This window comes from Balaenoptera physalus (genome assembly GCF_965194825.1).
Source record: "Balaenoptera physalus genome assembly, chromosome: 21".
Lineage (NCBI taxonomy): Eukaryota > Metazoa > Chordata > Mammalia > Artiodactyla > Balaenopteridae > Balaenoptera > Balaenoptera physalus.
In genome coordinates this window covers 38,744,372-39,031,611 of record NC_138902.1, presented here as the reverse complement: position 1 = coordinate 39,031,611, position 287,240 = coordinate 38,744,372, and the positions used below count along the sequence as shown (strand labels likewise).

The 287,240-nt window shown below is 44.9% G+C and overlaps 9 protein-coding genes across 31 annotated transcripts; 3 read left to right on the top strand and 6 right to left on the bottom strand.

The window, feature by feature from the left end:
- Window positions 1–522: 522 nt before the first annotated feature.
- On the bottom strand, window positions 523–10,476 carry LOC309651581 (uncharacterized protein). The gene is made up of 3 exons (XM_082444422.1): window positions 7,190–10,476; window positions 3,090–3,221; window positions 523–1,814 (listed from the first exon to the last, which is right to left on the bottom strand). The coding sequence occupies exons 1-3, from the start codon at window positions 7,365–7,367 to the stop codon at window positions 1,609–1,611; spliced, it is 516 nt and encodes a 171-aa protein (XP_082300548.1). The 5' UTR covers window positions 7,368–10,476; the 3' UTR covers window positions 523–1,608.
- A 33,447-nt stretch (window positions 10,477–43,923) lies between these two features.
- Window positions 43,924–46,964, bottom strand: LOC309651580 (protein FAM90A12-like; the record flags this gene model as incomplete). Its single annotated transcript, XM_082444421.1, has 4 exons — window positions 46,580–46,964; window positions 45,954–46,153; window positions 45,411–45,516; window positions 43,924–44,808 (listed from the first exon to the last, which is right to left on the bottom strand). Exons 1-4 carry the CDS (start codon window positions 46,697–46,699, stop codon window positions 43,924–43,926), a joined length of 1,311 nt encoding a protein of 436 aa, XP_082300547.1. The 5' UTR covers window positions 46,700–46,964.
- A 1,932-nt stretch (window positions 46,965–48,896) lies between these two features.
- Window positions 48,897–70,523, bottom strand: LOC309651383 (uncharacterized protein). Of its 7 annotated transcripts, none has more exons than XR_014258081.1 (6): window positions 58,969–67,019; window positions 57,712–57,838; window positions 56,899–56,994; window positions 56,304–56,383; window positions 51,356–55,844; window positions 48,897–51,227 (listed from the first exon to the last, which is right to left on the bottom strand). XR_014258081.1 is itself a non-coding variant. In XM_082444110.1 (6 exons), the coding sequence occupies exons 2-6, from the start codon at window positions 58,978–58,980 to the stop codon at window positions 54,966–54,968; spliced, it is 1,194 nt and encodes a 397-aa protein (XP_082300236.1). In that variant the 5' UTR covers window positions 58,981–66,631; window positions 67,261–70,523; the 3' UTR covers window positions 48,897–54,965. The 7 variants fall into 7 exon arrangements, 6 of the variants coding, with proteins under 6 accessions (XP_082300236.1, XP_082300234.1, XP_082300237.1 ...); XM_082444110.1 differs by adding an exon at window positions 67,261–70,523 and having other exon boundaries at window positions 48,897–55,844; window positions 58,969–66,631; XM_082444108.1 differs by adding an exon at window positions 67,261–70,523 and having other exon boundaries at window positions 48,897–55,844; window positions 58,969–66,211.
- Window positions 70,524–85,270: 14,747 nt separating this feature from the next.
- Window positions 85,271–103,873, bottom strand: DEFB1 (defensin beta 1). The gene is made up of 2 exons (XM_082444149.1): window positions 103,651–103,873; window positions 85,271–85,528 (listed from the first exon to the last, which is right to left on the bottom strand). Exons 1-2 carry the CDS (start codon window positions 103,709–103,711, stop codon window positions 85,380–85,382), a joined length of 210 nt encoding a protein of 69 aa, XP_082300275.1. The 5' UTR covers window positions 103,712–103,873; the 3' UTR covers window positions 85,271–85,379.
- LOC309651398 (uncharacterized protein) lies at window positions 85,535–151,108 on the top strand. The gene is made up of 6 exons (XM_082444145.1): window positions 85,535–95,764; window positions 102,410–103,244; window positions 111,699–113,091; window positions 125,291–125,461; window positions 142,463–142,954; window positions 143,586–151,108. The coding sequence occupies exons 5-6, from the start codon at window positions 142,831–142,833 to the stop codon at window positions 143,723–143,725; spliced, it is 264 nt and encodes an 87-aa protein (XP_082300271.1). The 5' UTR covers window positions 85,535–95,764; window positions 102,410–103,244; window positions 111,699–113,091; window positions 125,291–125,461; window positions 142,463–142,830; the 3' UTR covers window positions 143,726–151,108.
- Window positions 151,109–153,923: 2,815 nt separating this feature from the next.
- LOC309651400 (beta-defensin 33-like) lies at window positions 153,924–160,325 on the bottom strand. Its single transcript, XM_082444146.1, has 3 exons — window positions 157,881–160,325; window positions 156,386–156,518; window positions 153,924–154,134 (listed from the first exon to the last, which is right to left on the bottom strand). Exons 2-3 carry the CDS (start codon window positions 156,441–156,443, stop codon window positions 154,004–154,006), a joined length of 189 nt encoding a protein of 62 aa, XP_082300272.1. The 5' UTR covers window positions 156,444–156,518; window positions 157,881–160,325; the 3' UTR covers window positions 153,924–154,003.
- A 45-nt stretch (window positions 160,326–160,370) lies between these two features.
- Window positions 160,371–259,387, bottom strand: LOC309651395 (sperm-associated antigen 11B-like). Of its 5 annotated transcripts, XM_082444142.1 has the most exons (11): window positions 259,259–259,370; window positions 215,825–216,051; window positions 214,641–214,790; window positions 209,726–209,958; window positions 205,488–208,091; window positions 202,862–202,973; window positions 202,179–202,271; window positions 201,863–201,911; window positions 187,373–192,889; window positions 180,574–180,737; window positions 162,924–164,240 (listed from the first exon to the last, which is right to left on the bottom strand). In XM_082444142.1, exons 2-4 carry the CDS (start codon window positions 215,877–215,879, stop codon window positions 209,825–209,827), a joined length of 339 nt encoding a protein of 112 aa, XP_082300268.1. In that variant the 5' UTR covers window positions 215,880–216,051; window positions 259,259–259,370; the 3' UTR covers window positions 162,924–164,240; window positions 180,574–180,737; window positions 187,373–192,889; window positions 201,863–201,911; window positions 202,179–202,271; window positions 202,862–202,973; window positions 205,488–208,091; window positions 209,726–209,824. The 5 variants fall into 5 exon arrangements, 2 of the variants coding, with proteins under 2 accessions (XP_082300268.1, XP_082300267.1); XR_014258087.1 differs by lacking the exons at window positions 162,924–164,240; window positions 180,574–180,737; window positions 187,373–192,889; ... (2 more) ...; window positions 214,641–214,790; window positions 215,825–216,051 and adding exons at window positions 196,069–198,957; window positions 209,385–209,477 and having other exon boundaries at window positions 201,810–201,911; window positions 259,259–259,387; XR_014258089.1 differs by lacking the exons at window positions 180,574–180,737; window positions 187,373–192,889; window positions 201,863–201,911; ... (5 more) ...; window positions 215,825–216,051; window positions 259,259–259,370 and adding exons at window positions 160,371–160,632; window positions 165,962–166,241 and having other exon boundaries at window positions 162,274–164,240.
- Window positions 232,323–240,809, top strand: LOC309651597 (beta-defensin 105-like). Its single transcript, XM_082444428.1, has 2 exons — window positions 232,323–235,440; window positions 238,851–240,809. Exons 1-2 carry the CDS (start codon window positions 235,366–235,368, stop codon window positions 239,190–239,192), a joined length of 417 nt encoding a protein of 138 aa, XP_082300554.1. The 5' UTR covers window positions 232,323–235,365; the 3' UTR covers window positions 239,193–240,809.
- Window positions 259,388–259,463: 76 nt separating the features above from the next.
- Window positions 259,464–279,611, top strand: LOC309651388 (uncharacterized protein). 13 transcript variants are annotated; one of them, XM_082444121.1, is made up of 10 exons: window positions 259,477–259,680; window positions 262,642–262,795; window positions 266,311–266,380; window positions 266,726–267,013; window positions 267,273–267,343; window positions 273,071–273,156; window positions 275,495–275,621; window positions 276,329–276,424; window positions 276,918–276,994; window positions 277,455–279,607. In XM_082444121.1, the coding sequence occupies exons 6-10, from the start codon at window positions 273,145–273,147 to the stop codon at window positions 278,103–278,105; spliced, it is 963 nt and encodes a 320-aa protein (XP_082300247.1). In that variant the 5' UTR covers window positions 259,477–259,680; window positions 262,642–262,795; window positions 266,311–266,380; window positions 266,726–267,013; window positions 267,273–267,343; window positions 273,071–273,144; the 3' UTR covers window positions 278,106–279,607. The 13 variants fall into 13 exon arrangements, 8 of the variants coding, with proteins under 8 accessions (XP_082300244.1, XP_082300251.1, XP_082300247.1 ...); XM_082444118.1 differs by lacking the exon at window positions 266,311–266,380 and having other exon boundaries at window positions 259,464–259,680; XM_082444125.1 differs by lacking the exon at window positions 266,311–266,380 and having other exon boundaries at window positions 259,476–259,680; window positions 277,458–279,611.
- Window positions 279,612–287,240: the final 7,629 nt, after the last annotated feature.

Sequence of the window (287,240 nt, the reverse complement as noted above, 5' to 3'; positions counted from 1 at the left end):
CCTGATGAAAATCTCCTTTAATATTTTTCCTAACATGCTTTTTTAATTTCAGTTTTCATAGGAGGTCACGAGACATATTAATTAAAGAAATGAAGCTTTAAATATCAGAAAACAATGGCATTTATAATAGAAACTATAAAATTTTAACAATTTGCTGTGGTTTCTTCTGAAATACCAAGAAATAGTTGTTTATCCATATATTCTTTCAATATGAAATCTATTTAGTTCCATTTTATTTATTTTAAACTGGTAATCTATGCATCATATAATAACAAGCCTATCTAAGTACAATGAGTTATTTCCTTAAGGTATTTTAGCAACAAGAGAACAGTAATAATATTAGCGGCAAGCTTTTCTGGGTTTCGCCATGTGTATACCAAGCGCTTTGTGTACATGATCTCATTTAATCCTTACAACAAGCCCAGTAGTTAGACTTATTTCACTCATTTATTGGAGAAGAATTTTAAGGAAAATGAAGGTAAATAAATAGTTCAAAGTCACATGGCTGGTAAGCAAAGCAACTACAGTTTCATCAAGAACTGCACACGTCAACGCTGTGTGTTCTGTGAGACCGTGTGATGCACGGAACACGCAGATGTGAATAAAGGCGGATTTTGTACTCAAGAAACATATGATCTTGTGGACACCTGATAGCCACATAAAAAATAGAAACATAAATCCTAAGACTATTAGAAGGTGAGATAACCCACCTTCTTCTGATGGAACACAGGAGACCAGCTTTACGGTTGAGGAAACAAAAAGCCTCGAACTTTGTGGAGTCATTTGGCCTCATTCAAAAGATTTTTTTCCATCCTTGTGAAACTCACGTCCTGTAATGTTCTTGCCCTCTTTCTTGCCCTTTCATTTTCTTAGCCATAAAGTACAGATGATCCACAACAATTATTCTGGTGGAAATGATTCCAGCCAGAAAGTGGAATTATCTCGTGGCGAATTTGGAAAGAACCAGCAGGGCACGCTGAGTCCTCAGCACGCTGTTGTCTCCTGTGAGCCTCTTGCAGGGAGCAGTTCTTGCACTTCATTCCCCCAGGGCCGGGGGAAGTGGGTGGGGGGGACCGGCCTCAGCTAGTGTTGGCAGGGCTGGGTTGGCAGGGAGCCCTACTGCTCAGGTCACGTAGCAGGACCATGTGATGCGCAGACCTTGACTCACGCCACCCAAGTAGGTCTCTCTTAATAACAAAAATAATTTTTGTTCAGAATCAGATGAGGAAAAAGGTTGATATCCCCCTTTAGATAATCAAACACTACCTACTGCTATTTCATACCCTTATTTTTTTTTCACATTTTAAAATTTTATCTTTTTCTTTTTTAAGAAAGTCATATTCTGTTTAAACATCTTTAGGGTATGAGGTGCCTCTGTTATTTAGTTTAGTCTTGTAGTTCTTAAGAGGTTTGCATGTGCATCAAGAAGAAGTTCCCCAGGGATGGGTACATGTAGAATTAGGACATTTATTTCCAGTCAAGGGAGGAAAGCAAGTTTAAGAGGCGTCTGTATAATTTAGCCTCGGGTTCTGGAGTTCTGAGTCAAACAGGAGTCTGTGAAGTTCACCCGTGTGTTCTCGAGTTCGAAGGGCTTACAGTGTGCTGTCATCAAGGAGATTTTGATTTGGGAACTGGCGTTGGATAGGGAAAAAGTACCCACCACCTTCTACAGCATTTTTTTTCATCATTACACACACCAATGGTGTCATCCGTGCTGGTGCACCCTCCGTCTTTGCACACTCCTTGCAGAAGAATACATTGTTTTTGTCCTGGAATAAGGCCAGTCCTTGCTGCACAGAAAGAGATGCAACAACCTCATTAATTCACCATCAAATTATTGGTAATGTACGTAAAGCAATAAATTTACAGAAGAATGGCTTTGAGATAGAATAAATGATATTACCTATATGAAAAAATCACTTAGGCAAAAGAAGTGGCTTTTTGGAGGAGGGGTGCTAAGAGTGTGGGACTATACACATCTTAGAGAGGGCAGGCTGGTTTCTAGAAGCTTTTAGAGAGTTGTCCTTATCAAGGGCAGTACATGTTGAACCATGTGGGGTGCTTTGTTGTCACCATGACTGGGGAGATGTCCTTGGCGTTGGTGGGTAAGGCTCAGGGTTGGTAGATTTCCCACCTAGTGAACTGTCCTGCCCCAAATGCCAGTAACGCCTGCACTGAGACAGACTACTTCAGCGGAAGTATCCACCCTCTGCCCCCTCGCCCGTGCTAAGCTCCGCGTCCACATTTACAGCATCCTTACCGTATGGCACCTGTCCTCATCTTCATCTCCTCTTGTGGAAAGTCTAGCCAGCCTTCAGATTTCACCTTACCTAATTCCCCCATTTCAGGACTGTGCAGGAGCGGGATTTTCTGTGTTCTTCAATGCCCCTTATATGCAGATACATGGAGATAATTTCCCTCAGAGCTGAAAGGTGCTTTTCCTTAAACACACCCGTATGTTTTCCCGATTCATTGGGCTGCTGAAAAGCACATAACTGAGGGTGTGCTTCAGCACTGTTCCCTTGCCCCCCAGCGTCCTTCCTCCAGCGTTTCCAGCACAGCCAAGGGTCCTTTTCCCCGTGGGTCATGGTGGCTGTTACGTAACAGGACACTTCTGTTCGCGGCCAGTAATAGGGATTCGCTGGCTCCTGAGCCATCCTATTAACTCACTGTGTCCCGTTTTGTCTTTACTGTCCGATAATACACTAACCCTGACTGGCTGGCTTCTTTGGTCCCTAACTTCTACTGCTTAACTGAGTTTGAGCCCTTTGGGGCTCTGAATCTTTGTTTGGGGGGAGCGGTATTTAAACCAGGCCCTCATTATTATCTCACCGTCCCGTAGAAAAATACCCACAGCCAGACACACCAGCGCAGCCTCTTGTCACTGACTTTTCAGAACCTGTGCGAGTCTGTGTTCTCCCCCTGCTGGAGGGTCTGACTCTCAGGCGAGCCATCCGTGGGCTCGGGGCCTCGTGTGGCAAGAGAACGGCGTGCTGGGGAGTTGATCAGCGTCCTGTGGTGCCGCCTCTGCTCTGCCGGCTCCGGAGGCTGGAGCGGCTGCCTTTCAGGGAGAGCGCCGAGGGGCTCACCACTCTCGGGGACAGAGCCGAGGGTCCCGCCGCTCTCGGGGACAGGGCCGAGGGTCCCTCCCGCCGCTCTCGGGGACAGGGCCGAGGGTCCCTCCCGCCGCTCTCGGGGACAGAGCCGAGGGACCCGCCGCTCTTGGGGACAAGGCCTAGGGTGACCCCACCCCACGCCTGTCTACACAGAGTGCAGGCTCCTACCCAGCAGCGCAGCAGTCCTCTTACCAGCTGTTGGTCTCTCCCCTGATAACCTCACCTACGCACTTAGTGTAACATTTGGTGACTTTCAGGTTTTCTAACGAAGCTAAAATCAAGGGTTTTTAATGTCGGGCAAGGCATAGTGAGAGGCAGAGTATGTTTCAAGGACGCATCTGGGTATGAACATAGAGGCGTCCCACGCGGTGCATCTCCACACGCCAAAGTAAGGTATCGTGACCTTTCCGTGTGGCTGCAATATATTCTCTTCCGAACACACCTGGCCACTGAGAGTTTTTCCCTCCTGTGCAAGATTATAGGATCTTTGTTTAATCCATCCTCTTGGCATAAGTGATTTGGGAGAAACCAAGGAGGACTGATCTGGAGGAAGGGGTCATCATGACTTGAAAGGCGTGATGCCTCCAAAGGGCTCTTGTCAGATTCGCGGGGAGCCCAGCTCTGCTACCAGCGCCAGTGACCTCCGGCTCTTCACTTTTCCTTTCTTTCTTTTTTCTTTACTGTGGTAAGAACACTAAACATGAGATCTCCACTCTGACATTTCTAAGTACACAACGTGGTACCACTATCCAGAGGCACAAGTCTGCCCAGCAGATCTCGAGAATTCCTTCATCTTGTAGAAGTGAAACTTGAAGCCCATCCGACGACAACTCCCCATTTCTCCCTTCCCCCAGCCCCTGGAAACCGCTGTTCTGCTCCAGGTGTCTACGAGTTTGACTATTTTTAGACGCCTCAGGTAAGGGCGGTCATGCAGTCTTTTTCTTCTTGGACTGGCTGACTTCACTTAGCATCCTGTCCTCCAGATTCACCTTCCAGATTATAGTCTTGAAGCAGAGTTTGTTGTGCATCTTTGTCTACCTGTCCCACATCTGTTGTCCTGGACCCTGGCGGGTTTTGCCTGTGAATTGTGAGTCCTTCATACCTTCAGTGATGCACTTTCCTCACCACCTTTGCTGGTTTTGTCTTATACTTTGGTATCCTACTTTAATGGAGTCTGAATCATGGTGCCTAGAGGGTAGGAACTTCCTTTGGAACACTGTAGAAGGGGCCTCATCCAAAGGATGACAGAGATTTCGGACAGTGCATATTTTCAAGTCTAAACATGATTATGACTTAGAGAATCCACCTAGATAGATCAGACTTATTTACCTTTGGATCACAGAAATTATCAGATTGAAAGGTTAGGAATTTTGATTTCCTAATTTCTCATGATTATTATTGATACTGTTTATCTATTTCCACACAGTTGCTGGTGGTTTCTCAGGCTTCATTCTATGTGTGTACCTCAAAGAGTGATTATCTCAAGATTAGAAAAGAAGGAAGCTACTCTAAACTTGAAACTCCTTCTGTGGCAGAACCAGGAAGAGAAACTCTGAAGAAAGAATAGTGGAAGTAGTGAAACAAAATGAAAGACCTATCAGGCTCGTAGGCCGCCTAGAACCCGTAGATGATCCTACTTTGAGCATAAACCGAGCCCCACCCCTGGTGATGGAGATACTCGTGATCACCACTCCCGGCACAAAGTCTAGTAGCCTTGCCCTCCCTGTTCTTGAAGTGTCCCTGCAGATTGAGCCTTGGTGCCATGCAGCTTTTACTGTGGCCTAATTCCATGAGATGCTTGGCACATTTTCTGATAGAAACTAGTGCTCTCCTGCCATGGCCTTCTTGCAGTTCCTTAAACACACTGTGGTTTCTTCTGCATCAGGGACATTGCACTGGCGTCTTCCTCTGCCAGGAGTGTTGAGGTCTCCTTGCAAGGGGTTCATCAGTGAACACTTATCTTCCCGTTTTCAGCTCAAGAGGCATGCCTCAATGAACTTTTCCCGGATGTTGCAGATTGACAATGACCGCATGTTTCAGGCACTCAGAATACTCTGTTCCTTTTCATTGTACTTATTAAAATTTATAATTTATAGATGCATTTGTAACCATTTGCCTAATGTCTGTCTTCTCTACTGTGGGAAGACAGTCTTCCTTTCATTTCCCATTGTATCTTGGGTATCTCACGCAGCCCATGGAAAGTAGCAGATGCTCAGTACACATTTCTTACCATTGAATGCTGTTAAATGTTCTTTGACCGCACACACATTTTCTGTCTCTTATTCCTTCTAAAACTTCTTGGCTCCCCTGTTTTTGACTATTTGGCCCCCACTCTTGGACGTACAATTGTATTTATGGGTGTGCAGTCTCGTTATTACCATAGGAACTTCTCTAAACCTTAGGCCTAGATTTCTTGGAGTCCTGTTTTCCTGTCAGTTATTTCTGGCCTTTGCTCTAGGACAACCTTTTTCTTGAATTGTTTTCCACTCTAAGAATGAACCACTGCCATATCACTTTCCCACTATAATGGTGACTTTTGGCTCGATCTTTACTTCCAGAAGTATCCCTCCTTAACCTTAAAAAAAAAAAGGCCCGTAACATGGGGTATGACTCTGGATGGAGACAGTCATTTATGCTGAGTTAAATTTAGCTTAGGTGGTGGAAAGCAAGCATGAGCAAAAAAAAAAAAAGAAAAAAATTCACTCATCAACCATGCACACATAATTATCTTGAACCAAGTGCTTTCAGCAGTCTGATTATCACCATTATATGATTTTAAGAACAAAGATCAGGAAAATCTAAAGACTAGTGTAAGTCATCCCAATAATAATGCCAGAATGTTAAGCCGATTCAACATGCCTACCACAAACACTGAAGAAAAGAATTTAGAGGTAAATGAAGTAACATGTTTCAAAGACATTGTAGCTTCCCAAAGAGGAAACTTGAAAATCTCCTTAGGTTCTTCAATGTCTAATTGGGGGATTTTGAGGTAAAAAGCCTGACAGAAATTAGGGTTACCACTTTATGGGCATACCTACACCCGTAGATCGCTGGAAACAGTACTGACCCAGATTAAAAATACTTGGTTCCAGCTGCAGTGTTGCCACTACCTATGTGACCTCAGTGAAATCATATTCTTTATGTGGACATGGATTCTCTTATCTGTAAAATTAAAGAATTAACCATTAAATTGCCTTCTAATTTTAAGTCATTAACATCATATAATTTTACATTAGCTGTCACTACAAGTGTGTCTTCTTCTGACAGAATTGAGGGCCAGGTGAGAAGTACGTGAACTCCTTCAAGAGGGGGCAGCTGTACATCAGATAGATCCCAAGATATTCATAGATCAGGCAAAGATCAAACATTTCAACGTACATGAATATCTTTGATTGTATTTGAAAGAATCTTATAGATGAATCAAGGAAGAGGGAGAGTTACCCAGACTTAATCTATGTTCAGTGAACAATGAGGGATGTTAACATCCTGACATCAACAGTGGAGAAAACAATCTTAGTTTTTACAAGGATCTGAATGAATCAGCCTGAAAATGGCCATGTTCCCTTTTCCCTTTAAGTCTACACTTTAATATTCCAACTTCTCCATCATGAGCACCAAGGATATAACTCAGGTTGTTAAAATGCTCCCTTCCTATTTTGCGTTATGCTTAAAATTTTGCCATTGACGTGCCGTCCCAAATCCATGCTTTTCCAAATTCCTCTGCTCCCTATTAATAACTTGATATAATTCTTTTTTGTTGAGCTCTGTATTATATGCCTAATTTCTACCATTCACAAATATTCCCTCACCAATAGACTACATCACTTCCATTCAGTAACCAAATCTGACCCAGTAGCCGCCATTTTCACTCTCCTTTTTGGAGGTGGGGGCCCTTGTAAAAGCTACTCGATTTGTATGCCAAGCCTGATGTCACATGTCAAAGCTTCTCCACTTCCACATCGGTTTGAGCCCCCTTTTCTAATCATGGAACTTTTGGAACTCATTTTCTGTTGATGGAAATCCTTGTCCCACTTCACAATTTTGGCCTCATCAGTTCTAAGGAAGATGATCATGTTGGACTTCTGCGTCCCTAAGACTGTGCATTAGGGTCTGAGTTAAGATGGCCACAGCATAATTACGCATCCGAATAGGTTTCCTAGGAAACCTATCTCTACAGTTATTCACCATCTTACCTTTTGGTATTATAGTCAAAGAGAGGAGGAGAACAGAAAGCAGTAAATGGAGTCTCATGGTTGAATGCCCGGTAGAGAAGTGAGTAATCAGGAATAGCGGGATTCAGGGCCTTTTATTTACTTCTGGAGACTGAGGTTCCTTTTAGTCAGTGAAGCTTAACAAGTAAGAAAATAAAACAGCTTCCGCTGGAATATTTCCAAACCCTGAACTCCCTAAATTTGGTGACAAATTAACCTAACTACTGGAGATCAGATGGCTAATCCTTTACTTTTTCTGTGGGCTCTCAAATTTCTCAGAGGTCAGTATCTTTGGCCAGTCATCTTTTAAAGGGTCATAGTGTAATAGTGTAATAACATTGTGTAACTTTAAGGTGTACAACATGTTGATGTGATACACTTATGTATTGTGGTGTGATTGCCACCACAGTGTTAGCTGACATCTCTGTTAGGTCACGTAATTATCATTTCTTTTGTGTAGTGAGAACAATTAAGTTGTAGTTTCCTATGACTTTGAGGTTTATCATATAGTGTTGTTGACTATAATCACTATGTTGCCCATTAGATCTCCAGAACTTACTTATCTACTGGTTGTAAGTTTGTACCCTGAAACAGCATCTCCCTAATTCCCCCACTCCCAGCCCCTGGTAGCCACCATTCTACCCTCTGTTTTGATGAGTTTGGCTTTTTAGATTCCACATCAAAGTGAGATCACACACTATTTGTCTTTCTCTGTCAGACTCATCTCACTTAGCATAATGCCCTCCAGGTACTTCCATGCTGTTGCAAATGGCAGGATTTCAGTTTTTTTCTCATGGCCGAATAATATTTCATTGTGTGTATATATACATATAGATACATACACACACACACACACACACGATATCTTCTTTATCCATTCATCTGCTGATGGACACTTGGGTTGTTGTCATATCTTGGCTATTGTGAATAATGCTGGAATGATCACGGGAATGCAGATAATTCTTCAAGATCCTGATTTCATTTCCTTTGTATATATGCCCCAAAGTGGGATTGCTGGATCACAGGGTAACTCTATTTTTACTTTTTGAGGAACCTCCATGCTTTTCCATAGTGGCTGAACCATTTTACATCCCACCAACAGTGCACAAAAGTTCTCTTTTCTCCACATCCTCTCCAACACTTGTTATTTCTTGTCTTCTTGATGACAGCCATTGTAATAGGTGTGAAGTAATCTTTCATTGTGGTTTTGATCTGCATTTCCTGATGATTAGTGATGTTGAGACTCTTTTCATGTACCTGTTGGTCATTTGTATGTTTGGAAAAATCTGTTTAGTTCCTCTGTTCATTTTTTTTTAATTGGGTTATTTGGTTTTTGTTATTGAGTTGTATGAGTTCTTTATATATTTATATATATTAACCCTTATCTGATATATCATTTACAAATATTTTCTCCCGTTGTGTAGATTGCCTTTTCATTTTTGTAGATTGTTTCTTTTGCTGTGCAGAGCTTTTTAGTTTGATGTAGTCCTGCTTGTTAATTTTTGCTTTTGTTGTTTTTGCTTTTGGTGTCATATCCAAAAAATCGTTGCCAAGAAAATGTCAAGGAGATTTTCCCCTGTTTTCTTTTAGGAGTTTTATGGTATAAGGTCTTATGTTTAAGTCTTTAATTCATTTCAAGTTAATTTTTTGTGAGTGGTATAAGGTAGGGGCACAATTTCAGTGTTCTGCATGTGGTTATCCAGTTTTCCCAACACCATTTGCTGGAGAGGCTGTCATTTCCCCACTGAGTATTCTTGGCTCCCTCGTCAAGCATTAATTGACTGTATATGCGGAGATTTATTTTTGGACTCTCTATTCTCTTCCTTTGGTCTCTGCATCTGTTTCTATGCCAAAAGTATTTTATTATTTTAATTTTTGATGCTATTTTAAGTAGAATTTCTTTTTTTTTTTCTTTCAGATAATTCTTTGTTAGTGTATAGAAACACTACTGATTTTCACATGTTGATTTTGTATCCTGCAACTTTACTGAATTCGTTGACTAGGTTTTACAGTTTTTTGGTGGACTCTTTAGGATTTTCTATATATAAAATGTCATCTGAAAATAGAGACAATTTTACTTGTTGCTTTCCAATTCTAAAAGCTTTTAATTTCTTTTTCTTGCTTGATTTCTCTGGCTAGGAATTCCAGTACAGTGTTGAACAGGAGTGGTGAAAGTGGGCACCCTTGTCTTGTGCCTGATCTTAGAGTGAAAACTTGTAACCTTTCACCATTGAGTATGATTTTGGCTGTGGGTTTGTCATATATGGCCTTTATAGTATTGAAATACTTTCCATCTATACCTAAGGTGTTACAAGATTTTATCATGAATGAATGTTAAATTTTTTCAAATGCTTTTTCTGCATCTGTTTAGATGATTGCATGATTTTTATCTTTCATTCTATTAACTTGATGTATCACATTTATTAATTTGAATGTTATTAACCATCTTTGCATCCCAATGATAAATCCCATGTGATCATGGTGAATGATTCTTTTAATGTGCTGCTGAATTCAATTTAGTACTAGTATTTTATTGAGATTTTTGTATCTTTAGGTAGATTTGTCTGTAGTTTTCTTTTCTTCTAGTGTCCTTTTCTGGCTTTGGTATGAGGATAATGCTGACCTCATAAAATGAGTTTGGGAGTGTTTTCACCTCTTCAGTTTGGGGGAAGAGTTTGAGAAGGATTGGTATTAATTCTTCCTTAAATGTTTGGTAAAATTCACCAGTGAAGCCATCTGGTTTTTGATTACTGAATTAATATCCTTGCTAGTAATTGGTTTGTTAAGATTTTCTGTTTCTTCTTGATTCAGTCTTGGTAGGTTGTATATGTCTAAGAATTTATCCATTTCTTCTAGGTTGTCTAGTTTCTTGGCATAGAGTTATCATAGTAGCCTCTTGTGATCCTTTGTATTCTGGTGTTCTCAGTTGTAATGTTTCCTTTTTCATTTATAATTTTGTTGATATGGATCCTCTCTCTTTTTTTCCTTGTTTAGCCTAGCTAAAGGTTTGTCCGTTTTGTTTATCTTTTCAAAGAGCCAACTCTTAGTTTTGTTAATCATTTCTATTGTGTTCCTGTTCTCTATTTCATTTATTTCTGCCTTAGTCTTTATTATTTCCTTCCTTCTCCTAACTTTGGTCTTGGTTTATTCTTCTTGAAGCATGGAGTTAGGTTGTTTATTCGAGTTTTTCCTTGTTTCTTAATACAGGCATTTACTGCTATGAACTTCCCTCTTAGAACTGCTTTTGCTGCATCCAATAAGTTTTGGTAAATTGTGTTTCCATTCTTTTCTCTCAAGATATATGTATAATTTCCCCTTTAATTTCTTCTTTGATCCATTGGTGGTTCAGGAGAGTATTGTTTAATTTTCATGTATTCATGAATTTTCCAGTTTTCCTCCTGTTACTGATTTCTACTTTCATACCATTGTGGTCAGAGAATATATGTAGGATTTCAGTCTTCTTGAATTTGCCAAGACTTGTTGTGTGGCCTAACATATCATCTGTTTGAGAAAATGCTACATGTGCACCTATCTATCCATTGTTGAGAGTGGGGTAAATATATCATTTCATCCTCTCCTGGTCTGAAAAGTTTCTGTTGAGAATTCTGCCATTCTGTTGAGAGCCTCCTGGGAAGTGGCCACAATGCTTGGGAAGCTAGATGTCCACATCAGGCTCTCTTTTTCCCACTGGGGAATCATAGGTCCACGGGGGCTCTTTTGGTCTGGTGCTGTGCCAGCCTTGGGGAGGGGTGATGAGGTTAGAGTGTAGCAATTCATTTGCCCTTCTAATACCATCCTTCTCAGTGTTCGCGGTCCAGAGAATTTCTTCAGACTCACCCCCTGTTCTAGGAGTTTCACAGTGGTGTCTAATCTGTGGATATTTGCTAGTTTGTCTTCTTGTGAGGGAGACTGAAGTCAGGAACAACTTATGTAACCATCTCAATAACCAAAAATAGGATATTGATGTCAGAAGGCAGGACCTACTGTCTAATGGAAAAATTACTTGCAGAGACCATAGGCTGCCCCTCCAATCGGTTTGCATCCCAGAGTGCAAAGGTCTGGGGGTTAGAATGATTTCAAAAGAGGGGCCACCTGCTGCCTGGTGCCACCTCACGTTACGGACTCTCTCCCTGCAGCTGTGGTCCTCAGAGCCCCAGGTACAGCTCCAGAAGTCCTTGATGTGGTGGGTGCTGTGCACAGCAAAGCTGTGGGTGCATGGCTGCGTCTGCCTAGATTTCAGAAGATGCCCTAGAGAGCTGTGGGTCCCAGGCAGAGAACTGCTGCTGAGGCGCGGTCACCACTGACAGCTCCCCTTTAGGGCAAAGCCTAGGGGAGCCATATGCGCATGGTTCCCCTAAACTCCAGGCATGCAATTATAGCTCAGGAGAGCGGCCCGTGTACCACCTCCATGCAGGAAGCTGTGGGGGCAGGGCTGCTTGGAGCCTCGGAGGCCCCAGCCCTGCCCGGGTGTGTCTGGAGGATGGGACCTGTGCCTGGATCCCTTGACTGGACTCCAGACTCTCATAAAGGTCTTTTCATCCGTGTATAGTTGTTAAATTAGCCTTTGTGTGAGAAGAGGGGGTCTGGGACCTGCTGTTCTGCAGGTTTGCTTCCTGGAATATTTATGACAATCCTCTCTATTCAGATATTCCTATTCTAGTATTTAAAGTCTGAACAAAAGAATTGGAAGCATGAACACACACACACACACACACACACACACACACACACACACACAATCTCTCCCATGGAAGTTAGCCAACATGTTGAATTATTAAAGCAAGTGTGGCATGTCCAACCGTCAAAAGGATTTAGACAGGATGTTAAGGACTGATGTAAATTAAGTATAAGGAGGATATTTTTATTAAAAAGGATAAAAAAATGCCGGAGACAAAACTTTATTACTGTACATGACTAACTAAAAGGTATTTGTAGGGAGACAGACACAAGTCAGGAGATTATTCTATATTTGGCAAGAGAAAAAAGAGAAAAACTATGACGAATACATCAGTGTTTCCGGAGGTTTTTGGAACACACCATGAGGTTACTTCTTCTAGGGACCAGAGAGTCTGCTCATCCTGTTTTGATAGCACTTGTAACGTAGCCGAAGCCTGCTGTTCTTTCAAGGTTTAAAAATCTTTCCTACATATCTGTAAGGGTTTTGCTTTTCTCTTATAATCCCCTATCCACACCCCAGAACTATGATTGCATCTCATTAGGATAACAGTCTTTCAGGTATCTTTTCCTTAGTTATTTAAGACATCATGTTTCCATGATAAATCAGGAAAACAAGCGGACTTGCCAGCAAATTCCAAATTATAGATAATAGATGCCATAGTGTTTTAAATGAATTAAGCCAGATTAAGGATCTCTTCTGAGCTTTTAGACTCAAGAGCACTCACAGGCAGTTAGTCTAAGCTGAGGCACCCAATTTTGTGGAGTCCAGGTATAGATCAGTAATATAGGGCTAGATTGACTTGGTAGAGAGTCCCAGTTTCTCACCTGTATCCAAAAAGGACATAGTCTTTGTAAACTAAATTCAACTCAGGTGTAGTGCTTATCCATATTCTTGCTAGATGGTGGAGATGAGGTAGGGAGGGAGAAATGAAAGCAAACCATCAAGCTGTCTCACCACTTACACACTTAGTTCCTTACCTACAGTATACCTCTGCTGTTTTAAGGTCAGTTTTGCCCTAAATCGAGTAAAGACTATACCAAATTATTATGGGAAATATCCATACTCTGAGAGTTTAAAAAAAAATAAAGACTTCATAAATACTGCATTATAGGAAGAGAGAAAGGGAGTCTTCACTACCAAAGCACATTTCCTTAATCATCTAAGTTTTTTACATGACTGAAAACTGAGATTCCTCCTAAGAACTACTTTGAGGTATATAGTTTACTCAAGTCCCAAAGACATTCAGGAAAGGAAAGTGAGACCTTATGACACTAGGGAGGAAGATGAAGTTGTAGCAGAAGTTGTGAAGCATCAAAAATCTGTTTAAAAGGGGTATTGACAGCATACCCTTGGAAGAGGTTACTATGTTTTTTACAGTAAAATGTTTAGGTTCTATAAAAGGGAATTATTTGTGTTGAGGAGTAAAATATTGAGAATCTCTAAATGATCACAATGTTTCCTCATAGCAGTAGAATATCAAAATCTTTTTTGTTGTTGTTAATTGAGGTTTTATTTTGTTAGGGTACTTCTGTTGGTCTTCAACCTTTCGTTCTCTCCTTTCTGTTTTCATCTCTTTCCAGTTATCTGCCATGCAGTTACAATCCTTACATATCATCCCAGATTATTTCCTCTTGCCTGATTCCAATTTTCTTTCCTTTCTCTGTTTACATCTCCTCCCCTCCATGATATTTTCTAGATTTCTTCTATATTTGACCTTTGCATTTCCTTTGTACTCTCTGTGCGTCTATTTAATTATGTTGCATATGACTATATTTTCATCTTTGCAACTTGTTGTTTAATCTTTTGATCTTTCTGTGACAAATTTTTAAAAAATTTGTCAAATAAATGGGCTTTCTTACTTCTAAAGAGATTGTTTGGATCTGAAAATGAGTCATAAAGAAGTAGTATCTGGGTAGGTTTGAAATCAATATGTATTTATTTATTTCTCTTGACAAGGGATGATAGAAGTTGATAATAAAGCTGGCAGTGTTTAATATGTATATTTAAAATTTTTAGATACAAAGACGTTTCCTTTTGATGCTTTTCCAAGTTTCATTTCAATTTATGCTTAATGGGTGGTTGATAATCTGAATAGATAATGGGCGTTGGAATTGGCAGAAGAATCCACCACTGGCGACAGCATTTCCACCGTCTTCGGCAGGCACCAATTATATCCTCTGTTATCTTGCAGGTGTCTCTTCTGCAAAGGCCAGAGAGATTGAAACAGTGGTTTTCAGCAGAAGCCAAACCACTTCTTACTGTAGAAGAAGAGTCAGTGAGATCATTAGTCCATGAATGGAATGTAAACCTGTAAACTTAAGTGTGAGAGTAGAAGAGTTCTAGGAAGAGCATTTCTACATGGAGAAAAGAAGCTGGACAAAGGGTCCATTCAATTGCTTCATCACATTCACTGACTCCTTTTTACCCAACAGCCAAAATATTAACAAACCCCTCCCTCCTTTTCTTATATGTTTTTGGCATTTTGTTAATTTAGGCTTCAAAAATAACTTTGGTAAATGTCAAAGTGAAACAACGAGGGGATGGACAAAATATATGTTCTAAATACACCAGTGTCTTTATTATTTTACTCCTTTATATGGATCTTCAACCAATATCTGCCAAATGTCTTCTATTCACCAGGCATTTTTCTTTGTACTAGCGATAGAACAGTGGAAATGGCAGAAATATTCTCACAGCACTTATATTCAGTGAGGAAAATCTGACCATACACAAATAGAATGATAAGATAATTTCAGAAAGTGATAAGTGGTTAGAACACAATAATACAATAATGGGCCACATATAGTCTGGAGGATGGAGTTGATAAAATGGACCGAGAAAGGCTTTCTGAGGATATAGCATTTGAACTGATATGTGAATGCTGAAAATGAAATAGACAAGCAGATATCCACGTGAGGGTATGATAGGCATGTAGAATAGCAGGAGCAAGGTCTCTTGCTTAGTTTATTTGAAGAACAGAAAGACCTGTGTGGATGGAGCATATTGGGAAAAAAATAAGTTTGATAAGAAATGAGGTGACCTTGATTAAACAGGATCAAGATCATTTTTGGCTTGTAGGTCATAGGAAGCTTGCAGATTCATATAGCTATCATTGTAGTTGTCTTCCGTCAGCTTCTATATGCTCATTCTTTTTTTAAAATGTTTAGCATTTCGGGACTTCCCTGGTGGTCCAGTGGTAAAGAATACGCCTTCCAACGCAGGGGACGCGGGCTCGATCCCTGGTCGGAGAACTAAGATCCCACATGCCGTGGGGCAACTAAGCCCGTGCGCCACAACTACAGAGCCCACGCACCCTGGATCCTGCATGCCACAACTAGAGAAGAGAAAACCTGCACGCCACAACTAGAGATAAGCCCACGCGCCTCAACAAAAGATCCCTCTTGCCTCAATGAAGATCCCGCCTGCCACAACTAAGACCCGATGCAGCCAAAAATAAATAAATAATAAATCTTAAAAAAAAAAGAGAAAAGTTTAACATTTCACCTCCTCTTTCCTCCTATCCATTTAGATAAGGGGTAGGGGAGGATTTCAGTGAAAAAGAGCCTGTGGGTACTCAGTCGTAGTGCAGGTTTATTCTAAACAAATAGAAAACCTCTCAATCTCTTCATGTTTCAATCAGCTCAGAAAGAAGCAGAAGTTATTTTTTCTTTCCAAATGTAGATGTGATCTACCTAACTCAAAGGACAGAGAAATTTTCATCATGGAGTGTATCAATTAGAGGAAAAGTAAGTTTGTGGACATTCTAAATAATCCTTTCAATTCTATCTAAAAAGTAAAGGGTATTAGAAAGCCGAAAATTGGTCATTGTGTCCAGACCATTTTATCCTCCAGATGACTTGTATGGTAGAAAAGTTAATTTAATAAATAACGCTCTAGTGGTAGAGCTGATGCCACAGTCCTCAAAATAAACTGGGTTTCCAGTAGAAAATCCACCTAAAGCAAGAGTTAGGAAACGGACAGTTAATAGCTTCATTTTGGACTCATCTGTGTGTTGAGAATTTGCATAGTGTCAAGGTTTTACCACTCAAGAAATAATTCAAGGTCCATTTAATAATGTATGGGGTCTATTAAATAAGATATTTTTGGTGTCATCACATTAATTTTATTTATATTTGCCTATCGAGGCCATTCCTAGCTAAGAATAATAAGTCAGTATTTTTAGATTAAAACTTGGTGTTGATGTTCCTGTTTACTGTGACAGAATGACATAGACAATATACCCACTTAGTCAAGTAACTTCAATATGTATTTGCAGGGGAGAATGAAAAAGAAAATCAACATTGACACCTGATAAACATTATTTTTTAAATAAGAAGAGGACAGTATTGCCTTAACCAAGTTAAAGTTTGTCTGAACACAAAAATCCATGTAGTGTTTCACAGTAAAATATCAGCCTCGATCTCATGAAGATCAGAAAGAAAAGAAGAATGTCCACAGTCAGTACTACATGAATATAGTTCTGAAATTTTTGAACCATGCCATAAGTCATAAGAAGAAAAGTCAGTGATGGCTTGGGCCTACTGTTTTTCCTCTCCTTCTGTAACTCCCCAGATGCCATTGGAATGATGTAAGTAGCATTTTGAGAGAATCTGTAGGGGTGCCAGAAATCACAGGGTACCATCAATGCATCAGAAACTGAGAAATAACTGAAAGATGCAAACCAAACATGATCAGGCAGAAAGAAAGATTTAAACTTTGGCCAAGATTACGGGTTCAATGCTCTCAAATGACTGCTGTTATAGAAAAAATAGACCCTAGAGAATATCTTTGAAATATTTCTGTTCTTGAAAATGGTAGGGCAATTTCCTAAAATACTCCCTTCTTCAAGGAAAAAAGTCTGTGAACTGAAGCTTGAGCAGTAGGCCCTCTGTATTGGTCAGCTTGGTGGGTGTAGGGCTTTCCGGAAGGTCAGTGCTATTGTCACCAGTCCTAATGGGGGACTGACTCGGGTTTGCCACATTGCCAGTAGGTTAAGGCTGGAACCCAGGAACTGAGACAAAGAAGGGAAGAGGTTTCAGAGCAGTAGCTTTGATTGGTAGCAGAGACACATTCTCAAATGAGACCGTAATAAAGTGGCAGGCTGAGTATAAGCAATGAATTCATTATGAAAGAAGATCAGGAAGGCCAGACACCGTGAGTACAAGTTAATGGAATAAATAACATCTTTGGATCCTCAGGGACTATTGGAATCGCCCATGTGAGCAAATAATTATGTTCTTGCCCTGACAAGGAGAGCAAGCTGGGTAATTTGTAGATCACAGTTTTTAAGAGCCCCTCAGAGATCTGGGCTCTCAAAGAAAGCTAGTTAACTAAAATCCAAAGTCCTAAGGTCCTACTAAAATGGAGGGGGCGTGACATCACAAAGGTGACGGTGTATGTCTTTCGGGCACCTCTCAAAGGTCTTATATTTATTCTTAGAACACATTAGCTTCCGTTTCCAGACTATCTTCAACTTCTTCTGAAGTTTTACAGACTCTTCTCTTTAAAGGACTGGAAAATGACAAAATGAGTCACAGTTCTTATCCTCACATGAAATAACACAAATGGAAAAAAAAGCGTCATTTGCACTCTTTCTTGCTACAAATACTTATTCAGCATATATACATTTGACCAGACACTGTCACTGGATCGGAGATGGAAGTCATTGCCTGCTAGTGTGAACCACATTTTCTTCCAGATAAGGATTCATTTTCTCGCCAATAAACTTGACCTTCAAAATAATGATTTGGGGTCACTCCAGCATACTATCACACATAAGGGACTGGTGATTGTAGGCAGTGAAAATGGTAAATGCAGTAAAGTTTCCATGGAAATGTATTTCCATATATATATATGTATATACACACACACACACACACACACACACATATATGTTTATCTCCCCATTTCCTTCACTCCTCAGCTCTTGGTCACCATCATTCTACTCAGTATTTCTATTGAGTTTAACTGTTTTAGAGTCCACATGTAAGTGAAATCATGCAACATTTATCTTTCTCATTTCACTTAGCATAATGTCTCCACGTTCATCCACCTTGTTGCAAATATGTATGTATATCAAATCATCATGTTGTACACCCTAAGTACATACAAAGTTTATTTGTCAATAAAGCTGGAAAAAACTTGTAAAAAAAAAAACCCAAACAACCTTATGACCTGATTTGAGTCACAACATTACGATGTTGAAAGTGGACCTCATTTTGTTCCTGTCCGAATCTCAAGAACAAAGAAACACAAAACCAAGCATTCTCATCGCTGTGTTTCCTTTCTTGGTGAGTATGCCCTTTTACTTTATTCAGGAACCCAGTGCATCCATTCATTCATTAAATGCAGTCATTTACAGCTCTTCCATATTCCTTTCACGTGTCACCTTCTCTTAACCCAGAGTTTACCGTCCAGTTGTTCTATCTCAGCTCAGTTCCAGTGATCATTCCCTTCCAGGCTACCCCTTCCTGTCCGTCTTCTTCGTTGCCCAGAGAGACGTGTCTCAACTCAGATGAGTTTGTCCATTCCATTATGAGAACGAGCCAGTGCATACAGCCCCTCCTTAGCATGTGCCATCAGGGCACTCATGGGCTGCCTCTGATTCTCCTCACCAGACTGCAGGCATGATCACTTTAGCTAACATCACTGTGCTGAACTCATAATCCACCACCATCAATATACCACGGTCATCACATCTTGGTGTCTTTCCTCATGTTATTTCGTTATTTCAGACTTCGTCTGAAGTCCCCTCCACTCTCCTCTCTAGTCCTCAGATTCACTTCACAAATCATTTTTCATTTATAAATGTATACAATCATGATTTCTTTTGTAAAGTTGGTGTTATGTTGTGGTTTTTTCGTTTATACTTTGACTAATTTCACAAAAAGAATTAGTTCTCTTTCTCTGTAACCCCTTGTTTCCAGAGAGTCATGCTTTAACTTTTCACTTATTTTGGTATAATCATTTTTCCTATGTTTGTCTCTTCCCATAAAACTTTAAGATCCTTGTGAGTAGTTATGTGACTTACTTGTGTTTTATACCTAAAACTCAGAAAATTGACTGGAAGATAGTATATTCAGATATAAGATGACTGACAGATAACTTTATTGAAAACTGAATAAACAGATATTTTCAAATGACCATTTGGGGTTGAAAAGTTAGAGGTAAAACTACAAATTGGGAATCTCTTCCACAGAGGACTCAGAAGGAGGGATCAAAGTAAAAGATGAAGACATAGAAGCAAAGAAAAGGAATAGGTGGGCCATGGGCTGGAACCAGCAGAGGAGAAGGAGCAAGAAGGTAGCCTCTGGACTGCTTGAGTCTCAGAGCTCCTCCCTGGTCAGGGGGCATGGAGACGCCCACGTAAGTCTGACTTGTTAACGACCCGTTCCATCAAGAGGAAATGAATCCACGCCACTTGAGTCAGTCTGTCCTTAGAGTGCAAGTAAATTGAGTAGAGGATAAAGAATAGCAGCATGTGAACAACATGAAAGGTTAACATTGGAAGCACCATTCAAGCAGGAAATTTTTCTCTGTTTTAGTCATAGTCTTCATTGATATCATACTACCTGATAGGAAATTTAGAACAGAGCCTGACAGTATACTCTAGACAAATTCCTCTTTAATGAAAAAAGAAGTGCAGAGATCATTGTGTCCAATATGTGTCTTCTTAATATGTTTGCTCCCACTGATACCAGCTAGTCTTACGTGACCTACAGACTATTTAAACTCTTTCTACAGAATTGACTATCAGCCTCCTCAACCCTGACATATTGTTTTCAGATGCAGGTATGAATACTTAAATTATAGAACGTGAAGTACTTCTATGGACCTCAGTCATCTTATCTAAAAATGACGAGTATGAGCCTGATAGCTTTTAATTGACAGTCTTAGCCCTAAGGGTTCATGATCACAGAGTATCACATTTTGTGCTGCTGTCTCCATTTCCCAGCCCAATCATTTTCTTCCTACATAACTCATGCGTCGGTATTCCAAAATGTGTTTTCCTCCTTATTGCCTCCTTTTGCGAGACTAGATTTATGTTGGAGTACCTATGCCGTGCGAGTGCTATTTAACATGAGAATCCCTTCCTAGAATGTGGACCAGCACTTGATCTTCTCAGTTACCCCTCCCTGGGAACCGTAATTCTGTTTCTGAAACCCTATTCTGGGTCTGTGCCATTTACATAGAGTGGCCCAGGGGCCAGTTTAGGTGAGACAGTTCTGGTTTATGCCTTAGTTCTGATACAGTTATAAGACTGCTTCTTTCACTTTCCAAAAGTGTCTAGTTTGGATTTAAAAAATGTTCACCCAACTCCCACAATTATGGATATACGTCTCCCATAGCGAGAGTTGTACTCGTTATGCTGATTTCTCCTTTCCTTCAGGAGACAAACACCTACAGGACACAGTTCCCCAGGACACCCCCTTAGCACTAACCCCTGTTGGTAAGACCCTGTCCATCTCTTTTTCCGACCTACTGAATAGATAAAATGATAGATGCTGATGAAATCCAATCCTTTCAGATCTACCTGCCTACAGATAAATTGCTGTGCCTCACCTAGGTATCCCAAGATACAAAGTAAGGATAAAGTGGAGTGTGACCTCATCAGGCAATTTGGCTAATGGCAAAGGAATGGTCTCTTTCCTCTCCTCCCCCATTGTATTCCCAGGGAAGCTGTTGATACTAGGTTTACGAATCTGTAAGACTGATTCCAGGGTCTTGTCTGACCTGCCCAATAGCCTTCTAAACTGCAGACCCAGGTAATCAGCCACCACCTTACCTGGGGATAAGAGAGTCAAAAAGAGGAGCATGGAGAGAAGCACATGGAGTCTCCTGGATGAACGGCAGCTGAAGGGAAGCGGCATCAACATGGTCGGAGCCTGGGGTCACTGAGCATGGCAGGCCCATGGCCTTTTATGATTCTCCCTGGACCTGTGGTTTGTTCATGGTTAGTGGAGCCTAACAGAGAATAACCCCGTCTCCCACAGGAAATCTCCAGGGACAAAAGTACGCAATGTGGTGGTAACTCAGTGGATGAGAAAGCAGAAGTTAGCGTTATGCGTTTCCCACAGATTTAGGATATCCGCGTGGTCTGCTGGGTTCCATTATGGGAAGACCCATGTGGCAGGGGACTGACGACATTAGCAATTAGCCAGTGAAGACGTGAAGCCTGTGAACAACTGCGTGAGTGAGTGAGTGAGCTTGGAAGCAGGTTCCTCCCCACCCCAGCCTTCAGATGAACCTCCAGCCAGGCCCCCAATTTTACAGCAACCTCGTAAGAGCTCTTGAGCCAGAGACACTTATCTGTCTCACCACATAAATTACGTTAGTACTGTTTACTGTTTTAAGCTACTGACTCTTGGTAATACGCTACATAGCAACAGATAGCGAATAATACAAGTATGCATCTGTCCTCTAGCAAACATACTTTAATAGGGCTCAAGTTCAGGTGGGAGGATCATGAGGGTGTTAGTATTTCAGGTCTTTTCCAGCCATATGTTAAAGAGATAAATGTATAACAACATTTAAAGTAACCGTGAAAGTGACCCTATCTACCTTGCATACAATTATGTGTCTGAGTTTGTGTGTGTGTGTGTAAGAGAGAGAGATGGGGGTGGGAGACCGGGGGAGGAGATGGGTGGGAGAGAGAATGAATGAGAGAACAGAATGGGAGAATGAGGGAAAGAGAAAGAATAAAGAAATATGAAGCAATCATTAGTTCAAGAGTATTCCCTGTGATAAACAAACACTTGATGTTTCTTTTTCAACTTTATGCTCATTGTTGGAAGAAGGAAAAACAATGAATACTCCATGATAAATGTCTCTGTAAGAGACATTTCCGCTCCTATATATCTGTATCTATCTGTCTGTATCTACCTATCTATATCTATCTATCTATCTATCATTTATCTATTATTTATTATCTATTGTATCTATCATCTATAACCTATCTATATCTATATCTATTTATCATCTATCTAAATCTATCATCTATTTATGTCTATCTACCTACCTACATATCTATCTACCTATCTATCTTTTGCTATTTGTAATAAACATAACGACGAATTTAGCAGAAACAATGATAAGGTTCAATTACAGATCCTACCTCATGTCATCAGGAGCTATATAATCACAATAGAAGAAAGCAAACAAATATCCATTTAGAGGTTTTGCTCATTTGTTTCATTTCATTTCTTCATCCAAAGCTTCAGATAATGGTGTATGGCCATCTGATTCTGAGATGTGAGTGCCAGAAAGAGAAGACTGTCCACCACTTCTTTGGGTGTAAACATAAGTGAACCTCTTATATTTTCTGAGTCACTCACAACTTTGCTCGCTCTTGGTTAATTCCTCTCTCCCCCGCCAACCCAAAGCACCTGCTTTGTCAGACATTATTCTCAAAAAAAAAAACTGTAAAAAGACATAATGTTTACAGTAAAAGAACTTAGAGCCTAGCAGGGAGACAGTGATGCAAGCAAACAATTGAACCAGAATCAGATAATTAAAAGGAAACCAAATACCATTTTCATAAAGAAAGAGGTGAGGACACAGGGAGGGGGAAGGGTAAGCTGGGACGAAGTGAGAGAGCGGCATGGACTTATATTTACATTACCAAATGTAAAATAGCTAGTGGGAAGCAGCTGCATAGCACAGGGAGATCAGCTCGGTGCTTTGTGACCACCTAGAGGGGTGGGTTAGGGAGGCTGGGAGGGAGGCACAAGAGGGAGGAGATATGGGGATATATGTATACATATAGCTGATTCACAGTAGAAACAGTTATACAGCAGAAACTAACACAACACTGTAAAGCAATTATACTCCAATAAAGATGTTGGGAAAAAAAAACTGGAGGGCAAGTACTATTACAGTTTTAAGAACAATGTAACTTGAAATAAAATATATCAATATGCCGTCAAAATCTAAAGACTTGATAGAAATGGCTCTAAAATTCATGTCTGTAATTAGCCATAATATTAATGAATACAGAACTTTTCCCTGTCATTTGCTACCATTTTAACTTTAAGATATAAGAAAAGAATGATCTATTTTTATTTGGGAAAAAATATTTTTACATTTTACATTGTCTTACATAATAATTCCACATGTTATATAGGAGTAACGTTAGCGTATCTGATCAGTGAACCAGTATAAGGAGTATTTTCATTATTTCCTTTCTAGTTATTAAAATGTTTTTTGAATTACTTTATGCTTTCTTATTTTAATTTTCATTTGTTATTAAATTCCGGTTACATGCATTATTATCAAACACACTTATCTGTGCTATTTTCATTAAAATTGTTGAGGAGCCCGAGGGGACTCATGTGTAGTCAGTTCTTCTTTATGTTACGTGGAAAATGAAGGCTGAGTTATATTTCACATTTGTAATGTTTAGAATTGAGAGTGTTTGTAGATTTTACCTTAAACATTGCTGTTTTAGGTGCGCTATAGTCTTAGTGTATTTTTAATACTTGATCAAACAATTGTGAGTGAGGAAATGTCATCTGCATTACTCTTTGTCCATTTGTGGTTAGGTAACTAGACGTGTTACCTAGATGTGTTATCTAGGATGATAATAGTAGTAGTAACCGTAGCAACGACAGGAGAAACAATAGTAGTAGCAGTTCTATCAGTCAGGATCCAGTCAATTGGAATATACTAGTATTTTGGACAAAGGGGATTTATGTCAGGATTTGTTCAAAGAGAATGCTGAGGGAACCCAGAAATAACTGCAGGAAGTAGATAACACCACTCAATGGGACAACAAAATGGAAGCAACCAGGAGCCTGGGAAGGAGTCCTGTGACCCTCAGGCCTCGGAGGAGGGGCATGCTGTGCAGCTGTGCCTGGTGCCTCTGCAGCTGTAAGGGGAGACCTTTCAGGGTCAGCCCTCAGATCTATGAAGAAGGGGCATCAACTAGCTGTTGCTGGCATCTGTTTGAGGACATGATGAAATTGGTCCCGGAGTGCCATGAGAAGGTGGACCCTGGGGCCGACCGTTTGTCCTGGATGCAACATGTCATTGCTGTAGCAACAGTGACAGGAACAAAATTGAGGAAGGAAGTCCCTCCCCCTTCTCCAAGCTCTACATCCCCCTGTAGTGCCTGTCATTGAAGCCAATCGGCAAAGGAGTCTGGGAAATGTGATTTGCACAGTCCTGGTCCCAGCATCACTGGACAGCATAGTATCAAGGAAATTGGAACAAAGAGACATTGGGGGAAGTGACACCACAGTGGGTGCAATGTTATAAAGGTTGAGCAGTCAGATTTTCTTTGATGTGCAGATGTTTCAAGTGATTATGTTGTAAACGCATTTGTAATTTCCTTGACAGATTTTTTTTTAAAGTATACATAGTTTAGATTCCTACTTTTAAAATATTTATTTATTTATTTGGTTGCGCTCGTTGTTAGTTGCGGCAGGCGGGCTCCTTAGTTGTGGCAGCCAGGCTCCTTAGTTGTGACACGCCAGCTCCTTAGTTGTGGCATGCAAACTCTTAGTTGCGGCATGCATGTGGGATCTAGTTCCCTGACCAGGGATCGAACCCTGGCCCCTGCATTGGGAGTGCAGAGTCTTATCCACTGCGGGAGTCTTATCCACTTCCCCACCAGGGAAGTCCCTCCTTGACAGATTTTAAGTCGTCTAGAAAACAATGTTCTAGGGCAAAATACAAAGAGAAGTATGGAACTGGGGATGAATTAAGTCAGATTCGTTCAGGCAATGGGATCTGATGCTAATTGGACCAGAAGGTGGTTAGGCACTGAAAAAGATGGAGAAGCAAAAGCAGGAGAGAAACAATATGTAAGAATGAAAAATATCACCAATTTTGCTGGAGTGTCTGAGAATTACTTTCACATGCTGCATGTCCAGGAATTAAACGCACACCATTCTGAAGGATAGTTATGGGAGTGGGTGGGTGCCTCACACCTATTTAGGGCTTTCCTAGGAAGGCTACAACATGCTCTTGAGACAAGATATTGATCCTCTTCTGGGTTTTGGTTCTTACCATTGTGTCAAAGCCTGTAGCAGAGTTTTTTCAATCTCAGCACTACTGACATTTTGGGTCAGATAATTCTTTGTCTTGAAGGTCATTTCTGTCATTGTAGGATGTTTAGTAACATCCTTGGTCTCTATCCACTAGGTGCCAGTAGCATCTTTCTGGTTGTCACAACTGAAAGTACCTCTAGACATTGCCAATTATGTGCCGGGGGCAAAAGCATCTCCAGTTGAGAGCTCTGGCTTATAGCATCTAAATCCTCATGCAGGGTTTGTTTTTCTTCTAGCCGTTTGGACCAATCCTTAGGGCTAAGGTTTGGCTGTAGGGTCATCAGGTGGTAGCTGACATTGAATGAACCCAGGAAACAGTTTGGGTTATATGAATGCATCAGGAGCAGAGCCAGAGGGGATTTTTTTCCATCGCCCAGTATCAGTGCCCACTGTTTTATACTTTGAACTATAAGAGAGGGTGATGTAGGCTTTTCTGCATGACTGGACCTCCTCCAGATTTTTACCTGTCCCTGTAGTGGTGCCAGGCCTCAAAGGTACAGGAAAGGTATGGGGGTGGAAGCTGTGGTTACTCTGGAAGGCTGTGTTCTGGGTGGAGAAATATAGCAGGTTCTTGTAAGTGAATTCTATCATGACATTCAAGCTTAATGAAAGGAAGACACAAACTATTAGAAGTCAGATAAAAGGAGCAATAAAAGCAGAAGACAGGAACAGAATTGATATTTGTATTGTCTTTTAAATCAGATTTATTGAGATGTCTTATATAGCAGACATCTGAATTTTATTCATTAAAAATTAGCTCAATTCTATGAGATTTAAAAAATGCATATAGTTGTATAACCAACACCACAATCAATACATAGAACAGTTCTATTACCTACAAAATTCCCCTCACATCCTTCTGTGGTCAACGTCTCTTGTTCCTAGCCCCTGACAATGTCTTATCTTTCTGTCCCTATAGTTTGTCTTTTCTTCTTTCTTATTTATTTCTTTTTAAGTGAGTTTTGGTAGTTTGTTTCTTTAAAAGAATTTGCCTATTTTCATTGATCTTGTTGGATTTATGGACATACGGTTATGCCTAATAATGCCTGGTTATTCATCTTATATCTGTAGGATCTGATGTCCTTTCTTTCATGGCTGGCATTGGTAATCTGTGTTCTTTTTGTCTCTCTCTCTCAGATCAGAATGGTAAGACATTTATAAATTTTATTCATCTTTTAGAGAACCAATTTTTGATTTCTTTTTGTTCTCTATTGATTTTCTGTTTAATTTCTTTTATTATTTAACATTAATCTCCTCCTTTTCTTGTTTTAGATTTAATTTGCTCTTCTTTGATGATATAAGCATTTGGATACTATACATTTATTTCAAAATGCTACTGGAGCTTTATTCCACACATTTTGTTATGTTGTATTTTTATTTTTACTCAATTCAAATGCTTATTCATTTTTATCCAGAAGCGTGTTGTTTAATTTCCAAATATATGGGAATTTTCTAAGTACTAAGTGTTGATTTCTGGTTTAATTCTATTAAGGTCACAGAGCATATTTTATATGATTTGGATAATTTTATGTTTATCAAGACTCGTTTTGTGGGCCAGAATACAGTTTATATTGGTAAGTGCACACTTAGAAAGAATGTTTATTCTGCTGTTGTTGTGGGAAGTTTTTAAATAATATTAATTAGATTGAGTTTGTTGTTAGTATTGTCCAGGTCTTTTATATGCTTACTGAATTTTTGTCCTCTTATTTTATTGATTACTGAAAAAGAAATGATTTTTTATTGAGATGTAATTGACATACAACATTATATTTCTGGTATACAACATAATGATTCAATATATGTATATATTGGGAAGTGATCACCACAATAAGTCTAATTAACATCCATCACAATGCATGGCTACAGATTTTTTCCTTGTGATGAGAACTTTAAGATCTACTGTCTTATCAACTTATCTACTCTCTTATCACATGCAGTACAGTATTATTAGCTATAGTCACCCATGCTGTACATTACATCCCTAGGACTTATTTATTTTATAACTGGAAGTTTGTACCTTTTGACTGTTTCACCCTTTTTACCCACCCCCAACCCCCGGACTCCAGTAACAACCAGTCTGTTCTCTGTATCTATGAGTTTGTTGTTTTTTTGGTTTGTTTTTTCTTTTGGATTCCACATATAAATGAGATCATACAGTATTTAACTTATTGCACGTAGCATAATGCCGTCAAGGTCCATCCATGTTGTCACAAATGGCAAGATTTCATTCTTTTTTATGGCTTAATGATATTTCATCATATATATAATGTGTATCACATTTTCCTTATTCATTCATCTATCAATGGACAAAGGTTTTTTCCACGTCTTGATTATTGTGAATAATGCTGCAATGAACGTGGGGGAGCAAATATATTTTTGAGTTAGTGTTTCTGTTTCCTTAAAATAAACCCCAGAAGCAGAATTACTGTATCATATGGTAGTTTTATTTTTAAAATAGTCTTTGCAGATGAAATAACCTTATATATAGAAAACCCTAAAAGACTCCATGAATAACTGTTAGAACTAATAAATGAATTAAGTAAAGTTTCAGGATACAAAATCAACATACAAAACTTAGTTGCATTTCTATATGTTAAAAATGAACTATCTGAAAAATTAAGAAAACAATTTTATTTGTGATAACATCAAAAACAATAAAAGACTTAGGAGTAAATTTAACCAAAGAATTGAAACACCTATACACTGAAAATGTAAGACAATAATGAAAGAAATTGAAGAAGACACAAATAAATGAAAAGATGTCCCAGAATAATTAATATTGTTAAAATATCCATGCTACTGAAAGCAACTACAAATTTAGTGCAATTCCCATCAAAATTCCAATGGCATTTTTCACAGAAAAAGAAAAAACAAATTCTAAAGTTCATATAGAACCATAGCAGAACCTGAATAGCCAAAGCCATCAGCTAGAAGAACAAAGCTGAAGCATCACAACTTCCTAATTTCAAACTCTATTACAAAGCTATATTAATCAAAACAGCATGTTATTGGCATAAAACAAACACATAGACCGATAGAACAGAATCAAGAGCCTAGAAATAAACCCGCATATATATGGTCAGCTAATATTTGACAAGGGAGTCAAGACTCCTCAATGGGGTAATGACAGTCTCTTTAATAAATGGTGTTGGGAAACATGCATTGGGCATATACATACACACAGAATGGAATATTATTCAGTCATGAAAAAAGAAGGAAATCCTATCATTTGCAGCAACACGGATGAAGTTTGAGAACATATGCTAACTGAAGTTAAGTCAGACAGAGAAAGACAAATACCATATGATCTCATTTATATGTGGAATCTAAAAAAAATCCAAACTCATAGAAACTGCAGGTAGATTGATGGTTGCAGGGAGTGAGGTTGGGGTGAATGGGTGAAGGTGGTCAAAAGGTACAAGCTTCCAGCTGTAAGATGAATAAGTTCTGGAGATCTAATATACAGCCTGGTGTATATAGTTAACAATAATTTATTGTGTAACTGGAAGTTGATAAGAGAGTAGATCTTAAAAGTTTGCACCATACACAAAAAAATTCTAACTATCTGAGGTGATGGAAGTGTTAGATAACTTTATTGTGGTAACCATTTTGCGATAAATATGTATATTAAAAAATCGGGCAAAGGACCAGAATAGACGTTTTTCCAAAGAAGTCATACAAAAGGCTAATGGGTATGTGAAAAATTGCTCAACATTACTATTCATCAGGGAAATGCAAGTCAAAAGCACAGTGAGATACCATCCCACACCTGTCAGGATGGCTATTGTCAAAAGAGAAAAGAGAAAAAGTGTTGGTGAGAATGTGGAAAAAAGGGAACCCAGAGGACTGGCTTTGAAAAGGGTGTGAGAAGAAATTGTCTTTTATCTGGGTGTTGCTCTGTCCACATTCAGCTTGCTGGCGAAGTCTGGGAAATCTGATTATGCAGGTTTCCTGTGATCTGCCCTTTTGATAGGGAGGGAGACCCCACAAGGCTGCATGGAATTAAGTCGTGCATTTTCCAAGTGGGGAAGAGGAGTAGTGTCCCCAGATGAAGGGTGGAGGGCTGCCGGGCCAGGCAAAAACTGTAGGGAAGAAAAAAGTTCCCCCACCCAACCTGGAGCTCATCCAGGCCGTATAGAAAGATGGAGATCAAACCACGACCAAGTGAAAATACATCGTACGAATTCTTAAAATAGGTTTTGTGTTTGCAAGTTTTGTTTTTTTATTTATTGAGAACTCACTGAGAATCCCTGTGAGAACAAAGACAGAAAGAGAGGTGAGAGCAAAAGTGAACGAGAGAGTGAGAATAAAACATCCAAACAAACAAAAAGCTTAAGAAGGGCGTCAGTGCTCCTTGGGTGTAGTAGGGTCGACTTCAGGTACGTGCACCACGGGCAGACAGCATGGTCGGCCGTCCAAACATCTCCCAGCCTGGATTTCTGAGTCGATGCAGAATTCCTGGCAGGAACCGTTTGGACGCTCACAGACTTCCTTGAAACTGGCCCCGCCTGCACAGAGAAGAGAGTTGTGGTAGCTATTTCCTGGTGTCCCTGAATTTTTATTGAATTACATGGGAGGAGGGAGTATCTGGAAACAGTCTTGTATGGATTTTTCATTGTTATTTGATTTCTTAAAAATCTGCTTTCACACAAAAATTTGGATTTGGGACATTGCTGTAAAATCTGGCAATATTGAGCACATCTAAGTAACAAAAGGCTAGCCGTGGGCAGCCCTGCCCCCATGCCAGGGCACACACGCCCCAGCTCTTCTGGGTCTTTCTCGATCCTTATTATCTCCTGACACCGATGGCAGAGGTCAGTTTTTATTTAATATTAGTCTTGTACTGCTGGTTTTCCTAGAGTAGAAGAAACTTTTTAGAGATATCTCTCTTTCTATATGTGTGTGTGTATGTGTGTGTCTTTCAAAAGTGGAACTGAAATACAGATCCAAAAGATAATATACATCAAAGAAATTATTAGAGAGGATATTTTTCTGGGGGAAGGGAATGATATTCCTACATACGTAATATGCAAACAGTACCCATGTCAGTATTTCTTGCATCCTGAGGCTGCACTCACTGCCTCTCTCCCTGGCGCTGGTCTTTGAGGTTGCAATCTGCTGCAGGAATCACTGCATACATTAAGATTCTCAAAGGCTAAACAAACATCCTTGTTAAAAGCATTGAATAGTATTTGACTTATGTCCTAATATATTAGTGTTCAGGGGTGGGGTCATACACAATGAGGGGCTCAGTTTCGAAAGTGGCTTGATTCTGAGCCGTCCCTGTATGTCACAAAGTGCACCTTTCCCCTGACAACTTCTTAAGCTCTTTGCCGACATTAAAAGAGGTCTCAAAACCAACACTTCGAGATTTTCCTATTCTGGAACATAAAAGCCAATTCTTGAATAGTTTCAAATCAGTATAGGGCATTCATAGACATTCGACAAAAGTCCATTGAATTCAGCTGAAAGTCAAATGCATTAAATTGAATTTAACTCTTTACTGTTCACAAAGCAATCATTAATGGGTATTTGTTAAGCATCCACTGAATGTGAGGCCCTTACTGGGAAGCAGGCATACAAAGAAAAAAAGATATGATGGCCTTTGACTTCCAAGAAATCATAGGCCAGTAACCTTGGTTGCTAGATAGTACAGGGAAGAGTCAACTAGCCCTCAAAATAGAGCATTGGCACAAGGATGAGGGAGGAGGTTTCGTAAGTGAGAGCCAGAGAGAAATAAAGCATGGCTGAAAGAAAGACAAAAGAAGTATCGCAGGGGTTGAAAACTTAAGGCACTAAGCCTTGAAGGATCTGATGGTCAGAGCAGGCTTTGGAAGGAAAATCATGGGATCACATTAGTCCTAAGTGTTTGAGGCTGTCTATTCAAGGTTTTCATCTGCGTTTTTACCTGTAACCAGAACAGTAATATTCTGTGTGTGTGAATGCAGAATATAGTGAAATGCATCCACCACCGCACACTCCGCAAGGAATTTGAGATGAATAACAGGGCCGGGATTAAGTAGGCTACCGCTCCTTATATGAGGACTATCCCCATTCATGCATCTGTCTACCTTCCTACCCCTTCCCAACCCTTGAGACCCTGAATTCTCAGGAAAAGGTAAGACGGTCCTCTTGATGTAGAGCAGTAAGTCGCTCATCCCTCCTTAGATCTTCATGTCCCGGAGACATACGTCTCTGCCTGTACCTGTGATCCACGTTTGCATGCAGAGTGAAGGGGGTGCACTCACTGCAGTGCCGTCTTGACCCCTGTGTTTAAAGTTCTACTTTAGGAGAACAGATGTTGAAAGGAAGAGGATAGCCCGAGGTTGGCATGGAGCCTTCAGGGGCATCATCAAGGCTGGGCGGCCAACCGTATTAAGGGGCAGCGGGTTGGAGGTCTCTCGGACTCAGAGCAGGCCTTTCAAGGAGACCCCCTCACCAATCCCTCTGCCCCTATAACCTTGGCATAGCTCTTATATCAGTATCTTAGGATGCTAATTTTTGCTGAAAGTAGAGGAGTTTTGGAGACCAAGATTTTGTAGAATAATGCCTCATTTTTTTGTTACCTAGATCTAGAAACTGCTAGTAAACTTGCCTAAATAATTCATCTTCAGTGCTGGAACAAAGAGGGTTTCAAGTGCTTGAAACGCCCTTGACTTCATGTCATCTAACAGAGAGCTGCTGTGGAGAGCTACTGAGTCAGGTGGCTGCGGGGCTTCCCAGGTTTCCCACGAGACCGCTGCTCAGGGCAGAGGTGAGGCGGGTGTTGCTGTGAACACTGGACCCCTGTAAGGCCTCAGGCACCCTACTCTTACCAGAGCTTCGGCAGAGTTTGTTTTGTTACCTGGTGGGGCTTGGCCCATAAAGAAGAGAATGGTAAGCAGGGGAACAGCAGTCCTCGTGGCTGGAGAGAGGAGAAGGCTTGGCTTCACTTCCAAGAGGCAGAGAAAACTTCCGTCTGCGGCTCCCTGGCACCAGCGGAATGTCTTTGGCTGGATATCAAGTGCCCTCCTGTACCTCATCAGGGCACTTGTGGATAGAAGTGTTTATGCACACAGAATGGCCTTTGCAAGAAGGCTGAGAATCCTTGTTGGACGCTCAGTTCATTAGGGAGATGTGGGCGCACACTTCTGACCAGAAAACCCTGTTAAATGGGAACATAAGCTACAAACACTTTGGCTCCAGGTAAAGTGTCCAAGCGAAGAGCTATCTATATTCAGTTACAAGGAGTCGGGCTGTGTACAGAAACCACTTGGTTTAGTTAGTGACTAGACATTGTGTTAGTGAGTACTTCCCAGGCTTTGCTAGCCCTCCTCGTGATTAATCGCCCCACTCACTCCTGGTCCGAAAGCCCACAGTGCTCTGCTCAGGATACACTAACCACACGTATGTTAGTTTGCTTAACAGACGCTTACCTCCCAATAAGGTGTGAGCTCCCTATTGTTAAGACCAGACTTTGCTCCTCAGGGCTGAGGAGGAAGTTGAATCCTGTGGTCATTTACTCTCAGAAGCGCATCAAGTGCATACAACGCTGGCAGGGCAGTCAGACGCCTCTGAACATGAAGGCAGGGGGTCTGGGTCTAAGTTCCAAGTCTTAGGCCTGCTCCTCAGCAGAGGTCCAGACATCGGCAGGAGGGCCATACCCCTTGAATCTCAATAGCGCCCGTACAGACTTAGGTCTGTTGGGTCGCGATCAAGAGACTCTCAATCATTATGCATAAAAACAACTGGGAAAGTTGCTTCAAAATGCAGACACGTCGACCCACTCCAGGCAATGTTAGTTTGGTAAGGTGCCTACAAGTCTAGGTACGCCTTCTAATGCCTAGAAGTCTGCATTTTTAACGAATTTCCCAGGAACCAATTCTGAAATGTATTCTGGAATACTCAATGGAAAATATCAACTTAGATCACCTCTCAGCTTCTTTCTAGCTCTTATATTAGAGTATCCTAAGTGCTCTTGTCTTAGAATAAAACTCATGCTTGGCTTTTGTGACTGACAACAACATTTTGTGTGTGTGTGCGCACGCACCTGCCTGTGTGCAGCACAAAAAGGTGAAGTACACATCTTAATCTGTGCAAAATTAGATTCCAATTTTATAAAAACAACTCCGGAATTGGCCAGGACGAGTAACTAAATTGACAGAGCAATCTATTTGGAAGAAGGCTGTTGCAGTAATAGACCCTAGATGAGGCTCCAGACTAAACCAATGTGAGTGTACAGAGAGAGAGGATGGAGAATGTTTGAGAGACAAAGTATAGGGCCTTGATGACGTTTATAATGAAAGTGGGCACATGTGAGTAATCCAGTAAGTCTAACCTGAGTGCCTAAGTAAATGGTAACAGCGCTTACCTGGAAATGGTGCTGCACTGAGAGGCGCGGGGGGTGGTGACCCTCAGCCTGAGCAAGCGAGCTGGTCGGGGATTTCTAGAACCACTCGTTGGCCTATGCCGCCCCCTGCTGGTCGCGAAACAGCTGTCACTGACACCTTCCTGTACCCCGCCTCTGAGATACACAGCAGCCAGCTGTCTGGACCCCCAGGGTTCTGGAGGAAGAGCTGGCAGAGGGCATGCAGGTGTGAGGGCTGAGGCGAGGCTGGGGCTTCCTGTGGGTGTAGCTGGGGCTTGCGCTCCGGCTGTGGGTCTGTGGTCCTGCATTCCTCGCCTGCAGTTCCCGGGGTAGAACTTCTGAAATCAGTGGGTGTGGAGGGGTAGGCAGGCTCAGGACCAAAGTCCCTCTGTCTCTGTCCCTTAGGACATCCCTGTGAGATTTGTCCTCCGGGGTTTGTGCCAGAGTTCCCAAGGTCACCTGTGTCCTCCTCCTCCTTGTTTTTGTATTCTCTTTTCCTGCTACATTCTGCCTTACTTTCTTTTCTCTTTGTGTAGACCTTGGACTCTGAAGCCAAAATATCCCATGAGGCCAGAAATTAGTACCTGGTCAGTCATACAGGAGAGTCTGTACTCTAATCTCCCATTACCTTAAGGTTTATTTTTATTATCATTAATAGTGGTGGTATTATTATTATCTTTATGATGGCCCTCAATTTTTGTTGTCATTGTTAGTCATTATTATTAGTATTTTATTAGTAACATTCATTATTTTATTAGTATTTATTAGTAACACTATTCATCTCTTTTTCTTATTATGGATGATTTTGTGGTCGATTTATAGAACATGAGGGCTTCTTGCAGCACTTAGACAAATCCGCGGGTGGTGGACAGGCATGTCGGCACCTCTGTGCCATCCAGTTTAGTAACAGAATTTCTGGGGCCAATGAGGGGACTGAGAATGTTTCCAGAGGCGCAGGTAGTCCTAGAATGCCCTAACTGCACCTCAATTTTTGGCAGTGTTGGCTTTCTGGTTCTGAGCTGAGATAGAAAATACCTGCAGGGACAGGTGGTGACACTTTCTAGAAAGCCAAGAGCAGTATTGCCCCCTAGTGGACTTAGAAAAAATGTATAGAGGATTAGTTCAAGATGGCAGAGTAGAAGGATGTGCACTTACTCCCTTGTGCAAGAGCACCGGAATCACAACTACCTGCTGAACAATCATCAACAGGAAGACACTGGAAGTCACCAAAAATGATACCCCACATCCAAAGACAAAGGAGAAGCCACAATGAGATGGTAGGAGGGGCACAATCACAGTAAAATCAAATCCCATAACTGCTGGGTGGGTGACTCACAAACTGGAGAACACTTATACCACAGAAGTCCACCCACTGGAGTGAAGGTTCTGGGCCCCACGTCAGGCTTCCCAACCTGGGGGTCTGGCAACGGGATGAGGAATTCCTATAGAATCAGACTTTGAAGCCTAGTGGGAATTGATTGCAGGACTTTGACAGGACTGGGGGAAACAGAGACTCCACTCTTAGAGGGCACACACAAAGTAGTGTGTGCATCAGGACCCGGGGGAAGGAGCAGTGACCCCAGAGGAGACTGAACCAGATCTACCTTCTAGTGTTGGAGGGTCTCCTGCAGAGGCGGGGGGTGGCTGTGGCTCACTGTGTGGGCGGGGACACTGGCAGCAGAAGTTCTGGGAAGTACTCCTTGGTGTGAGCCCTCCCGGAGTCCGCCATTAGCCCCACCAAAGGGCCTGTAGGCTCCAGTGCTGGGTCACCTCAGGCCAAACAACCAAGCAAACTCAGCCCCACCCATCAGCAGACAAGCAGATTACAGTTTTATTGAGCTCTGCCCACCAGAGCAACACCCAGCTCTACCCACACTAGTCCCTCCCATCAGGAAGCTCGCACAAGCCTCTTAGATAGCCTCATCCACCAGAGGGCAGACAGCAGAAGCAAGAAGAACTACAATCCTGCAACCTGTGGAATGAAAACCACATTCACAGAAAGACAGACAAAATGAAAAGGCAGAGGGCTATGTACCAGATGAAGGAACAAGATTAAACCCCAGAAAAACAACTAAATGAAGTGGAGATAGGCAACCTTCCAGAAAAAGAATTCAGAATAATGATGGTGAAGATGATCCTGGACCTTGCAAAAAGAATGGAGGCAAAGATCGAGAAGATGCAAGAAATGAGTAACAAAGATCTAGAAGAATTAAAGAACAAACATCTGGAAGAATTAAACAACAAACAAACAGATGAACAATACAATAACTGGAATGAAAAATATACAAGAAGGAATCGATAGCAGAATAACTGAGGCAGAAGAACGGATAAGTGACCTGGAAGATAGAATGGTGGAATTCACTGCCGTGGAACAGAATAAAGAAAAAAGAATGAAAAGAAATGAAGACAGCCTAAGAGACCTCTGGGACAACATTAAACACACCAACATTTGCATTATAGCGGTCCCAGAAGAAGAGAGAGAGAAAGGACCTGAGAAAATATTTGACAAGATTATAGTTGAAAACTTCCCTAACATGGGAAAGGAAATAGCCACCCAAGTCCAGGAAGTGCAGAGAGTCCCAGGCAGGATAAACCCAAGGAGAAACACGCTGAGACACATAGTAATCAAACTGACAAAAATTAAAGACAAAGAAAAATTATTAAAAGCAACAAGGGAAAAATGACAAATAACATACAAGGGAACTCCCATAAGGTTAACAGCTGATTTCTCAGCAGAAACTCTACAGTCCAGAAGGGAGTGGCATGATATACTTAAAGTGATGAAAGGGAAGAGCTTACAATCAAGATTACTCTACCCCACAAGGATCTCATTCAGATTTGATGGAGAAATCAAAAGCTTTACAGACAAGCAAAAGCTCAGAGAATTCAGCACCACCAAACCAGCTCTACAACTGATGCTAAAGGACCTTCTCTAAGTGGGAAACACAAGAGAAGAAAAGGACCTACAAAAACAAACCCAAAACAATTAAGAAAATGGTCATAGGAATATACATACCAATAATTACCTTAAACATGAATGGATTAAATGCTCCAACCAAAAGACACAGGCTCACTGAACAGATACAAAAACAAGACCTGTATATGTGCTGTCTACAAGAGACCCACTTCAGACCTAGGGACACATACAGACTGAAAGTCAGGGGATGGAAAAAGATATTCCATGCAAATGGAAATCAAAAGAAAGCTGGAGTAGCAACACTCATATCAGATAAAATAGACTTTAAAATAAAGAATGTTACAAGAGACAAGGAAGGACACTACATAATGATCAAGGGATCAATCCAAGAAGATATAACAATTATAAATATATATGCACCCAACATAGGAGCACCTCAATACATAAGGCAACTGCTAACAGCTATAAAAGAGGAAATCGACAGTAACACAAAAATAGTGGGGGACTTTAACCACCTCACTTACACCAATGGACAGATCATCCAGACAGAAAATTAATAAGGAAACTCAAGCTTTAAATGACACAATAGACCAGATAGATTTAATTAATATTTATAGGACATTCCATCTGAAAACAGCAGATTACACTTTCTTCTCCCTACTATGCCATCTGTATCTCCTCATCCCTTAAGGCAATGTGTGTTCTACTGTCCATCTCTTTGGAGTTATGATTTTTCAGCATGGTAAAATGTACATAAACTTACCATTTTAATCATTTATGGTCATACAGTTCAGGGACCTCAAGTACATTTACACTGTGGTGCAACCATCACCACCATTCATCTCCAGAACTTTTTTCAGCTTCTCCAGGCAAAGAAGACAAGAATGCACATCCACAGTCAGCGTTCAGACGTCAGACATGAAGCCCCCAGCACTGCCCAGACCTCGCCTGCTGTCGGTCCTTCTCTTTCTGGGCACCTTGAAGTCCAGGCCCCTCCATTTGCATCTACACTGTCCAAGGTCATCATCTGGCCAGCAAGGGCAGAAGGGACCGGCTGCACCAGTTTCCCAGTTGCCAGGTGGACTGAAAACTTCCTGCAGTTGCTTGGGCGAGCGAACCACATTCTCCATGCCTTCAAGGTTGGCACCGGCCTTTCCTGGGCACCCGTGGGAACTGAGAACATTCTAGAGGCTCGGGGGGGATAAGATGACCTCTGTGCACTTCTGTTTCCAGCAATGGTGGTTCCTGGGTTCCTGATCTGAGAAGAAAATTCTGAAGATGCTGGGGGCAGGGATGCCATCTCCAGCCTCTCAAGGAGGGCAAGAGTGGTTCCTGGGCCCCCAGAGTAACCTTGACAATGTCGCTATGGTGGGCAAGCATACCCTCCCTGACTTCCTGGGCGACACAGCTGTTTCTGGGCCCTCAGTAGGACTCATCAGTTGTCCTATAGGCTCAGGTGGCCCATGGACATACTCTTCGAATCTCCCCGTCCAGCCTGGGCTGCTCACCGTTCCCTGAGGGGAACGTGCAGGATTTCATGAGCCTCGTCCAGCCAACAGGTGCCGGCAGTAAAGCTGCAGTCGAAGGGCTGCTGTGTGTGTGTCTGTGGGGAGAACCCTCAGGAATCATCTTCAGCAAATCCAAAACACTTTTGAATAGAGCAGTATGCAAAAGATTATAATAAGTAGTGTAATAATAAAAATAATGATAATAATGATAGTGATGATGATGTTAATGATATTAATGCTACGATGGCTGTTATAATAATAATAATAATAATAATAATAATAATAATCAACTTAAGGAAATGGAGATTAGGAAACAGATTCCCCCAAGTGATTGACAAGGATTTACATTGTCACAGTTTAAGTGACCAACATAGGTAGACTAATATATTTCTAATTACCCTCGTGATCATTATATTGATGAGTTAAAATAGAGGAAGAGCAAAAGTGTAGAAACAAAACCACAGGATGATAATCTTTTTGTTCAATATTTTTTGGCCCTCCGTAAATACTGTCATTTGAGAAGGGAGTTCTGTCTACATAAAGTGTGAGCGTTGTACAGAAAATTTTCTTCCACATAATGGAAAACTTAATGTAAATGACACTCTTAATTCACTGTTAATTCAGTGTAAATGACACTGTTAATTCACTGTTAATTCACTCCATTGCAAGGTGGATACATTCATGAACGACTTCCTTCTGAATTCTAAACCATCAAGGGAATCTGTTGGGAAAGATTGCCAAGGATATTCAGGGAATTGAGAAAGTGATCAAAAGTTTGCTCTTCATTTAAGAAAATGGCAGAAATCTTTTTGTTAAGTACAAACCATAGTACTTTAAGAATATTAGTACTTTGAAAATGTGCATGCCTAAAGGTACTTATAAATACACACACACACACACACACACACACACACACACACACACACACACACACCACTTATTCCAGCGGTCTTTTATTTCTTTTGGAGGGGCTAAGCTAAATGTATCCTCATTACCCGAACGCTGTTTTCCTCTCTCAGCATATTTATGCATGATGCGACAAGTAAACATATTTTAGGTAGTCTACAAATAGACCCTTCTGACCCTTATCTGGACAGCGCCCTGGATATCATGGCAGCTCACAGTGTGAACCACGCTTCGAGAGTTGGAGAAGCCCGAAAAGCTGGACGGGGAAAATGCCCATCATTGTAGTGTTTGTCTCAAGAAGGTGCCTGCCACCAAGAGGTTGACTTTGCACAGCTCCCCAAGGTCCTGATCCTTGTGCTGAAATGGTTCTTCAGATTTCACAGGTGACAAAATGGATAAGAAAGTCCTATATCCCGGGTGCTTCGACTTGCAACCATACGTGTCGGAGCAGGAGGCAGGACCACTGGATTATGTGTTCTATGCGGTGCTGGCGCACTCCGGGGGCAGTTGTCACCGACAGCCCTACTTCTGTTACGTCAGAGCTGGGAACGGTCAGTGGTATAAAATGGACGATACCAAGGTCACCGCCTGTGACGTGGCTTCTGCCCTGAGCCAAAGTGCCTATGTCCTCTTTTACGTCCAGAAGAGTGCATTGGAAGGAGACGGTGGGGGACCGTCACCGGGAGGGGCACCGACATCCCTGGGGCTGACCCCGCAGGCATGGATGCAGCCCACGGGGAACCTGGAAGAGACACCAGCATCAGAGTTCCTGGGCCGGAGGAGCACCTGGGGGAAACAGATGTTCAAGAAATCACCTTAGAGCAGTGGAGATGCCGCCGAGAACACAACCGACCTCAGCCTGAATCCAACCACAGGAAGATCGAGTCTACCTTGCCTGCCCATGCTGTCGTGATTCACCCGTCGAAATATGGAGATGGTATGAAAATGAAACTTCCTGAACAGGAAAACTACCTGCTCAACAATCCAGCCAGAGGCACCGCACCTCAGGGACCAGTAAACATCGGCCACATCCCTTGTCTCAGAGGGAAGGACAGAGCTTCCAAGAAGAAGAACGAGAAGAAGCTGAGGTCTCTGGATGCACTGCAATAAGCTCTGCTGCACATCTGCAAACACACACACTCCACACACACAGTCACACACACACAAGCCCAGTCGTGTATAGGAAATTGTGTTGCAGGTGTGAATAATCTAGTCTTGTGAAAGGACTGTGTGTCTGCAGCGTTTACAGGACACGATATTCAGTGGCAACTTGTGCCTCCTTCTCAGGAGTGTGGTGTACGCTGTGAAGTTACTGGAGCGAGTGGGGTTGATTACTGGGTCTGAGAACTGTCTGAGGACTTTCCACTTGTGCTGCGTTTGAAGACTCATTTGTTGATGGGGTGCAGGATGTCTGAATTTTTGCACTATGGAATTCTTATGAATCAGTTGAATGACTTTCCAGTATTGAACTTGGAGTGCATTAGGCAGAGATGGAGAATGGTATTTATCGGCGTCAAACTTTCTAGGGGATTTGGTGTTGCACATATTTGGCAGGTTGTCAAAAGAAGTCCGGTGGTGTGTCCTTGGTTAGCAGTGGGCTGGACAAGCTCCATAACTTTAGAGAAGAGGCATTCTTATTACAGATCTTGTGGTTTACGTGCAGAGCATGGGGGGGGGGGTGGTAATTGTGTATATCTGAGAATGCAGCTGTGTGCATACAGCCTGGCTTGGGACAGGTTAGGGATTTCGTATTTGGAGAATGTTTGTGTTTTTTGTGCACTTAGAGATGAGGAGAGGTTGGGTTTGTAATCTATGTGAAGATATCCTTTGGGTTCACAGAGTTTTCCACTTAGAAAGTGTGTAGGTAAATGGTTATTTGAAAAATGGTGGCCAAAAAAACCTTTGCCTTAATGGAAAATTCTCTATAGGCACCAAATGTCTTAGGGATAAAATAATATAAAATTAAATGCTTTGGATATCTGTTTTTCCTGTGTCTGGGGCTACAGAATATTAATCTTTTAAAGTTGCACTGGTTACCACTTCTGTCATCAAAACTACCTACCTTCTATCCTTAAATAAGTATTGAAGATCCTACCGAGGGTCTCCCTCCATGTATACAGGCACAGAACCTCAGCTGCTTGTGCTGCCAGGCTGTCCTGGGGAGGATGGCCTTGCCCTGTCTGAGGCTCTTAAATTTAACCTCCAGGGGCCAGGAATGTCTTATGCTGGCAGTGATGACCCAGAGACCTTACCCCACCAGAACCAGCAAAATTTCTGCGTATAATTGCAGCAAAGGAACGGCTCTTACTCTCCTAAAGAGGGCGGAGAGAGTAACATAGCCCTGGAGGCTCGTTGTAAATGCTCCCGTCACCCAAGCAAGGAGAGTATTCTCTGAGCCCATCAGGAAGTTCTGACCTCTCCTGCCTGTGTGTTTCTCCCAGTCCGGTTCCAGCGCCGTGTGGCTGACCCCTTCCCTTGGTCATCAGCACAACACAGAGAAGTCGGGTCATTCTGGAGCCTTGTTGAAACAAGAGGGCTTGACAGTGAATGAACCAAATGTGATGGACTGAACTGTGTCCCCCCCCAGTTCACATGTTGAAGCTCAAACATTTAGTACATCAGGATGTGACTGTACACGGAGAGCTAGCAGTTAGAGCTGTGATTACCTTAATCTGGTGGCCTTATGGTGAGGCCCTAATTCAACCTGACCTGTGCCCTTAGAAGTAGGAGAAGAGACCAGGGGTCTGAGCAAGAGGAGAGGCCACGTGAGGACAGCAAGTCAGCTCCTGTCAGCTCGACATGGACGGAGGGCTTGGGGAGAAACAAACCCGTCTACACGTGGATCTGGGAAATTCTGGCTCCGGGACTGTGCTGCTTCCAGCAGTTAGAAACCTTTGTTTAGATGGAAACTAATGGGAAACTCCTTCTCGGCCTCGAAGGAATGCACTGTTTCACGCTAAAGGCTTCAGAACGTATTTTCCATGTCTTTTGTCCACTCCCTCAGGAGGCAGAGACTCCACACAGGGTTCAGCTCCAGGGACCTCACGGGGCCAGGACGTGGTCAGTGAGGATGGAGGGCTTAGGAATTCCTTGAAAAGAACACGTGCTACTGTATATATCTAATATCTATACAATATCACCTGTATACATTCTTTCTCATTCTTTATTTGCTACGTGTTCCATTTCACACATCTTGAGATGAGTTATAAATTCAAATACCTTTTTAAAGATGTGGATGGCATCTCATACTTTTTCACTTTTTCTACATATATTGTCATTTCACATTTTTCATTATCTTTCTTCCCTGGGCTATTTGAAAGATTGTTTTTATTTTTGAAAGTAGGAGATTATTGAACCCGTTTTTGCTTACTCTGAATATTTTGGGTCGAGTGTGTATAATGAGCTGTGTGCCATCACCTGGGTAGATGGAAGGAGCACCATCTTCTCAAAACTGGCAACACGTGTTTCGATTGAGCCCCAGATCAATGCTGTCTCACTAAACCCGTCCTGTGTCCTGAAACCCTGTCCCCTGTGTTCGCAGGTCCAAGAATACGGAGCCCATCCCTCACAGTTCCAACCCCAGATGGCTACTGTGGCAGGCTCCTCTTCTTCAATCCTGTGATGCTCAGAGGATTCCATAGCATAGAACATTTCTCAGGGCCTATTCACACCCTTTGAAATGCCAGAAGTAAGGATCAATGGTGTTTTGTTTTGTGAGAATCTGTAAGAAAGTACTGGGACAGGATTGAGGTCATGAGATAAGGGAGTATAAGGAATAGGGTCAGACCCAGGTCACAAAGAGAAAGGTCATTTCAGAAGTTCCAGTAGGTCTGGGCATGGCCCCGAGTGTGCCAGCTCTGTTTTCCCCATATTTTAACAACCTTGTGCCTTCAGCCAGCAGCTCGCTGCCCTTGAGGTACAGGCTTCTACGGAATGAAGATGCTCTCCCCAAACAGTTGTTGTGTGGAGGTAGGAACGTGGTTTGCTCTTCCCGGGAAGCCCTCTCTACACAGCTCGGTGCATTTTCTTGGACCTGCTCAGGTCTCTTCCTGTTAGAGAACAGAGGCAGCATGTGACGTAGGTGATATCACTGCCACCACCTCCAGTGGTTCTCAAACCAAATGATATAATCATCTCCAGAGCAGCTACAATCCCAATGCCCGGGCCTCAAAACAGACAACATAAACTCGTACCTTTTGAAGTAGGATTCAGGCTTATGCACCTATTAAGATTCACCAACTGAGTCCAGTGTGGCCCAGTGTGAGAATAAGGCAGCCTACACGTTATCACATCGTCCATGCAAGGGATTGACACAGTGCATTGTTAATGTGCATGTGTTGACCCGTGGACCAGGGAGGGCCAGAGATTCTGTATTTTTAATAAGCCTTAGGTCCTCCCAAGCTCCCCTTTCCCCTCAGTTACAAAATCCATCTTACTTTTTCTTTTTTTGTTGTTCTTTGGCCGCACGGCATGTGGGATCTTACTTCCCTGACCAGGGCTCGAACCTGTGCCCCCTGCATTGGAAACAGGGAGTCTTAACCACTGGGCTACCAGGGAAGTCTCCACAAAATCTATCTTGAGTTAAAATAAATGTTAAGATGATCTTCAAGGCTTAGAGATAAAAACCACGTACAACATGTCTTATACAGTAGAACTTTATTAAAATTGAAAGAAAATTTGAAAACAAAGCTTTACAGTAACATTTAATGAAACATAAGAAGCAGAGCCGTGGGAGTGTCCCCACCATGATTTACAGTGAAAGTCTCCACAGAGTCCACGAGTCTCATCTCAGGACAGGGCACTGCTGACCTTCTGCAAAGCACAGAGTTGGGCCCTTTAGCCAGGTTCCAAAAGTTCAGACGTTTGCACCAAATGCAGATTACTACCATAGCTTCCTATTTACACAATAGCTCAAAGTTACTCCTAGAATTTGCCTCAATTACTTAAAATAGATTCAGACTGACAAACAACTTGCCATTCCAGTGTGATAAGTACCATCTGACGGATGACTCTCGTTCCATCAGGAGAAAGTGCAGTGCGTGCACGTGTGTGTCCCTGGGGCTTGTCTGGGTTTCCATCAGGAGAAAGTGCAGTGCGTGCACGTGTGTGTCCCTGGGGCTTGTCTGGGTTTCCATCAGGAGAAAGTGCAGTGCGTGCACGTGTGTGTCCCTGGGGCTTGTCTGGGTTTCCATCAGGAGAAAGTGCAGTGCGTGCACGTGTGTGTCCCTGGGGCTTGTCTGGGTTTCCACCATCTTTTCGCCCAGCAGGGGTGGGGGATCGCTGCTTCTCCAGGAACAGCTGCTCCCTGTGACGCCCCCTCCTCAGGTGCACAGCCACCTCCAGGGCACCTGGGGCTGCAGGACAAGTCTTCGTTGCCATAGGCGTGTCCCTCCCAGTCGCTGTCTTCAGAGGAAGACGACACCTGAAGGTCATCGTAGAGGACACTGCGGGGGCCAGGGGCCCAGTGCCCCTCAGGCTTCTTGCCAGTGGGAGGGCTCTGAGCAGGAGGGGCTGACTGCTCAGGACGAGGCAAGGAGGGAGGCGCCACGTACCTGCAGCTCCACCAGCCTTCGTCTACTCGCACGAAGAGCATCCTGAGAGGCTGGCCTGGAACGTGGCTGACGGGTGGAGGATGGTCTCTGGTGCAGGCTTGGACACTATTGGGGCGAGATCTGTCCAGTGGAGGTTGGAGGGCAAGGCTTTGCCCCTGGGCAGGTGTCTTCCTGCTGACTTGGGGGGTCACTGTGGGTCCATGTCCAGTTGTACTGGGTGGAGGAGGGAGATTCTGGAAAGCCCCCAGATCTGCTGTCAGACTGCTCTTCTGGGGAGTCTGGATGGGGCTGAGTCTAGGTTTCTTTGGGGGGTTCAGACACGTCTGGGTGGGGATCTGGGCAGATCTCTTGCCTGGGGCCTTGATGCTGCTTTTGGAGTCCTGGACCAAACTTCTGCTGATGAGAGACACTGCAGGGTGGGTGGATTTCCCGTCATCTTTCCTGACAGGTGACCTGCTTGGGAGATCTGGATCCTGGATGGGTTTCCTCTTGGATGCCTGGATGAGCGTGGGCATGTTTGGATGCTGTAGGAGAAGACCAAACAGAAAGGTCAGACGTGAGAATCTTCTCTCCATCCAGGAAAAAATAAATTAACCAAAAACCATCTCATAGGAATTAATTGTATGTGATGAGCTACTCAACCTCAGTGGTGCTCATGAAAAAGAAAGTTACAATATCACCTTGAGACATTTATACATCAATCAAATAGGCACATAGAAAGAGTTTAACAATGTCTCCTGTTAAGTAAGTGGAAACAAGCTTTTTGTATACCCCCTTCCGAGGACTGCACACAACTCGGTGTTTTGCAGGCACTTTGATGGCCAAATAAGTTTTGATGGCCAGTTTTGGAGGATGAACCACAATGTACAGATTCGTGTTCTGACTTAAAGGATTCTGCTTATGGAATGCGGCTGATAAAATCACTTCCATTTACCAAACAGCATATCCTTGCCAGCCATGCAAGTAAGAATGCAAAATCAAAGACACCGAGGAAAATGGCATCTGAAAAGTACTCTAAATGATCCCATTGGTTGGAAAAGAATGTGACCCGCTCCCTCCCACAGAAGGGGACTGAGAACAATTGGGTTACCCCAGAAGGAGAAAGCGCGGGAACCGGGAGACTGACCCTCAGGTAGTGGCAGGACTCTGTCCCCTCCTTCCAGTACCGCTGCCGCCACCCTTGGGGTTTCCTGGGGAATCTCTGAAGCAGCTTCCTCTGCTGCTCTTCTTTCCTGCAAAACAAACCACGTTAAGGGGCAGAAACCCAATTTCCTTGTCACAATTGGGACCAACGGTGCTGTGGCCCAGCCCCTTTCCAAGTCCTGGGGTGACACTGGACCTGAATTCCTGTGCTTGGTGCAGACTCCTGCCCCGCTCATGTCCTTCCCCCAACTCCAGGGTTCCCTCCTGGGTTTCCCAGGAAGTCCTGTCTATTTGTCCCTATGGCTTTGGGGCCTGTCAGGTGCAAAACTGCATGTGTTCTCCACACCCCTCAGTGACTTCAAGGCATATTCTGAGCTCCTGAGTGTGGCCCCTCGGGACATGGCTCCTGTTTCCCCATTTTCCCTGTCATGTCTAGAGATGGCTCAGCACCCAGTGTAGAGAAGGAGAGGAACCGTCTCCAGCGATTTTAGCCCGAAGCTTGGGTACCACCCACCCCACTGCTCACCTTTGCCTTTCACTCTTCTCTCTCTCAGTCGTGTTAGGGGTCCCGGGGGTCTGCAGGTCCTGCAGCTTCCATGGTTCCAGGTTCTCCTTGCCGAGTTTGGAGCCCAAGGGCTGGGGGGCCAGGGCCCCATGCCAGCGCTTCATGGGGCACCTGAGGCTCCTCGCTTTGTGCCCAAAGGCTCCGCAGTCCCTACACTTCACCTGTGGGTGGGGGAGAACAAGGTCAGTGAGTCAGCAGAACTCACAGGCGCATGTCCAAAGTGAACACGAGGACAGATTGAGAGGGATGAACACTGGTTCTGGAGAAGGGACAGAAGCACACGGCCCCTTGGGTGCCAGGATATTTATGATACTGTGGTGCTTCCCAAAGCCTTTGCCAGGAAGCATCAAAGGAGGAAGGGCTGGTGCTCCAAGTGTGCACAGCAAGACCCCAATTGAAGGATTTGGATAAAAGCAGGCCAGACATCACACTAAGGAGGGGTCAGGTGGCCCCCGTCTCTGAATGGCCCGGTCTCCCTGGGGATGAGGTCCCAAGGCAGCTGTCTTTGGATGGGGCTGGACGAGGGAGTTATGGATCCAGGTATTCCAGGCCCAAACCCTGTTTCCGGAGTCCATGCCTCCACTTACCCTGGGGTCTTCGTCCTTTGGCGGGGGAGCCACCTGCCTCCCTGCTCCCGGGTTTTGCTTCCTCACTTGCTGGGCTTGAGAGAGTTTGCAGGGACCCAGCTGTCTGTAACGACCGGCCATGTTCCCCACCTCCTCTGTGCTTCTCGCCAATCTTAATTTTTGGATTTCCTCTGTAAAAAGAAAGAGAAAACTGTCATATTCATACAAGTCACCCCTGCCCCCTCTACACAAATGGGGTCATGAAACCTCACGACCACTAAGGAAATCCAGGTTTCTGATACTTTGACTTCTCTGCCCAGACATTTCTCCGTTCTCTCCAGATACCTACCCACAGATGAGGGCCCTGACTTGCTTAGACGTTTTAGGCAGACAGTGAATTTGGATTTGCATCCTTGAGAGACTAAAGTTAGAGACTTTGGTTACATGTATCACAATCTAATAGATAAGAGTGAGAAAAGATTTCCCCACACGTACAGAATTACTTATGCTATGGAAAGGCCACATTTAATATTGACGCCCAGGCATTTGAAAATCAAACGTAAGTTGGATAACTCCTTGAGAATTGGGCTCTCCCATCTGACATCAGAGAAGGCAATTCTCAAATACAAATTCACATAACACAATTATTTTCTCCTCTGCTAGCTTAGACGGGGCACAGCACAGGGTCTGAACTGTTTTCTAAATCCTTCACCCTCAGTGTCTCACTTTTACCTAGTTAATAAAATGTGAAATACATGTTTCAACAGGATGAATGAATAATTTTTTTAGGCTTTCGATGCCTACAGACAATCCCACCAAGTTTTCATAACTGCTCATCCAGTGCCCCACATCAATCAGAATGCTAGGATGCTAAATTCCTTAGAATTTGAATCTTCACGTAACAAGAGCATTCAGAAGGATATATTTTTTCAGCCTCTGTTCTCAAAACTGCTACTGAAGTTAAATGATCTTGATCATTATCTGGCACCATACTTAAAACTCAACTCAAAATTGATGAAAGATTTGAAGATAAGACCTGAAATTGTAAAACTCCTAGAAGAAAACAAAAGATATATGCTCCTTGACATAGTTCCCAATAAACGGAAAAAAGGATAAGGAAACAATAGTATGTATATTCTATGGAAATCTATTCAGCCGTAAAAAAAGTTGAAATCTTGTTATTTTCCAGAACATGGATAGAACTTATTGTTATGATGCTAAAGAAGAAAGTCAGAGGCTGAAGGTGAATACCAAAGGACTTCACTCATGCATAGGATAGTAAGAACAAACAAAAAGGAAACAAACCAACAAATTGGTGAACAAACCAAATGACAAAAACAAACATATAGATTCACAGAACAGAGTAGTGGATACCAGGGAGGAAACGTCAAGGGCCAAGGCACAATGGTAAAGGTGGTCAAATGTGTAGTGACAGTGGGAGAGGAAAATTTTGGTGGTGAGCCTGTGTTAAGGTTTACAGAATTTGAAATGTAATACTGTACAAACGAAACATCTAATATTGACACCCACTGTTAACGCAATTTAAAAAATAAAATTATAAAAATAAAGACACCTTGGGACTTCCCTGGTGGCGTAGTGGTTAAGAACCCACCTGCCAGTGCAGGGGACATGGGTTCGAGCCCTGGTCTGGGAAGATCCCACATGCTGCAGAGCAAGTAAGCCCGTGAGCCACAACTACTGAGCCTGCGCTCTAGAGCCCATGAGCCACAACTACTGAAGCCCATGCACCTAGAGCCAGTGCTCCAGAACAAGAGAAGCCACCGCAATGAGAAGCCTGTGCACCGCAATTAAGAGTAGCCCCCGCTCGCTGCAGCTAGAGAAAAGCCCGCGCGCAGCAACAGAGACCCAACACGGCCAAAAATAAAAAAAATTAAAAAAAAAAAAGACACCTTACCCTATTGCCAGGCCAAATCACTACATATCTTCACTATGGACTTCTTGTTCTGAGGGATATGCTGAACACAAATTTAAAGCAAACTATTCTAAAGTCCAGCTGTGCTCCTCCTCTCTGTCAGGAGAGTATCAGGGAGGTGGGTGGAGGAATGCAGCTTTGAAGGGGGCTGAGGACGGGTCAAGGGGGAACTTCCTTTCCTAGCTGACCTGATACTGCTCCAAGGTCGCATGACCTTGTTAAGGGTTGCTTAACCAATCAATGTCATCTGTCACCTTTGGTCTAACCACGTCTGAAGACATGTTAAGAGAAAGAAATAATTCGTGATTTCACTCACGTGTGGAACACAAAAAACTAACAAACGAAAAGAAAATAAGTAAAAACAACTTTAAGGAAGAAAAAAATTGACACGATAAATACAAAGATACACAGACCTGAGTAGTGGAAATCAGAGGAGAAGCCACGGGCAGAGGCAAAATGGACAAAATGGGGCAGCTAGATGGTGACAGAGGAAAACTGCATTTTTGGTGCCGAGAAGGTGTATGGTACACAGAAACTGAAATGTATTGCTGTGCACATAAAACTTACTAACATTATAATGGAATGATACCTAAGTTAAAAAAATTTTTAATTAAATTAAAAAGAAATTAAAGAATCGATACTCAACTGCCTGAAGCCACATCACTACGTAATTTTATTCTTGTCCTGTTTCCTTGAGGGACTAGCTGAACACCAAATTTAAATCACACAACATGAAACTCGGCTGGATACCTCTTCTCTGTCAGTAGATGCTCAGAATGGTGGGTTCTGGACACTCTCCACCTGAGGAGATGCAGCTTTGTGGGTGGCTGAGGAAGGAATTTCCCTTTCCTGCTGACTTTATACTACTCTAAGGTCACATGACCTTGATGAGGTTTTTTTTTAACCAATCAACATTATGTATCACCTTGTATTTATCAATGTCTTGAAGACACATTTAGAAAAGAGAAATATCTTATGAGTTCACTTATATGTGGAACACTAAACACAAATACAAAAAGCAAATAAGTAAAAAAAGATTAAAGAGGAAAACAAATGACACAAAAACAAACACATATATTCACAGAACAGAGCAGTGCATATCAGAGGGTAGGTTCAGGGGGGTGGCCAATGAGTAAAATGGGTCCACAGGATGGTAACAAAAAAACTTAAGTTTTTGGTGCTAAGCAATTTAATGGTATACTGGGGTTGAAATATATTTTTGTGCACATAAGACTTATCTAACATTTTGACCAAATGATACCCTACAAAAATAATTAAATTAAAAGATTAAAGCATCTGCACCCCATTGCTTAAACCACATCAGTACATATTTTGTCTACTGTCAGATTTCTCTGACAGACAAGCTGAACACCAAATTTAAATCAAACAACCTGAATCTCAGCTGTGTACCTCTTATCTGTCAGTAGATGCTCAGAATGGTGGGTGCTGGATACTCTGTGCACCTTTGAAGGGGGCTGAGGACAGGTCAGTGGGGGAACTTCACTTTCACTCTGCCTTTGAGTCTGCTCCCAGGTCACATGACCTTGATGAGGTTTTTCTTAACCAATCAAGGTTACATATCACCTTTACTCTAATAATGTCTTGAAGACACATTTAGAAAGGACAAATACCTTACGACTTCACTCATATGTGGAACACTGTATACAAACAAAAAGCAAATAAGTAAAAAAATTAAAGAAGAAAGTAAATGACAGAAACACATATTCACACAACAGGGTAGTGGATATCAGAGGGTAGCAGCAGGGGGATGGCCAGTGAGTAAAATGGGTCCACAGGATGGCAAAAGAAAAAACCTACGTTTTTGGTGCTGATCAGTTTTATGGCATACTGGAGGTGAAATATATTTTTATATATATAAAACATGTAATATCATAACCCAATGATACCATAGAAAAATAATTACATTAAAAATTAAATTATCCATGACTCATTGCCTATAGCCACATCTATACATATTTTGTCTAGAGTCCTGTTTCTCTAGGGGATACGTTGAACACCAAATAAAATCAAACAACCTGAAATCCAGCCTGGTACAGGAGTTGAAATATATTGTTATACACATAAAACGTATCTAATATTATAACCAAAAAATACCTCATTAAAAAAGTCTAACGAACAATAAATTGAAAAGAAATTAAAGAATCCATATCCTTTGCCCATAGCCACATCATTATCTTTACCACTGCCCTGTTACCTGAGGAACAAGATGAACACCAAATATACAGCAAATCAACCTGAAATCCAGCTGGGTACTTCCTGTTGGTAGATCATCAGAAATATGTGTGCTGGACAAACTCCACTGGACACAGTGTGGGTTCCAAGGTGCCTGAGGAAGGGTCCATGGGAGAAGGGTCCTTTTCTTGCTTACTGTTATACTACTCCAGGTCACGTGACCCTGTTAAGACATTTGTAGCCAAGGAAAGATATCAGTCCCCTTTTTTCTTACCCTGTCTCTAAGGAAGGTTTATACATTGTGATTTATTGTTACCATGCATTTTAAAACTAGAGGGACACCTGTACATACTTTTAAGAAAAATTATGATCTGAAAGAAAATTAAACATTTTTGCATATGCTTATTTTTTGTGAGAATCACAATTTTTACTGTGGTAAAGCATGCATGACATAAAATTTACTGTTTAATCACAATGAGGTGTCAAGTCCTATGGCATCAAGTACGCTCATGTTATCCTGCAGCCATCAACACCATCCATGTCCTGATAAAAAAATAGATAGGAAAAAGAAAGGTAACATTTCCCCACATGGAACAAATAATTATGCGATGAGAAAGCTGCATTTAATATTGTGGTACATGCATTTGAAAATCAAAGGAAGCTATGCTTACTTCTTGAAAATTCGACTTTCCCATCGGACATCAGAGCAGGCCATTTTCAAGTACAAATTCACTTAGGAGAAACATTTTCCCCTCTATTAAACTAGAAGCTTCACAGCTGAGCTTTAAATCTTTTCTCTTCAGTGTTTCTTTTTTATCTAGTTTCTGTTAATGGAAGACAAAGAGGTTTCAGCTAAGAATGAACAGATCCATTATTTAGGCTTTCAATGCCTATAGAAAATCCCACCTTGTTTTGATAACTGCTGTTTCAGTTCCCCACATAAATCAGAATGCTAATTTACATGCCCTCTGAAGTTTCATCTTCTTGTAATAAATAGTGTGAAGAACGATGTATTGTATCAGTTTCTGTTTTCAGAATTACCCTTAAAAATAAAGAATCAAGGTCACGAACTCACGCCATACACAAACCTGAACTCAAAACGCATGAATACTTGAATAAAAGACCTGAAACTGTAAAAATGCTAGAAGAAAACAGCGACAGTACACTCCTTGAGATAGGTGGTCATCAATGGAAAAACAGATAAAGACGAGGTAGTAGGTATTTAATGGAACACTAGTCAGTCATAAAACAGATGAAATTTGCCATTTTCCACAACATGGTGGGACCTGGAGGGTATCATGCTAACAACATAAGACAGGCAGAAAAGATAAACACGTTATGACTTTACCCATTTGTGGAATACAAAAAAATTACAAGAAAAAATAAAGAAAGAAACAAATTAATGATGAAACCAAAGGGCACCAAAACAAATACATAGATGCACAAGACAGAATACTGGAAACCAGAGGGGAAGTGGCAGGCGGAAGGCCCAATGGGTAAAATGGGTCCACAGGATGGTAACAGACGGAAACCAAGTTTTTGGTCCTGAGCAGGTGCGTGGTGTACAGGAGTTAAAATATATTGTTTTGTTTTGTTTTTAACAATTCATGTTTTTTTTTAAATATCTTTATTGGAGTATAATTGCTTTACAATGGTGTGTTAGTTTCTGCTTTATAGAAATATACTGTTGTAAACATAAAACTTATCTAATATTATAACTGAATGATACCTCAGTAAAAAAAAGAAAAACAATAGAAATGTAAATTTTAAAAAATTAAAGAATCTTTACCCCATTGCCTAAAGCCATATCACTACATATTTTGACCACTGTCCTATTTCTTTGGGGGATTAACTGAACACCAAATTTACTTCAAACCAACCTGAAATCCAGCCGTACTCCTCCTGTCAGTAGAATCTCAGAGAAGTGGGTGCTGGACAAACCCCACTGGACGAGATGCAGCTTCCAAGGTGGCTGAGGAAGGGTCCATTGGGAAAGTTTTCTTTCTGAGCTGACTTTTATGCTGTTTCAAGCTCACAGGACCTTGTTAAGCCTTTCATACCCAAGGAAGGAAATCTGTCACAACAGATAGACAATAGAATTGGTTGCTCATCCTCCTCACACAAGATTGTTTTCCACCCTGACTGTTGCCCAGAATCCCTTGTGGAGATTTGAAAAGTAATGATGGATCAGTATCATCTTTGTATGTGTTCCTCTAAGGGGACTCAGGCCTGTAGTTTGGGAATTGTGCTACTTTGTGCTACAAGAACACAAGTTATCCCAGTAGATATCCTGGAAGAATTTCCCTTGAGATTTATGTTCAATATTGATGTGTGTCAAAGGATAACATTCCAAGTCCTGCACAAAATGGGGAGATCTGCTTTGTGAGAACATTCATTTTTTCTTCTGGAACAGTACATTGCACTAATTATTTTAAAAACTGGCTTGCATGATGGCTGATCGTTTTAGGCACTTTATATTCCTGGAGGTTTATTCCATGAGCTTATGCGGGGGTAACAAGGCTGGGTTCATCTTTAGTGAGACTGCTGGGTGCATAATTCAGGAATCAGCTGAATAAGATAGAGAGTACGATCCTGGAAGGAATTCTTCGTCCACTTAGCTCAATTCAGAGGTTTTGGGACAAAATAACAAAAGAGATTTCTGAGGTCTGGGAGGGCAGAGATGCCTGTCTCTTTAGCCCCAGGTGGTTTCCATCTGCAGAAATATGTTGAGGGGCCTCAAAAAGTGTAGGACTAGATAGATGTCTTTGAGACTTCCCCATGACCTTGCCTGACCAGGGTCGTGCCATTCTGGGAAACATGACCAGTGGAGCTGAAGGTCAGAGCTGTGTCACCACCAGGGCCTGAAAGAGTAGATGGGGTTGAGGGACGTTGGAATAAGTGGAGCTGAGTTGTGTGGAAAGAGCTGTTGAGAAAGGGGACACTCAGAGTGGGGCTGAGTCTCTGCCCGCTTTCCAAGGGTGCATACCTGAATCCCTGTGTTTACAGGGGCACAAAGAAAATCAGACACCAACACTTAGCTCCTTTAGCCACAGACTTTATTGTTTGAATATTTGCAACTATTATTCTATACACAAATTTAAATTTCTTCCAAACTCTACATTCTATATTGCTAGATCACTTCACTCTCCTTTTTATGCCACATTTTCATGAAGAGGTATTTCACGAAATCACAATTTGCCTGACTGTATGTTAAAGGATTCTTTTAGAGGCTCCTTCTCCCACATACTCAGTCATTTTTTTCTGATATGAAATCTAGCTATAGCTCCATTTTGATTTTTAGGATTGCTGCATCCTCAGTGTGAGAATTTAATGTTGACTAAGAAATAAGTGACCACTGAAAACTTCCCTTCCTTCAGAACACTGAAGGTGTAATGTACAGTCTGAGCACACATGTACCAGAGAGGTTGCTCTATGAATAAAGAATTTCTCATGACCTTACATTGAATAACTTCTCCAGTACGAATTATTTATAAGTATGCTTTGGTGTTGCTCAGCATACTTTCGCATTTCTCAAGAGTCTTCATCTTTGTTCTTGATTTAGTGTTTATTTTTTCACTGAGTTTCTTGTGCACATCAAGGCTGGTGCGAGGCTGAATGTTTATTAACAGTTATTATAGTCTTAGTGGTTCTCCACTGGGAGTTGGCTCATGTTGACCAATAATTATCAAAGAAGAACTAGGGGTTGGTTATCCTATGCTCAAGTCCACTAGGGCAGGGGTCCCCAACCCCCAGACCATGGACCAGTACTGGTCTGTGGCCTATTAGGAACTAGGCCGCACAGCAGGAGGTGAGCGGCAGGCAAGCAAGCAAAGGTTCATCTGCTGCTCCCCATAGCTCCCCATAGCTCGCATTACCACCTGAACCGTCCCCGTAGCCCCCAATCCATGGAAAAATTGTCTTCCACGAAAGTGGCCCCTGGTGCCAGAAAGGCTTGGGACCACTGTTCTAGGGTCTTTAGAGTTGGGAGCTGTTGCTAAAAACACCCATAGTGTATTTACAGAGTGAGTTCTTCTAAGTTACCTGAGGTCAGGCCAATGACTAAAGGCTTTGCCACAGAGACAGGGCACGTATGGATCCACATCCACAAGTGATGCCTGTCTGGACTGAGGAGTGTGATGCCTGAACGAGTGTCCATATTGATTACAGACAGAGTTTCTTTAGTGGGTGTGAAGCTTGGTGTGGTTAAATGCTAAAGCTATGGCTGGTGTTCCGTCCACATTCCTCAAGTGTATGATGCCATGTCATCTCAGGTCAGAACATCTACTGAGGGCCCTCCTGACTTTCTCTCCAGTGCTGGGTTCCCTCATGTCGTCTAAGGGAAGAGCCGTGACTGAAGCATTTTCCACACCACTGACATTCATAGGGCTGCTCTCCAATGTGGGTTCTCTCATGTCTTCTCAGGTTTGCATATTGACTGAAAGCATTCCCACACTGCTGACATTTATAGGGTTTCTCTCCTGTGTGGGTCCTTTTGTGCCGAGTCAATTCAGAACTGTGACTGAAGGCCTTCCCACACAGAAGACATATGTGTGGTTTCGCTCCAGTGTGGATTCTCTTGTGCTGACTAAGTCCAGAGCTCTGACTAAAGGCTTTCCCACACTGATGACATTCATAGTACTTCTCTCTGGAATGGATTTTCTTATGTTTTCTAAGGTAAGAGATTTGATTAAAAGTTTTCTCACATAGACGGCATTTATATGGCTTCTCTCCTGTGTGAGTTTTCTCATGTTCTTTCAGGTAGGAACTTTGACTGAAGACTTTCCCACACACATGACATTTATATGGTTTCTCTCCAGTGTGGATCCGCTTGTGATTTCTAAGGTCAGAACTTTGCAGAAAGCCATGTCCACAGAGATGACATTTATATGGTTTCTCTCCAGTATGAATCATCTTGTGTCGTCTGAGACAAGAGGAATTACTAAAGGCTTTCCCACAGAGAGGACATTCACATGATTTATCTCTAGTGTGAATGTGATCCTGTCCGTCAAGGAATGACCCTTGACTAAGTGAATTTCCACACTGTTTGCTGACATTACGTTTCCTCCCTAAGTGAATTGATAAATGTTTAGGTGAAGATCTGGGAGTAAATTCATCACTCAAATCAATCCATCCAACAGGATCCCCTTGCATGTGAGGAACCTGTTTTGGGAAGGAGATATGAGTCTGTTACTGGTTCACCCACATCCATGCAGACACTCATGCCTCTACATTTACACCCTAGAGCATCAGTTGTTAATAGTCTCCTGTTAAAATGTTTCCAGTGTCACTTGCATACACATGTTGTGTTACTCCCCTGCAGACACAAACATTCTCTTTTATTGTTTCCCAACCCAGATACCAGATTAATTTTGAAGATTTCAGTGTGTTTTAGAGACTATGAGATGAGCAACGTTAATGCAACTGACTTTTTCCCTTAGGTTTCATGCTGTGGTTTTCAGCTCATATTAATTTCTTAACTGATTTCAGCCTATCCAAAAATTTTCCCAGAAAGAGCTCAATCTCAGCTTAATTACATATAGACAATTGTGCTCAATTACCAACTTATCTCACTGCCAGGTCCTTCATTTTGATGACTGTTGTTCTACCCATGAAACTTACCATTGGCATGGTGGCAGATTTGTGCGTCCTGTAGACACTTTGCGTGAATATCATTTCTTGTCTAAGTGGACTTCCACCGTCTAAAGAAATGGAAAAAATATAGATTTTAGAATGGCATTAGGGAAATAAAAATGTAAACAAACACCAAGGTCCATGTGAGTATCTTTCAAAAGTTGGCACTTAGTTGGAGAAACAATGAAGAAATACTCAAGGTAGTAGAAATACTTTAAAAGTCATTGTCTATTAGAAAAAAACAGGATTAAAATATAAAAATGTGGTGGAGAGACATTGGGTCAGCAAATGATGGAAAACACATTAAATGGGAGGATCAGGACAAGAATCACTATGTGAAAGTTTAACTGCAGTAAGTCCACAAGCACCCTTTTCCATAAAGAATAGAAAATGGCAGGAAGTAATATGAATTTTCATTGCTAGATGCAAAGAATGATAACAACATGAAGAATTTCAGCCCAATGTCTTCACCTCCAGTTTAGAATATATCGCTCACTTCATAAAACTTTCATTTGGTGTTTCCAAGGACTTAACACACTGACTGAAACTTTCTTGCAGTGAAGCACAGGCCCCTGATTCTTACCTGGACTCTGGCCTTGGAGGCATCTTGTTGCTTCACTCCACAGCTCTTTTCCTTGTTCGAGCTGGGAAATCACATCTGATTTGCTGATCTGATACCCTGTTTGATTTGAAAAAGAAAAAAAAAGTGTTGGATTTTGAGTCTGGGCTGATTACCCTTTGCTGTGCTCAAGTCCAGGGTAAGGGAAAGAGGAAAATAAAGAGGTAACTGAAGGTCAGTGCAGGCAACAACATCTTCAACAGACAAAACAGTGAAGGTCCTTCAGCAGACCAGGAGGAAATCCAGAGCAGCAGCAAACACAGTGAGGCCCTCTAGCGGCTGATGCCTGTGCACAAGTTCAAAGAGAGATTACAGAATCCTCAGTGTTTTCCAAATGGGAAAGATTAAAAGACTCTACAGTGGGCTAAATATTACTTTCAAAGAGCCGGTAAGGATACACCTTAGAGGAATCATCAAAATTATGTCATATACACGACTCTGGTCTCAAGCCTTCATGGAATGACTGGAACAGAAAAATCATTTTTAAAATATTTGATCCATACTTCTGTATTAAAATATCCATTGAATCCCCAGTTCTGTTCTGAGTGTAAACACTGAGTAGCAACAAAGGTATGAAATGTGGCCAAGATTACCTTCCAGTGTAGTAATGAAAAGTGCAATGAAAAGAAACGCCTTCGTTTTAAGTAGTTATGAGGACTATCAGAGAATCAGGAAGGACTTGGAGTGGGACACAGGGAAGCTGATCTAAATGTTTGTTCAGTGAGTGAATGAATGGAGTGAACACACGTGCACCTACATCCGTGTTGACAGACTCACCTACGGAGACCAGGTGGGTGATATTTTCCAGCATCACATTTCTGAACAGGTTTCTCTGGGATGTGTCCAGCAGGGCCCACTCTTCCTGGGTGAAGTTGATCGCTACATCTTCAAACGTCACTGATTCCTAAAACATCAGGGATGTTCTGGTTTAGACAGAGCAGTCCCTACCACTGTCCAGGGTGGGAGGGTTGAGATGAGGAGGTGATGGGGTCTGGGTGGATAAAGGATCACGCTCTGTGTGGGGTTCCCCTCAGTTCCCTGTCAGCGCCGAGCTGGTGTCTGCCTTTCAGGTACATTCACAGACAACTACACAGTCTGACATCATGAAGCTTTATTTCACAGAAATAGCACATGAAGTGTGTTATAATACACCAGGGAAGTTTTTCAATAACCAGGTAATTAGGACTTTCAGACAGATTATTATAAAATATTCACTTGAAAATTCATAACCCAATCTCTCTTCCCTATTAATTTCAAGGAACTCTACAGATTCATGACAAGACAAAAAATAACCATGATGGGCTACTTTGAAAACATGACTATTGGTTTAAATTATGTCCCTAGAGGAACCTTTGATTCTCCAAATAGAAACTGCTTTCATTACTTATGAGTGTTGAATCATCCAGTATATTATTGTATGAAGGGTTTGCTGTCTAGCAAACCTGGGTTAAATACAAAACATTATTCTGCTAATCATGCCAATGTCAGGGAACCATGAAGGGATCCTTCATGTTCCTCAGAACTGAGCGAGGTTCATACAGAACTTGGTACCAGTAGGTGCTCTCTTTCTCAACACTACAGGTCTCAGGTGTTCATAACAAACTCTGAGGTCAGATAGTTCAGCAGAATAAGCTGGGGACTCGGGTGGCTGGAGTGAAGCACAGACCTAGCCTGACCATCGCTGCGCAGCGTGAGGACTCCCATTCTTGACCTTCTCAGGGACCTTGACCTTAGTTATCACTGTTTCTCTTGTAATCTAATCTCATCTCCAAGCTGAGGGATGAAAGAAGCCTAGTGATTGGTTTTTCTCCAATTTTTCAAAACTCTATGAGAGAACCTAATTTTATTCTACCTACTGTACTGTTTCTCCTTTCTGTGCAGCACAGTTAAGAAAATACTCTTCCCTACACATTCCTTCCAGTTATCGAATATGAATAAAAGCTCAATTACTAAGAGGTGGAATGTGTGAATGAGAGAACGATTGCTAATGGCACTCGGGGTGTAGCTTCAGGAGAAGGAGGCGTCGCTACTCACCAGAGGCTCCATTGTCAACAACTCAGTCGCCAGGAGTCTTTCTTGAGATTTCACTCACAGCCAATCCAAGCACTGAGCGGGCAAATCTGAGGATGGAGAAGAAGCCATGAGACTCCAGTCCTGTGCACAACTTCCAGACCCACCTGAATTGGAGCCCCCCACCTCCACCTGGATGTGACCCCAGCCCAGCAAACGGAAACCAGTGGTGCATCCTAAGAACACGGTGCAGTCTCTCCTCTTCCAGATCCCATGTAAGAAGCTAGAGCTGTGGTTGCTAATACAGAAAGTCAAAGTCCAGAGAGTTTGCAAATAAGAATGTGCTAAGCATTGACTTTGTGTGTTCAGCAGCCTAGGGCATCCAGAAGCATTCAATGGCCTCCTTGATTCAAACCCTCGGGAACCCTGACTCATGCCAGAGTAGAGTTTGGTTTCCTCCTGTAGGAAACCGTGGAAATCCCCAGATCATTCTCTTCCCTTATGCACCCACAGTGGATCTCCAACACCACTGGCAGCCCTTTGGAACCTCACTGCCTTCCAGCTCTCCCTCAACCCTGACTTTTAGTTCTGTCCCCCATCTACATGGATATCAATCAGCCAAGGACCTATTTCAGGATGCAGTTAAAACAAGGACTTATTCCACTTGGAGGAACCGTGGCACCCACCCTGCCAGCCTAGTCCTTAACATCCGCTGCTACAGAAGGTAGCAGGAGCACACACATCATAGTGTTACGGTCATGGACTGTCTTAACCCTCTCGGTGAAGGATGCTCAGAAATATAAAATGACTGAGGTTTTGGAGGAAATTTGTTCATTTCCCAATTTACAAATGACACACAGAGGTTCCAAAAACTTGAGTATAAGACAAGAGTTACACATCTACAAAAAGGAGCAGCTGTCATTTAATTTTGCTCAGCCTGTGTCCTGTGCTCAAATTCCTTTAGGGTAACAAAGATCACCTAGGTTTTACCTGTAATACGACCTCTAACATTAGTAATCAGAAGAAGCTCCCTGTTATTTCTCTCTTCATGTTTATCACCCAGATATAGGGGAAACCTCTCCATATATCCACACTCAATCCCCTCATTACATCCTGTCTATCTTGAAACAGAAATCTCTTCTAAAGATATTTGCTCTCAAGTTCCTTCTCTCCTGTCCTCCCTCCACAATCAAAGTGAAAGTGCATTTTCTATCAGAAAAAGAGGAGCCCTGGATTAATGCCAGCATCTGCTAACTGTGGATAAACACACCAAGAAAAAGTGATTGTATTATTGTTTAGTGATTGTATTATCCAGAGCACCTAGGAAAATCCAAGGTGGGAGGGACTATCTAGGAAAACCACTCAAGACTTGGCCATGAATTACCTTTGGTTTTGACTTCAAGACAAATTTCAGAGGGAAATGAAACTTTCTCTTTCACTCTTAGAATGTTTCTTCTATTGATAATAGGAATATGTAAATCCCTATGATATCCAGGGAAACCCCAGGCATATGCAAAAGAGCCGCCTTACAACTAGAAGGTGGAACCTAGGCAACCCTTGCTATGTCCAGATTACAAGTTATAGGAATCAAAGGAGGTTCTAAATCTATTAATTTAGGGGAAGAATTAAAATAAATATCTCAAGAGATTTATTTTACCTTGAGATAATTATTTCAACATAAAAATCTATCTCAAGACACATAAGAAATGAAATGAAAATCACTTGATGAGACCCATAAAAAGAAAGAAATTCAGAGAAACAGAAAATGAAGTATTTAGAAAAAAATTAGTAAAACTATCAGATGTAGATCAACAGCCAATAGAACTTTCCAAGATGAAGGACATGCTCTACGTGTACATTGTATGGTACAGAAACTGCCACACACATGTGGTGACAGAATACTTGAAATTTGGCTGGCACTACCAAGGATGCGAAGTTTAGCTATTTAATTGCATTAATTTAAATGTTCTAGCCACATAGGGCTTGTTGTTACTATATTGGAGAACACAAGTTTAGAATCTTAGGTTAGGCAGATAAAATAAATAGATTCAAGACAACTGTGTTGGAGTGGAAAAAAGGGACATGAACAGTCAAGAGTAGGAAATGAGGGTGGCAAAATACATGTTGACACAATACGATTCAGAGACTACAAGAAGCTACTTTGATAGGACAAGTGTCTAGAGACAGATAGGACTTAACAACGTTTTCATGGGATGAAACAAACATCTCACAGTTGGGAGGACTCACCAAAACCCCAAGCTGCAGGAGCTGGTGAAGCCAAACAGATTCTGAGGTAAGTTCCACAGCAAGCAGCCAATTTCTCTTCCTCCAGAGTCCCAAACTGTCCAGCTTCTTCTTCTCTGGACAAATGCATCCCTTTGCCTGTCTGACTTTCCTTTATACCTGGATAACAGTTTATAACCCAATCTGGGCTACATTCCGGGATCCACCCTCTCAGAAGTTTACTGACCCTAATAGGGTTTCAGTCTGTGAGCCACACCCTGTTCAATTTGATTGGATTTTCCAGACTAATAGGAAATTGTAACCCTCATACAGTGTTGGAGAGCAAAGATGTAAGGTCATTGTCCAGGGATAGTGAGAAGATCCATTCATTCCCTTCTTCATCCTTAAACACTGTTGAGTGCATTCTCTATGCTGAGAACCATTCTATGTCTTCAGAATAGCAGGGCATCAGACACACTGGGAATCTGTGGAAATGAAGCTGGGATTCCCTGGGAGAAATACGGAATTAAAAATAAAATGCAAGATGAGGAACTGTGAAAACGTGAAATATAAATAATGAGGTGACAAAATAAGATATATTGCTGGGATGCAGAACATGACTCTTAAGGCACTGGCCACATAGTACTTTCAAGAACATGTTAAGAATCTATTAACTATGCAAAGAAAATGGGAAGACAATTTTATACTTTATTTCTTGGTTAGTGGGGAAATCCATACAAATGTTCCTACATAGCATACTATTGTAAATAATTTTCCTTCCATGTCATTCGGAATCTATTTATACATTTGAGTGGAAATCTTACGGTGTGGAGATGGCTGTTTAAGCTTAAAATTCCTGGTTCGCAAATGGAAAAAATTAAACCAGGGGACATGGTGAGTATTTCATTGTAGCTGAGGACATTTTGCTTGTATCATACAATGCCTGGCAATCCTATTATCTCGTGTATTTCAATTCCATCTCCCATACACATTGAACAGTATTTCACCTGAAACAAATATATTAAGGTAAATCAGCTATACTTCAATTAAAAAAAAATATTTTAAACCTTCGCCATTACCCCTCAATCTCCAAGGACTCATCCTTTTCTCTTACAGTCATCAGATTATGTGTAACCTATTTCCCAAATGAAACTGATATTTTGGATGTAGAAACTTTCCACCACAAGATTTAAAGTACTCTGTACTGTCATTCACTACTTATGCCATCTTCCGCCTAAAAGGAAAGGAATTGCCTTTCCTCTCAGCTCGGAAATTTACTTCTACATTCGTGTTCTTTCCTATTCTCCCCTGCCACGTCAGAATGTATGTTATAATTTAAATTGAATTCACTTTATTTTTCACATTGGTTGATTTAAAATATTATAATAGGTCCAGGTGTACAACATAGTGATTTAATTATTTTAAACATTATACTTCATAACGTATATACTTCATTTAAAGTTATAATGAAATATTACCTGTGTGGTACAATTTATCTTTGTAGCTAAGGTTTTTTTATTTTTATACATAGTAGTTAGTATCCCTTAATCTCATGTTTTTAATTTCCTCTCCCCCTACCCTCTCCCCTTTGGTAAACACTAGTTTGTTCTCTATATCTGTGAGTCTGTCTCTGGTTTCTTATTTCATTTCATTGTTTCATTTTGTTTTTTAGATTTCACATACAAGTGATAACGTACAGTATTTGTCTTTTTTTGTTTGTCTTATTTTTCTAATCATAAGACCCTCCAAGTCCATCCATGTTGTCACAAATGGCAAAATTTCATTCTTTTTATGGTAGAGTAATATTCCTTTGTATATATACAACAGTTGTTATTTATCCATTCATCTGTTGATGGACATGTAAGTTGTTTCCATATCTTAGCTATTGTAAATAATGCAGTTATGAACACTGGGGTGCATGTATCTTTTCAAAATAGTGTTTTCGTTTTCTTGAGATGTATACCCGGGAATGGAATTGTTGGATCATATAGTAGTTCTATTTTTTAGTTTTTTTAGGAACCTCCATACTCTTTTCCATAGTACTAGGCCAGTTTATATTCCCACCAACAGTGTCCTAGGATTCCCTTTGCTCCGTATCCTGGACAACCTTTTCTGGCTGTAGAATTTTTTATGAGGGCATTTAGACAGGTGTGAGGTCATAGCTCATTGTGGGCTTGATGTGCATTTCTCTAATGATGAACGATGTTGAGCATCTTTTCATGTGCCTGTGGCCATGTGAATTTCTTCTTTGTGAAAATATCTGTTCAGGTCCTGTGCCCATTTTTCGGTTGGGCTGTTCATTTTTTTGATACTGAGTTGCATGAGCTGTAAAACAACATGTACACTTTATTTTGAACCACTCCCTTTCTTTGAACCCTCCTCTTACCATTTAAATACGCTATGGTATCACTCAACCTTAAATTTGAATTTAAAAAAAAAAAGCTAAAATTTTGAAGTCCTTTTATTCCCAATAGCTGCCCTCTCACTTTTAAAATCCAATTTGAGGGCAGAGTCCATCAATTTACATTTCTCCTCACCTCAAACAATCTTATTTTTTGTCCCCATTAATTCATGGATATTATTCTTTTATTTTAAAAAAAGTAAGTTTTTTCCAAAAAAAAAAAAAAAGAAAATGGTCAGAAGAACCTAGGGGCAAGACAGGAATAAAGATGCAGACCTACTAGAGAATGGACTTGAGGATACGGGGAGGGGGAAGGGTAAGCTGGGACAAAGTGAGAGAGTGGCATGGACATATACACACTACCAAACGTAAAATAGATAGCTAGTGGGAAGCAGCCGCATAGCACAGGGAGATCAGCTCGGTGCTTTGTGACCAGCTAGAGGGGTGGGATAGGGAGGGTGGGAGGGAGGGAGATGCAAGAGGGAAGAGATATGGGGACATATGTATATGTATAACTGATTCACTTTGTTATAAAGCAGAAACTGACACACCATTGTAAAGCAATTATACTCTAATAAAGATGTTTAAAAAAAATAAGTTTTTTACAACATAAAAATACAAATAGAATGAACCAACTTGTATAAACTGAATTTTGTTCCCCTCCCCCAAGTTCATATGTTGAAGCTCTAACATTTAATTCATCAGAACGTGAATGTATATGGACACAGAGCGTTAAAAAACTGTGATGAGATTAAGGTGAGCCCTTTAGGGCTGGTCCGTAATCCAATCAGACCTGTGCTCAAGAAGCAAAGCGAGAGACTGCAGAACTGTGTACCTCAAGGGCAAAGAGCAGCCGGTTGAAGGCGCAATGTGTATCTATTGATCAGTGGACCTGGGAGGGCCTGAGATGCTATATTTTTAATAAGTCTTAGGTTCCCCCCAAGCTCCTCTTTCTTCTCAGTTGCATAAGCTTTTTTTTTTTTTAAAGTATTTGTTTATTTATTTATATATGGCTGTGTTGGGTCTTCGTTTCTGTGCGAGGGCTTTCTCTAGTTGTGGCGAGCGGGGGCCACTCTTCATCGCGGTGCGCGGGCCTCTCACTATCACGGCCTCTCTTGCTGCGGAGCACAGGCTCCAGACGCGCAGGCTCAGTAGGTGTGGCTCACGGGCCCAGTTGCTCCGCGGCATGTGGGATCTTCCCAGACCAGGGCTCGAACCCGTGTCCCCTGCATTGGCAGGCAGATTCTCAACCACTGCGCCACCAGGGAAGCCCTACATAAGCTTTGATCAGTAAAAATAAACGTTAAGATGATCTTCAAGGCTTAGAGATAAAAACCATGTACAGCATGTCTTATACTGTAGAAGTTTATTAAAACTGAAAGAAATTTTGAAAACAAAAAGCTTTACAGTAACATTCAATGAAACATAAGAAGCAGAGCCGTGGGAGTGTCCCCACCATGATTTACAGTGAAAGTCTCCATGGAGTCCACGAATCTCATCTCGGGACAGGGCACTGCTGACCTTCTGCAAAGCACAGAGTTGGGCCCTTTAGCCAGGTTCCAAAAGTTCAGACATTTGCACCAAATGCAGATTACTACCATAGCTTCCTATTTACACAATAGTTAAAAGTTACTCCTAGGATTTGCCTCAGTTACTTAAAATAGATTCAGACTGACAAACAACTTGCCATTCCAGTGTGATAAGTACCATCTGACGGATGACTCTCGTTCCATCAGGAGAAAGTGCAGTGCGTGCACGTGTGTGTCCCCGGGGGTTATCTGGGTTTCCACCATCTTTTCGCCCACCAGGGGTGGGGAATCGCTGCTTCTCCAGGAACAGCTGCTCCTTGTGACTCCCCCTCCTCAAGTCCACAGTCACCTCCAGGGCACCTGGGGAGTCCTACATGGAGGGAATGAAAAGTGATTGAGGCAGCCAGATAAGAGCAGAAGAATCTTTCAACTGAGCTCAGCCCACTTGCCAATCATGGCATCATGAGCTAAGTAAGTGGTGGTTGTATTAAACCATTCAGTTTTGGGGATGGGGTCTTACAGAGTCAACTGATAAACTTCTGAATGACCCAGAAAATGGCTCAGCATATATGGAAAACAGAATAAGGTAAATTCCTAATTAAATATCCTGGCTTTCTCCCCTGCACACACGTCTGCCTGGTATAAGCACACCACAGAACACATAAAACTACCTTCCCCACCATTATGTTTACAGAAACCTCTCTTGTAGCCCATAAGGGAAACCCTGCCATTTCGACGTAAAAGCATCTCCCATTTCAGGTGCACCAGGCCCGCGCCCGACACACACGCCCCGCCGTGCACACATCATTCCGTCTCGGCTTCAACACACACGTGTCTCCCAAATATTCTTATGCACAGTAATTACCATTTGTAAATACAGCACCAGGTCATTTCTTTATTTTCAGGAAGTTATACGATAGAGCTCACAGAGTTAAAGTAGTTGCTCTGTTTCATTCTCCGGGTTCCCGTCCTCCGGGCCCTCATCGGCCCCCGCAGCAGTTCTTTCTTCCACCGAAACAGGAGCTGGCGGGTGTCCGGTGTATCGCGCAATAACATTTATACTGGGCCCCGTTCTGGGAGCATTACGACGTTTTCTGTCTGGCCTGGACGTAGGCTGTGGAGGGGAAGATATACTGCTCAGTTGGGAAGCGTGTCCCCTGTGAAAGCTGGGCCATGCACGTGCCCTGAGCAGCCGGCCAGGTGGCACCTTCCGCAGGCGGCGCTCTCGGAACCCGTGTTCCCTTCTGCCACTGCTGCCCGTGCCTCCTGGCTGGCAGGACAGGCTTGACTCCGAAAAGGCCAGATACTGGAGTGTCTGCCCGAAACGCAGATGCTGAGCGCCCCGGCCTGGGTCCGCCTTGCTCAAGAGGCACAGGGGGACCTGCAGCCTCGGGCCGTCTGATGAGAAGCTCAGCTCGCTGTGCACCGCACGCCCCCTGGGCACGGAAGGGCGGGGACGTGTGGCCAGAGGCGCTGGGCAGAAGGAACAGCGGGGTCAGGGCCGTCGCCCCTGCATCCCGGGGCTCAGGAAGGGCTGGCGTGGTGCGGAGTCCCGTCAGAGGACACAAAGGATGAAAAGGGCAGGAGTGAGAGGCAGCAACCTCCGCCTCAAGCACCCCTGGGCTGCTTCCCCTGAGCTTTACCTCACTGGTCCTCAGCAGAGCCTCTGGGCCCCTCTGGGGTCTGCGGGGGACACGACTGAGTGTTAGGACGCCCGCCGGAAGGCACTCTGCCAGGGGGCGTGGAGCCGAGGAAGACGCTGGTGTTTGCTCGGTCCAGCTTCCTCCTAGCCCCGGGCTCGCTCCCGGGCACGGCAGACAGCCCAGGAGCCCCGGGCACGCCCTCCGACCTGGGGCTCCTCCCCAAGGCCTGCTCCAGCTCCGGCCACGCCTGCTGTCCCGAGAGCGTGGCAGGCACACTCAGTTCACTCTCTACCTGCCGCCCGGGTCCTACGACCCTCCCTCTCGGTCTACAGAGACGCTGAGGGGCGGTGTGCCAGTCAGTTAAGAAAGAGATGAGCATTTCCCCCGAGGCGTTCTCTTTGGTTGATGCTCAGATGTATTTCTTGTTTCTAGGCCCTGACCCACTCCCCAGTACAGCTTGGTCCCCATTCCCTGGGCATGAGACCCCCGTGGCCCCCCCAAGCCTGGCTCCAGGGCTTACCTGAGGCAAACTGAGCGAAGAGGATGCAGGAGGCCCGGAGCAGAAAGCAGAGGCGCCTCGTGGCGGGTCCTGGGTGGTGAGGAAGAAAGAGGGGGAGCTGGCGGCCGAGGCCCACGAGCTACCGGGGCTGGAGCGGCCTCTGTTTATAGGTCTCCAGGCGCTTGCACAAGAGGCACGTGGTCCAGAAACGTGATGATCCTAATTATAACAGAAAGATCCCTATCTGTCCATGAGACCCATGCCAACGGAGCTGCCCCACTCCTGCCCCATGTCCCACACTGTTTACGTGGGAAGAGTCTCCCTCCCTGCTCCAAGGCTGCATGCTCGACACACACACCTGACTGCAGAGGTTGTTCCAGACTGGACCCGTAACCTAGGCCTCAGCAAACTAGCCAGGACATTCCCTGGGTCAGAATGATTACTGGCCATGGGCTGCGGTGGAGACTTCCATTACCATGAAGTCCGTTGTGTTTGTTCAGTTGGTGGAGAAGGAAAAGCTCTTTTTCTCCGCAAGGGTACAAATAAAACCAATGTCGCCCAGGATTTTAGCTGCCATCTTGCTGTTGTAAGGAAGTGGGTCTGAGAATAAATCAGACCCTGGTGAAAATACACCAGGTTCTTGGCGACACTGGGTCTGCCCTGGATCCAGTCACCCTGGAGCCTGGCCTTCCTACTCTGGATCTTTCAGACAGCAGCCCTTGTTTGGTTAATCCAGTCTGAGCCGAGTTTCCGGTTGTTTGCAACTGCAGGTGTGTTGGCCGGCACAGTGCGTGATTTGGGGCTCCAAGCCAGGGGCGCCGTCTCCGTGCCCCGGTGCGGCCTGGCCACGATGGGGGCACTGGGAGGGTTGTTGAGGACCCTGGGGATAGAGCTTGCTTTTGTACTGATAGCTGTAGTAATACTTTCAACATTTGCAGTGAGGCTGCTGTGTGTGTTCTAGATTCCCTTTGGAAATTGGGGGGACCCTGGAAATGCTTGGGGAAGGTATCCCAGCTGCATATTCTCTTGCACATTTATGTGAGGTGCCTCTGGCTTTCAGATCTGGAGTATAAGCAGGTTTGTCATGTAACGGTGGTCTCTAGAAGAGTGGATGCAGCCTTCCTTGTTACCATTTGCTCTGATAAGCCAGTCGGGACAAGATGGGATCCTTCTCAACCAGGATGCGAAGTCACTTCTTTCTGGGTTTGGAGGCTGTCTTCATCTCCTGATGGTGAGGTAATAACTCACCTCAAACTTGGTGGTTTAAAACCACAGGAATTTACTCTCTCAGAGTTCAGGAGGCCAGACATCTGCAATCAGTTTGGGGCTGAAATCGAGTTGTTGGGGCCACGCTGCCCCCAGAGGCTCTAGGGGAGGATCTTTCTTCACTGCTTCCAGCTTCTGGAGGCCGCTGGCATCCGTCACGTGTGGCTGCGTCGCTCCCGTCCTGGCCTCCGTGGTCCCATCGCCCCTCCTCTCGCGTGGGTCTCATCTGCTGTGCCACGTTCTTATGCCAAATGCTCTGACATTCAGGGCACAACCAGAGAGAATCCAGGATCATCTCCCCATCTCAAGATCCTTACCTGAATCACATCTGCGAAGACGCTTTTTCCCAATAAGGTCACACTCACAGGACCCAGAGGTTAGGACCTGGCACTGTGGGAGGCTCTTACTCAGCCTGCTCTACAGACTTTCAGATAATTGCCATTCTGTTGGCAAAGGAGTCCAGGAAGCAGGGCTTGGTGGTCACAGCGGTGCATCTGCCCCAGGCGGTGGCAGCAAAGTATCACCCACCAGAGCGGCAGCTACACCCAGACAAGCCTCTGGAGCTGCCTCTTGCCCCAGGCCGGGAAGGTGGGAGCTCTGGAGAATACAAACCCCCGGCGGGGACACGATGGCCTCTTGCTTGGTGACTCCAGGGAAAGGATCAGGAAGCAGAGGGTCCGCTACGATTTTGAAGCTCAAACTGGGAGACTGGGCCCTGGTTTGAATGATCTGGTTCTCGCTGGACTCTCCTTCCCAGGAGAACACATTTCTCAAGGCTGCACAAGTGATGGCTGGCAGAGGAGAATGTGACTGGTGTTTATCGTAGTATTCGAGCTGGCGGTCGGCTGTTCCCACGGTCAAATAGCCAGATAGATCTGTTAGTTCCAGAGAGCTGGAGGAAGGTGAGCTTTCTATTACTTTCATTGTTAAAAAGCCCCCGGGAACGCCAGGAGCTCTATTTTTTCCCCCTTTTACCATGTGTGAATGAAAGGTCTGTTTCTTGGGTGGGTGATGATTGTCACACGAGTTTTAAAGTGAAGTGAAAAGTGTTCTCAGTCCAGGCGCACAGAGGAGGATTATATCATCAAGGGCAGAGCAAGGTCACCAAGGGCAAGGGCTGTGTTTGACACTCTTTACAAGCTCACGTTTCATGCAATGAAGCCGTGCCGCAGGTTTGCTGAGTGCAGTGACGGTCATCCTTACTTCTGGGGTTTCTGCCCCAAAGTCTTCCACCACAGCAAGAACGGGCCCACTTTTCCCCACTAAGAGGGGCAGCTCAAAGCTGCTGCAGCGGGCAAGGTGCCGGAGACACTTCCTTCCGGCGTGTCCGTGCGTCCTCACCTGGCTCAGGTGATGTATCTCGACGTGTGGGAAAGCAGGTACTCCTGGACCCGGAGAGGAACGAGTCACCTGTATGAGGGTGAAGCGTCACTGCAGGAGGGAGAAGTCTGGGCAGGTCTGGAATCTACTAGAAAGTCCTGTGGTGAGCATGTAGATTTGCAGATAATTTTCCTCTAAGCAGCACAGCGTGTCTCTGAGCGGGTGCTAATGTCTACCCGAGGAGAGGCACACAGCAGGGCGTGGCGGCAGGTGGGCTGGGACGGCCCCCAGACCTGTTCCAAAGCTCGGAGCTCCCAGGCCTCCGCTCCCACGTCTGGCCAAAGCAGCTGGACGTTAGGTTTATATCACAGCGTGGTTTGGAAATTAAACCAGCAAATGTGAGGGGTGAAAATCCTTCATAAAGTGCTTCTATAGGAAAAAAAGGACTCAGGAAAATGGAATTCTGCAGCTGGAGGCCCACGGGTCCAGTCTAACAGGCTTTTCAACCTGCTTTAGAGGCCACAGACAGCAGGGTCCAGAAAATGGGCATAAGTGTCTGTCAACCTCTCACTTTAAGAGTCTGCAGGTGGCCTTGATCAAGGCCACACACAGGACCAGGCTGCAGGCTCACCGCAGAGGTCAGCGCTGAGTGTCCCCTGGGCCACAGAGCTCAGAGTCTAGCTGGTGACAAAGCCTGGTATTGGGAGGGAAAAATCACACACACGCGCACGCGCGCACACACACACACACACACTCACACTCACATACACGTGCACACACCCTGAGCTTAGATTTTTCTGTTTACAGTAGCAGGGCCGAGGCATCGCTCACGGGAATCTGTTTCAACCCAGCTGGGTTAGAGTTGGTCCACTTCCTTGGCCACCTCTCCACCTGGGGAGCTTTCAGGACTCAACCTTTAGGGCCAACGGGAAACTCTCTCCTTTGGGCTTGACCGTCTCAGTACCAGCAGAAGACCCAGGCAAGGGGGTTCCTCCCCGGGGCTTGGCTTTAGGGGGTCTCCTCTCTGGCCAGACCCATGTCCCTTCTCCCCTGTAAATCATCCTCTGGGTTCTGGTGACCCCAGAATTACTGACTGCCAACAGGAGAGCACGCCGCCTCCTGGTGGGAGCGCAGGAGACCCCCGGGGTGAGGGGTGGTCTGGAGCGTAGGAAGAAAGGGAGGGGCTGCCGGCCAAGGCCCCCAGCTCATCCTGAGGGCTTTCAGGAGTCCCAGGATCCTGGTTTCACCTGGCCGTCCAGGTTGCTGTGGATGTGTGTTTGTTCCGTGGGAGGGGTAGGGGAGAGGAGGATAGGACACAGCTTATTCAGCAGTCTGATTTATGAACGTTAACTGTTAGTCACTTGTCACATGAGCCTCTGTGTGGGCTCTTCCCAGAGCCCAGGAATATTTGGGCGGCTCTGGGTTGCCTCCAGGGAAAGTGACGCACCTCCAGCCGGGGCAGGGCTAGTCTTCGCGCCCGCATCATGCTGGGATGCAGCTGTCGTAAAATCATGAGCGTTTCGTGAGGCTCTGACCCTCAGGGCCCTCGTTGCTTCTCCTACAGCATCTCGCTGCTTCTCTCTGCGGCCAGCTGCCACGGGCCGGAGAAGGACGTGTTTCTGACTGCCCCCACGCAGTGCCACTGCGTTTCTCATGGTTCATCTAATCCCTGGACTCGACGCACATAGCCAGAGAGGCAGGGCACCTGCACCCAAAGCAGCTCCAGCCCTCAGCTCTCGTTCCAGGGCAACGGCCCCTGTGGGGAGACCACGAGGGGGGCCTACGGAACTCCGTCCGTCCATCGGCAAACGAGCCGCATGGCCACCCCCATCGAGAGACTGGAGCCGGAGGACGCCGGCAAGACCTTCCTGGCTGCAGAACTGCCGTCCCAGCAGGTGTGCGTACTTTATGTGGTCTTCAGGCAAAGCTATTCAGACTCGACTGCTGGGAATCCATCAAGTCCCTCAGTGGTCTGAAATGTGTCTTCCTCAAGGTCCTGAACTAGACGCAGCAGGCAGTTGGTTTTGGAAAATTAGAAGACGGAGACTCGATCGTTCAGAGCTTTGCCTTTCAGCTTCCTGAGAAAGCCCTAGAGCCAAAGGATGCTGTTGGCAGGTGGCACCCGCGTTATACTCATTTGTCTCTAGATGGCGCCAGAGAAGGGAAAGCCTGGGCCCACTTTCCCTTGGGACCAGGTGGAAACGGACTCAGCCTCTGCAAAGAGCCTGGGCAGACGGACCCGTGAGCCAGTGAAACGCAGGTGCTCGCTTGGAACTGCAGAGTCAGTAGCAGGCAGAATTTCAGACCGGTGGCTCCTCCTTTAAAAACGTGCCGTAAAAAAGAATTGCGAGCGGGCCGTCACTGCCAGCACTGACATAGGCAGGGCCTGGTGGGCGGTGTGGACGCAGAGCCATGGAGAGGGCCAGCCACCGAGGGCAGTTCAGAAACCCGCGGCTCCTTGCAGAGCATTCAGCTTCTGCCTCTTTTCTTGGTCCAGTGGTAGGTACCAGGGCTGTTCACTGGCAAGTGTAGAGAGGGCGAGAGGACCCTGAGAGATTCATACCAAAACACACGGGGACAATTTGATCCTGTAGAGCAGGTTCAAGTGCAAATATTATAAGAGCCTAAGTCAAAGCGGCCATTCCGATGACAGCAGGAGAGGTCAGCGCTGCCACGTGCGGGCGTGCACTCGCTCACGTGAAATGCGAGCGCGCCCGGACCTGGACCTGGACCCGGATCCGGACCTGGGAGGGTGAAGCAGGACGGCTCCTGAGGGACAGGGCTTGTAGGAGTGTAAGTGACCCCGTAGATTAAGGGACTTGGAAAGTCCTCTGTGACTGTGTCCTTTGTTAGGGCAAATGGCCAGTCAGGATGTTGCTTATAAAAAAAGAGAAAAGAATAATCATTGCAACAAGACTAAAACTCATGCCTTTTCTCTCTCTCCCCCTGCTTTTCCTTTATTTCTCTCTTTTTCTTTCTCCCTTCCTTTCTCTTTCTTGCTTTCTTCCTTCCTTTCTTTCTCTTTCTTTCCCTTCCTTCCTTCCCTCCCTCCCTCCCTCTCTCCTTTCTTTCTTTCCTTCCTCCCTCCCCTCCTTCCTTCTTTCTTTCCAAGGAGGCACGGCTGGGAGGCGGCGGTGAAGGGGTTTAGCCCAGGTGCCCTCCCCGTTCTGCACCGTGAATGGTTTCTGAGGTCTTTCTCAGCGAGAACTGTAATGGCTTTCTGTAGCTCTGAGGTCTTCCGAGTCTCTGATTGCACACGTATTCTGATTCAGCCCTGAGTCAGCCTGTGCCACAGAGGGAAGCTCTTCAACCCACAGAAGCGGAAGAACCAGCTTGTCAGTGACAGGAGGAGCCGTGTGAAGCTGGGCTGGCCAGGCTCCTTATCACTGACCTGCTGGACGAGGAGATGACACATCTCCCTCCAGCGGCTACACCTGCAAGAATAAGGCCGAGCACGGGGAAGGGAGCTGCATCACCGAGTCCCTCTTGTCACTGTGTGTCAGGGGTTGGGCTACACCAGTGCTACGCCAGTGCTACACGTGAGTTAGCCCGTCGAGTCTTCACATCAGCCCTGGGGGTAAATCTATCCCGGTCCTTTTTATATTCTCGAGAAAGCCAAGCATCAGTGACGCTGCTCGTCCAGAGACCCAGGTCTCTGTGACTTGGAAATCAGCGTGTGGTTCTAACACCACCTGGATTTCCGTGTGAACTACTTTGGTGGTGGGTCCTGGATGCCGGGGCCAGTCGTTCCCCAGCGCGTCTAAGGGAGATGGACTCACCAGCCGCAGAGTGTAAGGAGACGGGGAAAGAAACCCACCTGGGCACAGAGGGCAAATGGATCCCAAACTCCGGGTAAGGCAGAGGCAGGAACGGTTCGGGGGGGATGGTAAATGTGGTGGTGCGGTGACCACTGCATGGTTGCTGCCCCGGGAGGGGGCACCAATGTCCTGGGTGACAGGTAGTCTCTAACCACACTGTACCCCGGTTTCCAGAGCCACTGGGCCGGTGCTAAAGCCCCAAAGTCCACATTCTGCTCTGCACCAACTTTGGTGACGCAGGCGTGGGACCGGGCAGCTGCCCCTCTCACCACCCACGGGGCCAGCAGGGGAGCCCGCAGGGCTGGAGGGGAGGCACTCGCTCTGCTTCCAGGGCGCACATGTCTGACCCGACGGCCCTTTCTCTGACAAGTGACAAGAACACGACATCTCCGGTGGACCCCACGGGTAGCTCCTGTCGCTCCCACAGCCACCCTGTCGTGGTCTGTTCAGCTGCCCCCAGGACCAGGGAGTGATGGGCGAACCCGGGAGGGAGGCTGACAGTGAGGGGGCCACTTGCCAGCCCTGTGGTGGATCTCTGGTCCCATCCGGTCCCATCCGCAGCTGGTGAGCTCTGGACGGGACCACAGCGCTCTGCCTCTCGAGGAGAGCCTGTCTCCTGTCCTGTCCTGGAATCTCCTCCTCTTCTTTGAGTTCCTGTACACAGTGACCACTGCAGGGGCCCCCAAGTCTGTTTGCTTGTCAATAGGGGAATTCACACCGATGAATCAGGTCCCTGGGATGTTCAGAGAGGGAAGATCAGGAGGTCTAGTATGTCCAAAGGCAGGTGTGAGCTCAAAGAGACTCTGCTAATGAATGATTGAGGTCTGCGCTCGGTTGGTTGAAACAAGCCACACTGTTCATCGGTCAGAAGAGTCTGCGTTTAGGTGCATGAGGTGCTGTCGCACTGGGTCACTCCCGGTTCTTAGTCACTGACCAGTTCTGGTTGGTTAGAAATAGCTGGATTGCAATCAGCCTTCAGGTTGGGTGTGCTCCAGGCCAGGGCTGCTCTAGATGAAAACATTTCCCTTTACATCCCTCAAGCATCTGCAGAACTCAGCAGCCTTTCCTTAGACAGGTCACCTCTGAGCCCAGCATCTCCTAGAGTTACTCCAAGAAACCTCCTCTCTGGATCTTAAAGGACCCCTCCCTTCTCTCCCTTAGGAGGGGGGTTATGTTGCTCCTTAACCTAAGGAGAGGGAGAGGATGTACATCTGCCCCCAGGATGATTGGGGGGGAACGCAACGCTCTGTACTCACTGAGGAGGGGTAGGATGGTGGTTCTGATGAGGCCACGGGGGTGGGGCAGGTGGGCTGCGGACCTAAACTGTACCCAGGAGTCAGAATGGCACATATGCTGTGAGTGCGATTCTGAAAAGAAGTACACGGGCCATCAGGACTGGAGAAGTATGAGGGGAAGACAGGTCACCAGCAGATTTGATTGGAAGAGTGGTATTTTAAGCAGTTTTTTGTCTCATTACTGTTTTGTAATTTGTTTGATTGTGACAGGAAAATATTTTTCTACTTACGTTTGTGAATTTTCAGGGTTTGGTTGGGGTAATGGTACGAGAACTTTGTCAGTGGAGAGCGCGCCCTCTCAGACCTGCCCGAGCAGGACGGTGGTGCACCCCACTGAAAGGGGACCTAATTCCCATCAAGACCTGTGGTTGTCCAAGCTTTGGGACTTACAGTAATAAAGACCTTAGGTGGGTTTTGTCTGTAAGTTGTGTTTAGTGCCTGTGATCTATCAGAGGAAATAAAAGCTGGGGAGTTAGGTATTTCTCCTAAGCCTTCATAATACTATGATTTTACAAATTATTATTTTTCAGTATTTTTGGATACTTCTATATTTTGGGAGCAAAGTATTCATCGAAAAAGCATATATATATATATATATATATATATATATATATATAAATTCCCTATATATATGTAAATTTATGTACATATGTAATAATATATATATATTTATTAGAAACACCCATTTCCATAGTAGTTCTCAGTCTAAACATTGGACAGAATCAGCATAGTCTCCTACACCAGAGGTTGGAAAACTATGGCCCTTGGACCGAATCTGCCATGCTGTCTGTTTTTGTAAATAATGTTTTATTGAAACACAGCCACTCCCATTTGTTTTTGTATTATCCATGGCTTCTTTCTCTTTACAGTGGCAGAGTTCTGTGGTGACAGATACCACATGACTGGCAAAATTGAAGATATTTATTATCTGTCCCTTTAGAGAAAATGTTTGCAGACCCATGTGCTAAACCACTGACATCATGATCTAATCCTACATGGTACAACCGGTGAGTCATTGAATAGAAGTGTCATCAGGGTCCACTGATGCAGAAGGGCTGGGACTTATGTTTGTGGAAACATTCTTTAAAAGAGCTGCAGTGGGAGGGCTGTGCCCACTGACAGTCCAGTTCACCAGAGTTCTAATTCCCTGCAAGTTCCAGCAAAAGAAATTCTTACTAAGACAAAGCGTATTTTCCCCCCATTATATTCCATTATACCTCCACTCTCATCCTTTCTTTTCACTTAACAAACTAAATTTAAAAACCAACAATAACCATTTTGATGACTTTCAAACCAAGGCTTCAAGAGAGAAAAACGGTGCTGGCCAAAATGGGAGAGGGGCAGTTATAATGATAAACCCTGACATTTCCTTTCTCCCCACTCTTCCCTCTCTCCCTCCCTTCCTCCCTTCCTCCCTCCCTTCCTTCCTTCCTCCCTCCCTCCCTCCCCCTTTCTTTCTTTCTTTCTTTCTTTCTTTCTTTCTTTCTTTCTTTCTTTCTTTCTTTCTTTCTTTCTTTCTTTCTTTCTTTCTTTCTTTCTTTCTTTTTCTTTCTTTCTTTCTTTCTTCCTTCCTTCCTTCCTTCCTTCCTTCCTTCCTTCCTTCCTTCCTTCCTTCCTTTCTTTCTTCCTTCCTTCCTTTCTTTCTCTCTCTCTTTCTTCTTCCTTTCTTTTTTAAATTCTCACTTATGACATATCAAATATACACAAATATATAATGAATCCCAATATTCTCATTTCCTAGCTTCAGTATTTCTCAGCATTTTACAGATCCTTTTTCAGGTCCGTACTTTTCATTTCTTTATTTCTTTATTTCATTTCTTTTTGCTGGAGTGTTTTAAAGCAAATCCAAGATATCATGTCATTTCACCTATCAATCCTTCAGTCAGCATCTTTAACTGATGAGGCCCTTTCTCTTCCAACATAACTGCCACATTGCTGCCACCCCTAATCAAATCAATAAGAAGCCTTTGATATTACCCAGGCCATATTCAGATTTACCTGACCAGCTCAGAAATGTTTTCTTGCAATTGGTCTGTTCAATACAGAATCCAAACAAGGCCCACCCATTGGTTGCTTTACCTCTTTCCTCTCTTTTTCTGTAATAGTAATTCTTATTTTTCCTCATGCCTTTGAGTTTGTTGGAGAAACTAGGTCGTTTTTCCTATATAACATCTCATGCTCTGGGTTTGACTGATTGCTTCCTTGAGCGGTTGTTTTACTTGTTTCTCTAACTTTTGTAGTTCCTGTGAATTGTCAGTTACGTGTGGCAAGTCGATTAGTTTCAAGTTCAGCTGCTTGAGAAATAAAATATTGCCTGCAGTCATCAGAGACTGCAGCCACCCCTGACGGTGAGCCCTGAGAAAACTCAGGATGAGAAAACATAGGGTACTGGCCCCAGACAGCTGAGGTGCATAGCAAAGGAACGATTTCAGGGAGCCCAGACTCTTGCATCTTCCCATACATAGAAAAGCACTAAATTCCTTAACTTGAGGTGTCTAGTTTCCTTTTATTATCAGTAGCTTTTTGTTCTGATTACCTGGTCCTATAAAAACTCCTATATATCCTGGCATATATCCTGGGTTCCCCATTTCCTCTTTGCAACAGCTTTCTCAGCGTTTATCTGAGAGGCTGGCTCCCGGGCTTGAAGTCCTAAGAATGTCTGCCGAATAAAACGTAACACTCAACTTTTAGGTTGTGCATTTTTTTTCATGCTTTTGGCCGGAATATTTCATAGGTGGTGGTGTGTGCCTCCTTTACATCACAACAGGAGGCCCATGAACCTCTGGTCCTGCCACTTTCAGTGAGGACCAGGTGAGTCATTGAGTTTAGTTGGTGTTAGCCTTAACCCTCTATTATCAAATTCCCCACCAAGCTTTCCAACAAATGGTTTTAAAGCCATCCATTGACATTTGTTTTAGATCTATGATTTCATTCAGGGGTGCAAAACAGTGATTTTCCAATTCTACCATCCTGTCGACTTAAAAAAAATATGCACAACCTAAAAGTTGATAGCTGTGTTTTATTTGGCAGAAATTTTTAGGACTTCAAGCCCGGGAAGGAACATCTCAAGTAACCCTGAGAGAACTGCTCAGAGGAGGCGAGGGCGGAGAGCCAGGTTATATAGGAGTTTTGCAACGAAAGGCAGGTAGTCTGAATGTCAAAGAATTATTGTTAATTAAGGAAAACCAGATATCTCAAGTTAAGGAATTTAGCGCTTTTCTATGTATGGGAAGATACAAGAGTCTGGGCTCGCTGAAATCATTCCTTTGATATGCACCTCAGCTATCTGGGGCCAGTATCCTGTGTTTTTACATCCTGAGTTTCCTCAGGGCTCATGGTAGGGGGTGGCAGCAGTCTGATGGCTGCTAGACGGCAGGCATTCTTTCCTTCCTGAGTTTCCTCCAGGCTCACGTTGGAAGGCTGCAATATCTGATGACTGTGACATCCTTTGTTTACTGATACGGCAGGCAATATTCCATTGCTCAATCCCTTCTTCATTTATTAGCTGCAAATTTTCTATAAATAAGATATTTCCTTCATATAATGCTTGCTTATCCTAAAATACAGTTTGTACTGGAAGGGCAGAGTAAATGCTTGATCTTTTCTCCTATGTGCCAATTTCCAGAGTGATAAGTTGGCACCTTAACAAACTCCAGTTATAAATACTACTGTTTCTTAAGTATCATTCTGACCTCATGTATTTGATGTGTTTAAAATATAATTGAATATTATGCTTTTATATATTTAATGTGCTTATGTATTTTAAATACTTAATCAATTGTAGTCACGATTCTCTGCTGTGATGAAAAATGTTCCATCCTTGCCCAGCGAGTCCCCGTGAATTTGGAGCCAGTGTTCTACGGACGTGACCCATCAGCCTGTGGTAGCTTCCCTACTTTCTAGCACAACGACATACCCCTGGCTCATCTTGTACCTCTTACGCTCCAGACCTGGACTCTTCTGTGTCTGTAAGACATCCCGGTTCTTTCTCGTGGGAAAGAGTAGTGACCCGTGGCCTGTGTGCTGCGGTGCTCATTGTTACTGCACTTTTAGGTGCAGGGGCTGAGAAACACACACTTGTGTTAAGAGGGAAAAAAGCCAGGGTTTTATAGTGATAATCCCAATTCAAATTTGAGGCTACGGGATTTTAGTATAACCTTTTAACTTGACATGAATCTTCTCTTACATCGAAAATCTTGGTTCTGATGATTTTTTTCATCCCCCCCAACTTTCATTTTGAAAAGCGTCAGACCGACACATACAGGCAAGCATAGTAGAGGGCGTACCTGTACACCCTCCCTCTGGATCCACCAGTTGTAATCGCTTTGCAACTTTTATTGGCTTTGAGCTATTGCAGAGGAAGTTGCCAGCGTCGTGACATTTCAGCCCTAAATACTTCAGCACATACCTCCTAGGAGCAGGCGATTCTTCCACAGAACGCCAATGCGGGAAACCAACACTGATGCAGTTCTTGTAGAAGTTGCTCTGAGGAGGGGCACGGGTTCACACGGCTTTGGTTTTTCCGTTGGACAACAATAATGTCTTACATCTTCAAAATATACATTCGACACTCTGCATACATTTTACAAAACTTGAACGTGTATTTTACGAAAACTAAATTCTTGAAAAGTATTTATAACAGGAAGCAGCTACCTTTCACCGTTTTTCACGTTCAGCTCTGCTCCTTTTCTGAATGACATGCTCGCACCTCTTGTTTTCACTTATTAACTTTAAACACCGTCTGTTATCCCATAAACCACGAGGATTTAGTTGATACTACCCAACCCCCTCCCCTTCTTATGTCCAAATAAGAGGGCATGTTATTATTTCTAGTTATTTTATTGGTTTAGTTTAGGCCTTTATATAACATACTCATTGTCATAGTCTGGGTTGCTATAGCAAGATACTGTAGGCTGGGTGACTTAGACAAGAAACATTTATTTCTCACAGTTCCGGAGGCTGGAAGTTGGAGATCAGGGTGCCAGCATGGTTAGGTTCTGGCGAGAGCTGCTTCCTGGCTTGTAGGCAGCTGCCTTCTTGCTGTTCCCTTCGATGGCAGAGAGAAAGAGACCATCTCTCCTGCCCCTTCTTATGAGAATTCCATTCATGAGGCTCTACCTTGTGATCTAATCACTTCTTAAAGGCCTCACCTCCAAGTTCTATCACCTTGGAGATTAGGCTTCCACATGTAAATTTGGGGAGGACATAGCACTTCTACATCTATTTCTCATGCAACAACTTTAGACGATGTCCCTGATTACCCACCATGTACAACAAGACGCCTCTCCCTCTGTCTCTCCTTCCCCATCTACCTTCCAACTGCTCTCAGTTATCCATTGATGCGGCCACATCAGTAACAATTGTATTCTAATCTGTAACCTTAAAGAAATCTTCGGTGCATCGTCCATAGTTGATTCTAAGGGTTGAAAAGTAAGAAATAATTTTATATTTGGACCACAGTTATGTCACAGAGATGTTTTCCAGAGGCTATTAAACATTGTGTGTGTGTGTGTGTGTATTACATTATTATCTTGTGAAATTTACTCAGCTGTTTAGCCTACAGTCCAATACATGGGGTCCCTTCCACCCACAGAAATCCATCCTACAGCTCAAATCTCCTTTTTCAGGTTGTTCTGCTTGGTCCTTAGGTCCGTGGCGTTATCAACTGGGGATTTCACTTTTCATCAGTCTTGGGTTAGAGGCTGTGTATGGACCCATGTCTAATAGTTAGGGCCACTTTGGCTACAATAACAAATAAACTTTCTAAGTTTAGTGACTTAACGCCCTAGAAGTTCTTTTCTAGCTCATGTGAGAACATACCCTGGATATTCCTGCTCGGGAGGTGACTTTCTCCACGTCACCATTTAGGACTTACTTTGTCCTTCTGGTGGCTCCACCAGCTCCTGTGGTCTCTGGGAACTTGGGGAACTTAGGGGACCTTCATCTAAATGTCAAATTTTCTTTTTTTTGATTAACCATTTTGGATGGAAATGTTTCTTAAAGGCATCACAACCTTTCTCTGCTTTATTAAATATTGCACTGAACGAAAAAATTTTATTTTGTCAACAATCCATGAGTGGCTGTCTTCTTTGCATTCTCTGAGGTTTCCCCGGGACATTTTATTAGCACTGTGTGACTACAATATCTCCTTTCATCCATTTGATGATACTAATAACAATTTTTACAAGTTCTCTTTTGTTCCCAGGACTAACAGTACTTTCTCAGAGGCAATTTGTATTTGTTTAATGTGGCTTTCTCCATCATGCCTTTGGTTGGCCTCACATGTCTTCTTTTTCTTGGTTGTGTGTTCCCAGTTAAGGATAAAGATCTGAGCTGTGTTCTAGGTAGGAAGAGTGCGTTTCCCAAGCTATTCTGTTGGAAGACCTGTTTCCTCATAAGCTTTTTCTTTGACAGGCAAAACCACGTGGGAACCTTGACATGGGTAGGTCATGCTGATAAGAGATCTTTGTTTTCAGGTACAAATATGGGATGTCTGCCCAGCAGAATGACTGCCTCTAAGGTGCCATTAAAGATGCCTTGATGGTTGATTTTCTGTGCCAACTGGGCTGGAACACGGTGCCCAGATATTTGGTTGAACATTAATGGGGGTGTTTCCGTGAAGGTGATTTCAGGGTAAGATTAACATTTGTTTTGTGTTCTTTTATGAGATGGTCAGTCAGGTGAGGCCACAAGAGGAGCCAGAGGAGAGGCTCAGGAAGATAAAGTTTATTGTCCTCACAGGTCCTAGAGATGGGAGGCAGGGCACACTTCACAGGGCCACATGGGGAAACAACAGTGTGGGCAGGAGACAGAATCCAGAACCTTTATTAGGGTTTCCATGGGAAAACAAGGCAGGATAGGGAATTAGCTGAGGATAGGCTAGCATGAATACTTCGGTGAGCTTTAAGTCACAGGCAGCTAGCTTTCTCTAGTTGCCCTGGCATGATGCAGGCAGAGGAATGTCATCTCCTGTAAAGTGGGAGCCACAGAGAGGAGGCCTGGCTCTGGACTGGGTAGCTGGCATAGCAAACGCATGCTCCCAGCTGGACCCTTTGCTCTAAGCATTCACTAGCACCAAGAAGAGAAGTTTCTTCCCAGCCAGAAGGGTGTTTTTTCGTTTTGGGTTTTTCATTTGTTTGTTTGTTTTTTGCTTTTTAAGAAAGATACCAAACCATCACAATATACAGAAAATAAAATATATACACCACAACGTTGAAATCAGGGGACTCTTGAGTACAGCAGACTGCCCTCCATAATGTGGGTGGGCCTCGTCTGATTAGTGGAAGGACTTAATAGAAAAAAGACGGACCTCCCCCAAGAAGAAAGGAGTTCTGCCAGCAGACTGCCTTTGGACTCAAGCTGCAACTCTTTTCTGTATCTCTAGCCTGTCGGCCTCCCCATTAGATTCTGGACTCACTAAGTCTCCACAATCCTATCAGTCAATTCCTTAAACTAAATCTCCCTCTGTATATATACACACATCCTGTTGGCTCTGTTTCTGCAGAGAACCCTGACTAACACAGATGCCTTTACTCTGAAGACTAACATGTATATGAGTAGCTCCAGTTCTCCCCTTGTTCATCCTTCGTTATTGGAGAAAGTTCCCCCTTTTGGGGAAACTTGTGACGAAACCTTGAATGGCTGAGACTTGCTAGTGCCCATGAAAACAAGAACTCTTGGAATGCCATGGCAGGTCTCTCTACGTGATGGGGTGACATGCCTTATAGGCCCACGAGCCAGGGAAGCCAGGGTGCCACATAGTTCCCAATGTGAGGCCATACGAATTCACTGTCAAACGCTGAAGCAAAGCGAGGGTGCACTTTGCCTTGTGCATGACGCCGCCTTCCTGTGAAGCACCTCAGTGACTGAGGTGGGGGTTGGCAGGATGACTGCAGCTCCCATGCCTGTCTGTGCAGGTAGATAGTGTGCCTTAGTGGTGATTGTGCGTTGCATCCTTTCCCAGAGATCTAGGCTGCAATGTCCAGCTTTGCTGACACAACTGCAGTGGTGGTAGAGGTCCTCACTAATCAATTTATGTTGGCATTCAAGTAACTTGACCAAAGTACCTAGCGTATCGCTCATGATAGGAAAGAGCAGACTCACTCACTGATGTAAAGTAGGCTTCCATCCACCCTAGCACCCCAAAAGGCAACAGTAATGAAGAGGGGAGGGCGCCCTTAAAACAGCATCCAGCATCCAACGCCGATCTCCTCCAGTGGACACTTTTCCCACTCAGAGTTGTCAGCGTGTTTAATGACTATGAAGGTACGTGATTCAGCAATTCCTTAATGACAGCCGCGGTAATAAAGGGTTGATCCGGGTCTGTATGTACGGCTTACTCAAATCCACACTTTCTCTTCATCTAGACAGATGCTATAATAGGAACCATGAAACTGGGCCTTTCAGTCATTCGGGGGTGAAGTGCCTTGTAGACAACCCCACGTACCGCCCCCCTTAACTTCAAAGCCATCTTCCCTCCAGGCTGGTTCAGGCAATATCTTTTGCGTTCCAGTTTCACCAAAGGAGGGTGACACTGGGCACACAGGTGTAGGTGAATGCAAAAGCTCCCAGGAGGTTTGGGTGGAGGAGAGAAGGTGGAGAGGAGATGGGACATCTCCTTTAAAACTTGCTACCCCTTGAGGAATGTAAGTCCCGGGGCCAAATGCTGTTGGGCTGGGAAGGGCTGCAAGAACCCTGCTAGTCTTTCTGGTCTGAGCCTGTAGTCTCTGGTGACAGGGCTATAGATGTGATGCCACCACCTTCCCGAGATGGTCAGTGCCCTCTTTGTGGCTGGGGATGAGTGGAATATTGCCGGCCGTATCAGTAAACGAAGGATGTCACAGTCATCAGCGATTGCAGCCACAGCCGATGGTGAGCCAGTGAGCTCTGAAGGAACTCAGGAAGGAAAGAATGCCTGCCATCTAGCTGCCATCAGACTGCAGCCATTCCCTGCCATGAGCCCTGAGGAAACTCAGGATGGGAACACACAGGATACTGGCCCCAGATAGCTGAAGGAGTGATTTCAGCGAGCCCAGACTCTTGCATCTTCCCATACATAGAAAAGCGCCAAGTTAAATTCCTTAACTTGGGATATCTGGTTTTCTTTAATGAACAATAATCTTTTGACGTTCCTGACTACCTCTCCTTTGTTGCAAAACTTCTGTATAAGCTGGCTCCCCCCTCGCTTCCTGGGAGAAGTTCTGTCAGGGTTACTTCAGATACTGCCTCCCGGGCTTGAAGTTGTAAACTTTCCCGCCAAATAAAACATAACTCAACTTTTAGGTTGTGAATATTTTTTTTAAGTCAACAGATTATTTCTTAGCTTTTCAGGAGAAGGGGGAGGCCTGGACGCACTGTAATGAACACTTGCCGTGTTCATGTTACAGAGAACGCCCGAGTAGCGGTAAATGTCCACAGCATAATGGCATCTCCTCTGCCTTTCCCTCACAAAAGAGGGGTGTGGCGTCTAAATCCATCACTGGGGGATGGGGGCAAAATTTGTTTTCTTTTGGGCTGGGCCGCATGGCTTGCAGGATCAGAGTTCCTTGACCAGGGATTGAACCTGGGCCCGGGGCAGTGAAAGCCAGGAGTCCTAACCACTGGGCCACCAGGGAATTCCCCCAAAGTTTTTATAATGTTTGATTTTTATTTGTGCTTGTAATTTATCGAAGTGGAATGTGGAATTGCTGTTGCCTGATGAAGGAGAGGACAGAAGCACATGTATCGTCAGGAGTTGTGAAATTTATTGGAAAAAAGGGAAGGCAACCCCCTCTTCCCCATCAGTGGGTGTCTACAGGACTAATGGTGCAGACATGATGAAAGGCAGGGGCAGTGGTCGTAGAGGATGCTTTTCTAAGTGACATGTAAATAGACCACGTGATTGTGCTGGAGTGAAGAATGGTCACCCGGGAACCCTACTATTAGACCTACAGAGTGAAATAGGAATAGCTTTATGGTCCTAGCGAAGGTCCTCAGATGCTGAGGTTAACCAACCCACAACCCACTGCCCCCGGCCCAGGGAGGAGAAAGGGCAGCGGTTCTGGCCTCTGCAGATGGGCAGGCAGCTGAGACCGCTGAATCAGGGGTGAACTTCCTCTGGGACAGAGGGAGGCCTGAAGCTGTGTCATCTCGTCATCAGGTGTCCTTAGTCTCATGTGGACCCCCTGCATCCCTCATGTGTAGATCTGGTGATGAAACAAAGTGGCAGTGAGACAGCTGACAACCTGGTTGGCATCCCCCAGTCCCATCCTGGACAGGCTTTGCGGCCCAGCCTGTCTGCCCTTCTGACCTTCATACTTTCTGAACCTCTTCTAAAAGGAGACACAAGACTCATTTTGGTCTGAAGGACGTATGCCTCAAAAAAACCTTCTTTTATTCAAATAACAGTTACAAATACTTCACTTGACTTCTGGGTCCCCTCTGCCCATGCTCCAGCTCAGAGTCAACGGATGCAGCACTTGGCTTTTCCACTGTAACAGGTGCCTTCAATCCTGTTGAAGAGCGGGCAGGGGGAGAAGTTGCAGGTTCCCCCTTTCTTGACACATTTGTAGTGGTCGGACCTCTGGCCGAGACCCGTAAGCAGGTTAACACCTATGAGAAGGGAAAGAGAGCACTTCAGACTCCGGGCTTGCAGCCACAGGGACTTCAGAACACTCGGTGAAAGCAGAACAGACCACCCTTTGCAAAGCACGTCACAGGGGTTTCCCTTCCAAGAGCTTTGCACTCAGTTGATCTGTGAGGCTGCTCATGAAATAAGGCATCTAAAGAGACCCCTCCATCCGAGGTCTATGCCAGCTGTGGCCAAACAAAAGCCAGGGATGAACAGCAGGGTTCTGAGTGGGCTTTCTCCTGCCCAGGGAGCTTTGGTGTACAGGGAATTCACGTTAGTCCCCAAATAGGTATTCGACCACTTTGTACTGTTGCCATCCTCTGTTTCAGAAATGCAGAAGCATCTTTCTAATTCCAGGAGCATTCCTGAACTTTCCTTTTACTCCTGTGCTGTTTAGTTACATCATTCCCTCCAGCTTGAATCCCTGCCCACCCCCCACCCCCACCTCCCCATCACCATGTCTGCTGCAATCTGTGATCCTTTAATGTCAGGTTAAAATTATAGCTACTCTAGGGCTTCCCTGGTGGCGCAGTGGTTGAGAATCTGCCTGCCAATGCAGGGGACATGGGTTCGAGCCCTGGTCTGGGAAGATCCCACATGCCGCGGAGCAACTGGGCCCGTGAGCCACAACTACTGAGCCTGCGCGTCTGGAGCCTGTGCTCTGCAACAAGAGAGGCCGCGATAGTGAGAGGCCCGCGCACCGCGATGAAGAGTGGCCCCCGCTTGCCGCAACTGGAGAAAGCCCTCGCACAGAAACGAAGACCCAACACAGCCAAAAATAAATAAAGTAATAAATAAATTAAAAAAAAAAAAAAGATTGAGCCCTTAAGAAGTAAGACAGGTATAGGGGAAGAAAAAATTAAAAAAAAAAATTATAGCTACTCTATAAAACTTTCATCATTTTCCCAGTTGGAATTTATTTTGTCTTCCTCGCCGTCACAGAATCTCATAATTTGAAGACCTCTAGACTCGTCTTCCTCTGTATCCAACAGAAAAAGCTGCCCTCTGATACCCCTGGCAAGCGGCTTTGTAGCCATTGTTTTGTGTCTCTCTGTTGGCAGGTGTTACGGCCTGAAACCCCCCAATGTCCCCGCCCCCCCAAATCATAGTTGAAGCCCTAAGCCCCCGAGGACCTCAGAATGTGACTGTATTTGGAGATGGGGCCTTTAAAGAGCTGATTGCGGTTAAATGAGGTATATGGATGATCACTAATCAATAGTGTCCTTATAAGAAGAGGAAATTTGGACACACAAAGGGACACGAGTGATGTGTGAGCACAAAAGGAAAGGCCATGTGAGGACAGAAGGCGGCCCTCTGTCAGCCGAGGAGAGAGGCGTCGGGAGAAACCAAACCAACACCTTGATCTTGAACTTCTACCATCCAGAACTATGAGAAAAAAGCGTCTGTTGTTTAAGCCGCCCACACTAGAGCAGACCTAGGTGACTAATGCAGCAGGCCATTGTCACCCTAGGAGACAGGCATTCTAATCTCTGCCTGCTGGACACTTGGTGTTCATACTGATGGAAATTGTCCTCTCAGTAACTTCCAGCTAGTGGTGTTTTCCTGCTTTATACAGACAAGTCTAATCACTCTTTCAGAAGGCTGTCCCATTTTCAGTCATTCTGCTGCCTTAAAAGTCTTCTTTTTCTCATTTTTCTCAGTGTCTAGTTTCCAGACACTTCACAACCCTGTTCATCCTCCTCTGGATGTGTTCAGTTCATGGATAGACTTCCTTACGTTTGAGGCCCGGAATAAACACAAAATACCTTAGATGTGTCCCATCTACCAAGAGCAAAAGAGGCTTCATCTCATTTTGTTCACTACAGAGCTGTGCTGTGCAATGTGGTGGCCACCAGCTGCGTGTGGTGATTTATATTTTAATTAATCGAAACTACATCACCCACATTGCGAGTGCTTGATGGCCACATGTGGCTAGTGGTTACTGCATTGGACCATGCAGCGGTAGAATATTTCCATCATCACAGAACATCTCGTTGGACTGTGTTGCCATGGAGATGGAAGGGCATTGAGAGACATGCTGGTCCCACTGTCCCAGGGAAGCATCTTAGGCCAAGGCCACTCAGTTGCTCACACAAAACACAGTCTCCTGATCTCCAGCCTGTATTCTTTCTATACATTGTATTGCTGTTCAAGATTGTTCCAGGTTTTAAAAGCCTCACCATGGGGCTTCCCTGGTGGCGCAGTGGTTGAGAATCTGCCTGCTAATGCAGAGGACACGGGTTCGAGCCCTGGTCTGGGAAGATCCCACATGCCGCAGAGCAGCTAGGCCCATGAGCCACAATTGCTGAGCCTGCGCGTCTGGAGCCTGTGCTCCGTAACAAGAGAGGCCACGATAGTGAGAGGCCCACGCACTGCGATGAAGAGTGGCCCCCACTTGCCGCAACTGGAGAAAGCCCTTGCACAGAAACGAAGACCCAACACAGCCATAAATAAATAAATAAATAAATAATTAAAAAAAAAAAATAAAAGCCTCACCACAATATCGACCTCCAGTAAGATCATAGTCAACTAGACTCTCTAAATCTCTAGTTCCAGCTTTTTTTGCTCTTCATTGGAAGATGTCAGAGCTGGAAAGATACTCAGTCCAACCCCTGCTGCAAGATTGAATCCCTCCTTCAGTACGTCCTCCAAGTGATCGTTATTAGGAAGATGGATCAAGCTAATAAATGTGAAAGCCCTTTGAGATCAGAAGGTCTACACATTCTTTTTCTTGTTGTTGGGGTGTGTGTGTGTATTTATACCAACATTTAAATATATGTATATTTAATGTTATATTTACCCTTCCTTTTGTTGGGTAAACAGAGGAGACCCAAATACAACTAACTGTGGCTTTTTAGAGCCCAGATGGACCTCAGAGCTCAACTACTTCAACCTCTCTGTGATTCTCTCCCTAGATGAAGAAGCTGAGGTCTGGCGATGCCCCCCAGGGCATGCCGTTGGCCACAGGCAGAGCCAGGACCAGAGGTAGTACCATGACCCCCACCAGTTCTCACTCCACCTCTCTGCTAGTGAATTATGGTGTCACCACACTCAGCGGGAACTTATTTCTGGCATTATCTTTGAGGATCTAGTACATTATAGGACCCAGAAGAAATAGCAACATATTTAATGTCAGGGTACTTTGGTTACATTCCTTGTTCTAGAATGAATTTGTGTGATTTTTAGCAAAGCACTCAAACTTTCTGAGCCCCAGCTTCTCAAATTGAAAATTGAGGAGACTAGATTATGTGAGATCTCATCCATTTCTAAGATTCTGAAGCTGGTCATCTTTCCTTTGGTGGGGAACTAACACGTTTATGGTTGCATTTAATCCTCCAAGGAATGTATCACTTTTTCCTAACTTACAGACAGGGAAACTGAGGCCCAGGGAGATTAAATGTTCTCATAATCTAATCAGCCAATGATTATATTATCTTAATAGATGCAGAAAGATATTGGAAAAAAAATCAACATTGATTCATGATAAAAAAAAAAAGCTCCTAGCAAATAAGAAACTGGAGGAAACTTCCCTAATCTGATAAAGAGTACCTACAGAAGCCTACAACATACAGTACACTTCATGGTCAAGTATTGAAAACATTCCATGAGATTGGCAATCAGACCAGCATAACTGCTGTTGTCATTACCATTCCACATTGTACTTGAAGTACTGGTCAGGGGGATAAGATAAAAAATAAAAGGTACAAGGGTTGGAAAGGAAGAAATAAAATTGTCTCTATTTGCAGACATTATGATTATATGTAGGCAATCCAAAAGGAATGAACAAGCAAATTTAGCAAATTTGCTGAGATCAACATACAAAAAAGAAAAAAGAAAAAAATGAATTTTACTTCTGTATATTAGCAACCAACAGAAAAAAGGAAATAAAATAAAAACATCACATAGAAGAGCATAAAATATGCCTAGTTATAAATCTAAGAAATTATGTGCAATACCTCTATCTATAAAGAATACAGTATTTTTTTGAATTTAGAGAGGCCCTAAATAAGTAGAAATACTATGTTTAAGCATTGGAGGATTAATTATTTTTAAAATGTTAATTTTCCCCAAATAAGCTGCAGATTTAACCCAATACCATAAAATCCCAAGAGATTCTTTCAGTGAAACTTGATGAGCTGATTCCAAAATATATATGGAAATTCCAAAGACCAAGAATAGCCAAGACACTCAGAGAAAAGAAGGCGGGAGAATTTGCTTTACTGGATTTTGAGACTAATTACAGAGCCACTGTAATTAGACAGTGTGGTGAGGATACAAGGGCAGACAAATAAGTAGGACAGCAGAAGGAGATACATGCATATATGGAGAGTTGAAGTAGAAAAACAGTGGCTCAGCAGAACAGTGGAGAAAAATGATCTTCTCAGTGGTTGGTTCTGAGACAATTGGATATTCATAGTGGAAAAAAAACCCCTTTACCCTTAGCTCGGACCATACATGCACACTAAAAACCACTGCCAGATGGTTATAAGCCTAAATGTAAAAGGAAAAACAGTAAGCCCCCAGAAAACAGCACTGAACACTTTCTTCGTGCCTTTGGGGTAAAAAAAAGATTTCTTAAGGTACAAAAGCACTAACCCTAAAGGAAAAGATATGACACATTTAACCATATTAAAATACTGTGGAAAACCTCTGCTTAAGGAAAGTTTCCATTGAGAGAGTGAAAAATTAAGGCACAAGGTAGGAGAAGATATTTCTAATACTTACAACCAACAAAGAGCTTCTATGCAGAATATATAAAGAACTACTAGAAATCATTAAGAAAAGACAGATAATCTGATAGAAAATATGTGCAGAAGACAAATAGGTACTTCACAAAAGATATCCAAGTGGCCAGTAATTATACACAAAAGTACTCAACTTATTATTTATCAGGGAAATGCAAATTAAATCGCCAATGCTATGCCACTACCCTCACCAGACGGCTAAAATTTTTAAATGATTGACATTATCAAGTGTTGACATGGATATGGAAGAACAGGTACTTTCATTCATTGGTTGTAGGAGTATAACTTGATATATACGCTTTTGGAGAACAGTTTGGCATTCATAAAAATTCAGTAGTATAAGCATATGCTACGACCCAGCAATGCCACCACCTCTTGATACGTAGTCAGTTGAAACGTATGCACAAACCCAGCTCTATTATTCAGCATGAATGTTAACATGGTAAAACTATAAGAAATATGGGAAGTTATGACCATAAAAGTCAAGTGATGATCGCTTTTGGGGGAAGGAGGGATTTGTGACTGAGAAGCCTGGAGGAGAGCCTCTTAGGTGCTGGCCAAGTGCAAGTTCTTGACTGACATTGTGGTTACCGGAGTGCTTGTTTTATAATCATTCATTAAATTATACATTCGAGTTTTATGTACTTCTCTGGATACATGTTATATTTTACAATTAAAAATTAAAAAAATAAGAGTTGCTTTTGAAAAGGTCTTCTGTGTATTCCTAGCACTGTGGGCCTCCTGTGCTATGTGCAGCTTCCTACACCCTCTCCCATCACTGCCTTGGTCCGTTTCCGTCCACTCCCCGGGCATGCGAGCCCCTTGGATAACTCACAGCCCCGCTCTTCTCCTCCCCTTTCCCAAGAATGATAGTACTTCTCTAGACTTGCGCTTATTCTTATCTTGGTCCTTATTCAGCTGGCCTGAGAGATACAGTCCAGCACATCATGTGGCGGCCTCTGGAGCGCCATGAACCAGAGGAACGTGGTAAAGAGGGAACTCGCTTATAGGTGAGAATGAAGGATGAGAAGGGGTGAGGGGAGCGGGCCTGTTAGGAAAGCAGGCTTGTTGTACCAGCTTCCATGCTTGCAGCGAAAAGAGAGACTCTCAAATACTACACAGTTATTAGGCCAATTATAGCTGGACTCTTAATAATCCCACCCAAGTGCAACTACACCAACTGTTTTTTAAGTCAACTGTAATAATAGGTGTTGGCTGAATGAAGGGCTATTGTGATTAAGTAGCAGGAAATTAACTAGAAAATAAGTACCAATGGGTCAGTCCCAGAAGAAAATGAGAGGAGGAAAGTTCATGGCAGTGAACACAGGAGAGGCTTGGCTGTTACGGAGTCATCAGGAAATAAATCTGCCTGAGGGGCACGGACAGCTGTCCGTGCTGCCGAGATGGGACGTAGCCTGTGCGGGTCCGATGGTGGAGGTTCAAGGAAAAGGGCAGGTGAAAAAGGCTATAGAGAAGAAGATACACTGGAAACATAGGGGGATCTTTGCACTTTACATAAATGAGCCACAAAAATAAAATTTCTTAAAGAAATCTTTAAGAAATTAACGAATCTCTCTTTCAGAGAGACAGGAGGCGGGGGCTCTGAGAAGGGGAGTGTGGTCCTCAGGCCACGGGCAGTGGACCCTGTCCCCCGGCCCTCTCCTCTGAAGTTGGATTGACAGTATACAGTTGGAGGTGCAAGTGAAGTTTTGGAACAACGTCAGAAGGGAAAATGGGGGAGCTTTTGACTAAAATATAAATTTCTTGTACTAAAAGACCACCAAGGCTAAAGCGGAGTGACGTGCCGAAACGACAAGGGTTTTGGAGAAGAAGAGGCCTGAGCTCCACCCCTGCTGGGACCCCTACCCCCCGCCCTGGAGGACCGCACTGCACAAGCAGCAGAAAAGCACAGGCGTGGAGAAAGTCAGGAGCCAGAGCAGGATTGACGGGACCCACGGATCTGAGATGTGAGGGGAGCAGACGCAGACACAGATCTGCAGGAGCCAGAGCGCAATCCCGATTTTCCAGGGCTGGCCGTGGAGTCCCTCCCACACCTGTGGGGATGCAGAAAGGGACTTGTCCGTGGGAAGCGACGTGAGACTGGTCGTCTCGGAACGTGGGCCTGGGCAAGTCAGCTGGGCCCTTTCCCGAGTCAGGACAAGGTGGCTGGTTGGCAGTGTGCCAGGGGAAGGGCTGCCCGCGAGTGAGTGGGTTCCCTCCCATTGGGGACGTTAAGATAGAGGCTGCTTTGTCCACTTAGGAGAGGTGCTGGTGGCTCAGGCGGTCAGTGGAGGCCAGAGAGGGTTGGACTTCACCTCTGTGGATCTTTTCAAGCTATCTGGGGAAGAAGTCAAATATATACAAGCCACTCCTGCAAAACAAATAACAGAACTGCAAACCAAATGAAAACTCAGGGGCCCTCTTCCACAGACGGGTCACCCATGAACGTCCCTGTTCCTAGAAACGCTTGCTGGCCACTGCTAATCAGCAGTGCCTCCTGTTAAGTTCATGAAAGCTTTAAGTCACTTCCATCTAGATTATCCTTAGGATGAATCGATTGGCTGGTGACATATCCAGAGGTCTTTGGGAGGTGTGGGAAAAGAATAAAGGAGTTCGAGTCAGAGCTGAATTCGAGTCCTTGGTATTCGCGGGCTGAGTCTTTGAAAAGTCAGCCTCTCTGAGATTCCCTGCAAAAACCACCTCTAACGTGGGGATAAGAGTCGTCCCTGCATGACGGATGCAGATGCTGGGGACACTTAGTGAGATGTTTTCGGAGTTGCTCGTGGCACTATGAAGTGCCATAGCCGGTGCCGTGTGACCGGCGTTTCTGAGGATGACTCCTTCCCCCGCATTGCTAATCGGCTGCCCCTGTCAGGTCTGCGTCGTCGTAGGAGTCAGGGGCTTGTGTCTGAGGCACCGGGGAGCGTGTTTTGCCGGACGGGACCCGAGGCCATAGCAGGCACATTCCTGGTGCTGCTGCCAGAGTTCTGAGAGGTGGAAGGTATTCGGGCCAGCAGGTCAGGGTGAGGCTTAGAGTGGACGCTCAGGTGTGAGCGAGGCCAGGTGGAGAGCCAGGGTCACAGGACGTTGGGCTGGGACTTGTTTTGCCTCATCCGTCACTTGAAAGGTGAGGAAACAGAGGCCCAGGCTCCCGGGAATGCACGTGGTATCGGTGTCCGGAGGGAAGGGAAAGAAGGGGACTGAGGATTGGGCCGTGACTCTATCAGCGGCATTAATTTTGGTTAACTTGCTGAGCACCACGGCAAAAGCGCCGCTGCGGGCCCTGTTTACAGGAAGAACGTCCTCGCTCTCCCCTTGTATCTGCTTTCCTCTCCTCTGATCGACCTCCACGTGGCAGCAAACCAGTCTCTTTTTTTTTTTTAATTTATTTATTTGTTTATTTTTTGCTGTGTTGGGTCTTCGTTGCTGCGCGCGGGCTTTCTCTAGTTGCGGCGAGCGGGGGCTACTCTTCGTTGCTGTACACGGGCTTCTCACTGCGGTGGCTTCTCTTGTTGTGGAGCACGGGCTCTGGGCGCACGGGCTCAGTAGCTGTGGCATGCAGGCTCAGTAGTTGTGGCTCATGGGTGGGCTCTAGAGCGCAGGCTCAGTAGTTGTGGCGCACGGGCTTAGTTGCTCCGCGGCATGTGGGATCTTCCCAGACCAGGGCTCGAACCTGTGTCCCCTGCGCTGGCAGGCGGATTGTTAACCACTGCGCCACCAGGGAAGCCCAGCAAACCGGTCTCTTAAAGAAGCTGCTTCTGATTCTGTCACTCGCGGGTTTACAACCCCCTGGGGCTCACTCGCACCCACATGCGTTTCCTGCTGCCTCAGGCCTCGTTGGATCTACCCCCGCATCACCGTCCCGGCTCCTCTCTGTGGCCTGGCACGCCCTGTGCCTCGAGCGGCCTGCAGTGTTGCAGCTGAGGTCCTGTGAGTCCCTGCTCTGCTACCAGCCATGTGACTCCATTACTGTTATTTACCCAGGAAACGGGGGTAATGATTCTTCCTCCCCCACGGGGGCACTGGGAGGCCTAAGCTAAAAGCGAGAGCCATGGTTTTTTATTTCTCTTCATCTCTAGGCTTTCACACCAGCTATCCTTTCCGTCTGGTTTGTCCTTGACTTCTCTCCTTTCACTGGTTTAGTTAATTCAGGGCTGCAAATCCAGCTGCCCACGGCAGCCAGGCGGGTAACACGAATCTGTGAAGTGGGCTGAGGTGAGGCATTAGGGACTGGTGGGGTCTGCAGTGACATGGGGAGGGAGTCCCGTCTGGAGGCACAGCCGCTGTTTAGTTGCAGCTCACTGTTGCCAGGTAGGAATGTTGCCACATCTTTTGTGTTTTTAAGAGAAGATAACATGTACACACTGCTGTATTTAAACTGGACAACCAACAAGGACCTACTGTGTAGTACAGGGAACTCTGCTCAATATTATGTAACAACCTAAATGGGGAAAGAATTTGAAAAAGAATAGATACATGTATATGTATAACTGAATCACCTTGCTGTACACCTAAAACTAACACAATATTGTTAATCAACTATATTCCAATATAAAATAAAAAGTTTTAAAACTTTTTTAAATTTAAAAAAAAGAGAAGATAAAAATCAGATTTTTATTTTTGGTGGCATATCCTGACTTTTAAATGTTGGGAGGAAATTAAAAGAAATATTTTTTTGAAAATATCAGGAACACCAAAATGACTTCCAATTTTCCGTCACTTAGCTTCCTCAAGAAAGCCTTCCTGGCTCCTCAAGACCAGGTCAGCTCTCACTGTCATGTGTTCTCCTAGCACCCTGCACTTAACAGCATTTCACAACACAGTAGCCATTAGTTAAGTAATTATGTAATCGGTTTTCGCTCTGTTTCTGGAATGTGTAGAGATGAGACCCAGGGCTGTGTTTCCTGGGGCATCCCCTGCTCCTGGGCAACACCTGCCCACAGCAGCTCTTAACCAAACACTCCTTGAATCAGTGAGGGAACAACGTCAACCTGTCTTGATTTCTCAACACCTGAGCTGGGGTCCCATCCAGCTGATGCAGGGACCTGGGTCGCCTTGTCATTGTGACATCATTCTGCATTCACAGAAAGACCATTTGAATAAGATAAAAGTGGGCAACCCATTTTTTTTCTTTTCTGACAGAGATGAAAACTGCTAAAGAGAACGTCAAGTCTTAGGATCTCCTGCAGTGACCACAGAACACTGGTTCCCCCGGGTCACGTGGGCCTCGATTTCTCCACCTGTGAAATGACCCGGTCTAAGGGCTCTTCCAGAAAAGGAGTGAGCTGACCCGCGCGGGGGCTCAGGGCTGCTGAGCAGCCCCCGCTCCCTCCCTGCAGCAACCCCACAACTGTGCGTCCATCGGGGCGGCCCACGGGCAGGGCGGGTACGGCAGGGGCAGCTGCAGCAGCAGTAACAACCACCGCACAGCAGTGAGGACGCAATGACCAGAACCGCAACCAGTGCCTGAGGGTAAGCAGAGAGGAGGTGAGAGCTGCCTGCACTGTGGCCCGGGGGACACAGGCTGGGGACACCTGTGTGTTCCAACGCGGAAGACACTTGGGGCTCCTCCTCCCCATCCGGATAACACACCCAGACAGCACGACATCCCCCAGAAGACACTTGGGGCTCCTCCTCCCCATCCGGATAACAACACCCAGACAGCACGACGTCCCCCAGAAGACACCTGGGGCTCCCCCTCCCCATCCGGATAACAACACCCAAACAGCACGCTGTCCCCCAGAAGACACCTGGGGCTCCCCCTCCCCATCCGGATAACACACCCAGACAGCATGCCATCCCCCAGAAGACACCTGGGGCTCCCCCTCCCCATCTGGATAACAACACCCAGACAGCACGCCGTCCCCCAGAAGACACCTGGGGCTCCCCCTCCCCATCCAGATAACAACACCCAGACAGCACGCCGTCCCCCAGAAGACACCTGGGGCTCCCCCTCCCCATCCGGATAACACACCCAGACAGCACGACATCCCCCAGAAGACACCTGGGGCTCCCCCTCCCCATCCGGATAACAACACCCAGACAGCACGACATCCCCCAGAAGACACCTGGGGCTCCTCCTCCCCATCCGGATAACACACCCAGACAGCACGACGTCCCCCAGAAGACACCTGGGGCTCCCCCTCCCCATCCGGATAACAACACCCAGACAGCACGCCATCCCCCAGAAGACACCTGGGGCTCCCCCTCCCCATCCGGATAACACACCCAGACAGCACGACATCCCCCAGAAGACACCTGGGGCTCCCCCTCCCCATCCGGATAACACACCCAGACAGCACGACATCCCCCAGAAGACACCTGGGGCTCCCCCTCCCCATCCAGATAACAACACCCAGACAGCACGACATCCCCCAGAAGACACCTGGGCTCCCCCTCCCCATCCGGATAACAACACCCAGACAGCACGCCATCCCCCAGAAGACACCTGGGGCTCCCCCTCCCCATCCGGATAACAACACCCAGACAGCAAGACATCCCCCAGAAGACACCTGGGGCTCCCCCTCCCCATCCGGATAACACACCCAGACAGCACGACGTCCCCCAGAAGACACCTGGGGCTCCCCCTCCCCATCCGGATAACACACCCAGACAGCACGACATCCCCCAGAAGACACCTGGGGCTCCCCCTCCCCATCCGGATAACACACCCAGACAGCACGACATCCCCCAGAAGACACCTGGGGCTCCCCCTCCCCATCCGGATAACAACACCCAGACAGCACGCCATCCCCCAGAAGACACCTGGGGCTCCCCCTCCCCATCCGGATAACAACACCCAGACAGCACGACATCCCCCAGAAGACACCTGGGGCTCCTCCTCCCCATCCGGATAACAACACCCAGACAGCACGCCATCCCCCAGAAGACACCTGGGGCTCCCCCTCCCCATCCGGATAACACACCCAGACAGCACGACATCCCCCAGAAGACACCTGGGGCTCCCCCTCCCCATCCGGATAACAACACCCAGACAGCACGCCATCCCCCAGAAGACACCTGGGGCTCCCCCTCCCCATCCGGATAACAACACCCAGACAGCACGACATCCCCCAGAAGACACCTGGGCTCCCCCTCCCCATCCGGATAACAACACCCAGACAGCACGACATCCCCCAGAAGACACCTGGGCTCCTCCTCCCCATCCGGATAACAACACCCAGACAGCAAGACATCCCCCAGAAGACACCTGGGGCTCCCCCTCCCCATCCGGATAACACACCCAGACAGCACGACGTCCCCCAGAAGACACCTGGGCTCCCCCTCCCCATCCGGATAACAACACCCAGACAGCACGACATCCCCCAGAAGACACCTGGGGCTCCTCCTCCCCATCCGGATAACAACACCCAGACAGCACGACATCCCCCAGAAGACACCTGGGGCTCCCCCTCCCCATCCGGATAACAACACCCAGACAGCACGACATCCCCCAGAAGACACCTGGGGCTCCTCCTCCCCATCCGGATAACACACCCAGACAGCACGACGTCCCCCAGAAGACACCTGGGGCTCCCCCTCCCCATCCGGATAACAACACCCAGACAGCACGCCATCCCCCAGAAGACACCTGGGGCTCCCCCTCCCCATCCGGATAACACACCCAGACAGCACGACATCCCCCAGAAGACACCTGGGGCTCCCCCTCCCCATCCAGATAACAACACCCAGACAGCACGCCATCCCCCAGAAGACACCTGGGGCTCCCCCTCCCCATCCGGATAACACACCCAGACAGCACGACATCCCCCAGAAGACACCTGGGGCTCCCCCTCCCCATCCAGATAACAACACCCAGACAGCACGCCATCCCCCAGAAGACACCTGGGGCTCCCCCTCCCCATCCGGATAACACACCCAGACAGCACGACATCCCCCAGAAGACACCTGGGGCTCCCCCTCCCCATCCAGATAACAACACCCAGACAGCACGCCATCCCCCGGAAGACACCTGGGGCTCCCCCTCCCCATCCAGATAACAACACCCAGACAGCACGACATCCCCCAGAAGACACCTGGGGCTCCCCCTCCCCATCCAGATAACAACACCCAGACAGCACGCCATCCCCCAGAAGACACCTGGGCTCCCCCTCCCCATCCAGATAACAACACCCAGACAGCACGACATCCCCCAGAAGACACCTGGGCTCCCCCTCCCCATCCGGATAACAACACCCAGACAGCACGACATCCCCCAGAAGACACCTGGGCTCCCCCTCCCCATCCGGATAACAACACCCAGACAGCAAGACATCCCCCAGAAGACACCTGGGGCTCCTCCTCCCCATCCGGATAACAACACCCAGACAGCACGACATCCCCCAGAAGACACCTGGGGCTCCCCCTCCCCATCCGGATAACAACACCCAGACAGCAAGACATCCCCCAGAAGACACCTGGGCTCCCCCTCCCCATCCGGATAACAACACCCAGACAGCACGACATCCCCCAGAAGACACCTGGGCTCCCCCTCCCCATCCGGATAACAACACCCAGACAGCACGACATCCCCCAGAAGACACCTGGGGCTCCCCCTCCCCATCCGGATAACACACCCAGACAGCACGACATCCCCCAGAAGACACCTGGGGCTCCCCCTCCCCATCCGGATAACACACCCAGACAGCACGACATCCCCCAGAAGACACCTGGGGCTCCCCCTCCCCATCCGGATAACAACACCCAGACAGCACGCCATCCCCCAGAAGACACCTGGGGCTCCCCCTCCCCATCCGGATAACACACCCAGACAGCACGACATCCCCCAGAAGACACCTGGGGCTCCCCCTCCCCATCCGGATAACAACACCCAGACAGCACGCCATCCCCCAGAAGACACCTGGGGCTCCCCCTCCCCATCCGGATAACAACACCCAGACAGCACGCCATCCCCCAGAAGACACCTGGGGCTCCCCCTCCCCATCCGGATAACAACACCCAGACAGCACGACATCCCCCAGAAGACACCTGGGGCTCCCCCTCCCCATCCGGATAACAACACCCAGACAGCACGACGTCCCCCAGAAGACACCTGGGGCTCCCCCTCACCATCCGGATAACAACACCCAGACAGCACGACATCCCCCAGAAGACACCTGGGGCTCCTCCTCCCCATCCGGATAACACACCCAGACAGCACGACGTCCCCCAGAAGACACCTGGGGCTCCCCCTCCCCATCCGGATAACAACACCCAGACAGCACGCCATCCCCCAGAAGACACCTGGGGCTCCCCCTCCCCATCCGGATAACAACACCCAGACAGCACGACATCCCCCAGAAGACACCTGGGGCTCCCCCTCCCCATCCGGATAACAACACCCAGACAGCAAGACATCCCCCAGAAGACACCTGGGCTCCCCCTCCCCATCCGGATAACAACACCCAGACAGCACGACATCCCCCAGAAGACACCTGGGGCTCCCCCTCCCCATCCGGATAACAACACCCAGACAGCAAGACATCCCCCAGAAGACACCTGGGCTCCCCCTCCCCATCCGGATAACACACCCAGACAGCACGACATCCCCCAGAAGACACCTGGGGCTCCCCCTCCCCATCCGGATAACACACCCAGACAGCACGACATCCCCCAGAAGACACCTGGGGCTCCCCCTCCCCATCCGGATAACAACACCCAGACAGCACGCCATCCCCCAGAAGACACCTGGGGCTCCCCCTCCCCATCCGGATAACACACCCAGACAGCACGACATCCCCCAGAAGACACCTGGGGCTCCCCCTCCCCATCCGGATAACAACACCCAGACAGCACGCCATCCCCCAGAAGACACCTGGGGCTCCCCCTCCCCATCCGGATAACAACACCCAGACAGCACGCCATCCCCCAGAAGACACCTGGGGCTCCCCCTCCCCATCCAGATAACAACACCCAGACAGCACGACATCCCCCAGAAGACACCTGGGGCTCCCCCTCCCCATCCGGATAACAACACCCAGACAGCACGACATCCCCCAGAAGACACCTGGGGCTCCCCCTCCCCATCCGGATAACAACACCCAGACAGCACGACATCCCCCAGAAGACACCTGGGGCTCCCCCTCCCCATCCGGATAACAACACCCAGACAGCACGACATCCCCCAGAAGACACCTGGGGCTCCCCCTCCCCATCCGGATAACAACACCCAGACAGCACGACATCCCCCAGAAGACACCTGGGGCTCCCCCTCCCCATCCGGATAACAACACCCAGACAGCACGACGTCCCCCAGAAGACACCTGGGGCTCCCCCTCCCCATCCGGATAACAACACCCAGACAGCACGACATCCCCCAGAAGACACCTGGGGCTCCCCCTCCCCATCCGGATAACAACACCCAGACAGCACGACGTCCCCCAGAAGACACCTGGGGCTCCCCCTCCCCATCCGGATAACAACACCCAGACAGCACGCCGTCCCCCAGAAGACACCTGGGGCTCCCCCTCCCCATCCGGATAACAACACCCAGACAGCACGACATCCCCCAGAAGACACCTGGGGCTCCCCCTCCCCATCCGGATAACACACCCAGACAGCACGACATCCCGCAGAAGACACCTGGGCTCCCCCTCCCCATCCGGATAACAACACCCAGACAGCACGCCATCCCCCAGAAGACACCTGGGGCTCCCCCTCCCCATCCGGATAACAACACCCAGACAGCACGACATCCCCCAGAAGACACCTGGGGCTCCCCCTCCCCATCCGGATAACACACCCAGACAGCACGACATCCCCCAGAAGACACCTGGGGCTCCTCCTCCCCATCCGGATAACACACCCAGACAGCACGACGTCCCCCAGAAGACACCTGGGGCTCCCCCTCCCCATCCGGATAACAACACCCAGACAGCACGCCGTCCCCCAGAAGACACCTGGGGCTCCCCCTCCCCATCCGGATAACACACCCAGACAGCACGACATCCCCCAGAAGACACCTGGGGCTCCCCCTCCCCATCCGGATAACACACCCAGACAGCACGACATCCCCCAGAAGACACCTGGGGCTCCCCCTCCCCATCCGGATAACACACCCAGACAGCACGACATCCCCCAGAAGACACCTGGGGCTCCCCCTCCCCATCCGGATAACAACACCCAGACAGCACGACATCCCCCAGAAGACACCTGGGGCTCCTCCTCCCCATCCGGATAACACACCCAGACAGCACGACATCCCCCAGAAGACACCTGGGGCTCCTCCTCCCCATCCGGATAACAACACCCAGACAGCACGACATCCCCCAGAAGACACCTGGGGCTCCCCCTCCCCATCCGGATAACACACCCAGACAGCACGACATCCCCCAGAAGACACGTGGGGCTCCCCCTCCCCATCCGGATAACAACACCCAGACAGCAAGACATCCCCCAGAAGACACCTGGGCTCCCCCTCCCCATCCAGATAACAACACCCAGACAGCAAGACATCCCCCAGAAGACACCTGGGCTCCCCCTCCCCATCCAGATAACAACACCCAGACAGCACGACATCCCCCAGAAGACACGTGGGGCTCCCCCTCCCCATCCGGATAACAACACCCAGACAGCACGACATCCCCCAGAAGACACCTGGGCTCCCCCTCCCCATCCGGATAACAACACCCAGACAGCAAGACATCCCACAGAAGACACTTGTGCCGAGTTTGCCCTTGCCTGTGGCCCTCTTTTAAGATGCAAACGTCTTGGGACAGCAGAGGCACCGCAGAGGTGGTGCTTGCCCTGCAAGGACCTCGGCTGCTTGCGGCCTCCCAGCTGCAGCTGGGAGGTGGAGGGTGGGCGCTTCTCTTGCCCTTCTAGAAGGTGAGCCGGTGTCAGTAACTGGTCCTGAGGGTCCCGGTCCCCATCCTGAGAATCCATTCGCTGATGTTCTGTCCAGACAGGGCCTGCCTGTCGTCAGAGGATAGTGTCTTTAGCTAATCCTGCATGCGCTAAGTGCTCCACAGTGTTAGCTGATAGCTCTGTAATGAGCGATTAGTAAGTTTAGCCGCTCCCGCATACCCTAGGAAACACTTTCATTTTCTATACTTTGGATGAGATGCTCATAATCATATTTTGACGTCATAGACTGAAAAGAACTCTTCACGTTAACAGAATGACTTTCAAACATTTTGAGTGTGATCTGAGCTGCAGTAGGAGATTTTGCACAGCTGCTCAGTACAGACACACATGCAATGAGATGAGTGTGATAAAACAGCAGAGACGCTGACAGGGTGGCATGCACTGGTATTGTCTGTTCTTTTGAGAAAACAAGGTTGCAGCTCACTAAATTAATCTCTCCACCTCTCTTATGCGTTCCACCTGGAAACCTTAAAACTCTGCATTGGAATATTTCTGAACCCAGTTGTCCGAGGGGAACACTGAGGCACCCCTGGAGCAAATTAGGCACGTCTGCACACTAAGGTGATGGCCTGGAGAAAAGCACAAGTGGGTCTTCCAGAGAATTCCAGAGCTCTAACACTTTTAGAGCCACCTGCCACAGCGCGCTCAATTTGCAGGTGCGGAAACTAAAACCCAGAATGTGTGACTTGCTCAAGATCACTCAGTGAGTGAGCGACGGGGCTGGGATAAAACGTATCCCCGATTCTGCCAGAAGAGTCTCACCTTCTCTTAACGTCAGGGGCACTGCTGCCTTGACCCAGGGGAGCTGGACCCGACACAGAGCTCCCCTGCTCTGCACTGGGGAATGGCCCACCCTGGAGGATGTGAACGGATTTCTCAAGGAAGGTGGATCTCTGACTGCCTGCGTGCAGGTGAGTCAAGGATTCCAGCTGAGCTGGTCTTGTGGGCGGGGCGGGAGGCATCTGCTTGCAGCAGGGCACCTGGGAGAGCCCACCCCGGAAGCTGGAGAGAGATGGGGTGGCAGCTTGCACCTCTCGGCTGGCTGGGACCCTGACCTCTCAGTGTGAGGAGCCATTGTGCAGACGGAGTAGGTGATCCCCTTCCCCGTAGGATACTTTCAGGATGCCCGAGCCCAAGACAGGGCTGGGAGGTGCTGGGAGCTGCCCGGCGCTGGCCTCACATCCCTGCCAGGGGCAGAGGGAAGGGAGCCCTAAGGGACAGACGGAGAGACGGGAGTCTGGCCCTCCTGCAGCTCGGCTGCCCTCAGGCGCCCGGGAGAATCAGCCCAGGGATGCTCCAGGCAGGCGCGCTTGCTCCCAGCGGCCGGGGCGGCCCAGACCCTGCAGGCTTGGTAGGCTTCTGCCCCCAGCAGGCCGCTCAGCCTCGGGGATGCCTTCCTGCTGCTCCGTCCTGGGGACACAGGCGCCGCTGTCCTTAGACTCAGCCCCGAGTCCCAGCCCCGGGGCGGGCACCGCAGCAGGTCCCCAGCTCACCTGTGGCCAGCTGCGAAAAGAGGAGGCCGAGAGTCAGCAGTAGCAGGTAGAGGACCCTCATGGTGGCGGCAGGTGGCCCGGATCCCCGGGGAGGGCAGAGGCTCCTCGGAGGCGGAGCTGTCAGAGGCTTCCAGCGGCTGCAGTGTCACTGTATTTATAGGGCTAGAGGATTGCACAATCGCGCAGGCCGATCTGAAGGGTGGTGTCGCAATCCCCAGAGTGAAATTCTAAGAAATCACCCTTCGCGGCAAGCCCTGAGTCAGCCGGGAGTCACGTGGACACACTTCTCTCTGGCTGGCTGCAGCTGGACCCAGCTCTCGGCCTGCAGGCGTGGAGGCAGGCCTCCGGTTCTGTCTGGAGTCTCAGCTGGGCGGTCCAGCTGGCGTTCCCAGAGCAGGAGCTCCTGCTAGAACCCCTCTCGCTGGGATGGCTCAGGGAGCCCCGAGAGGCGGCCCCGGGGAGGCACTGAGCCTACTGGCTGCCGGCTGCCGTCCGGAGTCAGGCCCTTCAGCTGACGAGACCCCAGACCTCACCCTCTTCCCTTATAAAAGCCGAGCGCGTCCTTTTAACCTTTAGCGATGGAATTTTCATCAGGCCCAAGGTTGACTAATACTAGCCGTTTGAGCTTCTGTTTTTTTTTAAATTAAGATATCTCTGAAATCCTTTTTAATCTATGGGCCTCTTTTATCACTGAATTTTTTTTTTTATTTTTATCAAGACAATTTTTTTAGAGCAGTTTTAAGTGCACAGCAAAATTGAGGGGAAGGTACAGAGAGGTCCCATACACCCCCGACCCCATCCACACACAGACTCCCCCGCTATCTACAGCCCTCACCAGACGGTACATGCGTCACAGCAGTGAACCTCCACTGACACGTCATTGTCACCCAAAGTCTGGAGTTGACATTCGGGCTCACTCTTGGTGTTATACATCCTATGGGTTTGGACAGATGCATAGTGACATGTAGACATCATTATAGCATCGTACAGAATAGCTCCGCTGGCCTAAAAATCCTCTGTGCTGTCTGTTCATTCCTCCCCTCTGTGCTCAGCTGCTGACAACCACTGGTCCTTTTACTGTCTCTACTGTTTTGCCTTTTCCAGAACATCATATAGTTGGAATCACACAGTATGTAGCCTTTTCAGATTGGCTTCCTTCACATAAAAATATGCATTTAGGGCTTCCCTGGTGGCGCAGTGGTTGAGAATCTGCCTGCCAATGCAGGAGACACAGGTTCGAGCCCTGGTCTGGGAAGATCCCACATGCCACGGAGCAACTAGGCCCGTGAGCCACAACTACTGAGCCTGCGTGTCTGGAGCCTGTGCTCTGCAACAAGAGAGGCCACGATAGTGAGAGGCCCGCGCACCGCAATGAAGAGTGGTCCACGCTTGCCGCAACTAGAGAAAGCCCTCGTACAGAAACGGAGACCCAACACAGCCAAAAATAAATAAATAAATAAAGTTAAAATATATATATATATATATATATATATATATATATATGCATTTAAGTTTCCTCAAGGTCTTTTCATGGCTTGATAACTCATTTCTTTTAATATTCCATTGTAGATGCAATATAGTTTATTTATCAAGTCACCTACTTAGGGACATCTTGGTGGCTTCCAAGTTTGGGCAGTTATGAATACAGCTGCTATAAACATTTGTGTGCAAGTTTTCGTCTGGGCATAAGTTTTCAGTTCCTTTGGATAAACACCAAGGAGTGCGATGGCTAGATCATATGGTAGGAGTATGTTTAGTTTTGTAAGAAACTGTCTGTCTTTCCGAGCGGCTGGACCATTGTGCGTTCTCACCAGCAGTGAACGAGCGTTCCCGTTGCTCCACATCGTCACTGGCATTTGGTGCTGTCAGTGGTCTGTACCTTGGCCATTCAAAAAGATGTGTAGTGGTATCTCATTGTTCTAATCTGCATTTCCCTGATGACATATGAAATGGAGCATCTTTTCATATCCAGCCTTTCTTTTTCCCAAGAAATGTGTTTCCAGGAAGCTTTCAACTGTGGCTTCCCAGAAGGTGAATCCCTAATGTGGGCCCTTGGAGTCCGGAGGCCTGGGGTCCAGACTGGGCTGAGTCTCGCTGAGCTGCCTGGATTGAAACTTATTCTTTCAACTGTCAAACTGGGATGTTGTGTTAGCTAATCTCTAAGCAGCTCTCAAGTTCTCCTCATTTCTAAAGATTTAAAAAATATTTTATTTATCGTTAATTTTCATTGTAATTCTGTCGGCAACTTTCCTAATGTCTCTGTCAGGGTTCTTATTTGCAGGCACGAGAAGCAGCTCTGGCTGACTGAGCAAGACAGGAGTTTGTGAAGAGGATATGGGGTAGCTCACAGCATCACTGGGTGCCTGAAGAACCTGGCTTATAAGCTCTGCTTCTGGAAACAGTGTCCAACCTCCTCCAAGGGACTGGTCCGAGGAGGGCCCTGTGCTGTGGCCACTGCGCGTGAGACACAGGAGCTTGACTTTGCGGCTGCCGCTGCCGCGAGCAGAGCGCCATCTGTACCACAACGCCACGCGCCTTGCAGACACTTCCACTGCACCCCTACCAATGAGAGACAGAGACAGAGGGAGCGAGGGAGGCTGGTGGGAGAGAAACAGAGAGAGACAGAGAAAGAAAGAAAAGGAAAGAGAAAAAGAGAGATCAAGGCAGAGAGAAATAGAGGAAATTAGAGGGAAATAAAAAGAGAGAGAAATAACAAGAGATAACAAAGACAGAGGCAGAGAAATAAAATGAGAGAAATAAAGAAATAGAGAAGAAGGACACGTACAGAGACAGAGAGAAGGAAGCAGAGGAGCAGGTCTCCTCTTCCCCGCCCTTCTCACCTTGAGCCCCACCTTTGATCCCACTGTGCCACCTGCCTGGGTCTGAGTCCCACTTGCCGGGTCTGGTTGGCAGCACCTTGGTCACAGGACCAGGCGCAAGAGAGCCTGGGAAAGCAAGAATGTGGTATATTCACCATCTTCGGAGGGTCGTTTCAGCCTCCCGCTAAGCTCCGACACTGAAGAATTCCCCAAACACTCAAAGGGGTGAAGAAGTCGCGTGGACAAAAGAAATGCAAGAGTTCATCGCATTCAAACTCATTCATTCTTTCATTCACTGATTCAAGTGTATGTATTCGGTTCCCATTACGTACCAGGCGATCTTTAGGGGCTTGGGGTGCAGTGAGGAACAAGCTTTCTAGTGGTTTCCTGCAAAAGTCTAGTTGGGGAGACAGATGAGGGGACAGACGGTTGCCATGACGCTTGATAGGTGCTCTGATGGGTGGCATGTGGGGACCATGGGCCAAGGCCAGTATCTGAGGGGGTGTATGTGAGTTTAAGCTTTTAGTGTCATTTGAACAGTTTTGGTTTTCTCCTTAAGCAGTAGGGAGGCCATGGAAGATCTGAATCAGAGGAAACACATGAACCAGTTGCTGGTTTAGAAACCGTCTCAGGGAAGTGTGGAAGTGGATGGAGAGGGGCAAGATTGGACTCGGCAAGACAAGGGAAGGGCTGGTGGAGGGTCTTAGCTAAGGTCGTGAAGGGGAGCTGAAAGGACACATGGATTCAAGGGACGTTAAGAAGCAAAAGTCCACCAGACACGGAAGGAGACAGAATGAGCGAGACTTCTGGCTCGGTGTAGGTAAAAGGTGATGTCACGGACCGAGGCAGGATAAACAGGAAGAGGAAGTGATTCGGAGAAACGATGGTGAGTTGCATATACGTTTGCACGGAAAGAGTGTCTCACATTGGGTTTCCCTAGAAGAAGAGTGTGAGCCACGAGTTTGCGTGAACGTGGAGAATTGGGAGACGTAAAGAATAAGGTGAGGGGAGAGATGGTGTGAAGAAGAGGAAGCAGATAGAAGTGTGTTATTAAGGCCACCATTGACTGCAGGAGCTGAATTCCACGGGGACTCTTGCAAACCCCCAATGCCTCTTACTCAGTGGTTAAAACTGCTCTTAGCGGGACGCTAATTCCTAGGCATCGTGACCCCAACATTCAGGAGGATAAGGGGCGAGCTGCCTGGGGCCGAGAGGCATGGGCTGGCTTTTGGAAGGCAGTGATTTGCGTGGAGTCTGGGGGAACAGGAGCCCCAGAAGGGTCTGCTGCTACGAGATGCGCGGGTATCCGCATGGGGGTCTTTCTGGCATCACACCTATGGGCTTGGCTCTCTGCGGACAGAGTCAGAAGGTACACCTGGCTTCCCAACTTAATCAGCTTCTGTGGGTCAGTTGAAGCCCTGGTAGTGAATGAAATCCCTAGGAAAACAAAGTTTTAAAAAAATCCCAGAGAACACTGACTTTCGAGGAAGGAGGGAAGAAAACCATGGGCGAGGGGGTAGCAGTCAGGGGAGGGAACATCTTTAGAGGAGGGAGGGGCAATCTCTTCTCAGATGCAGGAAACTTCTCATGCGAAAAAGCGCATGCTTCTCTGTTTCCACTGCGGCTCTGGGTTTCTCCTTTACTGCTGGCACCTGAGGACTTCATCTCCACTCTTTCACTCTTGGTCCTGTCGTAACATTTGCTTTAGGTTGTTTTCCGCAGTCCTTCTATGCGGTTAGGACGGCGTGTCCGGGTGGCAGGTCTGCGTGGCTGCGTCCCCGCGTCCGCCAGCGGCCGGAAGCTCCGGCGGCCGGGTCCAAAGTGCATGTGACGAGGGGACGCTGCTCCCGGGAGCCTGAGGTCAGGGGAGGGGCCGCCCAGCGCCGGCGCTGCGCCCAAGCTGCAAAGGAGCAACAAGAAAAGCGAACGTTCCGTGTACTTGAAGGGGATGAGACGTCTCAGCCGCGGAATAAGGCGGAAACCTGGGCCCCTGGCTGTGTATTTGGGGGTGTGCTGGGGGCGGGGCGTGTGGTCGAATGGGGGTGCAGGAGGCTGGGTTAAAGGGCCGGGGGGTGTGTACAGCACAGAGTCTGTGTTTGCACGCGAGCCTCTAACCTTCGGTCTCCCTTTTCCCATCAGCATCAGGAAGCTCCAGGCTTCCCCGTTCGAGATTACGGTTCCTGGGGAGGCCCGGCCCTGCTCGTTTCCCTCCCTGCTGTTCTCTGTTCAGAGCCGGCTGGACCTGGCACCCGCAGGCCGGGACAACCTCTTGGCTCGAGTTGCCCCATTTGTGAAGCAGGGAGATTGAGACAGCGCCCCTCAGGTCAGAGCATCTGGCGCTTGTGGTGTTTACACAGATCGGTGGAGGGATTGGCAGTGACCTTGCGTTGCTACATTCTGTAGCGTCAGCTACATTCTGACGGCTCACGGGAGCCAGGCCAGTCCACATGCCCTGTGTGAATGTTTAACTTGGATCTCTCCTTATCGGAGTTACACTTGGTTGCATTTGAACAATATTTATGACATAACAACATAACAACTCCTGAGCACGGCAGGAGTGAAGAAGGTGCTTTGCTCTTGGGGGGCTGGTGGCTCCTGTGGGTGAGCCATGCTCTTGTCCCCTGCCGTCTCCTCTGAGGAGCCCTCCCTGACCTCCGCCCCTTGTCCTAAAAGCGGCTGGTACTTCTGAGCTGCCCCGTCGCGCCTTCCTTCCCTGTCACGGTGACTGTCATGCCCTCTGCATGCTTGCTGTGAGGTTTGAGGGAGGAGGGGCTGAGTGGGGACCCCCATCATCTCCACCCCCCAGGCTCTGGTGTCCGGCATAGATGACCACTCGCTGGAGGAAATGAATGAAACGAGTGCTGCTGTGGACTGAAAGGTGTCCCCCCAAATTCCTGTGCTGAGGCCCTGTATTTGGAGACGGCGCCTTTAAGGGGGAAATTAAGGTTAAATGAAGTCACAAGGCCTGATCCCGTAGGACGGGTGGTCTTACAAGAAGGGAAGAGCACCATCTCTCTCTCTCTGCCACGTGAGCACACGGGGAGAAGGCAGCCTCCAGAACTGTGAGACATAAGCTTCTGTTGTTCAAGCACCCAGCCTGTGTGTTTTGTTACAGCACCATAGCTGACTGATACAAGTGTCTGCACTTTGGTTAACCCTTCGTTTCCTAGGACCTCACTCCCGGCAGCACCCCAACCTCCAGGCACCCAGATGATGTTCCCTTTATTTATTTATTTTTAAAAATTTATTTGTTTATTTATTTATGGCTGTGTTGGGTCTTGGTTTCTGTGCAAGGGCTTTCTCTAGTTGTGGCAAGTGGGGGCCGCTCTTCATCGCGGTGCGCGGGCCTCTCACTATCGCGGCCTCTCTTGTTGAGGAGCACAGGCTCCAGACGCGCAGGCTCAGTAGTTGTGGCTCACGGGCCTAGTTGCTCCGCGGCATGTGGGATCTTCCCAGACCAGGGCTCGAACCCGTGTCCCCTGCATTGGCAGGCAGACTCTCAACCACTGCGCCACCAGGGAAGCCCCAATGTTCCCTTTCTAAAGGTCGCAGCCCGCATTTGTTTGAATCCTAATAGCGTGAAAGGATTTCAATCTAAAATGGAACCAGAGGATATAAAATGGAAAAGCTCATGCATGTGCCCTCAGAAAAAGAAAACTGAAGGACTGAGAAACAGAGCTCCCGTAAATGCCCCGTTTACAGGAAAGTGACAATATTGGAGCAGGGACTTGGTCAAGGGCTGCCTCATATCAGCCTTGGAAAGTTTGCTTATGGTTTCTGGAGGTCTGAAAAAGAAATGACCTGGGTTGGGCTGAACTGAGCTTTGTTTGCCTGCCTGGACTGGTTTTGTCTGCTCAGGGGACTTTCAGGACTGGTCCCTTTTTTTAAAATTGTTTTTATTTTAATAGACGCTAACTGGACTCTCCCCTGTTGACATTTCCTGCCCATAAATACAGCCTGCTCCACAGCTTTAACCGACTCGCTTATGGCTTGCTACAGTTCACGTGTCCTGAATTGCAATTCCCCTGCTATTCCCGAATAAGCTCATCTTTTTGACAATTTTGAGCTTGTCTCGGTTTACCTCTTTTTGTGGGTCCATGACAGCTATTTTCATATTGTTCTACTGTGTCTGAAAACAGACTCAAGATCTCTGTTTACAGTCTGGGGCCACCTCTGAAGGGCCTGCATTCCTTACTGCTTCTGGGGCAAGGCGATCATCAACACACTTTACCATAAAAGGCACGTGTCAGGTTCTTTTCAGGGAGAAACTTGAGATTTAAGCACATTTGTGTGGGGTAAAAGAAAAAGAAAATCTGTGTGTGTGTGTGTGTGTGTGTGTGTGTGCACTCACATATGTAAATGCAGGGGGAAAAGTCCAGAGCCTAAAAAGAAAATCACCAAACGTTACCAGTATTTGCTTCTGGGAAAGGGAAGGGGGTTTGGAGGAACAGGCGGAGAAGAAATCCTACCTGTATTCCCGCTGTACATTTTCATTCTGATTACTCCACTGATGGATGTCACGTTTTGTTTTGAGGCTGCATGTGGCCCAGAATTTCCAGCACTTCCCCCTGTTCTCTAGCTGGCACCTGACCTTGATTACAGCTGGCGGGGTCGCGTCCTTGGCTGGCTGGTCTCTAGGACGTGTCTCGTCGCAGGCCGCATGGCTGGCCGCTTCCCAGAGGCAGGAGCTGTTTGTGCCAGGTGTTGATCACACCTTCGGAGCATGAGACCTGGTCGAGGGCGGTGGGACAGGGGGATGATGGCAGCACCTGCCTTGGGCCCTACCTGCTGAAGATCGAACCAGACTCCGTGGGGCTGAGCTGGTTTCAGACCCAACTTGGGGACCCTTCTGGAATCGGTCTCAGCTGTGGTTGCTAGAGCTGGCTAGCCTGATGGGCAGAGCCTGACGGAGCCCCTCCCCAGGCCAGGTTCGCCGCGGGGCCTCCCACCCTTGTGCCTGCAGCGAACCACAAGGGGTCACGAGGGGAGCCGGATCAGCCCCCCGAGTCAGACAGACTGGATTTCAGTTCTGTACCTCCACCTAGAGGCCGGCCCAACCGGATGTGGCATTCAGCTGCCCTTCTGCTCCGCAGGAGAGATAAGTAGACCCAAGACCAGAGGGTTGTGTGGCTTTAATACGTTTGTGCCTAGAAAGTAATTGACAGGCGGGAGGGTTTAGTAAGTGCTGTTCTTACAGCTCCTGTTTCTATTCTTTCTCACATTATGAAGCACTGTTATCCCCACTTGCCTGGACGACACACCTGGACGGGCAGAGAATAAGAAACAGCTCATGGGTAGTAGGTTCTGGATGGAACCCAGAGCATCAGTGTAGCACAGCCGTCCTGACTGACCTCAGACCCCGGGCAGAAGCTGACTGTGCCGGGATTGTTTTCTTGGAGGTCATCCCCCATGTTGGTTTTATTTACAAAAACAATACACACGTGGCAAAAAGCTAAAACAACACTGACGTGTATCAACAGAAAATGAAAGTGGCCTGGAATTCTACCTCGCTTAGAAGGAAGGATGGCTAACAATTTGGTTTCTCTCAGTCCATGACATTGTCCTCTATACACACGGAGGTATCTCTCCACCAGGCCTCTATGCATACGTATATATTTTAAAGGGAACATACTGTAATACAGGTCTGCAGCTTGCTTGATTTCCACTTTTCATTTGGACCTCTTTCTATACCATTGGATCAACTTCATTTTTATAACGCATGTACAATATGTGTGAATTCCATGGACAGTGGAATACTTCTGGAAAGTTTACTTATTTTTGAAAGTTCTGGTAAGACATACATAAAGTTGCCCAATGTAGCCATTTTTAAATGTCCAGCTCAGGGCCCTTAAGTACATCCACACTGTAGTGCAAACGTCACCACAATCCGTCTCCAGAATTGCTCATCCCTCCAAAGTGAAACTCTGTGCCCAGGAAACAGTAACTCCGCCTTCTCCTTGCCCTAGGCCTCAGGTAACCACCGTTCTACTTTCTGTCTCTGTGAATCTGGTTACTCTGTGAGTACTCTCAGTACTTCATATGAGTGACTTCATATAAGTGGAATCATACAGTAGTTGTCCCTTTGTGACTGGCTTATTTCACTTAATGTCATTCTTCAAGGTTCACCCGTGTTGTAGCATGTGTCATAATTTCCCTCCTTTTGAAGGCTGAATAGTATTTCGGAGCACTTTGAAGAAACACAAGATTGGTAGTCATTCTTTTTTGTTTAACGCATTTTAAAAAATTGCAGTATAGTTGATTTACAATGTCGTGTTAATTAACTGCTGTACAGCAAAGTGATTCAGTGGTACATATATACGTTCTTTTTTTAAAGTAGTCTTCTCCTTTATGGTTTATCGTAGGATATTGAGTATAGTTCTCTGGTAGTGAGTCTACAATCCAGAAAAATCTCTAATAAATGACCTCCTCTCTCTTCTCCACTCACACCCTCTTCCTCTGCTCAGTAGGGCAAACCTCAGGGATGGCGAAGTCGTGAATGGAGGCTCTTAACTCCCACCCCACCTGCCTAATAATCCTCCTGGGATGTGCTACAGTGCCTCTGACTTCTTTTCCAGAACTGAGTGTTGGACAGTGTTCCTCACTGGATATAAACACAATAAAGGTACCATTTAAGGTCATAACCTTGGGCTCCGCTCAGGCAGGCGCAGCCGTGCTCTGACACGTAGGACTAAGGGCATAGCCTGCTGGTCAATCACAGGCATCACCTTTTCACGATGACGCCCAGAACTGCCGCTTTCTACCAGTTACAACTGTAGCCTCCCGATATCTGAGCTGGAAGGGACTCCAGGGCTGACTTTGGAGAATTTCTGCATCCCATGGAAATGGGTTTTTTTTTTTGGAGTAGGAGGGTTTTGCTGACCATGTTTGCGTCTGCCTGGCACTCGGATCTGGCTCTCCAGTCTAGCTAGGGAGGGCCGTGCCGCCCAGGGAGGCCGTACAGTCTTTTCACCCTTGAAGGTGAGCCCACAGGGCTCGCCAAGGTCCTTGATTTATGGGGACCTGCTTTTGTCTCACACGACAGCGAACGATACCTGCCGGTTGCCGAATACCTGCCAGGTTGATTTTTAGTGTTACCATTGTTGAGAACAAAGGCTGTTGGAAGCATCCCAGAAACTGCAGGGGATGATTGGTTCATCCAGTTTATTCTGGGTGTGGAGCAAAAGAGCTGCCAGACCCTAAAGGGAGTAGAACCAGTTTAGTGTGTGCAACTTTCCATTCCCATCAGAAGTTCCCCCCAAATCATTTCCTGCTGTAACCAGCTCTCCCCATGGGTAATTGGTGCGCTGACTTTCCAGACATGAGAATGCTTAACGACGTCAGAAATCTGGAGCTGCCAAAGTCATCAGGATCTGGGAAAGCCTGTGCTGGAGCCGTAAGGAGGCAGGATGGTCTGGGGGGAGGTCCCCCTGGATGAAGAGGCGGGGACCCTCCTGAATCAGGGCTCAGGTACATCTGGGCGTGTAGGATCTCATATGTTACAGGCCATCCGCCATCCTCGGTTTCCCACCTGGTAAAAGAAGAGGGTGAATTCTATGGGTTTTTTTTTTAGGGACCAGTTTCCAAACTAGGCAGCCCATCAGAATCACCTGGGACACCTTCACAAAATAGCTCCTGAATGAGAACTGCCAACAGTGAAACTCTAGAATCTATCCTTTTAACACGCTCCCCAAATAACCAAGACTCAGGCAATGCCATGTGCTCTGTGCTCTCACACACCTGACGTAGTTCTTAGACTCACCAGTGCACAGGTTTTCATTTAACACTTTGAAGTTGGGGTGAATCTTACAATTGATAATTAATAATAACATAGATATAAGAAATTATAATAATAATGATAGTAATGAATGTAATGACTCTTCCCTCCCCCCACTTTAAAAGTGGTTAAAGAATTGTGAGTCTTGCATTCAGTGGTATTTCTAAATTAAGGAAACACCTCACCTCATTTCTATGTTTACAGCAACCTTACAAAGTAGGTGTTGGGGAAGTATTTAGCCCCTCTTCCCAGTAGAAGCAGACTCAAGTAGGTTGGGCAGGATATTGATTTATTTATTCAGTCAGTATTAATAATAAGCATCGTCCCCATGAGAGGTGCTGGGTTAGGTTTGGGGGTGCAGAGACGAACAAGGAACTGGTTTCCATCCTCAAGGAGCTCAGAGGCTCGTGGGGACATAGATAGCTGTACCCATGGCTACTTCAAATAGTGGCGCCAGAAGGCCCCATGGGAGCCGTGGGGAAAGAGTGATTAGCTCTGACTTGGGGGTTAGTAGTGTACCCACTTCCCCTCCTTCCCACTTTTGCTCTATGGCCCTCATGCACCCGAGGGACTTATCAGAGTCAATGCCATGTAGAGGAAAGAGCTTGGACTCTGGGTTACAATCTGCACGTCACCACTTTCTTCATCCAACAAATGCTTGGAAGGCTTTTTTATCAATGCGGAGCCCAGCACCAAAAAAAAAAAAAATGGACAAGACAGACACGAGCTTTCATTCTTAGCCTGTCACACAAATATTAAATAATTTTGCACGTATTAAATTCTCTGCAAGAGGAACATATTGCAGCGTCCGTGGGAGACCAGGGTCTTGGGCCTCATCTGGGTGTGAGGTTAGTCCCTTTAGAGCTTGAGATTTTGAGGCTGAGATTGACAAGATGAGCAGAAGTTGTCCAGGCAAAAGGAGTGGTACAGGGGGAGAGAGGGGAAGAGCCGGATGAGAAGCAGAGGGAACGGGACAGACAGGCATGATTCCATTTAGGAGGTGACAGAGGCACCTTACAGCAAGAGCTGGGAGGTGACAGGGTGACGGGAAGGGATGAGGGCGGCGGGGGGAAGGGCTCTGTCTCCAGGCCTTAGAGGCCTGCTGAGAATTTGGGACCTTCCTCCAGGGATAATGGGAAACCACTGAAAGGTTTGTGTCTTTTAAAAATACTTACTGTGGTAAAATATACATCGCATAAATGTCACCATTTTAACCATTTTTAAGTGCACAGTTCAGTGGCTTTAAGTACATCCATACTGTTGTGCAACAGTCACTGCCATCCATATCCAGAACGTCTTCATCTTCCCAAAGTGAAATTAAACAGTGACGCCCCGTTCTCCCCCTTCCCGACCCTTGTGACCTGTCTCCATGAATTTGACTACCTCAGGTACTTCCTGTAAGAGGCGTCGCACAGCATTTGCCCTATTGTGTCCGGCTTATTTCACATAGCACAGTGTTGTCAAGGTTCATCCGTATTGCAGCGTCAGCAGTTTCCTTCCTCTTTAAGCCTTCCTAATATTCCATCACATGTATAGACCACATCTCGCTTATCCAGTCATTTGTTGGTGGACACCTATTACAAGGTTTTAAGGCCGAAGGTAACAGTCCCATTTAGGTCTCCCAGCTAGGAGACTAATGCTGCTTGATCCCACGTAAGAGAATTAGGTGGTGGTGAGGGTGGTGAGAAATGGAAGGTGTAAGAGCCGCTTAGGAGGAGGAATCAAAAGATTTATCAAAGGGTTTATTTGGGTGTGGGGAGCGAGGGAGAGTCAAGCAAGTAGTATCCCTAGGGGAGGGGGCTGCCATTTACAAGGAGGAGATGCAGGTAAGGAGTTGAGCTTTGGGTATGTGGAGTTTCAGAAGCACGGGGACATCCAAGCACGGATTTATAAATCTGGAGTTCAGTCGAAGCTGGAGGCTCAGATGGGAAAGTCATCAGCAATCGAGGTCGCAATCGAAGTAGCCATCGAAGCCGACGGGTGCATGTCATTCCCCAGGGCGAGGGTGCAGAGTGAGAGCAGAGAGGTCCAGGGGAATATCCCTGGGCGACTGTGATGTTTCAGGTCTAGTTGAGTTGGACCATCTGACCACGACTAGTGAGCTAGAACATTCAGAGGGGACAGAACCAGAGGAATGTGCTGTCATGAAAGCCAGGGAAGAAGAAGGGCTTCCAGGAAGAAGGGGTTTAGTTAAGGGAAGACCAAAAAAGTCCATTGATGTCAGCAGCACAGAAGTAATTGGTTACGTGGGTGAAGGCACATATGTGTGTGCAACACACACCAGACGGGTGGATGGAGAAATCAAGGACACTGATACAAGGGAGGTTACCAGCTATGTGTCCTTGGTCTAGTTGGTCGACCTCTCTGAGCCTTTATTTCTGAATCTGCAAAATGGTGAGTAGTGGATGCTCAGAGACTCCCAACACCTCATTACAGCCGTGCACTCCGGGGTGGTAGGGACCCTACCTACCGGAGGTTGGTTGAGGGGATGTTGCTACCTCCCGAGCTGAGGCAGGGTCCCAGGAGCAGCAGGTGACCTTGACCTGGTGCCTGACTCCCCGCTCTCCCCGATCCATAGCAAGCCAACAGCAAAGGCATCTTGAGGAGTTGGCGAGTGTCGTTCTCGACACCTGTGCTCGGGTCTTTAAAGGGATGGGGGATTGGGAGTGAACGTAGAGGGCCAGCCTCTTCTGCTGCGGAGAAATATCTCTGGTGTTTGGTCTCTGGGAAGCCAGTGGAGGAGAGAGGAGACCAGGCTTTGGTCTGAGCTCTGGGGGTTACTGGCTGTGAGGCCTTGGCATGCACTGCTCCCAACCTGCAGAGTCCTTACCTGTGAGATGGAGGCTTCGCCAGCTAGAAAATTCTGGAATGCATTCCTCACTGCTGGTGTGTTTGTATCACAAAGAAGTCCCTACCAGAGAAGGTTGTTGTGCTTCCTTGGACAAAAAGATGCTTCTGCAAAAAGCCAAGTACGTACATGGCTACAGTCACAGTTAACTTCCCAAGCAACTCTGTGATCTGGGTACCGTTAGTCCCATTTAACAGAGGATGACACCTAAGTTTCAGCAGCCAATGACTTGCCCAAGCAGGAGAGACAACGTTTGTTCCAGGCGGCAGTAAGGTATGTTTGGGCAGGAATCATGACTTTAAACCATAACGGACCACTTGCTTCTCCTGCAAAAGGAATCAGTGGATTAGGCCGATGCCTGCAGGGACCCCCAGTATTCTCTCCTGTCTTGGAAGTAAATCTAAAACGCTCAGCTGATATTCAGAGACACCCATTCCTTGATGTAATCAAATTTCCTGGTTTACATTCCAGTTCTCCCCCAAATCCCATTATTTCTCTGCTCTGGTCTCACTGACCCCCTCTGGATCCTGCTTTTCCTGCTTTTTATAACTTTGGGCTACTTACTTGGGCCTGGGAGACCCTTTCCTCGAGACACACACAGCTGGAATTCTGTCCATCCGTCAAGGCCCATGACCCTTTCTTGATCTCCTAATAGCTGTAACATTTTCCTCCTTTGGGGTCTTTATTGTATTTCATACTTCTCTCATGGTTCTTCTGTTTGTCTGCTTTTAACAATAGTCATTTGTCTGTTTATCACCTTCATATTAGAACAGTGAGTCTTTGAATGTCATACACACTGAGCCCATGACAATAGCTGGCACGTAATGAAGGCTCAGTGGCTGCTTGAAATGCGTCCATCCTTAATTGGTCTCGGGCTTGTGCATGCACTCATCCATCCAGTACCTGATTGTTAGGGTCTGTGCAAGGTCTCATGCTAGGGGTAATGTTACAACAATGGATAAGATATTTCACTGACTCTGGCTTGGAAGAAATGTCCCATTAAATAGCCGCTTGTTTCTTCCGGATGCCGCGTAACAGCTGGCACGTTTGCACGGCGTGTAATGCTTCCCATGAGCCAGCAGACCCACACTCTCGTTAGATCATCACCTCAGCCCTGGACATGAGTACTGTAGATCCAGTATCCCCAGGTCCCCATTTTCTAGATAAGCTTCAACAACGTTAGGCAGACCTGCCTTGGACCTCGCAGTTCCTCGGTCGGATGGGTGCTGAAGTCCTCTGGTTTTTGCCCCAGTGATTGTCCCACGAGGGCAGGAAGGATAGGAAGACAAGGTGAAGCACTAAGTAGAGCAGGGCCAGGACATGGCAGTTTGAAGGAGGTGCCCGGGAACACTGGGGAAGAGAAGAAAGAATCCAAGATCTCCCTGCAGGCCACGTGGCTTCTGGAGTTCCCACCAGGCTGGTAACGTGAAGGCAGCGTTTGCTCTCAAGCCGTGGAGCTCAGAGCGCCACAGGTTGGCTACTGGGCAGGTGAGCCCCCCCGTGCTGGGCATCAGGACCGGGCGGGAGACAGGTCGTCCTGGCCCCGGGTCTACACGGTCCCACCCCACCACCACTTGCGGACTTCAAAATCCAACTTGCTTGCAAAGTGTCCAGAACTAAAGCAGGTTTTATTTTTTAACAGTGTTGAGAGCGGAGTGTGTCCGAACAGTACTGGGGCAGCTGTCGTAGCAGGACAAAAGGGGATGCGCTGCCTACCTGGCACCCCTGCCCTCCCCTCCTCCCCCCGGAGCTGCGTCCCCTTGGTTAAGCCCATGGAAGGCCAGGGTCAGGGCTGAATTCTGGCTGCTGGGTCCCCAGTAAATCACTACATGCCTGCAGGAAGCACACTGGCTCTGAGCCAGACTTCGGGTTTTGTTTTGTTTTTTTTCTTGTTATTTAACAAATATTTATCGCAGACAAATATTTGTGCCAGACATTATGTCTGAGAATAAGGAACACCTTTCTGGGAACACTCCTAACAGCGATCATATTACGTGTTGGTCATTTGTAGGCAGAGCTGGAGAAACTACCGAATTCTTGCCATTTGGATCTATTTTTCCAAACCCCTTGCACACCACCCGCTTGTTATCCACGAGCCAGGCTTTCTCATCGTGGGAAACTGCTTGTACTGCCTCCAGACAGGTGCTGCTGGGCGCTTACCCACATTCTAGAAAACCAAGCCAGATTCTCCAACAAGGGCCCAACCAGAATCCTCAGCAAGTCCCTCCCTGGGCCTTGGTTTCTTGCTTACTAAGAATGAGTTTATAGGGCTTCCCTGGTGGCGCAGTGGTTAAGAATCCGCCTGCCAATGCAGGGAACACGGGTTCGAGCCCTGGTCCGGGAAGATCCCACATGCCGCAGAGCAACTAAGCCCATGCGCCACAACTACTGAGCCTGCGCTCTAGAGCCCGTGAGACACAACTACTGAGCCCGCACGCCACAACTACTGAAGGCCGCGCGCCTAGAGCCCATGCTCTGCAACAAGAGAAGCCACCGCAGTGAGAAGCCCGTGCACTGCAACGAAGAGTAGCCCCAGCTCGCCGCAACTAGAGAAAGCCTGTGCGCAGCAACGAAGACCCAACGCAGCCAAATATAAACAAATAAATTAATTTATTTATTTTTTAAAAAAGGAATGAGTTTACAAAACAGGAAACAAACTTATGGTTACCAAAGGGGAGGGGGGGAGGAATAAAGTAGGAGTTTGGGATTAACGTATATAAACTACTATATATAAAATAGATAACCAACGAGGACCAACGAGGTATAGCACAGGGAACTCTACTCAATATCTTGTAATAACCTATAATGGAAGAGAATGTAAAAAAAGAATATATATATGTATATTTAACAGAATCACTTTACCATACACCTGAAACTAACACAACATTGTAAATCAGCTATATTTCAATAAAATTTTTTTTTAAAAAATGAGTTTATGAAATAGATAAACAACAAAGACCTTTTGTATAGCACAGGGAACTATGTTCAATATCTTGTAATAACCTATAATGGAAAAGAATCTGAAAAAGTATATATACATACATATATAACTGAATCACTTTGCTGTACACCTGAAACTAACACAACATGTTAAATCAACTATACTTCAATAAAAAAAAAATTTTTTTTTAAAGAATTTCACTTATTTATTTATTTATTTATTTATTTATTTTGGCTGTGCTGGGTCTTCGTTTCTGTGCGAGGGCTTTCTCTAGTTGCGGCAAGCGGGGGCCACTCTTCATCGCGGTGCGCGGGCCTCTCACTATCGCGGCCTCTCTTGTTGCGGAGCACAGGCTCCAGACGCGCAGGCTCAGTAGTTGTGGCTCACAGGCCCAGTTGCTCCGCGGCATGTGGGATCTTTCCAGACCAGGGCTCGAACCCGTGTCCCCTGCATTGGCAGGCAGATTCTCAACCACTGCGCCACCAGGGAAAACCCCCCCAAAATTTTTTTTAAAGAATGAGTTTGGCTCATACAATCTCTAAGGTCCTTTATCTTTTTGCGTTCTCGTCTGTAACGTGGGACGAAGCCGCTGCTTCGCGGGGAGCTTATGCACCGAGGAAGCCTTCGTTGCATCCAGGCTGGGTTAGGGACCCGGCACTCCGGTACAGCACGTGGACCTGCAGTCCTGGTAATCCTCCCAGAGCAACTAGGTGGCCGCGGGCAAGCTACTTAGCTTTCCATGCCTCAGTTTCCCCATTTGTACAATGGTGGTAATAAGAGTCTCTGCAGCCCCTGACCCAGCCCATGGCAGCACCGGAAGGACCCGAGTCTCCGGAGGGAATTGGCTCTGGCAGGGTTTGGGAGGGGCTGGAAAGGCAGGTGTGCGTGTAAGCGTACAGAGCTCGTCGCAGTGTTCCAAGGGCCTTCTAGATCGACTGCCGTACCTGTGCCGCAGAAAGGACGCAGTCCCGTACAAGATCCACTTTGTGAACGAGAGTGTGGGGGGCTGGAGGGACAGCTGTGCCCGTGGAGAGCCACTATTCAGCCTTCCCCCGGGAGAAGCCTCGGCGTTTTCCCCTAGATTAAGGCAGCCTGAGTCTGCTGTGGCTTTTCTCCAGGCAGCCCTCGTGCTTCCTCTTCGCCCTCAGATCTTCTGCTTCCAGAAAAAGCTAGATGGTCTGATTGGACCCGGCCTCCCCGTGCTGCCCTCCGCACCCCCAGCTCAGCGAAGCCCCCGCCCCTGCCTCACGACACCTGCGCTGCCCCCTGGGTTGAGGGGATTGACAGAGGAACACGCTTGCAGGAGGGTTCCTGGGCTAACGAGGAGACTTTAAACCCCTGGCTCCGGGGCAGGCTTTGCACCCTCAGCTCTTCTGGCAGTTTGGACTGGGTAGTTCTTTGCTGCAGGAGATGCCCTGTGCCTTGTAGCAGGAGATGTTCAGGGCATGTCTGGCCTCGACCCCCTGGATGCCGGTTGCACCCTCCATCGTGACAGTCGAAAATGTCTCCAGACGTTGTCCGATGTCTTCAGAGGCAGGGGGAGTGAAAGACAGGATCTCTGCTGGTTGCGACCACAGCTCGAAGGAGCATCTGAAGCTCCTGGGTTGGGGGGTGCTTGTCCCAGGGGAGCATCAGCTCAGGAGGTGCACGCAGCCATCCGTCCGGTGCGGGGAGGGTGTGCCGAGTGAAGGAGGCGGCACGGTGTCCTCGGTAAAGTCCAGGATTGGGTTTCAGTCATTGCTTGACTGCCCACCGGCTGTGTGATCCTGGACAATGTGGTCATTCAAAGCCTCAGTTTCCCACTGTTCAAGGGTGAGGAGAGTGAGAAAGTCCAGCTCACAGGATAGTGTAGGACAAATGAGATGCTATGGTACTGCTTCACGCATGTAAGTCATCATTATTATCAGACGGTAAATGGAACTCGTTCTTTACTATTGTGGGTGGACAGACTTGAAGCAAGGGGCAGATTTTAGTGAGACAGAAGCTCTAGTAAATAAAATGTTTCAACACTCGGGTGGCCATTAAGAGGGTAGTGAGATCTCCTTTCGAGGAGGTCTTCAAGCCAAAGCTTGAAGGCTATCTGTCCCCTTATCTAAAATGGGGTTCTTTTTGTTCCCTTGTTTCCCCTTGGTCCAGATCTTTCTTGCTCCTTTGTCCTGAAGGAAAGGCCTTTGTCAGCCTCTAAGAAGCCCAAGAGTTTACTAGCAGTTAGGGAGGGACGGTGTTTTCTGAGAAGTGACATCTCAGAGATGACAGTATGCATTGGTTCTGGGCCATGTGTGTGGCGCTCAGGCTCTGGAGAAGAAAGCGTTCCTCAAGGGCCCGGGGCTAGAAGGAGCTTCAAGACAAAGGCTGCCCGGGTAGCCGAGGCAAGAGAACCCTAGAGCTCACAACCGCCACTGTGCATCGCTAAGTGGGTGCAGCCCGTGTTGGCAGAAGACGCAGTGCGTCCTGTTCCGGGTCAAGGTGTGAAAACACGTAATTAGTGGTCAGCACCCGTTGGACGCCTCGTCAGAACGCGGACCTCAGGTTTTCTAGATGCTGCCCATTGTCCCCGTGGCCCGTGGAGCAGTGGAAAGAGGGGCCGAACGGCGGCACCGTAGTCTGTTTCTGACGGAACTGTTCCTCTTGATGACACTATGATTCACGCGCAGCGACACTTGTTTACGAGCTCTGAGGTTCTCGGATGGTAAAAATAAGCATCTCAAATGCACCGCATTAGTCTTTATAGAGCTGCACCTCTAGTGAAATAATGCACATTTCCCCTTTTTAATACATTAACTCTTACTTCTAACACTGAGTTAGAACAGGAGTTTTCAACCCGGGTTGACTTTGCCTCCCAGGGAACATTTGCAAATTTCTGGAGACACTTTTGTCATAACCCGGGGTGGGGGGGGGTGTGAGTGGCATCTGGTGCGTGAGGTCGAGGATACTGTTAAGCATCTAAGCGTCGTACGGTGCAGGGAACAGCCCTCGGGACCAAGGACCATCAGCCCAGAGTGACAACAGTGCTGAGGTTGAGAAACCCCAGGTGGAAAATAGGTCACGCCTCTCAGCTCTCCCGCTTATTATCCTGCCCCTATTCGTGCTATGACCATGTCGCCTGCCACGGGTGCCACGGGTGCCACGGCGTGCCTGGGTTCCAGGAACGAGGATTCACTGTGAGGTCAGTGGAAGCAACCTGGATGTTGTGGGCTTGATCTTACCCAAGATAATTAGCAGCAGAGCCGGCCACGCGCGGATTTGTTTCCCTTTACTCGTTGGCAAACAGCTGCGGAGCCTCTAGCCCACGGCGGCCGGGCTGTGGCCCAGGCCTGCCCGCTCCCAGCCGGAACCCGCGGGCCGCGGGCACAGGAAACGGGGGCTGGGCAGGATCGTGTGACATAAGGGCCGGGGAGGTGAGGAGGGAGATGCTTCCGCTCTGCTCCGAGGTCCTGAGCCATCACCGGGCTTTACGAACAATCCTGGGGGTGAGTCACAGCTACGGAAACCAGGGCGGGGCACAGACAGCATTAAGGAGGAGCCTTTCCGATGGAATAAATGTGCGTGAATTACTCTGCACCATCACGCCGTCCGCTTCACGTGTGGGCCTGGGTCCATTCGCCAACACGGGGAACTCCTGTGAGATTTGGGGTCCTCAGTCTGGAGGCCGTGACTCTGGGCAGACTGGGGAGGTTTCTCAGACGCCCTCGAGCGAGGCCTCTCACCGCCCCCCCGGGGTCCAGGCTGCAGCGGGGCACGAGGCTGTGGTCAAGGGCTGCAGCCCAGCCGGCGACACTCCTGCAGGGCCCCCCTGTTTGGACAAGTGGTGGCTCTGTCTCTGATCCGACTCAGACAACTCGAGGACAACCAGGGCCGCTTGATGCTGGAACATTTACTGTAGTGGATGAGATTAACCTAGAGGGAGAGATGGGCAGCAAACACAAATGGTGCGCACCTGTGTGTGTGTGTGTGTGTGTGTGTGTGTGTGTGTGTGCGTGTGTGTGTGTGTGTGTGTGTCTAGGAAAGAATCAGTGTGTGAGAAAACTGAGGCAGCAGAAATGACGGCGGAGCTAGTTTAGAGGGCGGGTCAGGGGAAGTGTCTCTGAGGAGGGAGCCTGTGAGCCGAGGTCTGGACAGGATGTGGGTGCAAGCTCTATGCGGGCTTGGGAGCGAGAGTCGTCTCCCTGCTGCTTCCCAAACCCGCTCCTGTGTGCACACAGGTACACGCATGCATGCATGTACACACATGCGCACGCCACACATACCACACATACATACGATTTCATGAGAGTCAGAAATAAAATTGTCAAGACTGTTACTATGTGAATATTTCTGGTAGACTTTGTTTTTTTGTTTTTTAATTAATTTATTTTATTTATTTATTTTTGGCTGCATTGGGTCTTCATTGCTGCACACGGGCTTTTTCTAGTTGTGGCGAGCGGGGGCTACTCTTCATTGCGGTGCGCGGGCTTCTCATTGCGGTGGCTTCTCTTGTTGCAGAGCACGGGCTCTAGGCGTGTGGGCTTCAGTAGTTATGGCACGAGGGCTCAGTAGTTGTGGCACGTGGGCTTCAGTAGTTGTGGCTCGCAGGCTCTAGAGCGCAGGCTCAGTAGTTGTGGTGCACGGGCTTAGTTGCTCTGCGGCATGTGGGATCTTCCCAGACCAGGGCTCGAACTCGTGTCCCCTGCGTTGGCAGGCGGATTCTTAACCACTGAGCCACCAGGGAAGACCTCTGGTAGACGTTGAATAGTGTTTTCTAAACTCCCATGGCGCGCCTGAGAGTTGGTCACAGAGCGCCAGTGTCTCAGGGAGCAGGGACACGGTTTCAGAAGCAGCTCTGCCACCTTCTTCACCTTCAACATGTGAAGAACTTTCCAGCAGACTTCAGACTCGCCGATGACTTAAAGGCCACGTCAAGGTCAAATAGACTCAGTGATTGAGAAAACTTTGCTTAGCCAAACAAACAAAAAAACCCAAACAGAAAGCAAACCCCAAAAACCCGTCTTATGGATTTTATGCAGGCTGGTGCAAAAGCAAAATGATGATATAGTTTAAAATTTTCTTGTTAAAGAAGGAAAAAAGACAGAGCCTGGAAACTTCCAAGAAAGGTTATTTAGTGAAGAAATCTGCCTCGTGCTCTGGAATCGTGTGTGTTTGTTTATGTGTATGGTTCTCATATCAGTCCAATCAGAGAAGCGAGTCAACCTGACGTCACTTTCCAGAGTTAATAATGTCATTTTTCTTACATTAAATTAACGATTCTTTTTTTTTCTCAGTGGTCCCGAGGCACAGTCTCCCTTTCCGTTCCCTGGGATGTGACGCTGTCCCGTCTGAAGCGGCAGAAGGACCTGTTCGTTCCTCCTCTCTGAAAGGAAGTGGAATCCCCTCTCCCTTCAGGAAAATTTACATTATTTCACTAGAGATGCAGCTATGTCAAGACTAATGAGGTAAATTTGAGATGGTTATTTTTACAATGTGAGACTCTCAAAGATCATAAGCAACTGTCACTGCATGTGAACCACAGGAAAATTTCTGTCAAAAATGTTTAACCAGCAAAACGCTTCACTTTTCTGTAAGTTAAAAAACAAGTTTAGTCGCAGTATTCTAAAACTGCCATTGACTGGCCAGAACTGCTTATTCCTGGTACAGGCCATGTTCTTAATGATCTTCATACTTTCAGGCGATAAAGTCATGAGAACAAAGGGCAAACAGGGAAGTTAAACACTTGGAAGACAGAGTTCTGCAGACCCTGACAGCGTGTTTCCTAAACTAACTGCACAACAGCAAAAAGTGATCACTGAACAGCTTCTGTCGTAGGTAGAGTGTTCGAATTTTAAATTCCTTCAAATAAAATCCGTGCGTAGGAAATGCACATCCAGAGTCTGTTTCTTCCATGGAAGGATAATTCCCATGAAACCACTGCTTGATGGAACTGAGGAAGGGATGAAGACAAAATCTAAAAATATAGAGTTGGGGCTTCCCTGGTGGCGCAGTGGTTGAGAATCTGCCTGCCAATGCAGGGGACACGGGTTCGAGCCCTGGTCTGGGAAGATCCCACATGCCACGGAGCAACTGGGCCCGTGAGCCACAATTACTGAGCCTGCGCGTCTGGAGCCTGTGCTCCGCAACAAGAGAGGCCGCGATAGTGAGAGGCCCGCGCACCGCGATGAAGAGTGGCCCCCGCTCGCCGCAACTAGAGAAAGCCCTCGCACAGAAACGAAGACCCAGCACAGCCATAAATAAATTAATTAATTAAATAAAATTTAAAAATAAAATAAAATAAAATAAAAATATAGAGTTACTTTCTTCATTTTGTGTAAAAGCTAAGAAAGAAGATTCTGAGTTTGCTGAAGAGTTTGTTTTTAACCTTTCTTCTTGCATCTCTGTGGATATCCTGGTGAGACTGTCTTGCCTTACAAGTGCTCTCGAAGCAAAGCACAGAAAGAGTTGAAATACACAGCATTCCCTGCAGGTAGCACAGCCCTCGCCCTGATCTGGATACACTAACAAGCAAAACGCAGACTTTAACCCTGGAGGGAGACAGCGGTCTTTCAAAATGTTCATAGGCCTTCACTATGGGCAATCAGTATTTCACACGTAGTTTTTGTTGACTCTCAACTAAGGAAGGACAGAACACACAAACAGAACAGTGACTGTCTGTGCTCAGTGCCTATAGGCACACTTCCAATGGACAATACGTGCGGACATCATTTTCCTTTTTTTCTGGGTGACGTTTGTTCTGATTATACTTATTGGAAGGCAATTTTTTGTTTGTTGAATCTAACAATAAAAATAGGACTAATTATTTGTATGTCTTTTAAAAAATGACAGTCGGGGGCTTCCCTGGTGGCACAGTGGTTAAGAATCTGCCTGTCAATGCAGGGGACACGGGTTCGAGCCCTGGTCCGGGAAGATCCCACATGCCGCAGAGCAACTAAGCCCGTGCGCCACAGCTACTGAGCCTGTGCTCTAGAGCCCATGAGCCACAACTACTGAGCCCACGAGCCACAACTACTGAAGCCTGTGCACCTAGAGGCCATTCTCTGCAACGAGAAGCCACGACAATGAGAAGCCCGTGCACCGCAATGAAGAGCAGCCCCCGCTCGCCACAACTAGAGGAAGCCCGCGCACAGCAACGAAGACCCAACGCAGCCAAAAATAAATAAATAAATAAACTAATTACTTTTTTTAAAAAAGAAGAAATATAGCAACACTGTAATAAGGCATTCATTTATTAAAATTAAAAAAATAAATAAATAAATGACAGTCGGCATACACAAAAAATAAAAGTTTTCGCCAGGGAGCGTTTGGGAAGCACTGCTCTGAAGGATGTGGTCATCCGGAGGGGAGGTGATGGGCAGAACCCCGGTTCTGATGGCTAGGCAGATGGAGCGGGGTTGCCAGCTCCGTTGGCACATTTTGGCCAACTTAGCTTTCTTTCTGGGATTTGGATTTCTTTGTTTTCTCTGAAATTGCTTTCTCTTTAAAAAGGTTGTGGTGGTAGAAACCTGGAATCCCTGGCGGGGTGCCTAGAAGGACCATTTCCACGAGCAAACAAGCTGCGCTGGCTGAGGGTCCGGGCGCAGGATGGGGCATGCCGTCGTCCTCTAGTGGTCGGACAGAGACCTGCACACACTCCACCTGCTGGGGATAGCCTTCCTCTCTCTCGTTACTCTGGAGCCTTAAAAAGACTTCCGTCCCTTTTTTTTTTTTTTTAAACACCTTTATTGGAGTATAATTGCTTTACAGTGGTGTGTTAGCTTCTGCTTTATAACAAAGTGAATCAGTTATACATAAACATATGTCCCCATATCTCCCCCCTCTTGCGTCTCCCTCCCACCCTCCCTATCCCACCCCTCTAGGTGGTCACAAAGCACTGAGCTGATCTCCCTGTGCTATGCGGCTGCTTCCCACTAGCTATCTATTTTACATTTGGTAGTGTATATAAATCCATGCCACTCTCTCACTTCGTCCCAGCTTACCCTTCCCCCTCCCCGTGTCCTCAAGTCCATTCTCTAGTAGGTCTGTGTCTTTATTCTCATCTTGCCCCTAGGTTCATCAGAACCTTTTTTTTTTTTTTAGATTCCATATATATGTGTTAGCATACAGTATTTTTTTTCTCTTTCTGACTTACTTCGCTCTGTATGACAGACTCTAGGTCCATCCACCTCACTACAAATAACTCAATTTCGTTTCTTTTTATGGCTGAGTAATATTCCATTGTATGGATAGATCACCCAAAATGAAAATAAATAAGGAAACACAAGCTTTAAATGATACATTAAACAAGATGGACTTAATTGATATTTATAGGACATTCCATCCAAAAACAACAGAATACACTTTCTTCTCAAGTGCTCATGGAACATTCTCCAGGATAGATCATATCTTGGGTCACAGATCCAGCCTTGGTAAATTTAAGAAAATTGAAATCGTATCAAGTATCTTTTCTGACCACAACGCTATGAGACTAGATATCAATTACAGGAAAAAATCTGTAAAAAATACAAACACATGGAGGCTAAACAACGCACTACTGAATAACCAAGAGATCACTGAAGAAATCAAAGAGGATAAGCTCCCGTCTCTTTTGATTAACATGGAAACCCTACACTTACATCCTCCCTTCTTGTCCCAGAGATTCTTAGGGATGTCTGCCTAGAATTCACTCAACTTGCTGCATGTTTTCATCAGCTAAGATTTGATCCCATCTTTCTTGAAGCTTGTAAAAAAAAATTAAAGGTTCCCCCCCATATGTCAATTAAAGATAATACTGTAACCTTGAATATACTTACGTAAACAAGCTCACCTCGGCAAGATTCTCATGCTCTTACGGGGCCACACATTCCTGGGTGATAATCCACGCTTTCGTTCGTGCTGAAGATCCCCTTTCCTTCAAGTTGTCTTATTATTTTAAATTGCATGTTTTAGGGACAGTGATGGAGGTTCTGTGAAACAGGTTTCCATCGCTCTGGCTCCTTTGGCTTCCCTCCCTCCCCCTTCTCACCTCTCTTCCTATATCCTTAGCCTGTCTTGTCTTGCGGAGGGAAAACTGCTGATAGGAGTGAAAACCCAGCCCCCGGCACGCGTGGACGCTGCTTCCCGGCGAGTTAGCTGTGTTACGTCGTTTATTTCACCCCTACAACCTCGGGTCTGCGGTAAGAACTTAGCGATGGGCGGTGTGTCCGCTCTGCTCAGGTGGGCTCAGTGGGTGGGGTTTTCTTCCCATGGACCACGAGAGGGAGGGAAGTAATGGAGACCACGCGTCCGCTGGTGTGGCTTCAGAGGCACCCTCACACTCGTCACCCACCGGCTCCGCAGAAGCTCTTCCGGAGTCCCTGCCGCTCCCAGGAGTGGCTGCTCCCCGAGATTCCCCAGCGCCTCTGCCCACTCCCTAGGCACCCCAGCTTCCCCGGCCTCGACTTCTGGGTCACCCTTCTCGCTGTGCGCTTTCCTAGCTTCTGTACGTTTCTCTGACCGGCTTGTCTCTGTGGTTTAGTCAGTTTCGCGCGGGGTTGCAGGCCCCTGTGGTCCACTTCACGCTCACCCAACCTCAGCTGCAGCCTGGGGCCACATTTCGGGGAAGAGGCTTAGAAATTTTCCAGGACTGTCTCATGTGTGTGGGGGGTGGGAAGCCCTTTCAGAAGGTTCTGGAACCCAGGTAGAGTTACTCCAGGGCCTCGACAAACACAGCCCCTCCCTGTGGGGCTCTCTGGGGGTGCCTCCCAGCTTCCTCCCCATCACTCGCTTGGATTTGGATGTACATCAGTCAGGTTCTCCAGAGAAACAGCACATTTCTTTAGTTTAAAGAATTGGCTCGCACCATTATGGAGGCCGGCCGCTGGCAGAATTCCTTCTTTCTGGGGGGAGGTCCGTCTCTGTTCTGTCCAGGACTTCAACTGATTGGATGAGGCCCACTCACGTCATGGAGGGGTGATAATAACCTGCTTTATTAAAGTCCACCCATTTAAATGTAAATCTCGTTCCCAAATACCCTCATAGGAACATCCAGAATAACGTTTGGCCAAATGCCTGGGCCAGCAAGGCCCAGCCAAGTTGCCACATAAAATGAACCATTGCAAGGAGTTTCTCAGGTTTGCTCTTCTCTGTCATCTGTCTCCCTTTTCCTTCCAGTGTGGGTTTCCAGCCATCAGAAGCTTTGAGTTGGAAGGCATTTGAGGTCCCTTAGGAATGTTGGCCATACCCTGGGGCAGTCCTGGAGGCTCTGGTCTTGAGTCCGGACACCTATTTCACACTCAGAGGCTTTGTCACATCAGGAAAGCATTTCAGTTTCACGAGCCTCATCTGTAGAACAGGAATCGTTATGTTCCTCTCACGGGTTTGTGTAGAGAAGGAAATGAGGGCGTACATGGGAGAGCACTTTTAAATGGTGAAGCACAATGGCCATATTTTAGATTGCGACCTATAGTATTGCAATCACCCCATCCTCTCTTGGAGATGGCCTTCTCTGTTTGCTCACTGGCAGGTCTGGTCACACGAAAGCATCGGCTGACAAGAGGCTGAGTCTCTGGTGAGAAGGCACCCTGGGGAGAGTACAGGGCTCTGTTTATTAGGTGCATCTGGCTCAGGAGAAGGCTGAGAAATCTCCCTGCTGGGGCTCCTGCACCTGCTTCCTACTCCATCTGGGCTGTCATCACCTCTGGCTACATCTGGCCTGTCAGGTCAAGACAGGGTACCACCTTCTCCTCCCCACCTGCACTCAGGGCGCACCTGTGGTTTGGGAGCTGCCCCAGGCCCTCCCCCAACACAGGCTCCAACCCCCCCCCCAGGGGATCTACGTTCACGCCCCGGGGAGCAGGAAGGGCCACCACCTGGACGCCCTTCTCCTGCGAGACCCCGCTGAGAAGGCTGAAGCAAAGACTCCAAAGATGGTCCCAACTTGACTTGGACAGTCCTGCTGCCACAGGCGAAATAAAACCTCACATTTGTACCGCTCTTTGGAAAGTCATCTAATTTGCCAGAGAACTAGGCGGGAGGCCAAATGGAAGTGGTCCTCCACTCCCTACCCTCCCCGGCCTATTTATCCATTTTAAATCTCTAGACTTAATGGACTTTTTTTCTTTCTTTTTTATAAAGCTTACACTTTGTATTTGCCAATTTTTAATTGAAGCATAATTTGCATAGAGTCAGGAGCAGCGATCCTGGATGTTCAGTCAAGCAATGGGATGGCTCCCTCTGGTCCCAAAGTTACCTTGTTTCCTTCCCACCTTCTCTCCAGCCCTCTCGAGCTCATGCCCACCTGGCAGAACTCTGCGGGCAGTGAGGTCGTGCCTGGGGTCCTAGCAGGGCAAGGACCCCAGGCTTTGTATTCCAGTAGTTCTGATGTGTTCCCATATTTTAATACCAGTGGTTGTCAACTCACATAGCTTTGCATTGTAGCTTATCTTTTTTTCTTTTTTAAATATATATGTTTACCTACTTTTCTTTCTTTTTTTTTATTAATTAATTAATTAATTTATTTATTTATTTTTGGCTGTGTTGGGTCTTCGTTTCTGTGCGAGGGCTTTCTCTAGTTGCGGCGAGCAGGGGCCACTCTTCATCGCGGTGCGCAGGCCTCTCACTGTCGCGGCCTCTCTTGTTGCGGAGCACAGGCTCCAGACGCGCAGGCTCAGTAGTTGTGGCACACGGGCCCAGTTGCTCTGCAGCATGTGGGATCTTCCCAGACCAGGGCTCGAACCCGTGTCCCCTGCCTCGGCAGGCAGATTCTCAACCATTGCGCCACCAGGGAAGCCCTGTAGCTTATCTTTAAATAATACTTACCACTGATCTTCAGCTGAACGGTAGGCATTAGACCTCTGGGAGGGGGAAAGGGCCAGCGACCTTGCCTGTGTTTGGCTCACGGCAGGGCTCAGTAAAGTTTGTTAAATCAGGGTGAAGAATCAACACCGAGAACAAAGACAGGCTCGGTCATTTTCTGGGCTCAGATCACGCGTGTCAGCTCTGGGGCCAGCAGTTGGAGGCAAGGCCGGGATGGCAAACAGGAAGTCCAGGGCATTGTGGGCTGTTTTCTGCTGATCTCAGCCTGTCAATAACCGGTGTTGTGGTCGGAGTGGCCCTTGTGAGTCTTCTTATGATGGCAAGATGCCCTCAACAATGACCATCAGGAAACTTTGAAGAAAAATAAGGTTTACTGCTCGCCAGATCTGGCATTTACACAGCACACCTGGAGCCACGGTCTCAGGTAGGGAGAGAGAGTGCACGGGGGGCCTGGGGTTTTGCTTTTATTTGGGTCTAGGATGGGGGCCTAGGGTTTCAAGACCTCACTCTTTACTGGGGAATTGAAAACATGAGAGTGGGAATTTAAAGTGTGGGAAGAGAAACAAAAAATCAAGTGGCCCAAATGATCAGTTCTGGAAATCAACCAAAGTCTCTGAAACAAAGGAGCCTGGGGGAGGGGGAGGCCGGAGCCGGGGCCTTCATCTAGCATTTTCTGGGGTTCTGTGAGCCAGTCTAGCAAATTAGCAAACCTGAGGCGGGAGGTATTGGGAATTCCTGAGTTTGCAGCCAAGCTGGGCAGTGTGGGTGAGCTGGGGACCCAGTAGTTGGCGTCTGAAGTGGGGACAGTCTTGTGGGACTGAGGCTTCAACCCTGTGGGTCTGACACTCCCTCCAGGGAGGTTAGCGTCAGAATTGAGCTGAAACGCTGGACACACAGTTGGCGTCAAGAAGGGAAAGCAGGGACTTCCCTGGCGGTCCAGTGGTTAAGACTCTGAGCTTCCACTGCAGGGGGCGCGTGTTCGATCCCTGGTCAGAGAAAAGATCTCGCATGCTACAAGGCGTGGCCAAAAATTAAAAAAAAAAGCAAACGGGGGTGGGTACAGACTGAACATACCTCAACATAATAAAAGCTACCTGACGAGCTTGCAGCCAACATCGCACTCAGTGATGCGCCGGCACTTTCTCCCCCTGCCTTCTCCCATGTGCACGAGCTATCTCTTAATAAAACCCTTTGCTCGCCTAAGAGTCTTGTAGAAGCGATATATGCTTCTATGGTTTTGCTGTCCAAGAATCTGGAAAGGGCCCGGTGACAGTATGTGCAAAGATTTTGGGTTTACTCTGAGTGAATCAGTTTTCCAAATCAATAAAATCCCTGTTGGCTTTCTTTATTGGTTTTATGAGGTGGATAGATAGATAGATAGGTAGATAGATGGATAGATATTAAATTTAGGAAAATGTAGCTTTTAAAATGATGTTAAGTTTCTCAGCCTCTGAATGTGGGACCCTTTTGTATGGGTTGAAATCGTATTTTGTGTCCTCACTACATTTCAAAAGTTATCCATATAACTTTTGCACATCCATTAAGTATTTCTGTTTTCTTTACTTGCTGATGTTGTGAATGATATCTTTATTCCACTATATTTTTATTTTACTTTTTTAAGATTTTAAAAATATTTATTTATTTATTTATTTGGTTGCGCCGGGTCTTAGTTGCGGCTCGCTGGCTCCTTAGTTGCAGCAGGTGGGCTCCTTAGTTGAGGCGTGTGAACTCTTAGTTGCTGCATGCATGTGGGATCTAGTCCCCTGACCAGGGGTCGAATCCGGGGCCCCTGCATTGGGAGCGTGGAGTCTTATCCACTGCACCACCAGGGAAGTCCCATCCACTAAAGCTAAAATAAGTAGTTTAGCTTTTTTTTTTCTTTTCTTTTCTGTCTCTGTTGGCTCCCTATAGTGAGTAATGATCTAATTAGAAATTTTCACTTCCTTACCCGTCTTCTTTTTTTTTTTTTTTTAATCAGTCATCAATTTTATACACATCACTGTATACATGTCAATCCCAATCGCCCAATTCAGCACACCACCATCCCCACCCCACCGCAGTTTTCCCCCCTTGGTGTCCATACGTTTGTTCTCTACATCTGTGTCTCAACTTCTGCCCTGCAACCCGGTTCATCTGTACCATTTTTCTAGGTTCCACATACATGCATTAATATACAATATTTGTTTTTCTCTTTCTGACTTACTTCACTCTGTATGACAGTCTCTAGATCCATCCACGTCTCAACAAATGACTCAATTTCGTTTCTTTTTATGGCTGAGTAGTATTCCATTGTATAAATGTACCACATCTTCTTTATCCATTCGTCTGTCGATGGACATTTAGGTTGCTTCCATGACCTGGCTATTGTAAATAGTGTTGCAATGAACATTGGGGTGCATGTGTCTTTTTTAACTTACCCGTCTTCTTTACCACCCAATGCTAGTTGAGAATATCACTTTTCTTTTACTTAGGTATGTGTTCATTGATTTCATGTTTAAATGATTTCTTTTGATTTCCAAATATAAAAGCAGAGGGGAAAAGCGTCAGTTGACGTTTCCTCCACCCTCTCTTCCCCTTCCTTCCCATTATTCGTTAGTTATGGAATTTTACATTTTGTGATTTGTAACATTTACTTTGGGCTCTGCATCTATCATCATCCCGGGTCTCTCTTTAGTTTTACAATTAAATCAGTACAGTATTCACTACCAATACTTTGCTCGTAGTAACACGTTTTTTTGCTATTGGCTGAAGTTAGTTCTGCGGTTTTGTTTTGTTTTTTTAATCCCCCTAAGCCACACTCCTCACTGGAGCTATGTTCCTTGAGTCCTTTCCTGTTTAAAAATTGCCTTTATAGTGGAAGGATAGTTGATTGAGAAAAACATTATGGTATCACATTTCCTGTTCTCGATACTTTGTTGGAATTGCTCATTGTCTTTTAGTGTTAAAGGTGATTTTGTGTAAGTTGAAGCCTTCCTTATATTATAGGCAACTTGATCATTTTGCTTTATTATTCCAGATTCTTTATATTAAAAATCCAGAAATTTTATTGAGATATTAAGATAGAACTTGTTATTGATTGTTCTGTGTCAAATTTCCTTTGAACATTGCTTTAATCTAGTAGATTAGAGTCTTCTTATAACCTGAAAATTCTTTTAAAAACTCTAAAACTTTCCCCAATTACCTCTCAGAGATACTAATTATGTAAATGCTGAATCTCTTTTACTTCTTCCATGACGATCATATTTTCCCCCCTTCCACATTAACGCTGACTTATTTCCATTACATTTTACTCACTTCCCTCAATCCCATCCTCATGGCCCCCTTCTCTATTTTCGGAAATGTGCAGCCTCATTTGTGTGCCCCTAATGGACCCTTCAGTTTTGTGGTGGTTTATTTCTTCTTTTACTTTCTACCATGGTTCTACAAGCTCAGGTTTTTTTCTCCTTTTTTTTATCTCAGAATATCTTTTCGGAGTTAATGCGCCTCGGATTCGTGTTCTATCTCTGTTACAAAATAAGTAATTGCTTCATTGTCGTCATCGTCATCATTTTAATCAATTTATAATGCTCTGTTAGGTCATAATTTTTGTCCATTTCATGGGAGAATTTTCAGCTGAGGGTTTCCATTCTACCAATTGTTTTCCCTGTTCCTTCTCCCGCCACCTCCATTTTCCCCCCAGTATCTTTGGAGAGATTCTGAGTGGTTTCTGTTCGATGATGACTCCTCTTTGTCCAGGTGAAATATTCCTGCAGTATCTATTTCAAAGAGGCTTTTGTAGGGGAGTGGACTGAATTGGGTTCCAAGCTGCAAGGAATTCTCCCTGTGACGCAAGATTGTTGGTATGAATATGTCCTTTCAACAGCTAACCAATGAGAATGGCACATCATGGGCCATCAACATTCTCATATCCAGATTCCTAACCAGACTGCTTCTTACCGACGTGGTCCCTCATGTGATTGTTAGTTCAGCACATCTCTTCTCCTTCCTGAAATGCGGTGCCCGTCTGGGTTCAGGGAATTTCCACTACCCACTCACTCTCCTGAGCTCGCCGTTTCAGATACGGGATGGTTGGTTTGTCTCTTAGGGAGCAGGAGTGATTCTGTAGACTTGTGCTCAGGCAGCGCTATCTGAGAGCTCCACCCACAGCAGGCTTTCTTGTCTTCCTCCCTAACCTCCACTCTCTGAACTTGATGACACTTTATTATTAAGTATTCTATTGGAGGGGAATAGATGTCTACTGGTTTTGCAGATGATAAAGTTTACATTTTTATTTCTTGTTTTCGTGTTTTGCTTTTGGGGAATTCCTGGCAGAAGGGAACAATTGCCATCCTTCCTTTCCCACTTTAAAACCAGAAGTCTCTGGTTTATAGTAATCCTTTACCTGGGTTTCCTGAATCCATCCTACATACTGCTACCAAGTTATTTCCAAATGGCAAACTGGACAATATTATTTTATCATTTAAAATCCTTCAGTATCTTCTCTTTGGTTATGGGACGCACTCAAATATCCAAGATCTGAGTCTACATATCCCACAATATTTCCTTTTTCTTGTACTGTAGCCAAAGGACACGCAATTTCCCAAATTCACATTGAAATCTATGCCTTTATATCTTTGCCTCTGATCTTCCTTTTTCCAGGACTGGCTTCACCACTGTATCTGCCTCATAAATCTCGACTCATCCCTTAGGCCATAAACCAAGCATTAACCTCATAGCAACATTTTCTCAACTTCTCCCCCCTACTCCCCACCCCATGACATAGGAACAGAAGCAACTGTTCCTTCCTTTAAGATGCCTGTACTTGCTGCACTGAATAGAGATGAACTGTTACAATGTTCACCTATTTGATCCAGCTGAAAGCCCCTCATATTCTGGAATGCATTTTGTTCATCTTGTACCCTGGTTCTGGCTAAGTAACTGGCAAATGGTGGGAGCAGAGGAAACGGTTTCCTTGATGAACGGTGCTGAGCCAGGCGTGCCCTGTCCTTGGAAGTGGGGCAGAAGAGTGATAGAAATTGAGAGCCCGGTGACACCTGAAAGGACCAGTCTGGCTTATTTCCTGTCTTTGTATAATTCCTCTCACTTGAGTGCTTTGCCCAGAAACTCCAAGTATGTTAGGTTACTGTACTCCTCTAACGTAAGGCAGGCAGATAAGCCTACATTTTGAATAACTCCCTTCCTTTTATTAAGCAGGAGGGACAAAAAATTTTCCCTGGAAGCAGATAATTTGGCTTTTACTTAGTGTGGGAAGCATATGTTTGCTGAGAAACCAGTCGTCACAGCCTAGTGTCACCAGGTGCCAGCACTGAGCTCCAATGCTGCAGCATCTCAGAGTTAGAGGGACCTTAGCGATCATCTGATTTTCCAGATGGGAAAACTAAAGTCCGGAAAAGAAAAGGTACTTCCCAAAGGTCCAGAGGCAAGTGGCGTCTCTGGAGCCACAGCCCAGGTTTTCTGACTCTAAAATTGGTGTTTGGACTCATTACTGAGTCCAGATGACTCAGTAATGGTACTCTTTCATGGAGGAAAGTTGTAGAGTTCTGAATAATAATTAGAAGAGAAATCGGAAAATAAAAGAAGATAAAAAAGGTGACATTAAGCAATATTGTGCTATTTCCTTTTATGGGTACCTTTTAATATTGTTCTCAAATGATTTTTTGTGGTTTCCAACCCAACCACTTTTTGTCCACTTATTTCAAATGCATGCTTATGGAGCCCCCCCTACAGACCAAGGTACTGAAGACCCCAAGACTCTTCACCTCTTCTGGGCTGAATTAGTTAAATTCTCCCCTGCCCCCCTACTGCCCCACTGATGCAACGGTTAAAGCACAGGTTTAGGTATAATTTAACGCTTTGTCTCCCCCAGACAGGTTTTATTTCTTTTTCTTCCTAGATTGCTACCCTATTTCCTTTTGATTTATCCCCTTCTGCAGGGAGATCTGACATTTCCCATTTGCTTACAATCTTAGCCCTAAGGAAAGGCCACGATTTCATAGAAAGTTGTTTTCCCATTCTTCTCATCTTCTCCGCGTCTTCAGTTTTCCTGGCGCTCTGGCAGCACTCGGATTCCCGGACACACGTCACACACCCGGGCGTCTGCTCAGCTCTCGGTGGTGAACGGTGACTTACTTCCCACGACCTTCCTGAGCGGCAGGGACAGTGCCAAGTGCCCCTGCCCTTTGCGGGCTCCCGTCACTCAGACTTCTGCTGATGAGCCAGGCTCGTCTGCAGATGCCAAGGGGCGCCTGTCGCTAGCCCCTGGGTCCCTGCCAGGAGCGCGCCGCTTGTCTGGGGACGCCCACCCAGTGGCTTCTCCGGTTCAGTAGTGCCGGCGGGATTGGGACCCAGGCAGGCCATTAGCGGCGCGTCCAGAAGCAACCCCCGGAGAAGGAAGGAGAGGCTCCCAGCCCCTGCTGCCCTCAGGAGGGAGCGGAGGGGAGTGGGCAGACTGTGGCGGACTTGGGGTGGGATGCGTGTGCAGGACCAGGTGTCCTCGGCTCCTGTGACCCCGGGGAATCGGGGCGAGCAGCCGTCCTCACACACGCTTCACTCCGTCTTCGTTGGGCCCGCGAGCGCCTCTCGGGAGCACCTAGGATCGCAAGTCCCGGAACTGAGGAGGGGACTTGCGGATGTCATGTCACCCGGTTGGAGCATCTGCAGACCAGGGCTCTGAGGCCCAGGGAACCGACGGGACTTGGGAGCCAGAGGCAGAGCCAGAATCGGCACGTGGGTACCTAAAGCCTTAGGCCATCATTTATTTTCTCAGCCTAATTTTCCAGGGATACCTGCAGCCGTTTCTAGGGAAGAGAGTGGGCTGCGAGACGTGACGTGTGTCGCGGCTGGGACACGGGCGTGCCGCCAGCCTGAGTTGAGTGCCCGCGTGGCGGCCGGGTGGCCCCGCTCGCCCTGGGAGGACAGCCATCCTGAGGGCCCCCCGCCGGAGGCGGCCCCGCAGAGCGCTCGGCCCTCGCTCGGCGCAGGGTGAGGGCTTGGTGCTCCTTCTTGGGCACAGCTGATGCGCCCTGGCAGGCTGACGGCTCGCTGCCCAAGACCGAAAGCCACCGATCTACGCGTGTGAGATGACGCATTTCATTAAACTGACCGCAAGCAGAGCATCGAGAGCTTGAAGGGCCCCCCTCTTGGGAGCTCCCTTGAGGCAGGACGTCGGCGACTGGCGTGTACCCAGAAGTGGGCAACCAGGCCGGAGGGGATTCCGAGGCCCCGCGTCAGGAGCGATGTCCTGGGGCTGCTCGGAGCAGAGCGGGGAAGGCCCGGGGAGCACCGTCGGGGTCTTCAGAGGGGAGAAGGGGGAGCAGAGGCAAGGGAGAGGGATTGCGCCTCCCTCTGGTTCTGTCAAAGCCCTTCCTGCTTTTAGGCTTGAGTTACCCTCTATCTGGTTCGTACCCCAGGGCTCCTAAGGGCCTGAGGAGACAAAGAGTAAACAGACCCAGTCTTGGGTTTTCAAGACCTCGTGGGTGAAATGTGGGTCAACTGGTAACCAGACATCCAGCTGGTCCGGGACGGCAAGGACATCATTCTGTCTTCCTGGTGAGAGAACGAGAGTTCAGTCGGGCAGACCTGTCCTGTCAGAATGGAGTTAGTAAACTCATCAGATCAGAGCCGGTGAGAAGAGAGCTGCCAGCATCTGGTTTTCTCATCAAAGAGAATAGACGTGCCATCCCAGGACCATCGGCTTCGTGGCCTGCCCTGCGTTAGGGTGCCCTGCAAGGGAGCAGACTGGGGGCTTTTATGGCTCCAAAGCTGGAGGAGAATTTTACAAGAGATTCTTGTGACCTCTCCATCTGCCTCTTCTTCTCCTTTTCTTCCCCTGCTTCCCTCCCTCCTTTCATTTCTATTTTCTCTCCTTAAAAATATTAACTATCCTTGCCTTGGATGATTTTTCTCACTTTCCCTACATCCTCCAGAGATTTCTCTCAGGGCTCATAAACAGTGGTAGCCCACATTCCTAGACCCGAAGTGGGTTTTCTCTTGCTCTAACTTGTCAAAGAGAAATCTTGACATGAACTAAATCATCTCAATTTTGGATCCCACAAGAGTGATAGACCCAATCCCAGCATCACAGAAGCACTGGGTGTTGGTGTTGTCATTAAAATTCCCTCAGTTCCTTCACTGGACACAGACTCATTTCTGACCCCCAAGGACATCTGGGCTGAAACTACAACTTGTGCTTAATGCATGAGATGAAATTCCTAATCAAGTCCTGGAAGAAAAATCAAAGGTTTTTACGGAAGAAATCACATGTAAAGAAAAAAGATGGAAGCATCTATTTAAAAAAACAAACAACATAAAACAAAAAAAACTTTCTTTAAAAACTATTTTTGAAAAACCTTGTTTCCTTTTTGGATATTGAGGAAGTTGATCTGTGACATGAGAAAGGAGGAATAAGAGAAATGAGAAAGAAGAAAATAGGGGAAATGAGTAGAAATAAGGTAATTTTTGCATTGTGATAACTGAGAAAGAGTTTGCAAAATAAAAGTTATCCACCACAGGATTACCCCATGACATTATTTTGACCTTGTCTGGCCACAGTTTATTCCTCTGTGAAGTGAGGAAGTTGGCTTAGATGATGTCTGAAGGTTCTAGTGATTGTGAGTCAATGCCATTCATTGAGAGAAGAAAATAACAAGCCTATACATCAGAATCAAGGAGGTTAATGATCATTACTACAGATTTATGATTTTACGATTGAAAAACCACTGAGAAGTAACCACAAAAAAATCAAAATGAGTAAGAGTTCAACTTGTGGGCTAGTGACAAAATTATTACATAAAATCCACAGCTTTCCCTATGCAAACAGTAGTCAATTATAAAATATAACAAAAGAAGAATTGGCTCAAATAGAAAGAAAAGCCATAAAATATCTAGGAATCAAGTTACAAAAAACATTCTGGATCTATACAAAGAAACCTATTGAAGGAAACAGAAAGGCTGTATTAAGAGAAGACAAAAACGTGTAAAGGAAAAATCTTGTTCTTAGAAAGACTCGATCACCCACGTCATTTTATTTTCTTTAATAAGACCAGTAATTTCAATGCAGAATCAGTCAACAAAGCAATAACATTATGTTTAACTTGATGGAGTAATTTAAAAGTTATTTTGTAAGAGAGAATCATTGAGAGTAGCCATGTATTCTGAAAAAGACTGATGAGGGAGATTTGGTTAATTTGAACGCTAGGAGCTGTGTTAGTTCAGATCACATAGTGCTGCCACAGGAGAGGACAAACAGAAGAGTGGATGGGAAAGAATTGTCTCTGACCAGGACTAGGTAGACATTTGATACCAGACAGGCTGGGATTTAGGTGCTCTGATGAATGTGCAAAATGTCCCATCCGGCCTCCCCAGGATGGCCTGCTGTACGCGGAACATCAGGGTGGCCCTGATCATCTTCAGTTCCTTCCAATCACGTACGATTTTGTTTCTCTTCTGTGCAAGACTCAGTTTCCTAAGAGGATGAGACGTGAACTCAGACATGTGCCTTCTATATGAGACAGCATAGGAGTGACAGCACGTCTGCAGGCTCAGGAAATTCATATTTCTGGGTGGGGCAAGAAACCGTTTTCATGTCACTGCTGGGGACTCAAGTCTGTCACAGCTTTTCAGAATAGCCTCCATTCCAGGACTGAAAGAATTAAGTGCAAAACTGACCAGGGCTACAGACAGAATTAGGTAAACACACAAACAAAGCAAATATCTTTAAGGAAAACCAAACACGACCAAGTAAAAAGTAATCATTGAGAGTAGCCATGAATTTTGGCTATTAGATGATCAGGCACAAAGCAAGAGGCAAGCCAGAAACAATTTTTGCAACACATATGATAAAGGATTAAGGACTTTAAATATGCACAGGATTTTAAGAAGTCAGCAAGAAAAGATGAATAGAAGAATTAGAAAAATGGATAAAGTGCAAGAGACAAAAATGACCAATGAACATTAAAAAGATGTTCAACCTCAGAAACAATTTTAAAAGGATATATTAAAAGAAACAGGAAATATTATTATTCACTCATACAATTTAGAAAAATTGAAGCAATTGATAATAACCAATACTAATGAGAATATCAACCATCAAATATCTTTTTATGCATTGTAAGTAAGGGGATAAAGTGGTCCAACAGTTTCTAGAGTGGGCAATTGGGCAAAACCCATTAAAACCTGAAATGTGCATATAAGCTGAGATTCCACTTGTAGGAATTTATACAAAAGTAAGCATTACATAAATTTCTAAAGATATATGTATAGTCATACAAATATATGAGGCAAATTCATTTGAATGGATATTAAAGAATTTGCAAGGTAATATTTAAGTGGAAAAAACACACAGTGGCGCTGGTGGTGAAGTATGATTCTATATTTTAAATTAAAAATAAATATTTACACAATTTTATTTGCAAAGGAAAAGAACTGAAATACTCTGAACTGTAAGTAGAGGTTATAACAGAAGGGGCTATAGGGTTTTTAAAATCTTCCATCATTTACATTTCTTTATTACTTGAAATTTTCTGATGTGTATTATTTTTGTATCAGAAAAATTATAATAGATTTAAATGAAGGTAAATATTAACATTCAAATCCTAGGGACAGCTTGGTGTATTTTCCCACTAATTTTTAACCAATATGAACTCTTTCTTCCTTTAATGTGGATTCTCTAGGAAGGTTATAACGAACCCACCGCCATTCTGGATGTTCCTTTCAAGGAGCCCTGGAAGATCCAATCAACCTGCCACAAAATCTTTTCTAATGAACTTCGTCACCCGTGAGGGACCTTCCTCATTCTCCTTTTGCAGCAGCGTGACTCCCGGCCCTGCCGCTCGCCTTGGATGCTCCGGCCCCTGCCTCACCTGGACACCGTCTCCGTAGATGTGGTCACAGGAGCGCCTCAGCCCCAGACTTGAGAGAAACACAAGGCGAGCCACAGCTGGGACTCGGGGAGCAAGAAAACACAGCGCAGGCACGGCTCCTGCCGAGGGCAGCGCAGGGCCGCGCGTGGTGAGGAGTTCTCCTCTGCACTAATCCCGGGATGCCACGAGGACCTCGGGCTTCTGACTTCGTCCTCCTGATTCTTCCCGGCCTTCCGGGACCTCAGCTCCAGAACAATGAGACTCCTCCACGCCCTCCTTGCCGCTTTCTTGATCATCTTCCAGGTACTGCCCGGTAAATACCAACCACGACGATGCCTCGTCTTATCATTATTTTGTTTTTTCCTTCCCTAGGTCAACCATCGTCAGAAAGTAAAGCATTAGGGAGCTACTCATAGGTCACCTCCATGCCCAAAAGCTATTGAAAAATTGGAGAATAAACTGGTTGTTGTGTCTTCATGACGTTAAAAGTCTTGTTTGATGGTAAACTTCTCCCCGCTCCCATTTCCCTCCAATGATCTGGGTGATTTGAGAACCAAATCAGTTGAGTCACTTGGTTGGTATAACCCAGTGTGGAGACAAAGTTCCTTTATTCTGGCCCAGACTGGAGACTTCTTGCCACTCATGCCGCGGTGGTGACCTTGAATCTCGCTGGGCAAGGGTTCTGTCTGATGAGCTTGTGAGAACTGGCGGGGTTTTGTATGGCGAGGAGGTGGGGTGATCGGTGAGGCACTGACCCCGCGGTTAACGCCCCGTCGTTCCCATCTTACGTCAGAACAAGAGCGTGAAGAGACATGAGGGGGACACTTGCTGTTGGTGTTTAGCTGGGAAAGATGGGGCTTCCATCTGGATGCTGAGATCTCCAGCTTTCCTCATGGAATTTCCAGCTTCATACAAACATCTTTTCATTTTCCAGACAGCAGTAGGGCGCTCAATTTTGAAAGACCCTGCTACCTTCGGGGTGGAATCTGCCTGAAGCAAGTGACACCGAGCTGTGAGCCCTTCAGGGGACCCTGCCGAGCATTCACCGTTTGCTGCAAAACAAAGAGGAGGTGATGGAGGAACCCCAGCCAAGGAATCCTGGCGAGAGAGACGAAGCACGGCTCCTCGGGTCCAAATAAGAGCAAACAATTCTCAAGGCTACACAGTCGACTATTTTATCATTAGGATTGACTAAAGGGACCACTGTTTCCCATGGAAGGGTAGGCAGTGGGAGGGAGACAATTATAAGAATTAAATTTACATTATGCTTTAAATTTTGCCAAGCATTCTCATTCACATAATGTATGTAATCCTTAAACCATTTTGGTTTACCCATCCCATTTCACAGATGTAGAAACCAAATCTTGGCATGGTTAATAAATAACTCACCCAAGCGGACAACAAAGGACGGAACATAATCTGAGAGTTTTCTCTTGGCTGTCGGACAGGAGTCTGTTGGACAGGAGAGGGGAGTTATGGTTTCCTTAACAATCTCAGGGAGGCTGGATATGAGAGAATCACTACAGTGGGGTAAGGGGAGGCGGGGAGAGGTCGGGTCTTGGTCCTGGGACACTCCCACCCCCGGCTGTAGTGAGTAAAGTGCAGGGTGGGAAGGAGCACGTGCTAAGGGGCGTTGTGGCGTTGGGGACATGCAGGATGGAAGCACATGGGTACAGAGACTACCCAGAAGCATCAGTCCACGTGGAGATGCGCGAAGAAGCCTGCTGGAAGCTAGGATTTGCAATGGCGGGTCAGAAGGCTTCTGCCCAAGGCTGGAGTCCTTGGGTAGGTGTGATAACTTTGTGTCTTCCTTGTTCACTTTTCTTGTCTAGGGCACGGCATCTGCTGTAGTTTGCTGAGTAGGTCACCTCTCCACTACAGGTGTCACTGTCCTCCCTCTGGTGAGGGAACAAGCCTTGACACGACGGGCTTTCTGCAATTTACAAAGCACATTTAGGAAAGGAGGGAGGAGCAGGAAGTAGTGCAAAGTGCCCAGGAACTTGGAGGACAAAGAGGATCAACAATATACACTAGAATTCTTCCAGAACCTAAACAATCACACGGAGAAGAAAAGCGTGTGATCGGCGTTGTGGTGACGTAACAAGGAGGACCAACAGTATAATTGGGTCCCAGTCAATGAATAATTAAAGAAAATTCAGAGCAGGTTTGCAGATGAACAATGGGCTAGGATCAGTGTACATCAGTGTCTGTAAAGATATCCAGATACAGTTACTAATGTATTTTCTCCAATTGTTCTTACTTGGCACTGATTTCCTATATGGTCTGCCTACAGGGATCATCGTAGGACTTTGAGTATTCCTGGTGTCTGCAACGTAAGTCCACAGCGTGCCCTGTCAGAATAGTTTATCTGTCCATTAGTGGAATGGTCTTTTAATTTTTCCATTACACAAGTAATGCATACTGGCTTTTTGCAAAACATCCAGAATCTAAAAATTATGTAGAAAAATACCATTATAATCCATTTCATGCTTCCTTTAGAATATAAATTAGTTTTTCTCCAAATGGATAATCAATCGACTCTGCATGATTTATTAAAGAAATAGCCCACTGCCCTCCCTCCCCACTCATGTAAAGGCCGCTTTTATCAATAACTAGCTGTCAGTGTCTGCACGGTCTGTTTGTGTCTTCTCTGTTTCGTCTCGGGGATTTTTTTTGTTCTTCGGTCAATGCCACGTATTTCAAGCCTCAGCATCATCATAAATCGTAATAACTGGTAGTGAAAGTCACCATGTTGCCCTTTATGAAAATAACCTTGTTTATTCTTGCACGTTTTCCCTTTACAGTGAATTTTAAAATCAGCTAGTTAATGTAAAAATCTTTATTTTTGCATCCTAATTTCTAAATTATCACTAGTCTATGGAAAGTTATGAGCCAATGTATCGTTCTTTTAAGATGCTGTAATAACTTTCACTTGATTCTAATAGCCAGTCCTTATGCAGAGAGACCAGTAGAACATCCTGCAGTGATCCATCCAGGGGACCAGCCTCTGATGCTGGGACTGATCAAAGAGCTTCTATTTCCTGAGCACCGTAGAGCCCGGGCTCCTTGGTTCTCAACCTTCCGGGGGTCGGGAGAGGCACCAGGACACTCTTTAGTAGCCCCAAAAGAGCACTTGGGTGGCACCATATGTTCAATAGAGGGCCAGGGAGGCTGAGAGAAGGCAGGTAGCTGCTGGCTTCCCAGGGGCGCCTGTGGGTCGGGTTGGAGGTCCTTGGTGGGCCAAGGCTGCTGAGGTTTCCCTTGCCACCCGGGGACACCATTTCCAGCCCCTGCGGCCTGTTGCCTTTGATTCGGGGCCTTGGGGGCTTCATTAGCTCCAGGGGGCCCTTTGGGCTCTTGACTCTCCCAGAGGAGGGTGCCTTCCCCTCCTATTCTTCCTGCGCCCACATCTGGGGACAGCTGAGAAAGTGTGAGCCACAGCTGTCTTCCAGGCCTATCCTCCCTGCCCCAAGCTCTGAGGAAGAGAATCCCCTTCGTCCTTTCCTGGTCGCTGCTGCTGCGGCCGGCATCCTCTCTGGACCCTCACCGCAGAGGGGATGTGACCCGTGAGCGTGACATAACCTGGCGGCGGCAGGAGAAACTCCCTTCTGTGAAGGGGAAGCAGACTGGGCCGTAAGGAGACAGCAGGACTGGCTCAAGTGCCCAAAGTTTGCTTAGGGCATGGGAATCGGCCATGGTATTTAATTTATTGAGAGGAGTGGAATAGGGGGCTTTTTTCCCCTCCCTCTTCCCCTGACCAGAATAAAGTTTATTAAATTATTAAAAAAAAAAAAAAACATCCTGCAGTAGTCAAGAATTCAGGATCTGGAATCAGATTCCTGATTCCAATTTTTATTTTACCACATACAAACTTTATCACCATGCTGAATATCTCTAGTCTTATTTTTCCTCAAGCATGCCTTTAGGGCTAATATTAGTACCTGCATAAGGTTAGGCTAATTTTCTTTCGGTTGTAGGAAGGCTGTCATAATCACCTTCAATACGTTCCTCTTGACTGGATTACATAAATGTGAGGTGAGTAGTCAGTCATCATCTTGGGATAAGAGGGGAAGCACAAAAATCCTTGAGTCGCTTACTCTGAAGACACTTGACTTCACAGAAAATGGAGATTCGGTTTGCTATAAATACACCACCATGTGTAAAATAGATAGCTAGTGGGCACCTGCTGTACAGCGCAGGGAGCTCCGCTCGGTGCTCTGTGGTGACCTAGATGGGTGGGATAGGGAGGGTGGGAGGGAGGTCCAAGAGGGAGGGGATATATGTGTACATATAGCTGAGTCACTTCACTGTACAGCAGAAACGAACACAATAGTGTAAAGCAATTATACTCCAGTTAAAAAAAACAAAAACAAAAACCCAGAATAAGGGGGATCATTTTTTATGAGGAACCCAAGATTTTCTGGGTGAGAAAAAAATTGAAATCTCAGCCCAGCTCCTGGGATTCTACGTCAGGGTCGGCTCAGCCAAAGCCCTGTGACAGAGGCGAGAAACCACAGGTAAAGGAAAACGAAGGGGCGGGCAGCTGCTTGGCTGTTGGCATCACTGACGCCATCTTGGGCCCCGACAGCTCCTGCTGTCCTTCTGCTGACCCGACCCAGGGCTGGATGTGCAGCGGATCACTTCCCTGTCGTCAAGGGCCTTGTAGTTAAGAGGTATTGTTAATAATCATTAGGACCAGGTAGCCTCTATGCTCTGGCAGTCCCCAGACAGTGATGAAAACCTTCCCTGACGTGTTCCCGTGAGACTAGTTACCCCTTCACAAATATTAACTTAGGAAAGAACATCCTATTTCCAACCACCGACCCGCATCTTCCAGGTTAGCTATACATTGGTCCCATGGCCCCTTGGAGGGAGGAGTGAGCTGTGAAAACTCCAGGATCTCACCTTGTGAGTAAGTAAGGTACCCCCGGTAACAAACTGATCCACTGATTATACCGAGCGGCCTGCCTCGTTTTTTGGTCTCAAGATGCCTTTTCAGTTTGGTGGGCAAATTTCATTCCTTTCATCCTCCAACAGGGGCACTGAAGCCCCCTCCTCAAGACAGGGCCTGACTTGGGAAGAGAACTTGTTTTTGATTCAGGCTTTGGCTAAGGAGAAAAGCCCCTCGGTTTTCACTTACCTTGGAACGATGCTATGTTCGATAGTACAAGCGTCAAGAACATGAGGTTTTATCGGTCCTGAGACATCACCGTGGCTTGGACAAGTACCCGAGTCAGCAGGGTCACCCCTGGAACACAGATAAAGTTCACTGGTCAGACTCAGCTACAAACCCCACTACTACATCCCTGCTACAAACCCGGCCTCGTGACACAGCAGCGGCTGCAACCAGCATAGATCTCAGATGTCTCTCGGGATCTGAAGGGAGGAGAGAACCTTGGGAGGTGATTCCTAAATTGTAGGTGACGGTTTTCCTTCTACTAAGTTCCATTCTACTGAGTGCTAGACTGATTATTAGAAAAATTAAAAAAATTGTACTGTGACTGTACTTGTACCCGGAGTTGAAGTAGCAGATTATACTAATTCCATGAGAGTAAATGGGAAAAAAAGTTACCTAAACTATTCACAGGTTTCCAGAGAGTAAGTGCTCCATCTCTTCTGGTCCTTCTTATTTTTCTTGCCATCATCGTTATTGTTCTTTTCTGGCCTTGGACTCATTAAGTGCTAACAAAAGAAATCCCTCCAGCTCTGCCTGGAACATTGTTAATCATTGCTCCTGTTTATTTCAAGGGCGTTCGTTGTCCAGTAAATATTTTGATTAGTACTCTGACCACAGTTGGACACTGTCTTCCACATGTAGTCACCCTGATCAGACCTATAAAAGAAGAAGCTTTGAGCTATGTTTTATTCCACCCACTGTAGTGCTATTTGTTTTCTCCTTTCCAGGAAGTTCAGAGGAGTTCTCTTCCAAATCAGCCGTGAAGTTGTTTCACCTCCTCATCTTTGCCGTCTTCTTCATCTCTCAAGTGATACCCTCTTTGGTATCTCCTCTTTGGCATCTCCCTGTCATATCTGAGTCTTATTTCCTTTCTCCAGCCTGCTCCACTTTCAGAAGGATACCCCAAGCCAGCTTAGGGATACTAATCTGGAAACAGTGAGAAAAGGGAAACTTCTCAATTGCTTCACTGGGTTTGCAGAAGGCTGTCTGCACTTGAGGCACCGAGAAGAAACCCTGAAATCAATGGGGAAGAATGGGAACAAACTGTGACCCGCTTTCTTGTCTCATATGATGACACCCCTACACATGTGTTCTCCTTTCTTAAACCTTCCAGCTACTGATGTGTGTCTATTCTAGAGGCATTGTGTTACTGGCTGTAGAGCAAGAAAAGAGGAAGCTTAGAGGTTTTTTTAGGAGGCAATTCATATATGTAGAATCATGGCATTTTAGAACAAATATAGAGGTATATTCTGCCCCATATCTTGAGCAAGGTGGGGCATGGATGAGAAAAGAGGGGGAGGCTGGGGTCTGACCCCCTGCCTGATCACTCCTTGCTCACAGGTGTGCTGAATGTCACGGGACAGCTTAAAGGGCGCTTCTCTTTTGCTGCCATGTTGTGCTTTGTACTCACCCACCTTAGTCCTCTGTCTCTCCCTCACTCTTTCCTTCCTCCAATGTTCTATCTTAATATAAATACACTCATCTAATCAAATATTCCATTCCTATGTCTCACTGCTCAGGGCGCCTTGTGCCTTCCAGGGTGTCAGCTCGCGAAACCGACAGATAATGAGCTAAGAGAGCCGGAGTTGGATGGAGCGTGGTACCCACCCCCCAGACACTGCCCTTCTTTCTGCTTCGGGTTAATAAGAGCCTGTTTGCTGTGGACCCACTGGGCATAATGAGTGATTTTGCTGCATCACTCAGATGAGTGACCGCAAATCAGTTTCCTCACTGGGCTAATTTTCAATCAAAGACAAGGGAAAAGTAGATTCCCTTCCCTCACTGAGCTATGAAGGAATGTCTTGGGGAAGAATGAAGAGAGAACTGCAGGGCTCCTCACATGAGATTCTTGGTGTAGCACTAGGATAGAGATGTTTGTGGTTCCCAGGGATGGGCTGCCCAGGGGTCAGAGCTCCTGGGTCACACCTGCTGTGATGAAGCACAGGGTGACATGGTTGGCCGTCATGACCGCCTCAACAATGTGGCATGAAGCTGGGGATACAGGGACCCATGATAAGCAAGCTGTCTGCTAGAAGCCAAGTTCAAGCCCCTTCCCTCCCAGCCTGTGGGTAAAATGGGCAGGTTCAAGAAGGTGGAAACAAGGTTGAGGTCCACGAGTGGGAGGGACGGGGGGAGTGTGAGCCTGACCCCAGCCCTGGCTTTGACACCACAAGGGGTGGCCATGGCCCCATGGCCACGCTGAGGCCAATGAGAGCAGCCCCCTGACCACTGCAGTCTGGGTTCCAAAGTTGGTGACCTCTGCTAATGACCTGGAGTGCACAGGCAGGACGAGGGGGTCCGTGGAGGTCCTTCCTTCTCCCTCCCACGTCCTAAGAGGCAGGAAAAGCAACCTTCTTCACGCCTGGTTTGGAGCCAGGTGGGACATTTCTTTTTCTCTTTTAGAAACCTCTCTCCCCTCAGCTGGTGCCCTGATTATTCTAGGTCCTTGGCTTTAGGGACTTGAATTTTAGGTCTTTAATCTTAATTTTAAGACCGATCTGATAAACCCTGAAGGCAGGTTTAGGTTCTAAGCCTGGGAATGGTGAGTGAACTTCAGAATATTGCTGACACTCTCAAGGGTTTGGGACATACTGTGTGAGTATGTTTACATACTTTAGTAAATACGTAAGGGCTGCAGTAACATCTTATTTTCAGTGGGATCCTGTCCCAGGAAGATAAAAACACAAAATTACAAAATTTTAATGTGTTGTTTCCAAAAGACATCATCTGACAACTCCACAATGGCACATCTTGGAGGGCACAACTGCAGGCTGTATGTGTCAACCCAAGAGAAGCGTTTAAAGTCTCTGATGCCAGCTTCCAAATTACAGCATAAAATTTCTGTTCGTAACAAGCTCTTGAAGACTGGCCTTGTCCTGCTTAAGAAGCAAGTAGGAGGGACGAAGTGAGGAAAAGGAGGTGCGCAGACAGAATACTTTCCTGAGCAGTACATTTTGGAGGTTCCTGGTTGGACTGAATTACTCCTTCCCCTGTATAGCACTCTCAAGACTTTCTTCCAAAAACAGATATTTTTGTTCTTTCTACAGGCTGTGGACACAGTAAAATGCTTAATTTATGTGACTCACGTCCAAGTGTATGCCTGAAGAGGAAACGAAATTGTATTCTTCCCATGCCAGGGATGTGCCCTGGTAGGAGCTTCCGTTGTAAGAATGAAGTGCACTGAAGAATTCATGTTTGATGGCACTACCCGGAATTAAGTAACTTGAAGAATTCACGTTTAAGGGATCATCCCTGAATTAAATTGGAAAGCTGAGACCTCATTATATCGTTTTCTTTATTCACTCACTCATTTATTTTGTCAACACCTATTGAACACCTACTGTGTGCTAGGAATTGTACTGGTAGCTGAGGATATGGATTCAATGTGTCTTCTCTTATCCAAGTTGGGTGAATCAAGGATGTCTTCCCAGTGAAGGCCATATATGAGTTGAGTCTTTAAAAAATGAGTAAGAATTAGGCAGAGAAAGTTGAAGGAAAGGGGCATAAGTGTGTTCCAATGTGAGGAGAACAAAATATGCCAGAAACATGACTGACATTACGTTAGGGGTTAGTTTGAGAATCAGGATGTGATAAGAGATGAAACTAGAGAAAGTATGGCCAAAGGACGGAGGACTTGAGACACTAGAGAAATTTTACTTCATCCCTTTAAGCTACAGGGAAACATTGAAGAATTTTACATGGAGGTGTGAGGAGGGATTGGAAGCTGGAGAGATGGAAACACAGAGGCCAGTTAGGATATTATGCAGTGACTGAAGTGTATATGTTTGAGGCTAAAGGGTGTGAATTAAGACATTTCCACAAAGACCGGAATTGAAGGTGGTTATTTAAAAGATACCTGGGGAGTAGAAGCATGAGGGTTTGATCATTGAGGGTGGGAAGTGAGAAAGACGATTTCTGTTAAGTCTGGCTCACTGGGGGATGGAGTTTCCAGGAGTTGAGTCCCTAGCCTAGAGTTTAAAGGAGGGATCAAGAATGGAGACAATGGGGACTTCCCTGGTGGTCCAGTGGTTAAGAATCTGCCTTCCAATCCAGGGGACTAGTCGGGGAACTAAGATCCCACACGCCACAGGGCAACTAAGCCTGCACGCCATAACTACTGAGCCCATGCACTCTAGAGCCACAACTAGAGAGAAGCCCGCATGCCACAATAAATAAATAAATAAATAAATAAATAATAAATAAGAAGAATGGAGATAATGATTTCTGAGACATTAGGACTCTTACGGGTGATAAATGAAGCCTCACAGGCCAGGCATCCAGCAGAGACTGAGAGCAATAGTCAGAGCTGAGAAGCAGAAGCTGGAGATACCGAAGGAGCAGGCAGGTTGAGATGTGACCTGTGGCAGCTCCAACCGCAGCCGTTCCGGTAAATGGCCCTTCTATTTCCCTTCTGGCATCACGGTGAGCAATTCAAAATTGCCAAAGATCTCTGGGGTAAAAACCATTCTGATTACAGCTCCGACCCTAATTGCCTATTTCAGTAATCATGTGTAACTTGAATCTTTATTTCTGTTCCAAGATCCCATCCAGGATACCACATTTAGTTACCATCTTTCCATAGTTTCTGGGCTGTGACAATTTCTCAGACATTTTTTTGGATGACTTTGACAGTTTTGAGGAGTACCATTGAGATACTTTGTAGAATACCCCTCAGTTTGTGTTTGATATTTTTCTCATGATTAGACCAGGGTTATAAGTTTATATTCGTCACGATCTGCATTCTGTTTTTCTGGCCACATCGAGTTGATTCTTTTTTTTTTGATTTACATATAGTCAAATTCAAATTTTGTGGTGTAGAGTTCTAAGGTATTTGCAAATGCAGAGAGCTGTGTATGCACTACCATACTTCTATACAGGTTACTCTTCATAGCCCACCCCTCCTGGGACCCCCTAACCCTGAGCAGCCACTGGTCTGGCTTCTAACGCTACAGATTTGCTCTTCAAGGGTGTCATGTAAAAGGAATCAAACAATCTGTAGCCTTTACATCTGGCTTCTTTAACTCAGCAGAAGGCCTTTAAGATCCCTCCATGATATTAATGAGGCAAGCATTTCTTTATGGCTACATAATATTCTATGGTATGATGTATCAAAATTAATTCACTAGTTGAAGGACATCTGTGTTTACCATTTTTGGCAATTATAAATTAAGCTGCTATAAACATGTGCATACAGGTTTTTGACATGAACATACATTTTTATTCTCTCAAGTCATATGGTAAGCATATGCTTAACTTTACAAGAGACAGCCAAACTATTTTCCAAAGTAGCCTTAGCATTTTGCAGCCCCAGCAGCAGTGTATGAGAGTTTGATTTGTTTCAAAAAAAAAAAAGGTTGATAAGAAAAAAGATGGCTAAGAAATTGTATCCTGACTGTTTCAAAACAGGAGATACTAAATTATTACTGAAGATTGAATTTCCCAGCCTAATCAGCAGGCTTCTGCTGTACAACTCAAGTCTTATCTGTTCTGAAAACAATTCCTTGTGTTCTAAGAATATGGTTCTAAAGGAATCTCGCTATTTGGAAAGGCACCTTTGGAGAGAAGAAAATAACCGTTACCTCACTAAATCTTGGTTTTCTGAAAAAACAGTGGGTTGATCTCTGTTGTCTGAGTTCCAATGCTACGGGTTGATGCCTAAGTGCCAGCTTAAATCTTTCTGCACCTTCAGGCCCTTCAGATCAACTTATTTCCTGGCTCTTCAATAATCAATTGGGAGCCATTGCTTGATACCCAAGAGTCATTAAGGGTATGAAAATGAGAACAAAGTGAGAACAAAGCCTCAGTGACTTTTCATACTATAATACACACACACACACACACACACACACACACACACACACACACTCAAAGCTCCTATCCCCAATCCATACATTTATAGACATATATTAACAGATTACAGGTGGCTTGGAGAACATCCATTTCAGTAATTACAGGTGCAGAGACTGAGACCTAGAAAAGGAAAGGCCTGTCCAATGTTAATCAGCTAATGAGTGGTGTGACCAGACTTAGAACTCAAATCTCTCCATCCAATTCATGACCTCCCATGCCCTCAGGAAGACCCACGCAGGGTCCATGTGAGTGGTGATGCTTTTATTAAGCAGAAATCAGTGGTGGCGAGTGTCTCGTGCTGCTCTGGGGATGCTTGGGTCCTGAAACTAGGCTCTGCAGCAGTGTTTCTTCCGACTTTTGCATTCTGCAGGCAGGATGGTGCACCCATGGGTTTTTTGATGTTTGCAGACACCACCCATTTTTTCACATTCAGGGTTTTTCATCTTTCTTGCATTCCCTGAAAAGGAAGGGGAGGTGAAAAAAAAAACAAAGAAAAAAAGACATGTTTAACCAAGCTACCAAAATTCATCTTATATAGCAAGGAACTCCAAACGACAGTCCACAGGGACACAACTGACCCTCTCCCTGTTTTGGCGTGACCTACAAGCTTAGAATGTTTTTTACTTTTTTTTTTAATTGTACAAAAAACTCAGAAGGGGCCATAAGACCGTTCTGAGGTCTTATGTGTCTGTGGTCGCTTTCACTCTGCAACAGAGATGAGTTCTCATGATAGACACTTCCTAGCCCACCGAGCCTAAGATACGTATTACCTGCCCTGCCCTTTACGGAAAAAACGTATTGACCTCTGTGGTATAGTGTCTTTCCTCTTCAGATGGAGAAACTTTAGGTCAGAGAAAGCAAGTAACTTAATTGTGCCACAAATTAGGGACATACTTCATTTCACATGTTCTTCATACAAGTTTCCTCAAGTGCCTTCCTCTTTCCCAAAAGGGCAAAATCTTACAAGCACACAGCACAAATCAGACACTAAGTGTGGTGGTGAGAATTCTCACTCCTAAATACTGTGCCTTCTATGTCGCTGCAATGAGGGCTGCATGGATATTGTAAATGTCGCAGCCGTGGCACGTAGTGGGCAGAAAGCAATGCGAGAGGAGAGAGAACCTAAATAATGTCTAATGTTGAGAGAGCAAGCAACAGAGAGTCATGAGGAAACAATGAATAAGAAGAGTTTCCATCCGAGTTCATAGCTTTTAGGGGAACTATGTTGTGATGGGAAAAGCATACTCAACCAGGAATTGGGAGACCTGGCTTCTCAGTCCTGCCCCACCACAAATAACGATAGTTTTCTTTTAGGAGCTGCAGATTCTCCTAATTTTTCATAAGAAGGCAAGGTAAAAATAATGATATAAATGCTATTATAAATGTAATTCATATAGATTTATATTCATATTGTAAATATGAATGAATGTATATGAATATGTTATATCCGTATATTTAACCTTATTATTCATATTATATAAATATGAATATATCATGTATGTCAATACCGACATCTCCATCTTCATCTGTATCTATATTTATATGCATATCCACACCCACATCCACATCTATATCTGTCTGTCTGTTGTTTAACTTCATTACGCTATTCACCAAATAGGTCTGAGTCTCTATCTTCTTGGCACAAAGTGGGATTTACCTTTTATGTGATTAAGGGGGCCTAGGACTTGCTTGGTTAATGAATTTTGAGCAGAACTGCTGTTTCCCTACAGGGCTGGAGCCCTTAATTGCCATCATGAGAGTCCTCAGAGCTCTTGCCTTTGACGCAGAGACCAGCAGCCTTCACGATGGTAGCTACTGCGACAGGAGGGTCAGAGCAGCTACGGTGAGTAGAGCGCCCCGTGGCCATCATGGGTTGGTATCATTTGAGCAAGAATTAAACTTCTGCTCTTTTAAGATGCTAAGATTTGGAGGTTGCTGTCACCACAGCATAGCCTGGCACGTGCTGACGTATGCGTAGGTTTGCCAGGTAAAATGCAGGACACTCAGTTTAACTTGAATTTCAGATGAACAACAATTACTCTTTTAGTATAAGTATGACCCAAGTGCCACACGGATCATACTCAAGCTAAAAACACTTGTTGTTTATATATAATCCAGTAAGTAAATCTGTTTTCTGGGGTTGTTGAATATTTAATAAAAACATGGGCTTTGGAATCAAACCCACCCGGGCTTGAGTTAAAGTCTTCCTTACATACAACCTGCACGACTTTGAACAAGTTACTTCATTTCTTAATCTCATCTGTAAAATGGGGCTAAAAATACCTACCCCATAAATATTGTTATGGGGAATACATTTGGGAAAACACATGAAAAGTTTTGTTGTGTTGATAAAGAGGAAGTGGTCAATATTATTTGCTATTGTATTAGTGTTGCTGTTATTCACACGGAAATGATTTGTAAGCTGTAAAGTCCCCTGAGACTGTTGTCTAGCACCATTACTACTTATAGGTTTACTACCAACTAATTAAGGGCAATCACGGGAGAATATTTTTCATTTCTTTAAGCTTCTCTTTCCTTATTTGTAAAATGGAGCATGTTGTATATGCTATGCTTCTTTCAGATATGATATTGTTCAGTTGTTACATATTTCAGCACATCACTGGATGATGAATCAACTTGACCTTCCCTACTCCAGGCTCCGAGGTCATCCACCATATATCATCCTAGCAGCTGGATCCACAGCTTACCTGGTGTTGTCTGGATAAGACATACAAGTAAGAGAAAGAGAAGGTATAGTAGCCTCATGATGGGAAAGGAATTTTCAGGATTCCAGGTAGAACTGGCAGTGTCTGATGGCACACATCAATGGGGGCAGGTGATCTGGGAAAGAGTTTGAAAAATTCAGCTAGAGAGAAAAGGCTTATATTCCTAATAAAGATGTTTGGTTAGGGCCTGAGCGTAACTTGAGGATGTTCAGTGCTTCTGCATTGATTCTCACTTCTGCTTATGGCTCTGAAGTTTGGTGGGGGTTTTTTTGAGAAAAATCAATAAAAGCTGAACTCTTTTAGCAAATCATTCATTCATTCACCTTTACTGCATGTCTCTGCTCCTGTCCGTTTCTCCTGTCAGAATAAACACCACCCCCTCACACGTTTTAGAATTTAAAAAGGAAAGGAATTTTGGAAGTTGAAATGATCTCTCCATTTCTACTCTCAAAAATTTTTTTGCTACCATTTTAAGGGGAGAATTGATCCATCTTAAGCAAGCTTACCATGCCAAGCTCTTGTACAGACCACCACCAGGTGAGGCTTTAAGGGCTGGAGGTATTACATCAATGTATTCTTGAGTTAAAAGCACAGAAGTATACAAGGTAAACCATTGAAATTTCTCTCCATCTCTTCCTTCTCTTCATCTCAGTTTTGCTTTATAGTGTTTATAGCTCTCTTTTTCACTATATGTAAATTTCTAAAGTAACAAGTCCTGTTTTATTATCTCACATTCTCAGCACCTTGAACAGTGCCTGGCATAGAGCAGGTAGTCAAATATTTGTTTATATGAATAGGTCCTAGTATGGAAGAATCAATTTATGGGTGAATGGATAAATGGATGGAGGGAGGAAATAAGGGAGGGAAGGAGAGAGGGAGGGAGAAAAGAAAGAAAGGCTCAGACATAATCTTTGGGTTTTGAGGGTCTGGTGAGAGCCCATTAACTTGCTTTATCCAAAAGTGTTTCTGAGCACAGACTCCCACTCACCCATTCCCAATATAATATGTCAAGGTATGTCATAGTATCTAGTCTTCACTCATCCACCTCTCTTCCATCTTAAATAAACTGAATATGTTCTGACATTTTCTCTCTGTCCAGAAGCAACTTAGCAATAAAAGGTTTTCGCTTGTAATCTTTTGATCAGCATTTGAATCTTTCACTAAGTGGAGATCTACTTTAATTTAGTGATGTTGACTTAAAAATAGAATAAGTGTTTGTAATAATCTGCTTAAGTAAGTCATACTTAATTCTACAGAGTAGCTGTGAGGGTTTTACTTCCTTGGCCCCAGCATCAGTACTACTTTTATAATAATAATAATAATAATAATAGAAAAGAAAGTATAGACTAAAAACTTGTGTCCACATTTCCATCTCCTATACTTTTATACCGAAAGCTCTCCTTTTTATTGACTCCCTAAATATGCATGTATTCCCACCCCTTCTTCAACCACGGATGTTTCTCTCCTGAAAACCTACCTTGCAGTTGGCTTCTTCACCCTCCTCAGGCTGTCTGCTGCCTGCGCATTCAGGCAGGGACACCTGAGAACACTTGTCCGTTGCCACATAATTAGGGGTCAGATCGACAGTGGGCAGAGGAAGGGCTGAGTGAGGTCATAAAGGATGTATTATGATGCCCTGTTGACAGGAGTCATCTTGGTGGAGTGGTGGAGTGGTATGAAACCCCCCTGAGAGGGATGAGGGGAAGTGGGGTCTGCAGACACGCCTTCCAAAGGGTTTTGCTGAAAAACGAAGCACAAACAAGATCAAGCTGCTGAATGCTATAGTGTCAAGGAAGAGGTGTTTGATTGCTTCTAGTTTTTATAGATTCAGTAGAAGGGGACAAGGGGTAGAGCTGGTTTGGGTCTCGCCCACGAGTAAGCAAGGGAAACGAGGTGCAGGATCCAGGTGGAAAGGTTTGCCTTGGACCAGAGCATGAGCTCATTAGTTCATGATTCACATGGAAAAGCCACCCTCTTCTTGCTACTGAAATCAGAAGAGTGTTCCTCCCTTGCAAGAGTCATAATAAGACACTTAGAAATGTTATGGCAATAAAACATTGACAGATATTTTAGGATAAAACTTAAAAGTTAAGAAAAAGTTAAAAATTGAAATTCCACTAAAGAATATGATAAAAGTCTAATAAACAGTACAACCAAATCACACTTAAAACCAGACAAAGGTTGTATGATAATAAAATAAGCTGAAGAAGAAAGGTTAAGAATAAAAGGGATGTCAGATACAGGAGGCATGAGACTGAGTTACAACTACAGCCATGGGATTAAAAGGAGGACAATGAAGAAGAACTCAGAACTGGGAACAAAAATGAAACGTTCAAACTAGAAGAAGTAGAATAAGGACTCGGAAAGTCAAGGAAAAGCTTGAATGTTGGGAAACAGGTAAAATAAAGTTTTGGTTTAATTCCTGGGCAAAGGAAAACTATCGAAGGGTTTTTTAAGAACATTAATGTTTGAAAATATGATTTATAGGATCTCTTTCAAACTATCACATAAATTTTGTGTGTGTGGCTAAGGAAGAGATTGAGAAAACTTAATGTAACCCTACAGACAATGAAGACTTGGGTGATAGGAATAAAATTCCAATGGAATGATTTTACTCCTTCCTGCATTTTGGGGCAGGAATCTTTGTGGAACCCGTGAAACCACAGGGCACAGACGGCATGCTCTGCCCCTCAGCCTGAGGTTTGATCTCCACCCAATAAATCCCAAAGTGCAGTCTTGAAAGGAGAGCCTTTCACATGACACTGAGCCCAGGGACCCTCTGAGGGAGGGGAAGCTGGCAGCTACACCCTGGGCTTTTGTGTTAATAAATAAATATAAAAATGTGTACAATATTCAACAATACTGGCTATTGCCCATTATTTTGTCTGGGCTCACTGAGCAAATCTGGGTTTGGGATCTTTGGTGCTATACCCTTCATGCTCACAGCATATAATTTTTAAGTAGTAACATAAGGCTTCCGAGTTTAAGAAATAAGTATCTTAACCAAAACAACAACCAAAAGCCATGAGGAAACATCAGACTGATTTAGCACTGAGAGTCAAAACGTTTATTCTAGGAAGCTCCTCTCCAATTGGCGAAAGTAAGATAATTTATAAAATGCTGCTTAAGCATAAACATTGAAGGCAACTATGCAGGCACTAAAACAGCACTTAGTTTCCATTTTCCTTACCTTGTGTAACTCTGCCTCACTATTTTGTCTCATTGGGAGAGAACTGCTGAGACCAATGGGCAATGCTGTCCCATGGGACTTTCTGTGATGATGGACATGTTCTACATCTGTGATGACCAATATGGCAGCCATTGGCCCCATGTAGTTATCAAGCACTCGAAATGTGGCGGGTGTGACTGAGGATCTGAATTTTAAATTCTATTTACTTTTAATTAATTAAAATTAAAAGTTAAATAACCACCCATGGCGAGTGTCTACTGTATATAAGACAGCACAGGCTTAGGCATCAGAGCAATAGTACTCAGCTCAAGGTTAGACCTTTCCTGGTCCACAGCCATCTCTTTTCCATTCTTGCTGCCTATCTGAGTGCCTGGCCCATTGTAGACACTTTTAGTATCTGAAATGAATGTGTTTCTATTTGTCATTGTTAACACTATTGGTTTCTTTTTCCCCATGGTTTGTGAATTCCTCTCTCTGCTTGGGAGATACCAATTTACTAGAATGTCAGAGCTGGAAGATACATTACAGCCATTCCAGTGCAGGAAGTCTAGTCTAGTTTGGCCGTGATGGCTGAATGTTTCGGGAGTGCTGTGTTGAGAAAGATTCTGAGGCTGCATGGAGCCATCTCGCCAAGAGTGAATGTCTCCATCTGTGATTGCGTGGCTGGGAGGTGGGTGTAAAGAGGGGAAGGGTGTGTTCCTGCCATCTATTGCTGCAAAACAAGTCACCCCCAAACCTAGTTCTTTTAAAAGTTGTTACTTTATTATTATCTCTCACCATTCTGGGGATAAATTGGACTCAGCTAGGTGTCTGCAGCTGTCAGATGCTCATGGGTTGGCAGTTGGATGGGGCTGGAATTATCTCAAGGCTCATGCACACACCCGGCACCTGGGCCGGGATGGCACCTAGCTGGGGACCGGAACATCATCTTGGGCATCTTTGTTTCTCCAGGTGATCTCTCCTCGTGGTCTCTCAAGCAGTGACTTCAATGCAAGGCGGGCTTCTTACACAGTGCCTCAGGGCTCTCATGGCACATGTGCTGGGAAGGAAAAAAAGCCAAGTGATAGCTTTACCCCCTTCATGACATCAGAGGCTCTTAACATCACTGTGACCATCCTTTTAGTTGAGGAAGTCACCAAGGCCCTCTCGGGTTCCAGGGGAGGGGGACAGGGACCCTACCTCCTGATGGGAGAAGCACATGGTTCTGGAAGAGCGTGTTTGGGAAACATCGTGTGCCACATGCAGAAGACGAGTTGAGACATGGGTGCCAGATAATGACTCATTTTAGAAGATGAAACCCAAAGAGATTAACTGTCTTCCCCCAAACCATCCAAGACCAGTTCTGCTGCCTTGGAGAGAGTCCAGGGTTGGGTCTGACCTCACTGGTCAGGAATAAGGAATGACAATGAGGAGCAATTGCAGACGCACCTCCCCACCAGCTCCAGGAGACAGAGAGGGCCTTCCTATTTCTCCTATGCATCAACCTGTGGGTTTGAGACAGCTAAATGCCAGTGACTAGCCAAGGATGAAGAGCAAGGTGAATTTTTTTTCCAGTTTTTATTAAGATTAAGGGAACCCGGTTACTGGCAGAAGTGATGTTTGCATCTTTCCTTCTGGCTCTAATGGCATGCTCTTAGAACATGTAACAGATCCACTGAACGAGATGTAAAGAAGCTTATGAGCAAATGCCATTCTGCTTCCATTTGGGATGTAGAAAGCTAATCCATAAATGGATTCCTCCTGACACTGGGGATGGATGAGTCTGAGCCAGGTTGAATCTGTCTCTATTTGGTAGCCATCCCAGGACATGTGGCCTGTGTTTAAACTGTTCCCATTGTGATACTCTTACGCCCCCAATTCCTTGTCCTCCCGACAACATACGGGAGACAGAATGAGGCCAAAATGATTTTCAGTCCAGTATGCCTGGGGCATATTTGAGCCTGGATATGAATCAGGACTCAGTTAGTCCAAGAATCTCCATAGATACTCTTGGTGTTTGACAGGACAGAATAGGTTAATTTTTGGTGCTGAGAGAAGGGAGGGAATGTGGGTTTCCTTCAACAGGTAAATGACTGCATGACAGTTGAATTCTTATGCAATATTAAGGTTCCTGTGAACAGCATCTTAAATTCATCATTGACTAAATTCTATAGAGATGATGAGTTTGGATGGCGTCTTGTTTCTCATCTTCTGAGAAAGAGGACGTTGGGTCAAAGTACCTGAATGGGTTGTCACTTCCTTGGAGTCATTTTTATGCAAATGAAGAGTCTAGGAATGCAGTTTTGTGACCTCAGGTTATTCATACATTATGATCATTCAAGTCCAGAACTCAGGTGACATTTGAAGGCATTGAAGACAACTCAGTGTTTTGTGGGGAAGCAGTTTGTACTGTTTTTGTTAGGATAGCTCTTTGGGGGATATGTGATGGATTAACAAAGAATTTAACCTTGAACGTAGGAATCAACCTTCAATAGCGTAGATTTATTCCTTGTCAGTTCTATTGTGGAAATATCTTTTGGGGGTAAGGCTCTTCCTGGAAGATGTGTGAAATCACAGAATGCAAAGAGCATGTCCCTGCCCCCCACGCCCCCATCCAAGGCTGGACTTGTTCACAATAAACCCAAATTACGAATCTGAAATAAATGGGTCCTTCTTGTAACGTTGAATCCAGGGCACTTACTGTGGGAGGGGAAGTTGGCGTATGAATCATGGGCATTTCTGTGAAAAAAATATAAAGTTGTGTAAAACGTTGACAGTTTTTATCATTTTTTTCCTCCATGAAACAAACACAGGTTTGGATCTTTTGAGCTGCTCATTTTATGCTCAATGCATGATTTTAAACTACTGGTATATTAGTTTCCTGTAGCTACTGTAACAAATTGCCACAAGTTAAGTGGCTTAAAGCAACACATATTTATTACCTTGCAGTTCTGAGGATCAACAGTCCCAAATGGGTCTCACTGGGTTAAAATCAAGGTGTCACCAGGACCGTGTTCCTTCTGGAGGCTCTAAGGGAGAATCTTTCCCTTCCTTTTCAAGCTTTAAAGCTGCCCACATTCCTTGGCTTGTGGCCCCTCCTCCATTGGCAAAGCCAACAACGGCTGGTTTAGTGTGTCTCATGTTGCATCTCTCTGACACTGACCTACCTCCCTCTTCCACATCTAAGCTTCCTTGTAATGAAATGACAATGAGCACATCCAGGTGATCCAACATAATCTCCCTATTTTAAGGCCAACTGATTAGGTACCTTAATTCCATCTGTAACTTTAATTCTCACTTGTCATGTGTCTGTCCATTTGGGCTACTAAAACAAAAACACCACAGGCTGGGTGGCTTATAAACAACAGACATTTACTACTCACAGTTCGGGAGGCTGAGAAGTCCATGATCAAGACAGAGCAGGTGTCCGGTGGACAGCTGCCTTCTCCCTGTGTCCTCGCATGGCAGAAGGGGCAAGAGATCTCTCTGGAGTCTTTTTCATAAGGATACTCATACCATCCATGAGGGCTCCACCCTCATGACCTAATGACCTCCCAAAGGCACCATCTCCTAACGCCATCACATTGGTGACCTCAACTTGCATTGAGTGAAAAGTTAGTGTAAAGAGCCAGAGAGCTGCTCACACATGCAGGATAAATCAGCAGGGTTCTTGATTTAACCACCAAACCCTCCGGAGGAATTGAGAGCAGGGTGAGGTCGGCATCCTCATCCTTCCCCTTGCTGTCTACGGTCTCTTTCTTTTGGTGTTCAGTCCCTTCTTCCTGTGTTCCACGCTATATTGCCTTCATTGAATTGTGCTTTCCGTAAGGACTTGTTTTTCCACAGCATTTACTTGCATTGCATCGTGTCCACATGGAGAGACACGCTTTGTCCAAGTCAGCTTTGTCATTCAATTGATAATAGTTTATGAAGCAATGTCTCCCTTCAGTGACCAGCACATACGTGAACAGGACAAAGTCCACGCCCGTAGAGATCTCATAGCCCAGGAGAGAATTAGAAGTTTATCCACATGTGCACAAGGCATATAAGTAAGAAGCGTAAACCAAAAGGAAGTGGGGACTTGGGGAGAACAGAGGAGAGAGGGGTTTCCCCCTGGGCAGGTCATTTGTGGTTTCCCGAGGGAGGTGGTGATCTGGTGGGACTGGACCAACGGGGTGTGTGCTTGAGGGGTGATGTGGGTTAGGTAGGGGCACCCTGGGGTGGGAAGCAGGAAGGACAAAGCACACATCATTGGACAGCACGAAGGGGGGCTGGGGAAGGTCAGGTGGCCCCAAAGAACAGGAGTATCCCACTGTGGAGTCCCAGATGGTTAGTACGGGGAGCTTAGGAGAGCGTCCTCAAGGGTTTCGGTGGTCGCCTGTAATCACACACCACACAACAACCGCACTGGCCAGAGGACTAGAGTCTTTGCCTTTGAACATAGAAGTTGAATCTGGTTTAAATTTTATATGATTTTTTGAAGGGCGCAGTTTCTGACCACTTCTGTCACAGCCGTTTCTTCGCCTTCTTATTATCTCCTCTTGCAGCATTTTACCCAGTGCCAGAAACAGGTGCTGACCTGTATCATATTTGGAGGGCACTGGAACAGTGTACAGACACCTCCGTTCCAATGGCAGCTGTGACGACTTCTTGTTAATTGAGTAAAACCTAAAAAGAAAATGAAGAAGGCAAAAGAGTGTCAGAAATAAAAGCACGCTCTCAGAAAGGCCACCTGTGTCCCCTTTGAGTGAGTGCCCAGGGGCTTTGTTTCCCGAGGCTGTGGCTGTGCCATCATGACAACAAGACGTAGGTCTAGGATGATGTGGACCCAGCTTGCAGACAGTGACTGGCACTGCCGAGGCTCCAGTGGACCGTCACTTTTCCAGAACCAGACTGTGGGAGGCTCTGACGTGTGACTGAGGAAACTAGGATGTGAGGAGGGCTCTGTGTGGGGTCAGCTCCATCACGAGAGCAAGGACCACCTCGAAGCTATGCTACGCCAGCTTTCACACCATGCCAGTGGTTTCAGAGTCAGAAACAGCCAGCAGGTGTCCATTTTTATCGTTTTGTCTTCCAACTCATTTAGATGATCAAGTAGTCGAGCTGAGATAGGAGCAAAAGATGCAGCCGAAAGTGAAAGAATTGTTTAAAGAGAACTCAATATCGAAATAACTCACAGTTGAAAATAACAATGGTTAAGAAAAAAAGAAACGCTTGTGTAATATTGTCTCTACTATCTCAGAATTCTCTCAGATCTGGTCTGTGTCATCCTTCCTTTACCCCTCCCTTTGTGGCTTCCTTCTGACCATCTGCCTTTGTATCTTTCTTACACTCCTGTTGTCCTAACTCATTTTCCTCCCTCCCTCCCTGCTACTGTTCTACGTGTTGGATTATCACCATAAAACAAAACTGATAAAACAAGGGCTTTTCAACATAATTTCTAACATCTAATCAGTTATCTCAGGTCTCAGCCTCCCCATTTCCTCTCTCCCTCCCTCTCTCTTTCCTTTCTTCCTTCATCCTTTTATCCTATTTCCATAGACACCAAGGGTAAGATGAAAATTAGGCATCCAATGTTGAAAACTGCTTTGGATGCGCTGCCTCAAAACCGTGAACCGAGGGTAGCGCTTTCAGGGACATGTCCTGGAGGACCTTCCCGCTGAGAAGGCAAAGCATGGAGTGCTCCAAACTGCAGTTCCCCAAGTCCAGGCTGAGCCTTACTATCTTCTGCAATTCTCTGGCTACCCAGAGACTCTACCCTTTAAATATAAAGATTTATTTATTAATTTATTATTATTTTTTTAATTGAGATCTTTTTTCTTTTTTTTTTTTTTTGATGTGAACCATTTTCAAAGTCTTTATTGAATTTGTTACAACGTTGCTGCTGTTTTATGTTTTGGCTTTTTGCCCCCAAGGCATGTGGGATCTTAGCTCCCTGACCAGGGATCGAACCCGCACCCCCTGCATTGGAAGGCGAAGTCTTTACCACTGGACCTACAGGGAGGTCCCAATTATACAGATTTATAAAGCAACATTCTGCACTTCTGTCCTTGGATGAAATCAAATTTCTTGCCTTTATTGAAAAAGAAGAGTCGCCTAACAGAGGCTTTCTCTGTTTCCTCCACATGAAAACCAGTGAGGAGATGGACTTAGGAGCTGGTGACTCACTCATGATGGCTTAGAAACGGCTGGGAATTGTGCAGGAAGGTTTTCAGACTCCTTCCACACCAAAGGACACGGTGCTGGGTTCTCATGAGCAATCCACACAGTTTATTTAGTCTGATCGTGTGGAGACAGGGAAGAGGGACAGAGAGAGGGAGAGATAGAAGAGAGTGGCTATCCTATCCCTCCCATCTGCTCACCCCTCCGGCTTCCGGGGCCCAGCTTACCCGACACAGGCAACAGGAGGAGCACGAAGAGGGTCGCGAGGAGGTAATGGAGCCTCATGCTGGCGTCTGGGGAGCTTTACAGCAGCTGACGCTGGAGAGGAGGCTGGGCTTTGCCCTTTATAAAGGTTCCAAGTTACCGGGAGAATTCAGTATTGCTACAGACTTGGTAATTACAGAGCCTCTTCCCTGTGCCTCATGGGAATGGCCTTTAGAACACAAAGCAGGGTCAGTCACCCTTAGGCTAATCAGGCCATGGGAAGCCCCAGAAAAACCTTTCCTGCTGCCCTTGGGACCAGAAACTTCTTCCTGCCACTGAGTTGAGCTGAAGGGCGGGGGATGGGATGAGGGGCGGGGCCTGTCTCCCCTGGGGAACAGACTTCTTGCTGCTCATTTGCTTGCCCCTTGGAGCTTTGAATCTGCCCACTTTGTTTTTTCCTGAGAGTCTGGGATTGTTTCAGGCCAAACTAGGAACTAGTCCATTCCAAGGCAATTTCAGTCCCTGGGCATGAAACAGGGCTTGCTGAAACCCAGCGTCCCTAGAGATAGTCACATTTTTCCAGGCCCGAGGAGAGCTTTGGGACACTGAGGGAAGAGAGAGCCCCACCTAGGCTCTTATGGGATGGCAACATTCATGTGAAAGTCTCCCAAAATGTGTCATAATCTCAATGGGACAGGTGGTGGCGCAGATGGGCGCTCCATTTCCTTTCAACAGAGAAAGGCTGGAAGAATGATGTTGTCACCGGACGCATCTCCTCGGTCTAACATCACGAAGCAGGGACAGCCGTGGAGAGCCCTTGACTGGGTTACTCAGGGCGACATCCGTCACTAAGTGACTTTAGTGTTTGAGAGCCTGTGGCCTGTCTGCTTCTCAGAAATGCCAAGGCTCATGATCGAACTTGCCACTTGGATCTTGTGGTGCAGCTCGGAGTGGAACTGCAAGTCCTTGATGCCCCCTGGGGGACCCAGTCCTGAAGGAGCCCCTGGATCTTCAGGCCTGTTCGAGGTCTCCCGCTGTGGCGCAGAGCCTCCGAGCCTCAGCAAAGCCAATGGAGGCCGCCGGGAGTGGACAGAGCCCAATGCCTTGCGCCCGGGGGTAGGGTTTTTCCGAGGGAAAATAGGTTGTATTAATCGTGAGTCCTTCCGCTTTAGCTCTAAATGATGTTTGAGAGAGATGGACATCTACTTATACATAATTATCTATAAATAAAATATGTATCTGTTTATGTATAGATTTTGCAAGCAAAATCTATACTACAGGGTCAATTGGATAAGTGCTATAATACAACAGTGGAAAAAGAAGTAAAACTGAATCGTGGTCTACTTTCTTCTTTTAAAATGCTGTGTTTTAAAGATCTGTGGTTTGCAGCACAGCAGAGATTTTTTTTTTAAAAGGAAGCTGACGATGCTGTCTTATATGCAAAGCCGGGCATGGCTTTCCACAGCAGGAAGTCTCTGAAGGGGAGTGAAAAAGACGGCTGGAATGTGTGTGCCGTAGGGAGTTTCAGAGGAGTTCCCCTCCAAGCTTCTGGTGTACTCACTAGTGGGACACAGGGACACGGCCCTTGTCAGGAGTTTTGATGACTGCAGCTGCTTCTTTTCCTTGGCAAGGTCTAAGGAGAACTCCTTTGCAGCTATGTTTATCCTGGAGATAAAGCCAAGGAGCATTTTTGTCCATCAAGGTAGGATCCTGTTGCTTCAGCAAGGAGGTCACACACTAGTGAAAATATGGGGTGTTTCACCAGAAACCAGAGCTGTAGTTATAGGATTGGGGGAAGGGTTGATTTTAGGTAAAACCTAAATGAATTGTTAGTTTTCACAGGCTCAAAGCAAAACAAGGCTGTGTGGAAAATGGTTACCATCATGCCTGGGCTGAGAGGTAACTCATGGTCCCATTCTTTAAAGGGAAGATAAAGGCTGTGTCCTCAACCTTTTTTCACCTGTGACTAGGAAGTTGATGCAGTGTCTCTCTGGCAAAGTGGCTCAGTTCTCCAAGCAAGAAGGGGTGTCCCACTTCTACAGATACGCTTTTGAACAGCCAAGTCCTTCACATCCACAACTTCACAAACACAAGTGTTCGCTGCACAGAGCCCTTGATGTTAATTAGCAGAAGCAGTTTTCACTGGTTCCCATCTCTTGTGGGCAGGGCCAGCTTCACGGCTTGGGACAGTCACACAGGGACCTGTCCTCAGAAGGGGATCAGGGCTGGGTTTAATGCTCTGCTGCCACCATTGACATTCTTAATAGTTTTTTCTTTGACTTTATCCCACATTTACATTTTGCACTGAGCCTTGCTCAGCAGCCAGCCCTGCTTATGGCCACTTTTATTCAAGTTATCCCATTAAATTCTCCTAAACGAATCCGCCAGGTAGGTATGACCCAATTTTACACAAGATTGTCTTGAGGCCTAGAAAGACATGTCTAAGGCCACAAGCTACTAAGCCCATTAAAAGCCAATTAAAATTGGCTGCAAAGCCAATGAAAAGATGTGTCCAAAGCCACAAGCTACTAAGTGGCAGAGATGTAACTTGGAACAAAATCAACCTCTCTTCAGATATTCCTAACTACCCCATACAGTCACCATGGTGTTCTGAGAACTTTGCCAAGACATTCTCCTATAACCTCTGTCAAATGCCAGCCTTCTGTGGTGCTACTGTCATCTTCTCCAGCCTCAGAGATCACTGGAACTTTAAAAGTGCATGGTCTTTTCAGTTTGTTCATTCTTTCCTTTGCTGTGCAGAAGCTTTTCAGTTTGATGTATCCCACTATTTACCTTTGCTTTTGTTGCTTGTGCTTTTGGTGTCAAACCCCAAATCATTCTTGTCAAGACCCATGTCTAAGAGCTTTTCTCCTAAGTTTTCTTTTACGAGTTTTGTGGTTTCAGGCTTTATGTTTAAATCTTTAATTCATTTTGGGTTGATTTTTGTGTATGATGTAAGAGAAGGGTCCAATTTCATTCTTTCATACGCGGCGGTCCAGTTTTCCCAACATCATTTATTAAAGAGACTGTCCTTTCCCCGTTTGTGTATTCTTGGTAGTCTTGTCAAAGATCATTTGCCCATATATGTGTTTTATTTAATAAGCCTATATAAAGGTTTATTTCTGGGTTTCAATTCTGTTCCATTGATCTCTGTGTCTGTTTTTGTGCCAATACCTTATTGTTTTCATTATGTAGCTTTGTAATATAATTTGAAAGGGGGAAGTGTGATATTCAGCTTTGTTCTTCTTGCTCAAGATTGCATTAGCTATTCAGGATCTTTCAAGTTTCCATACACATTTTAGGATTTTTTTCTATATCCGAGAAAAATGCCCTCACACTTTTATAGACTATTATTTTAAGTTTAATTCATATTTTTTCATGGGAAAAGGAATAATAACTTTGTTGGAGCCAACTAAATTCCTCATTAACATTCACTTGATAGAGTTAGAAATAAAACTGAATATTAATTTGATCATAAAAGCACTCCTTAATTCTTCAGAACATACTTTTCAGTAACTTGGAAATCCACATTTACTAACACCACTTCATAGTTCTCAATCTATTCTTTTTAAATTTTTAAAATAAAAATTGCATATATTTGAGGCATACAAAATGATAATTGAATATACATACACATAGTGAGATAATTACTGCAGTTAAGCTACAATTAATACATCTTCTTCTCACCTAGTAAACATGTTTTTTGTTTCTTTTTGTGTTTGATTTATTTTGCTTAGCATAATGTCCTCCAGGTTCATCTGTGTCATCACAAATGGCAGAATTTTCTTCTTTTTATGGCTGAATAATATTCCATTATATTATATTGGAATATAATATATTCCACATTTATTGGAATATATTATATATTATTATTATATCCAATATATATATTCACATTTTCCTTATCCATTCATCTATTAATGGGCATTTAGGTTGTTTCCATATCTTGGCTATTGTGAGTAATGCTGCAATGAAGATGAGGGTACAGATATCTCTTTGAGATTCTGATTTTATTTCCTTTGGGTATATACTCAGAAGTGGGATTTTGCTGGATCATATGGTAGCTCAATTTTTAGTTTTTTTAGGAAACCTCCATACTGTTTTCCGTAATGGCTGGATCAATTTACATTCCTATCAGAAGTGTACAAGGGTTCCCTTTTCTCCACATTCTTGCCAATATCTTTCATCTTTTATTTTTTTTGCTAGTAGCCAACCTTACAGATGTGAGGTGATATTGTGGTTTTGACTTGCATTTCCCTGATGATTAGTGACATTGAGCATCTTTTTCTAAACCTGTTGGCTATGGCAGGAAAAGAAACAATCGACAAAATGAAACAATTAACAAAATGAGAAGGCAACCTACAGAAAGGGAGAAAATACTTGCAAATCATATGTCTAACAAGGGGTTAATATACAAAATGTACAAGAAACTCATACAACTCAATAGCAAAACAACAACCTGATTAAAAAATGGGCAAAGGAAATGAATAGACATTTTTCTAAAAAAGACCTACAAATGGTCATTGGAATTTGGATAGAGATTGCATTGTATCTGTAGTGGCTTTTGGTAGTACACCTTAAATTTAAAAAAAAAAAAAGAGAGCTTGACCTTGTAGGAGGTAATGAATGTGGATGTAGATTACTGCCACCTGTGGCAACTCCTTGTTTACATAATGCTGAGATGCAGAACTGTTCTCATTTTCCTACTTGCTTGGAGGGTGGGCATACACCGGAGGCATCTTGTAATTTTCTTTTTCCCCCCTTAATGAACCTAGTGAGAGCTCTAACAATTGTGTTGATCCTCTCAAAGTATCAGCTTTTTAAAAAACTTTTTCTACTGTTGTTCAACTCTTCTATATCTGATACTTTGTCTGCTTTTTCTTTTCATGACAAGCAGAGAAGTGCTGAAATACCCAATTGTAATTGTTAATTTGTCTGTTTCTCCTCTTATTTCTATAAGTTTTTCTTTAAGAATTTTAAAATTCTGTTACTAGGTACATTCTGATTCAGTGTTAAAATGTGTTCTTTTTTTTTTAAGATTTTTTTGATGTGGACCATTTTTAAAGTCTTTATTGAATTTGTTACAATATTGCTTCTGTTTTATGTTTTGGTTTCTTGGCCCCGAGGCATGTGGGATCTTAGCTCCCCTACCAGGGATCGAACCCACACCCCCTGCATTGGAAGGCGAAGTCTTAACCACTGGATCGCCAGGGAAGTCCCTTAAAATGTCTTCTTGTTGAATTAAACACTTTATCATTAGGAAAAATACCCCTCTTTATCTCTGGTCATACTCCTTGTCCTTAAAGCTACTTGATTTATAGTCAATTAACCAAATAGCCTACTCTGTTTTCTTTAGATTAATGTTTCTGTAGCATATCTGTTTCCATCCTTTCACTTCTAATCTATCTTTGCCTTTATATTTGGTTTCTCAAGTGGGTTTTTAATAGATAGCATATGTCTGGGTCTTATATTTTTACTGAAGTTGTTGCAGGAAAGGGGACCCCTTCCAGGGCCCGAGAGTGGGCTCTTGTCTAACACTCGGAAATGAATTGTCTGAGAAGACACACATGCTGACAAAGCAAGAGACTTTATTGGGAAGGGACTCCCTGGAGGAGAGCAGCAGGGTAAGGGAACCCAGGAGAACTGCTCCACCATGTGGCTTGCAGTCTCAGGTTTTATGGTAATGGGGTTAGTTTCTAGGTTGCCTCTGGCCAATCACTGACTTAGGGTCCTTCCTCGTGGCATACACATTGCTCAGCCAAGATGGATTCCAATGAGAAAGATTCTGGGAGGTTGGTAGGACATATGTTCTGGCAACCTTTCCTGAATTCTTCCAGATGGTGGTAGCTTGTTAGTTCTGCGTTCCTTACCAGGACCTCCTGCTGTAGGATAACTCATGCAAGTGGTTGCTATCTTGCCTGGCCAGGGCAGGCGGTTTCAGTTGTTAGGGTGGTTCCCCTAACAACTTCCCCCTGAGAGACTTCATACTCAAGATACTTCTTGGAAATTGAGGCAGAGGTCTTTCTTCTGTAACTACTTCCTGCTGAGAGTGGGTGTAGTCCTGCCTCGTAGAGTTGAAGTCTCTCTCCACCTGATCTAAATCGACATATTCTGTGCCCCAAACCGGCATTTACCCTTGTAGTAGCAACCATTTAGCCTTAAACTGTTGGACTCTGTCAGAGATTAACCTGGTAAGCAGTTGAAACAGACAGGGGCCAAACAGGAAGCCTACCAGTGTGGTCATCACCAGGCCCAGAAAAGGAAGGCAAAATTTGGGGTTAGGGCTGCAGGCTGTGACTGTCTTCTGATAGTTGGTGGCGAGGTGACAGGGTGGTGCTTCAGGAATGTTGGGCTCAGCCTGAAGTTACCATCCTCCACCTGGGCGGGGGTCCCTTTTCTGCAGAAGAACTCAAAAATGTTATGTATACTCCTTGAAGAGGAACCAGGACCATGCCCTAAGGCTGCACCACCCCTGATCGCTCCTCCCCTGTTTCTGCATCCCCTCCCTTTCCTGATTAGCAACTGTTTGAATCTGCCCTTTGGAACTCAGGGAAGGTCAAGTAGGCTGAATGAAGCCTATATCCTACAAACAAGAAACAGGGGACACAGAAAGGCTTTATACTCTGGAGACCCACAGAGTCCTGCGCAGTTTCAATTCAGGGAACTGGGGGACAACGGCTCTGGCCACTTCCTGCTAAAATGGGGCATAGTCCTGCCTCAGTTTGGAGAATAGACACTGAACTGGAAAAATTTCTGAGTTCCAAGTCCTGGATGTGAGTCTTGTATGATTAAAATCTCAATCCCTTGGTCTGCCATTTTGGTGTAACAGACCCAATTAGAAGTAGTTGGAGGAGTGACAACTGGAATTTTAATAGACAAAATAAATCTTATTCCCTGAGGAAATCAGAAGAAGAAGCCTGAAACCCAGTCTGTACCTTGCACCTTGGGGAGACTTGTAGCCAGATAGCCAGTTGTTTACTTTTATCTAAGTAGGTTTTAACTTCTGATGTGGTGTTAACTTATGCATAACAGGAGCTATTGGCCACCAAACATCTTCTTTTATTTAGTTATTTTATTAATATCTGATCTAAAACAACTTCATTGTCTAAAAATTTAATAGTTACAAGAGGATACCTTGAAACCATGAGGCTGCAGCTACCAGCTGCCAGCAGGCATTGTTTTGAGAATGGCTGGTGGCATCCCAAGTCTGACACAGCTCAGAAAACTCAAGTTCTTAGCAATATTTGCTAAGTATTCTTCTTAGTTCTTAGCAAGAACTTGTCTGAAATCACGTCCATAATGCCTGAACCACATTGGATGTCTGAACCACAGCTACTCCATTTTGACTTTCAGTTGCATTTCTCTCCTTAATGGCCAAAGTGGATGTCAACGTTAATGATTTTAGTGCTTTTCTAGATATGAGAAGATGCAAGAATTTGGGCTCATAAAAATCTTCTTCTGACAGTATCTAACTATCTGAAGGCCTGTTCTGCTAGTTTTTCCAGAGCACAGAGTGCCTAATTCCTGATCTCCACCCTGAACTACTTTCAGGAGGTGTTGAAGGTCAGCAGTTGCAGCAGGTCATGATTTAATCCTTGTAGAGGTAGATGGCAAGTGCCAATTTGTAGGTGACAGGACATCCTCATGGTCATAAATTTGACCATGCTTTGGGAGGGATTTCATGACCATTTCATCCCACGGTGCCAGGAATGCTCATTCCCAGGTCTGGTGAAGATTTCGTTGATAGGCTACTCAGTGTGCTATTACTGGACTAGGCCTTACTAGTAGACAAAAGTCTTTGGACCACCTGTCTTAGTAGTCTATTTTGGTCCAGGAAAGTATTCCTTCTTGTTGCTTCTCCCCATATCTAGAGTTACACTATCACAATCACTGATATGAGATTTTGCTTGTTGCTCTGATTGAGCTGGAGTAATAGAGAAAAATTTATATTTATGGCCAGGGTCAGAGCAGGTATTATTAATTGGCTACGTGAGGGGATCCCACCTAGTAATATCAACAGTGTCTTGAACAAGACTATAATTTTTTCTTTAAAATAAATTTCCTAAGGGCTAACCAATTAGAGCCTTGGAATGACGAAATCCACCAAGGTAACCCAGAAGTACTAGACACAGGCAACTGGCCACAAAACCAACAATTGGAATGATTTTTAAAACTAGCATAGGATCATGCCTATGATAGAAAAACATTTGATTCATATGCAAGCATCCAAGAAGTCAAGAAAACATTATAAATGATCATATGAGTCAGGTCCAGGATCTTGGGCAAGCTGTCTACCTCTGATGTTGTCTTCTTCTCAACCTGTTGTCAGTGTAGTTTCGCCTCGGTTTGAGCATGGTTTTAAGGTGATTTTGAGGTCAGCCATCCCCTCTATAGGCCTGTCCAGTACAGGGGCCCTTTGTGAGTGGAAATTAATCCAAGAGTCAATTCCCTTCAGTTTCACTGTGCATGGGCTATGTAAGAGTACCTGATAAGGGTCCTTCCATTTAGGTTGGAGATAGTTCTTCAAATTATGTCTTTTCCAGTATGCATAATTCCCTGGTTGCAGGTCGTGGGGCATCTGATCTTCATCCAAAGACAGATTACTGAGATAAGCTTCAGAAACAGACTTAGAGTGTCCTTTTAATAATTCAATTAGAGGGCTTCCCTGGTGGCGCGGTGGTTGGGGGGTCTGCCTGCTGATGCAGGGGACACAGGTTTGAGCCCTGGTCTGGGAGGATCCCACATGCCGCGGAGCAACTGGGCCCGTGAGCCACAATTACTGAGCCTGCGCTCCGCAACAAGAGAGGCCGCGATAGTGAGAGGCCCGCGCACCGCGATGAAGAGTGGCCCCCGCTTGCCACAACTAGAGAAAGCCCTCGCACAGAAACGCAGACCCAACACAGCCATAAATAATAAATAAATAAATAAATAAATAAATAAATAATTCAATTAGACTTTACACTAATATAACATAACAGCAAGGAACTATGTGGGAGGTGAGTCTTTGTAAATTCAGACCTCCATTAACAAAACTGGAATTTAATACTTACTGAAACATAATCTTTTTCTCTCTAAAATTACCCTCATTTTTTTACCAAATATAACGAAATTAAGACTAGTTTGTTTGCAGAATAGGTCTGATCTCAATAAACTTGGCCTGATGATTTATATAAATGTAATTGATCATACAGACTTTTTTTTTCTTTTTTTTGCTGAATCTTTTATAAGAAGTCTCAGACTGAACTTTTAAAAGACCTCTCCAGGCTAGGAAAGTCAAGCCAAGGGCTTATCACAGATTTTGCTTAACAGATCTAGGTGAATTCATCCCTTTTCAAGGTCACCAAAATACCTTGAGATTTCTGTACCTGTTAGTGAGTGGCCTTCCTAATTTATCTGATAAAGCTGATGGGAACCTAAGAGTTTCCAATGTCTGGAGGAAGCAGATAGAGAGAAAAGATAAATGTTTCAGTTCTGCTTACAAACGTATAATTTACCAAATTACTGTAAGTCATAATGAGTTTGACGGGAAGGTTTTCCTTCCACCTGGAAAACACGGATTTAAACCAGTAATTTTTCAGATAGAAACCATAAAGTTTATAACCATATTCACCAGTTCACTCATTCCTATGTAACTAATCCTTTTTATTAACAGCTTTATGAAGTCATCAGGTTTCCCATTAGAATTTTTCAATTTCTTACCCAGTTCAGCTTTATGGTCTGAAAGTCAGAAACTTATATTTATCCAAAAGTCCTTTCTATAAATCCTCTTGAAGAGGAAGCATTTTTGCCAAGGCATCAGAATAAAACCATAACTAAAGAAAATGACAAAAGAATTATAAGAAGGTACGTTTAAAATCTGATTACAATGCAATTGACAAAGAAACTTGATTACTGTCGTGACATGTAACACTTTAAGATAATAATTAGAATTATGACTGATAACATTTTATCAGGACATATCACATTTTTAGGAATCCCATATAATTTCTAGAATATCTATATTAGTAACATTTAGCATACAATACAACCTAAAAAGATTTATTACTCATTTGACAACACCTCCTATCTAATTTAACATACCAAATGAACCTAATTAGTTTAATATCTCTCTTTGGGATGTTTCAGGGGCCCTTTGAAGCATCCCAAAGTTAGCTAGAGGTCAAAGAAACTTCATTACAATTTGATTTGGGAAGTTTTGTCAAAAAAATATCAAAAAGGTTTAGAACACTAAGTCAGATAGGATCAGGGGGACCCCTTCCAGGGCCTGAGAGTGGGCTCTTGTCTAACACTCAGAAGTGCATTGTCCGAGGAGACACATTTGCTGACAAAGCAGGAGGCTTTATTGGGAAGGGATGCCCGGGTGGAGAGCAGCAGGGTAAGGGGATCCAGGAGAACTGCTCTGCCACAGGGCTCGCAGTCTTGGGTTTTATGTGATGAGGTTTGTTTCCAGGTTGTCTCTGGCCAATCACTCTGCCTCAGGGTCCATCCTCGTGGCGCACGCATCATTCGGCCAAGATGGATTCCAACGAGAAAGATTCTGGGGGTTGGTAGGACATATGGACTGGTGTCTCCTCTCTCCTTTTGACCTTTCCCGAATTCTTCCTGTTGCTGGTAGCTTGTTAGTTCTGCGTTCCTTAACAGGACCTCCTGTTGTAAGATAACTCATGCAAGTGGCTACTGTCCTGCCTGGCCAAGGCGAGCAGTTTCAGTCAGTGGTTCCCCTAACAAAATGACCATCTCTCTCCTTAAGATAGTGTCTAGAATCTTAGCATCACACTTTATTCCATCATGTAGAGCCGAATTTCCATCTGGTATCATTTTCCTTCTGCCTGAATAATTTTTTTTTTAATATAGAACAAGTTTGCTGCTCAGGAATTTTCTTAGCATTTTGTTGTTGTTATTATTTTTTAAGTTTTTACCTTATTTGAAAATAATAGACTTCCTTTTTGACAGCAGTTTTAGAACTGAATGAAACGTACAGAGGTTTCCCATATACTCTCAGGAGCTCCACCCCCATCCTGATGCCCCTTGCTGGTTTTCTGTCCTGGAAATGAGGATGTCCTGTGCTGTTTGAACATTGACCCCAGTCTCTTCGACTCAGAAGAATTGCTGGTCTGTTTGGGTTCTTCCTCTCTGTGCTTTAGCCTGGAAATCTGTCTCCTGTAGAGGCTGGAGACTTCATAAGTTTCACCTCATTTGTTTTCATCTCTCCTCAATCATGGTCCTGCACTGTTTGTGTACAGTGTCTGAAACAGTGGTTTGACACATTTTGTCTGGTTCCTTAGCTGTATACTGTAAGAGGGCGGTTCCCGTAGCAGTTCTTTTCTTTTTTTTTTTTTAATGAATCGTGGGGTCCAAGCTCTTGTCCTTGAGTGTCCGCTCCCCTCTTCCTACGAGCCCAGTGCCTTGACTGGGGGCTAGAATGGGAGGCAATGAGCCTCCCACTCCATTGGCTGGAATCATTCCGTATCAACCTCGAGAGACCACTAAATAGTTAGTTGGAGCAATGGCTCCAAGGCCTTGGAATGTACTTCAACTCAATAAACACTTGTTGAGCAGCTTTTATGTCAAGACACTTAGGCCAGAAGTGATTAAGACAAGGTCCTTGCGCTTCAAAATCCTTCAACCAAATATGGAGATTGGAAATATGCAAATGTATACAATGCAAAAATTAAGCAAGACTCAGATGGAGCAATTAAGTCAGAACCCTGTGGTGAGTCAGAGGAAAGATTGTATTTGTTTGGGAAATCAGCTGTGTTTTCCAGAAGGAGGTAGAATTTGAGATGGCCCCTGAGAGGTGGGTTAAAGTTTGGAGACAAAGCTAGGGGAGAGATTATATGCCAGACATGAGGTCAGCCAGAACAGAGGCAAGGATGAGAGGAAAACCAATGGAACGGTTGAGGAAGAGCCAGGCTTCCCACTTCTCTGAGGTGTGAAGTGTTCAGAAGGACCTGGGAAAAACCCTGAGTGATGCATTGAAGTTTCAGAGGTAGATTTTTTTTTTAACATCTTTATTGGAGTATAATTGCTTTACAATGTTGCGTTAGTTTGTGCTGTATAACAAAGTGAATCAGCTATACGTATACATATATCCCCATATCTCCTCCCTCTTGCGTCTCCCTCCCACCCTCCTTATCCGACCCCTCTAGGTGGTCACAAAGCACCGAGCTGATCTCCCTGTGCTATGCGGCTGCTTCCCACTAGCTATCTATTTTACATTTGGTAGCGTATATATGTCCATGCCACTCTCTCACTTCGTCCCAGCTTACCCTTCCCCCTCCCCGTGTCCTCAAGTCCATTCTCTATGTCTGCGTCTTTATTCCTGTCCTGCCCCTAGGTTCATCAGGACCATTTTTTTTTTAGATTCCATATATATGTGTTAGCATACGGTATTTGTTTTTCTCTTTCTGACTTACTTCACTCTGTATGACAGACTCTAGGTCCATCCACCTCACTACAAATAACTCAATTTCATTTCTTTTTATGGCTGAGTAATATTCCATTGTATATATGTGCCACATCTTCTTTATCCATTCATCTGTCAATGGACACTTAGGTTGCTTCCATGTCCTGGCTATTGTAAATAGTGCTGCAATGAACATTGTGGTACATGTCTCTTTTTGAATTATGGTTTTCTCAGGGTATATGCCCAGTAGTGGGATTGCTGGGTCATATGGTAGTTCTATTTTTAGTTTTTTAAGGAACCTCCATACTGTTCTCCATAGTGGCTGTATCAATTTACATTCCCACCAACAGTGCAAGAGGGTTCCCTTTTCTCCACACCCTCTTATCTTTGATAAAGGAGGCAAGAATATATAATGGAGAAAAGACAGCCTCTTCAATAAGTGGTGCTGGGAAAACTGGACAGCTACATGTAAAAGAATGAAATTAGAACACTCCCTAACACCATACACAAAAATAAACTCAAAATGGATTAAAGACCTAAATGTAAGGCTAGACACTATAAAACTCTTAGAGGAAAACATAGGCAGAACACTCTATGACATAAATCACAGCAAGATCCTTTTTGACCCACCCCCTAAAGAAATGGAAATAAAAACAAACAAAAAAAAAACAAATGGCACCTAATGCAACTTAAAAGCTTTTGCACAGCAAAGGAAGTCATAAGCAAGATGAAAAGACAACCCTCAGAATGGGAGAAAATATTTGCAAATGAAGCAACTGCCAAAGGATTAATCTACAAAATATACAAGCAGCTCATGCAACTCAGTATCAAGAAAACAAACAAGCCAATCCAAAAATGGGCAGAAGACCTAGATAGACATTTCTCCAAAGAAGATATACAGATTGCCAACAAACACATGAAAGGATGCTCAACATCACTAATTATTAGAGAAATGCAAATCAAAAGCACAATGAGATATCACCTCACACCAGTCAGAATGGCCATCAGCAAAAAATTAGACATAGATTTGAAGGGGAGAGGCTATGGCATATAGATGAACTGGAAAGCTCGAAATGGGTGATGAGAAAGTGAAGAAAATATTTCAGGAAGAACAAGGAGTCCTGTGTCACTGGGGTGCAAAATTTGCAAAAGAGGAATAAAATCTGATAACCCTTGGAACACTAGTTTAGATCCACTTGTGGATTGCTCTAGAGATTATACTTTATTTGAATTAAAGGTGAGTCACCAGCACTTTCTAAGTCGCCTGTTTGGTAACAACTAACACAATAACCAGAACTAAAAGAAAAAAAAAATCAGGCTTCTAATTTTTTTGTAAAAAATCTTTAATTTGATTTGGCTTCTACAGACTTCGAGGGAGCATTTTCACACTTGGCAATATTCTCATCGTGCTTCTGGATTTTTCATTTTCTCCTTAGGCAGCATTTCCGACCACTCTGGGAACAACGGCCTGAGGGTATCTCCCATGGAAGGCAGCCAAACAGAGCACACCGGCCACCCCTTATTGTGCAATAATACTTTTGTAATATATTTATGATTCCTCCACTGCCTGCAATGAAGAAATGGAAAGCACGGGAAGGTTTTAGGAAGTGCAAGACCTAGGCTTTTGGAATTCCTCAAATAACTAATCTGTGGCCTTTCTTTTATTTCTTTTTCCTTTTTCTATACCATCAGGAGTAAAGTAGAAGGTGGGACTAAGCAACTAGCAATGTGTCCACAGGTTCAGCTCAGCCATAAACCGCCGAGGTGCTGAGAAAGTGGCATGACCACGGGCAACACCCTCGTGAACTGACACCTGGGAGGCGGGGGCCACGGTGGTCCCCCGGGACTCTCTAGGGGCCAAAAGACTCTACCACCAACCACTAAGCTAATAAAAGAGAAGTCTGTGCTTCTGTTCTCAGATTGTCAATTTTTCCTCTTGGTATTAAAGTTTTACATCACTTTCTTCCTGTCTCATTAGCAGGTATAACAGCCTTACGTAGAAGGGGTGGCTTTTGTGATCTGGTTTTTCTCTTAAGAGTAAATCAGAAGAGATCGAGACACTTACTTTAAGGTTCTTAATGGTCTTTGTCAGAAAGAAAAAAATTGGTTATGTCTAGTTCCCAGACGATAAATCTATTTGGTCTAAAATTCCCAGAAGAATGGGGGGTGCTGACTCTGAATTATATATTCTCAATCCTTTCAGCCCTCTCATTTCCCAGCCCCTCTTACCTGGAAGAGGCAGCAAGAACAAGAAGACCAATGCAAAGAGAAGGTAGTAGACCCTCATGGCTGGCCGGCTTCGCAGCTGCGACTGGGCAGGAGGGAGCACCGGTTCGCTTTATAAAGGCTCCAGGTCCACAGCCACAGGGAGAAGCATTCAAAAGCTGCAATTCCTGTAATATTACAGCTATGACAATATGACGTATTTCCTGATGCTTCATGCCAACGTATCTTACAAAGCAGACCACGCCCATTCCTCCCAGGAGTTAATTACAAACCTAAGGGGGACACAGAGCTTGATGTGGGCACAGGGCTGTCCTGATGCCTGTAAGCTCTGGGTGCTTGTGTAGGTCTGGCTCAGATCTGGCTGTCAGCACGGGTGGGAAAGACCTGTCTGCTCCTGCACGGAGTCCTAGGGCATGTAGCTGGGAGCTCACCTGTCTCCACTGTGGTCCTTCTAAGCTTTTCCCTCTTCCTAAAGTCCTGGGAGAGCCCGAGGGCCACTGGGAAGCACATCAGTCCAGTCCAAGACTGGTATATTCAGAATCTAGGTGTAAACTGGGGCTAGGCCACGCCCTGAGCCTGCACGGATACGCCTGAAATTGCTCTGAAACAGGATCAGCTTTTAAGTAGTGTGGGAAGGGAGGAAAAGTGGGCTACATTCCAGAGACCCTGCCCTTATGCCCCTTGGCCTGTGACGGGGTGTTGCACCTTGGGTGAAACACAGCTTATACTTCATTGTTGTCTGAACACTACCAAATCATGAGTCAGGAAGGTGTCTCATTTTCCTTTATCAGAGAAAGCGGATGTTGAGGTGATACATTTGATGGACTGACATCTCCTCATTGGTGACACTCCCTATACAAATGAGGGGCTTCGGAAGATACATTTACGACCTCTGGTTACTCCTGTGTCATGAGCATTCAAGGAAGTCCAGGGGTCAGGTGATTTCCACTGGATAGAGATTCAATATTTAGGGGGCCAACTGCTTTTTAAAAAAATTATTAGGCTTAACTGTTAAGAAATCCAATCAGTGGGTTATACTCGATAGATTATTTCCTTGGAAGCTGAAATCATCATGGTGTTGGTTGGCTGTTGCTTTGTGTGAAAGCAACTGTAATGGGCCCACCAGGGTTCTGGGGTGTCTTAGATCTAGGACTGTGGGTTCAGGATCCTGTTGTACCTATCGGATTCTGTACGCAAATTCTGAACTCCCACTATAGATAAAGTACCATGTGCTTGGGGTAGGTGAGGGGATAGAAGGGGTAAAATACAAAGAGGGGCCAGTTCTGGCGCTTTCTCTCAGGGAACTCCCATGTAGACGGGCATAGTGTCAAATAAACCATAGAGAATGGATTTTAATAAGGGCCATAATAAGGGTTCAAGCACAAGGCTGTAGAAATGTAGAAGAAAGGTAATTCATGCTGAAAGGCAAGTTTGGATAGCAGATTTAAGAAGAGTTTGGAGCTATAGACACTTCATATTTTTAAAATCTAACTTCCCTCATCAGTTCAGGATTTGAGACAAAGTAGACATTTTTATTTTAATTAGTTAATTAGTTGAAGTATAGTTGATGTACAATATTATATGTTACAGGTATATAGTATAGTGAGTCACACTTTAAAAAAATAAATACTGGCTATATTCCCTGTATTATAATGTTGTTAATATAAAATATTGGCTATATTCCCCGTATTGTACAATATATCCTTGTAGCTTATTTTATACATAATAGTTTGTACCTCTTACTCCCCTCTCCCTATATTGCCCCTCCCCCTTCCCTCTCCCCACTGGTAACTACTAGTTTGTTCTTTATATCTGTGAGTCTGCTTCTTTTCTGTTATATTCACTAGTTTGTCGTATTTTTTAGATTCCACAAATAAGCAATATTGTAGAGTATTTGTCTTTCTCTGTCTGACTTATTTCACTTAGCATAATATCCTCCAAGTCCATCCATGTAGCTGCAAATGGCATTATTTTGTTCTTTTCATGACTGAGTAGTATTCCATTATATACACATACCACATCATCCTTGTCCATTCATCTGTTGATGGACACTTAGGTTGCTTCCAAGTCTTGGCAATTGTAAATAATGCTGCTATGAACACTGGGGTGTATGTATCTTCTCAAATTAGTGGTTTTCGTTTTTTTTGAATATATACCCAGGAATGGAATTGCCGGGTCATATGGTAGTTCTATTTTTAGTTTTTTTGAGAAACCTCCATACCGTTTTCCACAGTGGCTGCACTAATTTGATTCCCCAATGCAGACATGTTTCACTGGGGAAGGAGATTAATTCTGGGCGGCAGGTGCTGACTGGGTAAAGTGTCTCACTTGGCCTCACAGGGGGTAAAAGTGATGGCTGCTGGGTTGCCATAGAGAATTAGGACCAGCTCTCCGCCCAGGCGCGGGGCTGGAGTCCTCAGAGCTCTGGTTACCGGTGAGGACTTACTTTTCCACTTGGAGAGCAGACCTCCACGGTGAACCCAGGGTCTAACCTGTCCCTTCAAAGCAGGGAGGGCTTTCTAAGGCAACACCACTATTTCATAAGAGGTTCTTTGGGAGTGAAAGCCACTTTTTCTTTTTTCTTTTTTTTTTAAAGCAAGCATCTGCCTTTTTTTTTTTTTAATTAATTAATTAATTTTTTTGGCTGTGTTGGGTCTCCGTTTTCTGTGCGAGGGCTTTCTCTAGTTGCGGCGGGCGGGGACCACTCTTCATCGTGGTGCGCGGGCCTCTCACTATCGCGGCCTCTCTTGTTGCGGAGCACAGGCTCCAGACACGCAAGCTCAGTAGTTGTGGCTCACGGGCCCAGTTGCTCCACGGCATGTGGGATCTTCCCGGACCAGGGCTCGAACCCGTGTCCCCTGCATTGGCAGGCAGATTGTCAACCACTGCGCCACCAGGGAAGCCCCCAAGCCTCTTTTTCTTGTCAGCTAATTTGGAAGCTGGGGACTGCGGAGTGGGCCATGGCAGTGGTATTCACCCCACTCGCAAAATGAAGTTTGAGGAACATGTCTGTATTTTAAGATGTTTATAAAAGTTACGCTTATTTGTGGTAAAAATTCCAACAATAGGAGAGTGAGACTCTTCTTCACTTCTCTGCCCTGGGGAGCCACTGGTAACTCTGATTTGCCTTCTTTTTGACTTATTATAGCTTTTTTTATGTCACCAATACTTTTGGCCTCTCAAGCAATAGCAGTTACACGTTTACCGTTGAATAATTCACACACGCCCATGAGTCTGACATTGACAAGAGCAGGAGAGACTCCCCAGGCCGAGAGGGCCTTGACTCACAGGGCTTGGAGGTGCAGACCCTGCTGACTGAATGTGCTGGGCTTTCTCCCTGCTGTGATTCAGCATTTTTCTATGTTGATTAGGTGGAGAGAGGAGAGACTTGAGTAATTCAACTATTTTCACTCCTGTCAGACTTTCCTCTCATCTCCTCTAATCCTTTATTTTAAACTCTGGTTTTAAAATATGGAGCAGAGATTTGGTTGATCGAAGTTTTTGGTCCAGGGGCAGTACTATGTGGGGGGCAGAGCTCCAGGTTGGAGTGAGACGTTCCCATTTAACTCTCAGCTCTACGATTTATTATTTGGGTTTACCTGAATAAATTCCTTAAGCTCTTTGAGCATCTGTACCTCAGCAGTAAAGCACAGAGAGTAAGCAATGTCCTGTTTAGTCCACAGTGAAAGCCCTGAGTTAATGATATAAAGTTGACTTGTAAGCTGCAAATTACCACGGATCACGCATGTGGTCTGGGGAAGAATAACCAATGAGGTCTGGTTAGCAATAACAAGGTAGAGCAAAGGTTGTGGCATGGGTTCCCTTGCAGGATTTCCACTCTTCTTTATCTTCACACAGTCTAAGTGTGACTCAGCCGCTCTCCTTTGCAGCCATTTTAATCTTGTCATGACCACCGTTATTTAAGTTATATAGGCAAGGATATGCATTATCCCATTTTACAGATGAGGAAACTGAGGCTCAGAGAGGCTGAGTGACTTTCCCGAGGCCAGCCAGCTAGTAAATGGCAGTGCCCTGAGCTGTAGGGAACTGTGTACATTTCCCAGCCACTCCTGCCCTCCAGGCACCATGTAGATTTGCCAAAGGGATGCACTGGTAGAAGATGAGAAGGCAGGAATTGGTGAGAAGTCGAGATATTTATCTTCATGAACTTCAGAAGGCATCTCCTCTGTGCTTTCAATTTCAACCAGAAAGCTACTTCATCCATGGGCCTGGCTTCCACAGGCAGGTCCACCACGACCCCAGCTTCTGCTGTGCAGTCCATATCCCAGGCTTTGGGAAGGTTACCTCCTTCCTGTCTTTGTTCCTCTAGCCCCAGGGATAGTAGTGCCTTTCTGCTGTTGCAAATGCTGAGGTGACTCACCATAGCTTTGATTTCTCAGCTCTCCTATCACCTCTATAACCAGTTGTCCATATTAAACTCCTCCCATTTGAGATTCTTATATTTACTTCAATTTCCCTTGTTGGATTTTGACCGTCTTCCAAGTCCATGCTGTAAATCATAACACTATTAAAGTTCTGTTCATTCTTCCCCTTCTGGTGCCAATACTACATTGTCAGCAGCTAGAATGATACTTTGCTACACACTGCCCTCCTGTCTACTTTAGCAGCATCTTAAGATTTAGCATAAAGTGGAAGCTTTGAGACGATGGTATAGAGTTGCTGGTTGCTACCAACTAATTGTGGCCCTTTGTTTACACATTCTCACAATTGTGTGCTTCCCATTGTAGGTGAGGCAACTTCTAGAATTCCAAGTTATCACTGTTATTTTAGCTTAATTATTTTTCTCCAGAAGAATGTAAGCAAGAAAACAGGAGAGACAAAACCTTTCCTTAACTATGTAACCATAGACTGCCTTTTCTTCTGGAAGGGTGGCAAACTGTAGGCTTTTAGTTTGGGGCCATCTATGGAGGTATTTTGTTTTGTCTCCACAGAGGCTTAAAAATCAGCTTACCACTTAGTCTTATTCCCCTGCTTCATACATTAATATATTTGCATATTTCCTGTAGGCATCTGAGCCTTTATTCCTGCTTTAAAAGATACGGTCTTCCCTTCAAACCCAAGTCAGAAAGCTACATTTCAACATGGGGACTTGGGCCAGGAAAGCAAAGGCTGTATTTCACACTAGGTGACTGAGCTGTCTCCACCAAACCCCCTGGGTGTGGACTAATACTTTATATCATCTTCAGGCAGCAAGTATTCTTGGCATTTTTGCATCTCCCAGGCATGAGCAAACATTGTTGACCCTTTAGCGTCCTGAAAATACTCTTGAATTGTGAACATTTTATTTGACATTTTGCTCCATCCACTGTGCAAAAAAAATAGAGGAAATATCGATAGAAAGGTGAAGGGAGGAAGTGCAAAGAACAGGCAAGTGTGGGCGTGAGGGATGCCTGGCTCACCATGAGTCATGGACTCATGATCTGGTTGATCAGGTGGAACAGAGTCAGAGACACAACTGTTCACCCCAGGAGCCAGAGCACATGGTGGGGAAACAGGGCAAGTTAGGGAACAGTGAACCGTCTAGTCTAGCCAAGCGGACAAGCATGGGGACAAGTCTGCATTGATTTGGTAGTGGGGGTGATGACAAGAATTCATGAAAAATTAGATCTAAGATTTTTTTTTAACATCTTTATTGGAGTATAATTGCTTTACAATGGTGTGTTCGTTTCTGCTTTATAACAAGGTGAAACATATACATATGTCCCCATATCTCCTCTCTCTTGCGTCTCCCTCCCATCCTCCCTATCCCACCCCTCTAGGTGGTCACAAAGCACCAAGCTGTAGATCTAAGATTTAAATGATCTAAAATGCTGAACTTGGACTTCCCTGGTGGCGCAGTGGTTAAGAACCCGCCTACCAATGCAGGGGACACAGGTTTGAGTCCTGGTCTGGGAAGATCCCACATTCCGCGGAGCAACAAATCCCGTGTGCCACAACTACCGAGCCTGTGCTCTAGAGCCCGTGAGCCACAACTACTAAAGCCCACGTGCCACAACTACTAAAGCCCATGTGCCACAACTACTGAAGCCCACGTGCCACAACTACTGAAGCCCACGCCCCTAGAGCCCGTGCTCCACAAGGAAGAGTAGCCCCCGCTCACTGCAACTAGAGAAAGCCCGCTTGCAGCAACAAAGACCCAATGCTGCCAGAAATAAATAAATAAATGTTAAAAACGAAATAAAATAAAATCATTAAATAAAATGCTGACCTCTCCAACATCTCCTTCCATAAAGACCGAGGAGAAGGGCTGAGAAAGCCATGCTTACAATTGGGCCAATGAGCCTGGTGGTAACTCTTCCAAAAATCTTTGTGTTTTAAAGACCATTTACATAATCTACCTCCAAGTGGTGTCTATCAATGACTCCAGGAGCGTGGCCATCGTGAGATAGGCCACTGATGCCAGGGACCTTGGCTGGATCTCAGCCACTCTGTCCTATTCCTCCACACCTCAGCAGCAAAGTGGTTCTCAGCGCAACTAGACATCGTCCAGAGGGAAGAGCTCTCAGTGGAGGCAGTGTGCCTGTTTTCTCCACCCAGGAGCTTTGAATTAAGATTCAAAGACTGTTGAGGAAGGCCATGGGCGTATCTTCTCAGTGGTCTCTCACTGAGAGTCACTAAGACTCTGTATTGTCCAAATACTAAAATCACCCTACATTGCCATTTCTAGTCCTCATTTCTTTATATGAAAAATAAAATAATTTGAAGAGGTGATGCTTAAGATCCTCTTTGGCTACATCACTAAGGTTTCTTTTCAAGGTTCTCCGCACCCACCATGTCTTACCTTCATACAGTCATTTCCCACTCCTCTGAACGTGGACCACTCTAAGCCAGCCAGATCCATTGATGCCTCACCATTGCCTTGATGACGGACTATCCCTCAGGATTTTACTCATGGGTCCAGCAGACACAGAGACACTTCTTAGCTTTGGTAAAGGGCGAATAAACTGGCAAAGTGATTCTGTGTCCATATTCTGCTCCAACTCTGCATAGAGCACTCCTCTCGGGTGCTACTTGGGTCACAAGTCCAAGTTCTCTCAAATTACCCTCCCTGACTTTGCTTCAAGTGAGGACCATGCTTACTTGATGTTGCCTAAGAATATTACAAGAAGAACAAGAAAAAAAATGAGAGCCACTGCATGGGGAACAGAACCTCTCAGGAGGGAAGAGGAAGAAGCTTGTATTGTCTTCAATGGTGAACCCTTGTCTACTTTGTGTCTGCTGGAAGGGAAGGGAAGAGTTCACCGCAGAAAAGACCTTGGGTTCGCTGAATGAACGTTCATATTATACTCAGGCTGGAGCTTAAAGGGTAGACTCTTCATTTCTGGACACACCCAGGTTGACTCCTGCCAGGGGGAGAAATGTCTCCTGAATTAATACAGCTTAAAAATTTTTTTGGCTATTCCCTATATTTCTCTTTGTAGCTTAGACACCTGATGATATCTTTTTTTGAGGAAGAAGGTACCCTGATGGTTTAGAGTACACAAATTAAGCAAAGATGTAAAAGACATATGCAGGGCTCTAAAAATTAATTCTTTCTCTCACCAAGTATTTTTAACTTAAGGGAATGGAGGATACAGGAGCCAACTCTCCCCAGTGAATCTCCATGTTCCAGGCTCTCCCTCAAATTTGTATATTTTTACTGTTCTTGCTTCTTTCTTTCTGTTCTAGAGGGAGTATTTCTCTTTTCCGAGGCTCTTCTCTCTATACCTTTAGAATCCACCTCTTTTAACCATATACCATTATTTATCCTCTTTCTCTCTCACGCCACTTTCTTACCCTCTCTTTCTCTACCAGCTCCTTTGTTATGGCCCACAATCACACTTAATTCTCTACTTAAAAATAACCTCTCCTTAACCCTTTTTTCCCCTCAAACCATTACTTCACTCTCTTTGCTCATTTATTATCAAATTTCTCAAGAGTGGTCTATACCAGTGTATATTCCCTCAACCCATTGGTCCTCAGTTTATTGCTTCCCGGCATCTGTCTCAAGAAAACATCAAAGGCACTCTCTCCAAGTTCAACAATGACTTTGACATCTCCAATCCAATGCTTCTTTGCCAGTAATCATTTGATTTGATCTCTTTGCGACATGTGACTTGTGGGGCTACTTTCAATCTTGAAACCTGTCCCTCTACTTCAACTCAACATCCAAAAAACTTTGTGGATAGTTACTCTATATTAGGACCTTGGGACCTGGTGCCTTGACAGATACATAGATAAACAATATTTAGTCTCTGGGCTCTGTGCCCTTCACTAATGGTGGAAAGACACAGGCATTTGACATGGTAACACATTATATAAAAGACATACACTTTCCAATTTCCTCCTGTCATTTGATTGCTATCTTTGGTTTATTATGGAATTTTTCCTCTTTCTGTTCTCCAAGGCCATAAAAGGGAACATCTTCAAGAATTTAATATTATCATAGCAATGATAATAATGATGATCATCATCATGATAGTGGACATTTATTGAGCACAGACTACATGCAGACACCATGCTGAGCAATCTATATGCATTTATTTTACCTGAATTGTGCAATAATTCAATAAGGTTAATATAATTATCTGCATTTCACAGTTGAGGAAGCCAAGACTTAGAGAAGCTAGATAAGGTATCCCATCATCTTTATATATTTAATTCTTTCTGATTCGTCTCTTTTCCTAATTACTCAAATTCAATCAGTGTGTCCAGTCAATTCATTCCACACAACTGTTTGCACCATCTACAGAGCCCCGCTCAAATACCAACTCCTCACGATGCCGACCACCCTGGCTGAAGGTGATTGCTCTCTACTCTGCATGTATGCAGGGCGTATTTTGTACTACACTTGGAGCTATTGCCAAACTCCTTAGTAAATGTCATATACTATCACTATTTGTGAACATTTCTTATCACCTTTAATAGATGGTGTCTTTTTACTTGTGTCCTTGTGTTAATGAGAAAGTAGATATTCATGTCCTACATTGCTTTCATCCTTTGAATAATTGGAGGTATTTTCAAACTAGGAAACTTAGAAAAAAAATATCATAAAGGAGAAATAATACCAGAAGAGTTAGGAAATAGAGAACCTCAGCAGGCAATGCAAAGTCAACAAAGGACTTACAAAGGACAACAATCTGAATGAATTTATAATTTAGCAAAAAATTTACAGCAAATATAATTTGGAGGGTGGGTTAGAGGATTATGAGGCTAAAGGTCAGGAGACCAAGAGCTGAAGTGAGGGCTCTTTAGTTCCCAAAACAATGGGATAAAGAGAGAGACTTGAGAGCGAGAACCAGCCAGAAGGTAGAATCCAAAGTTGGTACGATTGAGCGTGAGAGAAGGAATTAAGAGTGAGAGGAAGCAGGCTAGGAAGACCGCCAGTGTTCTGTTCAGGGGACAGGTAGATGGTGGTATCATGAATGGGGAGAGACAGTCAAGGTGGTGACCCCCGGCAGGCATGAAGGGAGACATGCTCTGGAGAGAGAGCCAGGCTGAAGATGTGACACCTTCTAACAAGCTCAAACTATTTGAGGAATTTGAAGCCTTAGCGGTAATGTGATGCTGTGTGCATTTTCCCAGAGTCTAAAATCACACCCAAAAAGTGGGGCTGATCTCTTGACTCCTGAGGGCAAAATCAAGGCTATTACATCAAAAATTTATATAAGGTCACCCTAAAGACCTCCTACCTATCTGACAGCAATGTTTTCATCCCAAGAAGAATGAAGTGTGCATTACGCTTTACTTTCTGTTTATACTTCTACACTTTAATCAGATTCTTTGACTGCATTTCACGCTCAGCCCCAGTGAAAACTCACCAGACAGCAGCTCTTGGTGCTAGCCTACACGGTCTGCTGACTGCTTCTCTGAGCAGGAATTTTAGGGCATAGGTGGCTCTTAGAAAACAGACACGTAGTAAACTCATCAATGGGCCAGGGGCTGGGGTGGAGGAAGTAATGTATCCAAAGGCAAGAGGACCCCAGGGAAAATTTTTGAAAATGTAGGACTTCTGGCACTCTTATATAATCAGAACTGATACTTGAAATGAACCTATTGGCTGTTGCTGAAATAAGCAATGGGAAACCATCAAATGCTTTACACATAATGACTGGCATCTCCTGAACTGTTATGTACCTAGCCCTGTAACTGGTGCTGTAAAGCATTTTTTTGTGACAAAAAGTATGAAGTCAGTATTACAATCTGGATTTTAAGGATAAGGAAATTGAGGCTAAGAGAAATGAAATAAGTTGGGAAAATTCAAGTTTGGAGTCCAGGTCCATGAGGCTCACAGATAATGCTAAATATTTACTCCACTACTTGAGGTCATTATAACTATGTTTTGTATCCGTCTTTTCATCAAAGGTTTTTAGAGTGGGGTTTCCCAGTGGAAAGGTGAATGACCATATGTGGTGGAGAATGAACAGAAGAGGATTTGGGGAATTGAAGCTATATCTTACCCACTCAACCCAGACCACAGAGCTGTTTTGAGATTTCCCAGATAACTGTCCTATGGAACTACCACCGTGACATTTACAATGCCAGAGCACCAAGAGAAATTCAATCAAGTGATGAATTTGGCATCTCCACCTCAATCTTCCATCTTTAAAAAAAAAATGTCTTATGATTGCATACATCAGAAACCAGAAAACATTTTCTGTAAAAGACTAGACAATACATACTTTTAGGCTTTGCTGGTCATATGCTTTCTGTTGCAACCACACAACTCTGTAGGTGTAAGTGCAAAAGTAGTCATAAATAATACATAAACACATGGGCGTGGCTTTGTTCCATAAAACTTTATTTATGAAAACAGGTAGCAGCTGGATTTAGCCAGTGGGCCATGGCTTGCTGGCCCCTGGCATGTACTTGTAAGATAACGAGTGTGTAGGCAGCCTCTAAGGTGACCTCAGATGACACCTACCTTACTAGAGTTCATGTGCCTGTGCAACTCTCTCTTTTTGCTTGTGGGCTGGCCTCACTGACTCACTTCTAACAAACAGAATGTGGCAGAAGTGATGGACGCCACTCCTGAGATTAGGCTATAAAAAGAGTGTGGGCTCAGTTTTGGGTTCCCACTTGCTCTCTTACTTGCTGATGCCAAGGGAAGCCAGGTGCTGTGTTTTGAGCTGCCCTACAGAGAGGCCCATGTGTCGAGGAGCCGAGGAAGACTTTTGGTCAACAGCCAGTGGGGAACTGAGACCCTTAATCTAACAGCCTGCGAGGCACCAGCTCCTGCCAACAAGTCCCCGAGTGAACTTAGAGAAGTGAGCTTTCCAATGGAACTGCAGGCTGGCTGACAGCCTGTCTGCAACGTCATGAGTGCCTTGATCCGGAAGCGCCCAGCTAAGCATTTCACAATGCACAGAAATTGTGAGACAATGTCTGTTGTTTTCAGCCATTAAGTTTTGGGGTCAGTTACAGATGTAGAGAACAAACGTATGGACACCAAGGGGGGAAAGTGGTGGGCTGGTGGTGGGATGAACTGGGAGATTGGGATTGACATGTGTACACTGATACGTATAAAATAGATAACTAATAAGAGCCTGCTGTATAAAAAACTAAATTAAATTAAATTTAAAATAAGTTTTGGGGTCATTTGTTATGCAGCAATGGTTAACTACTATGGTGAGGTATGGTACAAACAATACTCTATATGAGATTGGGAGACCTGAGATTTTTGGTCTCAAGGTTTTTGACAAATTTACTGTGTGAGTTTAGGTTAGCTGCTAACCCAGTCTGGGCCTTCCATTTCCTCTCCGCCTGCCAAAAGAACAGGGATAATGCATTTCTGAGGTTATTACAGGTCTAAATCTTCATATTTCATTTAGTTGAGTCAAACCGATTCCTGCCTCGGAATGAGAGTTGTGAACTGGCAACCCATAGGTAAAATACAGCCCACCAACTTATTTTGATACAATTGCCCACGTTGAAAGGACTAGAGATTCTGCAGAAAAATCCAGATTTCTGGCATCTTCAGGAAAATTCGATGATTCAACCCATATTCTCATACTGTAACATCAAGGAGTATCCAAAGATCTCTCCCCCTTTACACAGAATGAGACCCCCCCATGCAGTGCGGGACCCCCATGCATTATTTTTCATGGGCCTGTCTCACTTCTTCATAATGCCTGGCTCTGAGGGGCTTTAGGGAGCCACTTAAATTATGTGCGATCTTGCACTGAGATCTTCTCTGAAACAGAGCAAGGGTGTTCTCTTACCTTCTGATTATGTCTTGAGTCCAGAATATTGACCACCTGATGGCTCCATCTGCCCTGTGTGAAATCCAGCTGTGTCACAAGATCAGCATCCACGGGTCCTGCGGCGCAGACCCCAGGGATATCCAGCTGAGAGCCCAGACAGGGTGTGAGTACAGTTTGCCACAGTTGTTACATTCTCTGCTCTCTCTGCCACAGATCTAGAAGACCTCTCATCCCTCCCACAGCCTTTATGGGGAGATGCACGCTCAGGTGCGCACACAAACACACACACAGAATTACAGAATTGTCTCTAGCTCAGATGGAACCAACCCCTGTCTTATATTCCCTCTGCCCCTGATACATAAGAGCCTGAAAAACTTCCCCTTTTTCCACCTCCTGCAGGTCTTCACTGCCCCTCTACCTGATGTCATTTATCCTCTAACAATCTCCGTGAATCCTTGATTTCTCTTTCCTTTTCTCTCTCCCATTCTTTCTCCTTCCACCTCCTTCCTTCTCACCACCCCCAACTTGACAGTCACGTACACATTTTTCTATTTATCTATGTTATTTGCATTTGTCTTCTCATTCTTTTGAGCACTAGGTCTCAGCTCAGAAAAAATACAGTCTATATAATATATGTATATATGTACATACAAACTTAAATTACTGTGACTTAAAATTTGTTTCATTTTGAGGATTTTTTGTGTTTTGTAATAAGCATTTCACAAGTCATATCTGTTTTAGGATACACTCTGGCCCAGGGCCAAATCTCAGCTTTAGCTCTGTAGTTATGTACACATATGCACAGCTTACAACACCTGTCCAGAACTCCACACCCAGCTAAGGAACTCTACAAAACTGACAAAAACGGGGGGGAAAAAAATCAACAAAATATCTAGATGTTTTCAAGCACAGTACACATTTTAGGAAAATTACTGATAATGGCCTGGACTTTATTCTCCTGGGGGTTGGTATTTTGAGTCACCAGACTGTCATATATTGTTGTGAACATCATGGCTCACTGAGCAAAAGACCGCTGGGATGGCTAGGGTGGGACCCACTGCTTTCCAAAGGGTCAGATTTGCCTCGTCCAGTGGGTTCTCTGTAGCCTCTTTGGAACTAGATTTTGCTCGAGACAATAGTGCTCGGTGTCACAGGCTGCCCTGCTCAGCTGCCCGAAGTTTCTATTTAAGTCTCACTTCACGGACTCTTTTCATATCTGCCTCTTCCCTGGGGACACGTAGAAGCTCCAGATATCCGCCTGGAGACCCTCTGCAAAACTGCACCTGTTTACTCAAAAAAGGAAACCATAACGTGTACCCAAATATTTTTTCTTCATTTCAGTCTCCCTTGAGCGATCTGTCTTCTTCTGTTACCGCCCCCCAACACCTGTGTCTTCTTCCAATCTTTTACCCTGTTTTATGCATCACATTCACCTCTTCTCTCTGTCTGGCTCTTGCTTTCTCTCTGCCTTATTCTTCTGTCTCTGTGTTCTTGTGTCTGTCATTGTCTGTCTCTTACCTCCTCCTGTCTAACACTGTGTGAGTGTGTGTGTGTGTGTGTGTGTGTGTGTGTGTGTGTGTGTGTGTCTCCACAGGGCGGTCTCTCTACTTCTGCTCTTGAGGGGAATGTCACGGTCTCTGGGTCTCTCCACATCAGAACTCTCTTTCTGACAGGCTGCAGTGCTTCCAGCTCTTGGGACCACCTTCCCCAGCCAGCCAAGGGGATCTCCTGACTGGGAACCTCCATCCTCTGGCCATGCAGGTGCCTCCAGATTATTCTGGGGGAACATGACCAAACACACAGTCCTGCTTCTGCTAATAAACCTTGCCACCAAGCCCGGTAATGAAAGGACTAGAGATTCTGCAGGAAAATCCAGATTTCTGGTAATGACTCGTCCTTTGAAGGTTCATGCGGAATGAGGTAACAGAGATAAGAATCAACCCTCATCTTCTGTGGGGAGAAGAGCTCAAGGGGGGAGGGCTTCAAATCTTATCTAGGACTAACCATTCTCAAATCCCCATGAGGTAGGCATAGGGCGGTGAGTGTGCCTTCTCTCCATATGAGGAAATATAACCAAGCTGAAATGGTCAAAGCCATGCTTCTAGGGGAGTTTACTCACTTTTTAAAAGTGACTGTTTTCTTGCTTTGTTATTATCAGCAACAAAATCTCAAGATTTAAAGGGATCTTCAAGGTCATGTCATAAAACGCCTCACGTCATGGTTGAATCCTGCCTCTTTTTGAACACTTCTAATGTTGGCGAACTCACTGTTCCCAAAAGGATCCCACTTTATTTTCATCTGCTATGCCTATTGTTTTACTTTTCTCCTTATTGAGTCAAACTATGCTTCCTTAAAACTTGTCTCATTGTTCCTGTCTGGATTCCTCCTGGTTCTCAAAAACTTCCCTCCCTTCCCTCTTTCTTCCTTTCTTCCCTTCTTGTTTTCTTTCTCTTTTTAATTAATTAGACCATGTCCTTTTTATTTTATTTTTGACTTCTTGATTTTTAAATTTGAGTTATAATTGACAAATGAAATTGTAAGGTCATGATGTGTACATTGTGATGATTCAAAGCATGTGCACCCTTTGAAAGGACTTCTCCCCCGTCTAGTTAATTAACACATTCAACACCTCACATCTTTATCTTCTTTTTTTCTGTGTGTGAGAACCTTCTTCCTTTTTTCCTTTCTTTCTCTCTAACCTTGAACACACATTTCAAATTTAGCTAGAGTGGTAGTGACACATGCCCAGCGGCTCAGACTGTGGTGATTCTGGGGAGAAGTGAGATTGGGCACACTGGGCTCCTTTCTTTCTCCAAGAATTTTCACCTCCAGCAGAATAGTTATTTTGCATCCAGATTAAAGCCCTATATTGTTTCCCTGACACCTTCTTGAGGAGACTGGAGACTCAAGCCAGTAATTAGGGTTTCTGGAGGTCTTGGGAAGTCTACAGGAAGAGGATTTCAAACTTTCTGGCAGGCAGGAAAGAACATTTGAGCAAACTGGTGTGGGTTCACGTTCGGACCCGAACTACTAACATTTAGTCAATGTCCCCCTATTAGCAGGGGACTAATTATCTGGTAGAGGTAGAGGGAATATTTCTTGGGAGACAGTTCCTAAGCTGGCGTTTTCCATTAGACACAAATCTCTGCTGTCACTCTTCTTGCTTCCACGGATGTCATCAAATGTAAAATGCACCATTTTTAAATGCATTAATAAAAAAATGTTAAATTATGAACAATGTATTTTTATCACATGGCATTTTAACTTTATGTTTATTGAATGAGCTCTTTGAAACTTATTTAGACATAATCATTTATTATATTTTGTGCTTTTATATAAGTGAAAAAAATTAAGTTTCCATATCAAGAACATCGTTAATGAAGCAATTCTTAGAAGCCTGTTTAACTTGGACTTTTTTCAAGGACAGTGACACACAGTATTCAAATTTTGATGATGATCTTTTTTTTAGTCTTAAATGAAGACGTCGACAGAAAGTTTCTAGTCAAAACGCAGAGCTTATACCCTTTTCTCAAATGGTGCTTCGGCAGTTGGTTGGATGGAGCGCCGAAAAGCTGCTCCCAGAGCAGGGGTTGGGGGCCTGTAGAGGCGTGCATCACTATGCCACCAGGAAGCGGGCAGCAAAGGGAAGGGAGGACCGGGTACCCGCGAGACCCTTGCCCTCCATGGGGTGGTCAGGGTGGGCGCTGGCCCCTGGAGAGGAAAATTGCTGGAGTGGGAGATCCTGGAACAAAGCTTTCTGTCATCACGGTGCTTCTTCATCTTTCTTTTCATGAAGAGCTGCCTCTCCAGCAAATTCCTTTCCCTAGACTCATGGTGTCTTCCCTCCACATGAGCAGATGCCAGAATCACGGGGAGGAAAAGGGAAGGGCGAGCCAGGCACCAGGGGTGTGAAGTCTCTCAGTGAACCAGCCTGGGGCCCCCTGGCTTCACCTTTGCCCCATCAGCTGTTGACGGAGCCGTGGTGATTCATGGAACAGGATGTTCAGGTGTGATGTTTGATGCTAGGTGTGGTGCAGTTCCAGGCGAGCACCATGAAAAACTGGAAAAGCTGCACATTTCACTTTATTGTTGTCACTGTTTGTTCCAGGGAGGGAGCTGAGGAAGCAGAGATGGGGCAGCTACCAGCCCAAGCTTGTGTCTCGAAGCCAGATGAGTGTCTTCACCCTTCAGAAACTGTCTCCTTTAGCCCTGTGGTTCTCAGTGCCATCTTGGCAGCATTTAAGAATTACATATGGCGCCCAAGGCACCACCTGTAGGGATCTGACTGATTGAGTCGGGTGGATCCTTAGCTAATTCTGTAAAGGGACCTGAGCGTAGCTATCGTGCATCCAGAGCTGAGAACCATGGCCTCAGGTAGAGAATCGTGGTTCCCTTGCATCCTCTCCAGCAGCTTCACTATCTTTTCCCTGCAGTAACATGACTCTGGCCATCACCACATCCCCCCACTAAGTAAGGCTCCGAAGGAGTGGCAGACAGAGAGGAGCTGCAGTGAACGCTGGTCATTTCACCACATGATCCCACAGACCCACTAACAGTCTGTGAGAAGGAAGGCTAGCCCTCCTCCTCAGAGACAGAGACAGCGCTCTCGGAGGAGACATGTCATATGATGCACTTCACGTCAGAGAGGGAGGCGTATTCTAGAGGGCAAACCTCACTCGGGGGCCCGCGTTTATACCCAGAAAGATAGTGCTGTACAAGGAGAGACGCCAGGTGGGCGACACCCCGTTTCAGACAGAGAGAGCATTCCCTGAGGAGAAACGTGGGATCCTGGGCCTTGACCTCAGAGAGGTCAGCAGCTCTCTTTGAAGACAAGGCCTGGTGGCCTGCTCTTGTTCTCAGACAGACAGAGGTCACAATAAAAAGAAACACCAGGGCTTCCCTGGTGGCACAGTGGTTAAGAATCCGCCTGCCAGTGCAGGGGACACGGGTTCGAGCCCTGGTCCAGGAAGATCCCACATGCCGCGGAGCCACTAAACCCGTGTGCCACAACTACTGAGCCTGCGCTCTAGAGTCTGCGAGCCACAACTACTGAGCCTGCGTGCTACAACTACTGATTCCACGTGCCACAACTACTGAAGCCCGTGCGCCTACAGCCCGTGCTCCGCAACAAGAGAAGCCACCGCGATGAGAAGCACGCGCACCACAATGAAGAGTAGCCCCGCTTGCCACAACTAGAGAAAGCTGGCACGCAGCAACGAAGACCCAAAGCAGCCAAAAATAAATAAATTAATTAATTAATTTAAAAAAAAAAAAAAAAAAGAAACGCCAGAGGATGGGCCATTTTCCTTCGACAGCCCTCTAGGAGGAGAGGCGCCCAATGGACAGGGAAGAGAGCTCCCCGAGGAGAGAGGCAGGGGGGCCGGGCTCCCCTCAGGCAGAGAGGGCGCTCCTCGAGGAGAAGCTCAGCGGGGATGGCAGCTGAGAGTTTCAGAAGGAGGGGCAGATCTCTCCGAGGGGAAGTGCGCTGGCGGGCTCTCCACCTCAGAGCGAGACCGCGCCCTGAGGAGAAAGGCCAGGTTGGCGGCGCTCTACCTCAGAAGAGGAGAGGGCCCTTTATGAGGAGAAACCCCGAATGGCCGGCCTTGTTTCTCAGACAGGGAGAAAGGGCTCTGAGGAGGAAAGACAGCTCCCCTTTTCAGACAGACAGACAGACAGAACTGTGTGAGGTGAAAGGCTGCACGCCTCCCTTCTTCCCTGTGAGAGGTTCACTGCTTCCTCTGGTGGAGGGTTGTACGCCCTGCCTCTCTTCAGGGAGACAGCACACACTGCTGGGGACTCTGAACGTTCAGCGGCTTCTAGGCCCTGTTTGTCAGGGAGGGAAACAGGGGGCGGCTGTAGGAGTCCCTTGACAGCCCCCCACATTTTGGGGGCCGCCTTGCCAGATGCCATCTGCTGAGCTTTCTCTTAACTTCCTTTCTTTCTTTTCGTCTTTTCTCCTTCTTCTTCTGCCTCTGAAATGTACTGGACTTGAGCTACAAGCTCAAGACAAATGGTGGACAGGCCTCAGGCCCTGGGCTTCCAAGGGCGCATCAGGCAAGCAGAGGAACGTGGCTGCCGGTGGGGGTGACATTCGCCCCAGGTGTCCTCGGGCAGTGCAGCAGGGGCCCCAGGTCACTTGGGGGGCGCTATGCCGTGTCCCAGCAGGTGCCGTGTCAGCCAAGGCCTGAAGGGTTTGGAAATTTTATGCACTATGTTGGAAAATCGGCTCATTTGGGGGAGAAATAAATTAATAGTATCAGGATTTATCACCCGCCTTTTCCTCTGCACTTGAATCTATTCCCAAGTCACAGACTTGGAATGCAACCACTAGGGAAGAATTTCATAAATAGTTTGGAGAATCAGGCATACCATTCCTAGGGAAGATAAATGACCTTCCTCGTGTGTTAATTATGCATTGTTGTACCTTTGTTACCTTAAGTTGTCACGTAACTCACAGACCATTAATAACAGTAGCCAAGCATCTGGGAATTCCTTGACAGGAGAAGCTATATCATTAGTTGGTTGATATAAATATTCTGTACATCAAAGATGTGACGCATAATTACTATAAGACGCTACAAAAGGACAGCCCTCTGCACTGTCCCATTTTTAACAAGCTTAATTCTGTCCTCTTTCTATTACCTTGGAACCTGTAAGGAGAATTCTCATTCGTTAAGAAACCAAGCATTAATTTGGCCATTGCCTATCGCCTTGGTTTCTGTATCTGAGTGAGGGAAACAATAAGAGTTTCCTCAAGGGGTTATTTGGGGACTATAAATAAGACAAGTAAAATCCCAAGTGCCGTGTTTGCAATAAGGCGTATTTGGCAAAAGACAGCCATCCGCTGGAGGCAGACCGGTGGACTGGCTCTCCACTGCAGCCTCCAGAAAGAAGAGGCCGTTATTCTTCTGACTGGCGTGGACGCCAAGGCACTGGAGGCTCCGGGTACCCAAGGTGCTGTGTTCTGTGGCACAAGGAGGGAGAATGCCTTTCCCCTTTTCCATTAGGGTCTGCTGGAAGGATCCCAAGGCTGTATCGTTACTGCCCAATGTTTTATAGAGTTTTTACTTCCAATTTCAGTCTAACCATTTCATTAAATGTGCGATTGGATACAGTGAGAACTGGGCTGGGAATTCCACCCACCTGCCACCCAGGTGATTCTGAGATAGGGTTCTACTGCTCTCAGATTAATGGCGAGTGAAGCCATTTACCCTTTCCCACTCATTTATTTATCCCCCTAAAATGTAAGCTCCATGCAGGCAGGAGTTTTGTGTGTTTGGTTCTTTCTTATACCTTTGGCACCTAGAACGGTGCTTATCATATAATACCTAACTGTTGAATACCTTCATGTTCACCAGAGATAAAATTCAAATCAATACAGAGCATATGTAAAGAAACACTACAAAATAAAGGTAAGGGAATAGTATTGGGAAGACTCAGCAAAAAAAGACCCATCCTGTGAAAAAGATCCACTGCAGGAATAAGAAGACAATTCTGTCTCAAGTATTTAAAAAACAAACAAACAAAAAACAGCATATAGGACTTCCCTGGTGGCACAGTGGTTAAGAATCTGCCTGCCAATGCAGGGGACACGGGTTCGAGCCCTGGCCCGGGAAGATACCACATGCCACGGAGCAAATAAGCCTGTGCGCCACAACTACTGAGCCCACGTGCCACAACTACTGAGCCCGTATGCTGCAACTACTGAAGCCCGTGTGCCTAGAGCCTGTGCTCCGCAACAAGACAAGCCACCGCAACGAGAAGCCCGCGCACCGCAGTGAAGACCCAACACAGCCAAAAATAAATAAATAAAAATAAATAAATTTATATTAAAAAAAACAGTATCTACCATTTATAGGCAACTGTCTACAAGGACAAAACAAGGTGGGATAAAATAGTAGGCAAGATTTTTAGAAAATGAAATGGAAGAGTAAAATTTGTGGTACTAAGGAAAAGTCCACACTTTGGAAGCTGAACTAATGATGTAAAGATCACACTTGAGGTGGCATTCCAGACACAGTAGGAAAAAGACACAGACACGAAAACTACTAGAGACGGTGAGACACAAAAGTCAGAGGAAGACAAGTCAACCTAAAGGCTACGGTATTCCTGAGAAGAAAACAGAAAATTTTCAGAGCAGATATAATGTGAATGGCGGTTACCGGGGGCTGGAGGGAGGGGAAGTGGGGAATTATTAATCCACAGGTGTGAAGTTTCAGTTTCGTAAGATGAGTAAGCTCTAAAGATGTGCTGTGCAACGCTGTGCCTGTACATGCATTGTACACCTAACATTTGTTATGATAGATATCACGCTGTGTTTTTATCACAATAAAATTACATCTTTTTAAAAAAGAAATAATGTTAAAATACTATTTAAAAATAGTTTGTGAAGTGGAAAATTACTGAAATAAGCCAGTTTATAGGACTTCCCAATCTTCAGATGAAACCACTTAAATGAGAATTGCAGTTAAATGTGCCTTAATGAAATGTTTAAGGCATAAACAAAAAGAAATAAGAGCCTACCAAAATCAGGAATCCCATAAGAGAACAAAAGCAGACCTACCTTACCTATTTCTTCCACTACGCTAGATGCTGCATGAGGAAGGGCGCCTTTGAGATTTTAAGAGGAAAATTGTGTTGCAAGGATTTGGTTCCATGACTGATTATCTCTCATGGGTAAAAAAAGAAAATCATTCTGAAATATTCAAGGAATCAGAAAATATTTCATCCAAATGCTATTCTTGAAAATATTATAAAATTTATATTTGTTTCTATACTACATTGCATCTCTTTTTTTTTTTTTTTGAGAAAAGGAATACCAGATGCTATTTTCTGCCTTCAGATTTGCCATGTTCCAATCCATTTTCATGTGTCCTTGAACAAAGGGCAGAAAGCATGACTGTGTCCTTCAATGTTAAAACTCTGTGGCTTTGCCATTCTGTTGGTTCCAGAAGTAACAGCTACTAGTGAAAAGCATTTAGTGGTTGGCTAAATTTGTCTTTTCCCTCTCAAAGTCATACTTAGGTTCATACTTACAGTTCCTCTGTCCAAACTGGCTCTTCACTTTTCCTGAAGCATTTCCTACTTACCATATGTCTGTTTCAGCACATATAGTGTTTCATGATCCCCTTTTTATCCCTGTAGAAATAAACAGAATTTTCAGCCTTCACTACCGCAATGGAATTATCTCACACTCCCCTAAAAGCCATAGGGCAGTGTCTTGATTATCTATAATAAGACTAATTTCTCTATTCATCAGAGGCTTCCATCAAGTCCTTGGTTCCCAGCTGCATGAATTACATCAACACAGCCCTTGGGTTTAGACCAGGTGAAATAATAAACTGGGTCCCCACCACCTGACTCTGGCTGGGGCAGTTGTTCTTATTTTTGGCTGAAGATTCTTACCACAATAGCCGCTTGAAATGATCTTCCCACTGACTTCCTCTCATCCTAGAATCCTTCTGGTGTGTCTTTCTTTTGTGTTTATTCCTGTAGCTTCTATTAAAGACCAAAATGACTAGTCAGCAATACCAACCTCCTTTCCTCCTAACCCTGGAAACTCCTTTGGGGCTTTCTTTTCACTATCCTAACTCAGTTCTTTAGTTACTTCCTATAATCCTTCATATTACATCCCCCTGTACAGCTAGCAATCATTCACCGGATCCTTGGGTAAGCCAGGGAGAAGGTTGGGGCAATTATTTATCATTTTCTTAAAGTCCTACACCAAATTCTTTTCTCCTTTGTCTCACAGGTCTTTTTTCTCTTCCAGGTTTACCATAATTCATCACAGGAGAGCACGCCAAGCTCCTGCAACCATATTTCCTTTGTCTACTGAGGTACTCTCATAACTTACGGAAGTAGGTATCCCAGACACACCTCTGTTTAATTGTCTTCACCAGCTGTGGTCATGCTATTGGTTTCCTAGGATGAACTACTCATTCATACAAACACAACTCATTGGGTTTAGGGCACTTTTGCCCACTGTGCTCATCAGGAGTTCCCCAAAGCATCAACACAATTATTATTAGAGTTGAGACTAGAACCCGAGTACCTGGCATTCCCAGTAAGTGTCACTTCTACTCACTCACTCACATACACAGTCATCCGCAGCTCACAGAGCCATATGCCCTCCTGCAGGGAAAGCACCATCTCCAGGGTTTGTTGAGAAGCCTGTCCTAGCCAGTGCTGTCAGGGAACATCCTGAGAAAGAAACGTGTGTTGTCTTAGGAACAGCAGAAAAGCCCACACCCACACGTTGAGTCTTTTGGCTCAAAGTGAGCTGGGTTAGGGTCCTAGGCATGTCCCTGATCTCCACCTGATCTAGGTTGGATCATTTAACTCTGCCTTAATTTTTCCAGCAATGAAACAGACATGATAACTGACCCGTTGCAGGAACCTTGGATAGACAGGCAGGAAGCAGTGACCAGCTTTCTCTAGGGGAGCTCTCAGAGCTCAGAGAAAGGAGAAACAGGGTGGAGGCAAATCAGAGACGGAGCCCAGAGGATGGAAACGAGAGAAGAACAGATTCTCTGGGGCTTTCCTGTTCTCCCGAAAGTGTACAAGGACTGGCCATGTGCTTCACCGCAGTGCCCGCTGGTGCATGTAGACCTAACAGAGCCATTTAATCAGACCCCCTAGGGAAGCACCCTCTGCCCCATAGTGGGGCTTGACGTTGTTTCCCTGCAGCCGGGGTCTTTCCCATCCCTGCTCTCCTCATTGGTAATACTGATTTTGCTTGTCTGACTCCAGGAAACTTTTCTGGTCCATCAAGAAAGAGGCTGTGTTAATGCACTCAGTCTCCCTTCATTTGGACATACTAATTTTAATTTTTGTTCTTATTGCTAAGAGATTCCCTGGGTCCAGTAAGGTCATGTCCTATGACCCAAGAGATAAGGGCAGGCCAGCTCAGAGCAGGCCAAGCCTGCAGGTAGCTGTGGTGACCACTGCATGTGTGGACCGGAAGGAAAGATTCGGTGTGGTCGTTATTAATCACCGGAAGCCCAGTGGGGATGAGATTGACTGAGCCCGTCCTCCCTATCTCCTTGCCTGCAGACCTTGGCACTGAGGAAGAAGCAGACTTCCTGACGACAGGGCAGCTCTGGGGCATGGATGAGTCTGAGGGATCAAAGCCCCGGGAAGGCTTCTTGGGGTACAGTGGGCGAGCAGCACACTGTGTATGGATGGTGGGCGAGGGGAGCAGACAGCAAGGCAGTCAGGTGTGTTCCAACCGGCTCTGCATCCTGGTGCCTAAAGGATCTCTTCCCACCAGGGGTACAGCGGGTGTCCATAACGCCTGGTCAGGCCTCGGGGCCCTGCACTTAGCGGGCTTCCGGAAAAAGACCACCACCGTGTGACTAATAGAGCTGCTCGCTCAGAACTGACCCTGAGGAGCCAGGATGCTAGCTCCCTTGTCCCCAGGCAGAGCTGCAAAAATGACCCAGAACGGTAGAAAAGATCAGCTTTTACCAGTTTCTTATGAATCCCCAAGCAGGTTCCAAAAACCCCTCTGGATAACATGCTTTAATGTTTTATAATCTTAATGCCCAGGAATTTCTTTCTTACGTTAAATTTATGACTTTCTGGAGGCCATTTAAGTCTACTATAGACTATCTCTGCCTAGGATCAAAGTAGTCTTTGTTTATAGGTACATACATATTTATCCTTAGGCACATCAATTTTGTCTTTTTAAATGTATATTTAAAATTAAGAGTAATACAATAACAGTATTTTTAAAGATAAAATAATTTAAAATCACCAATAATCTTAACACTGGAAACTAAAATCTTTTTTTTTTCTTTTTTTGATTTTGGACATATTTTTCACAATTAATTTTACATCAAATATATAAAAATTGCATCCTGCAACTTCTAAGAAAGAAAATTTTATTTTATGCATTTTTATGGTTTTTATTTGCTTTTATGTTTATTATACCTAAGGGATATGGAATATCCCTTTAAGTATTGGGTTGGCCAAAATGTTCCTTTTGGCCAGCCCAATAGATCTAACATAGTTTGCTAAGATATTGCTTTATTGGAGTATATATCTCCATTTGCATATGGAGGCCATCTTCCCATTGCCTCGTAACTTACAGTGCTCTACAGACCAGGACTTGCTTACTTGGATTTATTTTTGTTGGTGGGTTACCTTTGAAAAGCAGATGGTGATGGGGATCTTCCCTGTCCTTCAAGATGTGAGTAAAATTTGGGGGGTAGACCATAGGATTAGTAGCTACAGGATAAATGGGGGAAGTTGCCCCTTATTACAAAGTGTGACTCCATCTGTGTTTTCACTCCTAACATCCTTGGGGCAGTTACGACAGCCCTCCGGATCCTTCCTTCATGTCACACAAAGTGCTCCCACTTCGGTCCTGCTCAGGGTTGCATCAGAAACACAAAGGCGCTGGTCGGCACTGAGGTTTGGAAGTGGGGGGAGATGTTAATATAGCATCTAACCTTCTCTCGGGGGAAAAAAATTCCCTCAGTCGGGACTAGGTTAGGACCACCCCCAGCCCAGCCTATGGGCAGAGAGAGGGGCAAGTCTTCACTAGCCTGCAGGCACTTCCCCAAGGGCTCTTGGCGGGTAGGGAGGTTAAACAATGCAGCAGAGAAGGGGAGAGGAAGGAGAGGAAAGGGCATGGAGGCCCCTCCTCAAGTCTCCACCCGCCCCCCCAGGCTTCTTCCACCTTCGTTCCTTCATTCACTCACAAATACTTACTGAACAAAGACAATGCGTTAAGACGTGCTGAGCTCTGCAGTTTGGCAACGAAGGTACAGATGTGCTCCCTGCTCAGGAAGGGCGCCTCGTAGCGTAGAGTTAGGTGTTTGACCATCCTGCCTTTACCTTCCTGGACCAGGAGAGCAAAGACAGGGCCTGCCCGGTCTTGGGGGTGGGGGACCCGGCGCGGGACTCTTCCGGATTCGAGGACATTTACTCTCTCTCTGAAGGTGAGTAGATCAAAAGAAGGTGTCGAGGCAGCGTGGAAGCAAAAGGTCAGTTCGTGCAAAGGAAGGTCTGGAGAGGCTCGTGTGGCCCTTGAGGAAGGAAAGGCCGTCACACCTGGGACTCCGAGAGTCAGGAGGAGAGGAGCGTCAGAGCGTGTTAGGTGGAGGATATGGGCTTTCTCCGGGGAGTGGGTCATCTCCTGCTCTCACACCGACGGCTTTCAGGCAAGGGTTTTTAAAGACAGTGTTAGGGGAGAGGGTCATAGGAAACGTGCTCCTGGACCTTCTTCTAACCGGTTGGTGGTGAAGAACCAGGCCATGTTTCCAGAATCTCAATCATCGACCTTCTGGTTCTGACCAGCCTGGGGTCTACATGCTGGAGGTCAGCATGTAACCACCATCCACCACCCGGCTGGGGGAGCTCTTAGTGTCTGCAGAACAGCACAAAGATGTGCATCAGGTGGTTCTCTCTCTCTCTTCAGGAGGAACTAGGGGTCCTGTAACTCTGTTGTTCATTAACTCTTTGGAACTCGGGGAAGGTCTAGGAGGGTCCCTTTTTTCTACAAACAAGAAATGGGGGAGACAGAGGGGCTTTTGTACCCAGGGAGGCCCTGCAGGGTCTTACTCGGTTTCAATCCCCCTTTTTCTTTGATACTCCTCAATTCTGAGGGGAACAGGGGCGGACAAGAAAGGAAGCAAAGTTTTGAATAGAGTTGTTAGTCATAAACTCAGTAAGGGAGCTCAGTTTTAGGGGGACTGCATTTCCCTCCAAGGGAGAGCAAGGTCTGAACTGAGAGGGGCACTTGTGCGATTGGGTGGACCCTGGAGCGTTAACGACACCCAGGAACCCCGGGAGCAGACACAGCTGAGGGTGGGGCTGTTGGCTGTTGAAGTTCAGTTGTCCTTGTCAGGAGATGATTAGAAATACTCACGTGGAATTCCAGCCAGGGACTAAGGGTAAAGAGATGGGTGGGGGACTTGCTGACCGGTGCTCACATTTCAAATTATCACAATAAATGTACCTCTAAGTCACCAGCAGTATCACAGGCTCCCACTGGTCATCGGGGTCATGTGACACAAAAGGCCTTTATCTAGTGAGGCTTTCACTTGGCCTAAAGGGTCAGAGGCTCCGGCCTGTGCTGTGGTTTCATCTCAGGGCATTTCCCCAGGAAGGTCTGGTCTGGTGTTGACACTTTACTCCTGACACTATTAATAAAGGGCTTCTTGTAAATACAGGAAAACAGAGAAACAAAAACTCCAAGTGGCTTCCTATCTTCCTCAGAGTGAAAGCCTGAATCTTACTCTGACCTCTGAGTTCTCTTTGCTGGCCTCCGCTGGCTGTTCCTCAAATGCACCAGGCTCGACCCTTCTAGGGGCGCTGGCGTTTGTTTCCCCTCCTTGGAGTGCCCACTGCCCACCAGATACCAAGGGCTCACTCCTCACCTTCAGGTCTCAGAATCTACCTTCTTGGAGAGGACTTCTCTATCTCCTGCATCCAAATGCCGCCCTCTGCCTGACACTTTGTATCCCCTCCCCTGCTTTTTCTTTTTCCGTATCATTTATCACTTTCTAATAGATGTTTTATTTATACACCTTGCTTATCGGTCTCTCCAATTAGGATATAGATGAGCGACCAGAGGTGGGAGATTTTGTTTGTTACTGGATCTCCTGTATCTAGAACACTACCTGGGACATTGTGGATGTTTCTTAGATATTTGTTGAATGAATGAGTGAATGAATGAGTGAGTGAGTGAATGAGAACAGGGAAGTCATTAGAGAGATTTAAAGAGAATAGTAACGTATGTAGATGTGTTTTTGCAGGGAGGGCTCTTGTTTTCTCCATCTCCTTCTCAGTCATCTCAACTTTATGCTTCCTTTACAGACTTTGCCACACACACACGTACCTTAGCTCTCATACTTAATCATTATTTTAACTCTTACACACACACACAAAAAAATCCAAAAAACAAAAACAAAAAGCTGCCTTGAATACATTTTTGTTCTCTCCACTTAGAGGGAGACACTGACATCCTAAGGCTTAATACCCAAGGCTCTATTGTTAACAGAACTCCATCCAAGACCCAGGTGTCTGATGCCCGGTCCCTCAACTAGGTGCGGCTGAGGAACCATGGAGACAGTGGCATCCTTCACTTTCTCCTAGCATCTCTGCCTGCTGTTCCAGCATCTCTGCCTGCTGTCCCAGCATCTCTGCCTGCTGTCCCAGCATCTCTGCCTGCTGTCTCAGCACCGCGCTCTTTCCTGGACCGCTTTCTCCTTCCTGTCATAGGTCTCTCTTCATCTCCCTCGGGGACTCCTCATTTTTCTGTGCCTCATGGAAACGTCAGCATTCTTCAGTGCGTCCCTCTGAAATCCGTCCCTGGGTGATAGGTTATAAGAATTTTTCAAGATTTCAGTTTCTGCCTACAGGTGAATGACTTTGACTCTTTTTTTTCATTTTTTAACCAATTTTTATTGGAGTATAGTTGATTTACAATGTTGTGTTAGTTTCTGCTCTACAGCAAAGTGAATCAGTTATCCATATACATATATCCACTCTTTTTTAGATTCTTTCCCCATATAGGTTATTACAGAGTATTAAGTAGAGTTCCTTGTGCTATACAGTAGGTCCTTATTTGTTATCTATTTTATATAGAGCAATGTGTATGTGTCAATCCCAATCTCCCAATTTATCCCTCCCCCGACCCCTTTTCCCCTTGGTAACCATAAGTTTGTCTTCTACATCTGTGACTTTATTTCTGTTTTGTAAATAGGTTCATTTGTACCATTATTTTAGATGGCACATATAAGTGATATCACGATATTTGTCTTTCTCTGTCTGACAATCTCTAGGTCCATCCATGTTGCTGCAAATGGCATTATTTCATTCTTTTTTACAGCTGATTTTGACTCCTTTATTTCTTGTCTCCTTCTCTCTCCCGGAACCTGTGTAAGTCCGTCCAGGTCCCAGCTGGACATGGTGAACGCCGCCGGCTTCTAATCCAATGTTCCCCAGACCGGTCTAGCCCTCCCCGTGCTCCCCCTCCTCCCCAGGTCCCGGGCATCGCCTGGTCCCCAGGACTCTCCCCCACCCCATGCCTTTCCTTCTCCTCCGTCACCAGACCTGTAACCTCAGCCTCTGCAGAAGCCCCTTAATTGTTCCCTCTTCAGAGCCTCTGTCACCGCCTCAGCCACTGACCACATCCTCAGCCTTCACTGTCCCAGTCACCTCTTACCTTCCTGCCTCTGGTCTCACACATTGTCAGTCCATCCCCAATTCTTTTGTTAGAATGAACATCCTAACACTCAAGTATGATTACGTTCACTCCCCCGGCGCACCTGGTAACCTTCTCTTGTTTAGCCCTCCGAGGTCTTTAGCGTAATATTTGTTTTCTGACAACTTCACACCATTTTCCTGCACCCTCCTCTTTTGGTCCTTGTAATTAGTCCCTCTCCTTTGCGGTTATGCTGAGCTTCTCCCCATTTTCTTAGCAAATCATTCTTTCAAGTTTCCATGACTTCCTACAAACTGTACTCTTTGCCTGAAAAATCTCTGCTTCTCTCTTTCACTTAAGAAACTCCTAATCATCCTCCAAAATCCTGCTCAAATATCCCCAGGAATCCTTTCTTAATTCTCTCATATTCGTCCTCCCCACATTTTGGATATACTCACATTTTAAAATATGCAGCATTTTGTTGTTTTTATGTATTGAGATGTTCTTCTCCTCATATATACACAGTTTCAATTCATTACATTTCTCAGTGTCTAGAACAAAAGTAGGTACTCAAAAAATATTTTAAAAATAAAAGAACAAATGACTTGAATGCTTTCCTATAAAAGTTTATTACATCCATATCTACCAGTAAACATTGTGTGATTTGCAAGGTATTGTACATCTCAAGCGAAGTCACTTTCTCTAAGATCACACCAAAAGATCACGTATAGCAGTTTTTGACTTTTCTTTTGCTGCAGTAGGATGTTTAGACTGTCAGGCGCAGATGACCAAGCCTCACCTCCTCTCTGCTCAGCTCCTTCTCCAAAACACCCGCATCTGGATTGATGGCCCAGGAGAACAGGGAGTGGACAAAGAGTTGGCTTTTATGACAACAACCTCAGTTTTGAGGTAAACAGCAGGCATCTTTCTTTTTAGAGCAATAGCCTAGTTGTAGTTCCATATAATTACAATATTTTTGACATCTGCCATCGCCTCTCTTGCAGTTGACAACTTTGAAATCTGGTTCAACGTCTGTATAAAGAAACAGCCAACGTTAGCCTCTTAAGACAATCTCAAGAATCAAACACTGGTTATCTTAGCCCAAAGGGATATGGTGGAGGACGGCAGGGGATAAGAAACAGATTTCTTTTGTACATGATCTATCGTATTGCCATGCAACCATTCTGATAGCATCGAACTCAGATTCTTAATTCCGGCTTTAAAGTCACCTTCACTCTCCCTGCAAATTCAGAGGCAGTTGGGAAGAGAAATGGTGAGGGATGCATTACGGTACAAATGTTGTACTTTAAATAATTTAGAATGTTGTGTAGGGGGACAAATAAGGACTCTCTGAGGTAAACTGTGAAGTGACATGGCCCCATCAGACATGTACTAAGTGCAATGGTCCCTGAGGAAAGTGGGCAGAGCCGTCCCTGTAAGGGAGATGAGACATCTAGGCCAGGCCAGGCGAGCAGGGGTGGCAGAGGGTAGAATTTTAAAGGACGAAAAGATGTATTTTCTGCCCCTCACTACCTTATGAATGCCTGGATCTGCTACCTTAAACATGAGTCAAGTTACTTGAGTTAATATGAAATTGATGTCTCACTCTATAGTTCAAGCACTAAAATTGTTAAACATTAATTTTTCTCTTAAGTAATATATTATGATGACAATGATAGAAAAGGGTGAGGGGCAAGTGTTAAAAAAAGAAAAAACTGATGAACACAATGAAAGCAGAGGCACAATATCAGAGAATTAGCAATAGGTGTCTGGCTGGGGAAGGCTTCTGATGGAGACCAGGGTACTCTGATTATCACAGGTGCTGCCACCAATTTGAGATTTGACCTTCAGACTGATTAAATGTGAAGAGATGTTACCCTCTTCCTGTCCTAATTTCTTTCCTTGTATGCCTTACAATTATTTGGTTAGATCAATGAATCAATTGGTCAATCAATTAAATTATTTTCTTATCACTTCATTTTCAGATCAATAATTTTTTTTTTTATCCATAAAAACCTGCACATAGAGAATTCCCTGGCAGTCCAGCGCTTTCATTTCTGGGGCCCCGGGTTCAATCCCTAGTTGGGGAACTAAGATCCTGCAAGCCACTCAGCACGGCCAAAAAAAAAAAAAAAAGAACACCCTGATACCATCACCATAATCAAGGTCATAAACATATTCCTCACCTCCAAAAGTGTCCTTGTGTCCCTTTGTTTTTGTTTTGTTTAGTTTTTGTTTCTCTTGTGGTAAGAACATAAGACCTACCCCTCTTAACTTTTTAAATGCACGACCTGCAGCATTAACTATAGGCTCTGTGATGTACAGCACACCTCCAGGATTTATTCACTCAGCATAACTGAAACTTTACCCTATTGAACAACAGCTCCATCTATTTCTCTACCCCCTTCCTCTGGAAACACCATTCTATTGTCTACTCCTCTACCTTTGATTATTTTAAATACCCCATATGGTTCATAGTTTCAAGTTTAAAACTATAAAATCAACTCCAGGTATGTAGCTCTGCTTCTTCCAAGAGAGAGATTTACCTCCTCAGACCTATCATTCATCTAGTTAAGCCCCAACAAAATCCAAAGATTATTTTCATTATGACATCAATGGCAGAGGACTCTAGAATCGTCTCAGTGCTGCTGAGAAATGTCATGTTTTTCTAGGTCATCCTGTGCCACAGCTGCAGAACAGTCATCACTAGGAACCCCTTTCTTTTGGGGATTTAAAACTCCTTGTCTAAGTGAGAGAGTGGTAGTGTATATATGGACATATAAACACTACCAAATGTAAAATAAATAGCTAGTGGGAAGCAGCCGCATAGTACAGGGAGATCAGCTTGGTGCTTTGTGACCACCTTCTGATCTACTCAAAATAATCCTGTCTGAAGGGAGTTATTGTATCCCTCCAAGTATCCTAGTCTCATGCTGACCTATGTCACTTGTTTTCAGGTTATTTGTGAAGTAGGTGTTTGTACCTTCTGGCTGTCCTCTCTAGGCCCCTCCAGTGGCAAACAGAAGTGGACACAGACCTCTCACCAATCAGAGGAGCTCATTCTTACTGCACCTACGCACAGTCCAGACCAGCATTCGCCCTCCAGCCCCTCTTCAACCTGCATCTCTGGTCACCAACATGAATTCTAAAAAATTAATAAAACTAGTACCCTGAATTGAAACAAGAGAGGATAGTATCGTAGGTTCTAGAGGAAGATAGTTCTGAATTCACACAACTTTTCTGCTACTTAGGTGGTGTGTGCTTTTGAGAAAGCCACTCTTCAAGGAGCTGAGATTTCCTTGACCATCAAAAGGAGGTGATAAACCTATCCTCTAAGTTTGTATGAGTTCTAGCAAAGTACCTAGCACACAGTAGATGCTTATTATACTTAAATCATTATTATATGAATTAAATTGTTTAGGACATACTTTGGCCCTAGAAGCCTCTAGCCCTGGAATCTTGTACCAGTCAGTAAGAGCAACAAGAGGACAGATGGCACAGTCTTTGGAGACCATTTGGCTGGCCCAACTGCTAACAGCTCTGACATCATGTGGGGAAAGGCCATGGGCCTTGTTCTTCTCAGTTTACTCATTTGCAACGTGGGGATAATAATAGTACTTATTTCCTAAGGCTATTGTGAAGATTAAATGAACTTATGGCAAGCAGTTGGAACAGACCAGCACAAAGTGAGCAGTATATAAATATTATTGTTACTATTATTATTATTACTCATGATAACATCTTGTGGATTGCCACAGTAACTTATAAGACAAAATGATCTAATGTTACGAATCTCATGTACGATAAAGACAAGTTCATAACAACATTTTGTCCACTAAGCACTTTTGTCATGAAGCAAAGCCCATTTACCCGGGTATTCACTCAAGAAATCATTACTTGTAAAATAGATAGCTAGTGGGAAGCAGCCGCATAGCACAGGGAGATCAGCTGGGTGCTGTGTGGATAGGGAGGATGGGAGGGAGGGAGATGCAAGAGGGAGGGGATATGGGGACATGTGTATGCATATGACTGATTCTCGTTGTTGTACAGAAGAAACTAACACCATATTGTAAAGCAATTATACTCCAATAAAGATGTTAAAAAAAAAAAGAAAGAATTACTGAGAACTTATAACGTGCTAAGTCCTGTTCTGGGTGTTGGGCTTTGCACAGTGAATGTGGCAGTTGATCTCTTATTCTCTGGTGAGGTTTACATTTCCCACTAGTCTTCACGTGACTTTGGAGACACAGGCAGAGCATATAGGGGACACAGAAGTCACGTGGTCCAGAATCTCCAACAGGTGGATCACAGTCAATGGACCGTCTTGAGAGCATCCCTTGTCAGTACCCAAGCCAGTTGTGTCGTGCTTCTCCTAGTGGCTCACGTGCTCCCTTCTCTGTTCTTGGTGATTTTGCCAACAGCATCCTTCTCTAGCACCAGCCTTCTCCCTTCTGCTCCAAGAAACATCCCTGCCAACAGACCTCCCCTCACAAACACCCACGTGGACAGACAGACATGCATGCAAACAATTCAATCACTGTTCCTTAGACAGAAGTTGCATTCTTAGTGCTGGTTGACCCTGAGGTTGTAAAGACACAGCGACAGAGGCCCAGGAAGCCCACGCAGCTTCCCTGAAGTTCACCCTGCTGCAGGCAGGGCACAGGGTGTGGTCAGCAATGAGCTCTTTTCTTTAGAGATCCTACTCTCTTCCGCCAGCTGAGTTACTGAGGTCTCTGAGGCTTGCAGCCATGAGGTGGACGAGAAGGAGGCAGATCCGAGTTTCTCACTGATTTGTCCTGTGATGCGCTGACCTTGTGCCCTGGCAGCCAGCCGGTCGGAGGAGGCACCCTTACTCCAGTTCGCAGCAGACTCTTTCGCAGGCCCTCAGTGTCTGGTGGCATCTAAGGCACGTTCTCACTGACCCCTCAGGTCCTCAACAGACACCCTCTTCCAGAGGACCAAAGCTGACCCCTGTGTGAGGCCCAAATCTGGACCACGGAAAACAAATACGTGTTCTGCCCACCGAATACCTAGGAAGGCGGGCCCATTCCCAGGCGGCGTCCACCCCTCCTTCGCACCTGCACCAGGGAAGCGCAGCAGAGCAAGCTGCCACCCGTTAGACTTTGGCCGCCGAAGACGCGTCAGGCCAGCGTGGCCTCCTGTGTCAGGAGAGACTTACTCAGGTCTCCAAGGGCCTCTCTTGAAGCCCATCTCCGGTGTCTCGGGGTGGGAACAGGGCCCAGGCCCTTTCCCTGAGGAAAAGCATGAGCCTCTCAAGTCACCAGTGGCCCTTTCCAGAGGCTTCTTCCCAAACTCATCTCAGTTTCCCCTTCTCTGTTTAAGGCCCTTGACAGGGGGAGGATCTCAGACTCGCCTCTCCGGGTTTCGGTCACCCCCTTTCTATAGAGCTGCCCGCCTCTGCACCCACGCACGGGGGCACGTCTGACCGACACCATCCCCTCCGGCCACCAGCTTTGGGTGAAGTCCGAGCAGCGGCCTCTTGTCTGCTCGACGCTCCCACGTTTCACAAGACCTCCAGGGGTCCCGCCCTGGGGGGCTGTGAGACTCCCACGTCCTTTCCGACGGGCAGGGCAGCCTAAGCCGTCCACGTAGTGTCTCTGCGTCCCCAGCATGGCTCAGCTGCCACCCCGGCCCGGTCACCCTGCATCTAGCCTTCCTGTAAAGGCTCTGCCCTCGACGTACCCATCACTTACCCGGGAAGGGGGACGTGCGAGGTAAGAGGTGGCGTTCTACTTGGTGGCGTGACGGTTGAGACCCTTCGGTACCACGTCCCGGGGAGCCTTCCTCTGGTCCCCTGGGACCCTCGGTGTCCTGCTGGTTAGCATTCGTGACCCTGGACAATCCTGTCTCAGAGTAAACACACAGCAGAGGACGCTCAGAGCTCGCCATTCACAGAGCCAGGAGGACGAGGGGCTTACATTCCGCGGCTCGAGTGACAGTGGAGGCGGGAGGGGCAGGGGGATTGTCGCCCAAGTTTACAGTTCCGGTCGCACAGGACGGGCACGGCCCAGACCTGCTGTCCCGCTTAGGTAACAACACGGTCTTGTGTGCTTCGAAATTTGCTAGGCGGGCAGATCTCACGTTAGGTGTTGTTACCACAGGAAAACAACAGCACGAAGACAGGGCTACGGAAACTCTGGGAGGAGTTGGGGCGTCCGTCCCCTTGGCTGGGGGGATGGAAGCACAGGTGTTTGCATATCTCCACACGCATCACACTGTACACAGTAAGCAGGTGCCGTGCCCCGTGTAATAACCATACGTCACTAAAGTGCAAAAACAGAGAGCGGAGGATGGGCGGAGTAGGCTGAAAGAGGGGCAAATGTGACGTGTGTGTGTGTGTGAGAGAGAGACAGAGACAGAGAGACAGAGTCAGAGAGAGAGATGAACGATCTGAAATGGTAAGTGGTGGAGCCTGAGTGCCCCGTGGAAGCCAAGCTGACCACCCCTAGGCTGTCACCAAGGTAGTCGTTGAGACCCCCTAAATGTCAAGGTCCTCCCTGACACACACCGTCCTTCTCTGTAAGGGGAAGGGGATGTTAAAAGGAAGAAAGTGGAGTCAGCGTGGGGACCCTCCCTCCTGGGAAGCTATGCCAGCAGCACATTCAGAGTGTCATTCACGGGACTTCCCTGGCCAGCCAGGGGTTAAGACTCTGTGCTTCCGATGCCGGGAGTGTGGGTTTGATCCCTGGTCGGGGATCGGCCAAAAAAAAACAAAGAGTGTCATTCACAAACCCAGGCAGAGACTCCTACTGAAAAACCCACCAGGAGATGGGCTCCCAGGGCTGAGTTTCTCAAGGCCCAGCCTGGACTCCTATTCTGGAAATGACCACTGTGGAGAGACCCTGGCCCCCAGGCCCAGGCCACACTTCCAATTTACCTGGGAAGAGCAGAACCACCAGGAGAAGGGTGGTTGGAGAGAGGAACTGCCTCATGTCGCCGAGGGGACGGCAGCTGGGATGCCCAGGGTGGCCGCAGGCGGGCGGGCCGCAGCAGGGCTTCCTTTATAGCTGCGCTGGGCGAGTGGGCCTGTGGCCCAGGATGGGCTGCGTCCTGAATAACTTCCTGCTTTCACAGGACGCGGGTAGATGCATTACTTTCCCACTGCTAGTGGAACAAACAAACATTGAGCCATTTTTCTCAGGAAGTAAATAATATGCCTGAGTGCCTTGGGCGGATTTGGTGAATAAGACAGGTAAGGGGAAGAGAGGAGGAGAAGGAAGAGGGGAGAGAAATGTCATTAACACAAAATCTCCAATTTCAAGTGCTGACGGTTAAAGCACGGCTATTCGTTAAAATGGTGACATAAATAAAGCTGCCACTGTGCTCCTACCCTCTCTTCTGAACATATTTATTTTAGCATAAAAAATCATGCAGAAAAACACAAAGCATTTCAGGTATGACCTGACTTTCAAGGCTGTCATTGCCTGAGCTTGCAGAGGTAGTTCCAAAGCCACTCCAAATAGCCCTTCCTGTTCTTCCTCCCGAAGCTCTCCCTCATCTCTTTTTACCCTCCACCCTTTGTAATTTTTTCTGGCTCTTTTTCAGTTTTCTCCCCTCTTTCTATTCTCCTCTTTCCCCCAGATGCCTGACTATTGATGCCATTGGGTCCAGTTCAACACTGTTTTGAAAACAAGTTCTGTAACTGAGCCTGGGTTTTCTCTTCTAGCGATAATTAAGCCAAAGGCGCGTCTTCATCGTCTTCTTAGCAGGCACGAGATTTCATTTTGCTGCTTTATCACAGGCTTGCGCAACCCAGGCAGGGCGTTCTGGACTCAACCAGACGTTATAACCATCTAACGTCCAATATAACGTCAGTGACTCTGGAAAGGGCAGTGTTTATCCCATGTGTCTTATGTGCATGCACATTTTGGTCCAGAGAAAAATGTCTTTGACTACTTGTGTAAATGAAAATACATCTGTTCTCCCCAGAGGAAGGTGGAAGTGGGTGGAGAAGGGGGCAGCAGGTACCACGGACACTTGGCATCTGGGGAAGCAACAAGGAAGCAGAGGAGGATTGCAGCTCTGAACCGATGCTCACGGACTTGCCCCAGCATCTCGACCCAGCAATCACCACTCCGGGTCTTGGGCGCGCAGAGGTTCTAGGCAGAGGTAGCATTAAGATCAAACACATCCTTTTATTTTTAGGCATTAGGAAATCTTCCAATTCAGGAGGACATTGGGGACTCTGGCAGGGGTGGGAGACAACTCGCCCAAGATAAGGGTCATTAGTCACCGAGGCCACCAGATTCTGACAACTGGATGTCTGAAGAAAGTAGATGGTCAAGAAAGGAAGTGAAAAGCTGTGGTTACCTCAGCTCTAAATGGAGATTTCTTATTCCCTCACCCCATGCTCTCTTTACTTTTACATTCCAGTCCAGCAGCTATTTCTTATAGTTGTACTTATATTTACTTAAGTGTAGAATTGGGATCTTTTATAAAGGTAATGCAAATTTTACAGTATATAAGCAACTTACTTCTACAGATGTTTGTTTTCCCTATTAAAAAAAAAAAAGAAAAGAAAGTCCATTCTAATATTCAGAGGTTAATAGTGATGAGTCACGGATCAACCTAGAACAGTATTTTGAACATTACCAAATGTAAAATGGATGGCTAGTGGGAAGCAGCTGCGTAGCACAGGGAGATCAGCTCGGTGCTTTGTGACCACCTAGAGGGGTGGGATAGGGAGGGTGGGAGGGAGATGCTAGAGGGAGGAGATATGGGGATATATGTATATGTATAGCTGATTCACTTTGTTATACAGGAGAAACTAACACAACATTGTAAAGCAATTATACTCCAATAAAGATGCTAAAAAAAAAAAAGAAAAAAGAACAGTATTTTGATAACCACCGCTCAGCTAAAGGAAGGCTCTAATTCATTCAAATCATCTGATCAAATTAGATGAAGAAATCGAGCCCCAAACAGTCACGTCTCACTTCCTCTGTCTAGGTCTTAAGATAAAGTAATCCCTCTCCAATGCTTCTGAAAAGAGCAATTCTTGAGCAGAAGGAAGAAGTGAAAAGCTCGTCCTGCTTTTTGATAGACAAATGTTGGCAAAGTCGTTATAAAAGCAGTTGGTGTCACATTGGTCCTAACAGAACAAAGTTCTGAGTCCTCTTCCAGAATTCTGTGTTCTAAAAAAACCATAGAGCAATTTACCTGCTAAAAGCCACATCCATCCTGAGGGGGAGAAGAACCCATTTGAGAACATTCTAATCACTAGTTCTAACTCTTGTTTTTTGTCCATGCAACTAATAACTAGTATTCTTCTTTGTTTGTTTTTTGAAGCCGCTTAGTATGTGAGATCTTGATTCATCTGAACCAAGTAGGTGAGCTAACGTAAAATGGTAGAGGCTGCTTTGCCTAAGAAGATAATCTGCAATAATCCCTGCTTACCCCACATTCACATTTTCCAGGATTTAACGCGGTGCCACTCAGGAGGCAAGAAAGAGGATGTTCCAGGGCTGAAAATCTCACCCCCTGCATGTTTCCTTTTTCCATTAAGAACTTGGATGGCAGATCTGCTCACCCAGATGTTTGTTCCGTTAATCTTCCAACCTTCTCTCTCTTTCTCTCCCCGCCTCTGTCTCGCTCTCTCAACTTCAGGTAATACAAAATGTATAAAGGTGTTTGCAAAATAGTGCTTTCCTCATTCTATCACCCTTCCTTCCTTTATTAGCTGGACTACTGTCTGAAATACAGTTTGGGCAGGAAAGTCAGGTCAAATGCTTTATTACTCCCCTTACTTTGCTGGTTTTCACGTTAAGAAGTCTGAGGGCACCTTCCCAAACCCTGCCCAGTGCCAGAGCCACTCTCTGCTGCCACCTGCTGGATGGGGCCCTCCATAGCCATCCGCTGGGGTCAACCCTTCTCACAGAGCATCTCTTTGCTTTGTCTCCCTGGAGGTCTATGGTTCGAATTACAGTGTATGCCAAACAAACTGCACCTAATATTGATTTATTCCATTTTAATTAATAAAGACATGTAAAACTGTTGAGCAGAACTTCTGATCAGAAAAGAAACCCAATATTATCAAGATCAATCAATATAATTCAGGCAAAAAATAAAATGATGTTCACTTAGGCTTGTGGCTGATTGGATATGTTGTTTGGTTCATCTTTTCCAGTATTGAGACTCTCACGTAACCTGCATTGCTGTCCCCCCTCATCAGGTGGAGGCCTTGTGTTCTCTGCATCTCCTGTACTGGCTCTGCACGGGGTGAAAGCTCTCAGCAAGTCCTCACTCAGTGGTTCCACTGGGGATGTTCCAGCTGGAAGGCCTGGAGAAGAAGACTCAGAGGCCTAGCTGTCGGCAATTCCAGGGACCAGGCTCCACTGGATTTCTGTCTTTCACTGGATTCAATGAGTTGACGGTCCACTTTTTCAAACAGCACGGAGAGGTGTTGGGGCATTTTCCAGTTCTGAATTCTGGTCTTTTACAATTCCTCCGGCAGCGAGAAGTCCTGTAGCCGCATATCCTGCCTGCATGGAGGTCACTTCTCACTAAATAGCAGAGTAAGTCAGTGTGATTAATTGTAACCGAGGACCGAGAGGCGAGGCTTTGGCAGCAGGTGTTTGGGGGGAATGACGGAAACTGACTGGAGAATGCGGGGAGGAGTAGCGGTGGGACTGACACAGGACGACAGCTGCCCTGACAACCCCACCTCTTCCGCTTTCCTAGCTGATTGGCTTCACCGTCTGATTTGCTTCCTGCATGACTTTTGCGTGTGTGTGTTTTATAACCCAGAGGCCTTTAACACCATCATTTTAATCAGAATTATAACAATGTTGAAAATTTTAGCAAGAAAATATTTTACATGGCCAACTTCATTCAGCCATTTAAAGGGAGTGTGGGTGATAGATGGTGGACTTTTTTGTTTCATGTTCATTGGCTCATGTCACACTTCTTTTTAAAATCCCTGCAAAAATTTGCTATTACTTTGTGATTAAATCCAACCAAGCCCATTAGCGTGGTCTACAAAGCGATGGCGATCTGAGCCTGGGCTTCCTCTCCAGACTTGTGCTGTTCCCCAGCGGCCCCTGCTCTCCCACCAGAGTCCCCCTGGCCTCCCTGTGGCTCCTGCACACCAGCTCTTGGCTGTCTGTGTGCCCTCCCTTGCGTTGTGCCCTCTGCCTGGAATACTTTTCTCCTCTTCCCATGAACGACCTCTCTGAACTTTTAGCTCTTAACCTAAATGTCAATGTCGGGGAGATCTGCCCCGTCCTCTTCATGGGGTTAAGTGCCCCAGAACTATTGTCTTTCCGATGCAATTATTTTTATTCCTTCGTAACATGTATCCCAAACTGTAGTTCCTTTTTTTTCTTTTTTAGTACTTTGGTCTTCTCAGTTGAAGTCCAAGTTCCCTGAGTGGAAGATGTCCGTGTCCCACGCTCACACACCCCGTACACGTGCACAACGTGTGCTCAACGAGGACCTGCTGGGCACCTGCCTGGAGAGACCAGACTGGAACGAGTAGGGGAGATCCGGATGCGGGAAACGAGATCGAATCCTGATCCTTTGGCCCTTGGCCTAGAACAGAAGCGGGAGATGTGGGTCTCCTTACTCAGTCTCCGTGTGTGCTCTCTGAGGCTGAAAGCAGCTGGTTAAACCAGCCCTCACACGCCAAACTGGTAGCATTTCACAGCGGTGCCAGGAGAGCCCTGGAAGCACAGGTGTGGAGCCCTGGAGCGGAAAGGTGGTTGGTGGATTGAAGGATCCTCCCTGTAGAGAACTTCGCTTGAGGTGGCTCTACAGACAGGTGCCTCTTGCATTTGGACCAGATAAACGTATTCTAGGGTAGACCGAATGATACTGGGTCTCCCTAACATAACCGATCACCCACCCTCCTGCTTCGTGGGCATTTCAAGGGGCTGCGGGTAGGTAAGCGCCAGAGTCACCAAAAGGAGGAGCAGCAGAGATGCGGTCGGGCAGACCCGGCAGTTCGCGCTCCCCTTGCCCCGCTCTCCCCACATCGCGCCCCTCCTGGGGGCCTTTCTCAGGCTTAGACCGTAGCAGCCAACCCGACCCAGCCCTCAGCAGCCAAGGGCGGGCAGTGGCGACCAGGTCGGCCTGAGCATCCCCGTGGTCCTGGAGGGACCCCGGACCCAGGTTCCTATCTCAACAGGTTCTTTGTCTTGTGATCACAGGTCGAAGGGAAGCTGGTTTTTGATAAATAAATTACTATCATACTTTGACAGACCTGGAATACGCTGATAGCAGAATTTCAGGGAGGCGTCCATGGGAAGTGGCCCAGGAAGAAAGAGCAAGGAAGGAAGAGTTAAGCTAAACATGGACCCTTGGGATAAAGAAATAACCCATGTGGATTACTGCAGGGGCACAGCGCAGAAGGGGAAAAGGTGGGCAGGCTGGGCGCCCCTCAGAGCCATGGGAATTCACTGAGCGGCTTGAGCAAGATTAGGGAGTTGCTATGAGTCAAACGATTGGTGTAATCCCAGCACAGCTGGATTCCTCTTAATCCTAATCCTCTGACATGATATGAAAAGGTGTTGTAAAATTTAGGAGGGTGAGTGGGATCCCCTTCTGTGTAGATCAAAGCTTTTCAGGAAGCAGAAGGGGGTCATCAACGGGAAGGGGAGAAGACATCTCTTTCCACACAACAACAGTGAATAATTGCAGCTGTCCTGCGATGCGGTAAGTATGGTGAGTGAACCCCCCCGTGACACCTAAGGTCCCTGCGTTTTTGAGTTATGACGTCTCACTGCCAGGAGGCGTATACGAGGACTGCCCTTCACTGCATTTTCCTCATGGTCTCAATCAGGGCAGAGATTAAAGGCTGTGATTGAACAAGGATGAAGCTCCCCGTGGGATGTTTATTCTTAGTCAAGGTTTTTCTTCACATCCTGTCCTCTGCAACTGCATGTATTTCTAGCTAAGAGTCTCTTTTTACCTGGAGGACCTTGGTAGAGCAGAAGAAAAGTGGTTAAGAAAAGGACAAGGACTCTCACGGTGCAGGGTGTCACCTACACATCGGCACTTGCCATCTACCTCTACAAGGATTAAATCATGAGCCACTGCAGCTGCTGACCTGCAACGCCCCCTAAAAGGAGTTCTGGGTGGAGAGTAGGAATGAGGTACTCTGTGCTCTGGAAAAAACTGGCAGAACGGGTCTTCAGATAGTTAGATATTTTCAGGAACCGATGTTATGAGCCCAATTCTTGCATCTCGTCATATCTAGAAAAGCATTAAAATCCTTCATGGTGACGACTGCTCCTCGTGACGAGCAGAAACCTTCTGCAAAAAATATGTGCTCGATTGCATGTACTCCCCCTTCACCAAAATCACATATATACTGACCTTCCCTCCTACCTCTTTGGAGCAGTTTCTCAGAGCTATCTGAGATGCTGTCTGCCGGGCTATAGTCCTCATTTTGCCCCCAAAAAACTTAACTCACAACTCTCACGTTGTGCACTTTTTTTTCAGTCAACAAGGCATTGCTGGAAAGACACAGAAGCAAGTCTGCCAGAATCACCACGGGGCAGGAGAGGAGCATCTCTTTCTACGGGCAGGGCGCTGCTTCGGATCGCCGAGGCTTTCGAAAAGCAGCATGTATAGGGGAGCGCTCATGAGACGCAGCGAGAAGGTAGGTGTTAGGGACATCCCTAGTGGCACGGAGCCAGTGCTCAGGATGGGGAGGGTGGGTTCTTGTATGGAAAGGACCCTTTATGAGGAGTTGTTTGCAACTTCATTTGTTTCCCTGTCTGAAACAAGAATTGGAAAGAGGATCTCTAAGATATTCTTTGATTCAGATGAAAGGACTTGCGGTTCTGTTTCAGTTCAGTTGGCATTAAATTGCTCCAGGTAAATTTCAGCCTGGAGCTTCTTGTTGAAATGATGGCCTAGGCCAGTGGGGTTAAAGTCTATCATTCCCAGGACCGCTCTGAAATAAATAAGCACATAATGTGAAAGAGAACAACGGCGTGGGAGGTGGAGGAGATCTCAGCACATTTCCGGGACAGAAAAACCTATGGGGTGTGGACAACCGGTATCTCCAAGGAGCAAGTATCGAAAGGAGTTAGGAGAGAAAGACATTTGTTGCAGGACGGACCTGTGGAGGCGAAAGTGGGGAAGGAGCAGGACAGGGCAGGGAACGTCTTCGCCCTTGTTGTGGGCCTGACACCCCTGAGGAGGTGAGGTGGGGCTGAGTAGGAAGAGCCTTAGATTGCAGTGCAGCTTGGCAGCTGGGACCCCCAGAGCGCGGCCGTCTTCGGAAGATCCCTGCATCAGCAGACAAGGCCCAGCTTTGGGTCCGCCCTGTGCTTATTCTCTGACTGGAAGCAGCCCTGGAAGACAGTGCCCTCCTCAGGGGGCTGCCTCCTCACAGGGGACCAACCTGAGCACCAAGGGGCATAACCCACGGGCTCTGCCCGCCTGTCCCAGCTTAGGCGTAGTGAACTTTGATGATGTGCCTCAGGGAAAAGCCAGCTTCAATTCAAGGTCTGATGAGCCTAAATTCAAATAGACTCCGAGGGTGGGCAAGCACAAGAGGTGGAAGGCACTGAACGCCCCAGACCAAGACCCACCCCCTGCTTCCTGGGCTTTAACTCCAGGAAACCCACCAAGTTATCACGGTGAGAGACCAGAAACGAACCCCTGTTGGCTCTGGCAAGGAGAAAGGAAGAGTAATTATGTGATACGTGTCCAGAGAATTCTCTGTAACAAGAACTTACTCTCCAGGGAGAAGAGCTTTACTAGAGCCTCGTCCCATCTGGGAGAAGGGCGATTCCCCTACATGAGCCCCACCCAACCTTCCTGTCTCACCTAAGTGGTGGTGGGAGAGGCTAAGAAAACCTTGTGAAGGTGGCATTGCAGAGATGCAGGGCAGGAAAGGACTGAGGTTTAATTGTAAGATTATAAACTGCTTCCCTTCCGCCCACTTTAGCCCCCCACCAACAGGGCTCCAGGATAGGAACAGCAGGTTACAGCTGAAAGAGCTGCAGATACAAACTACCTAAAAAGGAGTTGTTTCCAGCAAACCCAAAGATACCAGGGGAGACAAAAACAAGGACATCAGAGGAAACTGAGGCTTCTGACACCTACAGCTACAGTCAACAGTAAACACAGCCCAACTCCCAGTCAGATCAACACGAAACCTCACACTAGAGAGCGATTCACTTCAGTTCCTATTACCCCATGCATCATGTCTGGCTTTCAGTAAAAAATTACAAAGTATGCTAAAGGCAAGAAAAAACACATTCTGAAGAACTAGACTCAGATATGGCAGAAAATTTCAAATTCTAAGACTGTGAATTTAGAATAACTATGTTTAGTTTGCTAAAGAAGATTTGGCAACGTGCAAAATGCATAATGGAAGCAGAGAGAGGGAAACTCCCTGCACTGTACTCTTTGGAAGGACGTCCCCATGCACCGTCCACACTTAAGGAGTGGGGAATTATGCCCATTTCTTTGAGGGCCAAACATCTGCATAAATTATTTGGAATTATCCTGCATGGGAGAGCTGTCTCTTCTCCCCCATTTCTTTCTTTCTTTATTCCATCTTTTATGTTAGTATGGAGTCATGGTCATAGATCTTCATTTTATGCTTTGGATTATGATCCAATACTACTTAATTTATTTATCTTTGCTCAAATTAATTCAGGTTTGGTCACTGGGAGCTCTTTCAGTTGGTTTTTGTGTTCCTTGGACATTCCCCTGCCATCTTTTTGTCTGTTTGTTTTGCTTTGACTACTCCTGTATGTTCTGGTGCTACAAGCTGCTCTGGGTTTATCTCGCATACCTCCTGCTCCAGCCCTAGAATTAGCCATCTCTCCAAAGATCCTTGGCTCCTTTTATTGGGGAGTGATATCAAAAAGCAGGATCTAGCTGCTGGCGTATCATTGCTTCTAGGCCATCTCAGCTGACGGGGCAAGGAAATATATGTATAAAAACCCATATATACATATACATATATATGGGTACACACACACCCTTATAAATATTTATGTAATCGTCTGTATCTACAGTAAGCTAAATATGAGTTCATATTGATGTCTCCGACTCTCATCCATCCCCACATGGATCATTCTAACTTCCTTGCTTATCTGTAAACTTCCACTCAGCAGTAAGAATCCTGGCCCCCAGCCTCTCCCATCCACTTAATTGTTCAATGTCCTTGTACCTGTACAGCAGTATCTGAACCCTAACCTTGTATTACAAAAGAAACAACGTTATCAACTGGAGTGTGGTCCTTTGGTACGGTTCCTTTGGCCTTCAGACTTAGAGATGGCCCTCCTTTTCAAAGGGACTTAGGTCAGTATCTCCCTCCCCCCATACAGATGCCTTCAGTGAAGTTGTTTTATGCATTTATGGTACGGTTAGACTTGTTTTGTCACATTCTGCATTCTATCCTGGGGCAGCCCTGACTTTCCTAACTTATCTCTTTTCATTTGCATAGTGCACCTTAGTTCAATCTTCGTGCTACAAAGTTCTAATGGTTTTAACAAGTGCCTAGTATCATACAGAATAGTTTCACTTCCCTAACGCACACCCTCTTCTTCCCCTAGGCAACCCCTGGCAACCTGTGATCTCTTTACTATCGCTATAGTTTTTTCCTTTCCAGAATGCCATATAATTGGAAACATACAGTATGTGACATTTTCAGACTATCTTTTTTCTGGAACAGTATGTATTTAAGATCCATACATGTCTTTTTGAGGCTTGATAGCTCATTTCTTTTTATCCCTGAATACTATTTCATTATATGGGTGAACCACAATTTGTTATCAGCTCACTTATTGACGGATATCTTGGTTACTTCCAGTTTGAAGTGATTATGAATAAAGCTGCTATTGATATTTTGTGCAGGAGTTTGTGTGGATATAAATTTTCAAATCAATTGAGTAAAACGTTACAAACTGATGTTTTAGGAAAATGCAAAAATAATTTAATGGAAAAAAGACAATCTTTTGAACAAATATGCTGGAGCAATTGAACATCCATAGGTTTAAAAAAAAAAGACCTTGACCATCTCACAACTTTTAGAAAAATTAACTCAAAGTGGTTAATGTATTTAAAAGTAAATGTTAAATTATAAAACTTTTAGGAAAGAATACAGGAGAAAATCTTTAGCGTGTAGGGCTACTCAAAAAGCTCTTAGACTTGATCAAAAAACAAGATCCTTAAATAGAAAATATGTTAGACCTCACAAAATTTTAAAAATTTGCTGTGTAAAAGATTCTGCTAAGAGGCTGAAAAGACAAGGACTTCCCTGGCGGTCCGGTGGTTAAGACTTTGCCTTCCAATGCAGGGGGTGCAGGTTCGATCCCTGGTCCCGGAGCTAAGATCCCACATGCTTCACGGCCAAAAAACCAAAACATTAAAAAAAAAAAGAATCAGTATCGTAACAAATTCAATAAAGACTTTAAAAATGGTCCACTTAAAAAAAAATCTTAAAAAAAAGAGGTTGAAAAGACAAGCTGTGGATTGGGAAAAAGTATTTGAAAACCATATATTCAACGAATAGCTAATATCAAGAATATATCAAGGACTCTCAAAACTCAACAGCAAAAACAACCAAAAATAATCCAATTAGAAAATAAGCATATGAGAGATATTTTACTGAAGGAGATATAGAGATGGCAAATAAGTACACAGAAAGATGTTAAATATCATTAACATTTAGAGAGTTGCAAATTAAAATCACAATGAACTATCAATACACTCTTACCAGAGTGGCAAAAATAAAAAAGTAGTGGCAACTACTTTTAGCCAATGCTGGCTAGACTGTGGATAAGCTAGATCACTCTTATCTTGTTGGTGGGAATGTGGAATGGTGCAGCCATTCTGAAAAAGTTTGGCCTCCTTTTAAAAAAACGACACTTCCAACTCCTAAAGGATGCAGCAACTGTACCCCAGGACATTTATCTCAGAGTAATGAAAACTTATGTTTGCCCCCAAACCTATAAACATCAATGTTTATAACAGCTTTATTTGTAATAGCGCCAAATTGGAAACAACCCAGATGTTCTTTGTTGGGTGAATGGTTAAACAACTGTGGTTCACCCACACCATGGAATACTACACAGCAATGAAAACGAAAAGACCCTTGATGCATGCAACAACTTTGAAGACTCTCCAGAGAATTATGCTGAGTAAAAAGCCAATCCTCCAAAGTTATATACTGTATGATTCTATTGATATGGCATTCCTGAAAGGACAGAGTTGTAACAATGAAGAACAAATTAGTAGTACCAGAAGTTAAGGAAGAGGAGGAGGCAAGAGGGAGGAAAGTGTGGCCACGAAAGGGCAAAAAGTAGGGTCTCGATGGTGATGGAAATGTTCTGTATCAATGTCAGTATCTCAGTTGTCGTGCTGCTTTGGGGGGAAATTGGGTGAAATGTATAGGAGATGTTCCTGTGTGATTTTTTACAGCTGTACGTGACTCTACAATTGTCTCAAAACAGAAAATGTCATTAAAAGGGTCACTGATTCCAAGAGGATTAAGTACATTGACCCTGAGGAATTAAAAGGGAGGTAAAGCAGGATTTCTGACCCAGCAGAGAACCAAGGCTGGATCTTAAGCCTAGGGAACATGACAGGGAATCCTTAATTGAACCAGGTAACGTGAGAGCTTAGAGTCAGAAGGTAATTTGGCAGTTAGCCAGTTCCTAGGAAAATAGTAGAAAGTCAATTTGGGACCAGGATCCTGGTCACTGGAGCTACTAGCAATTGTAGAGATATTTACGATCCCTGTGCCCAACAGCAAATTTGATTCCAGTCTTATAGGTAGGGAACAAGTCCATAGGAACTGTCTCCAATTACAGCTAAAGGCATGGAGTCAGGATGATTTAGACAGGTGTGTGACACAGGATAGTCCTTGATAAATAGATTATCTATCCATATATCATTAATATGATGATCCATCTAGATATATGTTCATTTCTCTACCTACCCATCATCTATCTGTCATCTGTCTATCTCAACAGGTTGCTGGGGGTTGACTGCCTGAGAGAAAGCTAGAGGTTTGTTGATTATAACAGCTTCTAGCCCCCTTTTAAAAAGAAATATCAGGTGGCTTAGGGACAAGTCCCTTATCAAAAAAGTACAGAAAAAGAAGCCAAGAGTCAGGGACCATCAAGGTTAGCTACTCACGTTCCCCCTTCTAAGTGAATCATTGACAAATGGATCAGAGAGTCATTTTATTTGTATTAAAGTGTCTTCTTACTGGAGGCCAGAGTAAAAACAAGATGGAGGTGGGTGGTCCGTGCTGCTCTGGAATCTTAAGCGTTTTCCTTATTTTTCCAACATGCCTGGAGTGTCACACAGCATTTCAGGGACTTCCGGCAGAGACCCACCAGTTCTTCATTTATCTGACAGGACTCCACGCATCTCCCTTTAAGCTTGTAGCATTTCTCCTCAAGAAGTCCACTCCTGGCTGCACAAGGGAAAGAGCCACTTGAATTAATTCTCTTCTCAAATATGTCTAGTTACCAGGTACAGTCGTGTCACTCATCAGGGAGGGTTCCTTTACGAGTTGTTGCAGTGCCTCATCCTGCCAGCAGATGAGATGGCAGCGGGGGAAGTGTTTTCTCTTTGATTTTCCTATGGTCTTGTCACACAGGCTGAAAGAGCAGGAAGGACAGATTTGCCTTCCTTCCAGCATGTTGAATTAGGCTGTGTGAGGGCTTTGGGAAACAGAAGCTAATGTTCTTTCATCAAAATCTTTTGGGATATTGTCAACTTGTTCCTATAAACACCTCCAGAGTCCGTAGCTTCCCCGAACCCACTCTCAAAGTGCAATCTGTAGATAGCAAGACCTGAGATTGGGAAGATGTCCCATGACTGGGGTGAAAAAGCATAAATACATAGAAAGAAGAACGTTTACTGTAGTGCCTAGAAGTTGAGAGATTGCTTTAAGAGGCTCGATTTGATTTCCTCTCCACATTCCATCAAATGTGTTCAAGAGCAGAAAGGGCGCTGTGTCGGGAGTAGTTCTCCCAGACTTTCCTTGTGTCATTCTGCGTAGGATGCTGGCTCTGGCCTTAGTACTTGATGAGGAGAAATGAGAGTAGCCAGCTTCAACTTAAAGACAGGCAGAGCATCTTTTTTTAAAAAAAACATTTTTGTTTGTTTGTTTTTTGGTTTTGGCTGTGCCGCGCTCCGTGCAGGATCTTAGTTCCCCCTCCAGGGATCGAACTCGTGCCCCCTGCAGTGGAAGCGCAGAGTCCTAACCACTAGACTGCCAGGGAGTTCCCCAGGCAGTGCATCTTACCAGAATCAACATTTTAAAGTTGCACAGTTCAGGTGTGTATGTAATGAATGTGTCAGACGTACACAAATTGCAATTAATGTCAACATATAAAGATGCCTAATTCACATACCCGTAAAACTAAAACCAGATAGATTAGTGCCAGCATGTGTGCTAATCAAACCAGCATCGGCATATGAGCTCGTAAGTTTAAATACTCTGACATTTCCAAGCTCAGTGAACCCTGGCTTCTACCACAGGAATTTATACTCTCTCTGCCGTCCTAATAGTAGAAGGCTATCTCAGGCTAGGGGTACTGGACCTCACTCTGACAAGAGTCCTTGTATTGGATCCAATTCGCAGTGATGGCCCAGAAAGAGAAAGCCTCTGGAAAGAGCGAGAGCACGCATGCCTACAGGGCTTCTAATGGATCACCACAGATACCCATCTAGAGAATACGTGTGGGCCTGTGTCTGCACGTATGGCACGTTAATAGGTCAGTTTCATTTAGTTACATTAGATAACTTCCTATTACATCATCTTGTACTGCGTTGACTAATTTTATACTAAGTATGAGGGATCTGAAAAGGGTGCTGTGGTTAGTTTCCAACGTGTCCATCAAGGCCAGTGGAAGGAATGGTTCACTCCAGGTGCTAGATCCCCATGTGCTTGGCCCAGAATCTACTCACACAGGGTTACTGCGAAACAGACCAGAGACGTGCACAGCTGGTGGAAACTTCTGAGCCTCATACCAGGGATATCACTGGCATTTGGCACAAATTCGGACTCACGGTCGGTTCTGGAAAACCCTTTGTCCAGCTCCCTGGAATGTGGGATGAGTCTAGCCTTGCACTGTGATTTTGGGCAGGACCCAGATGGAGCCACTGGAGGTCCTCAGGAGGTGATGACGGAGTTCTGATGCGGAAAGGACACTGTGGCAAGACAGAGCCGGCCTCAAGGCCTGGCTTCCCTCCTGCTTCCCCGCATGACTTTGACAAGCTGCTTGGCCTACCTGAAGTTTAACTTCTACAGCTGTGAAATATAGGTAAAACAGGCCTTCCAAGCCAAAAGAGTTGCTCTGAATATCACTAAATTACAGGTAGGGCAGAGTCTCCCTCAAAGGCACTGTCATTGGAGAGTGAAATACGTTTTATTATGTGACAGTTTGGTCTCAGTATCCAGCTCTGTAGCCTGTGATTAAGGAATGGCAGTTGAAGCTTTACTATTTTAAGTAATACCGTGACTGGCAGGGTACACAGTGTCTCCAAGCTCCACCCCTTTCTCTTCCATTTCTCTCTTTCTCTGTCTCTCTTCCTTACCTATCTTAATCTCTATCACAACTATTTTTTAAAAGATCCATTGATGGCCATCCTTGCTTTCAATTTTTTTTCAAATTTTTGTTTTTGTTAATAAGCATAAGACAGGACCAAAAGGCATCTTTTCTGGCATATCCTGATGTCTTCAAACCTGTGATGCCCCATCCTAGATGATAACAAAAAATGCAACGGCTTTACAGCAGAGGCAGTAGAGGAGAATTGCCCTCCTTTGGCAGATTCAGGGCTCCTGGGCCGAGGGTGTCACTGCATTCTAGAGCGGACCGCGCCCAGGTGCCCGCGGAGACGGACTCGCTCTCCGAGCCTCCACCTCCGATAACCTTCCCTGCGAAGGTGCTCGTTTTACCTGGGGCCAGAAAGAAGAAGACGGCAAAGAGAAAGAGGGGCGTCCTCATGACTTGCAGGTCTCGAGAGATCAGCACAGTGTCCACGATAAAAGAGCAGCAAACACCCGCCTTTAAACCTTTCTCCAGCCTGATAACATCTTGGTCGGTGAGGCGTGGCGGAAGCGAAGATGTGTCTGTGCTCTTCTGCTGGAGGCCACAGTCACATGGGTGGAGAGAAAGACCTGAACTGTCCACTTTAATCCTCCTCCTTGTGAGACAGGGAATGGGATACCTCTCTTTAAGAAGACGTGAAATTACGGGGATAAGCGTCCATCGGCATCACCCCACTACTCCGATTGCTGCTAATGTTGAAATACCCTAGACGCATTTGTTAAAACAAGAATAACCCCCGCCTCCCCAGCCGCCAAGCAACAAATGATTGCTATGTTATGGAAAAGGTGGTTTTCACACGTGATCTGGATAAGCTCACCAATTTAGTTCCTCGTGCTCCACGGATACCAATGAGGGATTGAACGTATAACTACCTTCGAGAAAACGGACACGTTTCTCAAGGGAAGAATTCCAGATGGTATTTGCTGACACTCCCCCTCCAGGGGACGGAGCTTAATTGTCTCAACTTGAAAGTGATTTGCTTCCAAAGAGTAGAATATAGAAGGGGAAGAACAGTCACTGAGGAGTGGGGGAGCTTGGCAGGCACGCCTCACCAAGTGGTCAAGGTTAACCTCAGGAGGGGTCAGTCATGTATCCCTGACATGAGTGGGAGGAGAAGGACACTTCGCTCTGTGCTCTCCTTCTCCCAAACCCTAAACCCCAGTCCACTCGTGAGAAAACATCAGACAAACTGGAATGCTGTAGTTTAGTTAGTAGTCAAGTACGACTGTGACTTTCTCGGTTTTGACAAATGAACCATGGTTATTAACATGAATAACTATTAACATGGATGTTAAGGTTGGGGAACTGGGGGGAGGGTAGATGGGCACTCTCTGTACTATCTTTGCAACTTTTAGGTAAATCTAACATTATTCCAAACTAAAAATTTTATTTTCAAAAACGATTGGGGGATATCCTATCTAACTTTAGCCTCAGTCACCATGATATTTTTGTTAGGTATTTTTTTATGCATATTGATTATATATGATGAATGATCCAGTTAGGAATGATAGACTGAAAACATGCATTTTCTCTATTCCCTTCCAACCTCACCTAAATAGATTGAAGCCCCCAAGAAAAGACAAACTTCCAAATATTTTCAGTTATACACAGTTTCATTTATCTTGTTTATTATCTCATCTCATTTATTTTTGCTTCTTACAAAGTGAGTCTGATTCATCTGCAAGTGAAGGTTGCAAACATGAGAGACTGACCATTGGATCCTCTGAAACAAATGAATGTTAATAAGGTGATGGAAACTCCACTTCTTGTCAGGGATTCATGCGGTTTCTCACCTAAATTCAGGATGTATAGTGTCTCAGTCTGTTCAGGCTGCTGTAACAAAATACCACAGACTCGGTGGCTTATAAACGACAAGCATTCATTTCTCACAGTTCTGGAGGCTGTGCAAGATCAGGGTGAGGACCCTCTTCCAGGTGGCAGACGGCTGACTTCTCACTACGTCCCCACGTGGCAGAAGGGGAAGGGAATCTCTCTGGGGTCTCCTTTATAAAGGCACTAATCCCACTCATGAGGGCGCCACCCTCATGACCTAATCTTGTCCCAAAGACCCCACGCCCAAACATCATCACCTTAAGGGTTAGGATTTCAACTTAAGAATTTGGGGGGGGGACACAGACATTCAGACCATAGCCTAAAGAAGCTTGTCTGAGCTCTCACAAAGAGCCAACTAGCTCTCCTGAGGGAAGTGCTGTGTGTAAACTGCTAAAAGAGCAGTCCTCCTGTTCACACCTCACTGGGAAGAGGACAAATGCATTTTATTGGGTGAATTCTAAGCACAGGAGTATGGTGAGTTCCAGGATTTGGGGGCTGATCAAGGAAAAAGCAGGACCGTGAGAGGCAGTAACACCACAGGCCATATTGGGTGGCACGTGGACAGGGTTACAGGAGGAGGCCTTCCAGAGAGCGTGGCCTGAGGCCACCAGCCCAAACGGCAAGGGGACTCCGAGGAGAGGGGCATCAGAGGGGGGCGCGTGTGTCTAGATGGCATCACTTGGCAGCAGGGTGGGGAGTCTCTGGGTCGGAGGGCACAGAAAGGCGGCAGCAGTTTGGGGTCATGGCTACAGGGTGTGTCTGATCCGTGGTTAGCAGGTGGTGGGTGTGATTTTGCAGGGTGTGCAAAGCAGGGGGGCTCTTCCTGGCTGAATAAATGCCTATTTGTGCTACATTCAGAGCAATTGGATGTGGAAGAATTTGAGTTTGGAGCCCGGGGATCTGTGCTACAGAAGTAAACGACACAGAGACCAGCACACCGGGGCCATCTTTGGACCACTGGTACAGGGAGACCTCGCGGTTCCCACGACGAGGACAAGCCCTATAATTAGAGGTGGTTTCAAGCGTCATTTTATTTTTCTGAGATTGGAAGTTCACTCCAGGTCAGGACCAGCTACATCATCTGCTGGGTCTATTGCAGGATGAAAACACACGATTCCACGTTCAAAAAGCAGGGAAACGTTGCCATTAAAGCCACCAAAATATGAAGCTTTTTCCTTTCCTCCCAGATCTCTGTCATAGTATTTTTTATCTGCTGTTTAATGTTGTACTCCCTTGGACACAGGGACACTCAGGGACACCTTGCAGACCCTCCCCAGTGCCCCCCACCCTGCCGCTCTGCGCATATGCTTGTGGCCCACTGGCTGCTGGGTTGCCCCCGAGTCCTGCCACCCGCTGCTGGGCAGGTGTACCTTGCCCCAGAGAGGGTCAAGCCAGGCATCTCTCCTTCTCACGGGCCTGCCATCCCCACCATGACAACTGGGCGACTCCTGAGATCCTGAAACGCCTGTGCGGGATGCAGTCGGTGCTGAATTGCAGCTGGGAGAGTCTCGCTCCGGTCACGCTGCCCGCCTTCACCACAGCACCAGCAGCCCTGGGGCGGGTGGGTCGGTGTCCCGTCCTGAGATGCTCAGGGCTCAGGAACATGGCCCCAACCCTCTCTGGGTACCAGTCCAAGCTAGGAGTGCACGGTGGCAGCGGTCACCGGGAGGGAATAGAAAGGAGGAGGCCAGGCTGGGGCCCAGGGTTCATGGGGCAGCGCCGGGGACCAGAAACCCTCCCAGGGAGCGTCAGGCTTCGTTTACAAAACACATAGTCAAAGGTAAAAGGATGGAAAATTTCAATACAGTGAGTGCAGAGCTTTAAACCCCAAGGTGGCAGGAAGAGCTGTGTGACCACCCTGGTCACCTGCCCGCAAAGCCGGCCTGGCTACAGGTTATTAAAAATGCCCCAAAGTTGAAAGGCATTAGGCTCAGCTCTATCCTCCAGCACGTACATATTAGCTTGTGTTCCTGAAGCTTAATTGTTGAAAACACATACACGTATCAGTGATGTTGTGTTTTGTGGGCCGGGAAAGCTTCATTATGACTTAGTGGACTTGGAAAAGAGTTTACAGAAACGCTAGAGAGAGAGAGATGTGAATCAGTCCTAGTAACAATAGCCCGACACTCTGCTAAGCACTTTCCATACAGTATTTCAGTTAATCCTCTCAAATATCCTATGAAGTAGGTACCATTATTACATCCTCATTTTAAGGATGAAGAAGCTGAGGTTCAGAAAATTAAGCAACCTGATCGAGGTCATATACTGGCTACATCAATCTGTCTGACTTCAGAGTCTAATTATTAGAGTCTACTAATTTTAAAATTATCCAATTTTTTCATTTCAAAAATGAAGAACAGAGCCTTGCACGAGCATAGGCAACAGGATGGGACTTTTGGGGGTGCAGTGATACGGGTATAACTTGTAATACCCATGTTCTTCATGAATTAAAAGGGTGTGATAACTATGACTTTGGTTTTCTAGGTGATGTTGTTACGGGCTCAGGGATTCAGAGGTAACTTGGCAAAACGATTGCTACCCCTCCCTTTCTCCTTGGGAATTTTAGGGACCGTACGCGTGAAAGCCAGGGAAGTGACACTATATTTATTGAGCTCTCACAGGGCACCAGGCCTCCTTCACAGCATTCCACGTGTTCAGCACACCAGCTCCTCAGAGCAACCTTGAGAGGTTGGCGGAGTGACTGTGCTCTCTCTCAATAACTCTGAGTTGGTCCTTGTTTGATAGATACACAAACTGAGCTGGGAGCGGTGAGGCGTAGTTTGCTCTTCTCCCTGGACTAGGGCAGAGTTGGCCTGGTGCCCTTTCCACCACCCCAGTCAGAATCCCCCCAGTTCAAGGCTCTATGGAGGCCAAGGGTTATGAGGCATCACATCAGTCCTTGATCCTGGGAAATGGAGCATATAAATGTGCTTTCTTTATGGATCCACTTCACTGACCAAGAGCATATCCCATTGCTTTCAAATATAAGGGAGCCTCTCGTCCTCTCAGAGGAATCCTGAACCTCTGTTTGAAGAGTCTTCCCTCAGAGATGGCGCCAAGCAGGAAGATGTTTTATTTTGTCTTTGCCTTTTTCTTCATTTTGGCTCAATTTCCACCAGGTAAATGAGAGTAGATGGGGTCGTGATGGGGCAGAGCATAAAGCCTGATGATTCTTCTGCATGGCACCCTAAAACGAGAGTAGCAGCTCCCCTCTGCACTTCTCATGAGAACTCTTGAACCTGCAGTAGCATTTTCTATGAGCAAACTATGATTCCTTTTATTTTTTTTATGTTTTTTAAATTAATTTATTTTTATTTTTATTTTTTGGCTGCATTGGGTCTTTGTTGCTGCGCGTGGGCTTTCTCTAGTTGCAGTGAGCAGGGGATACTCTTCGTTGCGGTGCACAGGCTTCTCATTGCGGTGGCTTCCCTTGTTGCGGAGCACAGGCTCTCGGCGTGCGGGCTTCAGTAGTTGTGGCACGTGGGCTCAGTAGTTGTGGCTCACGGGCTCTAGAGCGCAGGCTCAGTAGTTTGTGGTGCGTGGGCTTAGTTGCTCCACGGCACGTGGAATCTTCCCGGACCAGGGCTCGAACCTGTGTTCCCTGCGTTGGCAGGCGGATTCTTAACCACTGTGCCACCAGGGAAGCCCTATGATTCCTTTAAAAAAACAAACAAACAAACTTATTCTTGGATACCAGGAGTTCTGGCCTTCAAAAATAGAATAAAGATTCAACCTCTGTGAGTTGGGAAAACTTTTACACAGTGCTATTTCCCGCATTGATATTCATATCCAAAATGTGCTTTGTTTTGAATTTAGGGTGCCAGGCAGGACTCGAGTATGCCCAGCCACTTCCAGCAGGTAGGTTAAATCCCCTTTTACTTTTAGGAACTCTGGCCCTGTTGGGTATCTCTGACTTCATGGAGATATCTCTGACTTCAGGAAGCCATGTAGATAGTGGTGAAAACAGAATTGCCTGAAATCCCAGCCCACGAACTCTACCTTCTTCTCTTCCTCTTGTTCCCAGCGTCATATCTGGGTTTTCCATTTCACAGAGAAATCTCTTTGTTACTGGATTGTAATTTTGGTCATGGGGCTTTGGACCTCGTGGCTGTTCTCATTAGCTCATGGTACTAACTAAACCAAGGTCACAGGACCAAGCTTGTACCAGCCAACTAACACTGCCCTGAGAACATGCCCACCCATCTCTTATAGCCTCTGGTCCTAAATCCAGTAAGGTGTGTCCCAAACGTATACCACTGGTCTAAAAAGGATCAAATAAAGGAGTCAGGGCGTTTCAGTGAAAACTCATCACCACTGCAGAAGAGATATTCATAATGAATAGCCCACTGATCTTTTTTTCTGTGAACTCACCTTATACAGGAACAAAAAGCATATTATAAACAGAACTGAAAGAAATATTCCTGGGTAATTCTAAACAAAATTTACAAGTGTTCAGACAGAATTTCAGAGTGAGAAAGAGTAAGGCTGCCACTAGTCATTCAGTGCTTATGGTGTACCAGGCAGTCTATTAACAACTTTATGTGGATTATGTCATTTGATCTCCAAAACATCCCTTTAAGGAAGGTACTATTATAACCACCGTTTTACAGAAGATGAAGCAGAGATATAGATTAGATGTTAAATAATTTTGCCCAGGGGATACAAATAATAAGTTGTAAGCTAGACTTCCAAGTCAGGACAAGTTTTAATTCCGTGACTGTCAACCAGGTAGAATAATGCCCAGCAATACTCGTAAGCAGAGGTAGCAAACAAAATCTTCAACAAACTGTGCTGCACAAGCACTGAACAATCAGACCACATACTGCCTGGAGAAGAGCAGATGCTGCCTTAAGCAATGATTTTGCCAGTGCCAGTGGGTACCAACTGCACGTAAGCCCTGTGTATAAACATAACCAGAGAGGGTTACTAGGGTGATGGGTGGGAGAATGGGTATTCCAGGTCTGTAGCAAATGCGAATCTAGAGGTAATCCCTGGCATTCCAAAGAGTAAGTCAGATGAGAAATACAACAGAATCCCATATCCTCTCTGATTCCATGGCTGAAAATGTTGATTCTTCCCTGATTCAGTAATGAGAATCTCAGGAAGTAGGACAGGCTGAGACACCAAAGCACAACTATTAGCAAATCCGTGTGAAGAGAAGTGGAGCTCACACAAGCTGGGAAAGCCAGGTGGATGCTAACGCAGAAGATCCTAGGTGAGGAAGGAGGCTGGAATTTAGGAGAAAGTCATAAAATTAGAAGCTAGACATGAACAAGAAGTTGAGAAGCTTGAGATTCAGCTATTGATCTGAGGTGCCTTGGAGCCACAGAATTGTACTGTAGGCTTTAGACCAAGGTGGTGGAGAAGAAAGATACTGGTTTGATATTTGTTATCAGGGAGACTTTGATGTCATCTGCTGCTAGCAGGAGCGCATCTTCAGTAGAGCTCTACCTGACATCTTCTCTCACCTCCAGTCAAAGAGAGTGAGAATAAGTCACCAGGGACTTTGTTTCGGAGTCGATTGGAATTCTTATCCACAGGTGTGATGAGTGTACAGCATCAAGGAAAAGAGGAAGGTGATACGAACCCAGGCTTAGTAGACCAAAGGCTGAGGGGACAGATTTGATGCTAACAGTGGACTTCCTAGGAGCAAACGGAGAGCCAAGGCAGTCCCCAGGACCATGGAAATCTCCAATACAACGTAAGCAACACTTAGCATGAACACACACAATCTGTGAGTTCGTATTCAGAAGTTATGTGGGCGACCTCAGGAGATCCAGTAGCCAGGCAATAGGACGGAGCCCCCGGAATGGACCAATGGCAGCTGGGTGAGTCACGGACCAACTCGCTCCGTGCGCAGAGTGAGGAGCAGGTGGTGAGGCCGGAAACAAGCAGAGGACCACGACTGACATGAGCACCGAGGATGGAGGCGTGAGCTGCTAGGAGCTCGCTGAACGACTGCAGTGATGGCACCAACCTGAAGGCTCCATGTTGTTCTGAGGTTATTGGGAAAGGGTGGTTATAATAGGAAAGAAAGTAAGAGGTTACAATTTAAACGCTGCCCCTGGAGAATCAGGCCAGCAAATACAGGCTGCCTGGCTAGCAGACACACTACCTACCTGGTCCATGAAAGTTATCCTGAAAAATTCTTTGTGGTCCTGTAAAAAAAGTTTCTGCTTACAGGAACAACCAGAACAGCTAACTGAGTAAACAGTGTTTGGCAAAATATTCTCACATAAATTATTCCATTTGACCACTAAAAAAATTAAAAATGTAGCAAGTATTTCTAGAATGTCCATTTGACAAATGACAAAGCTGAGATTAAGCAGTTTACTGAGGACACGTGGCCATTACCTGGCCCAAACAAAACTGAACCTGAGTCTTGAAACTCTACCCTCAAAGATCTTTCCAAACCACAAGATAACCCTCCCATTTTCACCTTGTAACCTTTATAGCAGCATCAGGTATGTATTTTTATGGTTCCATAATATACATGACACTCTGTCCAACTGTGCTTACTTTTGAGCCATGCAGGTTGCTAAACCCATGAAGACAGGGACTGCACCTTCCTCTTGCTTAAACATTAACTCTCCCCATCTCTACTCTGAAAAAAGTGGAGCTCCTTGGAAAAGTCCAGGCAGTTTCTTGAAAACACTTTTTATAATCATAAACCCCAAGCCTCCCTTCTTCTTTCCCCTCCCTAGAGAGCCCTTGGGAAAGGCATGTCAGCAGCTCTTTCTTGGTGCAGGTGACTTTGCTCCTTGCGAGCCGTGCAGGCTCGGCCGGGGCAAATGCAGGAAGATGTGCGCGGAGGACGAGAAGATTGTTGGGAATTGCAAGGTGAACTTTTTCTGTTGCCGACGGAGGGTCCAGTAAGCCACACCAGCACTCTTCTGGCTTCAGAAACAGGACCGGATATTCAAGGAAGGTCGAGAAGTTATGCAGCTTAACCAAGTCACACAGTTCGTGTCAGGATCATGCTCATTTCCTTCTTCCTTTGTTTCTTTGCTTATTTTTTAAGATAATCTTTAAGCAGGCTGCCAGTAGGGAGAGGGAATGGGGGAGGGTTGAGGTAGGGGTGGGAGACTGAGAGGTACAAACTGCTATGTATAAAATAAATAAGCTATAAGGATATACTGTACAGCATGGGGAATAAAGCCAATATTTTATAATAATTTTAAACGGAGTGTAATCTATAAAATATTGACTTCCTATGTTGTACACCTGAAACTAATACATGGTAAATCAACTATAATTAAATTAACAAAAAAGTCAAGACATGAGTGGGTACCTAATAGCTACTCACAGAATCAGATACTATTACTATATATTTATAGAGTTCCTTATAATTTATGAATCTTTCCCCCATAATTTTCTTGTATGACTCACAATCATCTTATAAGGTAGATTTTATTATCCCCATTTATATTTGAAGATATTGAGACCCAGGCAGGCTGTCATTTCCTCGTCACAGCTGGAAACCAGTAAAGGTTGTGCACACCACTATCATGTTCTGTGTATCCATTTACATGCACTAATTCTCACAAAGTAGGTACATGAAAATGGCATCCACAACACTGTTAACGGGATTATAATTCTATAGAATTTAACAAATTATTTTTTCCACATCATTTCTTGTTGTACCAATATATTGTCACTCATTCTAGTACTTATGGTGTATATTTTATTGAATATATTTGACATAGAACCGTGTAAATTTAAGACATACATGTTAATTTGATACATTTATATATTGTAATATGATTGCTGTTGTAGTGATATTTAGCACCTCTATCATAGTACCTAATTATCCTTTCTTTTTAGTGTTCGGATAACTAAGTTTTAGTCTCTCAGCAAAACTGTTGTCTGTATGCATTATACTGTGCATTAGATCACTATGGCTTATTTACTACCTGCTGCAAGTCTGTACCCTTAACATCAATGTCATCCTCCTACCTCCCATCCCCTGGTAACCACCATTTTACTCTCTGTTTTTTACAAGTTTGACTTTTTTAGATTCCACATATAATAGATATCATTCAGTACTTGTCTTTTTCTGACTATCTCACTGAGCATAATGTGCTCAAGGTCCATCCATATTGTCGTAAATGGCATCAAAATAGCCAACAGTTCCCTGAAAAGATGCTCAACGTCACTACTCGTCAGGGAAATGCAACTCAAAACCACACCTCACACCACTCAGAATGGCCATCATCAAGAAGACAAGAGACAACAGGTGTTAGAGAGGATATGGTGGGTGTGTTTTTTTTTAAAACATCTCACATCTACTCAGTTAAGGTCCAGGGTACCAACTCTGTGTTTCTCTTCCTACCAGTGGATGAAAATGTCAGAGATTAACTTCAAAATGTTCAGCATTGAATATGCATAAATGGTTGACTCTATAACTTTGCCTTATGAAATAAAATTTGTAGCTTCTCAAAATAAAGGTCAAAATTATCAGTCCTGTGAGTAGTGACTCAAACCTGAGCCCTCAGGTTTTTTTTGTTTGTTTGTTTGTTTGTTTTTAAAAGCAAGTTTTAGGTAGACAGTTCTGTCTTTTTGTTTTTTTAAAACTTTGGGTTTGTTTATTTATTTATTTATTTATTTATTTATGGTTGTGTTGGGTCTTCGTTTCCGTGCGAGGGCTTTCTCTAGTTGCGCCAAATGGGGGCCACTCTTCATCGCGGTGCGCGGGCCTCTCACTGTCGCGGCCTCTCTTGTTGTGGAGCACAGGCTCCAGACGCGCAGGCTCAGTAATTGTGGCTCACGGGCCTAGTTGCTCCGCGGCATGTGGGATCTTCCCAGACCAGGGCTCGAACTCGTGTCCCCTGCATTGGCAGGCAGATTCTCAACCACTGCACCACCAGGGAAGCCAGAGCCCTCAATTTTAACATGTGAGACTGAACAAGGTGTTGCTCCACGTTTGAGCGGACCACGGCCTCATGTGTTGTTTTGCACTCAGATCCACTCCCTGTCCTCTCCCTGCTCTGCTCTGTATAACTGGCAGATTCTCTGCAAACCTCACTCTAAGCTTCCTGGCTTCTCTGGCTGGTGTCAGTCAACTGCAAGTGTCTGGCAGAAGAATGGCAGATGAGAGGACAGGAGAACTGTGGGATTTGCTCTCTCACCGCTCCAGCTTGCGTCCTCACTTCTCACTCGGCACTCCCACTGCAGGCACTGCTTCTGCCAGCTAGCCCCCGCTCCTGGGCGCACACCAGAGCCTCCTGTTTTTCTCCAGCCATACGGCAGGGGGGGATTCCAGCTGTGGCTGGTGTTAGTGTGGCCTCATTGTTCCCATTTTGCAGGTTTGGTTTTTCCAACACTTTATCACCAGCTGTCCATATTAAATCCTCTTTATTGAATCTTCCGGTATGGGAACCATTTTCATGCCTGGAGCTTGGCTGATCTGACTTTTAGGCTGACTCTGTTGTCAGATCCATTTACATGTGACCAACTGTTCTCCAAAAGAGATCTGAGACATAACCATTGTGAACCCTACAGCGTTTCCTTCATTTTCACAGGAATTAATTCAGGGAAGCGGCAAGTGGAGGCTCTGGTCTCACAAACCTGGTTGAGTCATCACCTGCTAGTGGATGCTGCTTCTCCCCATATCTCCCCAGCAAGAGTACAGTTGATGGTTCACAGAGCATCATGAGGCCAGGGTATCCCCTACTTATTCCATATCCCATATTGCTTGATTCCCAAAACTGAAAGCGTTCTGGACCCTAATTGAAGTCTTTTTTATAGAAGAATTCATGTACATGTCTCAGAGTCATACAGAGTGGGGGACCAGTGGTTGTGCCCTGATAGTACCTTAATAATTACCTTAAATAGCATCCAGAGTCAGATGGCTTATGGTCTCAGAGGTCACCTCCCATAAATGCTCAACTATTCACAAATTTCCCTTCTTTCTCTTGCTCTCTTCTCTCTCCCGTACTTTGCTCTTTTTAGAACTTTTCCATCCAATTACCTCTTTCTTTTACCCCTGAGATACCAGTCCTTCCTACAGAATAATAAAGTCTCAACTCACACTAATTTCTTGTTACTTGAAAAGTCAGCCCTTTCAGATGTCAAGTGGATGCCCATGACTTCTTCAGATAAGTTTCTGTTGATTCCACAGTACATTATGGAGATCTCTGATATCAGTTTCTGCTGGATCTTCTGAAGGGGAATGTCTTCTGAATGCTGGATGGGTCAGAGGGAAATGGCAAGGAAGAGAGACACTGGGGCTGGTTTCTCTTAAAGTACCTCCACTCAAGTTAGTCTGCATAATGCTCCTGTTTAGCAAGATTTTATCTCCATTAATTCTGAAATTGTGTTGGGTTGGCCAAAAACTTTGTTCGGGGTTTTCAGGTTTTTCCATAACATCTTATGGAAAATCTGAACGAGCTTTTTGGCCAACCCAATAGCTATTGGTGGTCTTATGCTAGGTGGCTATTACCCCTTCTTGGTTCTGGGTTCTACTTCAAAGCCCTCTCACAATAACTGAAAGGGAATGACAATGCCTATAGAGCAAGGCAGATCAGTTTGGGCTGAATTCCCAAAACGTAGAGGACAAAACACTAAATATCATTAACTTCCACATTCCCAACTGAGGTACTAAACCGCAAAGGCAAGAATGGCAAAGAGGGTGACCACAGAATGTGTTTGGAAACACTCAGCCTTGTACTTACTTGAGGGCATAAAAGAAAGCTAAAGGAGTCAAGGGACAGAATTTCTCTGGAAAATGTGTGTGTGGGGGGTGTTCAGCCTCTCAGGGGGATAGGTGAGGAAAACAACGCTCTCACGCCAGTCCTTATGAGACTGGCTACAAGAAGCCTCCCTGGAGAATCTGACATGTCACCCTGTGGTGCTCATGCCTGACTCATGCCTGAAAATATCTACCGGAAAAGAGCTCTGGCTGGAGTTGCCTATGACGGCAGAACAAGAAGGGAGCCAACAGTGGAGTAGCTGCACTTATGATATTAGGCAGGGAAATGGTTGTGATTCCCATGGACCAAGTGAATGGACCAAGGTCACGGGGCTGAAACCGTCCTAAAGGGAAACCCCCCAATAATGTGGCCTGTGAGGGCAAAGGGAACCAGTAGTAAGTGGTTTCAGGATAGAGCTGGGGGAGGAGAGGAGCTAAGGTCAATTCATAAGAGATCAACCAGAAAGAATATTAACCATTCAGGAAGCTGTACAGTGAGGTGGGCCACACAAGAGTCCCAAAAGAACACATAAATGTGCTTACCATAAAGATTTTACCTGTGATACTGCTGTGTTTGTTTGTTTTACTGTATAACAAAGTACTAGCAACTCGGCAGCTTAAAGCATCGCACATTATCTCACGCTTCTGTGGGTCAGAAGCCTGGGCACGGTATAGCTGGCTTCTCTGCTGAGGGTTTCACAAGACTGAAATCACAGTGTTGGTTGGGACTCTGATATCATCTGAGGCAGGAAAGGACGTCAGCCAGGGCCTTGTCCTGAGCAAGCAGCGGCTGCCTAGCACTCCCGTGACTCTTTCCACAAAGTGGCAGCTTTCTCCTTCAAGGCCAGCAAGAGAGATTCTCATACTTCAAAACTCTCCAATTTCTTTTTCATAGCACAAGTGAGGGGAAAAGAAACAAAGCTATATGGAGCAAAGTTTTTATTTACTATTGAAATTAAGTTAACATTAATCCAAACAAGATTGTTTTAAATTAATTGTAAATCCCCAAGTAATTAATAAATTACCTCAAAAATATACAGCAAAATAAATAGGAATTAAATAAAATAAAAGGGCCTAAGTAAAGTAAAGTAAAAAGGAATTAAGATGTACACCAAGCAATATCTATTAGCAAACACAAAATAAGTCAGTAATGGAAGAATGGAGGAACAAAAACGACAACATTTAGAAAACAAATAGCAAAATGGAAGATATAAATCCTACCTCATCAATTATGACATTAAATGCAAATGAATTAAGCACTCCAAGCAGAGACTAGCAGAATGAACGTTTTTTAAAAAGATCCGACTATATGCTGTTTATAAGAGACACTCTTCTGATTTAGGAAACAAAGAGGTTGAAAGTAAAAGGATGGAAAAAGATACACCATGCAAACAGTAACCAAAAGAGAGCTGTAGGTGTTATACTAACAGCAGACAAAACAGACTTTAAGACAAAATTGTTACTAGAGACAAAAGAGCTTTTTATAATATAAGAGTTAATCCATCAAGAAGACATAATAATTATAAATATATACGCACCTAACAACAGAGCCCCCCAAAAATGAAGTGAAAACTGACAGAATTGAAGGGAGAAATATTTAATTCAATAATAATAGTAGGAGACTTCAATATCCCACTTTCAATAATAGATAGAACAACCAGAAAGAAGAGCAGCAAGGAAATATAAGATTTGAAGAACACTGTAAACCCCACGAGACCTCACAGTCATCTATGGCCCAGCCCACCCAATGACAGCAAAACACAGATTCTCTCAAGTTCACAGGAAGTATTCTCCAGGATAGGCCATATGTTAGGTCAGAAAACATCCTCAATAAAAAGAATTGAAATCATACAAAGTAGGCTCTCCAACCACAAGGGAATAACAGAAGGACATTTGGGAAAGTCACAAATATGTAAGAATTAAACCACACACCCCCAAATAAATAATGAGTCAAGAAGAAATCACAAGAAAAATTAGAAAATATTTCAAGGTGAATGAAAATTTTTAAAAAATACCAAAACTTATGGGATGCAGCTAAACCAATGTTTAGAGAAAAAATTATAGTTTCAAATGTGTATATTTAAAAAGAAGAAAGATCTCAAATCAATAAACTCATTATGTAACCCAAAGCAAACAGAAGAAAATAATAGATTAGAGTGAAAATAAATGAAATAGACTAAGAAAAACAATAGAAAAAAATCAACAAAACCAAAAGTTTGTTCTCTGAAATGATCAACAAGATTGACAAACCTCTAGCTAGACTGACAAAGAAAAAAAGAATACTCAAGTTACTAAAATATGGAATAAAAGAGGAAGCATTACTACTAACCTTAAAGAAATAAAAATTATTATAAGGGAATACTAGGAACAATTGTATGGCAACATTTTAGATAATCTAGATAAACTGGACACGTTCCTAGAAAGATATAAATATCAAAACTGATACAAGACTAAACAGAAAACCTAAACAGACCTATAACAAGTAAAGAGAATTTATTGGTAATAAAAACAAAAAACTACATAGTAAAACCAAGGTCCAGATGGCATCTCTTGTGAATTCTAAAGATGTTATTCCATTTTCTTATGGGTTGCATATTTTTTTGATGAGATGAGAAGTTTAATGCAGTTCTTCTCAGTTATCTTTCTCACCCACCCCGGGACTCATAAGACCCCCTATTAATGACTTTCCTTCTGCCAAGGGTAGAGGTTTTTGTTTTGTTTTGTGTTCCTTTCCCTCAACTTTGATTTTTTTTTTTTGGCCGATGCTGTATGTTTGCCCTCAAAACACTGGTAAACAGTGCTTGCTGCCCTTCCCACAGAGTTGTAAGGCTTTTTTTTCCATGTGGGAGGATACTGGCAGGGCTCTGTGCCTTTCTCACATTGGCTACTGTCTCCTTCATCCCAGCCTACATCATGAAGGATGCTTTCCCAAGACTGTCATCTCCATACTCTTATCTTTTTTTTGTGAGCATCTGGTGAGGTTCATGAAGAAGAACTTGGACGTTGGTGTGAATGTCTCTGTCTGTGGCTCCCAGGAGTTCTATATGTTCTTTCTAGTTTACACTTGCTATTAGTAATTCTTTATAGACTTACCTGAACTCCTTTTACCAGTGTCTGGTAGAAGCTGCCTTAGGTAAGCAAGTGCTCATGGCCTGTCTTTCTTGGAGGTCCCTGTCTCATCTTAGATTTGGAAATAGGTGGTCGCCTTGTAGCCTTAGCTTTCTGAAGAGTTCAAGAAACTTTGAATATTTGCAGCTCATCCTGTATTTTGGTGTGTGTCTGGCTGATGTGGGAAGATGCCCTTTCCATTTTTCTACATTCTAAGCAGAAGCTATCTTTTGCTTAATAATAATAAAAACAACTGCTTTAAGAGATATACAAATATTTGAACTTTCTGCTAATTCTTGTGTCAATTTTGGTAAGTTGAAACTTTGAAGGAATTTTTCTCTTTTATGTAAGTTGTTGAATGTTTAGGCATACAGTTGTTGATAATATTTTCTATTATTTTGCTGGGAATGGCAGTCTCACGTGTGCAGTCTTTGGACCTCTACTTAGCATCATAAGATGGGCTCAGGCTTGGAACACTTCCTTACCAAGAGATAAAAAGCCCACACAGCCTGTACTGGGCTTGTAACCTTGTGTGGGAATATCCGTCCCTCTTTCAGGCTTCCAGAATGCTCCTTTGCCTTTGCCTGAAGCATGTGCATCATATGGCACCGGCCAACCCCACTGTTATGTCTGTCCCCTGAGGGGAGGGGACAGGGTCTTTCTGTTTTGGTACAAGGTGTATGTGGGCAAACTGCTTTGCATTGGCCACTGGGAGAGACCCACGGGCCACAGATGGACCCACACCCACTGCTGCGGCTGATCTGACACCACGGTGCAATAGGCAGAATGCTTAGAGTTCTCCCCTAGGATTGGTAACTAGTGCACAGTACTATATCTCTTGGTATCAATAACTGGTGCACAGTAATCTGCTCTGACAATTATAATGTCTGTAGGCTCTGTAGTGCTAACCCCTCTTTCATTCCTTCTACATACTTGGACTTACCTTGCCCTTATTTTTTTCTTAAAGGGGAATTTTAAGTCATAGATTTATACAGTTCTCCTTTTCTAAAATAAACATTTGGATATAAATGTCTAAGTGATTCTTCTGCTGGATCCCACAAAATTTGACATATTCTTTATATTCAATTTGAGATGTTTTCTAGTTACCCTTATCATTTGTTCTTTGATACATACACAATCTAGAGTTATATTCCTTAATTTCCAAGTATTTGGAAATTTCCTAAACATCTTATTATTATTAATTTCTAATCTAATCCTTTTGTGGTGAGAAACATTCTTTGTAAAATTTAAATGTTTTTAAGTACATCAATAATTGTTTTATGGCCTAGTATGTGATCTATTTTGATGAATGGATCATATGTACTTTAAAAGAAGGGTGTGTTTTGCAATTGTTTTATGTTGTATTTTATAAATATCAATTTAGTCAACATGGTGAAAGGGTTGTTTAGATCATCCATGTCTTCACTATTTGTGTCCTACTGTTTTATCAATTGCTGAGAGAATAATGTAAAAATCTTCTATACTATGATTCTGAAACTATTTCTCCATCAATTCAATTAGCACATGAACATGTTAATAATTTGTATGTCATTTTTAAATGAATTAGCTGTTTTCCTTATGCAACATCCCACTTTCTATCTGATAATACTCTATTTTATCTGAGACTAAATTGCCACTCCAGCCTTCTTACCCTTGATATTTTCATAGTTTATGTTTTTCCATCCATTTACCTTCAAACTCTGTCTTAATCTTTTAAATGCTTTCCTTATAATTTATGGTCTAGTTAATTCTGTTGTGCCAATTTATCTCCTAGCTTTGATAACTCACAATTATGGATGATGTCATCATTGGAGTAGGCTGAGTGATGGGTACACAAGACCTCCCTGTACCAGTTTTGCAATTTATTGGGAGTTCATAACTATTTCAAAAGAAAAAAATTGCTTGGAGAAATGCTTCTTTAGAGACAACACATAGTTTTGTCTTCCTGATTAATCCACCTAATCATTAATGCTGTCTTTAATGAGATTGTTTGGTCCATTAACATTTTTACATAACTAATGAATTGTTAGATTTTTGTCAATCAATTTATAATTTTTGGTGTGTTCATTCTCTCTGATTTTATTCCTCTGTTCCCCCTTTCTTGTCTTCTTCAAATTATTTAAATATTTGTGTCAAGAATTCCATTTTAATTTATGTATTCTCTTCAGAGCTAGCACTCTTTGTATTGCAATTACTGTTTTCATAGGGGATATCAATATACATCTGTAACTTTTTTTTTTCTTTTCAGGCTAACTCACCTCTGTCACTATATTTTTTAGCTCATAATCACAATATTAAATAGATGGCATTTAAATTGTGTAAGGTTTGCAATATGCTTTGCTACATATCAGCTACTATTGTAAGCTTCACAACGATCTTTTATACCTATTTAGGGTTGGTAGTAATCTACTTTATTTGAAATTTAGAAATCTTGTAACTTTGTAGGTAGAAATATTTTTCCCCACTCCCATTGTTCTTTATGCTATATTTTTAGTGTGTATTACATGTACGTACATTATAAACCCACAATGCAATGTTAGTTTTTCTTTAAGAAGTCATATAAATTTCAAATAAATTAAAAGACAAAGTATTTTTTATCATTACTCAGATATTTATCATTTCTATTTGAAAATCTGTTTCTTTCTGGCATTTCCCTTCAGCCTCAGAATTTTCTTGAATCTAAAATGTCTTTATTCTATCTTCCTTTTTGAAGGAGATTTTTCCTGCATATTGAACTTGTGGCTGGCTGTTTTCTGTTTGTTCCATTGTTGTTGTTTTCCTTTAGCACTGTAAAAGTGTTGCCCCACTGTCATCGGACTTCTAGTTTCTAATGTGAAATCGTTGGTGCTTCAGTTGTTTCCCTGAACTGAATGTGTTACTTTTCTCTAGATGCTTTCAAGATGTTCTTCCTTTTGGGGATTTCAGAAGTTTGAGTATGATGTGTCTAACCATGGTATTTATGCTTTTTGCAGGTTACTGAGCTTCCTGGTTTTGTAAATTTGTCTTTTTCACCAAATTTCAGAGTTTTCAGCCACTATTTCCTTGAATTACTTTTTACCCCGTATCTTCCTGGAAATGCAATTACATCCTACTACAGCTTTTGATATTGTCCCACAGGCCCTTGAATGCCTATTGTTTTCAAGCTTTTTTCTCTCTGATCTTCAGATGGCATAATTTTTATTGATTCGCTGGCTCTTTATCCTGTCATATTCACTAGTCTATCAAATCTATTCAGTTAATTTTTTCAGATATTATATTTCTTAGTTTCACTATTTCTTTACATTTTCTATTTTTATGATATGATTTCCCATTTAAAAAATTTATTTTGAGTATATTTCCTTTACCACTTGGAGACGTTACAATGGATGTATTAAAGTGCTTGTTTGATCATTTCAACATCTAAGTTATGTCTTGGACACTATAAATGTTATGCTGAGAATCTGGATTATGTTATGCTCTCTGAAGAATTTAGTTTTTTGTTTTTTAACAGGAAAGTAACTGTTAAACTCAAATTGCAAATACTATCTTGTTTGTGATGGGCAGCAACTCAAATCTGTTTCATTTTTTGTTTTTAACCTAAAATAGGCTGCTCTGAGTTAGCTCTGTGCATGTGTGGATCAGGGGTTAGCAAGAGTCATGGCAGAGTTCACACATATATCCTGGCTCCCCTTCTCTGGCTTTTCAATTTCCAGTATTTTCCAGCAGTTATGACTAACTTTGATTCTGCCCTTGTGTCCTAAGTTTAGCAAGATACTGGATTATTTTTACATATTTATTTTTGGAGCTTTAACTTCTCTACACCACAATGCAATCAGAGAACTCATTCTGTGCTGGTCCATTTTTCCAAGTTTTGGCTTTTCTCCAAAACATGTCTGCCTCTATTTCAACTTTCATATCCTTCAGGTAGGTTATATTTTGTTTTTTTTTTTCCTCCAGAGTGCCACTTGTTATAAATGGAAAAGATCATCTGTTAGGAGCTCTCCTCACTTTATTAGAAATGGAACTCCTCATTTGATTTTTTTTCATATTTCTTCCTTTATTAATTGCTGTTTCATGTCTTTAGTCAATTTTTCTACAGAAATGTTTATTCTTCTCTTAATGATTTATAAAACCCTTTATATCTCATTTGATTTTTAATTTTTCAGATAACTCCCCTACTTAAAACCCTTCGATGACTTTCCTTTGATTTTAGGATAAAATTCAGATTTCTTAGTAACATATAAATACACATTGTATTTATTGCCCAACACATATTTGTTGAATGAATACTATCCCCATAAAATATAAAATATGGGCATACATAATAATATTATTATCCTTAATAATACCATACATACACAAAAACTTTGAACATTCAGTAACAATTCTCATATTAATTGCTTCATGGATTCCTCTAACTGGACAGCTATCAATTAATAAGTCAAATACATATATTTTGAGCTCCGACTGTTACAAAGCACTGTTGTAAGGAATGAATGGAAAGAAAGAGATGAGAAGATAGTTATTTTCCTTTACGGAGTTTACAATATATATGGGGAGATAAAATTTTTTCAGAGAGTATAATTTTTTTAAAAAACAAATATACCAGGTGCCAATCAATAATGGCTGAGTGAGTCTTATAAAAGTAAGTTGCATGTAAACTCTTAGATAAGAAGAAAATCTGTTTCTTAATGTTTGCTGCCATCATTCTTCTTGCTCAAATTTTCTCAGGTAAGAGGGAAATCCTTAGAGATGTATGGATGGCAGTCTGTTCAGGATCTGTCTTTTGAGAAGAAAGCTCAGCTTTAGAAAAGTACATGACTCAGCCCTATGTCCTAAAAAGGTCCCAGAACAAACCAGTTACAGGAAACCTTTTCCTAAGCTTAGACACAAATCAATGGGACCACACTGATCCAGACCATCTCCAACCGGAAGAGTATCTAGTTAATTTCCCTAAAAGCTCTACGAAGAGGTTCAGACTTCTCTTTACATTTAGATCTCTTTCCTCCTTCTGTAAACTTTGACCTAGCTGCAATGTATGACAAAGTGATTGCTTTAAAATGAGAGAAAATGTCAGAGGCAAACCCCAAACACTCTTGTTAATTTAGAGAAATATAGCCTTTATAGTCTTAGTGAAACTAAACTTATGATAACAAGTCCTTAATAGTCTGTTTTTTCATGTCTCACTAGTTGCTGCAAACCTCCTAACCTTGGATTATCTGGGACTTTCTTTCTGGCTCTTACACACTGATGGAAAATTATATCATTTAAAACACTAACATCTTGATTAGTTTGCTTTTAAGTCCTTGAGTCCTTTGAAATAGGTTCTCTTTGCTCAATACAGCCAAGACTTCATCCCTAATAAACTTTTATGTCCATTCCCTCCTCAACTATCCTTCATTCTTTCTGTTATGAAGCCTTTCCTCATGGAGTTCTCCATGCACCATGAAGCATCCTATTTCTTCTTCATGGTTGCTGAACTTCTACACGTATTTATTGCACAATCTGGCCTCAGTAGAGCTAGCTAACCAATAGCTATTGAATGTGTGCTTACCACTTACGAGAAATTTTTCTAGGAATTATAACAAAAGGAGGTAAAGTGGAGGTGAACATTAGAGCATGGTCTTTGTTTTTAATTTACTTACAGTTTATTAGTCTATTATTTCTGTGTTGGTCAAAAATGGGTTGCCCATAAAAATAAATAAGCATGCAATAAATTTTAAAAGTATAAAGTGAATGGATGAAACAGGAAGATGCACAAATTATCTATGATACAAAACAGTTCTCATAAGTGCCGTAAAGATGAAGAGTACGAGAGAAGCCATTGAAGTAGAAGCTTGTTTCTAACTGGTGGCAGGGGTGGGGGGGTGACAGGTGGTCAGGAGCGGCTTCCTGGGAGGTGGTTATTTGCATTGCACTTTTGAAAACAGGCAGGACTAGAAACAAAGAACAGAGCCGAGGAACACTGCCCTCCTGTTTGAAAGCCCCTCTTGTAAAGTCAGTTACTTAACTTCTGCCCTCAGTCTCTTTCCCGGTCAGGGGTGGAGGTGTCAGCCAATGGATCCAGGCTAAGGAAACACATTTCAAGCTGTCCTCTCCATCTCCTTCCATCAGGACTCCAGCTGCTTCAAATCAATTGCAGAAGGAGATGCGTAAGAGCTCCTTGTCCCCAAAACTCAGCTCAGACACATTTGGTTCTCAATAAGGAGCACAGTTTGGGCACAAATTAGGACCATCACGACAATCACATAGAATCTCAGCATCCGAAGTGAGTTTAATGATCAATAAAAGAGGTGATGAGCACAGACTGTCATGCCAAAATATTTGAGGCTGATCTCAGTTCCAATCCTCATAAGATTTATGAACTCTGCGTTTCAGTTTGTTTCCTATAAATGGAAATAATAATAGGGCTTTTTTTAAAGATCAAGACATTTATTATAGTTATTAGAGTAGAGGCTAACTGGTTTTAATTAAAATAAAACAAAACAAAACAAAAAAAACTTAAACTAGAGTAACAGAAAAAAGAATTTATTTCTCTCTCCTGTAGAAGTCCCAAAATAGGTAAGTTGAGTAGGTTGGGTAGAAGGCTCTTTTCCATCAAGTAAGTCATGCTGGGACCAGGGAGGAAAGTCAACCTTGCCATCCTAAACATGTGACTATGTCATTGATTCTAAGATGCTCTAAAAGGAAGGGATAAAAATTGAGTAAAAGACATGATTTAAAGATTATATAGAACTTTGTTATAAAGCAGAAACTAACATACCATTGTAAAGCAATTATACTCCAATAAAGATGTTAAAAAAAAATAAAGAACACTTTAAAGAGGAAAAAAAAAAAAAGATTACATAGAAACAGCTCACATCTCTCCAGTCCTATTTTATTGGTCCAAACGCATTCATTTGGCCATACGGAAACAGAAAGCCAGAAACAGTTGTCTTTAGCTAAGGAACCATGTGGCCAGCTAAAACTCAGAGGTTCTTTTACTAAAAGACTGAAGGGGAAAATGACCTCTTGGGGACAGTCTCTCTTTATATAAGCTGCTTAAACAGTGCCAGGCATTGATAGACTTAACTATTATTATTGTTTTGTTCTTGTTGTTTTTATCATTATTATTGTTATTCTCTGCCCCAATTCAATGTGAACATATAGCATGTCAATTGACTGCCCTGATGCCTGATGAATTTCAGTGATCTATAACTCACAATATCCCACGTTCAACTTTGGACTACTGAAAATGTTTCCCTTTACTTTAAGCAGAAATCTAAGTTCTTGTGATTTTTTTCTATTGGTTAGTCCTACCTTGGGCATTAACAAGCCTGCAACATGGTAATGTCTGAGATGTATGACAGCTAATATGCACACTTCCCCCCAGAATTGTTCTTTCCAAGAATAAGCATTACGCCCTTTGAGAATAACTGTCAGTTCTTTCAGTTATTTCTCCAAAGAATATATATCACCATTTTTTTTCAATCATTCCTCTCTTAAAACATTTTACTCCCTTCAGCTTGGTCTCTTTGTTCTGAATGAATGCACATTGCCTAGGCCGCCCTAACGTTGCTGCAGAGCTAAAGACAGTATTCCTTTGATGTTATTTACAGAGCAGGCTAGTGCCATGTTTCTTTTCATCTTTATACCAAAACCATGAAATTCCACAACCATATGCCAAAGCATATGGTCTGTCGCTGACCTGCCGATAATGTAAATAGCACAATCTTTGCCTTGTGTTATTTATCAGAGACTATTATTTTGGAGACAAGAAAAAAATCATTTATTGGAAAAGATTGTTTATTGGAATTAGAACGTATATTGTCTCCTCCGAGGAAGAAACATTCTGTTTCTATATGTCCAACAAAGATTACAGCTGAGGGAACTCTTTTTTGTTTTTCCTAGTTGAATACAAAGGAAGGACACTGTATATACTGAACCAGGGATCTGAGTTCAGACATAGCTGTTCAGGTCACAGCTGCCTTATCTGATATCTAGATTCACACTCTATGTCTCCATGAAATTCGGTAACAGGGAATTCTAAGTTGGTCTGGACAGTGAAAGTTTGCCTTCCAGTAATTAAGTACTGGGTAACTGAAGACAAATTGCTTCCTTCACTTTCTAGCCAGAGGAGGACTTCGAAGACAACTAAGCTGTCTGAAAATGGAAGGTCGCTGTGAAGTCGAATGCCTTTCCTTTGAAGATAAGATTGGGGGCTGCAGAGCTGAATTGACACCATTTTGCTGCAAAAAAAGAATTAAGAATTAAAAGCTAAGCAGCAGCTACACAAATGAAAGAGGTGACGATACTCTGGCTGTGACCTCAGTGCAGCGAACCTCTCTGGACTTTCTCTCCTTAACCTCCACAGTCTGGATTCTCCGAAGTGGTCGGTCCAGTTTCTGGTGCTGCAGGAAATACCCTTTCTAGGCGATGAGCTTCTGGAGGGGAAGGCTCTATGTCTTGTTTGCTCTGCATCCCCCGTTCCTCGTATAGGGGCTATTAATTACTTTATTGATGGATAAAGTGAGTGAATTAATAAATAAAACAGTGGAATGGAAAGGCTGGAGTGCCAGTCTGATGAGCTGAGTTCTAATGTTATAGTCCTGGCTTCCAGCAGACGTGTGACCTGGGGTCGTCTCTACCAAGATTCTGCTGTCTGTAATGTGAGGAGATCCAACTGTGTAGTAAATGGACCCCTTGCTGAACACCAGTTGTGGCCTCCTCGGCAGTACCACTGTCACACACTCCTCCACTCTCTCCTTTACAGGTAGGAATTGTTTAGAATGTCTCCCATTTCCTGTCTGATCCTAGTCATTCTTTGTCTCTAAAACTCCTCTGCTTAATGCTCTCCAAGAGTTAGTGATGCTAAGATACTGGCAAGAGAGAGTCATGACAAAGCTCTGTGGACCCAGGCAAAGGGAAGCGATAGGCTTACTGTGAGTCTAAGAAAACTAACCCAGTACTAACCATCTTCAGGGCTTGACTCTTTCCCTACAGCCTTATTGCAAACCTTGGCTCTCTTCCTTCCCTTTCAACCCCTGCTCTTCTAAAATAGAATCTACACACAGGGATTCAAGCTGACCCCAAAACTGAGAGTGCCCTTCTACATTCAGGGAAGGATCAGGAACTAGAGGTATTAACCATTCTGCCCAGACATGCCTCACAGCTTACATCAGACTCCCTGCTTCTGGCCGAGGAATGGCTAGAAACATCAAAGAGAACAGGCCAATATCCAAAACTCCTGGCCAAGCATGTGCAAGGAGGAATACGTAATATCACTGCACGTGAAATAGGGCATTTGTTCGTCTTTCTGAGGAACACACATCTGCTCCACCTCCTCGGTTCAGGGAGTTTGCTGGGCTATGCCTGATTTTCCCCTCTAAATCCATCCTAGAATCTCTCTCTGGACAGCAAGCTGGGGCAATTTCAAGGCATCCTTGGTCCACCAGAACCAACATAAAGTTTTCTAAGTATACTTGGCAGCCCAGGTGCCACTCCTGTCTTCTTGGAAATGGTGGAGAAAGAGTGACCCACTGCTCAAGTGTCCTCAGGATCTCCTATCTCAACTCAGAACCTGAGCACCAACATTGCCAAAAACTGTGATGCCACCAGGATTCCAGTGACCTGAGTCAGCCTCTAATGAAATCACAAGCCCCCTCGCAGGCCCACATCACTCTCGTGGCAAGCTGGAAGACACAGGGAGTATGTCCTTGGATGGCCATTATCACCAAGATATTTTCTATGTCTATTTGGGGGCCAAGGAACAGCTCTTGCCTTCCTGAAGAGGTTGGAGAAAAAGTTACTGCCCACCCGAGTATCCTTAGAATTTTCTACCTCAACCCAGAGCTGAGGAGCCACCACTGGGCATTTTAGACATCCCGAGTCCCTGGAAATGATTAAAGTCCCCTTCTTGTTCCAGGAAAGGCTGGTGCTGCACTGGAATGCACACGATGGCAACCACCCATGCACCCCAGGGACCTCTGCATTATCTAGGTCCTCCAAGAAGCAGAGAAAGACTCCTGTGCTATCTCTTGTCTCCCCTTGCTGGTCTGGGGGAGACAAGGGATGCCTCAGCCCAATCCCTGATATGCTAGTGACGATATCTGGCCCTCCAGGAGTCTGATGGCAGAGATGGCAGAAGGACAACCAAATGCTGAGGGCTGAGCACATGCTGGGACTTAGTGTACGTGGTAGGCATGGCTTCTGAACACTGGGTGTGGATCTGGCTCCTGCCTTCTCATCATGGACCCAGGCCCAACACCCAGCTGGCCGAACTTGTGAAATCCCATGGGTGTCGTGTGGCTGGCAGGCCCTAATCGGGGTTCTTCTTCCTCCATTCCTTAGGCCTCCCCTCCAGGAATGGGCACCTATGCTCCCAAGTTCAGCCGTGCCCTTGACCTGGTTGGTTTTCTATGCCATCAGGCCGCTTGTTTTTGCCTTATGGAATAATTTCCTTTGTGAAACTCTAGGAGTCTAGGTCTAAAATACCCCATGGGGACTAGGTACGGGTACCTAGTCATCTACTCTGGCGGGTCAGTACTCTAATCCCCCATCTCCTTGGGTGTGTTATTATCATTAGTGTTAATGTCAGTGTGATCAGCATCCTACCACTACTGCTGTTTTCATCACCACTTATTATGTGTCTCATTATGGATTATTTCGGTGGTGGTTGTATAACACTGAATACAGTTACTCAAGATGAGGGTCCCATTTACTGGAGACCATTATTGATGTTTCCCCAAAGACTGCCGTTTGCACTGAGGTGGCATTTCCCCAGCTTTACCACTTGGTCTCCCCTCGTGGGACTAGCCTCCTGAAATGTTCCTTGCCCCCTCCTGAGGCAGGGGGCCCAGTGGAGGCTATCCCCAGGTTGGCTGGGCCTCTAGGAATTGCACAAGTTCCCTCCAGGGACCAGCACTGTCTCGTGCAGACCAGGAAGACCCAGGAAGCCTCCCTGGCTCACCAGGGTCACCTCAAATTTCTAATTCCACTAGGGTTGGCACTTGCCATCCCAGAAAGGCTCGGAGACATGTTACCAACTGCCTGAGAATCCTCAGAATTTTCTACCATAGCTCAGAGCCCAGGATCCACCACTGCCAAAAACAGAGGCACAGCGAGGGAGCCCTGGGCTCACCTGGGCCTCTATAAACCGTCATTGTCCCCTTATTGGCCCAAGACATGCAAGACATGCTGGTGCTGCACTGCAAGGCACGGAGACGGAGACGTGCCAGCCTGAGCGTCCGCACCACCTTCTGTCCTCCAGGAAGCCTATGAAATGCTTGTGCGGGCCAGTGACGCCCCCTACTGGTCAGGAGCACCATGCACGACTCCCCTTGCACCTTCTCTAGTGGAATGCAAACCCAGGTGTCTGGACTTCCCCAGGCCTGGGGAGAACAGACGGCACAAGGTCAGCCAGGAGGTGCTGGCTGCAGTATGGTGGAGGCTTAACGGATGCTTATGGATGCTGTCGTATCATTCAAATCAGTGTGTGTGTGTGTGTGTGTGTGTGTGTGTGTTTTAAGGCAGAAGTAAACAGAGGAAGAAAATGTTGGACACCAAAATTTCCACAGGTTGACCTACATATATATATATATATATATATATATATATATATATATATATATATATATATATATATATGTTGGATTTACAGTAGCGTTTTCCTTTATAGCTCATGTGCGTATACATTATTTGCATCCTACCTAAGATTCTGCGAAATTTAGGAAATCACTTCAAAGTCTAAAATCAATTCGACTTAAAATCAATTTAAAATCCTTCAGGATTCCCAGGGAGTCGGGCAGTGGGCGGGGCTTCCCCACCTCTTCCCCCCATATGAGCCCCAAGGTGTTCACTGTTCCCCTGCCTAAGAGAATGTTAGCTTCTAGAAGTTAAATCCACTTGAGTCCATATATCTAATATTAAAAACAAACAAACTTAAAAGTTGAAGAAACTTGTATTAGTCACAGGAAAACCAGATGGGTTTTTCTACGGAAATAATCTTTTGAGAAATTGCTGCAGCATGAATAGCTGGAAATCAGTCTTGCCAAATTCCCTCCAGCGTGAACTTCAGAATTTTCAAAGAAAATAGAAGAGATTTTAACTCACATATTTCACATTAAAAATATTAAGGGTATAAGTGAGGCAACTGAAATTTGAAAATACAGTTTTACTATACTTTCTGATGTTCACATGAGAGAATAGATATTCCAGTCAAAGGTATCTGGGAGTAATAAAAATCGATTTTTCACTAGTTAAAAGCAAAATCCACGTATATCCTAAAAAGCACACTTTTTACAAGCCTCATTATCCATACTTGACACAAAACATTCAGAAATAGAAAATGAGGGGACTTCCCTGGTGGTTCAGTGGTTAAGAATCCGCCTGCCAATGCAGGGAACACGGGTTCGAGCCCTGGTCCGGGAAGACCCCACATGCCGTGGAGCAACTAAGCCCGGGTGCCACAACTACTGAGCCTGCGCTCTAGAGCCCGTGAGCCACGATTCCTGAAGCCTTCGTGCCACAACTACTGAAACCCGCGCGCCTAGAGCCCGTGCTCCGCAACAAGAGAAGCCACCGCAATGAGAAGCACTCGCAGTGCAACGAAGAGTAGCCCCCGCTCGCCCCAGCTAGAGAAAGCCCGCGCACAGCAACGAAGACCCAGTGCAGCCAAAAATTAAAAAAAAAAAGGAAATAGAAAACGAAAACATAGATTAAAATATCTCATTTGGGGACTTCCCTGGTGGTCCAGTGGTAAAGACTCTGCCTTCCAATGCAGGGGGTGCCACAACTACTGAGCTCGCGTGCCTCAACTAGAGAGCCCACGCTGCAATGAATGGTCCCGCAGGCTGCAACTAAGACCCAACACAGCCAAAAATAACAATAAATAAATAAAATATTTAAAATAAAAGATCTCATTTTTCAAATTAAAAATACTTTCAAAACAATAAATAAAAAATACTTTCAGGTAACTGCGGTATTAAAGAGAACTCTGAAATTACAATATATTAAGACAATAAGGACTTAAGCAATGTGTAGGATGTCATCCACATGTCTCAAAGGTATCACAGGACTCACAGGACACGCTCCCAAAAGGGATTTTTGACTTAAATCATTTTCTATTTTTTGAGAAGGAAAGATCTCCGCATTCAGCACAAGTGGCCTCCCAACTCTAAGCTCTTACCTTAAAGCACCGTCAACATCTAACTTGAAGGAAGGTGTGCGCTGCGCCCCTCGCCAGACGCGGGACTCCCTCCCGCCCACGCGGAGAGTCAGCGTCCGTGCGCGGCGGTACCCACCGACCGGAAACGCCCTGGGGGCGGGGCGGAGGGCGCAGGTCACGGCCCCACGCAAGCCCCTCCTCCCTGGCCCCGCCCCCGGGCCCGCAATTTCCGGCCGACCCGGAAGCTGCTCTTCTGGCTCGAAGGCCCGTTACCTGGCTTGAGTTTCAGTGTCTCTCGTTCAAACTCGCTCTTGGATGCCCTGAGCGCCGCGTCCTCCACACCCGGAGTCCCGGGCCCCTCGACCGCTACCGTCCCCGCCCGCGGGGAGCCCCGCCTAGTCGGGGGGAGCTCTGCTGCCGGGGCCGGACCTGAATCTGTTCCGGTAAAACCGCTGCGCGGCTGGTGCTCGCCCCGACCTTTCTGCCCCGGTTCTTTCCACCGTCTCCGCTCCCCACCCCGCGCCTTGTCAGGTCCCTCTCGGTGTGTGTTCTCCGGCCTTCGAGGCGGCGTCGGGCCGTCCCGCCTCCGCCCGACCCTGCGTTCTGCAGCCCCCTGTCCTCTCCTGAGCTGCGTCCCCGTGCTGGCTTCATTCTGGGGCCCAGCCCTGCTGCTCCCCACGCGATCCCGTCACAGTCACGTCTTCAGAGAGGCCCCTGAGCCCAGTGCTGGGGCGTTCACCCGTCCCCGCCCCGTGCCACCCCGCGGTCTCGAATCCCATCCCACCGGCCGTGCCTGCAGGGTGTGTTTACATCCCCGGGGCCGCCCTGGAAAGCGTGCTCTTGCTGTGCAGGGGCTGCTGCATTCAATTCCTGCGACTGCAGAGGTGCGGCAGGGGGATGACGGGGAAGGAGCGAGATCAAGGGAGAACCCGGGAGACAGAGTGAGATAGAAAAAGCAGGGGTGAATGGAGGTTGGGGGAGTGGGTCCCATGGGCTTGAAAAGACCCGGTAAGAGTGAAGGAGAATGACCTGGGCAGCAGGGGGATAAATGAAAAGAGACAAAAAGAGGATCAGCAGAGAGATGGCAGAGGGCAGAGAGGAGGAGGGAGTTACGAGCGCCAGTAGCAGCGGGGGCAAGAGAAAGGCAGATCCCGGATTCATTAGTTTTGTTTTTAAATTTCCAACTTTCAGTCCCGTTTACAGGTATTGTGTCAGATTCCGATGATGGGGTCTCAGTGGTTTTCCAACCTTCATCACATGTTGAAAATATTCTTCAGTGCTTAGCAAGTAATTTTACACTAATTCCGTGTGTTCTTACTAAGGGTATCGGTAATTTTCTATGTCAACAGTCAAAACCTAGATTAACCACTTAGTCTGATATTCAACATCTTTATCCCCTTATATGAGCTTTTAACTTAGTAGGCTGTGAACTGAAGTTTCCAGGCAAGTATATATTCCCTTTGTCGTGTCTCTGAAAGTGATCAAGGGTGAGGTGGATTGTCCTCGGAAGTAGTTGGAAGAGAGCCCTTTTGTTCATGGTGAATAAATTGCTGAGCTGTTTCCATTGCTGACCTCCTTTCGTGTTTTCCAGTGCTACTGATTAGGTCTTCTTAAGATCATAAATTTTTTTTTATATTTTATTTTTGCCTGCGTTGGGTCTTCGTTGCTGCGCGCGGGCTTTCTCTAGTTGTGCCGAGCGGGGGCTACTCTTCGTTGCGGTGCACGGGCTTCTCATTGCGGTGGCTTCTCGTTGCGGAGCATGGGCTCTAGGCGTACGGGCTCAGTAGTTGTGGCTCGCGGGCTTCAGTAGTTGTGGCACGCGGGCTCAGTAGTTGTGGCTCACGGGCTGTAGAGTGCAGGCTCAGTAGTTGTGGCGCACGGGCTTAGTTGCTCTGTGGCATGTGGGATCCTCCCAGACCAGGGCTTGAACCTGTGTCCCCTGCATTGGCAGGTGGATTCTTAACCACTGCGCCACCAGGGAAGTCCAATGTCATTTTTTGATGGTTTTAATATGATATTCTGGAAAAGAGGAGTTAAATACTTGAGATTATTGTGATTAAAATCGTGAAAGGAAGTGGCTCTTGCTCAGGAATAGGAAATGTGACTTTTAGGGGCAGGCAGGGGTGAGAAGGGCAAGCCCTGCACTGTCTCATCCAGGCCGTGTCATTCCTGTGAGGACAGTGCTGGTTCCTCTCCGCTGGCCTTTCCTGCTGACCCCCTTGCCTGCTCCAACACAACAGGGAGTCACGAGGCCACTCGACAAGGGAGGGCCCGGACTTCACAAACTAAGCGAAGATCAAAAGTCTGTCTCCAATGAGGAGGGAGAAGAGGGCACTTGACTCTGAAGGGAGCCGGAAGAGCGAGCAAGAATGCTGCTGTCGAGGGTCAAGGAGCCAGGAATGGGAGGGAGACTGGGAAGCCCAGGAGCGGGAGGGAGGGAAACGTCTCCCCATCCTCACCTGAGGTGACCCTGTGCTCAGCAGGTACAGGAGGAGACCGTGGGGTCTGTGACAAAGGCTCACACTCTCACTGCTGCCACGGAATATGTGGGCTTCCGTAGGATGGGAGGGTGTTCTGAAGAAATGGGCAGAAACACCCATCTGCCGGTCTCCTGTTTAACGCTTCTGAGTCCCTGTGGTTTCACTGGCAGCAGGGGACGGTCTGTGCCACTTAGTGAGTCCCCTCCTGTGTGTGGCTCAGTATAGGGAGGGGGTATGAGAGGCACACCCTCCGCACCGAGGGAGGATCTCAAGGCTGATCTTGGCTGAGAAAGAAGCTTTCCACGTGTCTTTATTAATTCCTTGATTTGACCGTCAAAACTTTAATTGATTTCTGTCAAATAATCTGTTTCTTCATTTTATTCTTTAATCTTTTGTTTCTTTTATCTTCTTAATTTGTAACAATTTGAAATGTCAACTCACTCTTGTTTCCTTTTACTTTCTCTTGGTTTATAAAGTTGAACAAGCCCTCTCTGCTTCTATTAAGTGTGTTTAAGGTTAAACACTTTTTCCAGGTAACAGCTGTGGCCCTATTCTATGGAGTTGATATGTTCATTCTTCATGGTGATGATGACTCGAATTGGCAATGGTCATTGGATTGTATTGTAACCCTGTTGTTTAAACTGTCATTGTCTTTCAGGTTGTTAGTTTTGTTTGTACTACCTGATTATTGTTTATTTTTATTTTCATTTTACTGTGGTAAGCATATGTGGCCTATCTGATATATTCTCTTTTGCATTTAGCTAAAATGTTCTCTGTGGCTAATTACAAAGTCAGATTTGACGCGTGCACTGGATGTACAGAAGTCTCTACATTGGAATAAATGGGGATAAAACGTCTCTACATTTTGGATGTACACACATATACACACACGTTTATTAAAGTACGTGTATATGTGTCTTCCAGGGACTCTGGCCTCCTGGGAAGAAGGCCAGGCTCAGGGACCATGCCCTGCCCACCAGCCCTCCAAAGCTCCACCTACTCTGAACAAGGAGACTAGAGCACTTTCTCAGCCCCGTCTTGCTGCACTTTCTGCCATGCTCCCCCCTACAGCTTAGAGGTACGTGTCATTACTTTGGGATCTTGCTTCCAAGCCTGGGACTGTTGGTGGGCGACTGGACGGCCCCTCCCTGCCCTCCTGCGCTCGCAGGGCTGTAGAGCAGCATGAGCAGTTGCCTGGTTCTGGGCAGCTTAGAAGGTCCTGCACGGCCTCCAGGCAGCAAGGGCCTCCTCTTCAGCTTTCCACGCTTCTTCTCCTGGGCCTATTCCAGGGCCTCCGAGGGGTCGTAGGAAATTTTTCACTGAGCCTGGCTAGCCATGGACTCCCTCCCCAGGCCTTGCAGGCAGGCTCAAATGGTTGCTGGCCCCCAAGATGACTTAGAATGTTTTCTAGAGGCTCAGGCAGGCCAGAATGTCCTCGTCTAGTCTCTCCTGTCAAAATGGCCACTCCAGGCCTCCTGAAGCAAACTTGGAAATTTGTGGACACCCGTTTCTGGAAAGGGCACTGGGAGTGACTTGAAAGCAACTGTGTGTTTGTATTTTGTGGAACCCTCTGTAGTCCGCTTCGGTAGACTCGATACCCTGCGTGGATAGAGAGAGCTGATTCAGTGTTTTTTAACAAGAGGGATAAATCATAATTGTTGTAATAAGTACAATCACGGTGATTAACATCAGTAATGATAATGGTCTTTATGACAGGAGCAGTAAGAAGAAGAAACTGAAGGAGATGGGAGAATAGACTGCAGACCTCAGTGAATGAGTGATCAGATACCCAGTAGGACTTGGGGTGGTTCGAATCAGAGTCCTAGGTCTGCTCCTTGAAACGTGTTCTCTGAAGGTGAAGGACACGCAGCAAAAGAGAAAAAGAAACACCAGAAGTGGGGCATAGGTGAAAGCAAGGGCTCCTAGGAGATCATCTGCAGGGGAGACTTTCCAGGAAGGGAGGAGCCCAGGTCCAGGGCCTCCCTGCCGCCCCATCCCATCCCCTGGACGTCTGGCAGGAGTGGGGGCCTCCCTGGAAGGCAGGGATCCCTGCTCCCCTACAAGGCACATTAAGCCCCAGCACTCTCAGCCCTGAGTGCTGGCTGCCTGGCTGCCATCTGCTCTTCCTGGGTCCCTCAGTATCTGTCCACCTCTGTTCCAGTATCTCTGCCTGGGGCTGCTGGAAGGTGTCATCTCCCTTCCTCTGGCTGGCAGGAAGCCTGGGAGTAAAACACCAGATGAAAAAGGGGGCAATAATTATGAACAAATCAGAGGATGGGAAAGATTTTTAATCATATGAGTACTTATAGACACTCAAAATAAACAATTCAGAGCCAGAGCTAGATCCCATTCTACCTGGAATAGACTTTATGAAGAACTCCGTGAGATCCTCCACGACAGAAGGATGGTTTAAGGGAAGATGCGGTAACGTGGCACTCTGTGGTCAAGAAGATAAAGTTGAGCCAGAGACTCTTCTTAAAAATGCCATGAAATTTGGTGTAACTACAGAAAGCAGGAAGTTCATATTAACTTGCTGTAAAAACTCCTCCAAAACAGGCATAGCATATGAACACTCATCGCCCAGAAGTGCTCAGAGAAATGGATGTACCTCTGTAATATATGAAGGTGCACAGACATATAGATATGGACACAGGGGAATAGCTCTCTATATGACATGGGAGGGCAAAGTATTGAAACAATGATACAATAATGTAAACATGCCTTGGTTAATCTTCTCTGACTGGTAACATTAACAAAGTGAAAAATCCTACTTCATATGATGAAAGAAAACTGGATTCTCATACGTTGCAGATAGAACAAAAGTGTGCTACATTTGGGGGTTAGCCACCAGGCACTATCTGTTCACTTCTAAAATACACACGAGCCCACAACTAGAATGCATCTTCTGCCAATCTCCCTCATAGTAATAAACTCATTATTAATTAAGAATGCCAAGTAAAGACATTCATGTTGACATCCCTGTAAGAGGCAGGAGAAACCAACGTAAAATCAAGCAGTGAGCAAATGGTTGATTAATTTGAGGTTCACTCCTGTATTGGAACAATAGAGAAATTTAAGGAATAAATTCTGTCTCTGGCAGAACACTCAGAGAGCATTCCAGCCTAATTTTTTTTTATCGTGATAAAATACACATAGCATTTACCATCTTAACCATTTTACGTGTACAGTTCAGTGGTGTTAAGTGGTATTACGTTTATTCATACTGTTGTCCAAACTGTCACCACCATCCATTTCTAGAATTCTTTTCATTCTGCAAAACTGAAACTAAATCCACTAAACAGTATATAGCTTCCTGTTCCCTCCTTCCTCGTCTCCTGTCAACCATCATTCTACATTCTGTCTCTGCTATACTATATTGTTCTATGTATTCCTTTTTTTGTATGTTTTAATACTTATTTATTGAATTAAATTATAACATTATTTTTGTTATATCATTTCCTTTGTTATCTTTACCATTAACATGGATTTTATAGGTTGACATGTCTTTCACATCTTTCAGTTTCTCTCTAATCCTTTCAGTAGTTTTTACGTAATCCTTCTTTTTTCTTTTGCTGATTTTAAAGCCTGTCATCCATGTAAATTAATGACTTTTTAGCATTGTCATTTTCCTTTCTCTTATCTCCCACTGTGGTCTTTTCTCTTAAATTATTAATAAATCTTAATTTATTTTACTTTGGAAGTTTTGGAGCTCTGTCAAGTCATTTTTCTTTCTTCTGTTGTCTTATAATCTCTTACTTTCATTTTTGTAATTATGCTTTGAAGTTCTGTTAAGGTTTTTAATAGTTTGTAGTCTGTCCATTACTAAAATTATTGGATAATTTTTTAACATTAATTATTTATTTTTGGCTGCACTGGGTCTTCCTTGCTGCGTGCGGGCTTTCTCTAGTTGTGGCGAGTGGGGGCTACTCTTCGATGTGGTGCGCAGGCTTCTCATTGCGGTGGCTTCTCTTGTTGCAGAGCACAGGCTCTAGGTGCACGGGCTTCAGTAGTTGTGGCTCGCGGGCTCAGTAGTTGTGGCTCGTGGGCTCTAGAGCACAGGCTCAGTAGTTGTGGCACACGGGCTTAGTGGCTCCGTGGCATGTGGGATCTTCCCGGACCAGGGCTCGAACCCGTGTCCCCTGCATTGGCAGGTGGATTCTTAACCACTGCACCACCAGAGAAGCCCCTGGATAATTTTTAAATAATGTCTTTCTCCAAGGCATAGGGTTCCTTGAATATTAATATTCAATTTTTTTTTATCCCAACCTCTCTTAGGCTTTAGCCTTTTAATAGTTACTGCTTTGGTTATTTTTTCCAAGTTATTTTCATTGAGTTGAGTTCTCCTTAAGCCACATCAGTTCATGGTGGTAGTTTGGGAGAGAATAGCAGGAACTCCTCCTGGCTCAAAGAAATGACTTTAACACAGGACATTTGGAAAGTTTCTGGGACCTGGTTGAGGTTTTCCATAATCTAAGAAAGATTAGCTCCTGAGGGGCTGCTTTTTTTTTAGCTTTTGGGGTTTTTGGGGTTTTTTTAATTTTTGAATTTTATTTTATTTATTTTTGTATACTGAGGGGCTGCTTTTATTTACAGTTCTCATCCACTCATGACCTTCTTTGATGCCTTCTATTTGGAAGTGTGGGCAAAGCACAGTGATACCTAGGTACATTCCTTCCCACTCACAGGGCTGTTCTTTTTCATGTGCATAGTGGTTCCCTGGATGTCCCTGTATGTCCTTAGAAGAAAAATCCTCAAGGTAAAAAAAATTATTTTATGTTTCAATTTAAATCTGCCCTGAAGTCAAAACCTAACATAACCCCACGGACAATGCCTTATTAGTCTTCCTCGATTTTCCTCCCTTGTCCTTGCATCCTCCCATATGCTCTTGATAAGTCAGTAGGTACATCATATTTATGGAGTGTCTTCTGGACATTGTGAACTGTCCTAGATATTGACTACCTTTCCCCAGTTATCAGATCCTTGCATTAATCTGGGGTTTTTCTTTCAGATCTGATTGAAAGTACTCTCCTCCCTGCTGGGTGACTCACAGAGGAAAATAAGAGGAAACAGTGCCCAGAATCCAGCTATCACGCCACCCACCCACCCACAGACATTTAAATAACCCTCCAGATCCTCAGTCCCCTCAGCTCACCCTAGAAGATTCCAGTTCTTCATCAGAGTGCGTGCATACAGCGGGCAGAGAGCAAAGCTCGAGAACCACCCTGGCACTACTTGTCTCTGTGATGCCGAAGACATTCTCCTTCCTGTGTGTTACAGAGAAGATTCAAATTTCCAGGTGGGGACCCGTGTCTGGGGGAGGGGCGTCCTCACTATTCTGAAGATCAGGTACCTCAAAGCTTGGGGTAGAGGCAGGTGTTTGAGGGGTGTAGAACACAGGACCCAGTCCAAGTGCACTAAACAGAAACATTGGGATAAGAGCTTAGGGCACAACTGGAGCAGGGCTTCCAGCCACTTTCTGGCCTTGTGGTCACGGAGGAGGACAGCAGGGGCTCGGAGGGGAAACCACGGCTCGCGTCAGTGTTCTCTCTCTGCAGAGTTTGTAAGCTTTGGAAGATGCTAGCTGAACATTCTGCACTATGGAGATGTGTACCTGACACCTTACAGGGTACGTATGGCCTCTGTTTGGGAAAATACTTGAGGGTCTCTCCTGTAAACGGGGCATGGCAGTTCTTACACAGAACCCATGCTGGGCTCCTTGGAGCGGGTATATATGACGGCTCAGTGGAGCTTTGATATTGTCCAGGGGCCCTGAATATCTGTCATTCCACTCCCTGATTCAGGTTGAAGGCAGTTGATTTTTGTCGTTTGATCATCGGAATGCTTGGGTGTTGCAGGGAGAGGCCCCGGTTGTCAGGCATCTCTTCCAGAGACACGTGAGAACAGGGTTACGGTCACTGAGTGCGGGGCTCTACGTGATCTGAAGCATAAAGCCTTCTGAAATCATTCCAGCTTTAATTAAGGAAGCTGGGAAGAGGTGCCCTCACCAAACTGAACTCTAGTTGCATGTTCTATACTTGAGGAAATTCCCAATCACCAAACTTCCCCAATCCTCACAAGTGTAGAACTATACAACTGTGAAATTTCAGAGTCACGGATCTTCAAGGGAAGTGACTTATCTCCACTGCTTTTCTAACACAACCTTGTCCTGGACCCTCTTCTTACCTTCCAAGGCAGGCAGATGATGAACCTGCCCAGGCTGCAGGCTCTGTGTTTCCTGGAGTTGGTGGACATTCCCCTAGTGCCTGACTAGGGGCTCATGGTGGCTCTCTCTGAAGTTGATTGACTGCACAGCCTAAAACTGGCGAGCTCCTTCTCATCAGGTGGGTTCCTGCAGGCAGTAGTAGCCCAGCGTCTTCAGAAGCTCAGTGTGAGAGTGGGCTCCACAACCGAAGTGTCGTCTCAACGAGACAGGGTGGGTTCCCTGCTACAACTGGAACTAAAATATTCCTCCCACCGCTGAAGACTTCGTCTCTGCTTCTAACGTTCTCTCTGTTTGCCTCAGAATGCCAGGTTCCAAGTCCTCCGGCTCCCGGAAGTCCACACCTCAGACCAGGGGAGGGAGGAGGCCAGGGCTCCTCTGCAGGAGGTGCTGCTCCTCTGTGTGGTCACCTCCAATTCCAGGCAACACTCATCCACTAAGTGGTGGAAGCGATAGCCCAGTGTGACTCAGGCCCCCTCCTCACCGTCCTCACCTACACACCCTGCGTCATTTCTGTCCGTCCCCTCGCTGCCGAATGGTTATCCCTCTGGGGTTCCAATTTTTCAGAGGCATTTTAAACCATGAGAGGACATAACTCACATTAAACTCTGGTCAGGGAACAGACTTTTGAGCCAGATACACGTGGGCGTGAAACATAGTTCAACCAATTATATGCTGTGTAGTTTTTGTTAAGTCACATGAATCCTATCCAGGTTGGTTTCATGAAAGGAAAAGTGACAATAATAATGGCAAACGAGGGAATTCCCTGGTGGTCCAGTGGTTAGGACTCTGCACTCTCACTGCCGAGGGCCCAAGTTCGGTCCCTGGTCGGGGAACTGAGATCCCACAAGCCGCACGTGCCGCGGCCAGAAAAAAAGAAAAAATAATAATACTAAGGCAAATGAATAAATGGCAAGATTATAAGAATACTCCTGTTACCTAATATGTGATCAATATTGATGACATGTTTGGGTAGAGGGCTTCTTAGATCTTCCATAAGAGTTATCCATAGACTTTGTTGTCTGTACTTTCTGCTCAGTTTGCTTTGAACCTAAAACAACTCTAAAAAAATAAAGCATTTTTAGAAAAAGAATGAAAGGATATCATCTGTTTTCCTTAATTCCATATATGTGATTTACCTAATTAGTGAGAAAATATTTGATTAAAAAGGCATGCCTTGATTAGATCTACATTGACTTGGCATCCAGATTAATCAGGGTGTGTCTTTTGATTTACATGATTGATGAGAGTATCAGCTGCTTATAAAGGGGGATTGCCATCAAAAGCTGATTTATCTAGAGAGAGAAACTCTTGAGTTCCCTTGGGTGGTGACTGCATCCTCAATAAAGAGTTGGCTTCTTTGGCTTTTCCATGGGTTTGGGTAAGTAGTAGAGAGAATTTTTATCAGGAAAGACAGACTCCGTTATTTCAGAAGAGTTTATAATCAGGAAATGGTGGTTTACATGAGTGCAGCCACTTGGGGGCAAGTTTCCTTACTGTGGACATAGAGTTTCTCTGTATTTATAATTCATATGTAATGGTCAGAGGCGAACTTGCCTAATCTTACCATGCATAGGTAGATTTAGACCACTGGGAGGGCAGAGTATAAATAAATATCTAATGACTAATTAGGTGAATGGCCTCAAGGAGTGGTAGAGTTCTGTGTAAATTAGGGCAGAGGGGAAGGGAAAGGTTTAAGTTGGTTGGAGTTTAGTGAAAGTCTCCTGCTAGTTGAGATTTAAACTGATGCTGACATAAAATGTGTATGGGTGGAAATGAAGGTTGATGCCACTCCCCAGTGTAGAGATAGCAGCATGTGTGTGGGCTCAGCCAGGTTATGCACACATCAATGCCAGGATGTCTGATGGAGCCGTTAACTAAGATTGAAGACTAGAGGAGGAGTGATTTTTGTATTTGCAGGGGCAGAAGTATTGTCCTGAGAAATATTTCGTTTCAGGTGTATGTAAGTTTGCAAGGAGAGATGATAGCGCAGAAATGGAATCCAGACAAGAAGTTGGTCATTTTCAACAGAGATAGCAGTAGAAGAAATTAGAGCAATTGAATAAATGGGTGAGAGGAGAACAGGAGCTCCCATTAGGTCTTGAGACGCTCCAATAGGACCGAGGAATTCTTTGTAGAGGACTGGGAGAAGGACTGATAACAGAGTAGATTGAAAACAGGAGAATGAGGTGTCAGTTTAGGCTAGGAAGAAGTTCCGAAAAGGAGGTCAAGTTTCAACTTTTGTTTTCAAGGAAGAATCTATCTGCGGGGAGATACTTGGTGATATTAACAATATGTATGCATAAGATAATCATTGAGGGTCTTTGCAGGTCAAGGGAGAGGAGGACATGAGGGCTGATGGCTGTGCTTCAGCTTGATGGTGAAGGGAGGATAGATGGGCAGGGACTCGAGAAAAAATAGGTTCAGAGGAGAGTTTTGCTTCAAGTTAAAAGAGACATAATGAGCTGAACTGATGAGGGGACTGATGGACAGGTTTCTGGTAAAGGAGAACAAGAAAACAGGAGAGAAAGGAGTTCAGCTGGAGACGCTAGACTTAGCTAGTGGCAGCATGGCCCGTCAATTTGAAGGGAGAAAAGGAGTAACCCAGGGGTAGGAATGTAGGACTATCTGTAGCTATCATGATGGTGAACCGAGTTACTTTGTCACATCATGTAATCCGTCTGTGTTATGACCTGAATTGTGTGCCCCCAAAAGTCAAATATTGAAGCCGTCCTCAGACCTCAGAGTGTGATGGTATTTGGAGATTAGGCCTTAAAAGCGGTGATTAAGTTAAAATGAGGTTCTTAGGGTGGGCCCTAATCCAATTTGGCTGGTGTCTTTGCAAGAAGAGGAGATTATGGCACAGACATGTCCAGTGGGAAGACCATGTGAAGACACAGGGAGAAGACAGCCATCCAGAAGCTAAGAAGGGCGGCCTCGGAAGAGACCAACCCTGGCTTCACTTTGATTTCGGACTTAGAGCCTCCAGAACTGTGAGAAAATAAATTTGTTTAAGCCACCCAGTCTGTGATACTTTGTTACAACAGCCTTAGCAAACTAATACAATATGTGTAGTAGGAAATAACCTCATCTTTTTTTTTTTTTTTAAAGATTTATTTTTTTATTGATTAATTGATTGATTGATTGCTATGTTGGGTCTTCGTTTCTGTGCGAGGGCTTTCTCTAGTTGTGGCAAGCGGGGGCCACTCTTCATCACGGTGCGCGGGCCTCTCACTATCGCGGCCTCTCTTGTTGCGGAGCACAGGCTCCAGACGCGCAGGCTCAGTAATTGTGGCTCACGGGCCTAGCTGCTCTGCGGCATGTGGGATCTTCCCAGACCAGGGCTCGAACCCGTGTCCCCTGCATTAGCAGGCAGATTCTCAACCACTGCGCCACCAGGGAAGCCCTAACCTCATCTTTTGAAATGTGAAGATTGTGTAGATTCAAAAGTCATGGTGACAATTTGAAATATTTATGGAGCAAATATTTGAAATATTTATGTTTTTGCAAAACACAGTAGAGTTGCCAGATATATTTGAAAACAACTAGGAGTAGTGATTCTGTGTTTAGACAGGGGTCGACTTAGTAGTAGTGTGTGTCAGATGCAGTCATGGAAAAGGCAGGTACAAGGAGTCACCTGCTATTGGGATTTTGATGGGGAAATCCGGTTAATAGTCCGAGGGACATAGAAAATGTTCTGGTCTTGGTAAGTGCCTGTTGAGTAAGTGTGGATTAAACTGAGCAGAAAAAATGTAGAGAGATGTAGCTTGATGTTTGAGAAGTGAAATAAGTACATTGGGGGTCCCCATGTGGCAGAGGACCTGAGTTTGGGGTATCAGAAGGCAGAGGGGTTGTAGTTACAGGTCGGGGAATCCTGATTAATGTCAGAGGTGATATTCCAGGTAAAACCTGGATGTGGTGTGTATTGCGTAAGGAATATGAGCATAGGAGATAGGCAGAACAAAATTAAAATGATAGACGTGTTATTTCTAGCTGTGACTTTGTTATATGATTAAATTTTTGGACCTCTTCTCTGTATGTCATTTGTTATATTGGTAAACTAAAATCGCCAGGTTTATTTTAAGGCCTAAATGAGTGAATATACGTAAATATCCAAGCACTAAGTCATGTTTGATACAAACTTTTTTTTTTTTTCTTTTTCTGGACCTCAGGTACAAATGGGTGAGTTAATCCTACTTTTGTTTATGATGCATTATCATCATTTTCCCATGAAATATATCTAGTTATTGGTATTTTAGGGGAGCATTTACACTTTATAAATGCTTTCTCTGTGTGTCTCTTGCACACATTTGTGTGCATACATATGTATATATATGCATGTACACATACGTGTGTTTGTGTATAATGAAATGCAGGGATATTACAGCTAATGAAGATTAATGCAGAACAGGATTTCAAGGATTTCAGCTACCCCTTTACTAAGATAATCAGATGGAGTTAACTAGATTTCCTCGTAAACCACTGCCATCCTTGACACAGAGGGCTCAGACAGTCCATGACCGTAACACTATGACTCGTGTGCTCCTGCTACCTTCTGGAGCAGGCGATGTTAAGGACTAGGCTGGCAGGGTGGGTGCCACGGTCCCTCCAAGTGGAATAAGCTCTTAAGTTAACGCCCTCATAAAACAGACTTCTAGTTGATTGACTTCCAGGTCCTTGGGGGTCAGATCCAACAGAGTTAAGGGAGCACTGCCATGAATGCTGGGGAACCGCTGCCAGTGTGTAAGTCAGAATAATGAAATCTGAGAATTCCCAGTGTTTACCTGCAGGTGGGAACCAAAATCTACGTGCAGCGTGGGTCAGGGGTCACTGGTTTGGAGTCAGGGAGAGAACTGAATAACTGGGTACCACAGGCTAATTAACATATGAAGCTCAATACTTTCCATGTTCTTGTCTGTAAGTTATTTGTATTTTTACTTTTTAAATTAACAACCACAGTTAAAGTCTTCTTACTTTTGACCCTGGGAGAGGAGTAGAGGCCTCTGTGTGTTTCCAGTAGAGTGTGCACTGCATGTTTGTTGGTTAGACTGGGCGTCACACCCAGGTGAAGGTTTGGGGCTTCATGAACGTGTGCACAGGACTGGAGTCTCACGGCTTCTTCTCCATCCTCAGCTCTGCCTGCTTAGTGCTTGGACTGTCTGTGAGTGAAAACCCAAGAAAGACTGCTCGCAGCTGAGTTACTGACAATGCAGCCATTGGTGAGTAAGCAGTGCCTCTTTCTGCTGGAATTGTACACACTGCTGCTGACAGCGGATGGGCAGGTTTCTCTTACTTGCGTGGATGTTCTAAGTGCAGTCAAGAAACATGCAGGGGTCTGAGCTCCAGTGAAGTTTCCCCAGGACTCTGGGATGGTTGTCATGGGTCAAGAACTCCTTAATAACCAGTATCCTTCCTAACATCACACTCTTTTATTCCAGCCTCCGCTAAGCTTGTGTATTTACAGAAGAGATGAGAGAAGTTTTCTTTCTCTAATCTGCCCATGGTCTCATTGGGGAATAATTTACTCGTTAATCACGTTATTGGCTATCGTGGTCTAAGGTTGTGGTGAACAGAGATGAGGGAGGAGGAGAACATTGCAGTCCAGTAGGGAGGCCGAGGTCTCATCAGGTGAGTTCAGTCAGTCCTGTCTTCACAGGTCCTGGGTGCGGGCTGTGAGCTGTGAAGGGACCCCGAGAGAAGTTGAGGCCAAAGCAGGCATGAGGAATCATTCATTTATTTTTTTTCCAATTTTAAAGTTTTGATAGAATATATTTGCTCTTTCAGGAACTTCTTAAAAAGAAAATTAACCCCTTTTTTCATTTTTAGTAACTGGAATTAATGTATAGGGAGTATTATTTGCTTAATTGTGGCTCCATATTCAGGAGGAATAGAGTAAAATTTAAGACCCTGTGGAAAGATTTGAAGAACTAGATAGACCAAAACCAGTCAAGAGGCTTCTGTTATCCTTTAGCAGAGAGACAAGCTAAAGAGGCGACAGTGAGGACTGGTGTTTGAGGTCCCAGAAAAAATTGAGAGTGGGGGTCCTGCCACCACAGGGACGGGTCAGGCTGGGTCTGTCCTTCAGCACAGCCAGCCCAGAGTCCCCCCGGCTTGTGTGCTGAACCATCTCACCTCATACCTTCTTATGAACACCCAAGTTCTGTGGAGTTCAGCGAGACCACGCCTGCTGACACCAAGTCCTGTATGAAACTTGTTCATTTCTGAATAATGCTGGAGATGGTTGCAAGGTTCTCGGACATTTTAATAAGTAATAGATTGAGGCTTGTATTTAATACATGTTTACTTAGGTAGGAAGAACTTCATCCATTAGTTCATTGGATCTTTCAATACTCATAACAGGTTATGAAACCATTTAATAGATGAGTCTGAAGTTCATTTAGGGGAATGATACAACTACAGTTATGGTTTAAAAGTGGCAAATCATAGTTATTGTTTGCCTTGGATGTGTCAATAAGTTATTTGAAATTAATCAGGAAGAGTTTTATGAATTTTCAAATGCAGCTCTTTTTTTTTTTTTAAACATCTTTATTGAAGTATAATTGCTTTACAATGGTGTGTTAGTTTCTGCTTTATAACAAAGTGAGTCAGTTATACATATACATATGTTCCCATATCTCTTCCCTCTTGCATCTCCCTCCCTCCCACCCTCCCTATCCCACCCCTCTAGGTGGTCACAAAGCACCGAGCTGATCTCCCTGTGCTATGCGGCTGCTTCCCACTAGCTATCTATTTTACATTTGGTAGTGTATATATGTCCATGACACTCTCTCACCCTGTCACATCTCACCTCTCCCCCTCCCCATATCCTCAAGTCCATTCTCTAGTAGGTCTGTGTCTTTATTCCCGTCTTGCCACTAGGTTCTTCATGACCTTTTTTTTTCCCCTTAGATTCCATATATATATGTTAGCATACTGTATTTGTTTTTCTCTTTCTGACTTACTTCACTCTGTGTGACAGACTCTAACTCCATCCACCTCATTACAAATACCTCCATTTCATTTCTTTTTATGGCTGAGTAATATTCCATTGTATATATGTGCCACATCATCTTTATCCATTCATCCGATGATGGACACTTAGGTTGCTTCCATGTCCTGGCTATTGTAAATAGAGCTGCAATGAACATTTTGGTACATGACTCTTTTTGAATTATGGTTTTCTCAGGGTATATGCCCAGTAGTGGGATTGCTGGGTCATATGGTAGTTCTATTCAAATGCAGCTTTTAATCACATGTCTGAACTCACAATTACCAGTTTTTTTGGGAAAATTTCCAGGTTTTTTTTATTACACCACACTTCGTGTGATATTCCTTTATAATAAAGTTTTATTAATTCAGACTGTGTATATCTCTGTGATGTATTGAAAAGCAGATGCCAGCTCAGCACTGAGAATGAACTGATGGGAACCCCAAACTCAGTTTGATCTTTCTGTACACCCAGCTTCTCCACCCCTCCCCTCAGTGCTGCCATATCAACCCTCCTGCTCTGGACATTAGTAGGGGCTGCTCTGTCTGAACCACAATATCCATGTTTAGGAATCAGTGACGTTTGAAGATGTAGCGATCAGCTTCACCCAGGAAGAGTGGGCCCTGCTGGACACATCCCAGAGAAAGCTGTTCAGAGATGTAATGCTGGAGAACATCAGTCATCTGGTCTCTGTGGGTGAGTCTGTCAACATTTATGTATGTATGCAGGTAGGTGGGTAAGTAGGTTAGTAGGTAGGTAGGTATTCATTGATTCAGTCAGTAAGTATCTAGAACAGCTTCTGCATACTCACTCCACTCCCCGTCCTGATTCTTTCATAGACCTTTTAACTACATGAGAGAAAGTTGTTTAATATATTACTTACATCTAGTTTGTCACCCCACTAAAATGTAGTCTTGACCACAATTTAATGTCTTCCTTGCTTTAACACTCAGAACAGACCCAGGAACTCAGTGAATGTTTTTGAATGCATAAATAGATTGATTAAATATTTTCTAAATATTCTGCTCTAGTCACTATTCTGAGGCTTGACAGCAGACTAGAGAAAATAGCAAAACCTTGATTATTCTTGTGGAACTTATGTTTACTGGCGTCTGTTTGAAAATAATATTCAACCGACTGTGGAGACATTTCATTTCTCCATTTTTTAAAAGGCTGAGGATTCTGTGTTCTGTCTTTGAACTTGGCCATGGACATCAGCATCCAGAGGTCTTCACTATTTTGGTCACATGATCTGTACTTCAGTGTTTTCTCTGCTCATGGTGTTGTTGCCTGGGCTGAACTTCAGTGGTCTCCTTGTTCTTCCTCAGTAGCGTGTCCTGAACTTGATGATGGTGCCCTTTTATTAGCACAGAACTCAAAATCCACCTTTTTTCCATGAACAGGGTATCAGCATTGCAAATCAGATGTGATTTTCCAGCTGGACCGAGGTGAAGAGCTGTGGATTGAAGGAAGAGGATTTTTCCAAAGCCACAGTCCAGGTATGCAGCAGCGGCCTGTGCTTCAGTATGAGGAGGTGCCTAGTCAGTGAGTGAGTATGTACTTAGAAACACCAACTGAAGATTTTGTTAAGTGAGTGAGGTTTTCTAAAACGTAGGTGAACGACATTGGGGCAGAATTCTTTAGATGTTATTATTCCTTACATATTTCAGTCACATTCATGTGTACTCCTGCCATTATCTTTTTCTGGCTTTAGGGAAAGTTAAACTTTCACATGATAACTCTTGTTCTCATCCTCCCCTCTGAAGGTTTTCCCTCTCGCTACCCAACATCTCATCTCCATTTTAATATTTTCATATTTCAGTCCTGAAAATCTTTACTAATTGTCAATGCCCTATAATGTGTTTCTGTTTCCTAGAGTATTCCCTATTGAAGTACCAATTTTTGAAACATACTCATAAAGGTCTTGGAGCTTTTCAACATTTTCATTCCCCTAATGGCATTCTAATTTTTTTTTTTTTCCAATTATTTTAGGCAGGGAAAGTGCCCTTAAAGAAATGTTAACCACACAGCATATCAGCAGGAAAGACACATCTACAGTCATCCCACTGGTAAGTTTCCTGAGTGTTAACCCTGGTCATCCAAATTAAAGACCTGGCAATGGAATGTTAGTAATTGAGCACAATAGCCTGATTTACATTAAGTTGGGATTAAGCTATTTCTGAGCAAAAAGTTATGGGTGGTTTGAATTTAGTGCAGAAATTAACCTGAGCTCAAAACCATAACCTCAGACCTTAAAAAAAAAGGGCAACTGCATAAACATTGCTCCTGTGCCTAGTCTTTGAAACATATTGCAGTCTTCAAAATTAACCTATAACCTCTGCAGCTGGGAGGCTATAAAGAGAAAGCCTTTGTGTATGCAGGGAGTAACACATCAGGTGTATGCAGGTCATATCAGAAGGATTTTAAATGGAGACTCTCACTGAATGCTTTGTTTTAGATTCGCGTGTAGAGAAAAGAATGTATGTATGTGGACAAACCGTTAATAGCCTTTTATCTCCTTCCCAAAAGCAGGTATCTCACACTCCAGAGGATCCCTTCGAATGTAATGATTTGGGGGAAGATTTCACTCATAGCTCCACACTGAGTCAACATTTCTTAACTCACACAGAAAAGACACCCTATATCAACAAACAGTGTAAAAAATCCCTTAGTGACCAACCATACCTTAATCAACATAAGCAGATTCACACTAGAGGTAAGTCGTGTGAGTGCCATCTGTGCGGGAAAGCCTTCAGTAATTGCTCTAGCCTTAGAAGACACGAGATGACTCACACTGGAGAGAAACCGTATGAATGCCATATCTGTGGGAATGCCTTTATTCAAAGCTCTGACCTTAGAAAACACAATCTAACTCATACTGGAGAGAAACCATATGAATGTCATCTCTGTGGGAAAGCCTTTAGTCAGTCCTCTAACCTCAGACAGCATGAGAGGACGCACACTGGAGAGCAGCCGTATGAATGTCAACTCTGTGGGAAAGCCTTCAGTAAATGTTCTGCTCTTAGACGACATGAGAGAACTCACACTGGAGAGAAACCGTATGAGTGTCATCTTTGTGGCAAATCCTTCAGCCAGTGTTCTGCCCTTAGACGACATGAGGGAACCCACAATGGAGAGAAAATTATGAATGCTTTCAGTAAGTATTCTGACCTCAGATGACATGGTATTATAAATGTAACAAACGTGGACAAGACTTCAACCATAGCTTTAACATTTAAACACACCAGAGGACTCACATCGAAGAAAACGCTGTAACGGGAAGATCCTTCAGTTATCCTTATTCAACTTGACATACGCAAATTTATATGGAAGAGAGTCCATATGTGTGATATTTATATGGCAAAATCTTCAGTCAGTGGTCTGACCATAGATGACATGAGAGAACCCATACTGTCAATAATAACAACAGCTCTAAACTTTAAACACACTAGGGGACTTGCACCAGGGAGAATCCAGGTCTTCAATCAGTGTGAAAATGCTTTCATTTATAATTCATGGTTAAACAACATGAGCAAACTCCATTTGGGAGAGCCCCTAGGTCTAATCACTGTGAACAAACATTCAGCCAAGCACAGTCTTGATGTGCACGAGAAAACTCAGTGAAGGAATGCATAACCACTACAACAGGAAGTAAGAGGATGAAGGCTCTTAAGGAATACCAAGTAATTCATCCAGGAGAAGTGTTCAATGTAAAATCATGAGAAATCCTTTATTCATAGAGCCACACTTGTGGTACATGTGTGGATTCAGACTATACAAAACATGCTCAGTGTCATGAAAGAAGGATGACACTTCAGTGATCTCTCATTTCATAATCAACGTTAAGGTTCTCACACTGAGGAGACAGCAATCCTAAAATCAAAGTGGCAAAAACTTCATCTAGACTTCACATTCAGAAAAACTAAGTTGAGGGGGTGAAAAACCCTTTAAAAGAGCCTTTAACATACAATTCAGCAAATAATTCAGAATTTTGAAAGAACTATTTATGAAGAAAAACCTGACATATAAATGCAAACAGTAAAGTGATCTGGGAATACCGAATGCAGAATTTTGTAAGAAATTAAATTTTTCCAATAGATTATTATTTGTAAATATTTGAACAATAAAGTCAGTTGCTAAAAAGTCTAGTCTGTTGGTGAAGTTGTAGTTTTCTCCATGCAGCTGCAAACACACAGATCTGGGTCTGCACTCCTTGGCGTGTCAGGGAGACTCGGCCCGACTCTCTTTGTGTCTTCCCTTTCTCCACAGCCCCTTCCACACAGCTCACCTCCACTCATTCCAGCTTCCCACCAACATCAGCTGTCTCCATCTATGCACTGGTGGTGACACAACAGGGACCTTCACCCCACTGGCTGGTTTCTCAATGTGCCATGACCCTGGCCTACCACGTGGACAGTATCATGGACGTCTAGTGTAAACCACGGGGTAGTCCCCAGCCTGTCTCTGCCCCTGGGCAGCTCTGTGGGGCCAGAGAGACAGGCAGCTCTGCTGTTCCAGGCCAAGAACACTCCTTGGATTTTGCCGTGAAGCCCCTGAGTTGAGCTAGCTGGGGACAGGAGCTCATTGTACGACGCCATCCCACATCTTATTCAGGTGAGTCCTGAGTTACGCACCTACTTGCTTCCCAAACGGAGCCACTATTGTGCCCTCCCCGCCAACACACACACACACACACACACACACACACACACACACCAGCCCTGAAAAGAAGACCCCAGCAATATAATATCCCCTAACCTATCAGACACCACACAAGCCTGTCTTATTAACTTAATATTCTTTTCCCCAAGCAAAATGAAAGTTCTCTCAAAGCAGGTCTCTCCTGCTTTGCGCCTAGGGCTTGGAAACACGTTGCCCTTCAACAAACTTCCATACTGAACCTAAACCTCAAGGGAAGTGCTCTCAAGAGATAACTCAGCTGATCTGTGCTCTTCCCAAACTAGCACAATCCCCAAATCATAGCTTGACAGGCTGATTAAATAGACACATCTTGGGGTGAAACCGATACATCATCATTTAAAAAAAAAAAAAAAAGTTATTCTGCTGTTCAGCTAGGGTGGAAACAGTCATGTGCGAGGATGATGAGCAACCAAAATTCAACATCTTGGTGCTCTGGCTGGAGGGGTATTGGCTGTGATCAGGCAGGGACACAGGGAAGTGTGAACAAGGGTTAAGTGGAACAAACTAGTGACAAGTTCAGATCTGGAAGACAGACCCCATGGGTTATTTCCACTGTCACAGCCCATGAGACCTTGTTACTGAACCTTTCTGTGGCTCAGTTTCCTCCATTCTAAGGTAGAAGTAAGCTTAGTGCCTCTTAGAGTTGTAATGAGTACTACCGAGTTGATACTGTATACACCAAGTTGTTACTGCAGGTAGTAAGCACTTTGTGTTTGCAAATAGAGAATATTTTTTATAAATTAAGATATGGAAACACCACTCTTCCTTACCTCATTTTTATATTGAAATATTTCATATCACTTAAAAATAGAATAGATTTTTATTACTACTACATTTAATCTGCTTAGGACATACATAATTTACCCTAAAGCTATAGTTGACATTAGCTGTGATCCTGGGCCACAACTGAATTTGAGACTTACTTGGTGGCTTAGTCAGAAATCACCTCCTGTGCCTGACTGTGTCTCCAGGAGGGAAGGGCCTGGTGCTGCTGGGGGCAGGGCCTGTGTAGGTGCTGGGACCCCCAGGAATGATGTGCACACTCCCTTCTCAGGGGAGCTCATGTCCCACTGGAATCTATCTACACCGACCTATGCATGTGAGTGTGCTGGGCATTTGCAGTGAGATAAGGGATTTCAGGACTGATCACATAAAGTCATGACCACAGAGGGGTAGCATCACAAAATGAGATGTATTGGGTGGCCCAAAGGTGCAGCTTCCCTATCAAGGATAACTCCTTCCAGAGGCTAGAGTGTGGGACCACCACCAGGAAGGGGAAGATAACAAGGGAACACCTGGGGGAGAAGGTGTTTGGAAAGGGGGGGTGGTTTCATTGTCCAGATGAAGTCTCTCAGCCCAAAGATGGGGAGTCTCTTGGTCAGAGGACTATAAAAGGCCAGCAGCAGCTTAGAGACTTGTATAGTCCATGGTTTACCTTATCTATGGTCAGCAAATGTTGGGTGCATTTTCACAGGGTGTGCACAGCAGGCAGGCTCTAAATGGTTAAAAATCTAATTTGAGCTATGTTTAAAACAATTCAGGGGCTTCCCTGGTGGCGCAGTGGTTAAGAATCCGCCTGCCAATGCAGGGGACACGGGTTCAAGCCCTGGTCTGGGAAGATCCCACATGCCACGGAGCAGCTAAGTCCGTGCGCCACAACTACTGAGCCTGTGCTCTAGAGCCCGTGAACCACAACTACTGAGCCCACGTGCCACAACTACTGAAACCCGCACGCCTAGAGCCCATGCTCCTCAACAAGAGAAACCACCGTAATGAGAAGCCCACACACTGCAACGAAGAGTAGCCCCCACTTGCCGCAACTAGAGAAAGCCCACACGCAGCAACAAAGACCCAATGCAGCCAAAAATAAATGAATAAATAAATAATTAAAAAAAAAAAAAAAAACAATTCAGTATATAAAAATTTAAATTTGGCACTGGTGGGCTTTTGAGCTAATGGGCCTAGTCTCTTGTGAAGACGTAAACAACAGGCCCAATATACAAGGACCATCTTTGACTCATTTATAAAACACTACTTGATAATTTAAACGGATTTTTTCCTTCATATTCACTGGTTATTTATTTTGCCTGCTCAAATCTGATGCTGCAACCCTCTGTTAGTATTTTATATAATATAAAACATGGAGGTGAAAACCCATAGTAATTTTCAACTCCAGAATTCCTATTTGACTCCATTTTATAATTTCTATCTCTTTATCGAAACTCTTGATTTGGTGAAGCGTCATTTGCCTGCTTTCCTTTCGTTCTTTGAGCATCGAGACAGTTGTGTAAGGCCTTTGTCTCGTCAAGTCCAATGTCTGTACTCCCTCAGGTACAGTATCTGTTAATTTTCTTTTTTTCTCCCTGAGGATGGGGTGTACTTTCTTGTTTCGTTGCATGACTCAATTTTTTGTCGAATACTGGATATTTTGAATATTATAATGTGCCTAGAAATCAGATTCTCCTGCCTTCCTGGGATTTGTTGTTGACACTTAATGTGGTCTGGGCTTAGTTGTTTGTTTACTGATATTCTGAACTCTTCCTGTAAAAGGTTTTGTCATGAATGCCACTGAGGTCTCTGTTCTATTAGCTTAATGGTCACCTTGTGATTTGAGAGGTGTCTCCTTAAACACTGGAGCCAAAAAACCAAAACCAAAACCAAACAAACAAAAAACCCCGACATACAGAATACTCTGCCAGTCGTAGCAAATCTTCTCTGTGTTGGTGCTTTTCTGAAAGCTTCGCAAGGCACTTTACAACTGTCTCACCCTTCACTTGCTGCTTGCACCACTTACTCTCTTACCATCTTGCACCACTGTGCCATATTTGACACGATTTGTGAATAAATATTGATACATTATTAACTAATGTCCACATTTTATTCAGGTTTCCCCTTCCTGTTTCAGAATCCCATCCAGTATACCACATCACGTTTATTCAGAATGGCTCCTTAAGCTTCTCTCGGCTGTGACATTTTCTCAGACTTCTTTGTTTGTGATGTGTTTTGACAGTCTTCAGAAGAACCAGTCAGGTTTATCTGACATGAAAATGTTTGAAACACAGGCATACTCGTTTTACGGCACTTCACTTTATTCGTTTCACAGATACTGAGTTTTTCACAAATTGAAGGTTTGTGGCAACACTATGCATTGATCAAGTCTACTGGTGCCATTTTTTCAACAGTATCTTCTCACTTAATGTCTCTGTGTCACATTTTGGCAATTCTTGCAATATTTCAAACTTTTTCATTATTATTATATTGGTTATGGTGATCTGTGATCAGTGACCTTGATGTTATTGCAAGACTCACTGAAGTCTCAGATGATGTTTGGCATTCTTTAGCAGTAAAGCGTTTTTAACTAAGGTCTGTACAAATTTAGACATAATGCTATTGCACACTTAAGAGGCTGCAGCATAGTGTAAACGTCACTTTTATATGCACTGGGAAACCAGAAATTTCATGTGACTTGCTTTATGGCAATGTTCACTTTTTGCTGTGGTCTGGAGCTGATCCCACAATATCTCCGAGGCAAGCTTGTATCATCTTAAAACATTTTTGAGAGGCAGTAGTTCATGTAACAGCAATAAAACAAATGTCTGTCACGATGAACTTGTATGAAGCACCTTATTTCTAGGTTTCAGTTCATGCTATTGGGGAGGGCTCTCACTGCTGTTTTCCATACAGGACATGAAAACCACCCTCTCTGTCACCTACCTCTGTGTCCTCAGATGGTGCATGGGAACCAGGTTTTTCTACCCCTGGTGTATTCCAGCACCTCACACTACAGTTATACAAGGACAGTACCTCCCAGATAAGAAAGCAGGTCCTCAAATCCTTTGAGAATTTCCTCCATAAGACATGTGTTAAGACCTGGAGATTCCTAAGTTTAAATATATAAGATATTGAACGACATGCAGAACTGTCTCTAAAACTGGTTCTAGTGTTGCCAAATCGGAGAAAAAGCCATTCGCGTACATGGGTCTGCCCTTATCCACTGCTCTGTGACCCTCCTCATCACAGCATCCGGAGCCCAGCCTCAGTCCTCTGAGCAAATCAGCCGTAACTACAGCAAGGAGAACAATCGGCCGGTTTCTGGTCTTCTCCATACGGGGAGGCAACCTCTGGGTGGTAACTGTGCTGTATTTAGAAGATTAATATCACCACTACATTTAATATTCAGAGGCATCCCTCACTCAGTTTATTAGTTCCTGAAGGCAAACTGTACAGCTGCCCTGTGGGGAAAACTAGCCCCGAGAAAGGTTAACCAACTGGTGATTTATGATCACATGCATACGGAAGCGTTCTGAAAAGCATCTTTGAATTGAATAAGAACTAGAGTTAAATTCAAGTACCGCTGCATTTAATAAAGAGACTATTCTTAGGGGTTTTCACATTTTAAAAGTTGTTTAAAATGTTAGAAATCAAATATGACTGAGGTGAAAACAAAGTTACATTTCTTCCTGCAGCGCCCAGGCAGTGAGAGCCCTCAGATTTTAGAACAGCAGGATTCAGTGATAGGTGGACTGCAGTCATATCTGGAATTCCAAAGAAAAGCCAATGAGATTTTGAGTAGAAGGGTGAATTAAAATAATAATCATTGCAGTATTGATGATATAGTAATGAATGAAAGTATTAAGCCATAGTGGAATATTTTAATGGTAAACATATACATTTCAATTTCATTAACATTATTTATATAACCTGTCCTTATACTATTAATACTGAATTATGCAGTAATTAAAAGTAATGATACTTTAATTGAATACTGTTAATATATTCTACTTTACATTACTAATATTATGTTAGAATTTGAAAGATATGTGATGTTAATAAAATTTTAATAGAATACTTTCTAAGATTCTCAGTAATATTTATACAAAAGTTGTGTGAGGTATTGTTTAGTCAACAAACAGTGATGTTTCTTAAAGTGTTGGCATTTTCTGGTTAACTTTTTTTTTAAAGACAGTTTTTTTAGAGCAGTTTTAGGTTTACAACAAAATTGAGAAGGTACAGAGACCTCCCATTTCCCTCTGTCCCCACCCACGCATGGCCTCCTGCATTATCGACACTACCACCAGGTGGTACAGTTTTCACTAAGGATGAACCTACGGTGACTCATCATAATCACCCACTGTGCACAGTTTACAGTTCACTCTGGGAGCTGTACATTCTGTGGGTTTGGACAAATGTATTATGACATTTATCATCATTATAATGTCATACAGAGTATTTTCACTGCCTTAAAAATCCTCTGTGCTAATTAACTTTTTAAAAAGTGTGTATTTGCAAAAGAATGGGTTATCTGAAGTTATAGTTTAATGTCTTTTAATTTTCCACATAATGAAATTGTTACCCCCCTTATATTTATGAAGGGTTCCCAGCATTGGTTAATGTTCTCATCTGAAATATTAAGTGATTCACACTCTGGCATACTTTAAATGTATCATTTCCTGGTAAAGAGCTCTTTATTTGAACGTTCACATTACTATTAACTAGACTACCTTAATCTACAATATTTGACATGTGCTATAAAAATATTTGTTGAGTTAATACTATTGATTTTAAATTTCATAACGGTTATATTTCAATGTACATTTTTCATTTTACATAATTTTTTTATTTCAATTATTTTGGAAGAGTTTCTTCTGTACATCGACAGTGCTGTAGTGTGTGAATGAGCCTAGCATGAAATGTTGCTAGATGACAGACCCTAAGATAGAATGTAAAACAGACATGATTTTAGTCTTTATATGCCTGGAACATAAGAATCCACATATTATCACATGAATCAGCAATGTACATCATGCATAACTAAAAAGACACTTTAATTTTTCCACTCTGCTGATTCGCTAAAAAACAAGCTGTAGTAGATTTCTAAAATCAACTTCTGGGTATTCCCTGGTGGTCCAGTGGCTTTCACTGCTGTGGCTGGGGTTCAATCCCTGGTCGGGGAACTAAGGTCCCGCAAGCCACACAGCATGGAAAAAATAAATGAATAAAAAATAAATAAATCAATTAACTTTTAATATATATTCTAAATATGATAATCCAGATTTAATAGTGACAATAACAAAACAGCATCAAATTCCTGTACTATGTTAGAGGGATCATTCGAAAACACTTAGTAATTACTCATATGGTTCCTTGTTATTCTTCTCCTTAATCAAATAAAAAAGCTCGAGAAGTTTGGGAAATAGAAAGTTTGCCTTCCTGGAGGAGAAAATGACCATTGGTTCCCCAAAAGCAGGAGTAAAAGTAGTTCCTGAGATAAACTGTAAACGCTTGAGGCCATTACTCTCTAGGAGACTCAGCCCACTGGGCCCAGGTGACAGTGACACAGCGCCCAGAGCGTGTGGCGTGAACATGCCCACTGGCACACTCCTGTTGGATCCAATGTGCAGTGTCATTTCATTGTTACATCACATACAGTTTATACATTAATTTTCGGTAAAAGCCAAAGGGTTTTTCTGTTTGTTTTCTTCTTATTTCAACTGGTTTTTCACCGTCATGAACGCTCCATACGAAATGACTTTTGTGGTAGACATTTCTGTTTTGTATCAGTTCACTTACTATTTGGCATGTTCTCAAATGAGGCATAGGGAAGTCACTGTGGCACATGAATTAGGTCACTGATCAGCCTTTGTACATCTCATCCGCTCCAAGCTGGCATCTGGGGTGAGGGAGGCTCAGCGCTCACCAGCCCTGAATCCTATGGGGCTGGCATTTAAGCAGCTTCCAGGACTGAGCTGAGTGCAATGGGTATGGGAGTGGGTAGAGCAGAGCTGGGGGCGTGGGTAGGGAGAAAACTGACATCTGTTCCCGATGCAAGGGAAGGTGGGCGACCAACATCAGGAGAGACTGGGGAGGGACCGGCCCTAAGGGGAATGAACCAGGGCTCACTGGCTGCCTGGACCCTGCCTCAGCCCTTTGCTGAAGGTCGTTGTCACCACCAGCCCAGTTCCCTTCCTCCTCCAGCCAGGCTCCCTGTGGCTCCAATATTTTCCATCAGGTTTTTACTCCACTTCTGTTCTTTCCTGGACCTAGAGTCCAGAGCAGACGCCCTGAATGCTCCAGCTCACCTTCTGCCCTAACCTTCTTCGAATTGTATGAGAGGAAATCAGACCTTGTCAGCCGCAAGCTAGTCTGGTACCCTCAGCTGGGTCATGGTTGTCTGGTGAACATAACAATTCCACAGAACATCAGCACCACTCAAGGCCATTATGTGACAATGATGAATCAAGACGAAAACAATTCCACCCAGTTATATCTGGACACGGACAAAATATGGACATCATCCAAGCCACAAAATAACCACCATCCCCCTGTCTCAGCATATACAAGTGACTGCTGCTTCTTTACAAATTATAGCTGTAGTGTTGCTTTCTTCAGACCTCCATAGAGAGATTTCATAAGACAACAGTCATAGAATTACCCCTCGTGTGGGTTGTCTGTCAACTTTTATTTTCATTTTGATGAAATCCAATTTATCAATTTTTCTTCGGTTGCATGTGCTTTTGACATCATTATCTAAGAAATCATTGCCTAATCCAAGGGCACAAATATTTGCGTCTTTGTTTTCTCCTGAGACTTTTGTGATGTTAGCTCTTATATTTA

What these genes read in the sequence shown, in the direction of transcription:
- LOC309651581 (XM_082444422.1), bottom strand. Translation starts at nt 7,367, where the DNA reads ATGAGACTCCATTTACTGCTTTCTGTTCTCCTCCTCTCTTTGACTATA. An exon ending in TAGGGACGCAGAAGTCCAAC is followed by an intron (nt 3,222 to 7,189) that starts ATGATCATCTTC and finishes CTTGTCCCCAAG; the next exon opens with AGCGGCGGGTCCCTCGGCTC. An exon ending in CGGCTCTGTCCCCGAGAGTG is followed by an intron (nt 1,815 to 3,089) that starts GTGAGCCCCTCG and finishes TGAATTAATGAG; the next exon opens with GTTGTTGCATCTCTTTCTGT.
- LOC309651383 (XM_082444110.1), bottom strand. An exon ending in CCTCCAAGGCCAGAGTCCAG is followed by an intron (nt 56,384 to 56,898) that starts GTAAGAATCAGG and finishes CCATTTCTTTAG; the next exon opens with ACGGTGGAAGTCCACTTAGA. An exon ending in AATCTGCCACCATGCCAATG is followed by an intron (nt 55,845 to 56,303) that starts GTAAGTTTCATG and finishes TTCCCAAAACAG; the next exon opens with GTTCCTCACATGCAAGGGGA.
- DEFB1 (XM_082444149.1), bottom strand. Translation starts at nt 103,711, where the DNA reads ATGAGGGTCCTCTACCTGCTACTGCTGACTCTCGGCCTCCTCTTTTCG. An exon ending in CTTTTCGCAGCTGGCCACAG is followed by an intron (nt 85,529 to 103,650) that starts GTGAGCTGGGGA and finishes CCCTTCTCATAG; the next exon opens with GTGTTAACCTGCTTACGGGT.
- LOC309651398 (XM_082444145.1), top strand. Translation starts at nt 142,831, where the DNA reads ATGCCACGAGGACCTCGGGCTTCTGACTTCGTCCTCCTGATTCTTCCC. An exon ending in CTTTCTTGATCATCTTCCAG is followed by an intron (nt 142,955 to 143,585) that starts GTACTGCCCGGT and finishes TTCATTTTCCAG; the next exon opens with ACAGCAGTAGGGCGCTCAAT.
- LOC309651400 (XM_082444146.1), bottom strand. Translation starts at nt 156,443, where the DNA reads ATGAGGCTACTATACCTTCTCTTTCTCTTACTTGTATGTCTTATCCAG. An exon ending in TCTTATCCAGACAACACCAG is followed by an intron (nt 154,135 to 156,385) that starts GTAAGCTGTGGA and finishes CTTCCTTTTCAG; the next exon opens with GGAATGCAAGAAAGATGAAA.
- LOC309651395 (XM_082444141.1), bottom strand. Translation starts at nt 181,080, where the DNA reads ATGTGCTTCCCAGTGGCCCTCGGGCTCTCCCAGGACTTTAGGAAGAGG. An exon ending in AAGGACCACAGTGGAGACAG is followed by an intron (nt 180,752 to 181,001) that starts GTGAGCTCCCAG and finishes ATATTGTCATAG; the next exon opens with CTGTAATATTACAGGAATTG. An exon ending in GTTCTTGCTGCCTCTTCCAG is followed by an intron (nt 164,241 to 180,573) that starts GTAAGAGGGGCT and finishes TTTTCTTTTTAG; the next exon opens with GTTTTACTCAATTAACAAGA.
- LOC309651597 (XM_082444428.1), top strand. Translation starts at nt 235,366, where the DNA reads ATGGCGCCAAGCAGGAAGATGTTTTATTTTGTCTTTGCCTTTTTCTTC. An exon ending in CTCAATTTCCACCAGGTAAA is followed by an intron (nt 235,441 to 238,850) that starts TGAGAGTAGATG and finishes TGAGCCATGCAG; the next exon opens with GTTGCTAAACCCATGAAGAC.
- LOC309651388 (XM_082444122.1), top strand. An exon ending in TTTCCAAAGCCACAGTCCAG is followed by an intron (nt 276,425 to 276,917) that starts GTATGCAGCAGC and finishes CAATTATTTTAG; the next exon opens with GCAGGGAAAGTGCCCTTAAA. An exon ending in CATCTACAGTCATCCCACTG is followed by an intron (nt 276,995 to 277,454) that starts GTAAGTTTCCTG and finishes CCTTCCCAAAAG; the next exon opens with CAGGTATCTCACACTCCAGA.